The sequence below is a fragment of the Mizuhopecten yessoensis genome, unplaced genomic scaffold (genome assembly GCF_002113885.1).
Source record: "Mizuhopecten yessoensis strain PY_sf001 unplaced genomic scaffold, ASM211388v2 scaffold3279, whole genome shotgun sequence".
NCBI lineage: Eukaryota > Metazoa > Mollusca > Bivalvia > Pectinida > Pectinidae > Mizuhopecten > Mizuhopecten yessoensis.
In genome coordinates this window covers 130,132-342,448 of record NW_018404965.1, presented here as the reverse complement: position 1 = coordinate 342,448, position 212,317 = coordinate 130,132, and the positions used below count along the sequence as shown (strand labels likewise).

At 35.6% G+C, this 212,317-nt stretch overlaps 6 protein-coding genes across 15 annotated transcripts in view; 2 read left to right on the top strand and 4 right to left on the bottom strand.

The window, feature by feature from the left end:
* Window positions 1-7: 7 nt before the first annotated feature.
* LOC110447289 (hemicentin-1-like) lies at window positions 8-18,321 on the bottom strand. Of its 6 annotated transcripts, none has more exons than XM_021492876.1 (11): window positions 18,221-18,321; window positions 13,659-13,775; window positions 11,094-11,229; window positions 10,152-10,307; window positions 8,711-9,025; window positions 8,146-8,427; window positions 7,173-7,496; window positions 6,540-6,560; window positions 4,580-4,672; window positions 3,839-3,940; window positions 8-2,514 (listed from the first exon to the last, which is right to left on the bottom strand). In XM_021492876.1, exons 2-11 carry the CDS (start codon window positions 13,749-13,751, stop codon window positions 2,378-2,380), a joined length of 1,659 nt encoding a protein of 552 aa, XP_021348551.1. In that variant the 5' UTR covers window positions 13,752-13,775; window positions 18,221-18,321; the 3' UTR covers window positions 8-2,377. The 6 variants fall into 6 exon arrangements, with proteins under 6 accessions (XP_021348551.1, XP_021348549.1, XP_021348550.1 ...); XM_021492874.1 differs by lacking the exon at window positions 18,221-18,321 and adding an exon at window positions 17,560-17,706; XM_021492875.1 differs by lacking the exon at window positions 18,221-18,321 and adding an exon at window positions 15,984-16,055.
* A 22,993-nt stretch (window positions 18,322-41,314) lies between these two features.
* Window positions 41,315-144,598, top strand: LOC110447286 (thyrotropin-releasing hormone receptor-like). The gene is made up of 2 exons (XM_021492865.1): window positions 41,315-42,024; window positions 143,150-144,598. Exons 1-2 carry the CDS (start codon window positions 41,968-41,970, stop codon window positions 144,314-144,316), a joined length of 1,224 nt encoding a protein of 407 aa, XP_021348540.1. The 5' UTR covers window positions 41,315-41,967; the 3' UTR covers window positions 144,317-144,598.
* Window positions 144,599-149,071: 4,473 nt separating this feature from the next.
* On the top strand, window positions 149,072-156,093 carry LOC110447291 (low-density lipoprotein receptor-related protein 1B-like). The gene is made up of 3 exons (XM_021492881.1): window positions 149,072-149,147; window positions 151,587-153,337; window positions 155,797-156,093. Exons 1-3 carry the CDS (start codon window positions 149,072-149,074, stop codon window positions 156,091-156,093), a joined length of 2,124 nt encoding a protein of 707 aa, XP_021348556.1.
* Window positions 156,094-162,972: 6,879 nt separating this feature from the next.
* Window positions 162,973-164,418, bottom strand: LOC110447290 (cholecystokinin receptor type A-like). Its single transcript, XM_021492880.1, has one exon. It carries the CDS (start codon window positions 164,416-164,418, stop codon window positions 162,973-162,975), a length of 1,446 nt encoding a protein of 481 aa, XP_021348555.1.
* Window positions 164,419-182,489: 18,071 nt separating this feature from the next.
* LOC110447285 lies at window positions 182,490-190,260 on the bottom strand. The gene is made up of 3 exons (XM_021492864.1): window positions 189,850-190,260; window positions 185,973-186,134; window positions 182,490-183,840 (listed from the first exon to the last, which is right to left on the bottom strand). Exons 1-3 carry the CDS (start codon window positions 189,995-189,997, stop codon window positions 183,623-183,625), a joined length of 528 nt encoding a protein of 175 aa, XP_021348539.1. The 5' UTR covers window positions 189,998-190,260; the 3' UTR covers window positions 182,490-183,622.
* Window positions 190,261-195,272: 5,012 nt separating this feature from the next.
* LOC110447288 (serrate RNA effector molecule homolog) overlaps window positions 195,273-212,317 on the bottom strand; it is a 35,780-nt gene continuing 18,735 nt past the window's right edge. For 4 of the 5 annotated variants that reach the window (XM_021492867.1, XM_021492872.1, XM_021492870.1 and 1 more), the window contains 11 exons: window positions 210,935-211,075; window positions 210,089-210,283; window positions 209,451-209,544; window positions 207,816-207,889; window positions 207,244-207,397; window positions 206,185-206,293; window positions 205,025-205,178; window positions 203,816-204,011; window positions 202,878-202,992; window positions 198,447-198,482; window positions 195,273-197,118 (listed from right to left, as the gene is read on the bottom strand). In XM_021492867.1, the coding sequence (XP_021348542.1) occupies window positions 197,046-197,118; window positions 198,447-198,482; window positions 202,878-202,992; window positions 203,816-204,011; window positions 205,025-205,178; window positions 206,185-206,293; window positions 207,244-207,397; window positions 207,816-207,889; window positions 209,451-209,544; window positions 210,089-210,283; window positions 210,935-211,075 (1,341 nt within the window). In that variant the 3' untranslated portion in view covers window positions 195,273-197,045. The remainder of the gene's footprint in view (window positions 197,119-198,446; window positions 198,483-202,877; window positions 202,993-203,815; window positions 204,012-205,024; window positions 205,179-206,184; window positions 206,294-207,243; window positions 207,398-207,815; window positions 207,890-209,450; window positions 209,545-210,088; window positions 210,284-210,934; window positions 211,076-212,317) is intronic. The other variant, XM_021492871.1, reaches the window with a different exon arrangement.

Sequence of the window (212,317 nt, the reverse complement as noted above, 5' to 3'; positions counted from 1 at the left end):
ATTAATAGCTGATACACTGTGGAATCCTTAGGTAAAAAGCCTGACTGATTCTTAGAAATAATGTTATATCTTGAGAGGTAATTGAACATATACTTAAAAACAATTTTTTCAAATAGCTTGCTAAATATAGGGGTAACAGATATTGGTCTATAGTTGGATGGATCACTTTTATCTCCCTTGCCCTTATAAATTGGGGTAACATGAGCATTTTTCCATCTATTTGGTAGCTTTCCGGTAGAAATAGATTTGTTGAATAAGAGATAGAGTGGTTTCACAAGAGATTGGGAAACCCCTTTTATGAATTTTGGAGGGATACTATCAGGGCCTGAAGGTTTATTAGTATTGAGTAGATCGAGCTGATCAAGAATGTCCTGTTCGGTTATGTCTATTGTTGAGAAGCTATGTCGGGGTCGGGGGCAATCAGGAGGTAAATCGTCAGCATTCTTTTCAGTTACGGAAATCGAAGTGAAATAATCGTTAAAAGATTCCGCCTTATCTATGGGGTGGATTTTCAGTTCGCCGTTGATAATCAATGGAGAGTCATTTTCGTTTTTGTTTTTGAGATTCATAACCGATTTTGCAATACGCCACCATTTTCCGTGGGGTATGGTTTTATCAATTAAAGAAGATTGAAGTTTAGATAAATATTTTTCTTTAGCTTCCCTGACTAAGGATATAACTTCATTCCGAATAGATCTAAAGTTTGCCCAAGAAGATGGAGTATTATGTAGCTTAGCTTTGGAATGCTGGCGATTTCTTTGTCTAATTTTGAGTCTGATACCATTAGTCATCCAAATTTTATCATTAGGTCTTATAGTTACTGTTTTATGGGGCACGAATAGGTCGATAGCAGTTAGGATTTTATCAGTTAAAAGAGAGTTCATATTTTCAATATCACCTTGCAATAAAAGATTCCAGTCAATGGACTTAAGATACTCATTTGCCCCGTCAAAGTCAGTGTTATTGAAGTATAATAAAGTCTTTTTATATGCATGTTTCTTTAAAGTTTTAAATTTCAGATCAGCGCTAACTGGACAGTGGTCACTACAAAAGGGAGGATGTACTATTGTATTTTTAATAAAGTTAACGTTGTTTGTTAGTATAGTGTCAAGTGATGTTGAGGTCTGGGAAGTATTCCTGGTAGGTTCAGTAAGTGTTTTCTAACCCATATTTCAACAAAATTCTATGTAGATGTGAGTTTGGATTTAGATGTAACATGTCTTGATTTATATCACCTACCAGGACTACTTCCCTTTGCAGATCAATAATATTATTTAGGTTAGTATCTAGCCTGTCCCAGTAGCCAACGAGAGAGTTAGGGGGTCTATATATACAGCCAAAAAGAATAGGTTTATTATGGGTAGTTACTTCAGTCCATATTAATTCAAGATCATCTGTCTCAAGGTCAGGTCTACGTTTAATATTAATATTATGTTTAGTATACATCAGAACTCCGCCACCATAATTATCTCTATCCTGTCTGAAAATATTACCAAAGTTTTCCAAAGATACAGCACTATCAGAAATTGAATTATCAAGATGAGTTTCAGAGACGCACATTATATCGTATTCGGAGAATTCAGCATCAAGAATATGAGTTTTGTTCCTTAACGAACAAATATTGATATGACAAATAGAAATAAAATCTAGGTGGATGTGGGAGTTGGGTTGACCGGGGTTCGGGTGAATATCACCGCATTTGGATAATATATATAATAAAATAAAAATGTAGTGCAAATTCAGAGAGAATAGATTCAGAGAGACACTAACGATACATAAACATTTATAAAGTAGTGAGGCATTCCCTGCCGTTACAGCACCAAGATATTTATTTTTTTCCATTGTCAAAAAGGAAACGAATATGTAGAAAATACATCCTGGTAGAATAAGAGCAGAGAATGACACAGACAGGTTTTAAGGAAAATACACGGGATATAACAACATTTAAATTTTGTAAACAAGATTGACATGTATAACTGTTTATATTCTGAAATCACAATTTGCCTTGACGAAGTAAACACATTGACAAATGAGAACAAAAAACAATATAAAAATTAATGATAAACATAAACATTATTTACATTAACCTTTAGGTTCCATATAAAAAATGACTGTGATACAAAAATGAAATGTAAGAAAAAACAGTTATATAAATATCGATTGACCCGCCTCACTGACCCCTTAACTTCTGTTTAAATATAATGTAGTAGCACATTGGATCCAAGACTCTTTAATTGACCAATAGCTCTATTGGTTAGAGCGTTGGTATATCAATCTGAAGTTCCGGGCTAGAATCTTGGACTAGCCCTGCTGATGTTATTTAATCTCAAAACACTGCTGTCAATTTCACCTTGTTTATGCCGTTTATATGTTTTTCTCATAAAAGCCTTGCAAGGAGATGATTTATCAAAGCAGTAATCATGCCAGACAAACAGCTTCCAACCATCCAGATTTCAAACAAAATTGAAAAAACCATTACAATGCAGACGATGATGTTCATCGTCACTATGGAAGCTGAAACAGAAATAAAAGGTTCATTGTAAGTCATTGTGATCTTTTATTACTCAACCACAATGTTTTTCGTATTGTATCACCCATTCACTTACTACATAGTCTGTGATATGTTCTTGATAATTCATTACAATTAGCCAGATTGTACACATAAGTAGTTCTCAAAAACTAATGCAGGCCGGTTTCCAACTGAATAATGATCTGCTGATATATCCTTAAGTGGGATCTCCTTAAATTTATAAATACTGGTAATACACATATCTGATGGAATAATTCTGTGTTTGGTTATCATTTAATACAAAAAAAAAAAAATATTGGTCAGTACAACTTTTCAAACCTGTTTTAAAATTTGAAAACTAAAAAGAAAAAAAAATCGTATTATGCAAATATTCTTATTAAAATGACGTTGTTAATGTTTTTATTTGATCCAATTTGGATGCGTTTAACACTTCAATTATGGGCTTTTGTGATGGAGATGTTAAATAAATCTTAACAAATAAAATTGACCATAGAGCGGTAGCCAATCCAAGGTCAACATTACACCATCATGTTCATATCACATTTCCCATCACATAAAATATCTATTATAAACACTCATTTCATAGCACCTGGTGGAGCTGTGATTTGCTATACATTATCACGAAAGTTTAGATTGTGACATCACAATTTCATCGCCACTTACCTCAGACACAAAAATGCGATGTATCATCAATTAACGATTCAGTTTTAAATTATTGTTTTACAAAAATATTTAAAACAAGTCCTAGTTATATGATACAAAAGCAAGTCACATCTATTTTTATCCTGTGTCCTCTGTTTGGTCATACCGGAATACCCAAAATTGGTCTGCCATTCGTATTTCTTTAAAATCAATCTCGGTAATGAATAACTGTTCACCCTTGGTCAATAAGTATGACCTTACAGGATGTCTTGCTGTATAGTAACATAAACAGCAAGGAGACAACTTAAACGACGGTATCACTAATCAATTCATATGAAATCTAACATGTAAATTCCTTTTATAAAACAGTATCATGATAGGGAATTATTTGTTCGAATAGCAGTACGTAATAGAGAGTTAAAATAATATGAATCAGATAAAACTGTATATTGAAACCAAGAGTAGGTAAACGGATACATCATTATTTGTTATTTATTGTTATATTTTTTGTAATACATCTGTCATGTCTATTAAACGTATATTAACATAGTAGACAACATGTATATAATAATTTAGGGGTGTACGTAAAACGAGCACATATCTGTTCTAAAAACATCAAAGATTTCTATTTACAAAATATTTAAAATAAATCGTTTTACGACTTACATGTACTGCAGTGATTGAGGTTGGTAGCCACACACACCGCAATATCGAAAGCACACAAACCGATCGTAAGGACAATACTTTTATGGTTCTTGGAAGTGTTTTCTGCAACAAAAAATATTTAGATAGCCACTGGCAGTTCGCTTTCTTGTTCGATTTCCTCGTGGAGTTCTCTAGATTTAAAAGACTGAACTTATATAACGGACTATGCTATCTTCAAACTATCATCATTCAGTTAACAAAGGCATTCACACATGCTCGAGCATAAGTATGTGTGCGTGTGTGTGTATATTTGAGTGGGGTGGGGGTGGGGGTTACGTGCGTGCTTTTGTGAGTATGTGAGTGAGTGAGTGTTTCAATTGCAAGGTACACGAAGTGAAGTAGAGGATATAAATACCTCACTTAATAATTTATTTATTTATAAAACTGAAACTGATAAATAATTACATACGTTCAAGCACGTACGGGGATGCTGCGTGTGTGTGTGAGGGAGGGTGTGCGTTTGGTTGTGAGTGGGTGTCAGGGAGTGTGCCTGTTGGTTTGTGTGTTCATGCCTAAACAAGAACTGTTCAGTATGTCGTAATGGACATCGTTGTCGTTGCGAATTATTCTTCGGTTATGAATATTTAACTGTTGGTTTCTTATATTTATTTCAATATCAACAAATCCAATAGTGTCTTCACTGTCTCTTTAAATAACGCCACATTTAAATTAAAAAAAAAGACTGAAATATACCACATGTACCTTTTCTAAGATGAACCAGTGGTAGAGCGGCAATAGCAACAACAAAGGATAAAACAGCTAAAGTTGTTGTCAGGTAAGAGAGCCAGAGCCAATCTGAAACATAAGAAGGGTAAGAGAGCCACACTATCATATAAAAGGAAGGTAAAAACGAATATTGTTACTGTCAGGTCGGAGAGCCACACTATCATATAAAAGGAAGTTAATAACGAATATTGTTACTGTCAGGTCAGAGAGCCACAATATCATATAAAGAAGGAAGGTAATAACGAATATTGTTACTGTCAGGTCAGAGAGCCAGACTATCATATATAAAGGGCGGTAATAACGAACACTGTTACCGTCAGGTCGGAGAGCCACACTATCATATAAAAGGAAGGTAATAACGAATATTGTTTCTGTCAGGTCAGAGAGCCAGACTATCATATGAAAAGGGCGGTAATAACGAACATTGTTACTGTCAGGTCAGAGAGCCACACTATCATATAAAAAGGAAGGTAATAACGAATATTGTTTCTGTCAGGTCAGAGAGCCACACTATCATATAAAAAGGTCGGTAATAACGAACATTGTTACTGTCAGGTCAGAGAGCCACCCTATCATATAAAAAGGACGGTAATAACGAACATTGTTACCGTCAGGTCGGAGAGCCACACTATCATCTAAAATGGGAAGTAATAACGAGTATTGTTACTGTCAGGTCAGAGAGCCACACTTTCATGTAAAAAGGGAGGTAACAACGAATATTGTTACTGTCAGGTCAGAGAGCCACACTATCATCTAAAATGGGAAGTAATAACGAGTATTGTTACTGTCAGGTCAGAGAGTCACATCATCTTATAAAAAGGGAGGTAATAACGAACATTGTTACTGTCCGGTCAGAGAGCCACACTAAAATATAAAAAGGGCGGTAATAAAAGGCATCGTTGATTTAAGGTCAGGGAGTCAGAAGAACATACAAGCTACATGTACGTAAACAATGATGTATTTATTTACGATATATTTATGACAATAACATGTTTCTTTTTCCATATTAGGAACTGTACCACCGCGCAGTTTCAAGACCGTAGCACTGGCGTTTATAGGTAAAGATTATATGGCACAACCAGATTTTATTATTGTCAAAACATAATCACATATACCTTTGTGATATTAAATGCTTGCATTAAGTTCTTGATTATACCAATTAAACATATCTTTTTGTATTATTAATCCTTATGTATTTTGAAAGAAAGAACTTTCACCAAGATGTACCTTGTTCTTATGTTTGGTGTTCAAATAAGATATTCAGGTTAATTCATCACATACATGGGTTTGACTGTCCATTTACATTATATACTCCTCACAATAAACTTCATTGATACCCTACACATGTACAAATCATTTAAACCGTACACATGTCCAAACCATTTAAACCCTACACATGTACAAACCATTGAAACCCTACACATGTACAAACCATTGAAACTCTACACATGTACAAACCATTGAAACCCTACACATGTACAAACCATTGAAACCTTACACATGTACAAACCATTGATACCCTAAACATGTACACATCATTGTTACCCTACACATGTACAAACCATTGATACCCTACACATGTACAAACCATTGAAACCCTACACATGTACAAACCATTGTTACCATACACATGTAAAAACCATTGATACCCTACACATGTACAACTATTAATACACAACACATGTACAAACTATTGATACCCCACACATGTACAAACCATTGATACCCCACAAATGTACAAACCATTGATACCCCACAAATGTACAAACCATTGTTACCCTACATATGTACAAACCATTGATACTCTACCATTTGTACCCTATAAAGCATGCATGAAATTTTAGCAAAATCATATATTTTAATACAAACTTATTTCTTATATTTATAGATAAATATGTTAATTCTTTAAAATAAAATAAAAGGAAATTTTACTTACTACAATCTTTTGTTTCTGTATCTGAAACGACAAAGAAAATGGTTGCAATCCAACCTATATCTCAATAACCATTACTTGATGAGTTAAAACATATTTAATAATGAATATTATTAACGATAGTTTGATCCAATACTCGATCCGAACATATGTCTGTTGGTTGCATGTTATTTAAGAAAAACGATAATGAATGAACTTATATATCACAACATATAACAGATGAATAGTCATTATGAAACAATACAACATAAAATACATAAAAAAATCACAGTAATCATTTTTAAAAGAATTGCCTTATAATCACATATCCCCTCTGTTAGATTGTAACCGAAGGTTAATAATTGTGCAAACTAATTTGAACGCTAGTAGTATCGGTCATAATTTATGTATTTCTATGTTTGGTAATTCGGGATTATGTAAAAAAAATAACACATTTGAGAAAGAGATTGAGGCTCATACTCTCTAAACCTTGAAAGGTGTATCAACACCTTGCCGAGTTTTACCAAAGAGTGATATGATATGAGTGTCTGGTCATAATAACAGACCCCATAACGTAAACATTGTATCTATAGGACAATACGAACAGACTTAAACATTGAATTATGTACTCCTTTGTGTGTGAAAAGAGAAACTTACCTTGGGGTACTGGCGGTTTACTTTGGATGTTCACGACTATCTCCACGGATATGCTGCTAGTCCCTAACCTATTAGAAGCGGTACATATGTAAATTCCTCCATCTTGCGGCTGAATATTTTGAATTGAGAAATTGTATATCCACCCAACGCTGGTGATGTTGTAAGCGGAACTGCGCACCATCTGCGTTGATTGGTTACCTTCATTTGTACAGAGGAGGTTATCCACAATTGGTGTTGAAGTCACCCATACGGACACAGACGTGTTGTCCCCGACGTCATATCTACTTATACGTCCGCCAAACGGAAAGTACATTTCTGGCGGTACTGGAACATATATTAAGGTATCAGTCAAATGTAAAAGTAATTATTCATTTTTTTATTAATATTTATCAATATGTCAAAGTATTTTTTGGAAATTACTTCAACTTATATTTATCTACAACCTTGATTCGGATTTAAATCATTTATGACAAAGATGATGATTGAAAACTGCTTGCCTTTGTTCAATAAGATTCATCAGTTTGGAAATATGTGATATCAAAGATTCACTTTCTTCACAAACAATGTACGTATTAAACGTGTCGCAACGTTTCAAGAGCGACTGGTCCTCTTTGATAAGCTATACCTTTTTTTCATTACTTGTAAATGAAAAATACTGAAACATATTATTTATAATTTCTGCGTTCATGAGTCCAGATAACCAGCAATTACGAATACAAATTTTAAGAAAACATTTTGAGAAAATATTCCCCCATTTAATTAAGATACTAAAAAGTAAAATTGTTAAGATTAGTGCATGGTTGTAATGTATATTTACGCACAAAATAGAGAATATTGACATGATCAAAAGGATACATAAAAACGTCACTACGAGATAATTATCATTTTTTGTGATTGTTTCTAGTATTTGCAGCTCGAGTGTTACACAATACAAATGTATATCAAAATATCCCCTCTCTCTAAACATACTCACTGTCAACAGTCAAATGCAAGGTGCTTTCTCCTATGCCTTCGCTATTTTCTGCTTTACATGTGTAGTATCCGCTATCACTGGCACTTGCATTATATATGGTGTGTGTGATCACACCATCTGATGACACATCTGAAATAACCTTTGTTACTTTTCCTTGCATATCTTTAAAATGAAAACCTGATGCAATGGGCGTCGGATTCCCCTCAACTCTGCATGTCAGATTGTATGGATGTCCAGCATCAACGTTGTCGCTCTCTTTTGCCATGGTAACGATAGGTTTTGCTGCAGTACAAATAGATAACGGCGATGTAATTGGCCACATGTATACATCTAGAATCTAAGATAATTACTCATTGATATTTGGTTAACAAAACTCGTTATATTTTTTTAATCTAAATGGGCTTATCTGCTGTTAAATAGCAACCTTCAGAACAAGTTTTATGGAAAATCTTCGAAAAGTATTTGTGAAAATTAATAAATGCAAAGAATGAACATGAATTAGTACATTAGTACATATTCTGTTCTGAAAAGGACGACAAAGAACGACGCTTGTAATATGACTCACTAGTGACAAACAATGTGACATTCTCGACATTTGACAATCCAATTCGGTTGCTCACATACAGTTGATAGGTCCCTTGGTCTGACAGTTCAAGTTTACTGATGTTCAAATAGGGGTTTGGCATTGTTCCGACAAGGTATTTTCCTGGATTCGTAATTCCTGTTAAAGAACTAGCGATGTCATAGGAGGCAGTTGTATCTATGAACCTCCAGAGAAACTCTTGCAACACAGAGTCACTGTATATTGTCGGCAGTAGAGTTAGATCATCCCCTTCCTTTTTCGTATAAGATGGTGGATATAAGGACACATCCGGTACAGCTAAAAGTAAGACTTTCATATTGAAATGTATCACATTGTTTCAAGAAAATGTCATATTAGAAAACATTTGACATTTAAAGATAATATTTTTGATATCTACAACAGCTTTTCAGTTTTTTTAAATCCTCACTCTTTTCTTTATATAATTCAATTTTAATCCAAGATTTTTAAACCATCTCAGCAATACGATGAAGTTATTTCTTAAAGTTCAAAATAGTCGTTGCTGCATTGAAAGTTATTTACAACGGACCTCTAAAATGTATGAACTTTGCTGCAAATGACTGGTTGAAAAGCGTTTCATAGCTTTACTTTGAAAACTAATGCAGTATTTTGTAAAGGGGAGATTATTATGACGCCACCGTTGTAAGTCTATTGGGACATCATTTTGAGAGACATATTTGAAATAACGACATGATATTTTTGAGATTTTTGTTTTTCATGTAAGGCTGCAGTTTATTGAAGAGCTTAATAGGATAGGTAGGTAAAGTTATGATGAAGAAGAAACAATATTGATTGACAATGTTTACTGAAAAATGAAAGGAAATTTAAATGAATATGCATTCCAGTTATATGTGAGGTGTTGATTAAAATGGTTATTAGAATAATAATAAATTTTGCAAAACAAGATATATAGGGAATAACCTTAATGAATTTCGAAATTTTTGGCGGTATATCGTGATAATACTGTCGCAAATTGAGTTTTACTGGTCACGCAGAGCAGAGTCAGTAAAACGGATATTCCAAATTTCAAATCACAGTAAGGTTATCCCTATCATAAATCATATAAGACAAACATTACCAAAAGAAACTGTGATTTTTTAATATATTTGAGTGTTTTCTTAAAATTCTGGGTCACCCTGCCATGGATTGGTGACGTCAGGAATATTAAAAGTGAGGCGAAATTTAAGGGTGGTTTGTTGTGGTTTTACTGTCGCAAATTATTTTATTTACCGATCAAATGTGTTATAATGTATATCCCAAATGAAACAATAGTTTGAATCGTGCTTGGTACATTCAAAGCCTCGTGTCTTTTAGAGCCCACAACGGTCACCACGTGAAACTTCATTCAGCACCATTCTTGAAATTCTTGTCGACAAATAGCATGGATAGTTTCAAAAATCAGTACCGTTTTTACGTGTGCAGGGTTTCTTGCAAAGATCGACTTCTTCGAAGGAAAACATTGAGGTCACCTGTCTATAGTTGCAAGTTGCGCTTGTTTCATTGCTTTTACACGGCGCACAAACATCAGTGCCTTTGTCTTCTGTACAGAATATTATGGTTCCTTAAAATAAGAGTATTGACATTTGTACGACATACTGTGAAATCAGATATTTTTGCTGGGATCCAATTTGGAGGTTTTCCGAAAAAACTTCTACTTCATGGGTATAAAAGTTCGAGGATTACGAGAACCCGCTGTCGCTGGGAATTGCTTTATGCCAAACTATTAACTACTTCGATTTCGTAGACCTATGGATTCGTTAATGATGATAACATGTACCCACATAATTATCGAAATTAAAATAAAACCAACGAAAAAGAGTGATTTCACAGTATTCAGAAGGAATTTAAAATGTGTGTGATATGGTCAAATTATCCTTTAAAGTATAATTATCACAGTATGAATTTTACTTCGATCTTCATAATTATTCAACTATTCTTTACAGATATTATTTCATTACATTAACAACATTTTTTTCTGATTACAGTTCAAATGGAAACAAATTAAATTTATGCTAAGACTTCACCATAAGAAGTCTTTAAGTTGGAGCAAATAGACCTTAACTGAGCAAACAAATAAGTAAAGCACCATTAATAAAAAAAAATACAGACATAACCTTGTAAATAAAATGAAAAGAAACGAACTATATATTATTAGGTTACCTCCCTTGATAAAGATCACATGTCATTCAATACGTAACATTTTAAACCACTGAAATATGAGAAATTAGAAAAGTATCAATTTGATCGAAAAAATGTTTTTTGGTTGAAGTAGATTGGCAATGAAATGAATGCGCAATATTGTTTTTTTTTGCTACATTATTATTTCTTATAAATATACATTATTTACCTCCCGTACAATTTGTTGGATAGCAGCAAACTAATTGTTCACCCCCAGGAAACTGCACGCCAGTTACGCGATGGGGTACTGTTCTTTTACCGACCTTGCCGTTACAGTCAAACCCAGAAAACTTCGGATGGACATCCTGCAACAAACGTATATCGATAACTTTACACTGATATTCGTTATTGTTGATTATAACATCGCGTAGAAAAAAATGGTTTAAAGGGAAATATTTCTAAACATTTTTTCCAAGCTATACCCGAACATATAATATATTATGTAATGTAAAACCTGTTTACCTGACCACCTCTTTTCATAGACCATTTGTGTTAAGATCCTTTTTTTTCATGTTCCTCGTTGAAGTAATTTCATTGTGAGCTGAACCTGGATGTATGTGGAGACTATCTATGTAAATAAATGTTTAAACTTCTCGAATGTTGTCTCTTAATCTAGAATTTTTGCTGTTGACTTCAATGAACAGTTTTGGTTTGGTTTATGGTGTCGTGAATGTGCATGCAATGTGATACACGTTAATAGTTAATGCATTTACCGGAATGCAGGACAAAATCACCTATTAAGATTTAGCTTACATATTAAAATACCAACGAGAACGATCGAAGAATGAGTCATTCTCCCACCCTTCACAGGTGTGTCTCCCGTTTTAGCCGGGAAAGATCAGCTTGTCACACCCTAGGTGGAGATAGCCTCGTACCGATTAGCACGTGTTCAATTGTGACGTCATTAAAATGCGTCATCGGTAATTGTGACGTCATCAATAGTGAATGACGATGGGCATACCCCACATGTGTTTTTGTTTACAAACATAGCAGACTACTGTCGGTGGAGCTGTGACTGAAATAATAGGATGGGAGAAAAATAATCATCCCCTACCTTGAGGGTATAACAGAGAAATCTCAAACCCTCGGGGTGATTTTTTGGGTTGTCTAACCCTCGACAGAGCATCGAGTTAGACAACCAAAAAGACATCACCCCTCGGGTTGGAGATTTCTCTGTCACACCCTCAAGGTTTTATTTAAGAGTTTTACCCAACTCCCATGTTTAAACTATATTTTCTATCGATGTATATATATGTTTGGTTCATACAACTAAATAGTGGAGTGTACCTAGTTTTGTTTGCACACTGAATATATTCCCATATTTAACAGGTGAAAATCCAATGTCAGTGTCACACTTTCATCATTTAATAACAGGAACACTTAACTTTATCATTTGAAGGTTAGCGACCGTGTCTTTCCTAAGATGCAGGTGAGATTATGGACAAGTTTTACGAAAACCATTTCGATCTCATTGAGAAATAAGCTACATTGTATGTCTTTGTGTGATATAGTATGTTTGTTTGTGTTTTACGTCCTTTTAATAGCTATGGTCATTTAATGACATGCAAGGTTTTAGTGGCGGAGGAAAGCCGGAGTTCCCGGAGAAAAAACATTGACCTAGGGCCAGTACCTGGCGACTGCCGCACGTAGGTCTCGAATCTGCGACCCAGTTGTGGACGGCTAGTGGTAGCAGAATGTCAGACGCCTTAACCACTTGGACACCGCGGCCCCTTGATATAATATGATTGTTGATGTTTTTGATAATTTTCATTAGTGTTCTTTATTGCTTTGTTGTTACTATCCCAGTTTTCATTAAGAGGACGTGACATTGCTCGGACTGGACCTAGATTATTTACATGTCGGGTGCCCACGATGAGTCAGAAGACGCTCACTGTACCAGAACCCCTGGCCTTATTTTTTGGTAAGATTTCATAGATCTCCATGTTATGTTTTCCTTTGTTCATGTTTTGCCTCTTCTATTTTTTTTATATGGTATTGTTGACACTTTTTTTTAAATTATATTTTCAAAATGTTATGACATAAACATATATATACTGTTCAAAATATTCCATCAAGTATCAGTATTCGTCTTACATATATATTAACAAATAAGTATTGTTGACACTTGACTATTTCTTTCCGTCTATTTCCTCTGTCTATCAAGTTGTGTACATATGTATCAGTATATTTATGCACGAGATTACCAATGCAAACAAAAGTATCATTTAATGAGAGGCAATGCATTTCCAAACTCACGTTCAATCTCAATACTCATAAGACTTCTAACTAATATAGAACCTGTGTGTACACCTTGTATATGTTTCTGATAATTACTTTTAAAGATAGCGCCTAGAAGATTCTGTTAATTTGTACCCGTCATAAATTATATACAATTAAAGATAGCACCTGTGATATTTCTGTAACCTATTTCCCTTGTTGAGTTTCTGATGTATAATTAAAAGATACCATCTGGAATATTTCTTTTTAAAATTGTTACCCCCGTATGAAATTCTGAAATAAAATTCTGAAATAGCGCCCGAAATAGTTTTACCTCTTATATATGTTTCTCAAAAACAATTATAAACTAGTGTCTGGAATAGATATTCATTGAAAAATGAATGTTTTGTATAACTTGTGACAAATAATTATACCAGATAATACAAGGTGACTGGAAGGTATTAATTATCACCAAATTAATAGTTTTATAAAACAAATATTGGTTTATTTTACTCACATTACGACTGGTAGCACAGTTCAACATATGCATTAATCCGAGAAAAAGTGACCATGTCATCAACTGTCGGAAAGGCGCCCAAGTAGCAAACATCTTAGCAGTATCCAGCTCTTTTACCTAAGATAGAAATTGAAACATAGACATATTAGTACAGTTAAGTTCTCTAAGTATCAAGCATAATTTAAATATGAAATATATAATCAAGTTGATATATATATGTAAATTATTAATATGAATCTTTTCTTAGGCTCTTGTAAACATTGTCAATAGTTTGACAATAATTTATTTATTTTAACAGATATTTTCCGTGCGATTCTTTAATGCATTCATAACCTTGTCTATAACATATCTATTACAAATACAGTTTATTTGCTTGTTTAATGCCAAACTGCAAGATTTTCATTTCCCTTTCGGGGTGTGTTCTTTATTTTGATTTTTGTTTTGCAAATGTACATGTTGAATAGTGTTTTTGAGGTCAAATGAAATACCTATTTGTGTATTAATAGTTTATTCTACGTCTTAAATTTAGACAGTTAAATCCAGTAAAGACTAGTTTTATACATTACAGCCAAAATTGTAAGCTAACAGTGAATACTGGCAGACATTCTTTATTTCCTCTTACACAAGATATTATAAATATTTTAACAAAAACATTAACAACATTAGGATAAAATTAAGAGAAAATTGAAAGGGGAGAGTGCATATTTTTCAAGAACAGTTTGAACAACGTCTAACAACGTTTATTACGTTTAACTAAGGTCATCCACGGTCTACTACAGTCAACTACGGGTAATCCCCCACTACAGTCAACTACGATCATCCCCCACTACGGTCAACTACGTGCGTGACCGTAAGATGTGACCGCGGCTTATACAATGATGCAAAGGAACGAAGAGACGAAGATGTAAGGAACAAGTACCTTTAGCTCTACACTACCATTAGTAGATTCCCTGTCAGCGTTGAAAATGCCATTTTAAGTAAGGAAATATCGTGCCATGGAACGTTGTGGCGCATTCAGTAATATTTAATTGTATCTCCATGTCATCATTGCCGTGATGGTGAAATACCAGCTCCATTATACGTCCCTGTTCCTACTGAAGTTTTGGCTTTGGGAAGTTCATTCGGTGTCAGATAACACCGAAGGTCCCAGGTGAGATCTTTACTGGTGGGATTGAAATTACCACATCTCATTTGAATTTGTACAATGCTTACAGGAGGCATACAAAGGCAATAACGACTGTGGACACTATAACGTAATTTTGTATCAGACGTTACGGAAATGTCGTGTGTTTACCTGTGGTCACATGTAGGCTTGAGTACGCTGTAACATACCCTATACGATATGTTCGAGAAAAGGACATGACCCCTGCTTTTGCTTCTCTAAGTCTCGGTCTATGCGCTCCGTGGTAGGTCTACCCCAACATGACAAATGTCTATAGTATTGTCAGGCTGTAGACAGGTATAACTATTGATGCGCAATAGAGCGTGACGAGTCACCGATCGTTAGTTGCACTACAGGTGAGTGTATATAAACGATATAGTACAAATATCAAAATAGTATGTCCAATGCAAGGCAATCAGATGACATACTTTACCTTTTTTAGTACAACTGTAATCTCCGATAATATCATCCCTTAAGAACAATGTCTAGTTAATACAGGTAATTAGTAATTCTAATAAATATTACAATATAGTCACACAAGAATCATAATATCTCACCATTCTACCTTAGATCACTCGGTTCATACATATCACTTGGTTACTAGTATCTATGTATCTGGTCTCGCTGCACCGTACCAATCCAGGTGTTTTATGTCTGGTACAATATGTATACACATAGATAAGACATGATGTCACACTTACACCCAGTGTACATTCGTCGAGGGGGTCTGCTAGGCACAGTATTTATGATAAACATGTATTAATGTTTACATTGGCAACAATAAATACACGTATATGGCATTCCCAGGGTGAATTAATTACATTATTACCAACAATAGGACATAGGCATGTCAAATATGTTGATATCACCACACCTTATAAAATGCAGCAACTAACTTAGTGTAATATGTTTCATTCCACATAGACGTCGACATGTGTTTACATGTGTTTCAATGGCAATGATAACATACAATTGTTCATAACAAGGGCTAAACTATAATAATTTGACACTGTTTAAAGTACGCATATGACGTTACCTGCCACACCGGCTTATCATATAATTCACGCAGTTTTCTCTTAATTGCATTAACTTTGTTGGTACATGTATCTGTAACATTTAGAAACATTATTTAAAGGACAGATAAACAGATAACGTATACTCACAGTGTACTGTAATCTTATATTCAAATTTGTATTTCACACAGCTCACGTCTGTACCTCAATCATGTAAGGAACAATACAAAAATAGAGAGGAGTACAGTTTATTTATAGTTTAGTTTATATTTAGTTTTTGGAATTCCGACCTGATAACGGTTGATTTTTTAAAAGATATCGTCCAGATAGGCCTACAAATAATGTCACTGGTTTCACAATTGTGTTTATCGTTGGCTGTCAACTTTCTATGTAGTAATACGAATGAAATCGTGAATGAGTTTTATCAGAATGATAGGTTTGCACTTTACGTTGGCCTTATGGGTATCTTGGTGGTAGGATGGTAAAACTGGGTTTAGATGTATGTGATGCTGGCAACTCACAAACCATGAAGGTAGACTTGTCCAGTCACTTGGTTAAGTTTGCCAAGTAGTGCCATAACATAATCCCCGAGTGAAAGAAACTTCGATCTAACAGACATACTGGATTCGTCTTTATTAGAGGCTGTGAGATTGCACAGAAGATCGACGAGCATTCACTTTCTACAGTCAGTTGTCCACACCGTTGTAGCCCAAACAAAAACACGATATGCTTTGACAAGTGATGGACATTGGACAATTTCAAAAAGACTCACTTGCTACTCAGAAGATATGACACTGACTTGATTTGTCATGGGATAGAAAAAGTCAAATATGTGTAAGCTGATCATGTGGGACTATATATATATTATATTGGTCAATCTTTATTTGTTATTATATAAGTAAATAACCAACATATCATTCAGCTTATAATACTTTGAACGATGATAACGCATTCATTCCTAAAATTTCATAATGAATTATTCCAACCTTTGAATCGGAAGAGTTCCAATGTGTATTCAGGGGATTATAGACGTTACGCATGACTCACCTTGACGTGCTGTGTCGCAACTTAGAACCTATTATTTGATACCCGGGACGATTTACAACCTTACACGTAAAGTAATCTAATATCTGCATATCCTTTACTGGCAGACTGTGCACTGTAGAAACTTCACATATAAAGGAATGTAGGATTGACGAGGCCTGTTTTTTATATAAATATCCGACAATGGCGTGAATACATCTTATGCACACTGCCTGCATGTCAAAAGGCGGCGTTAAGTTAGTGGCTCATTTGAAACATGTTCATACACATACGGAGAAAAATAGATTTGACAATGGTTCATAATAACACATCTTTTCAGTCTTCACTAAGAGTCATCTGTGGGAAGAAAATAATACTTAAATTGCTCCTTATGTATAGCTGGCCATCACACATGTAACGTAAAGCCAGTTACCATGTATACTCGGTCCGTTACAAATTTAATGTTCTTTAATTAACGTAACCAATATATGAGAAATGTTGACGTAAATTCCCTTTGACGATCAGACAATATGATTTTGTTTAAGTGTCGTGTAAACCGTAGGCCTAGATACATGTATGTATATGTGCTTCATAAGTATAGCCGACCACTGCGTAAAGCTATGGAGTCACCATGTATAACCGGTTCGTCGCAAATTACATTTCCATTCATTTCTGTTACTAATCGATAAAAAATTGTACTTACGTCCAGATCAAAGACACTTAAGGAACGTTCCACTTATATTGGAGATAATCCGATTGAAATGCCGTGTAAACAGTAGATACAAATGTCGTGTTACGATTTATTAGTGAAGAGTTATTTCCCTTTAGTTTGCGCGTATTACCGAGGGAAGATTGCAAGGTCAGGACAGTCGAGATTACAATATTTAGGGACGGGAAACGTGTGGAGTTCATCAGACCTGTAACTGAACTTGGGGTGTTATCCAGTGACTAAAATCTGAAAATGGAGTGAATCTCTTTATTTGGGCAGGGGTATTTCCACCCAACCAATCCCATACGTAAAAAATACCTAGGTATACCTCACTGTTATCTCACTGATCAGATGATTCATAATCATAGGTTTATATATCTACCGGGCAATGCGAACATGACACAGTTTGGTGCATATATATTCCATACTAACAGTCAGTGTAAATTGGTAATCTATGAAATATATTAATTTGGCGGTAACACCGGTAAAATCATTTTCTATCAAATATGTGGCAATGGTATAAAGGTATAAATAAAACTAGTATAAAGCATTATGTATTCTGGTTATTGACATCATTTTGTTTCTCTTAAGCCCAATTAATTCTAACATATTTCATATCAATATCAACATATCAATCAATAAGAAAGGTACTTACTATTAGATATATGACTTTTGAGGTCCTGAAGTTTCCTTCGAGTTCAAATAATCCGTACGTTTCTAAAATGACGTATAACAGTAATTACCACCGTGTCTACAAGACACGGAACATCTGGTTGTGACAGCTCAGGTGTTGTACAGGTAAATATATACATGTATTTCTTTGCCTATAAATAGTCAGGGGTATTTCTTTGGAAAAACCTGGACCTACGCGTTGTGTAAGTTAAGGCTTCGTTTGCAAGTTACAGTATTGTTAATTTATGTGGAGTTCTGAACAAGTGATTATTATTAGTGTTTATATTTCATTAATTAAGATGGATGTTATTTGTTTTCTCAATTAAAAGGTAAGTCAGTTCAGAGGGTCAGTTTGGTGTTTTACCATTTATTGATAGCTCAGAGATAAGGGTCCAGTAGCGGAGTAGAAATTGATAAGGTCAAAGGTTATGAGCTTCTCTGGTATGGGTATCTTCAGACATCATAAGGGTAAGATACAAACAAGTTTGTTGTCATTTTGAGAGACTGGTGTATGAGGTATGAGGTCATAACTTGGGTAAATGGGAAGGGCCTGCATATTTAATGAGTTGGTCAGTTGCTGGTATTAATAGATTTCCTAGCTATACGTCTTGATCTATTATTAGACACGACCTCTGTATTTAGTACTAGGTGGTTTCTATAGTTTGTATTTAGAAGTAGCCCTATCTTTAGTTTATCTTGTCTCTAGTTATATATAGTAAATGTCATCAGCTAACTTTAGAATGGCTTTGAGTATATTTAGATGTCAGTGTCTTAAAATAGTTGTAACTATATAAAGGGTTGTTAGGGTGTTTGGAGGGGAGATCAAGAGTGTGTCGGAGGAATTAAGAGGTTGTCGATAGATGAGGAGTTTTTGTTGAGAATGGAGTTTTTGAGGAGATTGAGAGGAGAAAGGGGAGTCTTGAGAGAATTCTATGGAGAGGATTAGTGATGACTCGGAGAGTATTTTGTAGACTTATGAAGAGTCCTGTGAAGTAATTGGTAGTGTATAGAGTATTAGTTAGTTGAATTAGTTGATTTAGTGTAAACTTCAGTTGTTATTTAGTTATATTACTTTTGAGTGACATTTCCGGACTTATAGTTAGTTGGTCTTAACTATATGTATTAGAAGGAATATCAGCCTTCTTGATTTTATCCTAAATTGGATTATTTCTAGGTGCGTCAAATTTACTTGGATCATACATTTTCCTCCTGCAAACACTTCTAGGTAACTTTATTCACTTACATGTAAAACTTACGTTTACTTTGTGAAAACGTGTATGTTGTGTGTTTATCTCTCGCATTTGCAAGACCGACTGGACTTTCATTTAACATAGAGTAATTAACAATTACATTAATAGCGAGTTAGTGTCAGAAATGGAAACGTAATAGTTTGACACAAGGCACAATATACTTTAAACTGACAGTCAATGAATAAAAACAAATGTTTGGATGCAACACCAGTAACATTTCTTTCTACCAAACACATGGAAATCTGATTCTGGTTTTTATCATTATTTTGTTAATTCCAATTAATTAATGATTTAACTGATTTTATTAGGCAAGAACTAATGAAAATGCTATGCCTTCCATCACCTATATTTTCAAACGGTCATTGCAACATGTATCATTCTATCACGAAGGTCATTGTAATTAGGTCACGAAATTATATTTTTTTTACACAAATTGAGCAATTACTTGCTAAAATTGTAAATGTAAATCATTGTTCGAGAGATAATCTTTTTGACAATAAATGTTATCTTATATGCTTGTAAACATTTTCGTCAGGTTGGTAAGTTTGATTTATAGAAAGGTTATGTATCACAGCCAGTAAGTGTTTATGTGTGACGTTTTGATGACTTGTATGCTATGTACACTGTCACCTTCATCAAACAAATGACCAATAAAGCGAGGTGTTAATTACGTACGAGTTGGCAATATAAAATCAAACCATCTATCCCTGTACGCTATGGGCGTATGTTATGTTATGTTGAGCATATTTCACCTTATTTTTATACCTGAGAAATAAATCTTGAGAGTTATTAGTTTGTTATAATAAACCATGACCTTCGTATATTTAATATCATTTGAAAATGTTACCAACATTGTGAACCTACAGATCTATCTGCTGTTGGGATTTCGGTGGGGCTTTGCCGACAATAAACTCTGGAAACTGTCAGCGTCGTAAGGTGAATTCCATCCATCATCAGGCGTTTCGACCCCTATTCCACAACGTCCTCAGGTTGGTGGGTTAGCTATGGCGGATCAGTTACTGCTCGCTGATTACTGGTCTCCAGTTCAGTTCAACCCGTCTGTACCATAGCCAACGCATTACCCTCTCTGCAATCGAAGCTATGGTCTTGATTGAAGATTTGCGTCTTCCTCCTGTCATCCTCACTCTCTGGTGCAACTTCCAAACTGACTGTGCTGGGAACCCCCTGGGACGTATATACCTCCACAGGGAACAGTCAGGTACTCAATCTCCTCTGCCTACACTTCCCCATAAGCTCTTGATATTTGGCAGCCTTCCTTTTATGTGTTTCGTCGCAAGCATCGTCACAGGGTACTGTCAGCTCCACCAGGATGATCTTTTGACGCTGATGTGACCATATCACAATATCTGGTATCAGTTTGATCTGCACAACATCTGGAAAAGTGAGCCGTTCGACAAGATCTGCTCTCATCTCCAAGGATGGCACGTCACTGTGTACATGTAGATGCATGTGGCGTGATGAAGCAGAAAGTTGTCACTTTCCTACATCGCTTAAAAACTGTATTTGAAGTCGGTTCTGGTTTTGCTCTTTTTTTCCAGAAAATCTTCGAGAGAAGCCAGTCCAAAGTCGCGTTAGCGACCGTATGTTGCCTGCTTGTGTACTACCTTACAAGACAAGATTAATTCCAGCGTTCCTCAACTACCAACAGTGTATATGTTGGGTCTTCCACTAGCCCCCCCCCCCCCCCCCCCCCCCCCCATCTGCACAGGTTACTTGGTGAAGGCTAGGTATCATCATACACATACCTCAGCATGAAGGAGATCCTTACTGGTACCTTCGTTCTGAAGGATTTTACCGTGCCCAGGATCTCTACAGCTCTATGGTTGCGCTGTTGTTCTTTTTAATGTTTATACACTGTAAGAACTGACCTGAACCATAAATGTACGATTGTACATTGACTTCTGAATTCAACGAATTTTTTTTTAGACCATCAACTGTAGATGTGTTTGATTTGACAGTTTGCAGAACTAATATTTCAAACATAGTTTCTACAAATTCAAGAAATATAAATAATTGAGAACAGAGAATTTTTTGTCATTTGTTGATAATTTCCTTTTGTTCATTTGAACAAATATTATCTTTGTTTAGAAATGTGAAAGTGTATTGGTGTTTTCACGCCATACCATTTCCTTGGATTTTGTTTCATTTCATTTTTTTTCTTTTTTTATATTTTTATTTAATGAGTAAAATACAAGATGTAAGCAGACAAATCACTAATTGCTTAAATCTATATGAGTTTTGATGAAGAATAGATACCATTTGTTTGTATTGTAAAGTAAACATGATCCATTATAAATATGAAAAGTTCTCCATTTCTGTACCCTCACTTGGCAACTGTTCGTTAACAGTTGTACTTTTATTCGTTTATGAAACAAATAGATAAGAAATGCACTAACCACTAATTATTTGACACTTAAGGTAAATTATCTTTAAGAACGATATATTTATTGTGTAACTCGTACGGCAGAATTGACATCCAGCTTCATTCGATCTTGGCACTCATGAAAAATGTATTGCCATTTTTCCATAATATATGATATATGATATCATGCTATATAATAAAGGTAAATAATTTATGATATTTAAGGATAAAACAATAAAAAAAATCATTATTATTTAGATTCGAAAATCTTACATCGGGATTACCTCAACAAAAATGGAATGTATCCAAAAACAATTAATTGAAAACAACACCAGTTATCAGAAGTATGAAATGGTAACATGTTCACCTTTCTATATTAGCTTTCTATATAAATAGGGTTATACAACTGTAAATATTGTCATGAAAACATATTGTAAAAACATGATCCACAATAAATTGTTGTATATTTTTTAGAAAAAAATTCAATTAAGAATGTTTGAAAAAATAATAGGTTGAAAAACGTCTTTCTACCTAAGGTAATTACAAACGTATGTTTTCGGTTAGGTTTCAATATTGCTGTTGATAGGCTTATAGGACTACCGAGTGGCGGTGTATGACTTTATTGTGTTGATGCGACAGTTGTCTTGTTAACTCATTAACGCCTTTAGACTCATTAGAACTCTTCAAATTCAAAGGATGGAATAGTCCATTATAAAAATGTCAGGGGTGAATGACTTAAACTCTTACGCTGAAGTTGTACTAAAAGGGACGCAACTCTTGTTCGTTTAAACTGTAATTTCGATAAATATTCCTAGTATTGCTTTACACCGTCGTCTTCTGCACCTTTTTGCATGAAATGCGAAGCTCAACATCCATTCAATTTTATTTTATACCACTCAATATACTTGTCTCCACGTGTCAGGTGTCGTGTGTCCATTACGAGATAATCATCAAAACGTATAACCCCGATTCCCGTATCAATATAAGGGATACAACTCTTGTTTTCTTCACTGCATTTGTATCACTCAGTTGCTAAAACTGGACATTGTTTTCCAATTCTCCTTAACAATGTTGCCATATGGTTAGCAAAGCATTTCAACAGCGGTTGATATATATATTTTTGATTAAGGTTATTCATTCATATTTATTTATATATTCATTCGTTTTATATTAATTTCAATGTGTACTGAGAAAAAATAAATAAAATAATTGACATATCTGTTGAGGAAGCGGAAGTGATTTTTTTTAATAAATAGGTTTATCGATATAAATTAAACAGAGTTCTTATTGCGTATTCCTAATACCCAGAAGAAACCGTCAAAAAGCGTGACGTCAGCGTGACAAAGGATGTTTTCAGGTCAATCCTTTAAAGTATTGTACAGTGTTAGATTTTTAATCATGTACAACACATGTTTAGTAAAGCTTCCGACCATATGAAGATATTGAATCAGTGTTCTTGATGTCGGAAGAAAACTTGAAAACTCGGAGTGCGCTACCGACCACCTAATAAGCAATACGGTGGAAGCTTTTGAAAATATATCGAGACAAGATAAAAGATACAACAAGATACAACATACTTTATTTAAAGTTGCATACATGTAAACAAAGAACATTTGCTTTTGAAAGCTATTATTACGACAAACAAATGTAAAATAACAACAACACATTATATAACAAGTAAAGGGAGATAATCATATTTAATACTTAGAAAGCAATTATGATTATCACAGAAAAGAGAACATTTTATTCCAGGTTTCTAAGTGATCGGGACTTTCACTATTTTTTGTGAGCGAACAGACAGTCGCATTTTCCAAGTGAATTTAATACATTAAAATCAACCTACGATCAAACAGTGTCGCTACATAGCCGGTGTGGAAGTATAAGACTCAAAAGGTAAACAAATCGTTGTCAATTGTTTCAGTGTTTATTTAACAGAGAAAGGCAGGATGTGTGTTTTAGGAGTGCATCTGGGGAAGACATGATAGGTCTACATTGTATGTGGCATCTTATATCAATTACGTTTTAGGCAAACTATTTCCCGATACAATTTTTTTTGTTATGTTTTTAGTTACTGACCCCTCTCTTGAGCAATACAAGGCTTGTAGTTAAATAGATAAGAGATTCCTGCCAGGTCATTATCTAATAAATATCTTACTTCCCCTGTGGTTCAATATAGTTATAGTGATTGATTACCTAAATCATTTGTATACTTCCACATCCCAATAGGAACAAACTGTGTCACATATTTTCTTTACCTACTTTAGGTTTTGTTTAATATGACGCTGAACTTATTATAGACCGACAACATAAGCCTTACACAGTCCTTCAATCTCTCTTTCAGGTAAGGTATATCGCTGATGTGCTGTCATCAACAGACCAAATTTATCGTATGTCTTTCAGAACTTGAAATCAACGAAGTCTTCGTCAGCCTTTTACCTCGATCTTTTCATTAAAATATAATACATTACAGACACCTTATCATCAAGTTGTATGATAGGCATCACAATTTCGATTTTCCTGTTCTTGAAAGTTACAAACATGCTTCCCCAACCGACTATGTTTCCTCACTACCTCACTATGGTTACTGCCGCGGTTCTCACTTTGATATCCTATTTTTTGTTTTTGTTTTTGTTTAACAGGCATTTCGCAAACTTGGCCTTGTTTCTTCCCATCCAGCCCTTGGTGACAACAAATCAATGATTTCGGGACATTCTTGTCCCGGCTGCAATGTTATGCTAATTTAATCGTAGAACCGTAGAGGGTAGGCTTGCTTTATGAGGACCAATATGACGCTCCTTTGCTGTAACTGAGCTTCTATAGTTCTCTAATGAGTGCGGTAAATAAATGTAGATGCTTCTATTTCCATTTCTACTTTCTATGTCAAACTCAAGTCAAAATAAGTTTCGATCTGAAAGATGATTTTGGTGTCAATAACGCCTATGAATTATGACGTCATGGTTTTTATTGCTTTAAAAAATAAATAAAAGATGACATTCTCTAATGACGCTTTCTTGAAAAAAAATTCCGAGACGAGGTCGTAATGCCTAGTCGTGAGGTAACTATACGAATGATATTGATTAAGGGAGTTAAGAACATGTACCTGCGCTACCATGCGTACGTGTATATATTCTCTGGGGCAATGCACCGTGATATATACTTTGATCATGTTGCGAAGTTGAAAATGATACAGGGGCACTGTTAAACGCCCAATATGTCACCGGCGTAGTACAAATGTACATTTCGCCGGCAATTTCATTTTCAATTGTCGATATTCATTTATAAGGACGACATACATTTCAGAGTGTTTATTTCCTCTACTTGGATGTCTCAGAGACCGTATGTACTTGTATAATTTAACGCTCTGAAATAGTCTATTTTTGGTAATAAAACCCATATCCTAAGGGAAATGTGCTATTTAGTTCTTCAGCGGTATAATAGTTCAAGACTTATTTCTTCCTGTTGCTTTTCAAAGTGGCATTGTATCTTAAAATAAATGGTGTATAATTGTCTCAGAAACATTAAAAGAACATACAAAGTATGTCTTTGACATTTATAAGATACAATTTTAGCTATGTGTTATAAAACCTATTGAGTTTGAGTCATGATTTAAGCCTGCTATGGGATGCTGAAGAGTGCTTTATTTATCCTTGTTGATCAGACAGAAATATTGATTAGTACCTCTCAGATCGATTATCTCTTGATAGTATATACATGCACACACTTTTTTATTACTAAAATAAACCTGACGCCACAGCACATGTTACCACAGAGATCGGAATCCTTCACTGAGAAATTGGATGACAAATCAGTCTGGTGTTTTAAGGCGATCAATTACAATACCACAGACTAACTCTTCTTGTTGAGCACGATTCGTCCCCATTTCTAGACCACCTTACGTACGTTATCGTAATGTCTTCTAATTTTATTGAATTACAATAACCAACTGAACTTATTTGGTAATTGTTAGCATTTGGACACAAACTACTCAATCAATGCATTGCGGGTAAGACAAACTATTCAAACTGCATGAAATAAATTAAATTACTCACCTTTTATTTTGCCATTTCGATGACATTTTGTGGCTTTCGGACAGAAAGTGATTTATGACTAATTACGACAAAGAAATCAGCTGATTTTATGGCTATAGGTCAAAAGTACTCGTCTGATTTGGTGGCATCGAGACAAACTACTCTAAACATCTTCATTTGGAAAAGGTTGGAGAGACTACTTACCTCGTTCTGTGGAACAATAACACAGTGATACCTCACTCTGTAGCATAACGACAAATTGTTATCTCATTTTCTTGAATAATTTTAAAATCATTTACCGCATTTAAGGGTGGTCGGTTGGTGCAGTGGATAGCGCACTTGCCTTTCACCAAGGCGGCCGGGGTTCGATTCCCCTATCGGACGGAAAAGGTATTGGTTTACCTGCCCGACGACGTGGGTTTTCTCCGGGTACTCCGGTTTCCTCCCACACTAAGACCCTCCCCGCGCTAACATCCGGGCCGACAAGAGTTATGAATATAAGTTGAAATAACATGTTTCATATTTTTTGTAAAATAAATATAGTTTGAAAAAAATCATTTACCGCAAATTTACAACAAACTGTTTTTTACTAAGTTTATTGCATAACGACAAAGAACTGCCGACATTTTTAACATTAGAACACACAATTACCATCTCTCGCAGTATGTCAACAAGCTACTAACGATGTTTGTTTTCAAAACGACACGGTATTCCCTTAGTGTGATGCATAACGACAAACAATAATCACATTCGGCAGCTTCACAAGAAATGTTTACTCAAGTTTGTTGCATAACGATAAATAATTGTCCCATTTTACAGCATTACAACAAATTGCTGCTTAAGTTTGTTGCATAACGACAACGAACCACCTAAATGTCTAGCATTGCGACAAACAATTGCCGTATTTCGCAGCGTTACGACAGCCTAGTCACAGGGTTTATTCCGGTCCGCTTCCTGACTAATACACTAAAAAGTCACACTTTCTCTAGATTCTCACTAAATCTTCCATATAATAGCCTTATCTAATCCATGTACAATTGCCTATGTCAAGGAAACATATCTGAACTATGGAAACTAGGGAGTAGAGATCAATACCAAACCCTTCGCAGTAGCATTATACATCTTATCTTAGGTGATAAACATAGTATTTAATCTCATTTTTAGTGAGTTCTCTTATGGTAACACATTGATTTGAGTGCAGTGCCTAACATCACGTCTATAGGATGGACGTAAGAAACACCCATATGTAATTGCATCTGTACAAGTTGGTAACTGAAACGGCAGGAACGAATGAATTACCGTGCATGTCCTTCTAGGAATCATCCGGTGGAAAAAAATGGAAATATGTCTGCACTACTGTCAAGAGAGAAGGTGAGGGCTTGAAATCCCTTAAGTATCTCAATTAAAAGATAAAATTACCAGAGTAATGTAAGTGGTATCATTGTTGCTTTGGAAGTTTGGTACAGCAGGCTTAAACGATGCGTTACCGTTCCGTTTGCGTTGAGTTTCCGTTGCGTTTCCATTCCGTTTGCGTTGCGTTTGCGTTCCGTTTGCGTTGCTTTTGCGTTAAAACGGACAAGAATAAGGGTCCAGTGTCTGTATATATGCATTATATAGTAATATGGTTAATATTTATTTTTATAATTTAAATGTTTTATTGTTAGATTCAAAATCCATTGGTATCTTTTCGTTAACATTAGGACAATAATATATTTCCTTACGATATTCCATTTCAGTATATGGCTATATATGATACGTAATCGATAGACCAGCACCTAAACAGAAGTCTGTTTACCAATAAGGCAACAGGCAATTATGTACAATACAAATTCTTTACAGAAACACATCGGGGTTGTTCCGGACAGAAATGCAAAGTCATCGATTTTGTAATTATGCAATGCTTCACCATAAACGACAATATTGTCCTTGAAATATTTATTAGTAAAACTCATCAAGCTTCGTGGTGTGTTGCTGTGTTACCCGGTTTATATCCGCTACGTATTATATGAGATACATTGGCAGAGGTGATTCGGTACAAATTCGGTTCATTATATGCACATCAAACGACGGGGTAAATCTATGTTTTCCTACCATTGAACGCTTTAACGGAAACCCTTATTGATAAAATTTGTTTTCTATATTTCTGATAGGCTAGCACAATCTCCAATATTGTTTTTGAAGAACTATGAGGTACACATTACGTGTTCATGAAAGGTAAAGCTAAATGATCCCTGTCCCACTGGGTTGTGTTTTTTTCCTATAAAGAGTTGCCTCCCTTTAACTCCGTTATGATATTTATAACAGTAGCTCAAACGGTTAGAGTAAAACAATTTGAGCTCCATGGTTCGAATCCTGGTCTAGCCACACTGAACTTTTTACACTCAGAACACCGTTGTTAATTACATTTTGCTAAAGTCCCGTGAGGTATAATTTTCTTTCAGAAATTATTTATCAGTTTTTGGCAGTCGTACGGGGATCCTTAGAAGAAAATGCGGACTTTATATAACGTAAGGACGTTTGTAACACCGCATTTATGTATGGCTGCGCAAGCGAGAAAAACATATTATATGGATGATAATGGGCTCAAATACACGAAATTATCTGTCATTATCGGGTGATGGTAGTAATGTACCCAACAAGTGTAATACAATCGTATAACTGTTTACTTAACTGTACAACCGAAACTGTAATTCAACACTTACTTGTCCTCAGGAAAAGCAAAATCACTGAACTAATTATACTTAGCGCGTGTTTACGTGAGTTCACAACCGTTATGGTTTCAAATCGAAGCGGACATCTGCTTATAATATTAGTGATTAGTGTACGTAACAATATAGTTGACCCTGCTTGTGGACTATCGGGACACGGGGTTGGCAGTAACGTTGTAGCTGGAATTCATCTTAACACAGTAAACATGAAATACCTCTACTGGTAATTAATGGGATTTAAGAGGAATTAGTATGATAGATGATGGACGCAGGCAATTACTTGCCTCTATGTCCATATAGTATAATATAACAATTCTAATTTAAAAATCGCTCCCGTTTTTAAATGTGTAGCTAGCTAGGTGAATACATGTTCAACTCAAGATGATTCCAATGATTATCAAATTTCAAAGTCTTTTTATAACAGTAAATTATCTTCTATGTTTTTGATCATGTTCATTAATATGTTTTGCGTTTATAATAATAATAATGATAATATACAACATTTGATATAGCGCCCTATCATACCAGAATAAGCCACTCTAAAGCGCTTTACAGTGCCTAGATATACAAATAATACAATAAGCATATACATAAACAGAGAATATATGCGTTTTTTGTCTCTGACATAAATAAATAAATAAATTTTGAGGAATTCACATGAACTGCCTTACCAGGCGCTTACTACTAGTCCTATGTCACATGGCTATAATATCCCTATGAATGTATGCCTGCGAGTGTGCTGGAGATATCTTATGTTCTGTTTGTTGTTGAACCGTGCTTCCAACGGCATCATTTAAAGTGCCACCTCGAATGCTACAGCACAGGCACCGCTACAAAACCATTTTATGCTCCATCTGGGTTGCTTGGGTTGTGTGGGCAGGTTAAACAACTTTCTCTAAATATTCCATGCGTACAACGACTTCGGGGATCGAACCCTGGCCGCCTGCGTGGAATGCCAGATTGTTAGTTATATAACCACTCGACCAAACCGCCCGTTTCTTTTGGCATCATTCCCAATCTCACTTTGATAACTTGACATTATTTGGCCTTTACCTTGATTGTCGTAGCATGCGCAGGTGTCGTCGAAGAAGCAGACAATGTTTCTACCGTGAATCTTGGTCCTTTTTGAACTTAAAGGCGATCCCCATGTACATTTTCTATTGTTTATATTTTTTCATAGTGTTATTAATTTTAAGTTCATTCACACTTAATTATTATCTTGTTTTCTTCTTAGCTTAAAACCCCTACACAACAAGTTTTTTTTTTATATCAGGCAACATGTAAACGTATGCAATATTTTATAACTTTTAGCGTTTATTACCATGACAACGCTTAATCTTGATTTTTCACCTAAAAACATCCCGTGAATGACAGGCTATCGAGATATGAGCTGCGCAGACAATGTCCTATCAGATCGGGGCTGCTTTTGAATGATTAGCTTACCCCTTGCTGACCTTCTTCCGTCTCCGAGGTCGTTGTTGTCTCGTGCTTTTTCTCGCCCATAGTACAGTATTTACGTCGATAGCTGTCATTCAAGTGACGTTGAAGCGAGTCAAATACAGTTGTACTAGCCAGGAACTGCTCTGATCAGTCAATAGATCGTCAGTTATACAGGCGATCATTATCTTATTAAAAATACTAGCATTCCAATATAATGATAGTATATATAAATAACTTTCTCGCGAATGTTTTCATTCATTCACTTAAACTCTGATCATAATTCATACTTACAACTATCATACTATCTAGAAACTGTCACATTACCCCACATTTTCTATCTTTGACCTCTGTTTACTTCTATGGCCGATTGGGAGTGATTTCGTCCGCCGCTTTTACGTGCAGAGACATGCATATTTTCAAATTTGATTTACATTAATTCACTTGACCTCACGTATTCAAGATTCATTTTGTACTATGATAAGCATTCGCTTACAAGCTTACCGAGGCGGTATGCGATTACTGTTTTTGTGGTTTATTGATTTTATTTTGAAATATTGTTTCGTTCTGGCTGTTTATCTATGTTTTCTGTAGTGGTATGTAAGTGCTCATATTTCTGTCTTGAACATGAGGTACATTGCTCTGAAAATATGACAGATTCCTTTATCTCCACTGAATTTCTTACTGATTTGCAGTAGATTTGCAACATGAGCATCTGTAGACATGTGCATCATTACATCAAATCCAGCAATAGGTTTTGATAGTTATAATTAATTTTCTATTCTTATTTATGTGTANCCCCACCCCCTCCCACCCCACATTTCCTTCCCCAACCTATCTTTTCCCCTTTCCCCAAAAACATATACACTATTTTTACAATATGTATTGAGGAGAGGACTCTATCAAGTTGTAATAACTTGTTGTCCGATCCATTTGTACATTTGTACAATAAAATATGTTTAAACTACTGATTTGCTTATATGACTTTGGATACGTGCATTGACTGTTAAGCATGCCACTATCGCATTGTATCAAAATATACCTCTTAAAGAAGAGGTTTTATTAATTGATAAAAATGATTCATCCTTTTTCTACACATTTATAAATGCCAGAAATTGTAGGAAGTCAGGTTGGAAAATCTAAAATGCTACCGAAGCGACATTAGATACATGGCGCCATGTGACGTTATCGTGATGTTTATTCGACGAGATATACTGTATTAATCTTTCGCTGTATCAAAAACAACGTGAAAGTCTTCGGCTATTAAACTTGTGTGATTCCTTTGACACTATACTGGAGAATGTGTAACTTTTAACAGATGACATGAACGTAGTAAAAACAATAACCACACAAACGTCAGCAACTCCAGAGTACTTAGAAGTACTTATACCTGCACGTGCAAACTCTGATGTCAAAATCCGACAGGAAAGTCTGAACGATCAGCATGTGATAAAAAAAATCTGTACATTGAGAAAAGAACATTTTATTTACAACATGAATATTTGCAAACCGAACAGGCCCAGAGAAAAAAAATAACTGCTTCATCCCACTGTATGATCGTAAGAGGCGACTTTTTTCTTCCTTGTCCTCTATTTAAGGGATATTGGAGAATTCTAGATGATGCCTGCTGTATCCACCTGCATGCGAAGCTTAAACGGCGACTTATACAGGGCCCTCTTCAGAATCAGAGTTGTTCTTCCGTGTCTTCTGCAAAAAGGCCACGGAAGCATTGCTAGAAAAGGAAAAAGCAATAATGCATGTTTAAATTAATTATAGACAAAGCTGTTACTTTTCAGAAAGTTCATACAATATATATAAGACATTAAGAACATACATCTATCAATATGATGGAGGCCGTTCAAAGGAATGCAGTATAACATATATATATTGACTCTGATTGATAAACATATTCTTATTCAATTTTGAAATTTAAAACAATATCAGTCTTTTTTTTGTCATGTGGAGAAGTTCAATATTTGTCTTCTTGTTTTTTTGTTTTTTGTTTGTCTCATTTCTTTTGGTTTTGTTAGCAAACGTTGTGTTGCGTATACCTCACATTGTGTCTGTTTTGCAGTATAGAACAAATTGACCCCAATGTCTGTGAAGGGAACCCTAGGGATATGAAACAAAGCCCTCCTTATATATATTTATATATATATATTCCTTAATACACGTACACAAACATCCTTTAAGAACGTTTTAATTACTAAAGAACTGTTTACGAAAAAAACAAGGTCGACATTTGCCCGCGGTTCATTTTCTATGTTAAACCGCCATTTCTATTACCTGGCGTAATTAAAGTACATGCGGCTAAGTCAATTTTATGTTGCGTTTTTATCGGAATTCTTCTGTTTATTACCTTTTGAACCATTTGTTTTAAATGTCATTCCTTTTATCTGATATTGTCGTTGCTTGTGTTGTTCGTGGGTTGTTGTTTTTGTTGTTATTGTGTTGCAGTACATCTAGAAAATATCTATTTGTGAGACACTGTACACCTTTCTATACGACACCTGTCTAAGACCTATGTGTTGAAAATATTTATTATAGTTAATGTATTCTTTTTTTTGCCATGTCGGTAAATTCACTTCAGTACTATTTTTTCTTGGCTATAAATCAAATGAAGATGTACCACTCGTTGGTTGTACGAGGATCGGACGTTATGAACACTTCTTAATCGCCTTGCTGTCCGTTTGTAAAACAAACACAACGGGTTTTAACTTATGATTGCGATTTGTGTTATTTTGACAATATCAAAAGGTCCTATCGAAAATATCACCACCGCCACCCAAATGAAAGGGCATATATTTTCGCGTGAATGCCTATGGAAGAAAAATGTAACTCTCGCAAATTACCTACCGATCCACCATGGTGATTTACGTAATTTCCAGTTATCGTTCTGAAACATAAATCAAGAATACAGCATTAGTTTGGTACTGCAGTCTTACAGCACAACATTAGCTTGGAGTGGCCTACGGTTCTTCAGCCTCACAATGACATAAACACCCAGAACCAGCTGGAGGGCTACGTACCGGAAAACCCCGTATTACATAAAAACGGCAGTCAGTAAAACTCGTTCATCGTTGTTCCTCAGTAGCAGCCGTCATAATTATCTTTTCCTGTTAATTTTTTTGCCCAGATCTGGTTTATTTCCAACCCCCCTGACATCTTGTAGAACAACCAGGAAGTTATTGTTATTATCTAATTGTTTGATGGGAGTGGTGTGATGTATTCCGGAGTGTTTGTTTTCTTGGGTTCGTTTTAATCACTCATACGATGTACAATAATAAATTCCCCTTTTAAATTTTGTTTGAATTCCCGTGCTAAGTTTTTTGAAAATAGTTTGGGTTATCGCGGAATTGGTAAATTGAACTCTTATGAATAAAAAATATAGATAATCGGTAACCGATTATGACGAAACTTCCTGTACTTAATTGTTGTAATACCCCGTAGCACCAAACATTTTTTTCAATAAATAGCTTTTTACATTAAATGAACCAAATATTTTGTTTATCCACATCCAGAGCAAGAAAAAACTAACACAAATAAAAAAAAAATGTTCTGAAAAGATAACAGCCTACAATTCCAACGTCTAGATTTGATATTATAGTTACAAAGAAAACAACTAATTTCAATCATGTACATTTTATATCATACCTATCTTTAATATTGGTTACATAAAGAACCTGAGGGGAAAACATAATGTTCTCGCAGGTAAAAAATGTTTAGAATTCGATATCTTTAAAGGAATTCATTCCGATGAAAGATTATTGTAATTATTCCGTATTTGTATTAGTATGTACGGGAAATCAGGGAGTTTTATCGACAAATAGTGATACTGGGTGCTGCAAGGATGACAACGACGAAGCTAGACATCAATTTATGGGATAGAAGGGGCTAAAAATAGGGGGAAATGTAGAAAATATATTTCTACTTCAATAGAATGTGCCATGCTTGAGGGTTTTGGATAGGGATAAGGGAGGAGGCGGGGTCAGAGATGGGGATAGGGGAGAAATGCAAGATGTACTTTTGAAAGTCCGGAAACAACATTTGATCTGCCATCTGGTAATAGAGTCAATGACATTTGAAACTTAATATCGAAGTTATCTATAAACTGGAACAAACAAAACTAAAGTGTTAACAACATCAAAACTCTAGCCTCTGGGGTCGATAAAACTAGGACGGAAGGTGAATTAAGCTAATATTTTCACGGAGATACTTGAAAAACGATCAAAGAAAATTAATAAAGGTGTTGTGGAAAAGAAAGTGTATTCTGCTTCAGCGATGAGACCCGTCATATAAACTTGGCTCCTTTACATTTACGATATTTTGCGAAGATACAAAGGCGACCTTCACCAATTCATTTACTCTTCATTGTGAGATAATATTGACAAATGAGTATGGAATATTCCTAAAAGCAACGTAAAAACGAAAGTCTGATGATAAAATGTATAAAAAATTATAACAAAATGTATAAGAACAAATTGTAAAAAGTGACAAGAAAATTACATTTGATTTTAAAATTGATTGCTAACAAAACCTTTATCAATCACGCCAAGTGATACAATAATTTGGAAATTGGATTTTTTTTACCTTAAATGCACTGAAAGGTTTATTGTAGGCTTGCAACGAATTTCATTACCGATTACCTGTAATCAGGTGCGCATGCATGGCCTTTTGGTAGACGCCAGGGAGGTGTCTTAGTCCCTCATATTTTGGGGTACACAGGATACTTTGTTGTGTGAAATGAATACTTTCCACCACTTCTTTTGAACTGAATTGTTGCATACATATTTGAAAGAACACCACTTCTTCATACTATGATAAGTTTTGGTATACAATAATTAAAAGAGGGGGAACATCTTATGTTTTACCTTAAAATGTTCTCAAAATGTTCGATTAAATCATATTAGCGATGCTAATATATAAATTAAGCACAATATGAAAGAAAATGTTCTTCCTCAAGTATTACGATGCAAAAAATACGATTTGTTTTCAGAAAATACTTTTTGCTTTTACTGCAAAACCTAAATATTGTGCTGACGATCTGAAAAGTTCATGTGCTGTCTCCCAATACCTTCTATATAATTATACATGTATCTGTCAAGTGATTATAACTATCTCCATGCTGTGAAGCTCTGTTTGCTTAATGTCTCATCACTTCTCCAACAAAATAACACCAAAACATTTGTGATTGGCGAAAAATTGGCTCACTTTTTAGGAAGTGGCCGCAATTTTATATTCATATTCTGAAAAATTTGGATAAAAACTTCTTTTACTAATTCTTGATCTGAGTAACACATGATTTCGAAAAAAATCCAATTATTTCTTCAAACAAATTAAAATGTCTATAAAATATAAGCAAAGGTGAGCGGAAGAAAAAAACATCCGCCAAAATGACAATATACTTTATTGTCATCCGCCACTTAGAAGAGTGATTCAAAGTTATAACATCAGATGTATAAGGGATTGAAAAAAGCTAAAACAGCAGCATAAACCTCCTAGCTCTTCTGAAAAAAAGTTATGAGGGGGCAGTTTCCCATGTAATTTTAACATAGCTGGAAATAGTCCCTTTAATACACATTAACATTTGTTCTTGCAATTTAAGATAGATTAACATCAAAACGAATTCATCAAATAATGTTCAGTGTAGTAATCAAGCATGATTTGTCCTTTACAAAATCAAAACAAGTACAATTCAAATTTAGATATACTTGCATTTTTCATTTTTCTTGACGTGCATAAACATGTTCATTCTTTATTAACTTTCAAGTTACAGCATGTCAAAACATGTGAATAACACTGCTTTAGAAAGCTGTTTAATCCTTCAATGACTCAACGGTGATGTTATGGGCTAAATAGTTGTCATCCAAATTGTTCTAAGCCACTGTCGAAACAGAAGGGGAGGTGCAGAAGCACTCTTGTTCACTTATTTAGAGGATTAAAAGTTAATTTCAAATCCCATAACGAGTAAGCAGAGTATGTTAAGAAATGTGCTCCTAGCGAAAACAAAAACAAAAGCAAAAACAAAAGACAAACAATAGTGCGACTATCAAGGTTTCGACAAACTTCGGGGGCTACAAAATCCGCCAGCAGAGTCTATCACCTTGTACCAATATTAATGAACAGAATAAGAGGATAAGACTATTAACTCTGTGTGTTAGCAGCTAAGGTAGCATTTTCGCCTAAAATAATTGCAACAAGAGTAATGCGTAGCAACGGTTTTGTTTTGTTTAATTTTGTTTAACGTCTTATGACATAATGTACCATGTTTTCAAGTGAATATACCCATGTCATATTTTTTGCCTTCATGTGTATTCATAAAAAAAATCGATTAATATGACATTTCACCCCTGTGATTGGTTGAAAGTTTCAAATGTTTCTATTGTGACGTCACGCCTTTGACAAGTACATGACGACGTCACAGACCCAAGCACTGTAGTTAAAATCGCGAAGGTTGCATGAACATTTTCATTTTACACCAATACATGCCACAAATCTTGATCGTTTTCATTTCATAAGAAATTTATGAAACTCGTCACGAATTTTTCATTTTAGCTCGCCAGATACTCGCTAAATTGAAAAATTCTTAGACTCGTTTAATAAATCTCACATGAAATGGAAACTCATATAATATCCTATATGTAACAAAATCATATTGTTTTTGTATTTGATTGTTTTGGTTTTACTGTTATCCTTTGCTGCTGACGACTTGTTTTCGTCTCTAAAATAAATGGATGTTTTCACATAGCGCATATATCTTTTAACGTTTGACAATCAACTGTGACTTGATAACCATTTTCAAGTTTCAGACAGAAACTTTTGGGAATATCAATTCTTGTATGCTGCCTTAATTATCAACTGTGCCATGAGCAGAAAATCTCAGAGCATCTCACAGGGGATCTCACGCACTTTAATGTAAACGTGATCTACAAAGGCCAGCGGCATCACACGCTCTGCTCTACCCATATCTCATGTCTGACTTTGTGTCATTCACATATTACACATCAACTGTTTTATCTATTTAGGCAAAGTGTTTTGCAGACGACATTGAAAAGAAATGATAGGTGACATTGATGGAATATTTTGTAATTGGCATGGACAGCCGACTTGCTTATTTCCGACAAGAATTCTCACAGGACAAACTTGCTGCAAGCAGCATGCTGCCTTCCAATTTTTGAGTAATTTCTTATAAGACTTAATTTTGACCTTTGGCGACGAAAGAGAAATTGGTTATCGATCGTTTGCTATTCACAAATAGTCTTTCCAGTGAAGAGTAATATAAATGGCCTTTAAAAAATGCATGTTTTGATTGAAATTGATCACCCCTTATCAATTGATGTTCCCATATCTCACAGCACACATATCAAGGTCGAGCGTATATCTTTTTTATCAATATTTCTTTGGAAGTAAAATATGCTCTAGAATCGTTATATACAGTACTGTAGTAATTCCCCTGAAATACATATGCGTTCCTTTTTCTTGTTTTACTCCGTTTCTTACATGATTCATTATGTTACCTAGGTGTGATTATGATTAGACAAACAACGACGCACGGACGTTCCCTGGATCCACCTATAGATAGTCTTAGGTTTTCATATTAAAAAAAAATGCCATCGATGAAGCAGAAAACGCTTATCCTTAAAGAACACCTGGTTATATTCGTTGCAATTTCTCAGGGGTATCCTTTGTTCATAATTTTTTTTCTAGTTTTATCGATTTTTAGTTTCAATTACGGTTTCGTAAACACTTCCGTATTTTCTTTTCTTTATCTATTTTGTTTTCAGAGCTATGTAATGTATGCTCATCAGATAACCATACATAATTCATGTAATAATGATTTTAGATTAACTCAACATTAAGGTATGTAGCAAAGGAGCGAACTGTATCGTGTTATATGAGACCCGTGTGTAGTACAATGTAGGACCAACTTAGTACAAATCCATTTTGATAATATAAGCAATTAGCTCGATCCGATAGCGATAAGATTCTTTTAACATTTCGGAAGAAAACAAATACGTTCGACCTTGATATGTGAGCTGATAGAAACGGAACACCATTAAAACGAAAACGAAGTTACCATGACATGGTTAAATCCCGATCTATCAATACAGTATCACGCCTACCAACCACAGCATCCATCTGAACTGATTGTATACTGCTGTATGTACGAATGGCGTAGGATCTAGAATGGACTTTTCGTGTAACCTGGTCGGTGGGATATCATAATAGTCACTTATCATAGTCACATAAAGATATTGGTCCGTTGACTATCAAACATACTTATTTATCAGAGGATCCCGATAATGTCGAATTCGGGTTTAAATAATGAGAACCCCCGCAATGTTCTAAAATTACCCGCGTAAACGGTCTGCTCAATAAACGACGAAATGATAACGGTGCTCTGTAATTGATAAAAAAGACCACCATCAATGTGACCTTGACCTCGTCCTCATTCTAAGAGAGAAACAAAATCTTGTACGAGATAAAACGGCCAGGATTCTACAAGTATCAGTCGCTCATTAATACAGATGTAACGATGTACAACTCAGTCCAATTTTATCCTTATCCTAGTGACTTGTAGAGTAGAGATTACATGTCTTTTTATTGATTTTAATGTCATGCTGGTACAGATTAATGCAACAAAGCAGACAGGATTCAGTTACAGTTTCTTTTAATCCTTGTGCCATATTACACATTATAGAGTTGACAGTACACAATGATACAATGCTTTACATTATAATTGTACAAAAAAATACACCATAAACATACAGTACTATACACAATGACAAAACAATACAGCATAGAACAATGACATACAGTATAGCACGATCTAATGGCATACATCACAACAGTGCATTTTAGTACAATACGCGTCAATGTTAAATACACTGCAATGTGCGTTATAGGTTAGGATATCAAATTATAATATCAAAATGAAATACACAGGAGCAGGTAAGAAAAAAAAATCTAAAAACATAGCAAGGTGTAAACTAGTGACAACCAGGTCAACCTGTATGGTCGAAGGTGATATGATGATCTCCAAAATACGTTGGTCGTCCCACATAATATGTTGATTGGTACGGTGGTTAACACACCGGTCTTCCACGCAGGCGCCCGGGGTTTGATCCACAAAGTCGTCGTACGCATGGAAAATAAGAGAAAGTGTTTATCCTCCACACAACTCCAACAACCTAGGTGGAGCCTAAATTGATATGGGATGGATATGGAACAATGATGGTATATCTACATTGGTGTGGATGTTGCGGTATCGAAGCTGTAGCATTCAAACATCACTATCAAAGATGCCGTTGGAAGCACGGTCCCACTACAAACATACCACATTACATCTTAAACACACACGCAGACATACACATAGCCAGTTGACATAGGACTAGTAGTTAGCACCTGATAAGGCAACTCTGGCAAATTCCTCAAACAATTGTATTGATTTAGGTATATATATGCTAATTGCATGAGCTGTATATGTGTGTACTGTAAAGCGCTTTAGAGTGGCTTATGTTAGCTAGATAGGGCGCTATATCAAAAGTTGTATATCATAAATCATCAATGTATCTACCATCAGATGGAGCACTTCTTGAATAAAACAATAATATAAGTTTATGTCCATATGTATATTCTTCTTTAAAAAATATGTCATAACAACAAAGGTTAGGGCGAGTGAGTGTTGGTATCGGCTCTTTTCACCGAAACGCAAAAAGAGGACGTTAAACAATACTAAACCAAACCAAACAAATTACCCTTAAACAAAATAAAGTACATTTATATTTGTTTATGAATATTGAAATTACCGTTTTACAGCTAGCTTTTTTATCATAGCTCAGCTGGGATCGTTTCCCTATGCAGATGGCTCATTTCACCAAAAAGACAAAGACCGCGACTAAATAGGTTAGGGCTATTATTACTGTAAACAGTAGCCGTACTCAGTATAACGCATCGCTCTAGTTGGGCTTCTGTTATAACACAAACTTCTTTATTTCAGTGCATTAGGTTCCTGACCAAAACCTTTAGCGAACACAGGATAAAGCATCGCTCTAGTTGGACGTTCTGTTATATTACAAAAACCTTTATATCAGTACATAAGGTTCCTGACTAAAACCGTTAGCGTTTAACACCTGCTTCATGGATACCCCACCGATTCATTTCTGTAGAGATTGTTAACTTAATTAGCCCACACACCTTTGCCTCGGACTGGCAGTGCTTCTCAGGGGAATGAAACAATGCCCAACTCATTATAGTTAGGTCCATTATTTCAACGTATGGCCAACTTGATAGCAATCACGAGCATTTTTTTTCATATCATATACTGTATATCAAGACAGTTATAACAATGATAAATAACAGATATCGTTTGTAGATCAATTTAAATCGAATGTCAATTGGCCAAATATTCATTTTTATTCAGATATATTTATAAAACATTTTCGTGTTCGTGCTTGTTTATTTCAGTAAACGACACGTTAGGATAACCAGACATCATACAGTCTGTTTACTATTTCTGGATCCTGTTGTCTGGAGCTGTAAATATGAAATATGTGACGCACTATGTTAATTATTAAAACTCAATATTTCAAACCTATAACGGAAATAAAAGTATATTTTAGCATCTGGTCAACAAATACTTACATGTTGATGAGACTATAGACTACTTGTTTGACGGAAGAGTGAGAAACGTCAATCACTTTAAACTCGAATCTTTTATCGTGTTTTTTTTCTTAAATGTTTTGACTTTGAAATTTTCATTTATGCATAAAAGACATAATTGAATTAACGAAAGCATGGACTCAGGAAAATAAAATAAAATCGCTTCTTAATGATTGTTGTGCATATATGTAAGATGAACGAAACATACACAGGTATATATATATAGATATAATCACACCTGTCGGAAATTTCATAGTTGATTTCCTGAGCAATATTAAATATGTTAACATTATTACTTAAAACGAACGAAATTGTACATGTACAAACCGAAAGATCGCTACCGTTTTTTGTTCACTTTAAGATTCTGACAGTATCATAGAGCGGCTTCAGTGTAAATTAACTTTTCGTTTACGAAAGATGTAGAAATATTCATACAAAAATATCTCTCACTAAACGTTTTAATAAATGATAGTTTTAAACAAAGACGAGCTTGCTTTTCCAACCGCGAGCAGCAATCGATCGGGATGAGGCTAGGCCAGGTATATATACACACTATAGTCCAGCCTCCGTATCTGAGAGTCACCTCTCACCAGCCACCAGTAGCATGTCCCGCCCCCTATATCTGGAGCGTTCATCTGTGTCTAGTGTTAACACGCGGTTAAAACATGTCACACACATACCGCGGGGATTAGTTACAGAGTACACAGCATCTGGGATTTTTGTTGTGTGTTCAACATAATACTTCATCCTGATATATATTTTTCTTGAGTGGAACAGTCTTGAACTTATTTATCAACTGGAAATTTTGTTTTGATTGCGTTTCGACCTCGCATTTTTCTCAACAGGAGGTCTGATTATTTTTTGTCAAAGTTGTGTTCGATATTCTAACATTTCTATCAAGAAAATAGATATTGTGGAAACGTTATCTGTGTTCTTACATTGTAAAACGGACTTCTGTCACGAGCCAACATTAATTTAGACCGAGTATCTTCTTATTTTCATCTATGAACTTTATTTTGCTTCGAAAGGAAACGCAACCGTACTTTGCAACTCTGTATCTTATAACTCATATATAAATTTCAAAGTGAATTTGTGGTTGTTTACGTCATAACATTCTGAAATAGCTATCCATTAAGGTTTGAAAATATATACTTTTTTCAAATCTGTAAGTGCTATATAAAGATCGACACATCCACTGGGGAATCAACGTTCAGTTGTTATCTATCTGGATTTCATAGCAAAGCCCAGCTTTTGCAACCAGAATGACAGACGAAGATGAATTCCTCAAAAAGTTTCTCAACTCCATTGAAGCATCTAAGGTAAGCCTTTTGATGATTTTGAATTAAATTCTGTTCATTGACAGCCGTGCTATTACGAGCAATTGCGTTTCCATAGGAAACGCATGCAGCAGCTTGAGTTGCTGAAAAAAAGATGTATTGCTGTGTAATTGCCGATTTTCCCTAGTACAATCGATTCCGTTGCAGTGTGACCTTTAAGATTTGTTTTCATACTTTTGAGAGTTTGGGTGCGTTCAGTAAATTATGGTTACAGAGCGCCAAGATGTAAATACTTTTTGAAATTACGTAAATCAAAGTGGGGCCTGTCAAATTATTTCAGAGCAGCAAACCTATATTGAAAGATCTCCGAAGCATGTTTGAGGCCACGGGCGATGTTTGTACTTCATCGCACAGCTGTTAGACGTCATCGTTTCTTAATTTAAAGCAAACTAAGCATTGCTATTTAACTCACGACTGTGTTCTTTCCTTGTTACTTAATCCCAAACTGTAAATCATCAATGTTTTTTAATCACACAGCCGTAAATCATCATTGTTCCTTAATCACATCGTTGTGCTCCACCCTTGTTACTTAATCCCAAACTGTAAATCATCATTTTTACTTAATGACACAGCTGTAAATCATCATTGATACCTAATCACACACCTTCTTATCATCACTGTTACTTACTCAGCTCCCTATTTTCCATTCTTGTTATTTAACCTAATCGTCGTGTTCGATTCATGTTACATAATTGCACGCCTGTAGAGCATCATTGTTACAGATGGAAAAAACATGAAAAAGAAGTGATTAACAAAATGATGCTGGCCCATGAGCATGCTTTACAAACATCTTTCCCGATACGGCTTTGATAGCTGATCTGGAAGTGTGTTTAATCAAGATTATCGGATACACAGGTACACAGATGCTAAACATACTTTTCTTACATACAGTAAGAATCCATGATCCATGATATTGATTATTCATTATATTGGTCGCTGTGGTCAGAAGAAGGCATTATCTTGATTATGTTGTCACACATTTACTTAGCTTGGTAACAAATAGTGGTATTAGATAACGAATTATTTCCATAATTAGAAAATGCCCTGGTATTCATTATGATCACCCAAGGATAATACACCAAAACAAATCTTATTCCTCTAGTTCCGTTGTCATATATTAAACAATAAGAAAAAAAAATATTAAAGGGCAAAGCCTATTTCCCAAGGGTCAGTGTTACAAAACTGTATACTCCCGCTTAAGATATTTCATTCTGAGTAAAACATAAAATAAAATCGAGGTTTTCTTATCAAGACTACGTCATATTTCCCGCTCCAGATGGTTATAGTTTCGTTTTAAGAATCAAAAATGCATTCTGATTGCTCATTAAGACTGTCGCCGTCCTGATAATCAACAGTCACCAAAATGATTGAAAGGAAGGTACAACAATACCAGGGATGAAATATGATTTTTCAAATTGTTTTCGCCCCGATCCCCCTTAATTCCAATCAATTGTTTTCGGATGTCCACATGTATTGTGATAGTTTATATCTTTTCTAAAAGTGTCTGAAAATGTTTTACATATTGTTTTATTGATCTTATACTTTATTGTTTTTGGGTGTTTTTTTAATACACAATCAATATCATGTAATTGTCTTATTGGTCAGTAAGACCGTTAGTTGGATTCAGTTTTGTTATTAAGATACTATTCCTTTGTTAAAGTTACGTTTTGATAAACTGCTCAACAGTCTTGTTTTAGCCATAATGATTTTAGAACGCATCTGGTATATATTTGTGTTAGCAAAACATTGTAAGTTCCATTTTTTGGTTGTGACTGGTGTCAAAAAACGAATGTTAAAATACAGAAGTTAAACACATGTGAAATATAAACAAACCATATGCAGCATGGTAAGCAAACATGCCGTGACGAGTTGGTCGGGTTATTTTTAAAGCTTTTAATGATTCCAAACCTACCCATACTCCCCAACATACGGTAAAGAGTGTGTTGTTACTTTTGAGTAACGAGAAATTTAAAAAGAGCGTAAAATTAAATACACTTTTTAGTTTAATAATTTGTATAGTGCCTCAATTTGCCAAGTGATCTTTTGGAATTATAAAGCAGTTGGAAATATATGCAAAGAGAACAAGGCGAGAAAAGAAAAAAAGGCGCCCGTAAGATACTTGGAACTAAGCATGTTGCAAATGAATCGAGACGAGGGGTATTCATTTCATCAAGTAAATCTTGGAAACTAAAGTTTGCATTCCTACATTTGCAGTTAGAAATGACAAATAAATCGAGACGAGGGGTATTCATGTCATCAGGTAAATGCTCGAAGTAACAGTTGGTGTTCATAAGAGAACAAAAAAGAATTAAAAGACAAAAATATGCCTCCGCTAAATGTAGGTATTAAGAAGTATATCTCGTAGTTCACACGATGATCACGTACCGTGTTATTGCTACAGACAGGAGTACAGTACAGAAGTAATGTGACTGACAGCCCGTAAGACGTCATGTAAAGAGACGGATGCATGCTTGTATAGGTATTGATTTTCTTAATTGACTTATCGTGTACCTGAGATAAAAGGTACATCACCTAGATGAAGTATTAAAGCAATATATGACACTATATGGTAGGTGTTTGACACGTGATTACACTTGTTACCATGAAACAGACAAAAACGCCGGAATATTTAAAAATGCTATTATTTTAAAGGAAAATGAAGAATGGAAAGATGCAAAAAAGTCGACGTACCAAGAAAGCCTTCCGGTACACACTATGAATGGGGTTTTTTATCGTACGAAAAGAACGCTCTATTTCATTAAGCTTAGAATGAGAGGAGTTCTTGATTAATGGACTGAACTGTTGTAGCGTCTAAAACGCCCATTTCGAATATAAAACTGTCACACATAAATTACAGTAAGACTACCACACAAGGCCATTCCCTTCTTATGTTTGTCAATATAAAGATCATCATTGCATTCGCGGAACATCAATAATATGAATATGATCTTTATGATTGCCCATACTATTAAAAAGAAATGTTTTCCTTATTATGTTTACGTCCTGAACAAACTATAACCTAAAACACTAGACGTCAATAACCACACTGTACATGCCTGCCATGTATCATCTGGTTTTGCTTATTGTATACAACAGTGCATTACCGATGCGTATGCTTTTGAGTGTGGCTGTAGTGAACCATCAAGCTGTGTGATATTGACATGGCTAGAATATTTTTTTCTCCAGCTCAATCAGAGCTCTGCTGATTCGTGGTGTAGGGTTCTACTGCATGTATTGGGCATTTAGAAAAAAATTACCTCGTTTACAGTTATATCCATTCATTGATCACCAACCTGAAACGAACGTCACGCAGCAGTAAGCATCCCTTATAACGTCATCACTGGCTCGTGTTCCCTACAAATATAACCTTTTACGAGCATTAATAAACGAAACTTTCATACATCATACAAGATGCAAGAAACTCAATTCAGTGTCGCAAATATATATGAATACAGGGATATATTGTATTCTGTGTATAGATTTAATATGATATGAAATTAAAAGCTTGGAGCTCCGAAGAGGACAACATAAAACAGGGAAATATTTCTTTTTTAAATGCAAGCTTTTTATAACGTTATATAATCAATTGTCCGTTGATTGATCCAAGCCAGTCGTTTAACTATATCCACTTTAATTTCATATTATAATGATATAAGGAAAGGTATCATGGTGGTATGTATATATATATATGTACTGTTTATATGTTCATATAATACAACCAGTGATATTCTATAGCGTAACGTTTCGATGACTTGTACGATGTTGCATTCATCAAACACATGACCGGTAACGTGAATGCATATTAAGTATTTGGTAATAAAAAAATCACATACTGTATACCGGCGAAATTTCGCCTCAGTTTAACACTCACCCTTTTTACCCTCCCTTATGAAGGCGAATTTAGTATGACAGCGATTATTAGTACGAACAATATAATCTATCGTGATCACATGATAAGGGCGACATTCAGACTGGGCGAAAGTTTCCAGGTATACCGTGTTTGATACGTTTTTGACGTCCTTGACAATTGTAACGTGTTATTTAGAGTCATACAGAACAATTACAGTGAATTCACTGCAATAACATGATGCTGCTTGATATTCTATAACGAAAAGGTATCTTACTGCTTCGTGAACCTAACAATGCTCTAGGCACATGCAGTTCGTGTGGACACCGTGAAGAACATTTGTTAAACATTGTCTTGTATAATCGACACACATCACATGACAACTGTTCTGAATTCACGGCTTTGTAACATGTTAATTGGTAAAATTGCTACCCATCAAACAAGGCTATGTCAGATCCTGATTGCTTGAACGTTCTCATTAGTGAATATTTTAGGAAAAAAAGTTCTGTGAAGAAGCCAAAACTTCGATTATGTTATCTGCTACGGGCGTGTGAAATATGGGTCACGCGCGGATTAATCTCATGCGGTCTCATGTAGAGACTATGTGTATCAAAATCTATATATTTAGGAACAGACATGGTCATTATGATGACACATCTACGAGAGCATCGGGGAGTAACATTTAGCTTCAAGTTTCAGGACGACATTTTTTTCCGATAAGAATATATTATTCATCCAAAAAGAAACCTTTAGATGCAGATGATGTGCATGTGCCGACATGTGTTTGGAAAGTGAGAATGGCAGGAGTTGGTATATTAACAATACCACGAATGCTTATAATTCGTGCACTCGCGCGTAAAGTCGGCAGTTGGAAAACAATTTAGTTATGATAGATGAATGGTTTGTTTGCAACAATGATCATCTACGGTGAGGGTCCTATCTCCAGCCATGCGGAAAAGGATACGTCTGTGATATATCTTTAACGAAAAGAAAATATCGTTACACAACAATGCATCGTAGTCCTTTGTCTGTAATCTACTGTCCAGAAAGAAAACCTGCAATAGCAATAATCTGCATATAATAGGGCTGCCAAAACACTGAGTTTGACGATAGTTCTTATATTGAGTTTTTTATGCTGGCTTTGTTTTCGTATTCAGTTGGGTTTTTTTCGTTAAAGACGCATTTTTTTCTCACTTTGTTTTTGCTTGTTTTTTTTTTCTTTTGGAATAACAACATGCATTGTAAAACCTAAGGCTTGAAAACCGTGTCATTATCAGGCCAGAGCCAGCCCTCTTGTTATCTTTCGAGAGCTGCCAGGCAGGTATACAATGATGTATAACCACCTCCGCCGTAGAATCACAACCCTTCATCGACTACACTTAGCCGCAGCCATTTAAAAACACATTTTCGTCAAGCCTATGACGATACCACGGCACTGATCTACATATGCATTGAAGTTAACTGCAGTTTAAATTGATTTACAAGCGCCAGATCCCTGCTATAATTAATTTCTTTCTGGCTTTAAGCATTATTCTATTTCATTAAATACATGGCCAAACCGCATACAAACCAAAGATCTGCTTAACTGTAAGTACATTTAATATTAACCATGTAATATTCAATCTGTCGTTTTCTTCGAAATATTTTGGAAATTTATCATAAGAACGAGTGTAGATAAACTTACGTGGCTGTGTACACTCTGACAGTTTTTGTAGTTTGGAATGTTATGAGAGAAAATAAAATATTTTAAACGTTATTTCCCATTATTATTGACGGGATTTCATTTCACGTTAACTAAGTACATGCATATCGTCAAACATCTGATCGGCTGTTGCTATGATACATGCTATGCATTGTCAAACTTAAGAATTTCCTTCTGTTGAAGTTATTTGTCTGTATATACGTCATTCACATTTAATGTCGATCAAAATGTAATTTTGCTATTTTAAAATGTCATCCAGGCGACTAGTTATCAATCTTACATACATTTTTGTAATGTTCATATAAGTACACACGTAAAGATTACGTTTGAAATAAAAAGGTTCCGTTCCGTAGCGCCATCAAGACTCCAAGTGTCTAGATTGATGATTTTCACTTTTCAACATCTACTTGTTAATTTGACAATACCTTTAGATCATTATTAAAAACAGAACATAATTATGACCTATGATATACGATTTTAGATTTTTTTTTATGAATATTCCAGTTTTGACAACTTAACAATCCAAAGCTTCAGAAATGATCCCGAAAGCAAGAGAATACCGAAATGTCAACAGAACCGTAAATCAATAAAACTAAAACAAAATATGAACAAAGAAGGATCCACAAGGAAACCCTGTAACCTACACGGACAAGGTGTTCCGGAAGGGTATACGTCTGCTGCTTCATCAATGACACCCGCAATTTAAATCTAGGTCAAATGCAAGTTCCAAGTAAAGTATCGCTCTCCTAACGAGAACTTACGAAAGTTTAATGAATATATGACCGGCGCAGTAAAAAATTAAAAACTTTAAAAAAGTATTTTCATCAATAAATCACATTTTCAATCTGTTTTTGAAGGTGATTTGGTATAATTTAGTAGTTTTCATTTACTATATTTTCAATATCTGATAATTTGATATTTGACGAATCGCTCGTTTTATGTATACACACTATTATTTTGTTAACTGTCAATATATGATTCTAGCAAAAGTTGTCTAGATTTGCTTGCTATATAATTAACTGTTCAATAACTGACCATTTAATGCCCACCCCTCCCCCTTTTACCTTCAATGAAGAATGGACAAAGTTTAAAACGTGGTTTACATGTAAATATTAACGTCTATCTACTTGCTAACATCTAAGACTTCCAAATACTACCGTGCATTCCTAGTCTACAGCATTGATAATACTAACCAAACTTATACACACACGATGCTTCAAATTACGTAAACATTATTCCAATCCACTTTTGATACAGGCTAAATCGGTAACACTATTAACTCTAAATGCATTTTAATCATGCTTAGGCCAATTAAAAAAGAAATTAACAAATCCGGCAATTCTGAATCCAACTACAACACGTTTTGATCATCACGAGTACATAGACGTTCAAAGTTCTGTCAGCTTAATGTCATGTTAGTGTGATATCTATTAATAATACATATATATACGTATTCCTATTTAGATATCAATATGTTCACGTTCTTGGATTCAAGCAAATAATCATTATATTAAAACAGTCATTAATAAATATATATATGTTTACTTAAAGAGACCATGACTTCTTTGAAAAGCTTGACTCTATTATTATAAAGCTTATCTGCATTTCCATACAAAATGGTTGGGATCAAAACAAATGCACCTGCCCACAGAAGAAATGTTAATCGCCACTAGAAAATGATGAGTCCTAATTTGTATAATGTGTGGTCCGCTCAATTATAACGGGTAACAGTAAAGAAACCCATTTAACAGTGATGCATGTCTATTGAAGATTGGATTGTTAACATAAACAGACGACATTTATTTCCACGTTCTTAGCCACCCATCCATAAATTGTTTTTCCGGCACTACGTTTAAACAAACGATTTTTTAAGTATCATGCTAGGCGCAAAAGGGAGTGATGACAAAGAAAGAAATGTTCATATAAACACAGAACTGAAAATTTAGTAGCATACCTTTACCTGCCGTCAATGATTGTGTCGTTTATATGTCCTGATTTGCAGATCCATAAAAGTTTATTTAAAGCATCATGTTTTCTAGACGCGTCCTGTTAATCGATGCATTACGTAGTTATATAACCCACCAGAGAGGCGCCAATTAACATTTAAGAAATTGAACGTTTGCAATTATGATTCTTCACAATGATAAATTATTATCCATAAGAAAATGCTGATTTTCACTAAGTTTTCGAATTTTGGTAACTGACTTTCGTACCTCAGTTTGACTGGGACGAAATTCCAGATGAAATACTTTAGAAATGTGGAATTAGTTTGAATTCACAGGGAATTTACAAGGCAGGAGGTGTACCGTCGATGAAGCAGAATGCGCATACGCTTTTGGAACTCATGGTCTTATCATCCTAGAACTTTTTTTCCAAAAGTTTATATTTTAATATTTTCGTTGTTTTCGTGATACCTTAATTAAATCAATTTAAGTTTGGGTCCGGGGCAAGTAAAAAGATATCAAATCAGCACATCAAATTATAAAACCACTATATTATATTTTATATAACAGATTTATTTTCAGTTACATATAACTATATATTCTATTTGATAAAATTGGTTGCGCAAAAAAAAGTCATACCAATTTTGTGAGCAGTTAATGTTGATACAAGAACATTTAATGAGTTTTGCTAAATACAACACACCAAAGGAAATACGTGATACGGTACGATAGAAGTGGCATCAGTGCTCAAACGCTTCAAGATAAAGAACCATAGCGATATGTCCATCATATACAACGTTTACATTAAAAATTACAACGTCAAAGAATTCACAATCGATGGGTGATGTTCTTTGATGTTCGATCCGCGCCTATCCCGTGGTATCTGAGACTAGGCGTACCCAATCAAGTAGGAATCGGGCAGTATCTCAAAGAGATAAAATGGCCATATTTCAGAAAAATATATATAATAACAGGACTGCTCAAAAGAACGAACAAACTAACTAGATACAAAGACATGTTATTGCCAATTTTTGTTTGAAATGATAATTTAGAATAGTTTTTATCTATACTCTGACAAATTATATTTCAAAATGATTTTGTAGTTTTTTTCTTTCTTTTAAAGCAGACAAAATGCATCTATTAGAAAGAAACCCATGTTACACTGAAATCATGGATTCTCCATGTGTCAAGTTCGAGAAAAATAATTATGTACGATTCTATAATTGACAAACATGTTGAATATTTGCTAACACAAGCATGATTTAATTGTTGTTCGTGCTGTTGTTTTTTTCAACTGGAGCAGAACTATATTAAGAATGTACACACAGACATATCATTCACGTTCTCGGCCACATGCATGTACATTCCGTCTGAAAGAGAACATTAAAACCCACAGCTATCCTTTCCTGCACAAAATAATTATATTTCCCACGACTGTACAGAGAAGAAAAGTGGTAAATTGTTGACGGATTCTTAATTCTGGCAGTCATATACTGGTGATAGCTTATGACAGGTTATCGCTTATGCAAATCTAACTGCAGATATAGACAGTTGATAACTACAGACAGGTTGTCTCTAATACAAATGTAATTGTAAATGTAGACAGATGCTAGTTACAGACAGGTTGTCTCTAATACAAATTTAACTGTAGTTGTAGACAGGTGCTAACTGCTACAGAAAGGTTGTCTCTAATACAAATTTAACTGTAGTTGTACACAGATGCTAGCTACAGAAAGGTTGTCTCTTATACAAATTTAACTGTAGTTGTAGACAGGTGCTAGCTACAGACAGGTTGTCTCAAATACAAATTTAACAGTAAGAATAGACAGGTGCTAGCTACAGACAGGTTGTCTCTAATACAAATTTTACTGTAAATGTAGACAGGTGCTAGCTACACACAGGTTGTATATAATACAAAATTAACTGTAGTTGTAGACAGGTGCTAGCTACAGAAAGGTTGTCTCTAATACAAATTTGACAGTAAGTATAGACAGTTGATAGCTACAGACAGGTTGTCTTTAATACAAATTTGACTGTAGTTGTAGACCGTTGCTAGCTACAGAAAGGTTGTCTCTAATACAAATTTAACTGTAGTTGTAGACAGGTGCTAGCTACAGAAAGGTTGTCTTTAATACAATGTTAACTGTAGTTGTAGACAGGTGCTAGCTACAGAAAGGTTGTCGTCTCTAATACAAATTTAACTGTAGTTGTACACAGATGCTAGCTACAGACAGGTTGTCTCTAATACAAATTTAACTGTAGTTGTAGACAGGTGCTAGCTACAGAAAGGTTGTCTCTAATACAATGTTAACTGTAGTTGTAGACAGGTACTAGCTACAGACAGGTTGTCTCAAATACAAATTTAACTGTAGTTGTAGACTTGTGCTAGTTACAGACAGGTTGTCTTTAATACAAGTTAAACCTTAGATATAGACAGATGATAGCTACAGATGTATATACACATGTTGTCTCTGATGCAAATGTAACTTCATATATAGAAAGGTGATAGCTACATGTATAGATAGGTTGTCTTAAATGCAGATTCAACTGTAAGAATAGACAGGTGAAAGTTATGTACAGGTCGCCTCTATTTAAATTTAACTTAGCTTAAGTCAGGTGATAATTATTTCTAGATTAATTGTAGACGGGTTGTCGTTAATGCTAAATCAGCTTTAGAAATAGACAGGTGATGGCTACAGACAGGTTGTCGCAATACAAATTCAACTGTAGATTTAGATAGCTGATCATAGCTATAAGAAGAATGACTCTTTTGAACATAAACCGTAGTTGAAGAAAGTTGAACGTTATTTACAAGTTATGTATGATGCAAATGAAACTGTAGATATATACAGGTTGTCTCTAATGCAAATTTAACAGTAGTTTTGACAGGTGATAGCTATTAATTGTAGTTTTGACAGGTGATAGCTATTAACTGTAGTTTTGATAGGTGATTGCTATTAAAAGTAGTTTTGACAGGTGATATCTATTAACTATAGTTTTGACAGGTGATAGCTATTAACTGTAGTTTTGACAGGTGATAGCTATTAATTGTAGTTTTGACAGGCGATAGCTATTAATTGTAGTTTTGACAGGCGATTGCTATTAACTGTAGTTTTGACAGGAGATAGCTATTTAGTGTAGTTTTGACAGGTGAGAGCTATTAACTGTAGTTTTGACAGGTGATAGCTATTAATTGTAGTTTTGACAGGTGATAGCTATTAACTGTAGTTTTGACAGGTGATAGCTTCCAACTGTAACTTTGACAGGTGATAGCTACCAACTGTAGTTTTGACAGGTGATAGCTACCAACTGTAGTTTTGATAGATGATAACTACATAAAGGTTGTCACTAAAGTACATTTTATTGTAAAAATTGACAGGTAGTAGTTATGGACAAGACGTCTCTCTTTTATTTACATGGTCACGGACAGGTGGTAATGATATATAGATATAGGTGGTTTCTAATGCAGGTTGGACTCTAATAATATACCTAATAAGGTTAAAAAGTTTATTTTGGTTAATAGATTGTATAAAAGAATTGATTTTAATCAAGAAAGTTGTTTACCATAACTATCATGAATACGAGACTCGTTTTATAAATAAATACACGGACAAAATATCAATTTTAACAGGAAAATAATGTATAGATATATGTAATGTATAGCAGATACTGTATTAAAACCTGAAGAGTGGTTTACATATGTCAGGGGGTTTACAACTTTAAAATGCATCATTGCTTATAAAACGGCATGTGTCTGAAAATTTTGACGCGAGGTATTACACATCTCAAATGTATCAAATACAATTTTAAATCTTTGCTTCATAAGGCAATAGAAGAAACTTAACAATAGTATCTTCACCATGTTTAAAATACAACGTATATCTACATGTAATACTCGGTAATATAGTTTAATGTAGGTCAGGAGATCTACACCAGAAATTGATTACAAAACAAGAATCTGATCCGAAGTATTGAACATGTATAAACACAAAAACATATTACATACAAATGATCCCTGACGTTTGAAACAAGGAAGATATTCTGATATGTTTAAGTTTGACATTTCAAGTATAATTTGTGATATGTCTTCATTTGAATATCGATATGACGAGTTAAATGAATCAGGTCTGAATAAATTTTCATATAAAGCACCAAACAGAAATTCATTTTAACATAACAAATTTGCTTTCCTTTCCAAGTGAAACAGACATTTTGACTAGAAGGTTTTCTTAAATTTTAATATAATCCGGATACATGGACACAGTGCTTTTTAGATGAAAAGTCCGCCCCACTAAGTCTTGCTATTGTGGTAAGTATTGGGACAGACATTCGTCTTCAGTCAATGCAAAAATGACACATAAACTACAAATCAACCCCGAATATGAAACACCATATTGCCAATTGATATAGATATTGCATGAGCTCCTGAATTTATTTAAATCATAATTTCAAAGAATCTATAAAGTTCAAAAGTATGCGTAATATTCAAAGTGGCATTGATCATTCCTGCGTCATATAGCAGTAATTTTAACAAAAGACGCCATCAAAACCTCATTTTCCTTCATTAAAGTAACAATTTAAGAGAAATCGATCTCACGCACAGAGTGTTAATTAAAAGTGCATTTTATCAGCTTTCCGTACATCTTTTGCACACATGCAGATTTAAGTTCAAAGGATCAAACCGATACTCAAAGAGATTTGGTTTAGAACGAGCGATGACAGAATTGATCTCTCTCAAACTCTGTTTCTCTAAAGGAGTGCATTTGCATGTGAAAAGCAATCCTTTGTCCGTATTCACGAAACCGTTCCCATATTTAGACTCAGATTCTGTGCTTAAGCCCATTTTCTTGTTCTGCTGATAAATTGATAACAATTTACATTTTTTGATGATTGATGATTTGAAGAGTTTAGAAAAGACTTCAAGCCAAATATCAATGTCAATGTTTCCACTTCACCTCTTGACTGCCTTGTATGAATCAAGCGAATTAAAAGAAAGTTTGTTTCACCATAAAATTCATGCCCGAGTATTAGAACGGTTTCATGAAGATTGGAAGAGCAGTTCTAAGATCAATTGCAAATAAATACTTGTTCTTCATACATTTAATCAGTAATTATGACATGTTGTAAGGTAATATGCATAATTATACCGGTAATGTAAAAGGGATTAAGTACATATATCCTATCTTAACTATACCAGCAAAATATTTGTATTTCTCCAGATTTAAGTAGTTTTGTGTGCACACTGGACGCACGCAAAAAACACATTGTTCATAGGATAATGCCAACCCTATTACCAACAGATTTAATCGGGGTCTAGTATTAGTGCTATTACGATTGGCAATGAACGAATCAAGTGTTAATTACATGTCATGTAACAAGCAGGTGATATAGGTATTTTGTCGCCTCATTATTTTCGGAAATGATGTGTAAATTTCTCGATCTGCTGACCTGACACGTAGCAATCACAAACGAACATTCATGAAACAAAATAATTGATATAATATATATGGCCTAGTTCAGCATTTCACATAGGAATGTATGATAAGTTACCTGCTGTATCCACTGTATGCTCCTATGAGGCAACTTACCCAAAGCTTCACCAATTCAGGCAATTAAGATATCTTCAGTGTTATACAATGTATGTTCCCTATCTCTACATATTACAGGCTTAAGAGTGTATACTTGTCACACATACCGAATAACAGTTTCCATCTTGTTATCATGTACATTACCTTGATAATATGTAATATTGCAATATAAAAAGCAGTTGTGAAAACCACACCAATACATAACAGATTTGAAATATACTATTATATTCCACAAGCGAAATATACGCTACCCATATATTAAACAGTTCAAAAATACGCAACCAATATATTAAACAGTTGAAATATACGCTACCCGTATATTAAACAGTTCAAATATACGCTACCGATATATTAAACAGCTCAAAAATACGCTACCGATATATTAAACAGTTCAAAAATACGCTACCGCTTTATTAAACAGTTCAAAATTACGCTACCGATATATTAAACAGTTCAAAAATACGCCACCGATATATTAAACAGTTCAAAAATACGCTACCGATATATTAAACAGTTCAAATATACGATACCGATGTTGACAACGGCGATGGTGAGATTTACTGTAACCCCATCTGTGTTTCCACAACATATTCTTGGACAACTAAAGCGCATTACCACATCGACCTTGAAGTGTAATATTCCGACTGCCAACGTAATGACAATCAACACGTAATTAAATTCTCTTTTAATGACGTAATTTAGCAGCTTTGAATGATTAAAAGCATATAACGTGCCACGGTGGTGTTATTTGTCACTTTAGGTTCCCGCGGTCCGGATGTATGTCTCCATTTTGCCGTCATTCGGTAATAACGTGTCTCCCCGTAAATGGGAGAAGTCGTGTTTAAACAGACACGTTGTTTTGTGATCATGTTCACGCAGCAAATAGAACGCTATATATATGTCTAAAACAATAGCACACTTCCTTAATAACCAGTCATTTACATTTGTATGTTGGATATCAACAGTTTATTTATCTGTTCTGATAAGGCATTACACATTAAGGTAAACAGTCGTAATACCTGTGGCGTATCTTATAAGGTAACAGTAAGAAGAATGGCGCTATACAATGTCCTAGATTTCAGCATTCAGCGCTCCGATGCTATAGATACGTTCTCTTTTCATGTACACACACAACTTCAATTAGGGTATAAAACCAGAAACGGGCAAGCGATCGTTTCATCAATTTTTGACACCGAGATAAAACTGAATAATTTTACAATCTTTTACAGGTCAGATAAAAATTGTCTCCGTCGCTAGTAGTCGAAGTCACGCAAACCAGCACATCGGGAATACGTGTACATGTAATGTATTCTGACTGTCCGCCATCAAATCTGTTCGCGTGAAGTTGAAGCTACAATCACGACCGTTAAGCAGCGTTCAACATCTGAGAATGATGGAGGTGGGATTGTTCGAGTCGTGTTCTTCATCCATCATGTTTGGAAGACCAACATTGTTGTTAATTTGTTATACCTTGGAAAAACGTAAATGAAGGCAAAATATTCATCAGTTATGGTTAGGGAATAATTCATTGTTCCGTGCTATATGTAGTCATTCCGTCTTTGCGTATTGCAGAGTTATCTTCTCTTGGGAGCAGGTGTTGATTGTTACGTCATTGGTTTGTGTGAGAAAATTAAGTCGTTTTCCCAAAAATTGATGACGTTACTATCACAAACAAGTGACGTAACAATCAATAACTGCTCACAAGAGAAAATAACTCCGCAATACGCAAAGACGGAATACGGGAGTATATGTAAGTACACTCTATTAACGTGATGTCCAGTTACTCACCCAAATGTGTTTGAGGCGTTTTTTGTCTTGGAAAGACAACGCTTAAATGTTTTATCTCCTCTCTAAGATACTCCTGACCTTTTTTCCATGAACATGAAACATTTTAGATATTTTATGTCATCATCAAGGACAAAAAACTCCTAAACCTTTACGGAAAATGCAGTTCTGCGATCATTGATTGTTCTCAAAGTTAAGATCTTTCCTTGTATTATTCAATATTCTGATCAAAGCTTTAAAAGATATGGATGCAAATAATTTATATATAAATACATGTATGTAAGCATTTTGTTTTGAATAGGCTTCAAAAAGGTTCATGTTAAAGTCTTTGAACTTCATGAGACTTGTTTGTGATCAATTTGACAACACAACATCTATGTATAATGATACCACAGAATCTCTCACGGTAATCGACCTATATGCTCAACCGCTTGTTTATTTGCGCTATCAATGCGCCCGCTGATCGCTTGTTTTATACGTTACCGATATTCTTCAGGGATAAAGTGTTTCGAAAAAAGATTAGAAATCCGTCCAATAATCCCTTTGCACAGCTCTTTTAAATCTCATTTTCAAGATGGTAGTGTTACTTTAGCTGACCATTTAGCGAGACTTAACTCGTTTAAGGTTAGTTTGACCAGTAATATATACTCCGTGACCTCACGTGTTTCGAAGAGTTTAAACACCATTCCCTCCCCAGTGATGGCCCTAATATCGATTCCACAGAGAAACCAGAAAATGCATGGTTAGCCTTAAGGATGTCTATTACTCTAATTTAACACGAATCTTAATCCCCCCCCCCCCCCCAAAAAAAAAAAACCCTCCGCGCTTAGTTACTTTTAAGTGAACATAATTATCAAAATCAAATTTTAAAGGTAAAACAGAAAAATATCATGAACTGATGAGTTCATTTATTCGACGATGTTATTTATTATATGTTGATGAAGCCATCTATTATACATATCACAGTCTCAATATAAAATATCTATGTATCATTCAACTTCAAACGTATCAATAATAGGACGACTTTTTAAATAATTCCTTCGATGTTTTTTTCTCCAAAGATCATTGCCAATTTATGGCTGAAACGTAACAACAGCATCATTGATCCTACGACTTTAAACCTGATACATCTACACATATATCATTAGGTATGTAGATATATTTGGGCCTGACTGTACAATCATGTAAATTATATTTATTTTCTATTTGTGGTAGCCTCACATCCTCCGAAAAATAAATGTGTTCTAATTGGGAATTCCTGCCAAACTCCGCCAAGTAAGGGGAGGTAATTGGTAGTATGACCCACATATCCCGTTTCCTGCCCATCTGATTCTGTCTCAGTTGCTACCAAGGGAACCAGGATAGTCAAACAATTAACCAGGGTAATTTAAGTATTCTGTAACAAGGGCAACAGGAGAGGTTTGTAAAGGGCGGCAACTCGTTATTTGTGTCTAAAAAGACCAACAGACACCCAAAACACGTGTTAAAACAATCAATTTGTGTCCTATTACCGAGGACCAGTGGACACGAGTTAGGCCATGTGATAATCTATTTCAGTTACGTCAATAAAATAAAACGGCCTTTCGTGATAACAGAATGGATAGCGTCGATTCATGATAATATCTGACAATTCCAGCTTTTTACGGATAAAATGATCGCAAGATGCACGGTAATGAAAGCAATAACGTTCACGAAGTAATTAAGATATTTTCGATAAAATAAATTGTGGAATTTCTCCCTTCGAAGATGCAGATATGAACTGACTGTCTACTTTATTTGATGTCGAGTAATGATGATAAGGTCCGTATGCTTAAATATAGAATTATTATGACCCACTACTCGGCATCTTACTAAACCGCATGTGATGAGATATTATATTGTATACGTGTACTTTTAGTGGGAAAACGATATTTGTCATTACAAAATGCATATAATATAACTAGACAACCAAAGCTTTATGTCATTTTCCCGTGATTGCCGCATCACTCAGTTACGTTGTAAGTCATTTTAATTTGTTTAAAAAAGATCTCATCAGAAAAACAAAATCAAGTTCATGTCGGATAATAAAAGTCATACTCTGCTTATCCTTCCCTCTCCCTTTCTGTGTATTAACCTCTCCAAATGTTTCTCGCAACACTCACTTTCATTCTGTCATGTCTCTAACCAATTGCCTTTCCCCACAGTGGAACCAAGTAGAAAGTATTATATTTCTAACTATATTTTACATAAACTGCTACAGCTTCGTAACCAGCAATAACTGTATATAAATCGGTATTGGTTCATTTACATGTATATCAATTGAGAAAAGTAACTTCTCACATTTATTATAACCTGGTTATTTTATTCACCAAAGCCAACGCACACGTTAATCCCCCACCCCTTCATCCAAACCATATCGTAACTTCCCGCAACACCAAAATACGCGCGCAAACACTATATGCATGTCCAAACGTAGTTTCGACCACAGCATCACAAACGCATCGATAAACCTCTTACCAATTTCCCACATAACCTTTACCTCAAACTCACGTGAACACAGACCTTCTATCGAGTCCGCAACTGTTTTTCTCCCCCACACAATCACCCGATATAGGTATCAAAGTTATCTGTAAAAAAAGTTATATCGTTGTTGGAAACGTAGTTTCGACCACAGCATCACAAACGCATCGATAAACCTCTTACCAATTTCCCACATAACCTTTACCTCAAACTCACGTGAACACAGACCTTCTATCGAGTCCGCAACTGTTTTCCTCCCCCACTCAATCACCCGATATAGGTATCAAAGTTATCTGTAAAAAAAGTTATATCGTTATAGCTTGGACATCCAACAACGATTTGGCATTAACATAGACAAAAAAATGTACAAAAGGCTAAAACGTTCATAAACATAGGTTAATTAAAGTCTGCTATCTAATTGTAGATATCCCTATCCGTGTTGCAGGCATCACGATTGCTTTATCTACAGACACGTTTTATATCCCTCCCCGGATGTAAAGACACTAGCATAACAGTCAACTATAATGACTTTCTTTCATGTTTACTCCGGAGAGGATAAAGTCGATATATATTACGGAATGCACTGGGTTTTACAATTTGCGGAGCGTAAAGTAAAGAATTTTAATGAATGATATTTGTTTCCGTACCTGCTCCCTACACATGCTTAAACCATTTACCTAAGAGGGACCATATGGAAAGAGCTGCCAGTTTTTTGGTGATCTAGATGGTTTTAGGGCGCGATTAACCACAATATGTACATAATCATTATTGCTCTCCATGCATGGCTAGCACGCATTGTTTGGTATCAATTTATTTTGAGTAGTAAAAAACGAAAGCTTTAAGTAGTAGTTTATATATCAATATATCAGTCGGGTTCTACAAGTGTAAAGTAAACGTTTCAGGTCAATACGTTCATAAACATAGATGAACAAATATATAGATTCAAACGCGGTCGTGTATTTTGTCAACAATTGCAAAATTAATGCTACGAAATGAAATCATGTCTTCTATGCATTTGTATACCGTCTTCCGCAACACAATTTCTCCTTTAAAAGCTGTGAAGAATCATACCGTAGTCAAATCAAGATGTATGTGGTTATGCGAATCCACAAAAAGTAGCTTGACAGAGTAACATTGTTATAATACTTTGTTTCATGTCGTGTACGGCTAATTTATAACAACACTTTATGCTATGGAAGACACGCTATATTCTGATATATTATTACTCTACGACGAATGACCCTCGTTTTCACTTTTATATACTTCTAAAGTACGTTACCGAGGTATTGATTGGTTGATTAAGATTTTGCATGGTTACAGCATCTTGTCTTGAGGCCGATTGCTTCACCATACGCGTGGTTCGTAAATATAAATCAAGTTAAGGAGGGCCGAGATGAATAATAGCTTAATAAGTGTTTCATCTGGCCCTGACACCAGACTTTTACATTTTGACAGATAGATGTCTGGTGTCCAGCCAGATGGCACTACCTTCTGAAAAAGCTGAATTCTCCTCCGACACCGTTTGGTATCGGAGAGTTTTGAGGTGCTGACAACAAAAATCTACTATGACAAAACACATACCTCACATACATGTATATTGATAAATGGAGTATTTATTGATCCGAATCCGCTCGTATTATCACCAACAGCTGCTGAACTCCGTCAGTAAAGTCTTCGGTTTTCAATCGTTCAAAATGTCCAACCTGAGCGAACGTCATAGGAGTGACTAATCAGCAAACCGTGCTGATCCGGACCGAAAACGGAAAATATTCTTTTTGTTTAGAAGATTACCGGACCGCCACTTTTTGTCATTTCCATTACCTACAAAATAGAGTTTACTTAGCTTTGTATCAAAGGACTTAAAGCCTTTTAACCGCCTTAATTAACGTCGATGTCGTTTAGATAACTAAACTTTAAGCTGAATATATATATATATATATATATATATATTATATCTTTATTTCGATTTTGAATTGAATCACTATAGTAAGATCCCCACAAAAACTTTGAAAATAAACAAATAGAATAAAAAGATTCCATAGGTATGTCATAAATCGTTCGGCTATAATATTCCCCGATAATGAAACAAGTTGTATAAATAAGGGCTGTCAGCGGTAAGTCGGTTAACCGGTAAGGGCTGTCAGCGGTAAGTCGGTTAACCGGTAACTCGGTCGGAAGACCTCGAACCGGTTACAACAATCAATAAGCGAACAGTCGGACAGTTATTTACTCCTTTAGAGAGTCCAGTGTTCCCTAGCTTAGCCCTACAAATTACCATAGATGAGACCAAAATCGCGGTTACTCGATTGTTCGAGTAACCGGTTACCAAAATGTTTACCGGTTTGACAACCCTAGTATCAATGTAGTAAGAATATTTTAAAGAGCTTTGTAATAAATCTGCCTGTATTTACTACATGTGTAATAGCATTCACTAGGTATTAAATGGATTTGACTGTATCTTCATACAATAAGGTTCCCGGTAGTCTAGTGGTAGGACGCCGGTCTCATGACTGAATGGCTGCCGGGTTGTGTGACCGAAGGGTTGCGTGTTCGAGTCACGGCACGGCACTGTGTTGTATATTTGAGGAAGATACTTTACTCCGATTGTTCCAGTCTACTCAGCTGTAAATGAGTACGTGGCTGGGCAGTGCTAGAATTGTTGAATGCTAACTGTTAGTGCCGAAATGCAAGCACCGGCTGTATGCTCCCCAGGGAGTTGATAAAGGTACGAGCTGGTTGCAAAGGCTCTATAACCACGGATAATAATTTGTGCAGGTTGTGATAAAGCGGTATATAAGAACCTCGAATTATTATTATCATTATTATTATTATTATTATTATTATTATTCAACAGATGTTACATTTTCTCTGAGAAGAGTGATATTCTGGATGATCCAACCCGTTTCAACAACAACAATTCTAAACAGATAAAGATTGATCGGGTGGCGCAGTGGATAGCACACTCGACTTTCGTCAAGGCGGCCGGGGTTCGACTCCCTTATTGGATGTGAAAGGGTATGGGGTCACCTGTCCTCATAACGTTGGTTTTCTTCGGGTATTCCGGTTTCCTCCCACATTAACCCACCGTCCCCTCGCTTACATTCGGACCAGTAGGAGTAATTAATATAAGTTGTTATAACTTGTTTCATAAATTAATTGTAATAAAAGAAAAAAAAGTTTATATTTTATAATATATGCATTTGTAATTTCTCCACTGGTCGAGCAGCCACTAACGACCTTATAGATGTGCACGTGATTTCTCTGCTTTGAAGGGATTTTCCCATAATGCTTTGCAGATTTCAAAACAGCACATTGTATCCCTGATTAATATAAACAGCGTTGTACACTTTGACCTTTCCGGGGGTAATGCTGCGTATCCCGACCGACTTTTGTACATGTTTTCACTTTTCAACATGTTTCATATCAGTTAATTAATTCAATATGTTTTAAATTTTATGGCGAGTACAAGAGGCACTTTTTCAATTGGAACTTGAGTGTTTAACCAACTGTATAATGGATTTTAAATAACTCCTTCGGCACATAGAAATCGTGGCACCATTCAGGAGCTGCCAGCGGCTGTATCAAATCAGGTTACATATTTACCAACTCTCTGGAGAATGCGGAGCAGTCACATGGAATAATCGTCCTGATTAATAATATATAAAACGTAGGCGTCCGTTGAAGCGCATGATCAGCGCAAACCATGCAGGTCATTTAGAGGTTAATGTAGTTAATTTACCAATAACAATACGTAACTCTATTTTAAAAATTCAATAGAGATATTGACCGAAACAACAATATATCATTCTTGAACTGAATTACCACGAACATGAAACTTTACTGATGAAAATAATTTAATTTCCAAAAGCATTGCAGGCGAAGCTTTGATATTTTTTATGTCAATTGTCTGTCATATAATTATATCAGAATTAAAATACAAATGCCTTAAGGGAAGCTGCAGTTGTTCTAAAAAAGCAAAAACAATATATCATCATGTTTGAACGTATGAATGGTTTTTTTTTCTTTTCTGAAAAAATAAAAAGTAATAAACAGCGAACATAAGGATTCAGTATAATATACGAAATATTTACAGAATTTTACAAAAGTTAGTATCTTTCCGACGCAGTATTTGACAGGAGAAATAAAACATGAAATAAATCTAGATTAAACACAATCCAAAATTACGTAATGTATTATAATATTACTGGCTGCGGTTCCAGATTTTCGTCACCTAGGAGAGGGATAATGGTGAAACTCAAAGTGGAATTTAGATATACAGTCATGATGAGCTCCGAATAAAATGTAAAACAAGCTGACAATCCATCACTAGGTAATTTACATTACGTTATTGTTAGTTATTTGGTACATGTATGAAAGAAAACCGAACAACATATTTTTTTGTTTCCGCTGTATAACCGATCGCGTCTTATTATTTTCGCTGTATAACTCATCTTGCTTTGCTGTTTTCACTGTATAACTCATCTTGTTTTGCTGTTTTCGCTGTATAACTGATCTTGTTTTGCTGTTTCCGCTGTATAACTGATCTTGTTTTGCTATTTTCGCTGTATAACCGATCTCGTCTTATTATTTTCGCTGTATAACTGATCTTGTTTTGCTGTTTTCACTGTATAACTCATCTTGTTTTGCTGTTTTCACTGTATAAATCATCTTGTTTTGCTGTTTTTTCTGTATAACTGATCTTGTTTTGCTGTTTTTTCTGTATAACTGATCTTGTTTTGCTGTTTTCGCTGTATAACTGATCTTGTTTTGCTGTTTTCGCTGTATAACTGATCTTGTTTTGCTGTTTTCGCTGTATAACTGATCTTGTTTTGCTGTTTTCGCTGTATAACCGATCTCCTTTTAATTATTTTCGATGTATAACTGATCTTGTTTCGCTGTTTTTACTCTATAACTGATCTTGTTTTGCTGTCTTCGCTGTATAACCGATCTCGTTTTATTATTTTCGCTGTATAACTGATCTTGTTTTGCTGTTTTCACTGTATAACTGATCTTGTTTTGCTGTTTTTACTCTATAACTGAACTCGTTTTATTATTTTCGCTGTATAACTGATCTTGTTTCGCTGTTTTCGCTGTATAACTGATCTTGTTTTATTATTTTCGCTGTATAACTGATCTCGTTTTATTATTTTCGCTGTATAACTGATCTTGTTTTGCTGTTTTCGGTGTATAACTGATCTTGTTTTGCTGTTTTCACTGTATAACTCATCTTGTTTTGCTGTTTTCACTGTATAAATCATCTTGTTTTGCTGTTTTCGCTGTATAACCGATCTCGTTTTATTATTTTCGCTGTATAACTGATCTTGTTTTGCTGTTTTCGCTGTATAACTGATGTTGTTTTGCTATTTTCGCTGTATAACCGATCTCGTCTTATTATTTTCGCTGTATAACTGATGTTGTTTTGCTGTTTTCACTGTATAACTCATCTTGTTTTGCTGTTTTCACTGTATAAATCATCTTGTTTTGCTGTTTTCCCTGTATAACTGATCTTGTTTTGCTGTTTTTTTCTGTATAACTGATCTTGTTTTGCTGTTTTCGCTGTATAACTGATCTTGTTTTGCTGTTTCCGCTGTATAACTGATCTTGTTTTGCTGTTTTTGCTGTATAACCGATCTCGTTTTATTATTTTCGCTGTATAACTGATCTTGTTTCGCTGTTTTTACTCTATAACTGATCTTGTTTTGCTGTTTTCGCTGTATAACCGATCTCGTTTTATTATTTTCGCTGTATAACTGATCTTGTTTTGCTGTTTTCGCTGTATAGCTGATCTTGTTTCGCTGTTTTTACTCTATAACTGATCTCGTTTCGATGTTTTCGCTGTATAACTGATCTCGTGTTGCTGTTTGCACTCTATTGCTGATTTTGTTTTGCTGTTTTCGCTGTATAACCGGTTTTTTTAAATGTATGTTTGCGTTTGGTATATCGTGATATCGTTTGTCAACATTATAGATGTGCCCGGAGATACGATCTCATTTTCAACATCATATTTGAATTTTTTTCTCTGATATTTCCATAAAATGCCTATCATCGTCACAACACGCTACTAGTACCAGCCGTAAGGGACCAATCTGGAGTTGACATTTCAGGATTTTATGGCTACACGCTTAACAGCTCTCTCTACAGCAAACAATCATCGGCACTATTGTAGACACTGCTCCGTAGCTTTATTTTGAATGCAATAACAACATGTGTCTGGATGTTGTACCGGAGTTGTTTTCGTCTGCTCTCCTCCGGGATGAGCGTATATACGAGACAAAAGCTGTGTTAGACAGACGAGAATCGGTTAATACATAAATATACTATCTCTTAAATATAAACTTTATTTACTTCACATCAATTATGAAACAAGTTATGTGTCTTGTATTAAACACTCTTGTTGCTCATATTGTTAGCGCATAGTGGGTCTTAATGTGGGAGGAAATATGAGAACTGGAGAAAACCACGTGCTCAAGCAGGTGTCCCGGTACCTTTTCACGTCCGATCGGAGAATCAAACCCCGACCACATTGATAAAGCGAGTGTGCTACCCATTGCGCCACAACACCTACCTCTAAAGGACACTATTTTAATATATATTGTTCTCACAACAAGGCACGATTGTCCTGAAAGTGATAAGGCGAATAACGAGGGACACTTTTGTTTATCGCGATCCGATCGGTTTGACCTGTTAGACCAGAGTTGTTCGCTTATGAAATAAATAGAGACAAATAAACTGCTATGTTTTATACAAAGCATGTGGAACATGTTTAATGTATCTTAAAATGTAATTATTTTGTCCTTATTGCTTGAAGTTTACTACGCTCGCGTCTATAGGGGAATGGAGTATATACAGCACTGCAGCGTGTCTCGATAATTTTCGTTCTAGAAATCTTCAAGTTCAATTATGGCGTTGTAAAACATTGTATTTGATTATATATAAAACATAAACCTTATCTGGACAGTTCCCCTAAGCGAGTTTGTCGTAATAAACATTTGATGTCCAATAAAACCGGAAGTTTACTTACCGAATAGTTCCTCGAGGTATGTGTGACGTAATAAACAATTGGTATCTAATAAAACCAGAAGTTGACAATAAACGTATTGAACACCCACATACGTAGACCATAAGACATTGTATATGTTTAATTTCGGAACGTATGTAATAAATAAACAAACTACAAAGACCAACTAATGTAATTATACGACGATGAACACACGTTTGCGAAATGATTGCATCCGGAAAGCATTTCAGCTGCACAACGAAACATTTAAGATTAATGGGATCAATGGTCACTATGAACATGAACGGAATCTTTATGCGAACAGACATTTCTGTTTACCAATTTTGTTGTTGCTTTTGTGTTTCTCCGTTTTGTCTCTCTAAAACGTGGGTGTAAACGTACACTTGTGTAATCTAAAGGCAGATTTCCATTGTATTATTTAAAACAAAATTGTTTCCTTGCGTGAGCAGGACGGAGTGGTAGTTATTGTGCGCCATTGATTAGCATAGGAATAAATGGTGAGACCGTTATAAACACTAATATTCAGTATACACACTTTACCATGGTGAAATTGATTCGAAAAGAGTCCTATATATATAGATAGTTCATTTTGAATGTGTTTTCAAGACGTTTATAGATGTTTAAAACAAAAATGCTGACTCTGTCTTTATGTCCGTTTAATCTATTGTTCACAGACTCGTTACTACAAACCTATAACTATTTACATAGTCGCCCTACCTTCAAATATTGTTTTCTTACCCTAAAATACCTTGTTGTTGATTAACTGTTAAACACAAACAAACAACCCTATTATACACGTACACATATGTCTTTTAATTTACGTTAGAACAATCCAACCTTAGTTTAGCCTTACGTGAATGCATTCTTTTTATACTTTCAAATTTGTCACGAAATATCATTCATTGCCAGTTAATAAGAGCAGAGCACTTTTGAAAAGAAGATTCGTGTCATAAAAAGCTAAAATGCCCTCGTTCTGATTTTGCCACTGTCTCCATGGTGATATGATAGGGACCTATACACATAACAATGGAGAATAGTCTTTCATAGAAATGTTGACAAGCGGTTCAAATAGGATTGTTTTAAATGGGTACGTCAGTGATGGCAGTGGGTTGTACATGATGAAAACCCACAAACGAAATGCTAGGAACGGGCAGATGCTGCCCGCTTGTACGCCTTGTCCATTGGTTGATATAGTTCGAATCACTCTACATATAAAATATGATCGGAGATATAAATAGAACGGTTATTATTACTTTCACAATTAAAACAAAAAACGAATTTCACAACAATATCTGTTCTCATACATTTTGATTTGGCTCCTGAAACTATAATACATGTATTTACTTGCGTGTCTATTAACGCTGTGATATGTGTAACAAAGGGCGTTAACTCCTGCTAGTCCAATGACACTTACTTAGATAAACAAAATCCCTCGCATATACATTGTCTTTTGTTCTTTCCTTTTGTACTGAAATTTGGCTCTGTTAACATATAAAAAAAATCGTTTATTTGTTATAGAAAATAAGTATGTTGATTCTGATTGTTATTTATTTACAGTGGCTAATACTTTATGTTAAATGCATATTAAGGAATAGAACGATGCTATTTTTAAACTTATAACACTATGAGGCTATCAGATTTATATATCCCCCCTTATAAGGAAAAACACACTAGAGTTAGTGCTGCTATTGTACATGTAAATGTTCCCTTTTTTATGGCACCCTCTACGTACAGGTAAATCTTGTTAATTCATTAATCAGGAGGGAAGTCCTCTGTTTTATTCTAAATGCTTTATGGTAGTACACACAGGTCATGCTATAATTACATAATATGGATCTTGGGGTGGTCTTATTATCCGTATTGTAGTGGACGCCGCTGTTATCTGACCTTAGCTGTGGGAGTGACGTAAATATAGAAACAAGTTGGCTAATATAATAACAATAACAAACTACATCTCTCCCTAGGAAATTGGAACTCCTAAGTAGAACTTCAATTATTGCGCATTACACGTGTAAACAGGGACATTTCATTAGCACATATTCATCCTCGATATTCCAGGGGTTACGCTAATTTACGCTAATTAATGTATTTACGCTTATTTACGCTAATTTCTGGGGTTACGCCCACTTTCGTTAATGCCGTGGGTTACGCTCACTTACATTAATTCCAGGTGTTACGCTCACTTACATTAATTCCAGGGGTTACGCTCACTTACATTAATTCCAGGGATTACGCTCGCTTACATTACTTCCAGGTGTTACGCTCACTTACATTAATTCCAGGGGTTACGCTCACTTACATTATTTCCAGGGGTTACGCTCACTTACATTAAATCCAGGGGTTACGCTCGCTTACATTATTTCCAGGGGTTACGCTCACTTACATTCATTCCAGGGGTTACGCTCACTTACATTAATTCCAGGGATTACGCTCGCTTACATTACTTCCAGGTGTTACGCTCACTTACATTAATTCCAGGGGTTACGCTCACTTACATTAATTCCAGGGGTTACGCTCACTTACATTAATTCCAGGGGTTACGCTCACTTACATTAATTCCAGGGGTTACGCTCACTTACATTAATTCCAGGGGTTACGCTCACTTACATTAATTCCAGGGGTTACGCTCACTTACATTAATTCCAGGGGTTACGCTCACTTACATTAATTCCAGGGGTTACGCTCACTTACATTAATTCCAGGGGTTACGCTCACTTACATTATTTCCAGGGGTTACGCTCACTTACATTAATTCCAGGGGTTACGCTCACTTACATTATTTCCAGGGGTTACGCTCACTTACATTAATTCCAGGGGTTCCGCATACTTACGCATATTTCAGTGGTTACATACATTCACTCTAATTTCAGCGGTTACGCCGACTTCAATTAGTTCCAGGGGTTTCGCTCACTTATGTTATTTCCAGGGGCTACGCACTTTTACATGTACGCTCTCAGAAATCGTAAGTGAGCGTCACCCCTGGACTTTCGAAAGTTGTGTATAATCAGTACGTGTTGCATGTCAATCTACTGTGAAACAGGAATATTCAGTTCTGAAGATATCATCGCCAATTTTGCGTTTTAGTTAATCAGGGCAAAAATGTTTTTTTTTATTATTTTGGTAAGAATATTGAAAACCTTTTTGTACCAAACTGGACGATAGAGCATGTTTAAAGACATGGACATGCTTTTATTTGAGCACAATGCCATAATGTGTTTCCTATGATTTGTACGTGCTAGACGTCGAAACATCTACACAAAAAATCAAGGCATGGTGCTAGACCATAATGTCTACCAGACAATAAATAAAAACATGTTATTAGTTGATCTCTGCCCAGACGTATATTCTATAAATAACAAGAAACATCCAATATGAATTAAACACATACGGGGCGTCTCGAAAACCAATAACAGTACGTCACTATCGTAAACACAGATGGTGCGTCTCAAAACCCAATAAAATCGCGTCTCTATCCTATCATTTATTTAAAGTCAATGAAGTAAGCGGTATAAAGAATATAGAACTGGAGTTGAGCCATCATTTATCAACTGGAAAATGTTACAAAAATGCATTTTTGTTTTTTTCTTCACCCTCCTCTGTCCTGCTCCCCACTCCCGACTTCTCTTCTCATCTTGCCCTCCTGCTAGCTCTTAAACAAATGTGAGCATGATGTATCTTTCTTTTCACCATAGCTGCAAGTTATACCATAGGCTTTCACTCTTGAAGCATTGCGTCCTCTAAATTCCAGTGGCTACGCTTATTTGTAAATGAACGGAACACTGATATTTCGAAGATTGAAGCAATTGAATAGGCGCACAGTTTATAAGTCTAGGCAAGATTCCGATGTCCTCTTTTTCATTATGACGTCAAGAATATTTGCGTTGTGACGACATCTTTCTTGTGACGTCAGGATTCATAGTAATTGTTTGCACGATCGGATAATAATCCTCCATTTCAAAAGCATGGCTTATCTAGCATATTCACTTAGTATGAACCTTATGGAAGAAAATTGTCCAACGAAAATGGAATGGCTGATTATTCTATTAGCCTAGGTGTCGTTAATTATTGTTATGCTTTAAAAAGACAATTTGTAAACCCCGAGTTATTTACTTTGCATTTTTACGTTCTTTACGCAATAAGAATGGTTTATTTATTGCGTTACGCACATTTCATACACATTTCATATTTACCTCTTTAACAATCAGCACACGCCCTTCAAATTCTGGGGTTCCGTTTTCAATATCTTCTCTGCATCCTTGAAAAACGTCTTACGTTGGGCTATTTGATTGACTTCAGACATAACTGTGTATGAAAATATTTACAAATCGATGGACTGTTACCTGCCTTTTGAAGATCACAGAGGAAGCACACACAATGAAAGGCAATAAATACCGTTATGATGTCGCTTTATTCCTTTTACCTTGTATCAAAGAACACACGAGTCTGCAGGGTTTTGTAATAGTTTTTAGATTAGCCAACTCGTACCATCCACAAGGTATCGCGTCAAGAACCCTCAGTTTTGTTATGATGTATCCCTAAAGGAGTAGAGCATATAGCTACATTTGCCATACTGGCCATATCATTACGTAGCGGAGTATTTGAGTAGACTTGGTCAAGTCCGATGATTCTGAGGTAAATTGCAAATCGTTTCGATCATCTGTAGGTGTAACGAGGTGAATTAAACAAGATTAATAATTATACACCTGCCCTTTTATGACAGTTACTGATACAATTTGTAAAACTTAGTACATCTACATGCACTACAAATTAAGCCCAAATGTGTTTTGCCTGCTTTTGAAGGAGAACACTTTTCTATCTCTAGAATGACGAAAAGGAGAACGCGCTTTTAATTGTTCGATAGAATATAAACGGAGATTGACCAATGAAATCCTTCGTTATAAAGCGTGGCAGATTTACATGTGTTTTATGTAATGTGTGTTATAGCTATTCCGTCTTTGCGCATTGCAGAGTTATCTTCTCTTGTGAGCAGGTATTGATTGCTACGTCATTGGTTTGTGTGAGAAAATTACGTCGTTTTCTCAAAAATTGGTGACGTTACTCTCAAAAACAAATGACGTAACAATCAATACCTGCTCACAAGAGAAGATAACTCTACACTACGTAAAGACGGAATAGTAGTAACACTGTGTTATCTGTCCACACCTGTGGCCGTGGCCTAATTTTCTTCCTGCTGTACATATATATGCATTGCCTGTCTAACGTGTCTAAAGCGATTGCCGAGACGCCAGACACATCTATCTTAGTCTTATTCAAGTATCATTTGCAAGATATAGACCAAACACACGAGCGCCAATGTCCCTCGTCAACATTTGTACTGACATAACATGCTCTTGTGTTATAATTTACAATATGGTAAACACACAGGAAACATGTAACGTCATTCCGTCATTCTATATTACTCGTTAGTTGTAAATAACATGAACATTCTGTTTTATCCTCGAACGGGAACATGTTCACTATGTCATGACAAAATCGAAAGCTTTGCATGCGCCAACTTGTGGACGATACAACTTTACCATTTCGATCCTCTGGTATACATCAAAGGAATCGCTCGTCAGTGTAACGGTGAAATTGATTGGTTTTTTTTTTTTTTTTTTTTTTTACATGAAACCTTTCCTTTAGCAATGACATATTGCGGGGGTGCAGAAAACGTAAGTTAGCGTAACCCTTGAACTCAGAGGATGGTCATGTTAATCTCGCGATATTCGCGTGCACATATTTACGTGACATTTCACGTACTTATTAGCGAGGATTTTAAATCCACAAAAACTTGCAATAACAAATAAATAGATGCACGTCTTAATTAATGTGATTGGAAAACCTTCGCAGGATTCCGTCGCTATTTTGTCGACTGTAGACGGATTATACCTCTAGAATATATAAAACACTAACTTTACACGATCTAAAGCTTGAAGATAATACTATGACACGTTTGCGGTTCTGAGATGAAAAGTCAGTGCACGCTGGCCTGCCTTTTTTTCAATTGTTTATTTTCAAGTTATACATGAAACAAAGTTGAAATAAAGTTCGTGACAATTCTGTACCAAATTATTTATCACATTCGAGATACGATTAATATCGTTTGTGGCTTAAGTGAAATTAAAATTTACCACGCCCACTCAACATATTAATGAAGTTAATTTTAAAGCACATGCACTCAAACAAAAACCATGAATAATTACTACTCATGCTATCTCAGCGATAATTCGAGAGACCCTTGATTAAGCCTGGCGATTGCATGCAGTTCTTCCGCTGCAACGAAACAGACGAGGATTTCCGAGTAGACTGCGTTTCGTTTGTTATTTATTGAAGGAGATTTGTGGGGTTATGTACATTCATAAACGTCATATCTGGAAGTTGTCCTAACGAATATTCCCGTCGTTTACAATTAGACTAGCACACAGTGTGACACATCCCGACTACTCGGAGAAGTCGACATACATCTGCCTCCGGGAAATAGCTAATGACCGTGTTGGAATCTACCCCAGCATCTGTATGTAGTGCTGTCTCGGTGGCGGAAACGGACGGTCGCTGTCGGAATGAAATTACCAATTATGACGTCACGCTTGTGGCTAAATACAAACCCATTAGAGTTGTCAAATCGAGCCATCAGTATGATCAGCTATTCAAACCACACGTGTTTACTTAATTTTCCTGTTAATAATCTTACTGAATTGATTATTTTAATTATCAATGTTTTAAAATAGGTTGTGAAGATTTTCCCTTTTTTTCTATTTGTCAAACTGCTAAAAAAGATTTTTTTAAAGTCCTTTCGCCTTAATTTTCTTAAAGCGTACAGTGTCTGAGTTTTAAGAATTACCCATATTAAGTTTAAACATGTTTTATTGCCAAGCAAATGTATTGGGCACAAGTTATTAAACTTATATTAAGCCCTTTCCCAGAAAATTACAAGCATATATTTACAATAGTACAAGATGGCAGACTTAACTAATATACATATATACCCATATACATGTTATAATAAACACAATCAATGCAATAAACACATTACCTTGCATGTACAGTCTGATAAGCTATCGACAAGAAGCTATTGTTTTTACATATAACATATGTCCAAACAATATTGACTTTACAAAATAATATAAGCATTAAGAAAATTAAAGAGACAAAAAAACATTAAAAACGTAAATATGGAATTCTTTCGAAAAGGAAGAGGATGTGAGAATTTCACAGGTCCATTCTAAGATACTGTGGCTGCGGTGCGGATACGTAGTATATGCACCCAGACAACTCTAGTGAGTGCTTGGCATCTATATACATAGTTAATTAGAAAACAAGTATATCTAATTTTAGCGACGTCGGCATAAGTATAGATATATTAACGCCACCACCACACCCAGCAAAATACATGTAAAAAACCCGTTAATCGGCACGTGATATCTTTGTACCGATTCCCCCAAAGTTTTGTTAGCTGAAAATGACGATAGTAAAATATTTCAATTCCTACTCAAGTTTGGATCAATACAACTACCAAATGTAATCCGTTTCATTTGCCGATGAATTTGACCAGATTAACATTGCCTGTGCGTATGATTTTGCAAAGGGAGATAATCATTGACATGTTTAATAAAAGGTAGTACTAGATAGGATTTCACATTTTTATTTTACTTCGCAGTTCATTAAATTTGTATCAAGACCAACTCAACTCAATTTATCACCCCATGAAATCGACCAAAGCAAGATTCAATTCTTAAATGTATCAAGGATTCATGCTAACATATATTAAGGATACATATTATCTTACTGTAACTTGCACCTCCATTATAAGAGAGTTACAAGATAAAAACAAATGTTATTAATCTTTTGTGAACATTTATTGAAGCCTTACTATAATCACTGAGCGACACATTTAATTGATAAACAAGAATACATTTATTCATACACGTACTGTACATGTATTCCGTCTTTGCGTATTGCAGAATTATCTTCTCTTGTGAGCAGGTATTGATTGTTACGTCATTGGTTTGTGTGTGAAATTTACGTCGTTTTCTCAAAAATTTATGACGTTACTCTCACAAACAAATGACGTAACAAGCAATACCTGCTCCAAAGAGCAGATAACTCTGCAATACGAAAAGATGGAATATGATAGTAATGAAAACTGTTAGGGGAGATAACTCAAACACGAATCACAGAAATAATGTGTATAGTAGCCTATACTTGTATATATTGCCAGCAGACAACCTTCAATTGTAGCATTTTTTTCTTGATATAAGTTTTTATTTTGAAGTCTTTGACATCAACGTGCCATATTGAAATGTATATACATGTACGACCGTTATACATAAGTATTGCAGCTAAAATTTTCAACTATTCATGGATAGAGGGGACTTACTTACACAATATGAGCGACAGTATCGTAAATTGTACTTATTCATATCTCAAAAATATAGAGAAATTCCGGCTTTAATCTATCGAGTTCTGCAGTCTATCAAATTAAAATTGAAACATGTTTACTGTAGATATTTACCTTAACAATTAACTGATTTAAAGCGACATTTATGTTGTATGTTATATTTTTTTTACAGCGATAAGGAACGAAACGAAGTTATAATAAAATTGTTTCCCATTTACGACGCTAAAACGACCTCTTATCACGCACATAACTGTTACATCGAGGATAAGGGAGGGGCAAAACCGTGAAACCAATTTGTAAACTGGTAAATTGGACGCTATTTTTTGTTAACACAGCCACCGTATCTGGAATTCTATCCTTTATTGTAGAAACCATGTCTCCATTTAAATAATTCTGGCGCAACATTTGTGTTTCCTTATCAAAGGGAGCGGCGCGAGCGGGTCAAGATTCAATTAAGACAACACCGTTCTGGTAATATAAAACACAGACGGGGAATATAAGACACGTGCAATTATAAATATTCTCTGTAATAAGGTGAATAAGTATGTGGTCCCGACTTCCATGGTAACCTAAGAAATACAAACTGCAGCCGTCATTCACGCCACCAATATAATGAATGCACAAGTCATCAAGGGACATGATTCATGTAGTATCGACATCATCTTTTATCTACTCTCTCCTTCAGTTTATAGTGCACACTTCCAAAGTACATAATACAATATATGCATTGTAAAAAGTCTGTAGAACTGAGGAAGGCGCGCGTGCAAAGTGTTTAATTATCCAATTCTGTTCATACATACATGTAGTTACAGGGGGCACTAATCTACGTCACAGGTGGAGATCACGGACACACTTTTGGTCGCAATTTTTGTCGCTTCAGGGAAAAGATTTCCGTAAAAACTGCATTTAAAGTATTTTACTACAGTATATATACTTTACGGGATGCAAAGATCGTGCTACAGTGGCCTACCTCGTGCTACTGCACACCCTTCAAAACCACCTTCATCAATAGATATAATGCGTTTCGGGAGATAGTCGGTAGACCGTTGTTCTGAGCAGTAATCAGTACTGGTATACCGAAAATTACAGGGATTAGTAGCGGTATGCGGGAGGGTTTTAACTGTAGAAGATATACCTGATAAATAATTTTAAAGAAAAAGAAGCAAGAGTTACCTTTCATTTTACTCACCTTTGAATCAGCCAAAATAAATCAAATTTTGATGATTTACTTGACCGTGTTTGAATAAAAGCAGAAATATACGGAGAAGGTGGATTTTATCTTAAATAAAATATATCAATGCAGGTGTACAGTTTTTCAAACATTAATAATCAGATTACAACATTATTTCTATTATCAATCAATTTGCAGGAATTAATTTAGGTGCATTCTGAACAATTACATATCAATTATGTCTTGTCTAGCTATGCGCTGATGTGTAACCAAAGGTCCCCTAATACCTTATTGGCCATGCTAAGTTTGTGTCGTAAAGCGTATGCGATTTCACGGTCATTTCTGATAGAAGACTGCTGAGCTAGTGAGTGAAAGGGTATGTAGTAGTGAGTGAAAACGGTGGATGAACGAGAGTGGTTGGGTGGATTGGAGAGGTTGTGTATTGGCATCAAAACAATATGCCCCATGTTTAGAATATTATGCATAACGGGGTAGTATTCAACCATCTTGAAATATAATACCCGCCGTTTGTTCTATTCTTCTTACACTTATCGCTTGAGTGCATCTATATGCACTAGCATTCACAAATAGGAAGACATCGCATTCAACATGGTTTGTTTAATCATCTTAACTAGACATAATTTGATTATAATATAAGAAGAACTTTATGTATTTTACAGCATCTATGAAACAAGCTATTTTGTTACACCTCAAGTGAATTTCTAGCTATTTGATTGGTTGGGAGAAAATTAAACAAAAATCTCTGTCACCCTCCGAAAATACATTGGTTTAAGGGGCGTGGGTGATATTGCCATGAGAACAATATTCACTGTCACCTGCTAATGAATGTCATATCTATTTTGTTACACCAAAAGTCTTTGTAGCTCAGAAACGGCAGCAAACCTCGATAATGACATCTTGTGTATTGATAGTCTGCTTTTTACATTCGCTATCGCAGCGGCGTCTGATAAAATTGGCGGTTGCCGTCAAACGTTCTTGTGACCATCACGGTGGGGAAACGAAGCGGTGCACGCACATATTTCGCTCATGTGATATTTTTCACTGTCTCATGGCAATATCACCCGCGCCCCTTAAACCAATGTATTTTCGGAGGGTGACAGAGATTTTTGTTTAATTTTCTCCCAACCAATCAAATAGCTAGAAATTCACTTGAGGTGTAACAATAATCGTTGTTGCATTGTACCTTTAAAATTTGATAAAAGATACAGTATGCCAAAAATGAATCACCCTGTATCTCATTGGTGATTTAGTTGAGCTTATATTTACAAAATGTAATAAAATGCAAAAAGTGTGTGAACATATTTTCTGCATAAAAAATTACAACGCTGAAGTATTTGCCTAATATACATGTAATTGATATTTACCGCATCTAGAATGCTTCAGTCTTCCTTGTACTTAGTATGAAGTTAAGTACAATGCTTTAAGTGCAGTTTTATGGAAATATTTCCCCCGAAGTGGCATTAATGGCGAAAATTGGCGCCAAACGTATGTGCGTGATATTCGCCTGTGACGTAGGTAAGTACTTTGAGTAGCAATATGTTTTTGTTGTTTTTATTTGCTGTTCGATTCATATCAGGTCATCTTCTTTGCGCGCAAAACGCAAGAAATCAAAGTTGAATGGACTTGTTTAAGCGTTAAATGTCGTATCTTGCTGCTATGAATAGTTAACTAAGCAAATCTGTCTTCGTTATAACTATAGTTTAATCTGAGACGGTATACTATCGCTGAAATTGACCAGGTGCATTGACTGGACAATGATTATGATCCTACCGAGTAGGCAAGAATACTACAATATAGATTCCATTTCGAGTGACCTAGTCGTGAAATAATTCTTTGCTCGGGAAACCTATCAAAGGTAGAATGCACACAAAAAATATCTTCCAGGAGAAGACGTATATAGGCACTGCCTGTTGTCTAATCCTTATGTTAACACAACACAATTTGTTGAAACAAAAACCTATCAAAATTAACAGTCTAGACATAAAAAGTTAATAATATATAAGAAAACAATAAGAAAAACGCGCTTTTACGTTTTCCAAGTGTACAGCACATTTAGGTATTTTTAAATGTAATACACGTGTATTTAAAAGGTTTATCACCGATATACGCCTAACGCTGTACCACCAGTAGGGTTGAGCCTGGTTGCATGCCCCAGACATAGTTTCTTGTTTACACGATTCTGCCAAAAGACTAAGAAAACATTAAATTCACAATATACTACCTTATATTTAAACACAAAACAGTAATACGGATGTAAAAAGACACGCAGGAATATCTCCGAAAACAATGAAAACCCCATTTGTCACGTGCAGGTATATTTGTGTTTAACATAAAATAGGATTTATGGAAAACAAATCGGATTTCGAACACGGCCTCTCGTTGACGTTTTATATGACTCGTGTTAGACGCTATATAAGTCAGACTGTACAATTGAAACACTCCCTGTTATAAAAAGACGACAAAATGCAGATTGGCATGTGATTCAGCAATAATACCCGTATGTGTTACATAGATCTAAGTTTGTTTGTTTTAAACATCACTGCATTTCATGTGAAAGCACTGGCAGCGTGGATCAGAATGCATTTGTAACGTGTTAAGATTAGGCAAATTTACGGCTACTGTTCAGCTAACATGAGCTATAGGCTAACGTTCAATTACAGCACTAAAAACCGATCTTTATAAACTCACATCTTCAAAATTCCAGGGGTTATACACTAACATTCTCCTTACCTCTGAAATATGTCGATACGACGAAATCGAACGATCTGTATGAGCCAGCTTTTGTATGATACAAAATGATTAGTTTGATCATTAGATGATCATCAAAATAATCGCACGGCAGTGTAACGATATAATTAGCATGCTCGGGTATCGCTCCTTTTAAATCTTCAAAAGACAGATTATGAAAAGTTCTTTTTACAAAACCAATACAATTTTCTAGGTTTCGATGACTAGTACGATATGTACACTGTCACCTTCATCAGACAAATGACCAGTGAGGCGTATGCACACAAAGGTGTAAAATGTGTACGAGTTGTCCACAACATCGAGGTCGATTCGGCTTTGCTGGAAACGTATGTACAATCGTTGTAATATTTGTACCGAAACGACTCGATTCAGCCACGCTTTAAACTGAATCGAGTCATTTCGGTACAAATATAACAACTATTGTACAGTACATAATTATGTATTATGAGTAAAGTTTTGAAATGTATCTTTTCTTTTCAAAAGTGATTTATCAAAGCTATTGTTAGAACGGTTACTAATGTATAGTAGTAGTTATCGGCAGCGGTACTGGAACCCTTATCAAACACACGAGAAGCTCCGAGCGGTCACGAGGTTTAACACGTGTTTGACAGCGTTTGGACCCTGTTGTGCTGGTAGACGTAGGTCTTACTCACGGCGACGGGAACAATTTCTGTCAGATCTTCCAATTCCCATCCCATTCCACATAAGACAGGGAACCAGACCAATCTTTCTCGGGGGTTAATGGGAAATTCTTCCGTGTCAGTGATTTCACCACATTTTTACTGGTTTTAAAATGACAGTGGTTTCTTAGGCAAGAGACAAGCCTCCCTCGATATCCAGGTGTTACGCTCACTTTCGCTTTCTACACCCATGGAATATGTCATAGCAAAATTGAAGGCACGAAGATAGCTGTTCGATTGGTCTCAGGTAAAAACTACTGACCAATCGCTAGGCTGATACCTGTCCTTTGAAGATTACAAAGGAGAGACGCCCGACTTCAAAGCCTTTTAATTTTTGCCGTTACGTGACCGCGAGATTCTTTAGATGCTTGTTTCATCAACAAAGTGGTGCACAGCGAGTCTTCAATTTTGCTATGACATATTCCAGGGGTGCAGAGAGCGAAAGTGAGCGTTACCCCTGGATATCGAGGATGTAGACAAGCGCATGACTATTCAATTCACCGATATGCCAAATGTACCCGCAAAACTGTTTAAGCCAATAGTCCCGCTTTACAAATACAAAACAAGTGATCCATTGTGTGACCGCGCGGTTTTACCCATGGATGGACGAGTTTTCATCAGCAGATATACAGATGACTGTTTTATGTATTATTTGATTTTAATCGAGCATGGTACATCTTTTATGCGATTTTATTGCTAACTTACAATACATTTACTGTATTTTCTGTGAAATAAAAATGTTAGTAATGATAAATGTATACCTTGGAACTGCAATGTAATAGACGTGAAGGCCGACAAACCTTGGACTTGCTATGTAATCGATGTGAAGGCCGACAAACCTTGGAATTACTATGTAATCGATGTGAAGGCCGACAAACCTTGGAATTACTATGTAATCGATGTAAAGGCCGACAAACCTTGGAATTACTATGTAATCGGTGTGAAGGCCGATTTAAAACCGATTAGTGAAAAATTGAATTTTGAAGTATTTAATTCAATTCTTTAAATTGCTTACTTAAAAACATTTAAAAAAAATCAATAAAGTGATTTGGATGTCGTTCGAAGGCAAGGAAACCCCCAAAAAAACTTTGATAGAGGTTTAGATAAATGGTCTTCTCAGAAATGGAAAATTGGAAAAAAAACATTCCCCTTAAACTATAGACGAAGACCTAAAGGCATTGTTTTATTGTATTATTTTTCAAAATAACATTAAGTTCGGAGACAATTTCTTGCTTGTCCATGGCGTTTAATAGTCCTATAAAGGGCAGGCAGGAAACGCCACCAAGGTTTTGCAATTTTCAATATTTCGGAAATTTCATTTTCTTGAATATTTAACTTGAAGCGATCCGTGAAGCTTATTATGCTCTGTAAAACCGGGCCTATCTCTGTTACTTAACGTAGCGTAAGGAAAAGAGCTAGAAAATAAAAAATAAACTTCAAATGGGGTTTTGACCCCCCCTGGGTTAATCCAGGCGGCATAGCGAACACCAGTAAGTATATACTATTAAACATCACCAATACAGTTTTTATGATGTACTTGAGCCACGACGTCACGAATTCGGCTCGATTCGCTTACAATACACGTGCATTTTTTGCTGTCTCAATAATCTTATCGTCGCAAAATTTCAATTCCAGGAGGCACATATATTACAACGTATGTCGAAATTCTAGTTTCCCTGGTATGCCTTTAAAATGAGATATATGAAATCGAATAACGAACGGTATCTTAAATTAGTTCTTTTCCTGTTTCTGGAACTTGCCCAACATTCTCGTTATTTTGACTTTATAGAATTTCAATATACTAATCTAAAAAGACTGTTCTCAATTTTCTATTTCATTTCATTCCTATATACATGTATTTACATCCGAACATATCCCTCTTCTAGGAATATGGGTAAGTTAGCATTATACTTCATAGACATGAATATCGTGATACTATTACTGTCTTGAATTATTTTTACTATTCCAAAGGCGCCTTGTTGTACGTAGTTATTAAACAATTTTGTTTGTTGATTTATTTTTAAAATTGTTTGATGTATTGAATAAAACAAGAAATCACAACAATATTAAAATGAATGCATTCTGTAGAAACTTACAAATATATCTACTATAGCCTCACAAATGTAACTTTATAAATGTCGCTTTGAAATGTAAACTTACAGACATAACTTTACAAATATAAAGTTACACTATATGTCTTCATAAATACAACTTTATATATTCATAAATACAACTTTATGAATATGAATTTACACTATATGTCTTCATAAATACAACTTTACAAATATAAAGTTACGCTATATGTCTTCATAAATTCAACTTTACAAATATAAAGTTACGCTATATGTCTTCATAAATACAACTTAACAAATATAAAGTTACACTATATGTCTTTATAAATACAGCTTTACAAATATAACCTTACAAATACAACTTTACAAATATAAAGTTACACTATATGTCTTCATAAATACAACTTTACAAATATAAAGTTACACTATATGTCTTCATAAATACAACTTTACAAATATAAAGTTACACTATATGTCTTCATAAATACAACTTTACAAATATAAAGCTACACTCTGTCTTCATAAATACAACTTTACAAATATAAAGTTACACTATATGTCTTCATAAATACAACTTTACAAATATAACGTTACACTATATGTCTTCATAAATACAAATTTACAAATATAAAGTTACACTATATGTCTTCATAAATACAACTTCACAAATATATAGTTACATTATATGTCTTCATAAATAAAACTTTACAAATATAACCTCACAAATACAACTTTACATACATAGGTTTACAAGTACATCTTTAAAAGTATAGCTTTAGAACAATAACCTCCTATTATAACTTTATAATTATAACCTTACAAATATCATCGTACAAGTATAACTTTACAAAGAGAACATTTCAAATTTTGCCTTGCATATATAACTTTACAAATCAAACTTTACAAATCTAACTTTACAAACAACCTTACAAATATACCTTTACAAATCTAGCTTTACAAACAAACCTCTACAAATATAACTACAACAGGGTGGTTGGGTGGCGCAGTTGATAGCGCACTTGCCTTTCACCAAGGCGGCCGGGGTTCGATTACCCGATTGGACGTGAAAAGGTATGGGGCCACCTGTCCGAACACGCGAGTTTTCTCCGGGTGCTCCGGTTTCCTCCCACAGTAAGACCCCAAGCGCGCTAACATCCTGGCCAACAAGAGTGATTGGTATAAGTTGTAAAAAAAACTTGTTTCATAATTGTTATTAAATAAATATAGTTTATTTACATTATAACTGTGAAACCAAACAAATATAACTTCACAAAATGCATCCTTCAAATATACTTTTACAACATAAAGATAGAACCCCTGTAATTTAACGAGAAAACGGTAACATTTGAATTAAAAATGTCATATTAACCATATACATTATTATTCGAAGTACATTTTATGTCAAAGATCATTGAAGAGGACCTTGGTGGCCAAGTAGTTGAGGTGTTTGACGACATTCTGCTACCACTAGCACTCGACCACTGGGTCGCGGGGTCCAGACCTACGTTCGGCAGTCGCAATGTACTGGCCGCAGGTCGGTAGTTTTTCTACGGAAACTCCGGCTTTCCTACAACACCAAAACCTGGCACGTCCTTAAATGACCATAGTTGTTAATAGGACGTAAAAGATAAACAAACAAAGTAAAGTTTCATGGTAAAGTAAATGATTTTCTAAGAGACCAATATAAATATATCTAGACTTGTACAATGTGAATCTTGTATAGGAAATATACATCTACTATCTATCACCGTCCATTGTAGTGTTCGCATTCTTCTGAATGTAACATTATTCTATTGAATGAACTTTAACAATGAAAATAACCTAAAATTACTACATTCCAAGAATATTGTATTTTTTTCTAGCCAGGTCCAATTAGCTAAAAGGTTTTAACACAAAGAAGTAGAAAGACGACCTAACCTGTAGCCATCCAAGATATTAAAAGTAACATTGCTACAGTGTTCCTTTGTCTGCATAGACAACACATGCCAGTAACTCCTAACAAAGTTTGGTCCATCCTTATTGCTCTAGTGGATGACTGTAGGGCGCAAGTAGACATCTTAAAAGAGACAGCACACACCAAATTTCGCCCGATAGACAGACAATTCGTCTTTACGACCGCAACATGTCACTCAGTGAGATGTGTTTTTACGAGGAATATTGCGTTAAGGAACCGGAAGAGAGCATCTGTAGATTTAATGTTGACGTTGACGCTAGAAACCGTGGGTCTGCAATGGTGTCAGTGATTGTGAAGCGTAACTGAACTGGATCAGTCGCCGGCGTCCGTATAGACACTTTCCCTTTCCTGTTGGAGAAGAAGCTGTTGGTCTACAGTGGTGTCAGTGTTTGTAAAGCGTAACTGGACTGGGTCAATCGCCGTCGACCAGGTAGCTCAATTGGTAGAGCATTCGTATCCAGTCTGGACGTTACTTTTTAACTTTCCTGTTGGATAAAAAGCTGTATGCATACACAGGTAGCTGATCGAAAGCTGTGTTTTTCGATAGTCCATTTCTGAAAATAAGTAAATCACTGCTGTAGCAAGCAATAGAGTAAGAACAATGGAACGGTACGTATGATAATAAGAACCCCGATACCGCCATTCTTTCTTCCGTCCTACGTGACACTGTCTACCCCGACTACACCCCCTTCCGTAGCTCATGCACTGCAGTTAATCAATTCACGTTCCGTCAACATCATTCCTTCTCGGTTAAAGTGAACCCCTACTTTGGCAACATCCATTTAGGATTTGCAATAGTACCTGAATAATTATGCAAATGACAACTAAACAAAGTATATCTGAGATCATAATGCTGCATTTCAGACATTAGACATGAAGTGAAATCGACACTTGCGTGACTCCAGACACAGGAATCGTCAACAAAGTAACACCCATGACTTGGCCATTTGTATCGACTAGGCGAAGACACGGCAGTAAACCTAGACTAATCGACGTATTTCATCAGCATTAAAATACATAACGAGCGAAACATCGGTTTACACGATACTTAAACCATCTGTAACTAGGTAATAAAACACGAGTTGCGAGTAAAATCGGTTTATATTGCCGTTCATTGAGTATAGGCTATGCGGTTACTTATGTGCGTCTATCACCTGATTTATTACTTGACATTAAAGACATGTCTCCCGTACAATATCGTCATTTATATCATATACAGAGAATGTTGATGCCATAAACAGTAGAAGCAGGTGACACTTTAGCTGATAGTTCCGCTCTGGGAGATAGAATTCCTGTATAGGATCATGTGAGAGTATATAAGGCATGACCTCCTCCACAATCAGGAGTGTTCTTTTTTCACTGGTGCCAAAGACGGCGTCAGGAACGCGATTTTTTTTTATTCAAAAGGTGACTGTGACAGGATTGAAGGTTTTCCATGTCACTGGTGACATGGATGGTTCCAGTATCAAGGGGTTTCTAATGCAACCGGTAACACGAACGCAAAAACAATCAAGAAATGTATATTGAGTCACTGCATGGTGACACTGTAGATTCTAGGATCAAGGGATAATGTTATGTAAAAATGTAGGGAAAGTTTGGTCTGAATTTTCTTTGCTTGGCGTCCTGGTATAAATTCACACTATTCATCAACAACATTAAGGGAACAGTTAATCACAGAATATTACTAACGTTTTAGTGAATGCTTTGTTGCTAGCAGACATGACCCAAGCCGCTTATGGAAAACACCTGCAATCTAAAGTGATCTATTCAAACACAAGATGTAAAAGGACGCTCTTTCAGAAATAAACAGGAAAGGTTTCCGGAAAAAATTCAATAATTGAGAGCTTATTACATAACGACATATCGATTGACTGGCAGACGTTTTATGTGAGAATGCTAGACGATTATTTTGTGTAGTTTAAAAAAAATGTCCCTGAATAAATTTGCTTGTGTCTTTTAGAGGTACATGCAGGCAGAATAAACCATTAGATACTAATGCGTGACGCATGAGACAACAAAACACAACACAACACAACACAACACAACAGGCCGATGTATAGATTAGTTGTTTTATTGATGTAACTCCAAAGGGAAAGAAACCGTTTAAAAGCGTTTGAATATGTTTCAGGACATAAAACGATATAATTTACCAACATTGACTAATACTGTTTTAAAGTGATTCCAAACTCACATTACGACAACACGTATTACTATACGTCATTTATGTAACATCACTTCTGATTGGATCATCGTGATCACATGATGCGACAATAAAACAATGTGTCGTCATCATGCGCTCCAGCCATACTTCCCTTATTCGGAGCCTCTCTAGAAATATTTGCAATATCCACCATACCCGAGTTCCGAGTGAATGAAGCAAACGACACCAATGGCGTGTCAAGCTGATCATCGTTATTATTGTCGTTCTTTTATTCCAGCATAATACAGTATGTATTACCCTTGATATGTTTCTCCGCGGTTAATCGTGTTGAACATGGATAAAGGGTATTTGATGTATACTCTTCTTGTATGATTTCAGCATGATATTTAAGAGAACATGTCCTATATTTCTATTGTTGGTATTGATATCATTATCATAATTTGAACACCACGTCATATTACGGTATAGTTAATATTGATACGATAATACTTTAGTGTGAGTGGTTTTACATTCACGTCACTACGGAGTAGTACGGCAATCCGGCCGGAATGTGGAGAAATGTGCCACTGGAAGAATGGCTGTGTATATTAGTTGATAAAAAATAAATATGAGACCATTTTTGTTCTTATTTTAGTGCCACAGCAAGCATCTTATTCACAACAGAAATTTGAATTACCACATTCTATACCATTACAAGACCAAACTATGTTACTTAAAATAGTCAAATGAACTGTACAATTGACTTACCACGGACACTCTAAGTTAATTCATGGCTGATTTAAAAGAACAACTTAACTCTCGAGGGTAACAAATTGAGAGAAAATGTACAGATACATATCATTGTACAAACTCATGTTGTATCTTCTCAACATAAATATTATAAGAACAAATGAATCTGAACTTGACATCCAACGGACTGACGTCATCACCCACTGCTGGATATTCCTGTGTTATTACATAACTTGCTATTAGATCATATGCTGGTATTCAATCATACACTAACATCCCTTTATATTTAAACAATAACTGGTTATCTGGATGTAATTATATCAACAATAATTACATGCAGACAACCAAGTATTTTTTATATTTACATATTTTGCTTTTTTAAGACATTACTTGTTGATTTTGGCATTTTATTTGTAATAAAACCATTTGCCCTGCCTCAAAATACATTTCAGGCGGCCATTTTGTTTGTTTACATATTCCTACACCTGAAACAGTTGCCCTCTAACACTGTTGTAATGGGACGGCGCGGGGGCAAATGTAAATATCTATATATATAAATACAACATGCCTAACCACCTGCTGATACAGAGTACAAAGGAAGACCACTTACACTTAAGTACAACGCCACACGGTGTATAGTTAATGATCTTACACAATCACCATCTCGCAAAATTGGCTCCAAGTGGAAGTCCTCTATATTCATATATCTTAAGTACACATTGTATTCCGGCTCTGATATATGAAACATACAGAGGATTTATAAGATACAGAGCTAAGCGTTATACAGAATCCCCAATGATGAAATCGTACACGTTATTCCTGTTTACTTTAGAAATGATACAGTGAAACTGTATTTACTAATACACCTTTAAGAAGTTGATAAAGTCATTTATTTCACATATGCATGCAGAGTAAAAGAGTAAAATCAATTATTTTCCAACTACACTACGTACACGACACCAGTAAAATATTTCTGTGATCTCGACCCTGTCAACTGTTTTTTAGGGGTCATTCTTGTGTTCACAACGCTGACAACAATTATGTTTTTGAGGTGAAGATTCCTTCGATTACGACCCTGTCATCTGATTTTTATTTAGGGTAAAAATGTATGTGTTCACAACACTGCCATCTGGATTTTGGCCTGCGAATATATTTTGTGATAACGGCCCTGTGACTGTGAGCTGGCCATGTCTTGGGATTTTGTCATGCACAGCACGGAGTGCATCGCATAGCTTTTTTTGTGTTTCCATCAAAACAATAATTGGAAAATGTGATTGTAGAACGAATAGCTAATTTATAATTGTAAAGGAAATCAACAAAGCAATCTTTGCTGACATTTTACCAGAACCATTTCCTCGTTTCTCGAGCCCTCTGAGTTGCTTTGTGTTTCTAAGAATTGATTTGTAATTTTAGAACTAAATTCTCTGATATGATTTGCATTGTCTGTGACAAGCAAAGCAATGAGTATTTGAAGTAGTCGGGGATCTGTAAATGGTTGCTTAATCAGTCACCACAGGTATCATTACATTAACCTTTTATCATTTCAGCTGTTCACCAATCAAATTAGGCAGGTAGAGCACTATAAAATAATTCTGAAATGGCGAGGGAAGACGTAATAGTTATAATAACAAAGTGGTATGGCCTGATGATGGCATCGTATCACCACCTGTAGTCATTTGGTGATAACGTCGTGGTAGATCTATGTCATGGTAACGTAGACTCGATAACAGGGGTGACTATTCAACGGTTAGGATGAATAGATAACAATGGTGGCTATTCAACGGTTAGGATGAATAGATAACAATGGTAGCTATTTAACGGTTAGGATGAATAGATAACAATGGTAGCCCGGTTAGGATGAATAGATAACAATGTGGCTATTTAACGGTTAAGATGAATAGATAACAATGGTGGCTATTTAACGGTTAAGATGAAAAGATAACAATGGTGGCTACGTCATGGTTTCAAAGACTCGATAACAATGGTGACTATGTCATGGTTTCGAAGACTCGATAACAATGGTGGCTATGTCATGGTTTCAAAGACCCGATAACAATGGTTACTATGTCATGGTTTCAAAGATTCGATAACAAAGGTGGCTATGTTATGGTTTCAAAGACCCGATAACAATGGTGACTATGTCATGGTTTGAAGACTTGATGGCAGTGGTCACTTTGTCATGGTTTCAAAGACTCGATAATAATGGTGGCCTTTGTCATGGTTTCAAAGACTCGATAACAATTGTGACTATGTCATGGTTTCGAAGACTTGATAACAATGGTGGATATGTAATGGTTTCAAAGACTCGGTAACAATGGTGGCTATGTCATTGTTTCAAAGATTCGAAAACAATGGTGGCTATGTCATGGTTTCGAAGACTTGATGGCAGTGGTGACTATGTCATGGTGTCGATATTTCGTTTAATATTGTTTAACGTCCTATCAACAGCTTTAGTCATTTAAGGACGCCCCCCCCCCCCATGTGTGAAAGATGCATGCGTGTAGTGTGTAGTGTATGCTTGTAGTATGCGTGTAGTATATGCATGTGTGAAGTGTATGCTTGTGTGTTTTGGGAGGTTGCGATATGTTCGTGTTTGTCTCCTTGTGATAGCGCGGAACTGATGCCGACTTTATATTGCTACCTCACTGAAACATACTGCCGAAGACATCCAGCAGGACACCCCACCTGGTCACATACTGACAACCGGCGAACCAGTCGTCCCATTCCTAAATTGCTGAGCGTTAAGCAGGAGCAGAAACTACCACTTTTACAAATTCTGGTGTGTCTCGGCCAGGGGACAGAACCCAAAGCCTTCCTCACAGGAGCGAACGCAGGGACGTCATGGTTTCGAAGACTCGATGACAATGGTGGCATTACCCACTGACATATATCATTGTGACATCTGTTCTGTAACTCGAAAGGCTGTGAGTGGCGATATGATATGTGGTTTAATGAAGTGGGATAATGGGCGACAAACGGCGTACTTTCAAAACTATATAATACTTTTGTATTTATAATGCTATTTTTGCTTTTTCAAATATATTTTGTCGTAGAATTTAATCAATATCAATATTGTTTTTGCAATTCACTTCAACATGTTGTACTACATCAAAATATTCCAGGAACTCATTTCATTTTTAATCTGTTGTTTGCATATCGTCTTTTTGATACTGTTCTGTCTTTAGAAATAGCCTCGTACATGTAACTGACGAGATATGGACGAGAAGTATCAACATGATAACCTCGATTTGACATCTAAGTACTCGAGCATCGGCCTCGAACACCTGATCCCTCCCATTTGCTCAGTTTACAACGCCTAATTAACGCTGGGAAAAATCGAGCTAATTGCAATACTTGAACAAGAGGTGAAAATGTCCTCCAATGTGAGTATTATTTTCCAGTATTGACCTATTATTAACCCCTAAAGCTTTTACGAGCATATGTAATTTGATCCTCCTATTTCTTAAATATCCCTGTTTCCTTAAAACACAATGCCGTGACTTAACCTTTTCACCCTAACGAAAATAGCCTGATTTATAATGATCAATATGTATATAAATAAAAAATGGCTGCATTATTTGTTCATTTCAGCTCGGATTCTTTAAGATTTCTGACTAGGTTTTCCGGACCATATGTGACCGATGTCATCATTGTTCAATTGTTATCCCGATCACAATCGCTTTTGATGTTTACAAAACAAAAATTCAAATATTGGGAAAAGGAATGACAATGTTTACTCTCATTATAAATACCAAAGCCTGCCTCGCCCAACGATCTTAGAAATTTATTTTACCATCTTCTGCTCCATTAGCAATCTTAATATGAAATGTAACGAAATTATAACATTTGCTTACCAATGCATTGCGCTAAAGAGCTCAAGATCACTTTGCATTGATGTTCCACCTGCAGAATACTGAGTCTAAACATGAAAGGTTTCTTCACGGTCACATTAATCGATATATAATGCACCATCTGACAGTTCTGACAGCTATTTTACGATGTTGCGGGTGATGCTATTGACAAATTTCATCTCAGTTGCCAATAAACACCGTGTGAATGTCTACAGATTGTTATAATTCTAAACAGTCCTTTTCTGCTGAATATATCTTAATTATTTATATTTCTGTTCTGTAATGGCTTGGTTGTCTGATTACTAACGTAATTTATTAATTACGTTGATGAAAAACTATATTCATAGTAGATTTTATCAATAGTTTAGGCTTGAATTCATCAGTACTTATTACAGATATTTTTTAATATTGATTCTCTTAGAGACAAGGTGTCATGTGACCAGACAAGGTGTCATGTGACTATGCTTCATAGTGATTTCTATAATGACACATTGCGGTTCTGGTCTCGATGTTCTATATAAACGAGGTCTTTTTTGTCATATGATACTTTGGAATACTTAATTTCCATTTTGATTTTAACATAAGCCAGATATTAACATGTACGCCAACCTTGCATCCTGTACATGTATATCTATATTGGTTTATATTCATGAATAATGAATTTTAAACTAAACTGAGAGTCTCACCGTTATAGTTTAAGTTTTGAAATTATTTGATTTTCTGAATAACGTTTAGTTTCGTATTGTTTATAAAAATTGTTTTACGAGTTGTTCTTTGTGCTTTTAAATGAAAAACAAAAAAAGTAAAAAATGAATTTAGAAAGTGGCAATATAACTTAATTTTTAATGACTGATTTAGAACGTTTATGGCGCGACTGTATTGTGGTCATGATTTTAACGTCATTGTTATGTTAAACACACTCAAAGAATAGGGTAATCATACTTAAGTCTTTATACACGTAAGCATATACATTTAACAAGGTAGATATTCCCATAAATTTCAGTTTCAGGCGTGAAAAGGGTAATACAGTCAGTATATACAAAATCACTTCCCGGATTTAAGACTATTATCTACAGCGGGAGACTGCGCAGATTGAAGCTTCGCTCTCTAACATACAGTATGTTAGAGAGCGAATGGTTGAGTTCGTGTGATTTGTTATGAATAAGGTCAAAAGAGGAACGTTGATTGACAAAGTCACTAATCAACTTTGGCGAATAAAGCTAGAAAAAGTGTACCTAATCGCTCGCATGCAGATATATATGTACGGATGAAAGCAATGAACGATTTTCTTCTTATCATTTTATGCTAATTCCTTTGAATCTCTGTATTTTTGGATAATATTCAAGTTGTATAAAATTGTTCATAAAAAAAAATTAAAAAAAAATCACAAAATGAGACGAAATCAACTTGCGATTATATACGTATTATACCAGAATCCATCGACATTTGCCGAATAGACTCGTTACATCACATTACGAACATATACAAATGTCGGCGGTTCTGCTACTCTAGGTAGATTGTTATTATATATAAGTTTACCAATTACACTCTTCTGAAGATTTCCTCCGTCTGAGAAATATTTCGAGCAGAGTAATATAAATGCATATGCTCCACCAGCTCGACCTCTGTGTAAGGTCCACACAGGCGGCGATGATCTATTGTGTCCGACACATGATATCAATATTGATTTCTCCCACCACAGATGTCACCCACGTGCACGTCAATGTTTCAACAAGTATCAATAAAAACAGACAGGATGAATTCTATCGCGTGAAGAGGATTTTTTCAACTCATCACAACAGATTGTAATCGAATGTACTTTTTTTCTCTCTCTGTTTTGTATCCTATGTTTTTGTTTTTAACTACTTGAATTCAAGAAGCACTGTTCCTGTCAGTTGCGTTAGAGTTAAGGGTGTACGCTACCTTACACATTTTGCCTGAGTTGTTGGGAACAGTAACGTTTAATACTTTCTTATCTATAAAGTCAGTGATAAGTATAAGAGTTAAGGCTATATCATACCAGTGATTTGAGTTCAGGATATATATTCCTTACACAATAAACAAGTGTTTTGTGTCCAGTTTTAAAGTTGACACATTTTAGTAAAATATTGATGTATTGTATAACATGGTATCAAATCCAAAAATGTTTGTTGATTTTTCGTAGAAAGATAAAATTCCCTATCTCTTTCTGTGACAGGTTGATATTTTTAGCACGTGGCTCTAAAAAAGTACACAAAATACTATCATTGTCCCGTAAGAACTTGTACATCTGTAACTATACCCTGAAAAGAGACACACCAATGTTTGGCTAATATAAGGAGATAACCGATAAATAAAGGCAGATCACACACAGGTCGAATGTTTTAGCGTGAAGGAGTTTCCGTTCAAATTCTTTCTTAGAGTTAGCATTAACTCTGAAAATATAATGTTTCGAAAAATGTATTCAAATGTAAAAAGCGTCGCATAGCACGGACATTAAAAAAGTTATGTTTCGCAGTTAGTTCTAAAATTAAACTGTCCATGTTACCATAATCAGCATCCAATAAAGTCGATATACAGGTTAATTGGCATACAAGTATCACTAGATAAAAGCAGTATATGTAAAATACTTTTTGAATAGCATGCCAAATCTTAAACCGCTTTTTCACGAAGTGTCTTATTTTGGGTGCACTACCATATTACTACCTCATGCATCATACCTGTTTTTTGCGCTAAGTGGTTGCTTGCTAACGTATACGACACTTTAATTGTCATATCAAATACATGAGAGCAGGTGTATTAACTCTTTGTTTCCAATCTGAGATGGAATGGTATCGAATCATCGATATTGCAACGCCAGGTTATTACATCTAAGTTTTAACAATACCTATTGTCCCTACTGGTGTCCTTTTGAAACGTTTACTCGTTCAAAACAACCATTTTTGAAATAGGCCAAGCGACATGTTCACTCCTTGGTGTGGAATTATTCTGTAAGGCAATGCTACTTTATGCTGTAATAAATCGTTATATTGTTCAGTGTGGGTGAGCATATTAACCATTTGGGGTCCGAGTACAGATGACAGACATATGCGATATTGGCCTATTGTCTCGTGTTGGCCATGCTAGTTATTAAAACGGAGGACGCATCATAAATCACAATGTTATAGATCCAGATACTTCTAATCTAGCTTGAAAAAAATGTCTTCTTCGACAAAATTAAGAGACCACACTTTTTGTAAAAAGAAATTCTAAATTAATTTATAATTTTCAAATTTTGCACCAAGTACGCTGATTGTAACTTTTAAATCAACACATGTTATCGCTCGAATCAGTGTTCCGTCCATGTTTAGCCGAACAAGTCTCTATACTGAAATATCGATCACTCGAGTTCAACGCAAGACCAATTACTTTCTCAAAGTCAGCCTAGAGGGAAATTCATCTTAAAAGAAAACGATCCCAATTTTGTCTCAAATCCGCCAGCATAGAAAAAAAAATTGTAAACCGGCAGATGCTTTTTATTTCATAGTATTATACTTTGTTTTTCAATGTCCGCACTTAATCAACGTTTTGTACTGCACAGTGTAATTCAGTCGACAGCCGCTCGATTCCCGTTTGAGATCGGTGACACAAATGTATTAGAAACGTTTGGATTTCAGATGTTAACATCTCCTGACAATTTAAGTGTAAACTATCCAGGAAATAGAACACTGCACTATGTGTTGATATCGGAGTTTACATTGTTAACCAAATAAAAAAAAATCACAAAACCCTTGAAGAAATTTGAATAAAATGAGTTTTAATGAAATTCTTTCCGAAGTGGTTTATGTATATGTATTTCGGTCAAGTTTCTCGTTATATTAAATGGCAAGTTATCTAATAAAACAAATAAAAACGAAGTTTGGAAATGTCTGTTTTGGATGTGAATGCTTTCTGTTATCAATTTCCGTTAAGAGGCATTAAGGGGAAGTTGAGATATCTCGTTTAAGCCATAAACTTTAGGAATGAGTTTTTTCAATCTAAACGGAAAGTATTGAAAAATCTAATTTTGGTTTGGATGCCACTGTTTCTCATTTTAAACAACCAACCTAATTCAGTTAATCATACGAGATAGTGATATGTGTGTTTTCGTTCTTACCGTCACTTTGAGTTCTTACGGAGGTAGAACGTATCACGTCTGAATCCCTGAGGCGAAATTAATCAATCGAATTCCGGTTTCAATGTTCTGCTTGTAAATATTTAAATTAACATATTTCTGAGGAATGTGATGTACTCATTTTAGTATTAGAACTGTTCTGCTGCATTTTGATTAAGCATTGACTTATGGGAGTTTAAGAAAGAACATGGATGGTCTATAGAAGGAAAACAAAAACAAAAAATAAACTGCACGGGATAGGGAAGGGGAACGAAAATCAAGGTAAAGCAATTTGATCCCCTTCAGGGACAGTGCAAAATTATGAAAAAAAAATTACCTGAAATACCACTTTGAGGGTGTAAATGTAAAATGTCTGCACAAGAAAAATCACTTTGTGGGTGTAAATGTAGAATATCTGTACCTGAAAAACCACATTGTGGGTGTAAATGTAAAATATCTGTACCTGAAAAATCACTTTGGGGTGTAAATGTAAAATATCTGTACCTGAAAAATCGCTTTGTGGGTGTAAATGTAAAATATTTGTTCCGGAAAACCCCCTTTGAGTGTGTAAATGTAGAATATCTGTGCCTGAAATACCACTTTGAGGGTGTAAATTTAGAATATCTGTACCTGAAAAACACTTTGTGGGTGTAAATGTAGAATATCTGTACCTGAAAAACACGATGTCGGTGTAAATGTAAATTATTTGTTCCGGAAAAACCACTTTGAGGGTGTAAATGTAAATTATCTGTACCGGAAATACTATTTTGATGTTGTAAATGTAAAATGTCTGTACCGGAAATCACTTTGCAATACCACTAGAAGAGTGTTGATGCAAGGTACCGAGTTGCTTTACTCTTGTAAGGGTTGCTAGAATTATACCATTGCATACCCTCTCAGAAATATAGCATGTTCACACGTGCACCAATGCACCGTTTTTCTTTAGATCCTATCGGATTTCGGATAATTTCTGCTTTAGAAAAGAATAATGAAAGTTAAATCGTGGAAACTGATTCAAATGTGCATGCTAGGGTATAACTGCTCAACCTATAATTTACAAATCACATGCTCTGAGGCGTTCGTGTTTCTTATCATCTAGAAATTGTTTGGTTTCCATGTTCAGTGTCTGAAGAAGAAAACAAACATCAAAGAATTGGAAAAAAGAATCATGACAGTAATGCTGAAAAACATGCAATTGTATAACTGTGCATCTTGCGTTTGAGAAAAAAAAATGAAAAGGAGTTGGAGCAGCTTGCTTCTTTGTTGTTCAATTACGAAGTAATGTATGTCCCCGTAACAGTCAAGGTCATGTGACGACGGAGTCAAGGTCGCGTGGCTTACGTGTGTTTCATGTTTTGGTAATAACGCTTAGTTATCAAACATAAATGATCAAAGGAATCAGATAGCGTGAAAAAGGAAAAGCAGACAATTATTTGGCTTATATAGAACACGAGGCACGTCCATTATTTACAGTTGTATTGGTTTTATAGGATTTAACAACCTATTAACAGCTAAGATAAGTAATGGACGTGCCTCCGTGTCGGAATTATTGTATACATGTATGTGCACATGTGTGTTGGAAGCAGGGTATTGTCTCATTGTAAAAGTGCGGACTATATAATGCTACCTTTCTGAAATACCAATCCGAAGACAACCGGCATAGCATGCTGCCCGGTCACATCATACTGACAACGGATGAACCAGTTGTTGACGTTCCCCTCAATGCTGAAAGTTGAATAGGGAAAAACAACAATTGGTATGTCAAGGCATGGGGATAAAACCCATTGTCTTCCTCACTTGGGCAAATGTTTAACATTAAAGTCGAACGGGAGATATATCTAAGCAAGATGATAGGAAAGAAAAGGCGGCAGTAAGAGGTAGGGATGAAAACAAAATCTCATATATTGGGTACAGGAGATTTATTGTGGTCGCTATTGTGTCCCCCAGTATAAGGGACAAACACAAATGCTAAATTATGCAGAGGTTCCACCATTAGTCGCCTCTTACGATCAAACAATTTGTGACCGCAGATGAATCCTTTTTTCATGTACATGTAAATCTATGTATGTGAGCATTTTTTCTCTAGATACTTGACATGTTTAAAATTAGACAAAGAACTAATAGAGGTAAAACTGAGCAGGACATTGCATGCAGACAGCAAACAGGAGGAAACAACATTATCGCTTTCAGATATAAATTTTAAACAACACAAATGTAGACCAGAAAGTTTTTTTTCTGTTGTTTCCTACATTTGGAACAGGTGCACTTTTTAATATATTAACATTGACATTTTGACGGGAGCAATGCTTTGCTAATCGTGCCAAGACCCACATTTTATACAGTGAGACTCTGACTGAATACTAGGATCAACATCACTACCAGTTTTATTGAGAAAGACGAATGCGTTTAAAAGCATACAGTACTTAAACCATCTGTTTTATGGAGCTGAACAAAAACATATAATATACTACGGCACTCAATTACTGATGTATGAGGCGGAGACATGCACTTTAAATTTACGGGTTAACCAGTGCCGCAGAATAAATCACACGTATTGTACTAGCATTGACTTTGCAGATAAGGTATGTAAAAAAACTCCTCAAATATATGCGGGTTATTTACACGGGCACATCAACATCGATGCTATTAGCGACCAAGTCTCGCGCCTCCTGATCACGTGGTCAATGTGGGCACATCAGCATCGGTACAATTAGTAGTCAACAACACCAGAGAGTCCCTCGCCTTCTGGTCACGTGGTCAATGTCAGAGATACCTCCATTGCCGCTGTTACCCAACTCCCATGACATCTATTGTTTTAAATAGTCAACGGAATCTATAAAAGAGGCAATTGGATTCGTTAAGCTATGAGAAAATAAAACGTCACGGCATAGTAGCAGAAATAAAATCCTAAGTCTAATTTTTCAGACAGGATAAACACTTCTGTCACTCGTAAGGTAGTGCAGATGATAACCTATCGTTATTTGTTTCTTGAAACTTTTAAAACAATCAACTTTTCAAAATCAGACAGACACTCAGCAAATCAGCCGAATCTCTCCGAGGACTTTAAAGCCCAGGATAGTTTCGGATGGAATCAAGTCTGAGGATGATGTAGACCTTTAGGTTTTGTATCGGAACAAATACAGACTATCTGTAAATTATTCATCTAAACATATTCCACCGGATGTCGATCAACAGTATGTTGTAAAGATTTGTGGTAATGATAATAATAATAATAATAATTCGAGGTTCTCATATACCGTTTTATCACAACCCAACTCGTAGGTCGTCTCAATGCGGTTCACACATTATTATCCGTGGTTATAGGGCATTTGTAACCAGCCAATATCTTTCTCAACTCCCTGGGGGGCATACAGCCGAACTGCCATTTCGGCGCTAACAGCTAGCATTTAACAATTTTAGCACTGCCTAACCATGTACTCATTTACAGCTGAGTAGGCTGGAACAAGAGGAGTAAAGTATCTTGTTCAAAGATACAACACAGTGCAGTGCCGTGACTCGAACCCGCAACCATTCGGTCACGAGCCCGGCGTCCTACCACTAGACTACCGTGCCTCACGGTAATGATAATCTCCTTATCAAAAAAAACCCCAAGCAAAACCCCCCAGAAAATTAACAACCTCGAGATATATAATCATGAAATACTAGTCATTCGAGGTGACCATTCTACAGGTATGTCATTTGAGTCTAGTGTTAACGCTTCATGGATAAGAAGCACTAGCAGGCGGCAAGTCTGTTCCTGGATTGCAAAGAGCAAATCATTCACTACTTAACGTAGCGATTTAAACGACATTAAAATCCTGCATGACTGTTTTTGACCTTTAGTAGAATTCACACAAACTTTTTCTGCTAAAAGCTCTTTTACGATTCTAAAAGACATTTTAAAGGATTTAAACTCGTTTTATGGATGAAGACTCATTGACACGATGTCTCGTGAGATTACAACTTCATCTAAATAGATACCGAAATGTTTAGGAATTCCCAGTGTTTTTGAGACGTGAACATTTCATAGAAGTTCTAATTCTTTTCAAATGAAGATTTTTGTGATTAATTTATTTGAATAGCGATGCTGGTTTTTTTAAACATGCGATTCCAAGGTACTAGTGATGAAAATGAATACACATAATGTCTGTTGTGAAATAAGATTAGGACATTTCAATTAACATGAAATTCTTTATCCATCAATTCCACCTTTAATTTCTTACTTCGAACTGTTAAGAAAAATAAATCATTTCATTTATCAAGACATTAAGACTCTCACGGGATCAGGATACTTTTTTTCATCTCAATACATTATGAAATGTTCAGTCATTGGAGAAGGCCCTTATCGAGACTGTAAGGATAGTAAGGATAGTTGCATTTTCACTTACCGTATATCTGGGAAAAAAACACGTGTTTTTTATTTATCTTTAAACATCACCAGGGTGTTTTAAACTATGTTCATATTCATATTATATGTGTTGACCTAAAACACGATAAAAGCCACAGAAAAAATCCATATTTAAACATTTTTTGTGGGTTTGATTAAGCTGGTAATGAATTGATTTTCAAAGCAAAAGTGTTCTTTTCATGCGCATGCGCCATCTGTCAAAAACAACGCTACTCCCTATTTCATACTTATTATTGTTGACGATCGGTTCCCGCTGGGTGTTGTGAAATATATCACAAAATAAATTCTTACGTTTTCATAATTTGCATAAATGAAATGAAATTTAAAAGAGAAGTGCACGAATAATTAAAAATTAAAAATATAACAAAAAATATTAGGCCATTTTGAATTTGATAGCTGAACAATGTTCACAGTCGTTTTATTATTTGCTATACCGGTTTGATCAATGACAATGTAATGCATCTTGTTTTCCTGTTCCACTGTGTGGTATACGCAGCTAAATTAGCTAGTTGTATGGCCTGCCAATATATGCAAACACCCATTTTATTTTTATAAAATAAACTCCGTGAAACCAATCACCAAAAATGTAAACAAGTACATTTTTTAATCTGAAATTTCCCCAATTATGTGGCATTTCGAAATCAATACATTGTTAAATTACAATTACAGACGACGGAAAACTACTTTTCTTTCTTGATATTAAAACAATCTTGCTGAGACTTTAACGAACGCTTCACTTACAATAAACCATTTAGTTAAGAATCCCTCACCACTGTTAAAAAAATATAATTCCTACGACTAACCTCTATAATGTATCGTTAAATAAATTGAAACTGTTACAAACTGATTGTAGCACGTCAGCTATTCTTTTAATGATGAATCCCAGCTCATTAAACTCACATAGCGATTTCGTTGTTTCCACATCTAATTTAAAACAAAACATATATAACTACTTAATTTGGATATAAACATCCTGAGAGTAGCACTTGAACTGTAGCTTCAGTGGTGTATCCCAATTAGTTGAACTCAAATAGCGATTCCAATGTTTCCATTTATAGTATTAAGTAACATATCTTCCTAGCTGGTTTAGATTGAAAACGCCTGAGTGTATAATACCAACTGTTACTTCGATGATGTATCCCAATTCATTAAACTCACATAGCGATTCCGATGTTCCCACTTGTAGTTTTAACTAACATATATAACAGTAATAGCTTTGGATCAGTCTGTGATAATGTCCCTGACGACACAGTATATCACCCCACACTTTATTAGTCACAGGTTCACAGCTTACGCGGAGAAACGAATCATTCACATTAGAAAAATCTCGTCGTTATTAAATAAAATAACTTTCAACCTATCCGCAGGCAGACGTAATGTTTATTTATTTCACACACAGGTTGGTAATTGCATATGATTGATTCCAAAATTAAATTGAAATAATTGTAACAGATAGCTAGCACATGGAAATGCATGAATATTTAACACATTTGTTATTTTCCTGTCTGTAAAAAAATCAATCACAAATGTAATCTGCAAAACAAAATACGAAAACAAATTAACGTAATTTGATTTTTACGTCACATACTCGCACACTTGACAGGTGCATCCCCTTTTTTGCCAAGGACAATACATATCATATTGAGTTACTAAGACAGCACGTGCGGCTTTATCCTGAACATGTGACCAAGTAAACAAAGCTATGTCGTCATCGAACGCGCCCTCTTAATGCAGCGTAACATTATCACTAGAGGTTATTCCGTCTTTGAGTATTGCAGAGTTATCTTCCTCTGGGAGCAGGTATTGATTGTTACGTCACTTGTTTGTGAGAGTAACGTCATCAGTTTTTGAGAAAACGACGTAATTTTCTCACACAACCCAATGACGTAACAATCAATACCTGCTCCCAAGAGAAGATAACTCTGCAATACGCAAAGACGGAATAACGTAACACGGATTTTTTTCTCTCTTCACATTCAATGCATCATTGATGACTTACCATTAGGTTCAACGTTACAACTTGAATTAGTTTTTGCTAAACAATGAAATCTCTTCTTCTTATACTTGTTGACGTTAAATTATTCATTAGCAACATTAAATGTTAAACTAGACATTTTTAAAATAAATAGAAAGAAAAACACATCATGCTAAAAGAAAATCAATATTGTGTCTAAAAGCATACCACATGTGAAAATATGCTAGGTTTTAAACTATTCTATGTGGATAAGACATTTTCGCGTAGGATATTATAAATCCCATTTCTCCCAAAATCACTGTAGTGTTTTTCTCTCCCAACTCATTGTATACACCTTCTGGAAGTTGGTAAACAAAATTTGGTTACAGAATAGTGGACGCTATTTTAATGATTTCAATTTCTAATTATGACGTCAATTAAAAATGCTTTACAACGTCATCTTCCACTTTGATGTCATAGTTTATGGCAATGGGATAAATCCGTTGAAAGCCTTCATGATGTAGATAAACATTTTTTAATATTTTTTTTCAAATGAAGCACAGCGTCATGTATCAATGGGCATTGTTTTCTGCGAAGGATATACTTGAATCGTTCAGTCCAAGGGGTGAATGATTATTCACAAGAGAAACATACGTTTTTTTATTAATGATATCAAAACATTGTGGGAGAAAAAAAATCTAAAAACTGGTGATTGTTGATTATAATGTTTATCTTACTCTCGTTTGTTCATTTTCAAATTATAAAAGTCACTTCGTAAACCTGGTGTCTTATACAATTTGAAAATTAACTCGAATAAGATCAACACGATACCCAACTAGCACACGCTTTGGAACCTTCATTTCAATAACAAATACGATGTGTATTATATCGCTACAGTGAAATAAACATTTATTTATTGTGACTACATCAAATATAGCAACATTAAACAACCGATGTACTCCGAATCGATACCTTGGGAGTATAAACTATGTATATCGTTTTTTTTTATGAAATTCATACTTCAAATGATGTATCTTCTCCTGTTCTAGTTAGGAAACAAATGATATATCATGTGTAAGGCACACATACACGTCATGATTATAACTCATAGTGCACCTACTGTATATAATTCATGTATGTAAGCTTATTGCATTCATATGGGTTAATCAATAACAAAAAGACCATATAATATGTACAGCATTTTCCCAATAAGTACAGTACAGTTATCAGTTTGTTTTCATAATGAAAATAACCCCGATCTTATCATAACTAATTTAATCATATACTATAACGTTTTATCCCAAGTTTATCGTCAGTTAGACGATATTGACAGAAGAGAATTTAAACAATTTCAGTCACTTGACTGTCATTTAATGCGGTCGATGAAGAGTCATTGGACATATCAATGATGTCCTCTTTGCGAAATGCAATCGACAAGATTTGCGGCTATATCAATATGATGAAAGCACTCTCCTTTTTTGTTCTAAAAAGACATCAAACATCATACAACAGTATTGCTTAATAAGACGCTTTGAGAGTACAATTGATCATGACAAGTGTTTGTTTGACCAAGAAAATTGTAGACAGACGTAAGCCCATGTTCATTAATACCCTAACGCTAGGTACATGTACAACTCCGAACCTTGCAGAACTTAGTCGTTTTCAAAACTACTCTGCTTCGTTCATTTGTGGAGTAGATCATCGTGCTAGTTTAGATCCTAGTATCCCATAATTGGTATAAGGAGAATATCTGCGGAAATTGAAAAATATAAAGTCAATTGTTTTGCAAAAGTCTGTTTCATTTGATAAATCCTTATTTGTAAAGCAAATCTTCTCTAAAAGAGTATATTCCTTCTTTCACGTTTAAACTTAAAGTGCTAAGAGGTACTCGTGAAAGAGGTTGTTTTCCAGGTATTATTCATTTGCTCCATCAAATGTTTTCCATGATATGGGCTGATGTCACACTAGGTCACATATCTTTGTAGTACAGGTTCCCATCAAAGCGTCCATTGAAGATGAGAGTTAATTATGCCGAAATGTCAACTGAAACCTTGACCTTACAACTCTGATTGAAAAATAGGCATGACTTCGACATATCTAAAAATCGTTCCTCCTACAAGCATGCAAAACGTGCCTCGCATCATTTACTATCTGTGCTGATTATCAGCACGTGTTCTCTGTGCTACCAGTCTTTCATATTCCATCATTGCTGTACTTGCAAGAACACCAGTCAACACCGAACTCATTTCTCTATGTGCGATCCTTTCTAAGTTTATATTAAATGTGTAAAGTTCCATTGATCAACATCATAATGCTGTCTTTGTCTACACCTTATTGATTGCGACGACGGGTAGCTAATTTCAGGACGATATTACTTAGGAACTGTTCCTTATAAGTGCAGCCACCTTCTTCGTGCGCGCTGCGCGAAATCTTAAGAAAAGACTGCTTTAAGCATACAATTAATTTCTCGCGCGGTCGCGAGGACCCAGTCCTGTAGCTGGGCCCCGTATTTTATCCTTTTTATTTCATTTGCTATTCTTTGTACATCAATACAATTTTTGAAGGAAAGAAAGATTCGTGGTGATGAAAGGAGAGAAGCTCTAGATCTGAGCAATGTAACGAGCTGCTACTATTTTTAGTTTATCGCTTGAACAGCAAACATTGGGAAACCGATTATAAAAATTATCGATGTTACAATATCCAGATAGCGATTAGACCGTAAAGTACACGTAGGACTCACAACTGTTTCCGACGGGAGGATTCTCATTTCAGAAATGAATTCCGAGTGTCCTGCAGATCGAGTCGCAATCAATACCAGTAATTGCTTTTAACATCTTTAAAAAGGTTTAAATAGTTCGTCAATATGTTTGTAAAGATTCCGTTAGACATAACGTAATTTCCGAAACCTTTTATAAGATAATAGCTGATTAAAAGTGTTAAGAGACAAATCATTCTCTTCCCTTGGACAAGTGTATCCACACTTTTACCGGTGTGAGATTAATAAAATCCATCCCTGGTGTGAGGTATGGATAAGGTCATTCAAACACAATGGATAACATATTGATCAGGAGACCCGAGGGTCTTCTGCTCAATATTTTATCCCGAGGGTTTGAATTACCTTATCCATGGATATATATGGATTGAACGACGTTTTTAATGAAAATATAAAAAGACACCGTTCAATCCCTATAATTAGATTCAATAGTTGTATTTTACATTGTGACAATCTTCTATGACAAGAAAGATATACGTAACAAACACAACTCATAAACCTCACGACCGTACGGAGCAATTGTCATTTGTCCGTAGTGTGTAAGAGCTGCTAAACAACTTTAGCTAATAATCTTTATCAAGGGAAAGATATGAATACTGATTTTATCAAATTTAAGTGTGATTTTTGTATTTGAACAAAATCACATCGCAATGCTATTACCTGTACTTCGTTTAGAATAATACGCATCAAAGTTAAATTGTCTGGCGCCATTGGGTCAAGTGTGTTTACATCATGTGTCAATATCTTCATTATTTAAATTCAATCGCAATGTTTTTGGTGATCTCGTTTAAGTGGAACCTCTAATATATTCTTCAACCGCTCGAAATTCAGGTAAAAGCAGACAAAGCGGATTGATCGACGAAATGTATTCCGTCTTTGCGTATTGCAGAGTTATCTTCTCTTGTGAGCAGGTATTGATTGTAACGTCATTGGTTTGTGTGAGTAAATTACGTCGTTTTCTCATAATTTGATGACGTTATACATGCTACATCGATTAAACCAAAACTATGTGGTCGAACTTTTTTTCGGGATCGAGTAAGACTCTTGATAAAGTAATCAATGCTTTACATAGCGAGGCACTTAAATGCACTCAGAGGCACGTTTTATTACAGATAATTGAATAACCTAAGAATTATTCCATGAATAAAGCTTCAATTTGTTCAAGAACCTGTGGGACCGTTATCCTTAATCAATGAAGTATCCAAGTCGACAACAACATCTTTTTTCTTCAAGAGCAATAAGCTTGACTGTATCTTGAGACTACGCAAGGAGACAAGTAGTTCGTGCTTGCCTCACTAGCGAATAGATCCCTCGGGAGCCAGAGGTTTGTTTAGCTGTCAGTGACGGGATAATCTCCCCTAGACTGGCTCCACAGGGACGCATATAAGAATGCAAGTCATGTACTGTACAAGATGTGTTCGAATAACGATAGAGCTGATGACTTTTATTTGTAATCAAATCTGCCAGTTTGGTGACCTAAAAGGTAACTGTGTCACACTACTTCGTTTGCTAAAAAAAGGGGTTGAGATGTATCATAATAATCCACTTTGTTTCGCGTTATAGTTCTGTTACTCGGGTTACAATTGGTGACGTTGTTTTGTTATTGAAATTGTCGTGGCGATGTTCGCTTTGACGTCACAATGAAGCAAAGACAAATGTGTTTTTTCCCATACATGATTATTTTCATATAGTGAAAACAATACCTATGTTTTATTACTTGTTTATTTAGATAACAACTAATATACATGCTGAGTGAAAAAAAAACGATCACATAAATTTTGATACAAGCAGGTATGAAACATTGTTCAGAGATTATCATACTATGATGTCACCAGCACGTCAGACTCCATCGGCCTACATCGGTTTTTTTCCGGAAGGATGAAAAATAACCGGAAAATCTTAGAACTGATGGCCGTTGCACTTATCTCTTTGTCGGTGCTTCATGACTTTTTAATTTCAGTTTTTGCCACAGACACAAAATATAGTTTTAAAACATTTATAAAAACTTCAGCATGTGGCATAGTGTTAGAACATTTTCCTATAATTTGTGAATTCGATGTTTGCAGAAAATAATTGTTATTTTGTTTATATTTGGCACGTATTTTCATGCTTGTTATACTAATAAAGATGTCCCTGTCAACTCAAATCAATGAATCATGTTCATTTGAAAATCATATTTCGGGTCCGTTAGACCATTAGCAAGACGAATCAGCTTCCCTGTTCGTTGCATGACATGTGTCAATACGTACAGTCGTGCGCAGACTCAGAAAAGTCCACAAGGCACGCGCTCTGACCTGACACGAACGCTCGTGAGTCCGCATGGCGTCATTAGTGACAGAGATTAAAGGCTGAGATCGATGAGAATGTTTTATACCGATACCATGTACTTTACGAAAATCAAAGAAAGAACGGTTGTTTTCTTTTCCGTTCTCCCCGCCAACAATGTGTCGCAAAGTCAATTATTTTTATAATGATGACTGGTATCTTATACTTTTAACGAACTGAGAATAATCGGAATCGAAAACATTCAAGGTGATTACAAGATGTCAGGCCGTCGACGATTAAATATGGAAAACAAATGTTTCTATAACATCTACAGTTTAATCAAAATTCAAAAGGATACCATTTTAATAACGTGCTCTGTCTTCATTTGACGACCGTTCATGATTTCACAAAGCCGCTGGATAAAACGATATTTGGCAGATTTTCTTTGCAAAAGTGAATTAACAGCAGTAGCTGTTGATTTCACAACAAAGAATTCAGTTGTCACATCGATTACTAAACAATTCACAAAAGTGAATATTGTTTACTTGTCATGGAATTAAAATGTAATGTTAAAATTATGGTCACATCTTTCTTACCATATCTCGAGGTCAATTTTTTTTCTCAGATATAGTCATACTTTACCATTTAATTCTTATTTATAACCGTACTTTGAAATTGTTTTATTTCTAACCATACTTTTAAATGTTGTACTTAGTTTCCTCTCTAATAGTTGTTTGGGCTCGTTTTTATTTCTAACCATACTTTAACACTTTGTATTTAAATTCTTTTTCTAAGCGTACTTTGAGATCCTGTTTTTTAACCATCCAATTACACCTCGCAATTAAATTCCTCTTTCTTACGGTAATTTGAGATTTGGTTTCACTTTACAGTAACACTTCGGTGATGAATTCTTCTTTTCAACTGTACTTTGAGCTTTTTCTGACCATACATTTTCAGTTTTGCACTTTAATTCTATTAACAGCAGAGGTACATTTCGTGGCTACGTGTTCCAGGCCGTACAATGACAAAGTAACTTTTATTCTAACCGCGGGGTTGCAATTCGTTGACCGACGGCAACGTAACTACTTTTGATGATTATTTTAACCATGTATGGCTATTTTAACCGTTCAGTTACAGTTTCATAATACGCCTAAAAATAGAATTGTTATTTATAGAGTGACATACCTCTGTATTTGTTACCTCCGGTTTTGTGTCGTCGCAACATGTTGGTGTCCGATGATGATGGATGTCATTGTAGACATCAAATTGTTGTTGTAACATGAGGACGGTTGTCAAGGGAGAGAATATATTGCGGGTGTGCTATGGAGACGGTTGTTAAGGTAAACAACATATTGTTGATGTGCTACGAGGATGCTTGTCAAGGGAGTCATTGCGGGTGTCTTTTGGGAACAGTCGTTAAGGGAAACAACTAATTGCGAGGAAGGTTTGCAAGGGCAACAAAATATGGTTGGCGACGGAAGGAAACACAGACAATGTTTTAATAGAGATGGTCCTATTCTAGGGAAATTTTGGCTCATGACAAACAACTCAAGATCATGGACGAGTATGCGTACAAACTATGTTAATAGTTGGTACAAATTTGTATAGTAAACCGTATTCTCCGTATGAGGGTGAAGATAACAATGTACAGCAATACTGAGTTATCAATTGTTATAATGAAATGCATTGTATCTTCAGCCAGAAGTTTGACCATATGACATCTAGATCTCCTTTTCCGTTTGTTCTACTATTTGTACTTGCGAAAGAAACATTTTATACAGTCAATCATATTGACAGTTTCTGCATGTAATGCTTCCGTGATTAACTAGGATGACATTTAGTGAATAACCAAGGACAGAAATAGACCTTACTATCCATGTTTGAGATGAGGATCGAGTCCCAATGGTCGTGTATTCGAATATGAAGATAAATGGAAAAGGGAAAGGACATTATGAACCCAATAAGGAATACAATGCATTCTTATGGAAATTAAGTGCATCATAAAGGAGACTCATGCATTCTTATAATGGAGCTTTCTATAATGGGACAAATATAGATAGCGTGTGCCTTAACATTCAATCCTTACTTGGGGATTGGATAAATGCAAACATAATCCCATCGTTAAAATAGTATCTCTCGGCGGCTTGACAACATTGTTTATATACAGTGTACGCCTAATCTTTCAGATTAATTGTTGGATAATAATAACAAAAATAAAAAGAATATGGCACTACTTTGCGCTGCGCTGAACGACAATAGTATAATCGGAGTGCTTTGGTTTAAATCTATTTAGAGTCAGCTGATAACACATCATTGTGTTTGGTTTGTTTTGTTAAATTATGAAGGTTATGTGACTAATGGATTTTTGCATTCGTGTCCATGTCTTATTGAATTTATAAAACGAGTTTAATGGAAACTCATGTAAGATTCTCTATCCTGTATATATTTCCCGACATATGGATTCTGCGGTATAAATAGTCTACAACCCGAAAAATGGAAAGAAGAGCATTATGATATACTGGTGGTAAGTTAGTCGGCTAATATAACAATGGGCATTGTATTAGGTATTTATTGTATCGTATTTTATTGATATATGTGTAATGGATTGTTTAAAATAATGGGATATCACCCTAGTTACTGTTTCTCTGTAACAAATACAAACAATATATCTTGTTTCAGTTGATTATAACATCAACTGATCGAACAACCAAAAAATAAATCGTTTGGATGGATTTACTGGAGGAAGAAAATCTAATTTCAAATCCCGCGTTTAAATGAGATACATAAGTCTGTTATTCAAATAATAGATAAATACATCCTTTTGAAATGATATAACATCTATTGTAATGGAACACAGTATTGATTTTGTAGCTTTAATAAATATCTGGTCCATCAAAATAGGTATTATAAATCAAATAGTGATATTACAATATAATCATTTTTGATGGCTTCAATCAAGGGAAGAAACGTCAAATTGAAAGTATACGACAAGGTCCCTAGTTGTCTAAGAGGAGCTTCGAATAACATTGTAGTTAATTACGTTTTAAGGTTGTCATATTACTGTTACGCATCAGTGTCTACCAAAAAGTATTGTTCACCTTTTCTAAGATTACTAGAATTCTGCTTACAATGGGTCAGACGGGGGTTGAAGCGCAGGGCATCCTTAGTGTACACCAATCTCCGATTCTAAAGTGTCGATGGGTTTTTTTTCGTTGTAAGAGTAAGATAAGACCATACGTTCTGGGAGGGTATGCATCTTTTGCTTTTTCGACAATACCCGTCATGTTAATCTAGATCAAGTTCAAATAATAATATGCCCTCAATGCGAGAACTGGGATATTTACATAAAAAGACCCTGCTTTTACAAAAATATTTTGTTCCACAATGAGGCATAATCGAGGACACTAACTAGCCTAATGGTTTGTTTATATTTAAATAAACGTGGTATTCTGTTCAAGATAAGACTATACTTCAGTGTTTTCTTCATATATTGTATCCTAACTTTCATGGTGGAACATTTCGTTTCACGATATTTACTTAAATCCTGAAATAACACTTTGCATAATAAAATTGTAAATAGCGTTCAGGAGGGAAGAATGTGTTACCCGCTGATATCTCACTTAAGTAACACAATCAATGTAAAACAGCAACTTTAGGAATTCATTTGTTTAATTTGTTATGTAGACTGGATTTAGAGGCTCGATTCATAAAATCAACATTATGTACATTACACAAGGTTAAACCGCGTCACGATATATCAAGATATAATCTAGACTCGCGTAACAGTCGATACAAATCCGACACAGAAAAAAGAAGACGAAACGAAACGCTGAAGGCGAAACAGGAAATTGTATTAGGGGCGTTTCCCTCACCATACGTCTCATCCGTCTATCTATCCAAGATCATTTTCTTATTGTATGCCCGTCTTTTTTACAACCCGCCATCGATCCACATTCATGTTCACAAAAAAACCTGTATTCAATCGTGGGATAGAAAGATAAACAAAGCCAAAATAAACGCAATGGGAATTATCCGAATAGCATTTAATGATGTTCGAGCAAAGGACACAAAAAAAACGATTCTGAAGCTGGGCAAGTTGGTTGCATTGTGATATACAGCAAGCCATTTAATCCATCCAAACCCTCCAGGATGATACGATTATGTAATGGAAATCTTTTTTTATGTCTCCAAACTGGTGAACATCTTTAGTTAATTTGATACAAAATACAAAATGAAATGAAACATTGACGCAATAAACTATGCTCTTGTTTCGGACTTATGTCAATTTTAATTAATATGCGCAGTAGCCGAACAGTCAAACACGAAAAACCTCGGGATGGTGTCAGAGGATTCCAGATTTAATTATCATAAGATGTGTTTATATGATATATTACATCACCGATCAATGATTAACATGCTTCAGGAGTGTTCTCCTGTTGTCAGATGAGCGGAAACTAAAAACAAGATAAATAATGGAGTAATAATATCGGATTTTATCATTAGCAAAGGATTTCGTAATTGAAAACTGTTTACGTCATGGCTAATCTTTGGGAATTTGATCTGATTATTTTTTAAGAATACCATTTCCAGTTTTAAGATCGGAAAGATCAATAATTAGCACACGATTTCGGTACATTGTTAGCGAAATGTGAGATTTTTGGTTTGTAGCCATTCAGTACATCTAGCGCAGTCAAGAGGGTTGAAGTTAATGCTCACAGCCGGTTGGTTATTGAAAGTTCGTTATTTAAATAACTAAACCGCTGCCATTGGCAGCGGATTAATGATGCGTTATTTCAAATTTTTGAGTTTCTAATTATAATCTTTTTCCAAAATATTACTAACTTATTTACCATCAACAGAATTATTATTGTGATTTACTTATTTGAATAATTTACCGCTGATGGCAAGCGGTATAGTTATTATAATAACCAATCCGCTGTTATCAGCGGTTTAGTTAATGTATCCGAAAAAAACTCCCTAAAACTTACCCGCTGCTCAGAAATGATAGTCAGTTATATACATGTGCAAAGTCCATTTATATTATACCGACATCACTTCCGTCAGATTCGCCTTTCGGACAGCGACATCAACCGATGACGCTAAAGGGGGGTAATATCTCATTTTGGTTTCTGAATGCGTATTTAGTTCGTTTTGTTAAACATATTTTGACAGGTTGTAGTACTGTAAATCTTTTTAGTGACAAGTTTATTTGTTCGATTGTTCAATATCTCATTTCCTTACATATTTTTTAATGAACACTTTTCGGGAGAAATAAAGTAGAAACAGAATGTCAGAAAGCATACCCTGGAATCCGCCGAGGAAAATAAACCAGGGGTAAACTCCAATACTACAACAAAATACAAGATAAATGATTATATATGTTTTTACTTGATATGTATTTGAAAACATTACTCGCCATTTAATTGTACAAACATATACTTACATTTCCGCTGCAACCCACTATATGAACATTAACAGCAGAATTGCATTTCATTCGAGTATGAAAACATAAACTCTCGTGACGTAACACGTGACTTACTAATGACGTCATAACCTTGTTCAATGAGGGTCTTGTCGCTTCGCTTCGGATAACATGGAAAATGCACCGACGTAAAATGCTCAAATGACTACGCATATTTTATTTAAAAAGGGCTGTTCCGCAAATGTCGTTGAAAGGACGACGCATATACTTAAACGCAGTTAATTAATTAATTATTTAAGGATAAATAAATAAAATCAAACAATTTTTCTATAGTAAAATTGTAAATATCTGGATTAAACGTAGAGGGCTTCATGCAATATGGATGTAATCGATTTGCGTTCATACCGGCATGAAAATTAAAACAAACGCCGATCAGTCCCTATATGGTTGTACAACAAGGCTTAAATACGGTTTTACAAACAGCAAACTCAACGTTTATGTGATTTCAGAATGTTAGACGTCATATCTGTATCGGTTTTATCAACTATTAAACGTAGACCGAAGTTAAGATAAATTCGCCCCAAACCGTTGCACTTGATGAGCGATTGGGTGAGAAATTGTAATTACGATAATACCAATTGTAGTCAGGGACGAAAGGAATAAATCACTGGTTTAAAATGACAGTATTATAATTGAAAGTGCGTTCTAACATTATTGATAGATGCGATCACTAAAACCGCTAAGAAACTGATTCACATAAAAACTAACAATTACGTAAATTATGTATATTTGTCGATTTGATGGCATATTTATGTTTTAAAGTTTTGCACATTGTAATAGAATTGATAAGTTATCCTACAAAAAATATGACAAAGATAAAAAATACTTTTTAATGTTTTATTTGTACATTTTTAACCGATTGCGCTTCTGTTTGCTTCTCTGACAGGAACACTCTCATACTTAATGCATCTTTCCAAACACGATCTTAAATGCTCTATTGCAAAGTGTACTTATTTTCAAATCGATATTTTAAAATAAACACTACTGATACTTTTCTGCATAGACAACAACTAATTAGCTGCTCTATGCTTTCTTTTTTGATAATTTTATTCTTTTTTTTTGGAACATTCATGAGGTCATAACAACATTTTGTTCCTAGACAAAAGTAGATGCGTCCACAAAACCGGATGTTGTAATGACATCATACATGTCGAAAAAGTGAATTACATTCCTGACGTATACATTTAAAAGGCTTTTCTAATTAGATATCTGTACAATTATGAATAAAAATAATGAAACTAATTATCTTCGTCTTATAATGAGAGAAACGCAGTTAAGACAACACACGTGTTTACGCGGAAATATGTGAAAATTCGTTGGGGTTCATAGCAACAGCATGAAAGCAAATAAAGCAAAAAGTAGTTCCATTTTTCACGCTTTATTTTGGAGAGTATAATGCGTAATATTCTAACATCATTTATTTTCATGTAACTTATTTTATTTTCAACATGAATGACATAATATAAAGTTCGTTTAACATTCGCATAATATAAATGTCCATTGTTCATAGGGCGACTCCACGACGGACGATTACTAAACTACGTATGTATTGCGTAATGTGGCCTAACATTGTATAAATACACAAGGTGATGAGGTCACGGGTGTTATACAAAAATAATTTTTATTTCATCAATGGATCTAAGATAAATATTTATATATGTCATTTTAAAGTTAAATAACAGATAAAGTCATATGACGTCGGAATTCTATGACGGTGGAGCAACTCAAGGAGTATTGTATAGCGCAATCATACTGTAACAGCATGACTTGGACACAGTAGCATGATATCCAAAATGGTCAAATTATTTTGTCAAAAAAAAGGAAAAACACTTAAATGAGAAAAGTGAAAGCCAAATAGATTCGTTTCTTAAGATGACATTTTTGGCAGACATTGTGTCTTACTTCATCAACACAAACAAATGATTAAAAGATTGTATTCGCCTTAGCCCCGTTAGTGTTTATGTACTTGTATAGATGAACGAGTGTTTGCTGGAAGTTGTGTAGGTGTTCATATATGTTTTGATCGTTATGAGATTGTCTTTCAAATGCCTCATTTATAGTGACGTATACCACTTGAATACTACAGTGCATAAAATGCTATTCACAACCCGAACCATATTATGCTAAACTCTAAACAGATACAGTGCACAATGATTGGTTACCTTATTTCCGTGCTATAAATACTTTAAATATAAAAGGACAAAACTATGTCAATATGGTGTTTAGTACTGATAGGTCATACTAATGCATAAATAGGTCACGTGGACAAGTGCTTAATTTATTAGATGTGGCAACTAGACTATGTACTATATTGTATACCTAATGTACCAATCATGTGCAATTATTGTAAGAGGTTTCCTGCTATACTCTCTGATATAACGTGGCAGACATATGACACCAGCGTAGTAATATCAGCAAGCACATAATAACAACACTCCGCCAGATGTGAATGATCCTAATTGATTATACGCTGTTGTCATTGGTTGAAAAATGAAGATAAATATTGACATTTTCTCATTTACTGCTTAATGACTGCATTAGCTTGTTAACAAATTAATAATGAACAGTTTCAGTCGTGCGATGTGAAGTTTATAATAAATCATCCTGTTATCATCGCTAGCCAGCGATCGTATTAAGAGAGTTTGCAACAAATGAAGGTATTTTATATCATTGGCTGTTCGTCCCTGGTAATTAATATTACGGCACTTTTTAAAGTCGTTCTTTAAATATGACAGGTGACTTGATATATCGGGGCGTTGTCATGTACCGATAGGATTAATGTGTTCCTGTCAGGAACATTATTTTGCCAACCTTGCACATTGCAGGAACGTTATAATGATATCGACGAAACATAACCCGAACCTCAATCAACTAAAAACTCAAAGGACCGGATCTATCACTGCGGTGTTGAAGCATATCAAATACTGACGAGAGAAAATCACTAGCATTGAAAGAACGTATTCAGTTGCCGATAATTTAAAAGAGACCCGATTTTGTAAACCAAATGGACTATTAACATAATACGTTTTGCAATCATTCAACATGCTGATCACAGGCATCAAAACACTTTCTATCTAGGTGAAATATTTGTGTTGAATATGTTACAAACCCCACTGATAGTGTAGAGTCATCATTCTGATCTAATTCCATAGCTAGTTGTTGTCACAGTAATATAATTCTAGTCTACACACATATGGTTGTTATAGTCTTCTTGTATTCAAAATAAGACATTGCAATGTCTGTCATGACTTACACAAATGTTAACTCTGGGGCGATTATTTTTTTCCTCGATATCACTGGAGACATCACAAGTAGGAAATGCCGCGCCAAGCTTTCTGGATCACCCGGTGTCGTCTGCTGTATATTGTGAACGTTTAAAATATCTTTGATGTTGATAAGTGTTACTATTTCCTGATGTCTTTTTTATATCAGCTTAAAACTCTGATTTTGTATTCTTTGTCGACACTTTCATGTTTCTTCAGACATCTGGTTCAAAGACAATAACAAGAATATTCTTACGTGTCACCTAAGCCATTGAAACAATAACTACATGCAAAACTCCAATCAATGGTAGAACCTGTTTTCTATAGCAATGCCATGTAAAACGCTGCGGGCAAATCAAATTAGATAAAGATAAGGTTATCTCGTCAGGCCACACGAAGGTGAAGCTTTTAGGATCGCGGGTTATATGAGGCAGGAAAGAGCTTTTCAGTTTATCCTTATTCATTCCAATTCTATGTACTGTTCTATTTATGGGTCAAACCATTTCCCCGACATGCCGGAGAGTTTTATTGGAAGGCTTTCCCCAGATGGAGCGATATGCACTAATGCCACCTAGGCATTAACCGACAAGAAGAGGTATTTATATTAAATCTGCACTTATCTGGGAGTTATGTAGATGTTCGGAAAGCCGACTCCCTGTGACGTTCGGCAAATGTCACGACATTACAATCACGGATTCTGTAAATACAGTTGTAACAGGGAGTTGTCGTTGGTCGCTTGTAGGTTTATTGTTATCAAAATGATTTCGAACATATAAAACGGTCTATTTCTCTTTATTTTTCCTTTGATCTACTTGCACTTTTCATCTTTTTAACAGACTTTTTACAAACAAACTGGCTATAATTGTAACTCTAATACATCCAAAAAAGAACTGATAATGATCAATTATGTCGCCCTTTTGGAAAATTTTCTCAATTTTAACGAGATTTTACAAATTTAAATGGATTCTTGGCTGGTGCTCTAAATAAGGTATATACCAGCCATGTGTTACCAACCTATCCCCCAGGACACGTCACATTTCACATAAGGTGCACGACCACTCGGACAATCGTGGCTTAAACTGATGACAATTTAAAGGTAAAAGCTGAAGGCGGTCGCCTGGCCTGCATGACCTATTCGGTATTACTTTGGCTTGTCTATTACAATGCACACTAAGATTTTTAAGAAATTGATACATATGCTTCCTGAGAGTTGTTAAGAGGTATGTGCGTGTGTGTTTTACAAATCAAATCAGAAGTCTTTGTTGGAAAGTAGGATTGACCTTCTACGATAAACTAAACAGATATCTGCTATCTGCAATGATTTAATTAAACAACATCTTGATGTAGTCAATTACCGAAGGGGAAAATCACTACGTTTTTTTATTAGGCAGCATGATGTGTAGTGAAGCACACAGAACAAAGAAAAAGAAAAATGAATTTAAGCAATTTCAAATATATATTACATTTCCAAGGTAAAATTCACAGTCGATGTGGTTTATTTTTTCGCTTGTTAGTGAGCCTTGCGGTAAATCTTGTTGTCTCTGTCTGAGTTCTCGAGCAGAGTACGTGACATAACTTAATTGGATTTAAATTTAAATTCGAATAGCGGGTTTCGTCTATGAAGCAGAAGACGATTACCATTCCAAAATGCAGTCTTAATCTCCTAACACTTTGGTAATGGTATATGTATAAATATTTACTTTTTTTTTTTTTAGTTTTATTAGTTTTATCGATTTTGACTCCAAATATGAATTTGTTTTTAACTTGACATCCCATGTATATTCAAAAATATATAATATTTCGGTAAAGCAAAATAACTTGACATTAGCTAAAAAGATTTGTCATTGCCTACATTAAAACCTGCAAGGAAATACCAAAGGGTTACATCTGGAGCACAATATGAATCATGCGGTTCCCGTAAGTAGGATACGTCTTAAAAATGATTCCCCTTGGCCTTATACCTCGCTTATAGGAGGATGGATGACAGGCAATAATTTTGTCGGGATCGAATGTCGGAATATGATAGAAAGATCCTATTTCTCAAGTGAAGGCCGAAGAGTCGTCAAATGATAATTACTGTGTGGAGTGAAGTGTTATTGTCTCCCGATATAAGACATTACTGTACCTACTAGAGGATATATCGCGTGTCCAGCCAATGGTGGAGGATTGATCGATCTGACCATAACCATCACTGGAATCATTTCATCATTATAACATAGTAGCATAGACAATCGAGTAGATGTCCGTTTAAAGACTGAGGTGGCGCATTCATTTCAAAGCTATCGCTTCGACGCAAGTTTGCAAGGGGAGACAATCGCGAATCGAATTTTGTATTTGAATATTAATGAAAATATTTGAACCTTTGCTCTGTTCGGGATCTTAAATTCTTGTGAAGATGTCGTCAGGGAATGATCACGCAAGCAAGAACTCTAAAGCACGTTTGATGAATAGGAACAGTTGTTTATGAGACGCGATCATAACAAAGGTGAAAAAAGAAAAAAGACACTGGCAGGAGACATGATCTAAGGCGGGAAAATACATCAAAGGCTGAAGTTTAAAATATCAGAAATGATAAAAGCAAAAGTAAAAGAAAATCATCAGTAGGAGATAATATTAGGTATAAATACATTTTTTATGGGAAATAATCAAATGAGAGGATGAAAATAAATCAGACACCAGCGAATGAAAGCGTTTTTCAAAGATACTGATTTTATTTGTTTCAAAATGGGCAATAAATGTATCATTGCTTTAGGAAGTAAATGACGCCCGAAGCTTGCTATACTTGAAATACTATTAATTGTTAGGTCCCGTGTTGTCACGACACCGTTAATCATTGCCTTATTAGGAATGTTGTATGTACGTGTTTTTACGCGTCCCTCAAAGTACAAGGCTTGTCCACTGATGTATCTTGTCTGTCCAGTACACGTATTTTATCTGACCCTTGAGACCTACCACGTTCCTTGGCCTATTATTGCTGTCTAGTGTCCGTTGTGTGGACGTCACGCATATGGCGCCTGCAGGATCACTGAATGCTACATTGTCGTCTTTCAGTGTTGCCTCTAGCACCGCGGAATGTCATAGAAAACTGACCAACGTGCTTGTATTTTTCTACAAATTACTGTTCTGTCACGTGATTTGTTATTGTTCATTCTGATAGCGCGGCATATCCCTCATCCATTGCTACCGACCTTGTAATATATTTAACAGAATAGCGTACATGTTGTTACCCGGATGTCTTTTGTGAAATAAGTATAAAAATAGTGAATTGTGTAATTACATTTCTTCGTGCATATATGAAGTTTCAAATAGTATTTTTAATTTTACAAGAAACATAGCGAAAATATTTGCGACATATGTTTCATCAACAAATCTAATCTAGGTACTAGACTTCTACTAGATCCCACAATCGTCACAGAACGAAGATCTGACCACCAAGTATCCGTATGCCACAAACCGGTTACTGAGACTGACCTGGATACAACTAAAGGGAAACGTCGAAAATAGTCATACAATTGAAATATAAATATTATATTGAGTTACGATAGCATAGTGGTTCAATATATATATACAGATTCCCGATGTGGAAAATATAACAATATGGTTATTTTGGTAGGATTTGATAGGACACTTAATAAACATAGGCCTTAATTGCGGTTATGTTTATTAATATCGTTCGGAAATCATAACCGAAGGTGGAGTGAAGGTGGTGTTGACATGGAGATCAAGTGATAGCCGAAACCAAAACAGAGTCTTTAACTGCCGTTGCCAGTTTAAATGTATGACATTGCCAAGAATTTGTCCATTGATGGGAATGATATGTATCATATAAAACACAACCGGGTCACCATCCTTTGTCCCCATCTGTGGTGTACACATCAGAAACGTTCTCTCCACCAAAACCAACATAGATAGTGTCGTACAAGTCCTCTGCTGTGTTGACCATAGGATAACATTATCCGCCGTATGTTAGTTCCTGCTATCGGTCAATTAAGTCCCTGCCCAATCGCGGAGTGATACTGTCTGAGTAGGGATTAATGAAGACTCATCACTCAGTTCCGTTTACACAATGACACATTAAGTCGATTTGTTTAATTGGGTCGTTTCCTTCCTGCTAATACAAACGTCCCTTGGTCCGATCAAAGGGATTTGCTATGACAGCACGATTGTTTATTCTGTCTCGTTGTATGGTGATTAGCTTGAATGTCAACGCAACACATAGCTATCGCATAAAGTCAGAATTCAAGAAAACTCCTCAATAGTGATCACGAATACGAAGAACAAGAGCTTTTCCGAATGGTAACTTAGTGCTAACATTAGGAACGACAATCGTGTGTTCCGAAACATGTTTAATGTTCCGTAAACTAATTATGTTCCGATCTTTGAAATGGTATTCGGAACAATAAACTTTGCGTTTCAATACAGGTTTTTGTAAACGTATACTGTAATTTAGTACTGCAATTGAGGCACCGTAGTCTAGTGGTAGGACGCCGGGCTCGTGACCGAAGGGTTGCGGGTTCGAATCACGTCACGGCACTGTGTTGTATCCTTGAGCAAGATACTTTACTCCGCTTGTTCCAGTCTATTCAGCTGTAAATGAGTACGTGGTTGGGCAGTGCTAGAATTGTTGAATGCTTGCTGTGAGCGCCGAAATTGCCTGGTCGCAAAGGCCCTATAACCACGGAACGGAATTTGTGAGCCACTTTGAGACGACCTACGAACTAGGTTGGGATAAAGAGGTATATAAGAACCTCGAATTATCATTATTATTATTATTATTATTATTTCATCAATCACCTGTTATAACAAACGTTTTTTGACAATCCGAGGATTAAGTCGATTCCGATTTATGAGTAGCAATACGTATACACGCCTGTGCCCTAGTGAAATGTCAAAATTGAAAAAGAAGCCTTGAACTAAAACCAGTTTTTAGATCGATGCTTCTCTCCATTTTATACAAAATACAGCATTATAATGTACCAAAGCACGAACTCCGTTTTTAAACTTTTGAAAAGTTATTTTGACAATATGATTCAGCGAAATTCAGCCTACAGGTGGCATTTTATTGTAGAGTTTCTGCATGAATGATTAAGATAACTAGAAGCTCCACCATCTATTGGTTTAATTTTACAAATGGTGACCAAGACATTTTCGTTAGCTTTTAAATAAATTCTGCCTACATTAAGATGATATGTTTAATCATCATAACATTGTTGGCCAGTCCAATGATGATTTGTTTATTGCAGTTTCGTTGACTTTTGCAGTAGATGTTTCCAATATTTGACAATAGGAAACTTTTGAATGATAAGACACAAGAAATGGCATTTTCTAATGAGTATGCGGTACATGAGACTAATAAATAATCAATACCTTATTTTGTGAATATCCCAACATTTTATATGTATATACTTATTGTTTTGAAACATGGGAATGAACATTGTTATTTTCACAGACGTAGGAGTCTCGCACGGACCAACACGGCGTCGATTCCCCGAGGGCTAGTCTGACGTAGAGAGATATATTTCCGATGATAGAAGCGGTTCATGTTTCAAGTCTGAGACAACAACAACATCTGAAAATAGACTAATTTGACCACGTGACTGATTTGCTGTCAGTTCACGTCCTAGTTTATGTGATGTAACAGCCAATACTGGGTTGTCAGGAAACGCTGTCACATCATTAATATCACGTTTATGTGTTTGATCTATATATTTTTTAGCAATCATACATTGTAACCAATGAAAGACGTGTATATGTTACAACAGAATAATCAGCTTACTACGAATACATATAGTCTTCGATATTTTAAATGATATATAAATAAGTGAAATTCTAAAACGCGTGGGCCGATACGGTGTGAACCAAATCTGCTTCTTAAAGAAACAGAAATAACTTTGAAACTGCATTGTTTACTCAAATTGTTTACATAATTCTTCCTCGTTTCATCCGCACGCTTCTTTCTCGGTTTATTAATGTCAAAATAAATTGGTTTTATTCCAACCACATAACGTGATCGCGAACCCTTATCCTGTATGTTGAGTACCCCTGTCTACAATCATCATTGTCTAATATTTTGGATTAACCGTAAATGTTTTCCCCTAAGCTTGGTTAGCTTTAGGATCGATTCATTAACTCACACCCCACTGAAGATACATTTGAACTCTTCCAAAACAAAGGTTGGAATAGTTCATTATGAAATGTTAGTGGTGAATGAGTTAACCATATCCATGTTTTAGAACATGTACAAGGTAACAGGTAGCATGCTTATTTTTGTTGTAACTGTAAATCATGTATGTTTTGTAGTCAACAGAAGATGGCTCCGGTTTAGAACTATTCCTCTGAAAGGAGATAGTTCTGTGATATGTAACATGATTACACCTCCTCTGTTGGATGACTCCCTGCGTTTTGTCTCTGTGAGAGTATACTCTAACAGCTGGTCCTGTGAGAAACGTTTTCTGTCACGGGTGAGTTTGTGAGAACAAATTACTTCTCTGACAGTTTCTTTAGTGGAATTAATGGACTCACGGACAGCTGATTTAGTGAGAACAGAGAAAGAGTGACAGTTGGTTTTGTGAGAACTTCCTCTCTCAGACGGCTGGTTCTTTGCGAATAATAAACGTTCTCTGACGGCTGTTTATGTGAGAACGACGAACTTTCTGACAACTGAAACTGTGCAAACAACTTACTCTGACGGCTTGTTCTGTAAAATCAACATTCTGCTCTCTGACAGCTGGTTCTGTGAGAACACGCTCTCGCTGACAGCTCTCTCTTTAAGAACAATGACTGGTTCTTGGAAAACAATGCACTTCTGACAGCTTGAACTGTAAGAAGAGTGAAGTCTCTGACAGTTAGAACTGTAAGAACAATGAATGCACACTCTGAAAGCTGGAACTGTGCGAACAACTTACTCTAACGGCTTGTTCTGTGAGATCAACATTCTTGTCTCTGACAGCTGGTTCTGTGTGAACACGCTCTCTCTGACAGCTCGCTCTTTAAGAACAACGGCTGGTTTTGTGAAAACAATGCACTTCTGACAGCTGGTTATGTGAGAACAACGCACTTCTGACAGCTTGAACTGTAAGAAGAGTTAACTCTCTGACAGTTGGATCTGTAAGAACAATGCACACTCTTAAAACTGGAACTGTGAGAATAACGTACTCTGACGGCTTGTTCTGTAAGATCAACATTCTGCTCTCTGACAGCTGGTTCTGTGAGAACAAAGCTCTTTGGCAGCTGGCTCTGTGAGCTCAGTTGGAACTGTAAGAACATTGCACACTCTGAAAGCTGGAACTGTGAGAACAGTGAACTCTCAAACAACTGGTACTGTGTGAACTTTACAATCTCAGACAGCTTCAACTGTGAGAAGATTTAGAACAATGAACTCCCCTGACAGTTTGCTATTTGATTACAATGTCCTCTCTGACAACTGGTATTGTGACATCAGGGACCACTCTGACAGTTGAATGGCTGGTAACAGAGTCCTCCCTGACAGCCAAAGACCCTTTCTGACAGGTTACGAAAGAATATTTAATTTTCCGACTGCTGTTTTTAGACATACATGTATATCCGTATTTTTTCTAATAATTAAGTTTGTATAAATGGGCAATACATAGGCAAAACATGTTTACTTATCAAAAATGTTAAAGTCTTTAAACGCTGACGTTGACATTGTTAACTGAGGTGATGGTTTTATAATTCCTTCTTCTATTGACAATATCTATGTTGAGTTTGTAAGGTAGACTTTCCATCAGACTGTAGGTATTTCCATGGTAAAACACTGTGCCCACCCCCTTTCAGCCGAAAGGTTTCTTCATATGAAGCTGGTGGACTTATCAGGGTTAACATTTCACAAACTCATTTATCAACGATATACTGTCTTTAAATAAAAACATATGTTGACCACATAAATGGTATATACTACATAGACCATGAAATCAAAGACACTACAAACTTTTCTATTTCATCATCGTTCTTCGATCTTTACTTTCAACATGACCAGCTTACCGTTAAGCTCTACGATAAACTGTATAATAAGCAACACTATTTCTATTTTCCGGAGTGCATCTTCATTCACTTTCTATTTGTTGACTGTAGCACCATTCTCTTGATGCGGTTTGTACATGTAACAGCTGATTCAGTATTCAAGAGCTAGCTCGAAATATCATGACTTTCCAAATATGTAGAATGATGAATTGTTATGGTCGCAATCGTCTTTGGGCGATATGAAGATCGCTGTTTTTTAATATGCTCAATAGTGTGTCTTGTGGTTTATTGTCTCTAACAGAGTTCTCGATGTGAGGATGTAACATAACTTGGATTTTACCTAGATTTACGTGGTGGTAGTCGTCGATGACGCTAACCTTTCCGGAACACCTTGTTGGGTTGTTTTTTTGCTCTATTCTATTGATGTTAGGTTCGCATTATGGTTTTGCTGACAAGGAAGTTTCTCCTGGTTTTATATGTTTGTTTTTTCTATTGATAATGTTCTAATCTTATTATGGTTCAAAGAAATCCCCTTTTAATCTATCAACGTTAAAAAAAGCTGATGGGAAACCACTGTAACGTAAATAAAGAAGGGAATGAGTAAGGCGAAGTGTTACTGTGACAGGATTAAGTAGACGTACAGGAAAACGTCGGATAAGACATAATTTATTCCATCTATCAGAATATTTCAGGCAAGAAGCTAAGAAACGTTATTTAATTTCCGAGAATGTCGTTCAAGTACTCTCCGTATCTCTTGTGCCATACAGCTGCGCCGTATTTGACCCGGTCATGTTACTGGGCTATAAGGAATTTATCAAGTCATATCTCGTTCTATGACGATCATGGTCGCATTGATGTAAGCATGTAAGCACCGGAAATAAAGCAAAAAACAAATATGTATGTAACTCGACCGACCCTAGTTTTTTTCCTCAAACATTAATATTTTGTATTTCACTTGAATACACTTAAACGTTCCATTCGAACGCGCAGACAAATACACGCGTCTTTATGCAACATCACTATTCCATGGGCAGGTATCAAAGCCAAATTTAAATACCGCACTGCATTTAAAATACCTAAACAAATAAATAAAATAAAATTTGTTTGAATGACTACAGTGTATGTTTGGTGGGTTTTGTTATTTCTTTTATGAGCCCCATTACCTCCAACCACTCCCCATCCCCACCATTACCTCCTCCACCCCTTCACAAAGAAAAAACTATACCTATCGAATCATTTAAATGCAGGCTTTATTTCTTTCATTCATTCGGTAGATTTTGTTTCAAAATTAATAAAAGTAATTTGATTTTGCTTCTATGTATTTTTAAAAATGTGATTTTTGATTCCTAGACGTCACAATAATAGATACATGTAAGACAATATTTTGAATACATCGAAACCTTAATATCACAAATAATATACCAATAAATACTTCCGCCTCCACGTTGCGGTCGAAAGTAGCACGTGTTATTTACGATCGAAATGCCTACTCTAGCCTGCTCTCACAGAAAACGTTCTACAAAGATTTATAATCTTCACTTAAAACGCTTTAGGCTGATTCTATTGCAATCTCTAACGACAATCACGTGTAATACTACCCAAAATCATTAGTGAATTTGACAAGACCACTTACATACCGACTAATGGGAGGTGATATATAAGCGCTTTCAATAATTTCTGCGGTGGTAAGAGACGAAAAGGATTTTTTTTTCTTTTGTACAAGGGTAATGAAAATATATTGAATTTTTTTTCAGGAATAAACCTGTAATACAGTTCTTCAGTTGTGCATGTATATACGCAATAGATTTATAAGGAAATGTCATAAAATACTAATCAAACTTTCATGATAAAGTTTCTTTATTTCAAAAAGTTATAAATTTGATGTTGCGGATTGAAAGATGAGCTAAACACACGTCCTGGCGGATGAAAAAAAATAAAAATATCAAAAATCTATCGCAATGCATCTTGAAGGAAGATGCAAACATTTTAAACTTTAAAATTGATCTTTTCCCTGGTCCTTTTTCGTTAAGGAGACCCAACTTAAACGCGAATGACATATTTCATACCTGTTTCTTTTGTAAAATTTTCGTAAATGCTAAAAGGTGATTTGATTTATAGCTTCTCTTAACTTAACCTGGTCAGCAGTTAAAAGAGAAATCCGGAAATATTTCTCGTGAAACGGCTTTGGTTGGATGTCTGTTGGCACTGGCTATTCACGCGCACTGAATAACTTCCAGTGACTTTGACTACATAAGCGAAAGAATATATCATTGTACCTCAGTAAATGTATGTTTGTGTGATACCTATATGTGCACTATAACATTTGTTTTGTAAATTGTGTTCGCCTTACAGGACCATCACAAGAACAAAACTCATCTTGTTTAGGCATTACATGTACGGTATGCTATTCTTTACTTTCCTTATTCTACAACTACGTAGGCCTAACAGACGCCTATAGTCATCATCGTCCACAATGTACGTCTAAACAACCTTATTGTATCAATGTGCAACAGACAGTATCGAGGAAGGTGTACACAACACATCATGCTGGCAGTACAAATTAATTTTGATCACTTTCCTTCACGTAATCAATAATGATGTTTGGAAATAACAAAATAAAATCTATTATTTGTCGTTCCCTTGCTGATTCAAATGACACTGTCTATTTTATCAATTCTGGTATGGGTTGTTCATGCACGACTTCGTTGTGTGAGAGAGACGTCCCGTGAATGAATATACAACTCCCTCACTTAGTGAAGCAATTTATCATATAACTTATCAACTACTTGAAAATATTATCAGACCAATATTTAGCGAAGTGTTGCTATCAGTTATTTTTTTAACAAAACCAACTTTCAATCGGCTCATCAATTCATATTAACTGATATGATCTTTACCATAACTTTCCAATTACTGGGACATATTGTCACAACAATATGTAATCATGTGTTGCTTCAACATATCGGGATAAATCATCATCACAATTTCATTTGCGCATTAAATTTGATGATCTGTTATCAGTTTCATCAGGTTTTTGTTAAAACAATGATATTACCGTTATACCTGTACACGTGCAGAATTTATCAGTGTGGAAATTTCAGCAATGTTGAAGCAGCAATGTTTCCATAGGGCTGCGGGTTCGAGTCACGCACGGCGTTGTGATGTATCTTTGAGCAAGATACTTTACTCCGCTTGTTCCAGTCTACTCAGCTATAAATGAGTACGTGGTTGGGCATTTCTAGAGCTGTTGAATGCTAGCTGTGAGCACCGAAGTGGCAGCACCGGCTGTATGCTCCACATGAAAAAAGATATTGGCTGGTTGCAAAGGCCATTCTTCTACGGATACTAATTTGTGAACCGCTTTGAGACGATCTTCGAACTAGACTGTGATAAAGCGGTATATAAGAACCTCAAAATTTAATTTCATCAATCACCTGTTATGCGTTAGCGTCACAACACGAACATTTCTACACGCGAAAAATTCTGATTGCACAGCAACTAAATATTAAAGTTCTGAGCTTACGTTACGTGAAATTATAAATTTCGCTGTGGTTATTAATGTCCTCAATAGCACTGCTTTACTTGATACAATTGCTGGAATGTGTTGCTTTCGTAAACGTTGAACTCCGCGTATACCTTGTTTATACGACAAAAAACGTCCAACGTATATCAACTCTGCATCGTCTCATTAAATTTTGTTGATGTATTGACGAACAACGCAACAGATTAATATTCAGGAATAACGAGAGTCAACAAGTTAACGAGCTTGTTTATCTAGAGATCTCTGTGGGTATCAATGAACAGCGCACTGCTTTCATAATGACAAACTATCTTTTTACATTCTGTGAAGTAAATTAATCATTATTACAAGATAAGCATGTGCATCTAGCCAAGTAAACATATCAGTAATCATATTTGTATGAGCAATACCACACAAATATCTTTATCTGACATTGCGGAATCTCTGAGAATACGTATTGCCTTACAAAAACGTTGCCGTCTAAGATGTAAAAAAAAACGAGATTGGCATTGCTCATTTACCTTAACAGTTGCAGTTAATTGCTTTTAAATATAACAGGTTTAGAAAAGGCGGAGATTTGTTGGAACTAAGATGCAAAAAACACACACAGTACATGTGTAATAAAAAAAACTATGTTATTATCTTACTTTTATGATGGATGGTAGATTAAATTTGAACTCGTGCGACATACAACAAACCATCTATCTCGGTTTTATAACTTGTGTTAAAAGTGAATAGTCCAACTACATGTAGCTCATAACTTGTATAAGAGAAAATGAAAGATGTAATTAAATGGTTAACTTAAAGACATACGATGAATGGTCGAACTTAATTATATAACCTATAAAACATATAATGATATGAAATTGTTAAACAGCGTAAGAAACAAACATTAAGTTATGCATTTAAAACTTATAAAAATAGGTATATATTTGTGATCTTTTGGTAAACATATATGAATTATTACAATCGTAAACGATGTTTCTTGGGCTGGTGTTGTTGTACGTGTTTTACTCATTGAACGGCAGTATGTATCACGTCATAATTGCCAGACTCCGTTACGTGCGAGATGAGCAACACCTCTTAAAGCGACACTATCAAATAAATCGACTTTTAGATAATGTCTTTAGAAAAAGGATAATAGCTGAGTTTTCTGGTATATCACTGGCGTCCCTTCATGTCTATTTCATGAAATATTTCACTCAAACCTGCAATCAACCAACTAACAAATAGCAACATTCATGTTATTACCAACCCACTACAAATTTGACTAGTCCCAAGAGGGTTTAATTAGCAGGAGAACTCAACAGTGTTCATCCTTTGCAGTAGCGGCAATACAATTACAGCCGTTACATGTATAACACGGGTAGAGGTTTTTGCCCCATGTGGTTAAAAGCTGAGTCATTTATGTGACTGAACTGTTTTAAATGATTTGATAAAAAAACAAAAATTCGATTTAAAATCTGTGATTGTGGCGTGGCTCCTGTTACAAACATATAGTTTTGACTCAAACTAATGTAGTATTAGGTGTGATTTTATCACTTTCACACAATAAAAATTATTCGTGATGAAAAGGCGTATACATAGAGAAGCTAATCAGACTTTACGCGTGAATACAATGAGGAATTTACATGTCTATTTACAGAACTCTCCTGTAGAGTTTCTAACTTGTTGAGACATCAAGGAGGCGAAAACCACGATACACAGAGGGCGCTGGGGGATAACGTGACATTAGACGTGATTTGTTTGGATAACATGCAATGAGGCAGGTCTTAATCACTGCCCTCGTGGGACCTGTTACATAGCCTTTTTACCTATTGAGAATATTTTTGCTTCACTTCTGACTCCGAAATTCCATTATTGACGACACACTGGAAACCATCGCCTTGATAATCGGTCGCCATGATGGATCAGTATCACACCTACGTTTGGGATGTAAGGGCATTGCGATAACACAGAACACCCTCTGCTTTCGTTACAAAGATATGAATTGAGATATCTGCGTCTAAATTGGGAATAAGTAAATTACAGAGCAAAGCGCATCGAGTTTTATTTCTCTATGTCTGTAGGAGTCTGAGAGAATTTTAGTAGTCGAGCGTGGTCCGGGAAACGCATCAAATATTGGTTAAAAAACTGTGGCATGCGTCCATGCACGATCAGCATTTTTTACGCTTGTTTTTATTTCCTTTCTTTACAATTTGTGAAAGGTTGTGGGTGTAAGGATAATGGAATTCATTAAATGACGTATCAACGTTTAAGATAGCAATACGCACGGGGACCGGAGATGATAAGAGATTACATAGATATATGCAGTACATGCTGTTTAGCAGTATAAACATACCGTATCATGCAATGCACATCTAAAAATAGAAACCGAGTTTATTTTGCTTGTCTAATTCACCATGCTCAAGATGAACGATATGATGTCAAGTAGAAAAACTTTTTTTTTTTAGATTATTCATTTAAATTCCGGTTCGTTGTTAGAACAAATATAAAGGTAATTCTGTTACGTGTACTTTAAACAATATGTGCATTATATATAGACTGTATCACGTGTTTTGAACAGTTTAGAATGAGACAGATATATTGGGACTACCTCTTTCCTTTGTAGTTTTCCCAATGGGTTTTGAACAGGTATAAACTGTCTCCTGGTAGGCAATATCAATTTTCATAGAATTTCCATAGCTATTTAAACAAGGTAAATCTTAGTGTATTGCATTTTCCATATAGTCCAAATTCACGATTAAAAGAATGAAATAGAAATATGCATTTAAAAAGAGTGTTTTCGCTTTAGTGTTTTACGTCCTATGAACAGCTATGGAATTTGAGGACGTGCCAGAGCTTAGTTGTGGAAAAGCGACCGTCACACGAAGGCCTCGAAAGGGCCACCCATTGGTGGAAGGCTAGTGATCTAGTGGTCCCTTGGCCACTGCGGCCCCTAATTATATAAGAAGATTATGCCTACGACGTTGGTATCCTGTAGTGTATAATTAGGGATACCAAAAGTAAACATTGTACTTAGGGAGTATATATAAACGATGCTTTAGGATGAACGTGCCAATACTATAAAAACACTATTGAAGCATTAAACTGCTTTCAGTTGGCATCCATAGGGAATAAGAAATGCCAACTGGACGAAGGCAATTTCAATGAAGCGAACTTGCGCTTCAGGTTGGACTTGCGTTTGTTCAGGTGGAATTCATATTGCCTATGAATGCCAACTGAAAGTAGTTCAATATTCATATTTACCATTTTTGAAATATTTTGTCTGATTTTTCAGCATTTAATTCCAATAATGTAGGTCTCGTGTATGCTTGTTCAATGATTAGAACAGCCATCGCCCGAGGAGGGTCAGTAGTATCCAACGTAATAATTGTGACGTCATAATAATGATAATAAGGTTATATGAATGGCAACTGAGTTTTGCAGGGTTTTATAGCGGCAACGCCAAAGATGGTCAATATATATGCAAGACCATTTATGTGATAAAATAAAAACGTGGTATACAGCGATTTCCTAACAAACGATGAACAGCAAAAGTCCAACTTGTGTAACTAAGATAAGTTAAACATTTTTTTCCAAAAACTGTTTCATAGATCTAAACGGTATCAAATATGTTTAGGAAACCATTTCATTCCTCCTGGTAGACACATGTTTTCAGCCTGTGAAATCGAGTAAATCTTATGATAAAATTATACCGTTTAAAAAACCCTTTGATGCTATACATGGTATCATGATGCAGTATACTATGGTCTGGAATGAGGGCTTTTAGTAGTTACTGAACAATAACCTTTTATCAACAGAAAAGATAATGACTATTCTTTCGGTCATCTCTACATTCTGATGAACTGTCATGAGTTGTCCTGTGTCTGAGGCTTTCGACGACCTTGTCATATTTGAGCCATCGGAGTTTCAAAATGATTGTTTTGTTTGTCTTGTGATAGCCAGCAGACTATTTATGACCTTATGATGTCCCGATAGAAGTGGCCAAGTGAATTTGATGTTGCATCTCATTATAGCTTTGTGATTACATTGTCAGAAATGTGTTATACTTGTCATGAAGGAGGACCATGAACAAACAGGCTAGTACAGCTACCTACGGTATGCCATTAAGACATTTCTATTGTGTCCGGTCAGGATGTCTTGGTACTTCGTTCAAGTGATTTCAACATTTCATATATCAGCTAGATTCCAACTTTTTGAAATTGGCACCTGTTGAGAGATCCCTTTCGCTATAAATGACGTCTGCATATGACCTTAGCCATCCTGAATTCTCAAAACTCTCAGCCAGATAAAGGGGTGCTGCGATTGGAGTTAGGAAAATCACCTTTGATATTGTGTGTCATGTCTTTATATTTACATTTCCACTGCAATTCCTTTACAAGCATTACTAGGAGAAATTGCGTTCGTAGAGCGATGAACGCAAGTTGATCAGCGTCATATGAAAGCTTTTACTCCTGCCTCGATTAACAAGAAACCCGTTAGAATCAAGCAGGCTTCATGGAGTATGTATTTGCATTCATACCGGCAATACATTGAAAACATGTCAACGGTTGAAACATCTCTGTGTAATAATGCATAAAAAAGAAACTAGAATTCAAAGAAATAGTTAGATACTGGTAAATTAGAACTTTATAATTAAATAAAAAAATCAAACTCTAAATCAATATGTTGCAATGCTGTCATCCGATCTGCACCAGGTGATGTAACAGAAATTCGACGCCGAGCCGTACATTCTGGAGAGAAACACGCATGAGCCACAAATGTCTTTACCCAAAACATGCAAATAACCAAACATGACACGATCCGATTACGTCCTTTTATGTACTAGACTTTATAATAGGTCCATTATTTGATATAACTGTAAGATCGGATCAGAAGACCTATTCTTTTATTTCTTCAGCAGGGAACACTTACGCTCAATATACAATTCATCAGAGACGTTATGTCAAGATACGATTTGAGGAAAGGGGAGATAATCCGTTTATATGATACCATTGGTTTGTGTGATGGAAAAGCTTGTCCAACTGTGTCTGCACTAAAAACGAAATAGGACAAAGTATCAAAGTTTTGTTAGCTTAACGATATATTAAAATAACATAAGTTCACGGTTGATTTTTTGTTTGTCCTTTTACCCGTAAGCTTGAAAATCGGCATTTGATTGATAAGCTTAATCTCATTGGGAGGGGAATCGGAAGAACGTATCGTTTTTATGCTTTGGGATATGAAGTGCATTAACATGTTTAGAATGATTGATATATTAAGAGAATTTATCTATGGCATGTTTTGCCATGGTCTAGACGAATCCATCACTTTGACATGCATTTTTACCATTGACAAGGTCTTTACTCCGTCGTTATGGACAAATACGTAATAGAGGGATGAGCGTTTTACGTAACACAGACAGGCAGTGTTAGCTTATTATGGGACAAACATGTATGTAATCTACGCCAATATCTGATACCCATTTCCCTTGTTTACGTTGTCAATGATCGATCACAATTATTATTTTCTACCACGTGACTCAATAGTAGTTGACTCTTTCAAATGATCATAATATAGGCCCCGATTATCGCTACAGATGCGTTACATGTATCCATGCGTGTTCAGTGATCGTAATATGGCAAATTCATTTATTTGCGTACTTCATGAAACGAAGTAAAAAGTTTGTTAATATGAAATACACATAGAAAACAATAGTAAATTTCATTTTTCGCTGTCCTTACCTTTACTGTGTGTATTATAAGCGGTTCCGTACTGAGTTATATAGGGAATAACTCAAGCCTTGTTGAACCAGAATTTTTGACTATATTCCGTTTAAACTCAATCCTAATATTAATACAATTTTCTGATTATGTTATTTCAAAAAATACGTGGATTCCAGTAATGCATGCCGTTTAAACTGACAATCATAAGTTATTGCTTACAATTCTTATTCGTGTCTTAATTAAGTGTATTGTTACAGACAAGGGAATTTATAAATCATATCAATTCAAAGTGGCTAATCTAACGAAAATGTGAGATGAACACATTATTGTTTTAAAATAAAATACTAACACGCATGCTAAACGGGAGGATTTTGACTTTCCGATCATTACCTTTCCCTTTTTTGATGGTTACACCCCCATTTTTTATCTACGGTGTTCCGATGTCGCAGCTGATTCTGACGATTACCGTGATTGATGTCGACTGTGCATCTTTCGAACAAACGTAAAAACGTAAAACGCAGGGTTTTCAAAGATGCTATTTGATTAAGACTATAATCTTATAGAGAAATATGCTACAGTATATTGTTTCAACTATGACGAATTAATTAGGACATCATTGCAAAACAGACTACCAATTATACAGTGACGTCACACAAGAAAATAGTGAAGATTTCAAGTTAGTCAAAAAAAAATGTTTTTGCGAATATTTGTAATAGATCTGTGTTTTTTTATATGCAGACTCTGACAGACGTTTCCGTATCACATGAGATATGTGAGAAGCCAGGGGCTCGTTAAAATATAAAAATCGTAGACTTTCATAATTCAAATATTGCATATGCAATGACAATTCATGTTAGATCCTCTATGTACTTTTTAATCAATATTCGGTTCTAAAAGGAATACGCCTAATTTGTCCTATATTTATGGATATTTAATTGAGTATCGCTCCTAGAAATGAACTGTGTTATTGCAAGAACTTTCTAGTGTGAATTTAGTTGGTGAGATGTCGTAGAAGTTTTACACCCCCTCTTCCTCCTCCTTCCACATGGTTGAGTAGGAGTTCAATTCACTCCTTGCTTAATATGTCAAATTAGAGTAGATCTTCAGAATGTGACGTGATACCTCATACTACTGACGCCAATACACGTATATGCATGTATATTTGCTTGCGATTGCGCTCTTCTGTTATAATTTTGTATATTTATATGCATGCTATTTAGCTGGCTTTGCCTCCAGTAATGACCTGTTATTGTCACTTCTGTGTGATGTAATATGCTGAACGGGCAATTTTTATGTACGTTAGTTAAGGAGATAATTTTAGAGCCTTCCTCTCCATTGGCTTATCCTAACTCAATCATGTGCGAGCTTAAAATCAAAACCTTACTTCAGAACAAATAGACAACAACAAGAACATGGGAATCACTAGCACAAGCAGATCTGNGGGGGGGGGGATTATGTGGGGTACCTGCAAAACCGGGGATTTCTACATTGTCTTCTGAGTATGATTGCACTTTTGCCAACAAAGATCGCGGGTTGCTTCATCTTGGACGTTAGAGTATGATAGTTCACAGAACTGTCAACAGAGTCAAAAACAAATAGCAAACGTATATTCGAGATACACAATGGGACACTGGACAAAGTAAAGGGAGTAGCACATCAATTCATAAATCATGTTTAGGTTATTGTTTTTTTGGTGTGTTTTTTAAAGCGAGTTTATTTTAGGATTGAAAAGCAGTTTTCACAGTTACGTCAAATAGTATTTTGCAAGATTCGCTACCGCGTGTCAAGCAGTATGAGAATCTTTAAAACGACTTATTTGAACTCAAATACACAAATATTTACCCTATTCAGCTCTAGAACGAAATACGTGTTATCTGTGGTTACACGTTCCGTCAGGCAACACACTTCAACGGAAGAGAGCTCCCACAATGATTTGAAACATAGTCCATAATGCTAAGTGGCGCATCTTTGATGGTATGGAACAAATAAACTTCTTTGCATAACATCAATATTTGTTTAAATGCATGTCAACCCCTCTATGAACATGCTCAACCATTCTACTTTATTTTCTGAGTAATTTCTTTCGGTTGATAATAATTCTAAGCAAAACGCTTTAAAAAATGATTAATTTCCGTCATAACTTGGAGTTGACACCCACAGTACGACAGAAACACCCACGCTGGTTCCGACCAGTAAAATGCCCTGTTTTTATCACCATTTTGGGTTTATAGACGTATCTAGGCGCTGTACACAGAACATGTAAACATCAACTTATAAATGTTTTGGATATTTACTTAAACTATATACATCCACACATAAAATGTTCAACATTTAACATCCACTGTGACGTCGCAATGAACAGTGCAATTATATCCCTTAAGGTATCTTCGTGATATCAAAAACAAACATTGAGATTTGTTTCAATTGTTTCAAAAGCTCTGCTAGCGCTTTATATTTTACCTGATCATCAGTCATTAATCACACAATGACAGAGAGTCAATACACTTTAACCTTCATTATCGTTTGTGTACTTATCGGTTACCCATGCATAAATGTCCATCCATTTGAATAACAAGATATATATATTCACGCACCATCTACGTACACGGGATAAGCTGTTCGCTAAACCATGTTCACCTTGTTTACCTGCGATAATTAAGGAATCGCCTGACGACATTCAGCTCCTGTAAAGTCCAATTTCGTTTTTCCAAGAAAATATCTGCATCACAAAAAGTGAGCTTTGACCCGTATAAAAACCGTTGATAGTGCCAATAAACAGTCACGTGATGCTTATGTCACTATCATTTGACTGATGGTTTCTTTAATTAACTGGTTGTTTCACCTTTCATGTAAAAAGGAATTGAAGTAGTTTTCGAAACTTATCACAGCCCATCAAAGAACGATATCCTTTTTGATATTGGTTTTAAGTTTGTCCTTTGAGGTCTGATGGATCTTTTAGGTTTGATGGAAATAATACTGCCAAGTGTATCTTTTTGCTGTTGGGTGGAACTTTAAAGTAACACTTGATTGGTCACATACATTTTCGGTCATGTCGATAATGTTTGCTTTGCTTAGAAAATGAGATAATTTTTAATAAAATCTCTATAATCTATAAAATCATGCGAATGAATTGAATATGTTTAATTTTGAACAAAGTACTTTTTTGAAGTAAGATGATGCAATAAAACCACCCTTGATATATACGATGAGATCGACGGCAGCCTGCATGCATACCTGTAGATTGACGAGGAAGTACATTTTAAGGAACTATATTTTGATTATATGTAAAATTTAATTTTTCGTTTCACAAAGTCCCTTCAAAGTAATATGAAAATAATTCTACTCAACTTATGTAAAGGAATAAGGTGTGGTTAAGATTTATTTGCTTATCTAGTTATTGTTCAGAAAGATTATCCCTATAGCTATGTGACCTTAAATTAAGATCAATTTTGGGGCAAAGTCAATACGGCTCATGATAAATAGAAAACTGTTCAAAGATAATACATGCATGTCACGTCAATACAACAATAGAATAGAGCCCAATTAAAAAAAGACACAAAAAAAATCTACATTTAACTTGTAGTTTTAGACCGGAATGTGACAGCGTTATTGCCTGTCTGTCAATGTTTTACGCCAATGTGTTCTTTTTTAACCAGACGAAGAGTGCATTCGTGCTGACTTAAATGGATATTGACATGAAAACGTTCGATGAAGACGTTCCATGTGTTTGTAAAGCGGGTTCGTGTCTTGGCCATTGGTCTTTGACATGACGCAGAACTACGTTGATGCTTCATGTGTCTGAAAAGTCATTGATTTAATTATAAATTGTCATTTAAATCGACATTCCCAGTTTTGGTGGTTTTCGCTTTTTCACAACCATTATGTAATGTGTTTCAGGCAGCGATGGCATTTTTTATAGAACTTGAGTGACGGCACGGACAACGTTGTTCTGTCAGTGTATGCGAATATAATTATGGCCACGAATAACCACAGCCTTTCGGTCAATTCGAGGGAATTTGAGTGACAGTACCATGGTATTGACGTATCTCGCGTTGGGCGCGTGGCGTGGCCGAGATGTCCTAGCGTTATTAGCGCAGTGTCGAGGAAATAATTGACCAAATGCACGTCGAGAGCATTGGGGATGTTGATTCACGACGTGTATATATGAATGTGCTACGTTTTGTATCAATGTATCCCGCTGCATTGCTGTACCAAGTGACTTAAGAGTGTTCCTTCAATAACGTGGAACATTAAAGACCACGAGACATCAACGCATGCCGTTACATTTATATATTAAAGTAGTTTTCTCCAAAGTCAATGAAATTTGTTAACATGAAAATTGAATTCAACAACTATAGAAGTCGTACACGTGATACCAAGCTGCATTGCATATATTGATTAATTTCGGAGTTATACAAGTCATTGTAGCACATGTCGACGATGTTTAAGATGAACATCCTGGAGTGGATAATAATAGAGTAGGGAAACACTTATAACAGATCCAAAAGGAGGCGGGTGAAGAAGACAGCTTTGTCGAAGTAATTCTGCATCTTATAAAGTCTGCATCAAGATGATGGATACCCTGAATTACGTTGTAAATGGACAGTTTACACTGCATTATAAAACAATCCATGTTAGAATTTTTTATCCCACATATTTTGTTGATTTGAAAGAGTGAATTATATTCGACCGCTTCTAAAATAATGACAAAAACAACGCAAAGCAGATCTGACATTCTATGACGGTTAGCCATTATGATTTTAAATAGGCTATTTGTGTAACAAAAGTTGAATTGTGGCATGCTAATATACACCTCGAGGCACGGAATGTACATGTATTGGCTATTCATCAACAGACATGAAGGGCATGCACTCCACGAATGACGGGTTTGGCTCCAATTCTGTATATATATGTGAATGCTTGCACGTAAATTGCACATACATCCCTATTGAGGATGTCAGACAGAATCCAGCCTTTGAGAGACAGAAGTATGTGTTATGCTCTATCTGAAGGTCATTCCCATCTCAAATCAGGCATATTTGTTTTATATTATGACAAGAAATTGATGCTTAGAAAATGTTTATGACACGCATTAAACTTTTGAAATTGTTGTTTTTGATGTCTGTAGACACACTGGTAACAATGATCGTATTGAATAACTTGAAGCATACTCTAGTCTTTCCGACTTTGAATCTTGTCTTATTTTTCCATGTTTTTGTTTTGTTTTGTGTTTTTGCATTTGTTTGTTTTCTTTGGCGAGCGTTTACTGTGGATCTTTGTGGATACAATGTAGTTAAAAATTCGTGGATACGTGTACTTGTTTAAGAAACACATGTAACATTCACAGCTTAGATCATATACATTGTATATGCTTTTCTATCGTCTGCATCCTTTCTATTCATCCGAGTTCTCAATGTAAGGACGTTGCATTACTTAGATTTGACCTTAAGTTGCATGCAATGTGTCGTCGATGAAGCAGAAGACGCTTTTCCTTCCGGAACGCTTGGTCTTATTATTCTCGTCCTTTTTTCTTTGGCCCCATGTAAATGGGTTTTTTGTTCTTATTTTGCTCTAGTTTTATCAATTGTGAATTCAAATTATGACTTATTGGCACTTCGGGTTACTACTGTCCCACTGAATCTACGTATGGGTCGGTTTATCCCGGTCTTCTACAGAAGTTAATGTGTCCTACAGTATCCTATTCTAAGCGCCATATTATTTCCAAAATAAAACAAAACATTTGTTCGAGTTCATCTCACATAAAAAATCAATTGAAGAGCTCTCTGTACACAGACACAACTGTCAAAGCCAACAACGAAACAACTTAAAGAATAAACAGTTTAGGATGAGTTTGATAAATTGATGGTTGTTCCGGAAACAATACGTTTATGAAAAAGATGATGATAAGCCTGTCCCATGTTTGTGTACTTTCCGGAGAATATCTTCTGACACAATGCTTTTAGAAGGGTACAAACTAGGGAGATTGCATACTTTCACCTGTCAAAACTGACTTCCTGTAGCATTCCCTTGGAGGCGATATGACGTCAATACTATTGAGAGGCGACTACGATATAGTAAAGATATGAAGAAAAACACAACAAAAGCATGAGCACTCCATTATTATAAGTAAGGCTAGGCAAGGAAATGTACCTCAGGGGAAAAGCAAAGCAAAATAATCTTTACATTCGAATAAGTAATGCCGTGTACCTTTTCGGGAACACAACTCTACAAATAAATAATCTTTTCGCTTAAAGGTTGCTGGTATGCCGATATATCATAGTATGTGTATGTCCCTACGTGTATGGTCGTATAACTTACATTTGGTCAGGTAATACAACGTCTGGGCGGAAAAATCGTGAGGTCAGTCAATCAAGTGAATGATGAGATCTTGTTCTGTTGAGTTGCCCGAGGTATATAAATGTATCGAGAAGTTTAATACCATTTCTACAACAATATATCAAGATTCGAGGTTTCTACATTTGTACATGTCTGCCTCGTCTGTATAAATGTGACCTGCGAGACAACGTCTTTATATAATCTTACAAATTCATACACTGCGCTTTTTTGTTTAGCATGTCTAACACGATTGTATGGAGCAAATCGTGAGAAAACTACGACGAAGATCAGGATACAATATTGTGAATTAGATATCACGAGAATGATTGACAATATCTGTGTTTAGTTCGGTAGCAAGGTTTTCAATCAGGCTGTTGGCATGCCTATTGGCACAAAGTGTGCCCTTGTCACTTTGCCGATTTGCTTTGTTTTCATATGGGGTTATATTTATTGCAGAGCTGATCAGGATAGGTAACGAAGACCTTGCCAAGTCCACTTCTAATTATATCGACGATGTGTTTTCTTTAAGTAACAAGATATGTATCGACAACGTCGATCGTATATATCCCTTCCTGAGCTTAACCCCCCAAAGACACCACAGACTCCTCAATGCAACCTCTGCCGCTTACCTAGACATTTATTACAACATGACCAAAATGAGCAGCTTATCACAAAGCTGTTCAGATTTTGATATTTTGTAAGTGAACTTTCCCTTTCTTGACAGTAAATTCCTAATCTAAAGTGTATTCATGTCACAGTTGATTCGATATGCATTGGCATGCTTCAAATATCATGATTTTCGTGCTACATTTGTACAATTTGTAATATAGAATGATGTTTGAAAAACTAATAACACACAAAAGACAAGGTTACCAGAGTTAGCCATTTTAATAGATATATAACCGATACATGTATTTCCGTTTTCTTATGCCATTTATTATAGGATAGAATTTTACGTGTCTCTTCAAGTTTGTTTAAAGGATTCTCTATATATTATTATCAAATTGGCGGCCTTTCGGTTGGTTACACATCAATTTTGATAACCTTTTATAGGGGATAGATTATCAAATATCCAGATAGGCATCCTTCGATATTTGGTTGACTTGATATGGGCAATATTAAATCATTGCTATGAAGAAGACGGATTTAATTATCATAAGTATGATATATTATCAGCGACACAAAGCACCAAACTCAGCGTTAGGCCATTATTATTATTATCATAACTATGGCATTTCCCTATGTTTATAGGCACATTAAGACGGCTGATACTGAAAATAAACATTGTATACTGCGTATCACCGGGGAAATTGAAAATGAAAAAGGTGTTCACAGAAATAGGCGGTTATTTGTGTACCTTTCAAAGATAATGAAAAATCAATGAATTCTTGACCTCTTAGCACTTGTTTCTCTGTATCTATCCGACCAAATGTTTCAGTTTCCTTTGATGTCCGTATGGTCAGGTATCGTGTATTCAATTTGTCTACAATAATTAGCCAGTGAACTTGTTAGAAGCTATGGACATCGGATAGATCAATCAAACACGAAAAAGAATATCAAAGGACATTGGTTTTCTATGAGTAAGTCATGGGATAAAACGCGAGGAAAACATCAATTACATCCATTACTCTCTCTTACCTGCATCAAAGGTAAACACGCGACAAAGACATCAATCACAGCTGTATGTCTAGGTTACCTGTCACACAGGTAAATAAATAGGTACTCGATAGTTTATAGATTTGTTTTAAGTAATGCAACACGTGTAAAATGATGTTGTCTCCAATAGGTAAAACAGGCTCTTCATGTCACGTGGTCACGAAACAATCTGTTGAAACAGGTTGAAGATACAGGACGTCTACCTTAATAAATCCTATATTCTCTTCTTTAAGAATTCCTTACTTAATTTTATTAAATGTCTTTATGGACACAAATATAACTTGCTATTCAATACGTTGTAATTACATTTTTTAATTCAAACACTGTTTACGTTTACATTAACATTCAACGTCTTTTTAATCTAAGCTTAATACGTGTATGTAGAACCTTTTGCGTGTCTGCATTGATCAGGATCAGGTGCTAAAAGCTATTTTTGATTACGACGGAACTAACTCGAAATTAAATTACCGTATTTTCCACGACTTGATCTATTCGGTATATCGATAGGTCTTGTACCTTTACCATCTTATTGATTAACTAACGCGAGAGTTCTTCTGATATATCAGTTACCTCCCTTCGTAATCGCTCTCTCAATGACAGCCGACGGCATCCGAGAACGCGAAGAGTACATACATGCGAGGATAACACAAACAACGTAGGTCTTTTATGTGTAGTTTGCAAAAATCGAAGTGAGATTACTATGTTGACATCATAATCTTTATAGGAGACACGGGCTGATTAAAACTCCAAAAGCAGGAGAAAGAAATTGGTGTACTTTGATTTTGTTTATGTACAAATAGATCATTTAATTCCGATGCCTCACACTTTTGATTATAATGGAACTTATCGATCATGTTAAAGAAAAGCTACTGTATCTATTTTAGACAGCAAAACGCTTCACAGTTGTGACTAGAGTCCTTGTGTTGTCGATTGCGTGCAGTTTTGAAATGAGTTGGCCGTGAGACAAGGATTACATGCAAAACTGTTCATGATGAGTTTGTCTCAAGACCATCTCAATTACTCTCCCCGTGAGATCGCCCAAGGCCATGTTCAAATCTTATATCTTCGCCTATCGAATCTTTTTAATACTACCTTTCTTTAAACCTTTGAAATGAAACCGCATACAATTTAATTATGTCATAAATAGTGTCAAATACAAGTTAACAATCCAATTGAAAGCAAACAAAACAGACCCATTCTGCTTTTTAACAACATTCTTCGTTAGATTTAATCATGTCAATTCACTTTGATATATCACATGGCGAACGTAAAGCTCATTGAAAAAGCTGACTTGGGGAGTTGAATCCAGAACATGTCATTCATTATGTCAACAAAGAAACCCGTCGTTAAATCTTCGGGCATCTTCGGGCATTTCCGCGGTCTTGGGTCTGTGCTTCTTACTCAAGGGAGGCAATCCCTTGTTACTCGTAATATTGGTGATAAGCTTAAGTCTACTTTATTGACTGTAATATGTAATTGAAAGTTCAAGGCGAATCGTATCTGATATCCAGGAAGAATAAAATGTTCCCTGCGGAATCTTGTCATTTATCCGGGAAGGATTAAAGGTTCCCAAAGGAAATGATATTAAGAATGTCCAATGAATCAGTCCATAAGTGAGAAGGTTACAGTTTACGTGAAATAGTTTGGTTTTAGTTTTATTTTGTTGAACGTCCTATTAACAACTAAGGTCATTTAAGGACGTGCCTCCGTGTATGTTGTTCAAGCGTGCATGTATATGTGACAGAGACGGGGTACGTTTGTGTACTGTTGGCTTCCATTTACATCAGCAGTTTACTCTAAATATAACCTGGTGGGAACAATCCATTCTACTACAGTACTTGATATTTTAACTCGGTGAACAACACTAGTAGATATTTGCATTCAGTGTGCCACAGAAATCGAGATTTTGACTCGAGTGTAATCTTTAAGTCACTAGATTTAAACTCATTACGAGGTTTGAATCTCTGTAATCCGGATATCACACACGAAATGTGTCACTCGACGTTTTGCCCGACAGCTGCCCGACCGCTTGGGTTTTCTTCGGGTACTCCCGTTTCCTCCCACATAAAGACCCTCCGCGTGCAAACATCCGAACCAACAACAGTGATTAGTATAAGTTGTAATCATCTGTTTCATAAATCTTGTAAACTAACAGTTTATTTCTTAGAACTCTATAGCCTGAATAGGTATTGATAGGTGTTTTTTTAATGATGTACAGTATAACAGACGTCTGACTAAAAGGGAAACAAATTATTGATTACACATCCGTTGGTTGTCTCAGGGACAGTATATTATACGTCCCTGGTTGTCTACAATCTTTGAAAGACCTATTTTACACTGACACAGAAAAATGTCAATAGTCTATTTACTTAACGCCTTATCATTTCCAATCTCAGAGATATGTATCGATGGCTGATAGCGTTACATGAACACTGTCTAAAATAGGCAAAGTCTGTTTTACAATTAGGGATCCCTGTCCCGATACAGGAAAAAACACTAGAGCGAGTTCCACTGTATTTTTCCGTACATAGAGTAACCTCCCTTTTATACTATTTTGGGTATACCTATAGCCCGATTATAGGCCGAGAACTACCCCGTTGACTTGGTTGTTCAGCTGGTTAGTGACAGCACGGAATTAGATTAGTCATCTAAATCCGTGGTGACAGTTTAATGATCCATGGCAGCGGTTCGAATCCTGATCGAGCCCCGTTGCTTGTTTTTTCGCTCAAAATAATGTTGTTGATTATATTTCATTTATCTCATCTTTTTTCTTTTCGTAAAAGTCCTGCAAGTACAGCAGCCGGAACATGTCACCAAGAGAAGAAAATGGTTTTTTTTTGTAAATACGACTTACTTTATATCTCATAATAATGACCAGCTTATTGCGTAATGACAAGATCGATATGTTATTATTAAGAGATAGCTAAGTCTTTATTACGACTTAGTAGGTCGTTATAACGACATTAATGTGTCGTTAATATGACATAGTTATCTCTAAATAACGACATACGTGTAGCTATCTCCAAGTTAATAGCATGATAATGTGTCCAGGACATTTCAGTGTGTCGGCACTTACTGTATCTGGTCTGTGAGTTGACCTTTTTGCCGATGGACACCGTCGTCATTCCGCCATATTTTATTGCAACAGTGTTTAACCAAATTAACCATCCAACTAACCACCTAATCAATACATCCATGTATCAACTATACATTTATCAATCAATGGTGATTCATGTGGTCATCCTTACCGGTTAAAAAGAGTCATTTCAGGCGTAATGTTTGAGTTCTGTCTTCGACTCAAAAATGGTCAGGCGTAACGGGAGATAACTCAAATTAGGAGATCATACTTAAATTCATATTGCATTTGATTCGGCTATCAATACTGACTGATTGTTTTTAAAAATGATTGTAAATTAATTACAATTGAATGCCATACGCATTTATATATTTTAAACAATTTTATTTTTCTTATGTATATTTCCAGGATGACAATAAGACGGAGACGGATCCATGTGTCGCTTGGAAATATGGCAGTGACAGTTATAACGGGTCAGGATTCAACGCATCGGCAGATAACAACTGCAGCAAAACTTTTGATTTATCAACCATAATCTTAAATAACCAGAGCCTTACATGGATCAACGGCAGAGGTTCACTAGGCCATGACTTTTTCACCTATTTTACTCCTGTAATTTTCACTATTGGGCTCGTAGGGAACATTCTGTCACTCAGGGTGTTCCTGACAAAGAACATGCGCAAACTCTCCGCAAGTGTTTATCTCGCCGCTCTTTCAGTGGCTGATCTAATGGCGCTTTGTTTCTATGTCTTGACGGAGTGGATTAGGCGGGGGATTCCCGTTGAAAGTGGTCAAGTGACAGCGCCGTTTCTTGAACAAAATGGCGTGTGTCAGATCCTGGTTTACCTGCAATACATTTCGCGTTTTCTCTGCGCGTGGCTCGTAGCGTGTTTCACACTTGAGCGTTATATCGGTGTATGCCATCCACTCAAGCGAAAAGATATCTGTGACGTCAGATCATCCAGGAAAATCGTGTTCACGCTGATCATCACGGCGTTCATCGTCTGCTCCTTTAAACCCTTCTTGAGCGAGTCTGTCGTGGCGGGAAACTACAACGCGCCAACCTGTACGCGCAGTCAGGCCCACGCGGATCTGTCGTTCGTGTTCGATTGCGTGTTCGGAGTATCGATCACGTTTCTGCCTTTCGTCATAATCACTGTACTCAACGCCTTCATCATCCGGAAGTTGTTGATTCGGAACAAACGACACCGGGAGTGCAAGGTAATAACGGAGGAAAGCATCATCCGTCTGGAGTTCACATTTATCCTCATAGCTATATCCTTCTGTTTTATAGCTTTTAACGTTCCGTACTCCGTCGTGTGGTACAAGCTCTTCGTTCTGTCCCGTGACAGATTCGAAAAATTCAACTTCCTAGACACACAAGATCTGCTCAACTTTACTCGGACGATTTTTTACATTAACTATTGTATCAACTTTTTCCTGTATAGCATCACCGGAGCCTATTTCCGGAAAGAGCTCAAAATGTTGTTCACCTATAAAAGTAAAGCGTATCAGAATTATCATCGCTGTTCTGTGCATAATTCAAACTCCAACACACCCCAGTCATGGCTGTGAACAGATCGGAACCGGAAATACAAATTATAAGGTCCGGATGTACATACTATACATAGGAGAAAAATAAACCGACTGACGGACCGGATATTGAAAGGCGTGTATATACGGATGTTATCATCAATTCTAGCATATTTTGTTGATGTTATTCAGGACTAAATGTCCTTGCCTTTTATCTTACTTGTTTTTAATGGAGATTGGAATCTATTACCATGTTCAGACGTTGTAATGTTTGTATCTATATTATATTAAATTATTGTAAGCTACTTCCTTTTCATTTATCTTTTATTTTTTTGTCCGATTATCTTTATAGAATGGTTGACAGAAATACACCTGACAAAAGGAACAACGACTGCTTTGATCATATAATTTGATCTCCACAATCTCACTACCGTACACGTTATTATATCAAATTTTACTTTTGTTTATGTCAGACACACAACACCATATTTAAACATTAAATAATGTGATATCAATTTTGTTCGTTTTTATTGGAAAATAACGGTGGCATATTCCTACTATCGACTTTCGACTAACGAGTAACCTACGTCGGCATATTTTTTTAAAAGATGACGACATTGTCTATGAATATGTCGCAATAACGTTAACATAATGTCGACATATTTCCACATTTAACGAGATGATTATCACTTAAGTAGGTAACTCGGTTTTTTATCATGTAAATGTACAGTTGTGACATTGACTTGCCACTTTGTTAACCAATATTATCACGTGACCGATATTGATGATATATAAAACCTTAATTAAGCCTAAATCTACTTATTAGGAGCTTTTATTACATCACGACGTGACACCATTTTGTTTATATATAAATATAAATTGTGCTTATCAATCTAAATATTCTACCTTTAATAGTTGATTCTAATTGATGTGGAAATACAGTGATCATAACATTCGAACAGAAATGTTGTGTATTCTATGAAAACACACACTGTTATTAAAATTAATAGATGATATTCATTTTTGATGATAAGGATATTTTTAAATCCATATCATGAATTATTTTAATCTGCATAACGTTATATACTACTGCATGATTTGGTTATTTTTGTGATGTCACTAACCATATATTTTAAATATACATATATCTACACGTCTTTACATGTTATTCACACTGACTGTGTCTGGTAAAGTGTTCTTTTCGTCCTGTCTTCCATATGCACGCCTTTCTTTATCCGTCTACTGTCTTGTCTCTTGCTAAAGCTGTACTGTATATAACTATCTACACTGTGTATATATGTGTGTGTATGTATGTCCAATCAATCAGATTTTACCTTGCAGAGAAAAGGGGAACCAAAACAAAAATTATTCTCCGTGTCGAACCAGGCATATTTAACATCCAAACAGAGAATGGGATATGACCCTCAGAACGTCAGCACTCCTTGTAAAGCAAGAGCTAGTATTGGACACCAGCAAAACAAGTTAAATAAAAGCAAGCACCAAACGCCAGCAAAACCAGGAAATGTAAGCTAGCACTTAACACTAGCAGACCCTGTAAATATAAGCTAGCACTAAGCGCAAACAAACTCTGTAAGTATAAGTTAGAACAAATCTCAAGCAAACTCTGTAAATATAAGTTAGAACAAATCTCAAACAAACCCTGTAAATACAGGCTAGCACTGAACGCAAGCAAAACCTGTAAATATAAGCTAGCACTGAACGCAAGCAACTCCTATTAATATAACCTAGCACTGAACGCAAGCAAAACCTGTAAATATAAGCTAACACTGAACACTAGCAGACCCTGTACATATGCGCTAGCACTGAACACTAGTAGACTCTGTAAATATAAGCTAGCACTGAACGCTAGTAAACTCTGTTAATATAAGCTAACACTGAACACTAGCAGACCCTGTACATATAAGCTAGCACTGAACGCAAGCAAAACCTGTAAATATAAGCTAGCACTGAACGCAAGCAAATCCTGTAAATATAAGCTAGCAATTAACGTAAGCAAATCCTGTAAATATAAGCTAGAACTCAACGCCAGCAAATCCTGTAAATATATGCTAGCACTGAACGCAAGCAAAACCTGTAAATATAAGCTAGCATTGAACGCAAGCAAATCCTGTAAATATAAGCTAGCACTGAACGCAAGCAAATCCTATAAATATAAGCTAGCACTGAACGCAAGCAAAACCTGTAAATATAAGCTAGCACTGAACGCAACTCCTATTAATAGAAGCTAGCACTGAACGCAAGCAAAACCTATAAATATAAGCTAACACTGAACACTAGCAGACCCTGTACATATGCGCTAGCACTGAACACTAGTAAACTCTGTAAATATAAGCTAGCACTGAACGCTAGTAAACTCTGTCAATATAAGCTAACACTGAACACTAGCAGACCCTGTACATATAAGCTAGCACTGAACGCAAGCAAAACCTGTAAGTATATGCTAGCACTGAACGCAAGCAAAACCTGTAAATATAAGCTAGCAATGAACGCAAGCAAATCCTGTAAATATAAGCTAGCACTGAACGCAAGCAAATCCTGTAAATATAAGCTAGCAATTAACGCAAGCGAATCCTGTAAATATAAGCTAGGACTGAACGCAAGCAAATCCTGTAAATATAAGCTAGCACTGAACGCAAGCAAATCCTGTAAATATAAGCTAGGACTCAACGCCAGCAAATCCTGTAAATATATGCTAGCACGGAACGCAAGCAAATCCTGTAAATATAAGCTAGCAATGAACGCAAGCAAATCCTGTAAATATAAGCTAGCACTGAATGCAAGCAAATCTTGAAAATATAAGCTAGCACTGAACGCAAGAAAATCCTGTAGATATAAGCTAACACTGAACACTAGCAGACCCTGTAAATATAATCTAGCACTGAACACTAGCAGACCCTGTACATATAAGCTAGCACAAAACGCCAACAAACTCTGCAAATATAAGCCAACACTGAACACTAGGAAACTCTGTAAATATAAGCTAACACTGAACACTAGCAGACCCTGTGAATATAAGCTCGCACTGAAAACTAACAGACCCTGTAAATATAAGCTAACACTGAACGCCAGTAAGCTAGAACAAATCTCAACCAGAACCTGTAAACATAATCAAACACTGATCGCCAGCAACCCCTCTACATATAAGCTAGCACAGAACGCAGCAACTCCTCTACGTATAAGCTAGCACTGAACGCTAGTAAACTCTGTAAATATAAGCTAGCACTGAACACTAGCAGAACTTGTAAAACAGGAGCTAGAACAAATCTCAAGCAAATCATGTAAATATAAGCTAGAACAAATCTCATGCAAATCCTGTAAATATAAGCTAGAACAAATCTCAACCAAAACCTGTAAACATAATCAAGCACTGACCGCCAGCAACCCCTCTACATATAAGCTAGCACTGAACACAACAACTCCTCTACATATAAGCTAGCACTGAACGCAACAACTCCTCTACAAATAAGCTAGCACTGAACGCAACAACTCCTCTACATATAAGCTAGCACTGGACGCAACAACTCCTCTACATATAAGCTAGCACTGAACTCAACAACTCCTCTACATATAAGCTAGCACTGAACGCAACAACTCCTCTACAAATAAGCTAGCACTGAACGCAACAACTCCTCTACATATAAGCTAGCACTGAACGCAACAACTTCTCTACATATAGGCTAGCACTGAACGCTAGAAGACCCTGTACTTATCAGCTAGCACTGAACGCTAGCAATCTCTGTAAATTTAAGCTAGAACACATATCAAACAAATCCTGTAAATATAAGCTAGAATAAATCTCAAGCAAAACCTTTAAACATAATCAAGCACTGACCGCTAGCAACCACTCTACATATAAGCTAGCACTGAACGCGACAACTCCTTTACATATAAGCTGCTAGCAGGCACTGTACATATAAGCTAGCACTGAACGCTAGTAAACTCTGTACATTTAAGCTAGCACTGAACGCTAGTAAACACTGTAAATACAAGCTAGCACTGAACGTCAGTAAACTCTGTAAAACAGGAGCTGGTACAGAACTCCAGGAAACCATTTAAACAGGAGCTAACACAGAACGCAAATAAACCATGTAAAACAAGAGCTAACACAGAAAGCCAGTAAACCATATAAAACAGGAGCTAACACAGAACGTCAGTAAACCATGTAAAACAGGAGCCTACACAGAGCACCAATAAATCATGTAAAACAGGAGCTATAACAGAACGCCAGTAAACCATGTAAAACAAGAGTTAGTACAGAACGCCAGTAAACCGTGTAAAACAGGAGTTAGTACAGAACGCCAGTAAACCATGTAAAACAGGAGCTTACACAGAACGCCAGTAAACCATGTAAAACAGGAGCTAACACAGAACGCAAGTAAACCATGTTAAACAGGAGCTAGCACAGAACGCCAGTAAACTATGTAAAACAGGAGCTAACACAGAACTTCAGTGAACCATATAAAACAGGAGCTAGTACAGAACGCCAGTTAACCATGTAAAACAAGAGCTAACACAGAACGTAAGTAAACCATGTTAAACAATGGCTAACACAAAACGCCAGTGAACCATGTAAAATAGGAGCTAACACAGAACGCCAGTAAACCATGTAAAACAGGAGCTAACACAGAACGCCAGTAAACCATGTAAAACAGGAGCTAGTACAAAACGCCAGTAAACCATGTAAAATAGGAGCTGGTACAGAACGCCAGGAAACGAAGTAAAACAGAAGCTAACACAAAACGCCAGTAAACCATGTAAAACAGGAGCTGGTACAGAATGCCAGTAAACCATATAAAACAGGAGCTAGTACAGAACGCCAGTAAACCATGTAAAATAGAATCTAACACAGAACGTCAGTAAACCATGCAAAACGAGAGCTAACACAGAACTTCAGTAAACCATGTAAAACAAAAGCTAACACAGAACGCCAGTAAACCGTGTAAAACAGGAGCTGGTACAGAACGCCAATAAACCATGTAAAACAGGAGCTAACACAGAACGCCAGTAAACCATGTAAAACAAGAGCTTACACAGAACGCCAGTAAACCATGTAAAACAAGAGCTAACGCAGAACGCCAGTAAACCATATAAAACAAGAGCTTACACAGAACGCCAGTAAACCATGTAAAACAAGAGCTTACACAGAACGCCAGTAAACCATGTAAAACAAGAGGTGGTACAGAACGCAAGAAACTATTTCAAGCAGACAGCTAGACAACCATGTAAAACATAACTAGAACAGGGCCGAAAATTACTTACGATCTTTACAATATTCTTCCTTATGCAGATAGTTTTTAGAACATTTGTGTCTTTTTAATACCAAGTAATCACATATATCAAATGGTGTACAGTATGTAGAACCTGATCGATGCAACTGAATATCCACGGGGTTAAGGTTAGCGTGTGAAGGATTTAGAGGTTAGTATATGATTATTTTTTATCACACCCTTCATGAGCCTGATATCAGCCCGATGACCGAAGGCCTGAGCGTTGACATCAGATCAAAGACTGATAAGGGGTATGATATCAAACTAGTCATATCATAACCTTATCTGAAAAACAATTAAAAAAAAAACAATTCAACAACGCCGGAAACCGAAGCGTCTAAACGTAAAACTAAAATCCTAAATGAAGAACCCGGATCGGCAACGCAAACAAAACGTGTATCACATGGGCAAAATGTATCTCATTAGAGTTAAGAGTGTTATAACATTCATTTTTGCTATATAGCTATATGCAGGCTTAAAACAGGTTTTTCTTAGTGCTGCCTTGAAATAATACCCCTAAATATTACATTATTATTACGGTCCAGTACCCCGTACTCCTGGATTCCAGCTATAATACACGTTACATGTAACCATTCACTGCAGCAACGGTTGATCCTTTGGGAACCGCCATATTAAACACCAGTGTCATAATTTGAATGCAGAGGGAAACACGAATGAATGACAACACGATATGCGATCGAAGTTTGTCTTTTACACTAACAGTGAATGAATCCTTATTTTGCGAGCTTTCTAAAACGTCCGGTTCCTTTGTCAAACAAAGAGTGCAAATGGCCGGCGATGCCAAGGAGACTATATTCACTAAACAGACGAGTTGAAAATGAAATACTGTCCTAGCATTGGTCGTTGACCTCAGAACATTTCTCGAACTCATACAAAACTAATGGTTAATTCTGACACGATGATTATCATATTTTTGTCTCACTTCAAAGACAATTCTTTACCTTTCTCCGTCGCACAGAGCTTAACATTGCTTCTGAACAATACTATTTGTTCTGCTAAGTCCGCTGTTTTATTTTTCTTAGTGCTGCCTTGAAATAATAACCCGAAAAATTACATTATTATCATGGTCCAGTAACCCGTATACCTGGATCCCCACTATATTACACAGAAACGAAAAATCTCTGTTCACGAGGTTTATTTTGTTCATTTTAAAATACAGAAATAATATCATTTCTATTCATACAAAGTGGTCCAATGGTTTGATACACATTCTATAAAAAAAACAAATCCCTACATGATACACGTTAAATGGATTGTATAAGTTATAGAAGGTTTAGGCAGGAAGATTCCTGTTACTGTAAACCTGTCTTAAGGTTATAGCTAATTTATCATGTCGCAACCCTTCCTATATATTAAACCTCTGAAGAGAGATCGGCTGTGATAACCTTAACTGTTGTTCTAGTATAGAAAGAGAGCTCGGCTGTGATAACCTTAACCGTTGTTATAGTATAGAAAGAGAGCTCGGCTGTGATAACCTTAACTGTTGTTCTAGTAAAGAAAGAGAGATCGGCTGTGATAACCTTAACTGTTGTTCTAGTATAGAAAGAGAGCTCGGCTGTGTTAACCTTAACAGTTGTTCTAGTATAGAAAGAGAGCTCGGCTGTTATAACCTTAACCGTTGTTCTAGTATAGAAAGAGAGCTCGGCTGTGTTAACATTAACAGTTGTTCTAGTATAGAAAGAGAGCTCGGCTGTGTTAACATTAACAGTTGTTCTAGTATAGAAAGAGAGCTCGGCTGTAATGACCTTTACTGTTGTTCTAGTATAAAAAGAGAGCTCGGCTGTGATAACCTTAACAGTTGTTCTAGTATAGAAAGAGAGCTTGGCTGTGATAACCTTAACTGTTGTTCTTGTATAGAAAGAGAGCTCGGCTGTGATAACCTTAACCGTTGTTCTAGTATAGCAAGAGAGCTCGGCTGGGATAACCTTAACCGTTGGTCTAGTATAGAAAGATAGCTCGGCTGTGATAAGGCTGTAATGACCTTAACTGTTGTTATTGTATAGAAAGAGAGCTCGTCTGTGATAACCTTAACAGTTGTTCTAGTATAGAAAAAGAGCTCGGCTGTGATAACCTTAATTGTTGTTCTAGTATAGAAAGAGAGCTCGGCTGTGATAACCTTAACTGTTGTTCTAGTATAGAAAGAGAGCTCGGCTGTGATAACCTTAACTGTTGTTCTAGTATAGAAAGAGAGCTCGGCTGTGATAACCTTAACTGTTGTTCTAGTATAGAAAGAGAGCTCGGCTGTGATAACCTTAACTGTTGTTCTAGTATAGAAAGAGAGCTCGGCTGTGATAACCTTAACTGTTGTTCTAGTATAGAAAGAGAGCTCGGCTGTGATAACCTTAACTGTTGTTCTAGTATAGAAAGAGAGCTCGGCTGTGATAACCTTAACTGTTGTTCTAGTATAGAAAGAGAGCTCGGCTGTGATAACCTTAACTGTTGTTCTAGTATAGAAAGAGAGCTCGGCTGTGATAACCTTAACTGTTGTTCTAGTATAGAAAGAGAGCTCGGCTGTGATAACCTTAACTGTTGTTCTAGTATAGAAAGAGAGCTCGGCTGTGATAACCTTAACTGTTGTTCTAGTATAGAAAGAGAGCTCGGCTGTGATAACCTTAACTGTTGTTCTAGTATAGAAAGAGAGCTCGGCTGTGATAACCTTAACTGTTGTTCTAGTATAGAAAGAGAGCTCGGCTGTGATAACCTTAACTGTTGTTCTAGTATAGAAAGAGAGCTCGGCTGTGATAACCTTAACTGTTGTTCTAGTATAGAAAGAGAGCTCGGCTGTGATAACCTTAACTGTTGTTCTAGTATAGAAAGAGAGCTCGGCTGTGATAACCTTAACTGTTGTTCTAGTATAGAAAGAGAGCTCGGCTGTGATAACCTTAACTGTTGTTCTAGTATAGAAAGAGAGCTCGGCTGTGATAACCTTAACTGTTGTTCTAGTATAGAAAGAGAGCTCGGCTGTGATAACCTTAACTGTTGTTCTAGTATAGAAAGAGAGCTCGGCTGTGATAACCTTAACTGTTGTTCTCGTATAGAAAGAGAGCTCGGCTGTGATAACCTTAACTGTTGTTCTAGTATAGAAAGAGAGCTCGGCTGTGATAACCTTAACTGTTGTTCTAGTATAGAAAGAGAGCTCGGCTGTGATAACCTTAACTGTTGTTCTAGTATAGAAAGAGAGCTCGGCTGTGATAACCTTAACTGTTGTTCTAGTATAGAAAGAGAGCTCGGCTGTGATAACCTTAACTGTTGTTCTAGTATAGAAAGAGAGCTCGGCTGTGATAACCTTAACTGTTGTTCTAGTATAGAAAGAGAGCTCGGCTGTGATAACCTTAACTGTTGTTCTAGTATAGAAAGAGAGCTCGGCTGTGATAACCTTAACTGTTGTTCTAGTATAGAAAGAGAGCTCGGCTGTGATAACCTTAACTGTTGTTCTAGTATAGAAAGAGAGCTCGGCTGTGATAACCTTAACTGTTGTTCTAGTATAGAAAGAGAGCTCGGCTGTGATAACCTTAACTGTTGTTCTAGTATAGAAAGAGAGCTCGGCTGTGATAACCTTAACTGTTGTTCTCGTATAGAAAGAGAGCTCGGCTGTGATAACCTTAACTGTTGTTCTAGTATAGAAAGAGAGCTCGGCTGTGATAACCTTAACTGTTGTTCTAGTAAAGAAAGAGAGATCGGCTGTGATAACCTTAACTGTTGTTCTAGTATAGAAAAAAAGAGATCGGCTGTGATAACCTTAACCGTTGTTCTAGTATAGAAAGGGAGCTCGGCTGTGATAACCTTAACTGTTGTTCTAGTATAGAAAGAGAGCTCGGCTGTGTTAACCTTAACAGTTGTTCTAGTATAGAAAGAGAGCTCGGCTGTGATAACCTTAACTGTTGTTCTAGTATAGAAAGAGAGCTCGGCTGTGATGACCTTAACTGTTGTTCTAGTAAAGAAAGAGAGATCGGCTGTGATAACCTTAACTGTTGTTCTAGTAAAGAAAGAGAGCTCGGCTGTGATAACATTAACTGTTGTTCTAGTATAGAAAAAGAGAGGTCGGCTGTGATAACCTTAACCGTTGTTCTAGTATAGAAAGGGGCTCGGCTGTGTTAACCTTTATTGTTGTTCTAGTATAGAAAGAGAGCTCGGCTGTGATAACCTTAACTGTTGTTCTAGTATAGAAAGAGAGCTCGGCTGTGATGACCTTAACTGTTGTTCTAGTAAAGAAAGAGAGCTCGGCTGTGATAACCTTAACTGTTGTTCTAGTAAAGAAAAAGAGAGGTCGGCTGTGATAACCTTAACCGTTATTCTAGTATAGAAAGGGGCTCGGCTGTGTTAACCTTTACTGTTGTTGTAGTATAGAAAGAGTGCTCGGCTGTGATAACCTTAACTGTTGTTCTAGTATAGAAAGAGAGGTCGGCTGTGATAACCTTAACCGTTATTCTAGTATAGAAAGGGGCTCGGCTGTGTTAACCTTTACTGTTGTTGTAGTATAGAAAGAGAGCTCGGCTGTGATACCCTTAACTGTTGTTCTAGTATAGAAAGAGAGATCGTCTGTGATAACCTTAACTGTTTTTCTAGTATAGAAAGGGAGCTCGGCTGTGATAACCTTAACTGTTGTTCTAGTATAAAAAGAGAGCTCGTCTGTGATAACCTTAACTGTTTTTTCTAGTATACTATGAATGTAGGTGCGCACGTACTAAAGACAAGGACAAGCTTCATGAAAATTTTCCCTAGATACGCAAGAACATCACTACGGAAAAAAATGCATTCTCCATAAGAACAACAGCAGTATGAAACAATTTGCCTGATCACATAGTAACCGCAAACTCACTTAATAGCTTCAAAAACAGACTTGATGACTACTGGAACGGACAGGAAGTAAAGTACTACAAAGGGTCAATACGTGTAACAACCGAAAGTGAAATATTAAAAATTATTCCTAAAATATAATTTAATTTATCATATGAAGACATACGCCATATTCAGTAGTTTAAAAATGTTGTGTACAATATTCCTGATATTTGCGTCTTTGTTTCTGAGCATGAGAGTTATTTCCCTTTATTCGGAATTTAGAGTTATCGTTCTTTACCATTTCCTTTGAGCAGCCATCACGAGTATTCAGAAACCTTTAAGCCTTTTTAATCCCACCCTCCCTTCCCATTATTTTACGATTTCCTTCTGCTGTGTGTCTGCCTGTTATATATTCGCAGAAAGTTCCTTCCACTTGTCAAGACTTCGACCACTATGTTGGAGGTGCAGGACGATTTTTTCCTGGACAAAAGACTGCTGCCATGTGTTCATTACAGTTGTGCAAATTCGAGACTTTGGACAATTTTTATGCAAAAGTGTCAGCTTTTGAGTTTGGGGGAATATCCTGGTCCCAGTTTCCTCCATCTTTTTGGCTGTCGCAGCTGATTTTATCTTCGACAACAGATTGCTGTTGATTTTTTACAGACTTGTAAGTTAAGTCTTATTGAAATTTATAGTCAAATAGTTTCAGCTATTGAGTTTGGGGGAATATCCTGGTCCCAGTTTCCTCCATCTTTCTAGCTGTCGTAAGGTCGAAGTACTTGGCCATTATTCGCCACAACTTACTCAGTATATATAATTAATTAAAACCAAACAGTGAAATTAATTTTCGGTCTTTGTTATTATTTGATATGCTTCTATTTGATAAATAATTATAATAATAACACGTATGGGTCCGACAAAGAGATGACTACTGGAACGGACAGGAAGTAAAGTACTACAAAGGGTCAATACGTGTAACAACCGAAAGTGAAATATATAATTATAATAATAACACGTATGGGTCCGACAAAGAGGATACTTACAATGGACCCAATGCTGGAAAATACCATTAAGTATCATTAAGTACGTAAAGAAATTAATATTTGTATATAGCTTGGACAGACACCATCAGAGTTACCCCTCTAATTAGCTCGTGCGTTTGTATATACTTGCCTTGCCCGCACTCATGTGCTTCGCCCAGAGTACCAATATAGAGTCTATAGGAATCAGCCGGTTTATCTATACAATATGACAAACACACGATAAATCAAAAACTTTCCTTAAAGACGTTTTTAAGTTCCGTAAAAATAAACATAAGGGGAAAAAAAGAAAGACTGAGGTGATACGTAGGCAAAATTTCACTTTTTATTTAAAATTCGACCCACTTAAGAATGGATTACGTACTTGATCTGAAATGGGTAATTCTTTATCAAGAGACGACACAGTTCACGGGAGGATAAACAACGACACAGTTCACGGCAGGATAAACAACGACACAGTTCACGGCAGGATAAACAACGACACATTTCACGGGAGGATAAACGACACAACAACGGGAAGACAGACGACACAGTTCACGGTAGGATAAACGACACAGTTCACGAGAGGATAAACGACTCACGGGAAGATAAACGACACAGTTCACGGGAGGATAAACGACACAATTCACGGGAAGATAAACGACACAATACACGGGAGGATAAACAAAACAGTTCACGGGAGGATAAATGACACAGTTCACGGGAGGATAAACGACACAGTTCACGAGAGGATAGCCGACAATTATTACAACACTTACCGTGTAGGCAATATATCCTTAACCACCACGTTACTTTTTCTTACATTTTTTTTTACACACATAGGTTAGCAAGAAAAAAATATTCTTGGAATGAACTCAACAGAAAAACAACTGGACAGCGAACGGAGATTCAATTCACTGGACTAATGTACATGAAAAAAAAGATAAAAATAACTAAATGAAGAAAGTTTTCGAAAAGTTTATTACATTTAATCAACGAGGTATGTATATTATCATACTTAACAATAAATCCTCCGTAATACATATATTTACAATGTATCAGAAGATACTCGTTGTATGAACTGTATCAATCACTGTATTAACAGTATCAGTCATTGTATTAACTGTATCAGTCACTGTATTCACTGTATCAGTCACTGTATTAACTGTATCTGTCACTGTATCAACTGTATCAGCGATTGTATCAACTGTATCAGTGATTGTATCAACTGTGTCAGTCATTGTATTAACTGTATCAGTCATTGTATTAACTGTATCAGTCACTGTATTAACTGTATCAATCATTGTATTAACTGTATCAATCATTGTATTAACTGTATCTGTCATTGTATTAACTGTATCTGTCACTGTATTAACTGTATCTGTCACTGTATTAACTGTATCAGTCATTGTATTAACTGTATCAGTCATTGTATCAACTGTATCAATTATTGTATTAACTGTATCAGTCATTGTATTAACTGTATAAGTCATTGTGTTAACTGTATCAGTCATTGTATTAACTGTATCAGTCATTGTATTAACTGTATCAGTCATTGTATCAACTGTATATGTCACTGTATTAACTGTATCAGTCGATGTGTTAACCGTATCAGTCATTGTATAAACTGCATCAGGCATTGTATCAACTGTATCTGTCACTGTATCAACTGTATCGGTCATTGTATCAACTGTATCAGTCATGGTATTAACTGTATCAGTCACTGTATCAACTGTATCAGTCATTGTATCAACTGTATCAATCATTGTATTAACTGTATCAATCACTGTATCAACTGTATCTGTCACTGTATTAACTGTATCAGTCGATGTGTTAACCGTATCAGTCATTGTATAAACTGTATCAGTCATTGTATCAACTGTATCTGTCACTGTATTAACTGTATCAGTCATTGTATAAACTGTATCTGTCACTGTATCAACTGTATCAGTCATTGTATCAACTGTATCAGTCATTGTATTAACTGTATCAGTCATTGTATCAACTGTATATGTCACTGTATTAACTGTATCAGTCGTTGTGTTAACTGTATCAGTAATTGTATTAACTGTATCAGTCATTGTATTAACTGTATCAGTCACTGTATCAACTGTATCAGTCATTGCATCAACTGTATCAATCATTGTATTAACTGTATCAATCACTGTATCAACTGTATCTGTCACTGTATTAACTGTATCAGTCGATGTGTTAACTGTATCAGTCATTGTATCAACTGTATCAATCATTGTATTAACTCTATCAATCTCTGTATCAAATGTATCTGTCACTGTATTAACTGTATCAGTCGATGTGTTAACTGTATCAGTCATTGTATTAACTGTATCAGTCGTTGTGTAACCTGTATCTGTCACTGTATCAACTGTATCAGTCATTGCATCAACTGTATCAAGCATTGTATTAACTGTATCAATCACTGTATCATCTGTATCTGTCACTGTATTAACTGTATCAGTCGATGTGTTAACCGTATCAGTCATTGTATCAACTGTACCTGTCATTGTATCAACTGTATCAGTCATTGTATTAACTGTATCAGTCGTTGTGTCAACTGTATCTGTCACTGTATCAACTGTATCAGTAATTGTATTAACTGTATCTGTCACTGTATCAACTGTATCAATCATTGTATTAACTGTATCAGTCATTGTATCAACTGTATCAGTCATTGTATTAACTGTATCAGTCATTGTATTAACTGTATCAGTCATTGTATTAACTGTATCAGTCATTGTGTTAACTGTATCAGTCATTGTATTAACTGTGTCTGTCACTGTATCAACTGTATCAGTCATTGTGTTAACTGTATGAGTCATTGAATTAACTGTATCAATCATTGTATTAACTGTATCAGTCATTGTATTAACTGTATCAGTCACTGTATTAACTGTATCAGTCATTGTGTTAACTGTATCAGTCATTGTGTTAACTGTATCAGTTATTGTATTTCTAAAATGTTGCCGATTATCACACTTTCCTAAAAACAAAATGAGCTAGAGAAACATCTCACCTCTTCACCGCGATATATTGTATAGGGTACGTTTTAAATAAGTATACACATACATCATATATCGATTACAATCGATCATTTTGTGAAACAAACACAAAATGATGTATCAAGGGAGGTAACTCGCTTGGTAATGCTCCAAGGAATATAACTCTTCTTTACCCGTTTAAGAAATAAACAAAATCACGACATAAAAATAATTTATAATATGTAACTAAATGTTCGATTAAAGCCGTGTAGCAAGCATTACAGACTTGAGAAAATGTTATATTATAAAATATGTTAAACCGATGAAGGTAAGCTAAATCCCGTCCTCGATATCCAGGGGTTACGCTCACTTTCGCTCTCTTCACCCCTGGAATATGTCCTAATAAAATTGAAGGCACGAAGATAGCTGTTTAATTGGTTTCGGGTAAAAAAAACTGACCAATCGCTAGTCCTGTCGAATTTTACCGTTACGTGACCACGAGATTCTTTTGATGTACATCAAAGGATCAAACTGGTCTTCTCGTCTCATCTTCCATGTGCTGCACACTGAGCTTTCAATTTTGCTATGACATATTCCAGGGGTGCAGGGAGCGAAAGTAAACGTAACCCCTCGATATCGAGGATGGCTAAATCTGGAAAACTTTTTTAATCATAATAGCTATGAATACGTGCATTTCTTTACAAATAATTCCATTAAAGTTGAATATAATTTCCAATACAGGATCCGATGGAGCTCCTCTACACTTAACTCAAAATTAAACATTTCTACAAATTAAATGTGAAATTCATAATTATTTACATTTGCTATATACATATATAGTAATAATAAAGTTCTTCATTCTGCCAAAGATTATCTATCTTAAACTCACTTTTGATAAATAGACACATTGGTTCTTATCGTTTTAGCTTTATATATTATTTAAATAACAGATAATGTTCTGACTTACGTTATAAAACTGACGTCATACAGAAAGTACCTATTAATCTAGCAATATACAAATATATCTATAGCTGTAGTATTTTGTTATCGAATAAATAGGCAAAATAAACCGAAAAAGTGAACCGGGAATTTCTGCAAGACTTATTGAAGAATACAAATATACAAGAGTTATAGGAGCCTGTTTGATTCGCTTAAAACAGACAAATGATATGTCGGAGTTACTTGAGAACTTTTACTAATTCAAGAAGGAATAAGTATACTGAAGTTCGGAAAACAAATATACCTATATAAAATCTAAAAAAACAAGATAGCATCGGTGTTGCCCCAATAAAAGACGGCACAAGGCTACAAACTGACAGCAGATGTAAAGCTGATTTGCTCAATAAGCAGTTTCAATCTGTGTTTACCAAGGATAAGAACAAGGAATTGCCCCCCTTATCAGGCTCGCGAACACCCACCATGGACAACATAACTATTGATGCCAAGGAAGTGGAAAAACTTCTCGGCAACCTGTCACCAACCAAAACCAGTGGCCCAGACGGAATACCTAACCGAGTTTTGAAAGAGTGTTGTTGTGAACTAGCACCAAGCGTATCCGTCCTATTCGACAATCACTTCGCACTGGCTGCCTACCATCAGACTGGAGAAAGGCTAACATCACGCCAATCTACAACAGGGGTAACCGCCACCTTGCCAGTAATTACCGTCCTGTCTCACGTATCTGAGTCTGTTCAAAACTAATCGAACACGTCAGCGTTAAACACCTCTTCACGCACTTAGAAAATAACAACATTCTGACGGAAGTACAAAATGGATTTTGAACAAAACATTCTTGTGAAACCCAACTCCTTGTCACAACCCAGGACCTTCTTTCCCGATTCGACCAAAAGAAACAAACTGACATGGCTATTTTAGACTTTAATAAAGCCTTTGACACTGTCCCGCACCGACACCTTTTGTTCAAACTTGACCACTATGGCGTTCATCCCGACATCATTCCTGCAGGACAGAACCCAACGTGTACTAGTTGAGGGTCATCATTCAGCATCAGTGCCAGTTGAGTCTGGAGACCCCCAAGGGATAGTACTCGGACCACTCCTCTTCCTCTGCCACATCAATGACCTTCCACTAGCAGTGAAAACCACTGTTAGGTTATTCGCAGACGACTGTCTCCTTTATAGGACGATTAGAACTGTCCAGGATCACTAAGACTTTCAAGAGGATTTAAAATCATTGGAACGATGGACATCAGCGTGGGACATGTCCTTTAACAGCAGCAAATGTTACATCATGAGGATCCATCGCTCAAAATCGCCATCAGCCTTTCGCTACACTCTCGGTGATACCATACTAGAAGAGGTAACAGACAACCCATACCTCGGTATCATCTTCAGCAACACCATGAAATGGTCATCACAAATCACCAAGCTTTCCAACCGTGCCAACTCTACACTGGGATTCCTTCGGAGAAATCTGAAGAAAAGTCCGACGGATCTGAAATTGTGTGCGTTCACGTCCCTAATTCGATCTCTATTGGTGTATAGTTCCACCATCTGGGACCCTTACACGAACAGGATATATATACCATAGAGAAAATACACAGTCGTGCAGCAATATTCATTCTGTCAGATTACCAACGAGAAAGCAGTGTAACATCCATGCTAAACAGACTAGAACTCGAACCACTCAAAAACAAACGCCGTGAACACAGACTAGTACTGTTGTTTATAATCATCACTGGGCTAGTAGCCATACCCGCTGACGTCTACATCACAGTCAACCGTACCAACACACGACGAAACAACAGTCAGAAACTACAACAGATATCGTGCAACACTGAAAACTACAGACAATCCTTCTTCTACGTACACTAACCGATTGGAACGCTCTAAAAGAATCTTCCATTAGCGCAACTACGGTCGACCAGTTCCGTAGTAGCCTCAAACACTAACTTTTACTCCTCCCCGGATTTGATATTCAATTTATGAATGTTATCCGGAACCATATACAGATACAGATACAGATACATGAACCAGATACACATCTTTCTTGACTTGCACAAGGACACGACAAAATCATACATCGGGGTTATTTTGACACGTTCAAGAGCAAAATAATGACAGTGTTATCTTGGTTTATCTTGTAACATTTAAATACTGCAGATATCTTGATATTTTCAAGAACAAAACACTAAAGACGACAGTGAGACACCTTAACCTATCACCTATATACCACATTATACACCTTTATACCGGTAGCATGATTAAACATTCATTATCATGGGTTGTCAGTTTGGAAATACTCGAGAATAATTTGAGAATGTATTTTCTTCTTTTGAAACGTATTTTCTCAAAAAAGAAGTTTGCTCGCTCTATGTGATGTCCTGATTCGAAAATAGTATCAAAACAAAAGTGATCCGCATAAGAAAATAGTCCGTCATAAACAAATCAATATAAAATTAAAAGTATATATATATTTGGAGGATAACGAAGGTTAAGCGAAAAAAGAATGACGATAATATAGTTTTAAAAATGTGCCTCTACATTGCTTTGAAAATGTATTGTTAGTTAACCAATAGTTTATCACACACTATTTTCAGGGTTTGTCGCTCGAACAATATTCTCAGTGCTTGCACGTGGATAACGCATGTCGTGGCCTCTCGATTTTATCCACGTGCATGCGATGAGAAAATTGTTCTCACGACGAGCTCTGAAAACACAGTGTGATAATCTATAATTATCTAGTTCTGTTACATCCATATACCAAATCCATCTTGGCTTTCTCTAAAACAATGTATTGTACTAGAGAAATCTTTACTTTCTCAATAATAACAAAAAAATTGGCTAAATTTCTTGAGATTCTTAAGAACAACTCTAAACCACAGTTACCTTTCAACGTCAGCAAGTACATGTAATATAACAGAAACAACTAGCAGTGTTCATCACTGCAATTGCAATAAATGTTTACATCTTATGATATCTACATACATCGTCGAATATGTCACATAACTAAGTTAGTGTTCTCAATATATAAATTCAACAAACAAGAAAAACATATGTATAAAAGACTGTTTGAGCTGAAATCACAAGCATCTACTTCGTCTGATAAAGTGTCACAGCAGAATATATAAGTGTTGTTCTTTCGTATTCTGCAGTGACTCAGAACACTTTAAATAGCGTTTGATGGATAAACGGCCCTTGAAATAATCAAAACCTCTTAGATATGGTCGCACAGGGTCTTGTTTCTTAACAAAAGACACAGAGAAAATGTCATATAAAATCCTAACATCAAGACGGAAGAGCAGCCTGCTCGGAATCATTTTTTACCCAAACCAATCTCTCTTTTTTTTTTAAACTCACAATTTGGGTGGAATGGAATTGATTACAGATTTGACTTTGTGGAGTGTCAGTTTTAAACTCACGTTTATAATATGCGGGTTTTTTTTTTTGTGCTGTGTAGAATTCGCTATTCTGACGTCGTGAATTATTATGCAGTTCCTCTTAAGCTGAGTATTTCGCAATCGTATCAAGTTCGCTGATTTGAAAATCACTCAGAAAGCATAGTCGATTCCCTTGTTCGATTGACCCAAGTGAATGGATGTAAATAGTCGGCCAGGTACCACAACAAAAGTGTACTTACCGACCGAATATCGAGTCCCATTTACACTTACCTATCTTTTTAAAGAGGAGACAGACCTCCGACCGGAATCGGATGTCGAGGAAGCCATAGATGATGGGGTTAGCCATATTGTTTATGAAGTAGGTCCTGAGAAAGAGGTTGTAAACAATGTTTTGGGTGTCCGAGATATTCCACCAGAAACTGTCGTCCACGGCGTCGAAAATCAAAAGCACGAGATGTGGCAAGAACGAAATCACGAAAACCAACGTGATCAGAAAGAGCATGCACGTGATTTTCAGGGAGCGACGTTGCTTTCGAGACAAACTCACGCTCCGCCGATAGGACGACATTCGCGATCTTAGACTTCCCGTCCGCCTCGTACTGGAATGACACGGTGCATCTTCGTCGTCACTGGTTGACATATTGTGAAGACGCACCGCCTGGAAGGCAATTCTCTTGCTTTCTCTCTGATTTTTTCTTTGTTGATGCATTGCAGATTGGTTGCTTACGAACGAGGTTTCTGTCGTTTTTGTTCTGAATACGGCATCCTCGTCATCAGATATATCCATCTCGAATTGTTCTCCTTGCGTGTTGGCTGCGTCATTATTTTCTGGTATGCCATCTACGTCACTGGTTTTATGATATCTGACGGCCTTGACCCTGAGGCTGGGGTTTTCAGATTCCGACAATGCGATCTGTGTTGTTTGAGGAGAAGTGCTGCCACAGAACTTCCATTGGCTGTTCCGTCTATTTGAGTCTTCCCTCTGAAATGATCCCTGACGCCATATTTTTAGACCGACAAGCACATATAAGACGCTTAAAATCAAGGTACAGCCAACAAAAATAATAAACAAGAATACATTATATATCATAGGCCAGACGGTTTCTGTATATATGTCGGCGATAAAGCACTCCACGCCGCGGACATGCGTTCCCGGAAGTTCTATGGTTGCGTGTCCATAAAGGAAGATATTTGGCGTTGAACATATTGCCGCCAAAACAACAGCCAGTGCGCTTGCAGTTTTGGTTCCAATGTCCGATATTTGCTTTTTAAAAGGCTTACATATTTTACGGTACCGATCTATCGCTATCAATACCAGCACGTAAATCGAACAAAGTAGGGACAACGCCATGATGTAACTAAGTGTTTTGCACGCGACAACATTATAAAATGTGTACGCATGCGTCATATCTATAATGTGATAGGGCATCCCGAAAAGACAAGTGAGTGTATCGAGAATAGCCAGGCACAGAATGAAGGTACGCGAACTGGACCTCCGGAAGCGGAAGGTGTACACGTAAAGCACGACAAGGTTTCCAACAAGTCCGGACACCATCAGAATAACGATATACACAATGATTGGTGTAAGAATGGTCTGTTCATGCCTATTTGCGTCATCCAGTAGCGCCTCGAGGCGAGCTTTAAGTAGGTTGTTCAGTCTTTGTTGTGTGATGTTAGCCATATTGTACGGTACGTACCAAATAAGAAGCAATCTCTTCAATGTTTTGTGATGCTGGTAATGAGAGACAAAAGGTTGCTCTTCATTCAATGCTTGACGTACGCGATATTTGTTAAATGCGACATTGTGACTACACAACTTTTGATCACTCTCGCTATTGTACTGTCATGTTGTGATCTATCTCGGTGTTGTTCGGTAAAGGCAGGTTACTGTTTCCGTAAAGATGAGTTTGCCAATAACTCCCGGTAATCAAAGATCGAATCAACAAAGAATTGATCTGATAAGGTGTGTTATGTCTGACTTTAGTAAATGATACACGCTGTGTTCCTGAATGAACTTACGTGTCATGTCAACGTTTCTAGTACTGGCAGAATCCTCCCTCCTGTCTCAGCTGTTACACTACTCAGCAATTCCTATTGAGTTTCCTGTCAACATTATATTTCACTAAAATCGACGTTGGTTCGGTTGACTTTCGTTCCTTTCACACAAATTTCATCACATCAACATCGAACACCGAACATGTTTTAGCCAGAAACACACTCACTCTGGGTTACCAGCACGCGGAGTGTTTCCATGGACACATATACTTTGTTAAGAAGCGGCATTATCACATTTGCATGCTATTTGAACCAATCAACATTCCTGTATGTGCCGGTACACCACGTCCCTACTTCCCAGAAGGATGTCCGTCAATTGAATGGACGTCCGTTCTTGGCCCGTGATACACAACTGATACCTGTGATTGTATACACCACACTGTCAACAATTCAGATAAATCAACAGCATTCAATGACTTCCTGTGTATATATACATAATCAGAAAAACATTTCAAACTCCTTGTGATGGTTAGATAAATAACAACAAGTCCGGACACCATCAGAATAACGATATACACAATGATTGTAGTAAGAATAAATATATGATGCACGGTACAGTCAAGAGGAGAAAGCGCTAGGGAATTCGAAGAAACTCTTGCCTTTTTTTATATATATATGTATATATCGAGAGCGGAACCTTATTCCTGATAAACACACAAAAGTAATGCAAAAATGAAACGAAGGAAAAAAATGATGTACGAAATAATTATTTATTATAATTCCCACGGAACATTTGACTGCACGGTACAGTAACCTTCGCGTTCCTTTATTCGTCCCTAAAAGACAAAATAGCAATTTGAAGACGAATATCAAACGTCTTCTTGGCATTCTCCTTATTTTCTAAAATAAGATGAACAATTGTATACGTCATCCTTCAAGGATATGTATTTGTCCAATAAGGATTATCACCTTGTGAAAAACACATGAATGATATTTTAGAAATAAATCATGAGGAAACTCGAACAACGCTTGCGGAAGCTTACAATGTGCTGCTCTTGTAAAGATTAACAGATAACATTTATCAATTACATATTTAATAAAACAATAACTTTAACATATACACGTTCATGTAAAACTGTACAACGTTATTGCAGCAGTGGTGGACTTCAGAGAACATCAACAAACACTGAGAGAGTTCTTCCCGATTTATTGTGCATAGTTCCGATTACATTGACATAAATGATTTTACCCTGCAATTATATAATAATTACATTTCAGATATATATATAGGATCTACAGCTCATTTATAACACATATATACATGCAGCACACTTTGAATATACAAGAAGTTGTCAAAGATGTTACATGTACGGCTATAGTTCTATAAACCACAAAAGTTATATTACATATAGATTCACATTATATTTACTTATATTTATACATATGTGATATTGAACATATGATGTAAATCTTATCGTATCTTAACTCAGTATTTTTCGATACGGAGATGACTTAATAAATGGACAAAGAGTACAATAAAGTACATTCATCAATACATTACTATAAGTTTAAAATAGAAAACTGTAACTATTTGTGGAACAGGGCCATTTGAAGTCATACGGAATTATCCGAGGTTTTTACGTGTACTCTTAATTTCTGTATGACAAAGAAAAACGTACATACAAGTAAAATGACGCAGTATATATATACGGTACATATAATAACGAATCAAGAATTAACTAGTATGATCGTATCTATCAATTTGACATAATAAATGGAAGCAGATGATTTAGAATTTGAACTATTAATTTGTGAAAAATAGTAAATTTCTTACCAGTGTCCTGTCTTGTCTGCTTTGTCAAGACGTCATGTAGTCTCTGATAAACATCGTGCCAAAACCACCGGTCACACAAAGAAAACAAAGGAAAACCTGGACCATTGGCTAACCCAACTCAGCATTCTCCTCATCCAGTATATCCGATGATAGGTTGGTAGTTTTCTGAGTAAGAGATGATCTTGGTGCCAGTACAGTTTTCAGTTGAGCGGAAGTGTCGTTATCAGTCCCAATAATTCCAATAAGAAGAAGCAAATTCCTGTGTAAAGTACGGTGGTGTCCTTCTCTGGATTCTTTTCTCACCACATAAACTGGAACATCCTTGTTTGGTCTAGAAATGACGATATATGGATTTCCTCCCATCTATTTGCCAGTTTATGCTTGCCCTCGAATGAAACATAGTTGGTCTTCTGACTCGCTGTTGCCCTCATGGAATGCTCTCTAGCAAGTCTATAGGCTGTTTTTAGACGCTTAAGGTTTCCCGCATAAACTGTAAAAGTCTCTTCGTTTCCATCTTTGATGAAACCAAACTCTATATCCCAGGTAAATTAGGCTCTCTCCCCACAAAAATGGACTCTGTCCCGTTGTTTCATGTCGTGTACAGTTATAAGCACGTGCAATGCTTGCTGTGTCAGCTTTCCAGTCTTTCTAATGTACATCCTCCAACGTTCCAAGCATTCCCAACTAAGTCCTATTGAATCGCTCACAAGCGCCGTTTCCCATTGGGTGGTATGGTGTTCTTTGGGTCTTGTTCATGCCAGTGGTGTTGCATAGCTCCTTGACGATGTTACTTTCGAAGTTCCTCCCTTGGTCAGTATGGATCCGTTTTGGAATTCCGAAATGTGTGATAAAATGCTGTTAAAACGCATCTGCAGTAGTCTTAGCTGTCTGATTCCTTGTTGGTACTGCTACTGCATAATGGGTAAAATGGTCTGTTATCACCAGGATGTTCTCATATCCTCCTTTAGATTTCGCGCGACTCAGATCATCCATACATACTAACTCAAGAGGCTCATGAGAGATAATAGGTACAAGTGGTGCTCTGATATCGGTAGCATTCCTCCTGATGCAACGGTCACATTTCTTGACATATTCCCCAACATCCTTAACTATTTCTGGCCAATAAAACCTGTCTCGAGTCAAAGAACTATTTCGTCATGTAGCATCTTGAGAACCGTCGAACTACAGCTGCTTGGTAAAACCACTTGATCATTGACACCCTCAACAGTGTTGGTAATTCTATGTAGAACTGCGTTCTTCACCTCTAGACGGTCAACATTGCGCAGTTAAGCCAGACTAGTCTTGGTTTGAAGAATAGCCTTCTTCTGTGGCTTCTGGTTGATTTCTACTGCCTGTTTATATTATTGTATAAGATATAAAACAATGTATAGTAATGCACATGCATATTCTGTTTGATATTCCCAGTAATTTTGGGACGAAAGATGAAACAATAAAGACAAAACAACGAGAGTGTATCGTGTTTTGCGAGCGAAAAGACAAAACAACGAAAAGACGAGATGTCTTCCCCGAAAAGACGAGCATTTAAGGTAGTTAAGTAATATACATGTTTTCTTCTTTCACGTGAGGTTTTTCATCTTTTCGGGGAGAAATAGACGAACGAACGAGATTTTAGCAAACTTTTAATATCGTCCTTTAGGAACAATATAAACTCCCTGCTCAATATACATATATAGAATGTAAGAGTTCTCAAGACTTTTATGATATAAAATGTTGTTTACGCCTGTTTTTTTAATTGTTTACTTAATATGCCTTCCGTAAACAATTTAACTCTAAGGACGTCTGATTAAAACAGGATGTACATGTACTGGGTAACATATACATTACATACTGTGTTTTACCCGTGTATCAGGTACATGTAACATACACATAATACCGTTATTTATAAATATTTCAATTCCTCCTCAGGTTCGACTCAATGCAACTACCAAATGTAACCGTTTCATTTACCGATAAATTTGACCAGATTAACATTACCTGTGCGTATGTTTTTGCGAAGGGAGATAACTGTTGACATGATTGTACAGAACTTGTTCAAACAACCAAAAATGATAAATCAGCAAAATATTATCAGCTCACGGTTGCTAGCAGTAGTGACAAGTCATGTACTGCATTAGAAATTCTCCCTCAAGCTACCCATTATATCAACCCCTGGTACAAATCGAAAACAACGTAAGCTTAGATCCACAGGGGTTCGTTACAAATGTCTGAAATACACATATCATGCTATAACTGATAAGGGTCACAGCGCATATACATGTATGTTTGTGTGTGCTGTGACCCATATCATTAAAGACATTGTGTATTAATGTGTGTTTATGTGTGCTGTGACCCATATCAGTAAAGGCATGTGTGTATTTCAGAACATTTTAACGAACCCCTGTGGTAGAACATGTGGTCCCGTCTTATATGAAATACAGTCGAACAGCCAAATGTCATATCAAATGTTTCGTCCTTCAAGCCACGTCTGGTTTCCTGTCTAATTCGACATTCAATTACCACAGCTTCACATTCCAAAAGATTTGAATCTCGAAATTTAACGGCTCTCCACTTCTCGCTAGTAAAAAGATGGCTGCCGTAGACTCGCAGCTGAGCCTGTGCACCGCGTCTAGACATTATTCTTCCGCGATGACGCATCAGAAAATTTGACATCTTTTGAATTCATCAACAAAAACTAAATATGACATTTAATATATGGTTGTGTGATGGTCCTTCAATGACGGACTATATTTTTGACATAACGTCAATATATAGACTTGCACAAGCTCCAGAACCTGGGACAAAACGATCAGAATGGACTTCACAAGTTCCAATCATTGAAAAAAAACACGCTGATTGAAATATAAGGATTGAATCTTTCTTTGGTCGATTTCATGGTGTGATGAATTGAGTTGGTCTTGAAACAAATTAAACATGAACTGCTTACTACAGATAACAATTATAAATGGGCAGCACTGGGACGTCTTTCTCTCCACCATCTGTTGGTGTTTTCACCTTTACTATTCCGTTTAACAAATAAACATAATGTTTGGAGCAATGGGAGACATTTGTTGGCAGAAAGAAGCAGGGGGGGGGGGTAACTTTGGTAACTGTAAAAAGACAATGTATTATTTTCTCTTAAATATGTCAGTATGTAAAATATTCAAGAAAGAGAAAGCATTGAAGTACGACATATTTTTTTATTTGACAATTATGTCATAACAAAGTAGGTTATATCCTCTGCCTGAGTTGATATTGGCTTCTTAAAGATACAACGCCAGCAAGAAATTTTAACCTGTGAATCCCATCTAATCAAATAGATACTGTAAAAAAATACTGATATTTCACCGGTCTCATGAAGATATTTGCATACATGTACCTTGAAAGGTTAAGGAGAAATAGAAGTGATGATGTTTTCCTATTCCTGGATAGGTTTGAAAAAGCATTGCCATGAGTTGTCCGACATATTTGACAACAAATTGACTTGGTTATGTGGGGTTGGCTATCTTCAAATCACGGGCGCTGTCTATATCGCTCCTCCTAAACTTACTCTTGATCAACCCAAACATGCCATCTACCATGCAGCGAGCATGATACGGCTTTATAAAATGCAGGTAGATTTCCTTGTGAAACCAATTTGAAACCCTCCATGCCACATAACTGGTTACCACCTGGGAAAAGGAAATTGAATATTTAATTAAGTATCAGTACTGAGGATATGGAGGTGATATGTTATTATACATCTACTTGTCAATAAGAAGAGCCATCACTAATAAAATCAGATCAGCTTGTACACCAGGTAAGTTGATTGCTAGATTATTTTGTTATGCATACTTGGTTCTTGTTTTGGCCCCCACAGTTGTCAGCATCCAGGTACATCACTTCTCCCCTTCTGAGTGAAATGTCAAGCAGTGGTGAAGCATAGATATACCACAGCATTAGCAGAATGGCTTTGTCCACCATCCACACCCATTGCCTGGTCCTCCCCAAATACATAATAGGTCTGTCATAGTTTTCCAACATTACATATACCAAACAGTTTGGCCTTGTATGGTGATCTGAAAAGATAAATATTGATAGCAATATTTTAAAATTTACCTTTACCTAAAAGTATTTGTAAGTTTAAAATCTTTCTGATGACAGAAACTTTATTTACATGTGTAATAGATATATTTTTATTTCACATATGTACAGTGTATACATACACAACCATGCACGAGAAGATTAACGGAGTAGGCAAATAAAATTGCAACAAGGGGGATAACCTGTATACGTATATTCAGGAAAATCTGTCTAAAACCGAACACCAATGGAACTGTTAAATCTGTATGACCACAAGTAAACCTCAGTCTACCAAGTTTTCTGGATTAGACAGGGATAAGTTTAGACAGGTTATACTGTAATTGTAATTACAGGTTCCTGCACGAGGACGATGAAATGTGCATTTGTTTTTTTAAGTTTAGACCAAAACATCCATGATAAAACACACATAGGCCCTGACAATAAAAGCCTGTGTATATTAGTCCCTGGAATCATTTTATTACATGTAGCAGTGAAACAAGAATAAAAAATCTGTAAATTTTAGTTATATCTTATAGTCACCTAAAATATGAAGAACCTTCCTGTCTGCAGTCATCCGGTAACAAAATATTCTGTGCAAAATCAAACGAATAGTGGACATCAGGAATGTCTGCTGAGGCAGGTGCCACTAGACCTCTGGGTTTGGGTCGGGCTTCCAAAGACTTGAGAGCTTCCTGGCATCGAGATCGGTAATAATCTCCCTCCTTCTGAGCAGTGTGAATATGGTCATTGCTGGCCAACAATTTGTCTTCCTCTGTGACAGCCTAATGTAACAAAATAGGTGTGTTATGTAACACTAAATAATTTGTCAAATTAAACATGTAATTAAGTGCAAATTATACCAAATGTTGTTCCACCATCATAAACTATATTAACGTTGTTACAAGAAAATATAGCTCACACAATGTATCATAGCTCCTTAAATGTATAACTTTGCCACATATCTGTCCTAGGCATGTGATGTGCAGCCGCAGATGATCTGACAAAATTACAGAAGGAACCACAATTTACCATTATACTGTTACAATACAAAAGCCTAACAGAAAAATTATTTCGTTCCATCTGTAATTGCTTATACATGTACCCATACATGTTTATGAGATCATTGCACCTAAAAATATAATATTTTTTAGATTGTTAATAACCTCATGTTTTCTATACGTACCTTCACAATCTGCTCCCTGTAACTTTCACATTTGTGACATACATCTGTCCTGTGATTCATGATAACTATGTGTGGTAGACATTTTCTCCATATGCGTCCAAGGGTCACTACAGAAAGGCATCAAATGTTCATCACTGAAAATTGAAATCACTGACATTGTTTTTATCGTTCTTCATGAAGTTGACAGGGAAAATAATGGAATTTGAGAGCAGTGGGCCATTTTCAGCAATCAATCTTTAGTCAATACACTTAAAATGGGCCATTCTATGTAAAATTAAAAGAATTTCAGTTTTGAGGGGTCAATGACCCTATGGCCCCATCCAGGATTATCTCTACAACTATAAAGAGGAAATGATGTGAACAATTTGCTGCACACCTAGTATTTATATGAAGTTCATGGAGCGGATTGTACAAGTAACTACAAAGTCAGGATTTCTTTTTTATTGAAAAATCATATATATTGGTGTTTTATATAATCTGTATGCATACATGTATACACATAGCGCATGCATCAACAATTTCCAAAATTTACAAAGTGATTGCTAAAGGTAAACACTTACCGACATACTTCCTGGTACTTTTCATGTACATATTTGCAGGTTTCTCTTCCAGGAAGGTTGACAGGAGGGATGCTGTCTTTCCCACTGGATGCTGAGGGAAAGACACATAACATAAATGATCTTTCTCTTTTAGCTTACTTATGTGATAAAAAAAAAATAGCTAAGAATATAATTCTGGCGAAGTCATGCTTCATGTAAATCTACTTTGTAAAAGGAAGTGTTCTGGCGGAGTCATGCTTCATGTATATCTACTTTGTAAAAGGAAGTGTTCTGACGGAGTCATGCTTCATGTATATCTACTTTGTCAAAGGAAGTGTTCTGGCGGAGTCATGCTTCATGTATATCTACATTGTAAAAGGAAGTGTTCTGACGGAGTCATGCCACATGTATATCTACTTTGTAAAAGGAAGTGTTCTGACGGAGTCATGCTACATGTATATCTACTTTGTCAAAGGAAGTGTTCTGGCGGAGTCATGCTTCATGTATATCTACTTTGTAAAAGGAAGTGTTCTGACGGAGTCATGCTTCATGTATATCTACTTTGTCAAAGGAAGTGTTCTGGCGAAGTCATGCTTCATGTATATCTACTATGTCAAAGGAAGTGTTCTGGCGGAGTCATGCTACATTTATATCTACTATGTCAAAGGTAGTGTTCTAACGGAGTCATGTTCATGTATATCTACTTTGTCAAAGGAAGTGTTCTGGAGGAGTCATGCTACATGTAAATGTATTTTGTCAATGGTAGTGTTATGGCGGAGTCATGCTACATGTAAATATATTTTGTCAAAGGAAGTGTTCTGGCGGAGTCATGCTACATTTATATCTACTATGTCAAAGGAAGTGTTCTGACGGAGTCGTGCTACATGTATATCTACTTTGTCAAATGAAGTCTTCTGACGGAGTCATGCTACATGTATATCTACTTTGTCAAAGGTAGTGTTCTGGCGGAGTCATGCTTCATGTATATCTACTTTGTCAAAGGAAGTGTTCTGGCAGAGTCATGCTACATGTATATCTACTTTGTCAAATGAAGTGTTCTGGCGGAGTAATGCTACATGTATATCTACTTTGTCAAATGAAGTGTTCTGGCAGAGTCATGCTACATGTATATCTCATTTGTCAAAGGAAGTGTTCTGGCGGAGTCATGTTACATGTAAATATATTTTGTCAAAGGAAGTGTTCTGGCGGAGTCATGCTACATGTAAATATATTCTGTCAAAGGAAGTGTTCTGGCGGAGTCATGCTCCATGTAAATATATTTTGTCAAAGGAAGTGTTCTGGCGGAGTCATGCTTCATGTAAATATATTTTGTAAAAGAAGGTGTTCTGGCGAAGTCATGCTACATGTGTATCTATTTAGTCAAAGGAATTGTTCTGGCGAAGACATGCATCTATAACTAAACGCAATTAAGGGGAGGTTACTGTCTGTACCTAAACCCTTTAGTCTATTTCACTGATGCTTTTGCCTTGATTATAATTATGTTTTGCCTTAAAAAGAATTATATTAAGAAAAGAAAAAACATTTACCTTTAACTTTGAAATAAACTTGAGGACATATTAAAAATTCAGAATAGTCCATGGAATAACACCTGTGCGACATTTAAGAAAATCTGAAGTGATAGTTGGTCTTGGTATAGCTGTATCGTTTAAATTCAATGTTTAAAAAGGGTTATGATAGTTAAAGTTTCATTTTCATATGCATATGTTGCACCTTGAAATTGTTGAGGATTTTCAAGATTTACTTTATCCCAAAGAACATGACCTTTTTAAACAATATACATATCTATCGTTTTCAATAGATCAAGGTTACACGAAAATGTTGCTAAATAATTAACATAAGTAGACAAACGATTCAGGTCTTTTCAAATATTTGTGCCGAGATTTCCTTTCTCAAAATGAATATGGACATTGTTACTTTGTTGACATTAGATAAGCACAGCTGTATGATCGTTTTTGTTTTTCATTTCTAGTACTTATATAATTGCACGGTAGTGTCATATTTATTCATCAAACAAACAAAATAAAGACAGTCAGACGGGCAGATCAATGATTTATTTCCTGCCAAGCCACACACCCATACCGGACGTGGTTCATAGGAAATACTATAAGACATGATCTTATACACATGAAACTAATCCACTATCACAGCGCAAAGACATTTTTGCATAGCACAAAGTACGTTGATCCTTAATCAGGGTAGGGCTTGACTCTATCTTGTATATTTGACGTTATTCTTACGTTCACATATCCCGTCACGAATGGGACGTAATTCACACGTAATTATCCTCCCATAAATTTGACGTCATTCTGACGTTGTAACTATCCCCTCGCGAACGTGACGTTGTCTGACGTTATAGGTATCTGCTCGCGAAAGTGACGTTATTCTTACGTTGTAACTATTCCCTAACGACGATGACGTTATTATGAAATTGTAACTATCCCCTCATGCAGGTGACGTTATTCGGACATTGTAGCAATCACCTCACAAAAGTGACGCCGTTATGACGTTATTACTATCACCTCACGAAAGTGACGAAGTAACATTTGTGTCATGACAATTACTTTTATTCCTTTTCAATTTCATGTAATCTTAGAAATTTCAATGTTTTGTCAAAAATTATGAATAAAAAGAGGGTTTAAACTAACTATCTCCTTATTAAAAATTAAAGTTGAAAGAAGTTCGTAAGACACACCCAATCGGTGATTTGAGCTAGATTCATGTATGATCATGAAATGTTTTAAAATATAACAAGGGAGAAAGAGGGTTGCGTTAATGTTACATTGATGTAAACAAGCTTGTATGAAATGGTAGTACATTTGCAAAAACAGTATTGTATCACTCTAACGGCATAATAAACAAGCATGTGACTTTTATATAAATCCTAATGTAGCTTATGAAGTATCATCTTTAGATGTATTGTTTCCGTTGATTTTGTTTTGTTTATGGAAGATAACGTAAACGTTCCTGAGATCGATAGAGAGTACCTAACATGAGTGTACATGTCATATTGAACTTATAAAACCAGTTCAATAATTTCATATGACACGAGTCTAAAGGCGAGTGCCATATCAAATTATTAAACGAGTTTAATACATGCAATATAACATGGACACTTATGTGAAATCAGTTGCAAAAAGAAAAACTTCAAACACAATTATGTATTCTAAGTTGACTCTATATAGGTAAAAACCAAAGTTCTCTTTTGATGGTATTGTCGTTTTGCGAAGTGCAAAGTACTTCCGTACATTTTTAAATGAGAAATTCAAATGCAATGAAAATATAAATTATGAAATAGACATTTCAAATTCATTTTAGATAACAGTTAATATATCATATGGTATACGAAGTTATTCCTGTAGTGACGTAGTAATATATTACTGCAGTTCCTTAAGGTTTCTTTTCGCATGCGTAATGCTATATTAATTACATGGATGTATGACATAGTAAATGGTAGGTTATGTGATAAATTATCATTAGTGAACCGTCAGTTGTTATAAATAGTTATGCGTTGATTGTTTTATCATAATAAAAGTGAAAATCAAGGTTTCATGTTAGGAATAAACTCACTAGAAATGCGAAGAAAGAAAACAACTTTTATAGTTTTTGTTCTTAAATGAAGAAATCAAAATAAAATCAACGCGTTACTGCACTATGTGACCGTGTCGCCTCTTTTCGATTCATCAGCGTTACTAAATTTCACAGGAAAGATAAATACATGCCTTAATAGGTTCAAAACATATGTAAAATACAGAGAAGAGTGCATACATAATTAAATACGGAGAAGCTGTTCTTGATAATTATGCATTTTAAATCGTGTGATAAAAACTAAACATATTCGTATGCTTGATAATTAAGGATTAACTTGAATACATTTTTCATTTTATGGAGATATAACACAAAAAAAACGGAGTGTACTCTAAATAAACCGCGGCGGTTTATGATGAGAGTACACTCCGGCGTTTTTTTGTGTTATATCTCCATAACATGAAAAACATATTCAAGTCAATTCTTATAATTGTATCTACTATACACAATTCCTGTGGAAATCCACTTTTATTGATGGACTCTTTTCTCTTCGAATTTATTACGCCGCTGTATCAGCCAATCAAACGCGACGTTACAAACGACGACGTCATTTTTTTACGTTATGGGCTGATAACATATATTTTTAAGCCGATGACAATGCTTGTTATAAGCATGATTAAATTATTATTAAATAATCCTAATAACAAGTTTCTTTCCTCATAGATAAACACAAAAGATGTACATCTTGCGGAGTAAAGTTTTTTTTATCTTTTTTATATATATTTTTCATCTCGACAAAGGAGATACGAAATCACAGCTACTTATTATATGAGCTCCAGATTTTTTTTATCTAATGTTTAAGTTTATATTCCTGTCACTTTTCCAGAACCAGTGTCTGTTATTTTTTAAATTTAAAAAAACAAAAATCAAAGGCAGATGAGTAAAATATCTTAATTACAACACATTTTTTATCCAAACGATTTAACATAAAAGCGTTCGTTCCGAAGACCGTGTTATAGCTTGAACACACGAGGGATGTTGATTTACATAATACCAAGGACAGTAAATCAGAACTGGATACATAATAACCAACGAAAATATATTTAATAATTCTGTTTTATTGGTACATGGACACAGTTCAAAAACGATATTTAAGACATGCAAATCAATTTTATCTTTTAAATGCTAATATGCAACTAATAAGATAAGTAGTCTAACTTTTCAATGTTAGAGAATAATCTTAAACAGATGAAGTTAAATTTTTAAATTTCATATCAATAAATCATATATATCTGTACGTACATGAGCAATACAGTTCGTATATTTATGTACAAAGGCATATATATACATGAGTATTTGTTTATTTACATATATTTTAACCCGCCGTACTCTCGTCAACTGTACAAAGGGTACTACATATATACGTACTATTGTTTATATATACTATAGTGTGTTTATGTATATCAATTCTTACAATTTGAACTTTTTATAAATGTGCTTGAAGAACTGAACATAAGTCGGATCTGTGTTTTGTAATCCGAACATATTTTGTAACGTCAAAATCAGTTTGATGAAGTAAGATATTGTTTCACCAACATTGGATACGATAGCAATATCTCTTAATCAAAATAATGTATAAATGATTAATTCAGGATTTTTGTCGCTGTGATATAAAACAAAATACACAAAACCCGTCGATGATTTATCTGTTTGAAGGGGTATCCTGCAACATCACAATTACGCCCGTCACCTCAAATAGACTTTGTTATAGTATATCAATCCGTTACCGAGATAAACCGATTTCGTCCGCATGATATCAACTGTTTTCTGTCACACACTATAAATAATGCCATGGTCTGTGATATCTTCGATACTCCGGGGTTACGCTCACCTGCGCTATCTGCACTCGTGTAATATGTCATGACAATATCGAAGGCTCAGTGTGTGCCACCTTGTGGATGAGAGAATGATAATAGTTTGATCCTTTGATGTACATCAAAAGAATCTCGCGGTCGCTTAACGGAAAAATAGTTCAACGACCCGTTGGGGAGTGTCTGGTGGAAATATATCTCTGAACTGAATCATGGACAGCATTGTGACAACATTTTGTGTTGTTGATAAATGATTTACATGTTTTCCTTTTAAGCAATGATGATGGTATAGTGTCGTCCAACCAAGTACTATTTTGTGGACAAACATGGATAGTATGACAATTCTTATTATGACGTTGAAGGTTATGCGTGATGTTTAAATATTCATAAATGGAATAAAGTTCTTTTCGCCTCTTCTGCTGTGCGTATAACGTCGACACCTTAATGGGTAATTGCGATATGGTAAAGAGATCTCCAAAAACATTTGACAGAGCAGATGAAGGCTGTAGAGTGGTGGCGGAAATGTTCTGGAAGGTAACGCCATTGTCTTGACAGCAAAACATCAGTATCCTATGTAAGTCGCTTACAAACACAGAGATGATTTTGTTCTAATAATGTTTATATAACAAATAAATAGTTTTACAACACTCGTGAATCCAGTTCCTACTTATATTTTTTCTATTATAGATATAACCATTATCTAAAAAAAGAAAAAATGGAAAACAAACAATAATGTATGTCTTCATAAGGTAGAACCTGAATGTAGGTAATTGAATTGTTGTACCTGTTGTAAGATCGTCTCATACCAGGTTCGACTTTTCCTTCTTGAGCGCGATCAGAACCATCGGCCTTTTTACCCTTCTCTAGATTTTTAACGTCGACTCCTGCGTCCTTTAGGAAGCGTTTGGTTTGCTGGATCAGAAGCCACATCAGAACAACAAGTCTGGATATTGGCGCCATACAGAAAGCATATCCGACCTAGCCCGGATCTTTTATTCCGTATATCATAGTTACCGAGAATACCACTCCACCTGTAATGACCCTTATTAAATTCTCCTGTTGCATTTCTTTAAACTGCTATAAAGTATGGAATAAATTAATATTGTCTCTAGTAGCAAACACGTATAATGAATTCCATCTGACCACATTTAGACGACTGTGCTACACTGATGTATATAAAAGAAGTAATGACAATCCAGATAGTATTTCACGTTCGGTATTTTATTAGCTGTTTAATATGGATTGTTTTTATGAAAATGCAGACTACAACAAAACCGCTTATGTCTTGAATAGTGATTTAGATGTATGATTATAAATCAGTTTTTTTTAGTAAGAATGATGCTGATTATAGATTGTTTTTGTTTTCGACAGATGATAAAAATAGCAACAAAATAACTAATATCATGAAAAGTGATTCAGAAATTTGAATAGAAATGAATGACAGTAACTAAGAATGTAGCTGATTATAGAATTAAGATGAAAACACTCACATGATAAAAAATTAGTGATGACTTTCATGTGATAGCACACACAATGACAGGAATCATTTGTCCGCACCGTAGTACACACAAGCAGGGTGTCAAACACTGCCATCGTAAACTGTCCTACCGTGGTTAAAACAAACATTGAATAGGCCGCCTTCAATGCATACACTGAAAAAGACAATATGTGTCATAATGTATGAGTGTTTCAACAGCACGTCTAAAAAGCGTTTCCCAGAGAGCCGTCTCTTCAGTATAGAAACAGGTAGAAGTCACAGGAACTCAGACCTGGTGAATAAGGTGGGTGGTCAATCTGTTCTACCTTCTCTTTCTTCAAAAACGCCTGTATAATATTGCTTTTGTTGGGTGAACACATTGTCCTGAATTAGCTTGATGATATTTAACCCTTTGCTTTTTTATCTAAATTCTTTTGTAAAACTTCAGTATTTTGTCTCTGTAAAACTTTGTAGCGATACGTCTCCCTTCCCTGCTCGGTATCCGAACCACATGCCAACTAGACGTGATGTTGGATGCCCAAATGCTTAAAATTGTAAAAGATAAACTAACATACACAAAAACACACAGGTGATTGCGCCTTTAAAAGTCTGGTTAAAGATACAGTATATCATTAGTGATGCTAGCGGATAAACTAGTTTCCATTGACAAACAATGAGAAGCAGTGAGATACTATCAAGAAAGGGTAATTTCAAGGCAGTAAAATTGAAGCTGTCACGGTGTTCGTACAGCTAAGTGGTAAGCCGTCAATGTTGGTCACGTTACTAGAAAGGACCGAGGTAATTGTTTCAGGTTTAGGTGTCGGCAGTGTCCTTGATTTTAATTTCAATATAGTTTATATGACCGACGGAGTCAAAACTAACATGTCTTTGTTTAACACAATATGATACATGTTTGATATAAATGAAAATATATTGTAAATATTAAATCATACCCTACACTTGTTGAAGTAAGAAAATAAATGCAATAGTATCTCCCTACCCTCATTATTTTGATCCCCTACCCTCATTATTTTGATCCCCTACCCTCATTATTTTGATCTCCTACCCTCATTATTTTGATCCCCTACCCTCAATATTTTGATATCTATTCTGATAGTTCTGTATACATTCTGAATCAAGAACTTTCATAAGTCGAAATTGATCCATTGTATACTAATCGAAGGAAATGTGTTTTTTAATATAAATACAAGTATGAATCACGCTATATATATATCGAATATATCGATGACATTAAGGGGAAAATATGCGTTTAATAAAAACTTATTTATTTATTTACTTATTTTTATGTAATATGCATTGCCATTTGGTGTTTACGGGAAGCCATTGTTGGCGTCACGTCAACAATACAACGAGGTCACGTCATCAATCCATCAACATCATGTCAATCTTTAATTAAGCCTGTAACGTTAACATTACCTTATGCAAATGATACACAATGGGTAAACAGGGCAAGAGAAAAAGAATCAGTCACCCCCTTGAGGGTGAGATAGGGAATTTCAACCCTTGGGGAAAGATTCTTAGGTTAAGCAACTTAGAAATCTTCCCCCTCGGGTTCAGATTCCCCTATCTCGCTACCAAGGAATTAAGAGATTATTTTACTCCATGGCGGATGCTACGTCAGGTAAAGGAAACTATCGCTCTTCCGGAAAATCTTATTGCGTTTACATTTCCCATGTTTGGTGAATTCATAGTGTCTTTTTGCTTGTTTTGTGGTCTCTGTCCCTGGTTTCTGTTATATATCTGCGGCTCCTGCTGTCATCTACTCGGCTCCAGTTGCTGTCTTTTCGGTTGATGCTGCTGCCTCTTCAGTTCCTTCTGAATTCCCGTCGGTTTCTGCTGTTATCCTCTTAATGGTTATGCTATCCTGTTATTGTTTTGTTACAATAACTACCTCTACTTCTCTAAAATATAATGTACATATTACTAATAAAAAAAGGTAAATCTAAAACGTTTTTTAATTTTAATGCTTGGGGGTTTTCTGTGAAAAAAATAATCTATTAGTATATTATGTTATACTATATACAATGATTGTGAATCAGTTCGATTTAACACGCATCCATTTTCTTATACAATGTTTTTCATCTTTGATCAGATATACGATTGTAAGTGTCTTTACATTTGAGTTAAGATATTGGTTCCCCATTGAATACCTTATATCTTTCACGAGTAGGGCAGATTATCGATATTTCGCGAAGCATGAATGAAAGTTTATTGGTATTAACCGGGAAAACCATTTCTTAAATTATTTAAAGAAAACGACACGCTGCATGCAAAAAAACATGTTGTCAATTACGTAAGCATGTGAATAACGTAGTGTATGTACTTATAATGTACAAAAAATACACTTGTAACCTCCTATTCTACCATCGTTCCATCTTCTGTGTAACAGAAAATCTGAGGCAGTAAATAGTAAATGTGGTATAAGTGGTTCTGATAGGTCGATCATCATATGGGCAGATATTTATAGATTATCACGCTGTATTTTCAGGGTTTGTCGCGAGAACAATTTTCCCATCGCGTGCACGTGGATAAAATCGAGAGACCACCGCAGGTGGACTCGAGATTTTATCTACGTGCGAGCGATGGGAACGACAAACACTGGAAATACTGTATGATAAACTATTTATCATCTATATACTACTACCTTATATATTTGTCCATTTAAAAACATGTTTTCCAAATGACTTCTAAGCTCAATGATCAACTATATCGCCTGTGACAAACGTAAACAAATAGAAGTTTTGCGCGGAGGAATACAATGAACATTAAAACTACGTAAAAAAATATATTTTTAAAACATTCCTATCGTCATTGGCTTTTTCATATGCGCATTTAAACCTTAAATGGTGTTGATATTCTCACAATATTTTCCCGCAACTCTGTATTGATATGTAGATGACGGACTATTTTCTTACGCGGATCACTTTTGTGTGGACACTATTCCCTGTTTCGGACGTCATCTGGCGCAAGCAGACGTTCTTTTTTGAGAAAATACGTCCCCAAGTGATGGGGAATGGGGAAATCCGTTCTCAAGTTTTCTCAAGTTGTTCTCAAGTCGGTCTCAACTTCTTCTCATACCGACAACCAATGATAATGAATATATCATGCTACCGGTAGGTGGTATTAAGTAATAAAAAGATGATAAAACCATTTACCATATCCTCATAAGTTTTTTTATCACTCTTATAATTTCTGATATTTTTAGTGGTAAAAACGTAATAAATATATAATATGATCCAACTAAGAACAATGTATATATGATTTACTGTCATAATCAAAACTTTTCGGCACCGCTACGATCATCAAGTAGTTATACATCCATAAATAAAAAGACTAGGTAATATATACAAGTATATAAATATATTTGTTTTAATCATATTACATAAATTTTGAAAAAAAACACCTTTATATATGTTATAAAAGTAATATCAGGTGACCGTACAATAGGCATCATTTGATAATTGCCAATGGATTAATACAATGTTAAAAATATAAGTATGAATACACGATTCCTCATATACTATGTACATGTCTTCCGAGGATGTTTATTGATGTATACACAATATGACAAGGCACCCCTTCAACAAATGTTCGTGTCCGATTGAAAACTATATATAAATATCCGATTTTAGTACTTTAGAATTATGTCAAAGTGCAATATTTTTTCTCGATTCTTTTTTGTCGTCACTTTAACTTGATGTGTTCTAATATGAATCATTGTGTTTATCGGCGCCGTACCAGTAACGTCATGCTACCACAATTGGTACAATTTTGGGATTTTTCATTGATATTTAAAACTCCAGATCTCTAACTGGAAAGTTTCTTGATTCTTGGTAAAGGCTGCCCATGGCGGTTCATTTTCAGAAAAAGAAAGGAATTTGTTTTTAAAGATCGAATCCTTAATTTTGAGTGACTTTTCGTCCGTTTTGAGGTTTCGTCGACGTTCGTCATTATTTCTGGTTTTCTGAGATGATTAAATTGAAGTCACAGTGTACTCTTAAAATGTCGCTGCCCGGGTACCAATTAGGGTAGCGTGATGTTAGTCTGTGTTTGGCACCACGAATAACCACCTCAAATGGTTCATATGTAAGGGTTATCTCCCTTATGAATTTTAATTGGAGTATAATTGAATAATGTATAAAAAACTTGAGTTTTATCAGGACATGCATTCCTATATATCTATCAATTTATTAAACCAAGTCCTAAATACAATCCTTCAGACATGTATCCAGTTTTTCGTCGAGCTACTTCGAAAATGACGAAGATTGCCATAGTTAGTAACATAGCATATGACTGTAAGTGACCAAATGTTTATAATTGTTGTATTTATCGTCACAAAATGCGGTCGTCTGTTTCTTCATTATTCAAAATTAGAACCGTCGGCCTTTTTACCCGCCTCTAGATTTTTTACGTTGACCCCTGCGTCCTTGAGGAAGCGTTTGGTTTGCTGCGTCAGAAGCCACATCAGGGCGTTAATAAGAGCAAAGAAGCCGGATATGAGAGCCATCCAGAAGGAATATCCGACCTTGTCCGGATCCTTTATCCCGTATATCATAGTTCCCAGGAATACCAGTCCACCTGTAGATGATATGACATTTTGTTATTTTGTAGTAACCTTTTTTTAAAGTGTTCCTCTATCAAAATATAAAAGGTTGTTACTTCTTTTAATTGCTATGAAATATTGATGAAAAAGAACAGGAAAACCATATACATTCGTATGATATGCTGACATTTGATCTGTCTGGTACCTTTACCGCGATTTTGGCGTCAAAAGTATTTCATACGGCGATCAATTCATCAGCACACAAAACAAATTAATAACCAGAACTTTCAATATTGTATTTGTTGTTGAATATGTTGTGTTCATGATATTTATAACTTCATCTATGTACAACGCCAAACATGTTGTTTTTAAAGCACGGGCTACATTACAGGCTGATACATTCAAATGTATCCTTACTGGTGCCAGAGGCTACAGAAAATGAAACGACAGTTTAGTCATCTATAGCATTTCCCCCTAACAATTAAATATATCAAATGGTTTTATCACATATAACATGTACTGTGTTATCCAGTGAAAATATACGCATGTCATATATTTTTGCGTATTAACCCATGTAATATGACCTATCAGCCCTCTGATTGATTGAATGTTTCAATTGCTTCAATTGGGAGGTCACGCCTAGGACAAGTACATGACGTCATAGACTTACGCACCGGAGTCAAAATGGCGGCTTTTTACATTTCAAGGTTGCATGAAAATTGTCGTTTTACACGAATAAATGCCACAAATCATGAGTATGTGTCTTACACTCGTTTTCATTTCATATGAAAGTTATGAAACTCATCACGAATTTTTCATTTAAGCTCGCCAGAGGCTCGCTAAATTGAAAAAGTCTTAAGACTCGTTTCATAAATCTCATATGAAATGGAAACTCATGTAAGATTCTATATATATAACTCAAGAAAAATTATGAGATGCAGAAATTTATTACAAATGGCTAAGATGAAAAGTATACCATAGTACATTATAACGAATATAAACATTCATTATAGATTTACAATATATATATATACATAGCACTAAGTGTAGATTTGTTATGGAGCTTATGGAAAGAAGAAATAAATCATAACAAGTAGGTTATACTCTAGACTGCTAAATACATTGTAGTATGCATTTTCCAGACACCATTAACTGGAAGAATAAAGCACTTTCAAGGTGGAGAAAGTGTGATGACTAACACACAAGGTAGCTGGAACCGTTGGTACGATCAGATAAACGTTATCATACATACACTGTACCCCTGATTCATAGTTGTTTATTTCTATTAACTTTATTTATTTTACAACAATTATAAAACAAGCGTTTTACAACTATTAGTATTCACTCTTGTTGGGCCGCATGTTAGCGAGCGGGGGTTTTAATGTGGGAGGAAACCGGAGTACCCGAAGAAAACCCATGTGGTCGTACAGGTAACAAAATACCTTTCCACGTCCTATCGGGGAACAGAACCCACTGCCGCCTTGGTGAAAGGCAAGCGCGTTATGCACTATGCCATCCGACCACCCATACATAGCCTCTATACCAGGGGGCTGAGGTTTCCGGCGGGTTACTTATTGGGAGTTCGTTATTCCAATAACTAAACCGCTACCGGCAGAGTTAAATTTATTTAAATGAGTCACTTGTTATAATTAACATGTTGATAGTAAGAGGTTGTTTTCCGGGAGGTTATATTAATTGGTTATTAAAAATCTTGAAGAAGGATTCCGCTGATGTCAGCTGTTTATTTAACCAAATAACTAAACCGCTGCCAATTTCAGCTCTTTCAAATAGTGTAGTCATTCAAGGTTACCGAGGGCTGTGTGAAACGTTTTTTAATTTCACGTAATAATGCCATCATTAAATCAACAAGATCCAAATACTACTCATTAACAGTACTTTATAAGCTGTTTAATATGGATTGATTTTATGAAAATGCAGACTACAACAAAACAGCTATGTCCTGATTAGTGCTTTAGAATCGTGAATACTACAAAGATAAAAACAAAATAGAAAGAATGATGATGACTCTAGGACTTTCTGTTTTAGACAGAAGATAAAAATAGCAACAAAACAGCTAATATCATGAAAAGTGATTTTGAAATGAAAAGTCTTCAATGACAGTAACTTAGAATATTGCTGATTATAGAATTAAGATGAAAACACTTACAGGATGTAAAATGAACGATGACTTTCATGTGATAGCACACACAATTACAGGAAACGTTTGTCCGCACCGTAGTACACACGAGTAAGGTGTCAAACACTGCCATCGTAAACTGTCCTATCGTGGTTAAAACAAACATTGAATAGGCCGCCTTCAACGCACACGCTGAAATTAAAGAAAAAAACATGTGCTATAATATTTGTCATTTTACTTTAATATGCCTCAGTGAAGTAAAATTCGTAATGCACTGTTTGACAATATTTACATTTATGTGGAGCATAGTTTGTAAAAGTTCGTCTGTAAAGAAAGAAACAAAAGATTTCTTCAATCTAAAACCTGATGGAAAATTATTCTACTAGTAGCCAAGTTATTTGGCTGAATTCCAAAAATCTCGAATCACCAATGAAAAAAATGAGGATTTCTTTATTAACCAAATGTTGTATTAATCATCAGACATTTGTCACATGTATATCATTTCTTCAAAGCACAATTCATTTGAAATTTGAAATCAATAAAAAAATGTCCTTAAGAGAAAATAATATAATCATATCAAATTTTTAGTAACTCTTATGTTGACATCTGAAATTCAGCAGGTTTTCAATGACAATAGTCATAATATCTCGACATATACCTACCATATTACAGTGATCGGTACGTCACGTACAACTTATTTGTTAAAGTGACGACTTTTATTTCTATATCGTCATATTTTCGTTCCATAAGCTGAAACGTTACTTCCGTGTTAGCTTTTCACAGATGATTAGCTATTCAGGGCTTGGTCTCTACGCATGAACTTTTTTTTGCTGAGTAGGTATGTCTTGTTGGCTCATTAACGATATTTAGACAAGGTTATTTTACATGTGCGGCTTCACTAAACACTGGCGATATGTTATTGCTAAGATGAATACCCGAGTTTCGCCCATTAGATTTCTGTTTTCGCATATATGATATGAATCATTGTTAACACAACTACTTTCTTGTTTAAGGAAGGAGATAACATGCAAAGACCTATGTTGCATGGTACACTAGTTACGTTTATCGTACTGGATCATTTTATCGAATTATTGAAATCTCTAGTTATTTCCGTGTCTCTTCAATTCGTCTTTTATCCTAAATACGCAATTCTAGATTTGTATATTCCTTCCGACCAAATTTACCAAAGCAACTTTTTTTATCAACTTACAAAGACTTATCAATACAGTATACCTTAATGATATGTCATAAACACACCAACTGGCCTTATGATGTCATATGATTTTTCGATTCACAAACTTATTTCTTATTATTAATGGGTCTTTCTTTACTTCTTGTTTTGAGTAATTATGAAAATAAGCAAATTTGAATACTAAAACAAGTCTATCATACCAGAAGGAATAAATGCATTGAAAATCCATTTTGCAGTAAAGCGGTAAAGTGTTTATGCATTGTTGTTAATCAGTGTTAAATCAGTTGTCCCGACATCCGGCTTTGTTGGCAAAGCAACGACTAGCACACGAACGAATTTCGCAGCGATGTACATGCTTTTGTTTACTCAAAGTGTATACAGTACTTGAGAATATTAGAGTTAAGATATATCCAAACTATATCTTTATGAACAGTTACACAGAAATTACTTTACGCCCACCATCGTAACAACGTTATAGCTTCTACATAAGATTCATCTTTTCACTACCTTTTTCTCTTATTCGTTGGATTGAGTCATCTGAAAAGCGTATTGCACCCTGTGGTGTCTGCTGATCAAATTATGTACTGCTGTGTCACACTGTTCTCGCAAAGAGTGGTTGTCGTTTGACATATTTATTACATTTATGTAGCACATGTACTTTTTACGAACTGGTGATTACAAACTGAAAGTGTCAAAATAAAAAATGGCTGCCTGGCGACCATTTTGTTTCTTATCAGCTTCAAAACGAAACCTTGGGACCTACGAAGTCAACATAAGAAAAATTACCAAGATTTGTCTAGCACTTCTTGAGAAGTTGTGACAACAATAAAGGACACTTTAAATTCAAGATGGCCGTCCGGCTGCCGAAAAATTGGATATACATTACTAAAGGGATCATGGGAAACCTGCATGTAAAATTTGGGAAAGACCTCCCCTGTACTTTCTTCTAACAAGAACGCTAACAAAAAGGGTTCAAGGACGGACGGAAAGACCACGGACCACGGACAATGGACGAATGGTGATTTGAACAGCCTGGTGATGGTTGGCCTAAAAATAGATGGAAATAACTACTTAAAACAAATCGTTTGCTTTAACGAAAATAAAATCGGGATGTTCTCGTTATTCTCTAACGGCATAAGAGTGAGTGGCTTCATTATATTGTGATCAAATATTATACAATCTTGTGCAAACATAAGTTTTGTATCAACTATAAATAGCCTACATGGACTATCCAGTAAAGTGCATGAATTTAAGTCAAGCGTGATATTAGATATACAATGGAGTTGTAAAGAAACGTTGAAAATAGTTGTGTATGCATGCAAATTTCTCATTTATCTGCAACTCAGATAACTTGTATTAAAATAAAAAATTGCGTTGCTACACTAGTATTCAAAGTCTGAACTTTAGCATGCATAGTCAATATGAATATAAAACAGAGTAAGAAAAAAATCATAAAGTGTGCTAGCTCAATGTTCAAAGTGCAATGTCTCTATAAAACATAACTAATACTAGTAATAATTGCTAATGTCATTTGTGCCGGTATTCATGAAACTGTTTTCATGCTCAAGCATGGATTTTGTACTCAAGCTTAATTTCTTGTTCCGGTTACAAATTGTTGAAGAGAAGAGACTTAAAGCCGAATTCTGTTTCCAGTGTTAACAATTGCCTTTTTGATTGTTTGACATGATTTAAGTGAGTTACAAGAAAACTCGTTAGAGATTAGAATATATGCTTGAGCATGAGAAAGGTTTCATGAATACGAGCCGAGAACTCGGTAGGGCCATATAAGGCAATGCAGTAGAGTGGTATAAGATATTAATAGTGGTATGTATACATATATAAGTCTGTTCATCGTACTTTCCTATGTATATCCTGCGGGTAATAGGTTTCTTAACATATGGAATGGGTTTTTTTCTTTTCATAAATGTGTAAAATAATTCTAAGTATATGTTTAATAAGTATTTCCCTGTTTGCACATGTGTTCCAAATAAATAAATAAAAAATAATATTTACATTGATCAATCAGAAATCCATTTAAAAAATGGTACTTCAAGCACAATACGTATTTCGAGCACGATAAGGCGGTACACAGGAAATAACGTTGTTAAAGTGTGTAAATATATATATGTATGTATAAATAATAATAAAAAAGGATTAAAAGTCCATGTGAAGTAAATGAATAAAGATAAAATTAGATCTAACGACCGACTACAAAGCAGCTATTTCATCCTTCACATGGCTCTTCAGGTTTCTCCCAAACCTAAGCCTGTCCCCATCATACAGTAAAACATACTCGTTTTGACAGAGTTATCAGACATCTTGTTATATTACAAAATCGAAATATGTAACCATGTATGAATGCTATACATGTTTGCTTGCTATTTAATGTAAATAAAAACCTGTTTTATGAAATATATATAAAAAAAAGGTTTGTTATTATTAATAGATACAAAATGATAACTGGAATTTACACGGTATAGAATTGCAATAAATTACCTCTAGAAGTCCTATGAACTTAATTTTAACTCTTGAATTGTCATTAAATAGAAAATAAAACCTTGTAATCGTTCATTCAAAACGTTATGGTTTGTGAAATTACAATACATTAAGAATAAAATGAAATATTAGCATGCTGATGTAAAATCCTTTTATTCTTTTTGTCGTAATATGGTTCCGCGTGTCAATACAATTGAAAACGTGATAAGTATACGTTACATGTATCGTTGTCTGCAAGGATGTCCGGGTAGGCCACCGCTATGGCAATATCAGCTATGGTGATGAATATCAAAGTCAATGTGGTGAGAGCTAAGCCTGTCCCCATTCTACAGTAGAACATACTCCTATTGGCAGTGTTTTCAGACATCTTGGTAGATTACAAAATTTAAATCTACAAACGCAAAATGAAAATTTAAAAAAGAAAAAGAGTCAAACAGGCACAAGAGTTATCCACAAGCGTGTTCGAAGAATATCACAGATTTGAGATCCTTGTTTTAAGCCGTTCAGAATATGCTGAATAGAGCAATTGTTTGCTGTTCGGTTAGACTGAAACAATCCAATGATATTCCCAGTTGGAAAACAGCCAGGTATGCTAGGTACACGTCTTAAATGGATTCAATAGCTCCACAATTTCACTAAAGAATTATGTCGATCAAAAGTTGTTTAGAAACCTGAAATTTGTTTTGCTTTTGGTAAAATACGCTACACGCACGATACAAATAAACGATATGTACTGTAAGTCAAGTGATTGGAATAGCGTCATGTCAATTCAGGAAATGCAAACTTTCTACAGGAAATAATATAGGACTTCCACCTTGTGACTTTTAGTTTATTCTCTCATACACATGTACTTAGTAATCCATATTCAGAATAGAAGAAACAAATATTCGGGTTTTTTAATATTACAAGACAGGGCACAATGTGGATCATATGTTAAAGGTTAATTGTACATGTATTACATAATGTATTTTCATAATATATACATGAGCATGTGCACAAGTCAGTTAAGTTTAAATTGAATAGTCAATTTTTAGTTTCCCTGTCTAGTTATCTAGTAATTAGGACTGACAAAACAGACATACTAGGCGAGAACGTGAGCCAACACCGCTTTAGCAATAGTTTAATTACTGAAGTTAAAGAAGGATTGTAATGGTCAATTAACATAGTCTGTCTCACTTAACTCTGTTGAAATGAGTATTATATTCTTCAGCGGTTGCTTCCGTGCACAGGAAGAGAAGTTCTATCTAAACCGGAATACTGATATCTACATCAGCAATGAAGTCGCATCCGTCTACAAGAAATGGCAAAACATGACACATACCCAACACAACCCCGCCACCACTTAAGGTGTGTGCTCCTTATACCTTTATATATATGTAAACATTGTGCTTCAAGTCTCTGATACCTGGGATGTTGTGATGGTGGTACGTTACGTGTACACATGGAAATGTATTCATCTATGTTTTCAGCCTCGACCCAACCACTATTGGACTACATGTATAAGATAGCCGTCCCACAAAGGCGTTCGCGTGTAAGTATATCTTATTCTGCTTCATCAACGGCACCTGCAATGTAGATTAAGGTTAAAACCTGGAAATTACACGCCCTCAAATTGTGAACCTGGATATCAACAACGAAACCACGAGTTCCTTTTCTCAATTCCGTACTCTTTAGTATATCTGAATATTTTGTTTATGTCAACAGTCAACGTCGATCTAAGTTTCCAGGCTTAGCCCTACATCAGGGATTGTTCCCTGTAGGACAAAGACATTCAGTTTGTTTTGTCTTATTAGTAACATAATAACTCTGTGTGATTAGTAGCATCACAACTCTAGTTGTTGTTTCATATATACACTGTACATGTAATTAATAGTATTTGCGTATCTCTGCTCCTTTTCAACAGTAGATTAGAGCGATTTGGATTTATACCTTAATCATTTGCCCCGAGCATCATCTGTCAGTCCTAGATGAAAGGGAACAGCTGTATAATGCAGTGTAATTCAATTTTGCGAACTGCATCTATTACCAAATTTTGTATATGTGCAGTCACGGTGTTTGTACGTCTTACATTCCTCGTAATCCCAGAGGTATGCTCTAACCTTGATGGTCATAGTTATCTACTGTTGAGTAGTGGCGCGATTCATAATATACCCACAGCATTAATTATTTAACTTGAAACTTACCAGTACTCCTCTATTGTTTGAAACGTGTTTAAGTCATTACGCACTCCACCTCCTATTTCCATATTAGTTAAAACCCATTTAGATGTCCACCTATTTGGTCCCTATCGTATCCGATGAGCCCTAGAAGGACAAAATAGCTTTATAATACAGTGCAATTCATTTTTTGGCGCACAGAATCTATTTCTAAATTTTACAAGTGCAATATCTTGAGTTATTATGTCATCTTTTTATATAATGATGGCATTGCTGTAAATGGCTGCCCAATTATCGAAATATAATGCGTTTTAAGCTAAAAGCAACCTTAACGCGTGTTACGTCACAATCACGGAAAGTCACGTGATATGTTAAGGTATTTTATATATCTTCCTTCTGGCTTAATATATAATCCTGTTATTTCACTTGTATTTATGTAATAAGAACATGTAATACATACGAAGAAATCAGAACATCAGATCTCCTCCGCTTTATACTCGTCTTTTCGTATGAACAGTATGCTATCATTACACACTAGGACGTGTGATTACCAAACATCCACAGTTATTGAACAACGAAAAGATCCGTTAGACACGTATAAACTAATTGGGTATATTCTATATTTAAGATTGATATACAAATATATAATTGCGGTCCTGTATACCTATGAATGGAAACTTGCACTCCTATGCTCAAATCCTTATATGATCAGTGTATATATATTGTCCGTTAAGCTAAATAATACCATGATGATAATTCACTCTCATAACAGACGGAATTAAGCTTTAACTGTGACGAACATTTCCCGGTTTACATATAGCTCATACCATTAAATAACTTGCCTTTTAACTTAAATTCTTTTTTTTTTATAATACCCTCTTAATAGATACTTAGTATACGAAAAGAAACAAAATGCTTGTAATGAATAATGCCATACGTATTTAGATTAGAGGATATAACTTTTTTCTTATTTTATTTTCAGTAATTATCAATGGAAAACGAATGTCCCATCCCAAGTGATGACGGTGATGACAAGTATGAGTTTGATTGCTTTCCAGTACTTACAGTTGCGACTGCAATTAACGACTCACAAACATGGTGTGGAAGAGAAGAAATTTTCGCGGGGTTTTTATGCAAATATGATATTGACCTGGAAGACAATGACGTCATGGATGACGAAGAACAATGTGACCTTTCCCCTACTTTATGTACCAGGAATCACTGGATTCCATACAATGGTGGCAGACGTACGTTTTGGGTAACTGATCACGTGGCTGGAGACGGGAACTGCTTCTTCCGGTCATTAAGTAAAGCAGTAACAGGTGTTGATCGATTCCATCCCACGTTACGTTACGTCGTTGTAGATCACATGCGTGGTCACAGACATCTCTACCAATGCTTGATAGACGGCGATATTGACGCACATATCGAACATATGGGAGATACAAAAGGGGGCGTGTTTTCCTGGGCAACAGAAGCGGAAGTCAAAGCTTCAGCGGATCTTCTAGGGTGTGACATTTATATTCAACAGCAAGTTGGGCGTAAAATATGTTGGTGCCTGTATAAATCGGATGAACAGTTTAAGCTATTTGAACATTATTTTCTCACTATCATTTATGAAAGGCACCATTTTGACCTCGGCAGAATGGTAAACCATGGGTGTAACTGTCTGTTGACTAGAGAAGATGTACAGAACTGGGAAGCTGACGTTTGTGAAACACCGGAGTTTAGCTGCAATCATAATCAACTTGTATGTTGGAATAAACACAACAGGAATCTCAAATGTGCATGGAATGAAATATTGGAAAACGACGACGCCATTACGTTGTACTTGACAATTACATTACACTTACCAACGTCTATGATGTCACTTCCTGTGTCCGATATTTATCTACTTCACTACAAAGGTCAGGTATATATACAAGATATGGTGCATGCGCAGACATGGGGCACAATATTATTGGCAGGAAATGCGATTTCGAATGAATCGGAAAACAATGCCTCACTGAGCCAGGAAAATTTGGATGTATGTAAGAGATATCACCGATCAGTAACAATAAAGCTTCCATCAAGTGTTAAATGTATGTACAGAGTATTTCAGCATTTGTGGCATGCTGTATCGACAAAATGTCAAATAGAACTGTTTCATGTAATGCAAGAAAGCGCAAATATGTATAGAGGGTATATATTAGCGATACATTTGGAGGATCTTTTCAGTATTTGAACGTGGGTTCATGGAGCGACATTGACATGCAATATAGCGTGTTGTTCGGCTGCATATGGTTAAGAGATGACCTCGACTCTAGTTGTATTGACATCCTTACGGAAAACGAAAGAGACTTCCTAGAATGGGAGAAAACATTCGCCCGACAGCTGCTATATATTGGTGCAGTACCCATTTTTTGTTCATTACATATCATTTCGACGAAAAACTAGTTAAAATGTGCACAGAACTCTCTTCTGCTTCATCAACGGCACCCGCAATGTAGATTAAGGTTAAAACCTAGAAATTACACGCCCTCAAATTGTGAACCTGGATATCAACAACGAAACCACGAGTTTCTTTTCTCACTTCCGTACTCTTTAGAAGTCGGGTTGTGTTTGCCAACAGGACGTCAAAAAAAGGGGAATTCATTTGGACAACTTGGTACCCTCTAATCTAGCAGGCTCGACAATATATCACGACTTCACTTCGAATCGGTCCAATTGAGAAAATATTGGAGGACATAAACTGATCATTGATTAAATTATGTTTTGCTGACCTTAAAGACATGTGCTGTACGTGTTTAAAATATATATATATAAAGTTTGACATTTGACACTGCATCAAAATCTTTCTTGTTTTTTAATTTGAACTACAAAGCCACAGTAAGCGTTTGAACAAGTATTTGTGTTATAATCAGTTGGTAAAATATTCTTCATTAAAGTCTTGCATCATATATTTGTCTCGCACTTAGCCCTGCAAGACCCGATACGTTAAAGAAATGGGAAACTCTTGTGTATTGGCAGCTGACTCAAACCTTTAACCTTGTAGACAAAAGTACAATGTATGTCACTTTTGTTTATAGTGCATGTTGCTATTCTGAATATATACAATAGGACGAGGAACAGAGATTAAGATAGTGCCGTCGCTGGGGCTCGAATCCGCGACCATTGGCTCTCCAGGCCGATGCTCTACCGTTGAGCTAAAAGGAAATTCCCTACAGCCGACGCTGAGGCAACCTAATTAATCCACATCTTTTACATATGTTAAATATTGCCTGGAGAAAGGATGAAGGAATATCAGAATGAACATGCCTTAACCCGATTTGTAGTTATTATTATCCTCCTCTATACGTTATGATATTCAATATATTACCACGATTTATGTTCTTCAAGAACTTGTTACGTAAATAGTGATTAATATACATAACAGCTGCGAAAAACAACATACATTGTACAAGTGCACAGTCGAGAAAGCAACGATTAACATAACAAAGAGTAAGGTGTATGTACTTCATCATATTTATTGTCATTAAACATCTGTTTTGTTCCTTACAAACAAGAGGAAGGGTCAGATATTAAAACCTACACTGAATATGATCCATTATGAATAAACAACAAACCGCCTTTCATACTGGATTTACAGTGGACGCAAATTACAAGCAGTACATGAAATATGTTTAAAACATTCGTACACTATTTCTGGAAATATGCTGTTGTATGTTAATTGGTTGTATTCTACGTAATATTTATACTTTTTAGCTTTCAATTTAAATTTGACGTCTTTTCCTTCAAGAATAGCGTTATACAGACGGAAACACTCACTGGATCATTTTGGAAAGATTTCAGAAAAGAAAATATCTTACTGGTCTTCGTATTATTATGAATCTTGCATTTTATTCGTAGATCATCTTACAACTATTCATATAGGGAACACACAACATTTCATACAACAATAAATAATAATAAAGGGAAATTAAAAATATTTAATTGAATGTTTCTTTAAAAATCAATGCAAAACAAACGCACTTTTAAAATCGAGGCAATTCGTGGACAATAATTGAAATGTTGAGTTAAAATCAATTTAATTACAAGTTTTGTTCAATCAACGTCATACGTTACCCTGCATGTTTCATGCAACACGAGAATTATTACCCAATGGACTCCATGATTAGTATTCAATGCAACTACTAAATATCGAGATTTAAATGAAGTCTTCTTTTCGCTAGAATTGTAATCAATGTCAATCATTTTATACCATTTATTTTTATTTTGTTCAGTCACGAGTTCTACTAATGACTTTACATTTGGTTTTAGTCCAAATATGGTGCTTTGCTATAAAATGAAAGAAAATCTTTAAAGAAATTAATTCAACCTAGTATTCATGAAAATTCTCATGCAGATGCATGATTTAATGATCCAACCAACTTTCATGTAACTTACTTGAATCATGTAATACGATCTAGAATTCAGTTGTAATTATTGAAAACAGTTTTTGGCTTTAGGTCTCCAGAAAGCCCCATATCATTAACTACTGTGTGGGATTGTTTGTTGATTTCGCACGAGAACAAGAAATTAGGCTTGAGCACAGAATCCGAGTTTTGGCATGAGAATATTTTCATGAATATAGGTCCTTAATTTGATTGTTATATTGGTGAGGTAAACAAGTAATACATGTGTCAAATTACGAATTGGCCATAACATTACTCTGTACTACATCAGTATAGCACATTGAAAGTATTCCAATTAATTGCCTGAAAACAACCTGCATGAAGATGATGACTGATGAAAACGGTGACATTCCTAAAACGACAGTTCATGATGTCAATTAACTCAGTGATTTGAAAATAAACAAAATGTTATCTTAAATCCATGACGGTCGAGTCCATATTGGTGAAACAGCCTTTCAATGATTGAAAGTGTATATGATGATTCCATGGCAATGGTCAGAGACGAATGGAGATAAAGATATTAACAAGTTCACATGCAATGAGTTTCCAGAAAATTATCATCTCCATCATGTATCGGCTATTGCCACCAACCGCTCTTGGATTTGTTGTTTCAATGTAGATTATATCCTTAAATTGTTCACGATTCTTTGGATTGCTTTATTGAACATGTTGATAGACGCCTTTAATTAGTTAATCTACACTTCTTCTCTTTATACCGTCACTGGCAGAATAATAAAATAGTCATCAATTTTCAGCATACGAGTATCGTCCAAGAATACAAAATCTGTATAACGTGTCGGCATCCTCACACATCTCAATATCAAGCTTAAAAGATATCAGCATCATCGGGGGCGTCCAAGTCTCTGTATTCTATGATTCCTCTTGGGTCAGATCTGCGACTGGAAAAATTACCAAAACATTTAACGTTTTAAAAGCTATGTACGTAACGGACCGCAGTGTAGATTATGGAAGTGTTCAGGTTTGTCCTCTTATACTGTTATCAAAATAAAATAAAAAGTAAGGTTGCGTTTGACAAAACAAGGAAGTTCTATCAAGTAATTGGGATGTTGAAAATGTACTGCTAACTTGAATGCTATGCAACAGGTAGATCTACACAGGAACCAGAGTTACTGAAAACGCAGTCGGGTCTCATTGTTAAAATTATGCAATGTGCATATATTTGCAAAAATCGACTAATGACTCCTAACAATGACTGTTTACAACAGGAGAAACGTAACAGAAGACAACTGGCTGGTAGCGCTAAACTATCGAAATTTAACATCCAAAGGAAACAGTTTTCGAGAACGTCACGTCCCATTTCAAGCCAAAACGCAAGCATTTCAGCGTTTTACAATAAGTAATAATCACGTGTGTATTATCTTGCCTGTTGTTCAAAATCTTTCAAAAATCGTGAAAATGAAGATGATAGCCATTCATTAACCATTAAATACCTACTTGTCGATATCGTCCATTCAAACTTGAAACATTAATGGGAAAATCGTGTTTTTAAATAACAAAACTGTCCTATGTTTAAAAGCTTTTTGCAAGAGCTCGAAACCAGACTTTTTGTCCTTCATTTAATTGATTTTGGGAAGACTCAGTTGCTACGATAGTATGTGAATGTGGCAACTTGGAATTCGAGGTGCATAATAAAGTAATCAACATATTGAAGTTTTCGGAAAATGTTGGTAGCGAGTTTAAAGTTTTACATCTTTCAAATTGGCCTTTTGACAAAACACGCTTGGAATTTAAAGAAGTAGTACACAACGCATTTCCAAAGACTAAGGGCGCTTATTAGAGACCTTCGTTATACAAACAGAACATGTAACCTAACAAACTCAACACAAGGCTTATAAATAGCACCTTATAAACATTCATTCATCTTTCAAACGCTTTTAAATGGGGAAAAAAATCGCTTAATTTGAAAAGCATTTGCTTGGATGGATTTTGTAAAAGTTTGCTGGTATAATCTTATATTAAAGACTTGCTATCTTGTATTGATTGGACAATTATCCAATTACCTAAGTCGTCTTCCCTAATTTACATTCAAATGGAAATTGGTTGGATCTGCTAATGTAATTCCACAAGCACAGTACATTTTCTCAAATGATAAGGGATGCAATTTTCGCTCAAATTTTGATTGAATAGGCTCAGCGTTTTTTCCCTCAAAAATGACTGGACAAAATACATTAAATGAACGGGCTGGGTTTTGTTTGGTTTACTCAACTGTTCATTGTTCCACTTCCCTCTATTTGAACTTGATCTGGAATAAAAGTTACAATCAGAACACATCTATCTATACAAGTATTTCTGCTCTCTTAAAATTGTATATATTTGAAATAAATTTATTTTTCTTCCAACTTCAACTATAAGAGCTTTCGTCTTACAAAGTCCATGAATTTGCACAAATTTATCTATGAATATTTTATTTTCAAAATCACTCTTTTATCTTAGATATCATGAACTAAATCATCAGCTTATAATTATTCTGGCAGTTGAGGAAACGGTAAATCAGGATTGCTACAAGAAATGATGAACACTAAAAGCACAAAATGAAAGTGATATCAAGCGACTGATATTTTTTCAGTTACTCCTTTATACCTCCAAAACGTTTTGCCTCAACGATATAAAAGCGAATTTTTAATTCATTACGAGTGTGCAATAATGATGTTTGAATAATCTCTTGTCAAATGGTTTGTTGATTAGTTGAACGGCAAATATTAGAAACAACTTAATAAACTCTGAAAAAATACCTGTGTAAGTGTCATTTATTAACAGAAACGTCATAAAAATGTGCTCTGGTGCAAAATTTTACATCTTAAAAATGTAGAGACGAAATAGATTTTTCATTTATTCATATCAGTGCGTATAATCTCGCTCTTGCAATTTTCTTGCCGTCAACAAAATTGTTAACTACAGCACACCTTCATCTTACAGTTAAACTCCGAAATAAATGCCCTTTGTTTACCACAAGCATAATTCAAGGTCCCATTTTCTTGACAATTGCTCTCCCTCAAAATGTTGCCAAACCTTTAATGTTGCCAAAGTTTGGCTGGACAAGCGGTGATTGTTTAACAAGGATTTTAATCGCCAAATGGTGGCAGTATCACAATGTTTACTATCTTCAAATTTGACGTATCTTACTTGATTGTGAATCTGTTAGCATTTCACCAAAACAAACGTTCTTGTTATATATTTACTGTTTGGTTTCTTGTTAACAAAATATAATCATTCTATTAATTTCACAATTCTTCCATAAAAAGAGTCATCCCATAAAAATTGTAAAGAAATTATATTTTAAAATATATCCTCTTTACTGCATGCAGTATGGTTAGTGAAAATAAACGTGATGAAATTGAATTATATTGTGTAAGTTGTCGTACAATGAAACGTTCTTATATTCAATCTGAAATCAAATTGATGTTGATGCCTGTTCACAAATAGTCATACGATAACAATATTATTGACAACATTGTCTACTGTGACATGTCGTAAACAGGACCTATTGTCGGCCAAAGGTATCAGAATAAAACAATGTTAAATTGTGAAAACTATTAAACATTGTACAAGGAATATTTATATCGCTGCATTTCTCAGTGTCTCGGCAGCATTACATGTCCTGAATGATGATATAGTTGACCGACTGTTAACACGTACACAGGAACAACAGAGTCACGACATATACAACAGTATAGCATACAGGATTAGGACACTTCATTCTTGCTATATGGGAAGCAGAAATGGCAGCAGTGTAAAGAATATATCAAAGCAAGTTATGGAAAAATTCTATCTCGACTTTCCGTATGGTGATGAAATAATTTTCTGCAAAAATATCTTGAAGTCGTGTCAAAGTAAATGTCTGTGGCGTATTTTTTGAAAAGTAAAATTCAAATGAATTTACAATAATGGTATATGATTAGTGTTTCTACAAAAATGTCGTCACATGTTTTGTTATTCTTCTATTCAATTGATATTCATATTCATCAGTATGTTACGATTAAATTTGCTTACAGCATTCCAGAAACTCAAGCTAATAACATGTATACACACGTGACAAGATTGCTATGTTGTCATACAGGTAGTCGTAACAGTTTTCTCCTCCAACCCTCGTCATTTTCAGTAATACGTACATTGTAACACTGATGTGTATATTTGATCAAAGAAACCCATAAAGTGTAAATACTCGTTTATTACATCAAAATATAGAAAACAATATAAAGAAAAAGATGTAGGATTACAGGTACTTGTTTTAGAACGCTATGATATGACTATTCTGATCCTTTCTTCTGTTATCCCTCTACCTCATATCAGCCAAGGGACTGAATCTGTGTTCATTAACATGGTAATCCTCGTCGTGATGTAAGATACAGGGAGGTTCTGTTTGAACGCATTGTAAGCAAGATGCGAGATAAGGAAATTCCTGTAAGGGTGAATACAGGAGAGTTCTGTTCTAAAGCATGGTGACCATCACTGCGATATCATATACGTGAAAGTTCCAATGAACCGTATGGTGGAACTATCACTGTTATACAGAATACTGGAGAGACATGTGGTAGTGTGTGGTATCCAACACTGGATGGTACCAGAAGTTTTCATTTATCTTGTACTAAGTGTTTGTAAGCTTTAGAATGAATGGAATAACAGAAATAAATTCTCTTACATCAGAATAAATCAGCTGCTTATTTTTCAAACTTGTGGGCTGAAGTTTTGATCTTAATTCTGTTTTGATAGTCTGTACCAGCTAATGTGATACACTCGACAGCTTGATTCCTTCAATATCATTTGCCATGTTATCTTAAATCTTTCATTTTCTTCATTTTGATAATAAGATGCTTGAATTCCGCTAATCAAAATGTTCCATTATGAAGTTTATATAATGAGTAAAGTGTGCCTACATGATTATTATATAGGTATTATATTTCTTGAATTAATTCCTGAGAAGGTCAGTATATATAGATACATGTATGTGATCAGTCTAAGACCTCTAACACACCTCCAAACTCAAAGAGGCATTATAACTCATTCACTCCTGAAGACACATTTGACCTATTCCAATTCATTGGTTGGATTAGTTTATTATGAAATTTCAGGGGTGACAGAGTTAAAGCTAGATTTTGATGAACAGAAGATGGCTTGGCTGATCATGAGAAATGTGATGAAATCTTAGACATGATTGTGATATTTCATGTACCTGCAGGCGTTGAAATTTCTTTCCTACTTTTCGTCAGCTAAAACTCTTAAATCAGGATTTTCAGATATTGTTTACCTTAACTGAAGTACAAAAAGAAATTTGTCATTTCTGAGCATAAATTATGCATTCAAGAATAACAAGTCTGCCGCCTTCCTACTGCTCTCAGACAGCAATGCTTTCGGTGCTCATGCATACACTTTGGGCGTACAGTGCTATAGTATAATGACTGTCAAAAGGATATACAGTTGAAATGTGTTAAGAGTAATCTGCAAACCATTGACATCATAAGATATCAGAGAGGGACCCTGATAATTTGGCTTTATACAATATGTAGTGTTTAATTTGGTTAATTTTGACCAACAAAGGTAATTAATTCCAAAACAGATATTTCAGATTTTAAAGTTAGCCAATACATATCAGAGCTGCAGGTACAAAGAGGAGTAGAAGTGAAAGCCGACTTCGGTTGTTTCCTGTTGGCCAATGTTCTGTTTTGAATTGATAAGTGGTTCCCAAACTGTTATTAATAAAGCTGACATTCAATTTGAAGGTTAACAAATTCAACAATGATTCATGGTAAAAGCAATTTAACAAATTTCAACTGTATTATCGTAAAGTGAAGTTAGTGCTAGCTAGTAGCAAGGATGACACATCAAAAACACAAACTCAGACCACCTTCTCAATTAATAAGAACATGAAATTTTGCAGCAAGATTGCTATATCTTTACAATTACAGTTGTTTTCATTGATAAACCTTCCAAATTGTTTTCCAAATTTTTCATCAATTATCAAGAGTGAAAATTTTTGCTACTTGTCATATAATTTCAAGATGAATTTCATTTTTTGAAGGTGTTCTTCCAAAGCACAAAATGTACTATTTATCTTTATTATACCAAATACCAGTGAAATCTGAATGTTTGTATTTTTAAAGCCCATTTTTTTCTGTGTGCATATGCATCAAATCCTCATTTCCAAAATTTAAAGCAGCTTAATTTTTCTTCAGCTTATGTATACTTTAACTTATAATCGGGGACATTCTCCAAAATATTTTTCTTGATTTTTTTTTGTGAAATTTTCCGTTCAGAATACTTAAATAAGAAAGATAACAGATGATGTCTTCATAAAGGGAAAGATCAAAATAAACTTATTGGTTGTTTTCAGCTATAAAACAAGATTTGTATTGAAATTTTTGCTTCAATGCTGATAGAAAATATGGGAGAAAGAGACAAATTTTCTTTTTAGTTTAACATGCGTGGATATTTCTGCTTTAAATTTCTTGATGAGAAAAAAATACAGAGAAAAACAACAAAACATTGCTTTCATTCAGACAAGACGAACAGTTTCAACAGTCCAGCAAGATTCTCGTATGAGGTATAATAAAAGTAAATAATACGTGACTACAGAAATATTAGTGGAGACAGGCGTTTAATAGGTTAAACGAGGTACACAAGGTCCGATTTGTTTACTGACCGATTAAAATTGTTTTGGTACGGCGATCTCCTGTAGGGGTCGCCTCTGTGCGGTTCACTGCCTCCTCGAGCTCCGTAACTCTGGTTACCATAGGTCTGTTGTGTCTGATTGTTACCTTCAACAGAGAGGATAACATTGAAATTCCTTTACATAATAGCTGCTATCTATATATTCCAGAAGTAATATTATTTCATTAACCGTACATTATAAAACAATTCTCATGAACTCTACAGTAAAATTAATTTTAAGTGTTATTCGATTAACTTATTTAATGCATGATTAGTCATTTTACCTCGAACTTAGATTAATTGAATATGATTTTCTATAATCAATAAAAGGTTTGACTGTAATATGAAAACTTTCAAGAATTATGGAGATTTGGAGATGACTAGAAAATTGATTAATCGTTTTGACTTGTAAGTTTATATTACCAAACCTGAATTCAGACAACATTTCTGCTTACATCTAGGTATTTCAAAAGTATCAACCTCGTTTTACCAATTCTGGTGAATTTCCTTCCCGTCCATGATTGATGACTGATCAATTCATTTATATAAGTGTATTAACACTTGTTTCTGTCTCCAATTCATTTATGTTTAATCATGTTTGTATTATGTATTACATGTGTTATGTGAATAAAACAAAGTTAAAACTAATCATCGATTGTTTGAGAAATAGCGATGATTGATCATGAATTTTGAAAGAGATTCCCAACACTATTACATGTAGCTTGATACATTATCCTCTATATTAATGCACTTTAAGTAGAGATTAAATTTAATTTCATACTTTTTGTAGAAAGATGGATCCTCAAATCCCAAAAGACGTCGTGACATATTTTATCAAGTAAATCTTCCGACTGGTTTTAAAGCAGCTAGCTCAAAACTGCCCATTTTTTTAAAAAAAAAATTGTGTGTTGATAATTAAGTTTTTCCTACCAAACATCATTTGATGACGTGGTTGACCGTATCCCATCATGCCTTGTTGGGGCGGTGCCACGAAGCTAGCTGGTCCGTGACTGCCAAACTGGCTCTGACCACTCGAGCCTGGCACTGACCCCTGGGGTTTGTTACCAGGGTGTTCCGGTAACGAAGGTCGTTTTGGATCCAAGAGATAGTTGTTGAAAAACGTTACCTAAAACGATACATGTTTACAATAGATACAGATGTCCTACATGGGGAAAGCTACAAGATATCTTGCATGCACACATTCAATGAACTATAGCACAACCTTTAAAAACAATACCTTTTTTCAGTACCTTGCCTGCTGCTGTTCTAAAATGTGAGGTCATCTTTATAGGATATTGATATGTCATTCAATAAGCATTTCATCAGCAAAAAATATTTATCACTAAAACAGTCAGCGACTGAAATTGCTTCATGACAATAAAGGATCATTAAACAAGATTGAAACTTTGTAGACTGCATTAGTTTTTATATTTCTGATGTACAGTCTATTTTTTAGCTTTCCAAATACATCCTTGGTTAACTGATACATTATCTAGAAAATCTACAGTAATTTTGACACATTCACAACATCAATCTCAATATTAATCAAATTTACAGTTAAAAAGAGAAAACAAATTGATCAGAATGTTGGAAAAGGGGATCAATAGAATCTCTTACCCCTTGGGAGTGAGATAGGGGAATCTCAACCCGAGGGGGAAGACTCTTATGTTGCCAAACACAAGGCTTTGTTTGCTGAGTGTTAGGCATCTTCAGAATCTTTCCCCCGAGGGTTGAGATTCCCCTATCTCACCCACAAGGGGGTGAATGATTCTTTTTCTCTTACCCTGTTTTCCCAATGTGGGTCATATACACAATGATAACGTTACATGCTAAATTTAGGGTTGACTGGACGTTGATGGATTGTTGACGCGACGTCATTGTATTGTTGAAGTGATGACACACCATTGTTATGAATAGGGGAATCCCCCCACCTCAACCCTAGGAAGAGACAAGGAAATCTCACACCGGTAAAAGTGCGGATACACCTGTCCAGGGCAAGAGAAATGAAAGTCATACACCATGTGTAGAATTCCTATGTCCCTATACATACATATAAATATAAGACTTCTGAACTTTAACATAAAATAAATGGCACTTTGAACTATAAACCCGATAAACTAGACTGCACCAGCTACACACCTCTTTCTTTACTTCCTCAACCTTTTCGGCATGCTTATTGAAAAGATGTTTGCGGACAAATTCTGGACCCTTGAATTTCTTTCCACTCATGGGGCACAGCCACTTGTCCTTGGCTAGCTCCTGGGTGTTTGCTGTGACAAACTTCTCCACTTCAGTGCATACAGTCAAGGATAAAAATAAACTTCAGCAGTTACCAATCAATTTAAGGAACGTTCTGAAAATCTGCACCAACTGGCACGTCTTTGGAATATATGTCAACCTGACATCATATTGGAGAAAAGGTACTAACATCCTTTGAATTTTGAAATGGACAGTTGTGACTTCCAAAAATAACTCACAAATTGATATGGACTCTTTGGCCAGACTAGTAATAAATTGATTCACAATTAACCAACAAATTCAAAGTCCTTGTACTTTGGAAAATAGGTCTTAAATGCGAGTCAAATGTATTAGTCTTGGATATTACTGGAATTATCACAGAATTTTAAATTGTTAACCAAATCTACATTTATTTAAAAATTAAAGGACATCTGTGTTTAGGAAGGTTAAATATTTTGAATGGCCGATGAAGGCTACGTGAAAATGGAATTTTTTTCCAGCATTTTGAAACTTCATTATGAGGCTAGGATATTTTTTATTGATGACAACTTTGTGCCTTGTCCTCCTTATCAGTCACAAAATGATAAAAGAACAATTGTGTGTATTTCCCTCTCGTACAGGCAGAAATCGAGCAGACGGCAATTGTGATTCTCAATTACGTTACCAATATGATGTAACTACAGAAACTAATGAGACGTCTCACTATTTTTTCTATCTGGAGATGTTAGCATAAAACTCCTCCACAAGTTTCAGACAAAACATGGTCTTGAACATTTCTCTGGAAAATAGAACATCAAAGGTGACAAGCATTCGAGAAGAAAAGGTAGTTTTTTTTTTTTTAAAAAGACAGTCACACTAGAATTACAATCAGCATTTCATTTTCTTAATAACACTGCAGTTTCTAATATCCTGTTTACCCCTGGCAGACATTTAGTTAGATTTCTACTGTCAGGCTTGCAAATAGATGTTACAATAACAATATCCGACATGGCATGCAGAACTGATTTTATTTTCTGCTGCAGTCTACAAACCAGTGACTAGTTTGAATAGAACAAGGATATGCTTCTGGGTCTTTCTTCCCGAGCTTAGCTGCCTCTGCCTCGGCTAACAAGTCCTGTGGTTCTGCAAACACTTTGAGTTTCTCTTCAAAACTCTTGGTCCATTCTGCAGCTGATATAGAAAGAATGGTAAATAAATTTGATGAAAACAAGGCAAACGAATCATTCCCAAGATACAAGTTACCAGTAAACTTCCGATGTAAAAGTAAATCAGTAGCAAACTGACTTCTTCGAAGTAAAACATTGGTAAATTTGGACGAAACGACTGAAATTTCTTATTCCTCAAGAAAGGGATATAACCGCATACCACTATTTCTACATATCAATTTGTGCAACTCACAGATTTTTCAGTGCATGTACTTCATTTTTGTCTTTCAATTTTCTACAGTGATAGTTATCTGTTAACATTGGGAACTTTTATGGGAAATACCAGAGGTTCACACGATTTAAATATAATTTGTGCATCTATCATCCTCGATATCCAGGGGTTACTCTCACTTTCGCTTTCTACACCCCTGGAATATGTCATAACAAAATTGAAGGCTCGATGTGTGCCACCTTGTTGATGAGACAAGAAGACTAGTTCGATCCTTTGATGTACATCAAAATAATCTTGTGGTCACGTAACGGTACTAATTGACTGGCTTTTAAGTTGGGCGTCCCTCCTTTGTAATCTTCAAAGGACAGATATCAGCCTAGCGATTGGTTAGTTTGTTTTACCGGAGACCAATCAAACAGCTATCTTCGTGCCTTCAATTTTGCTATGACATATTCCAGGGGTGTAGAGAGTGAAAGTGAGCGTAACCCCAGGATATCGAGGATGTGCATCTATATGATACTCCTAAGACTCGTTTCATAAAATCTCGTATGAAATGAAAACTCATTTAAGATCCTATATATAGTGAATGTATAAAAGTTTCATATAGCACAACCACTGAAGGGTTTATGTGCGACATTTTGATGACTAGTATAGTATATACATACTCCACTCATCTACATTAGACTTGATGAAGGTGACAGAAGTATGCAGTGTTTCTTTGAAATTGAACAACCTGTACTTACTTTCAGCTGCCGATAGTTTATTTAGAGGTGCCGGTCCCCGGGCGTGCATGATCCCACATCGGTGAGGCATCTCATCTTCATTAGGGTATTCGTTAGCACTGTAGTAGTCGATGGAATGCACGACGCGCAGATAAAGGATCATTCTGTCTAAAGCCTGCGTATGTAAAACAGAAAGATATTTACACATTCAGCAGATGTACAAGATCTCTATGTAGATGTAGACTAGATCTAAGATATTCTGTAGATGTTGAATTAGGCTGCCATGACAAGCAAAACTCATTATAATGAATTGGATTTAGTATGTCCATCATTCATGACAAAGAAGAAGTCACAATACCAGATAAATCATTTCATGTATCACATATATGTTTCAGAATAGTTTTTTTCAAAAAATGATTCAGGAAAATACCAGTTATTTTCCCTGATGCAAGTTCTGACAGAGTAACGAAAGCGTTAGAGATTTCCTTTTCTGCATGATATGACATTTTCCATGTATAATGTCAACAACACACAAACAACTTCTGTCTTTTTTTTTACAGTACAAATACTTCAACCAGAATGTTTCCTCCTACCTTGATGACGTTCTCCTCCCTCTCAATGCCAGTCTCTCCTGGTGTTTCCTTCTCGCACTCATCTAATGATTGTCCTACAAAACAGGTCCAAATTATAGCTCTGGTGAAAATCCTGTAGTCTAATTGGTTGAGACAAATTGTTGATTTCACACTGTCACATTTTCTTTTACATTGAGCCAATGGAAGGGTGACAGTGTGTGTGACAGTGCAAAATAGTGGCCACGCAAAGAAGCTATGCGTACGGTTGGTTTCAGCTGCCATGTTGACTTTCGGTGTAATAAAATAAATACTTCATTCAATAGAGTGTGACAGTGCCTAGGGTCACCCCTCGGATATCACGGTCACCAGAGGCGACTCAGGGTGACCTTAGGCACTGTCACCCTCTAATGAATGTAGTATTTATATTTATTACACCTCCAGTGAAAATCCTGTAATCTGATTGGTCGAGACAAATTGTTCATTTCACACAATCACCTTCGCTTTATCATTGAGTTAATGAAAGGGTGCTTCCCAATGCCTTAGCAACGGTTGACAAGATTTGGAGATGTCAAGCTGGTTTATTTGGAAAAACTTTTGAAGGATAAGGACTCTTAAAGCACACAGCGTATCGTCCAACGAACATGTACATAGCAGTTGTGATTGATATGAAAACATGAATGCCCCCGCTTACATTGAATCAAGACGGGATGGGACGCGACAGGACGGGATGGACAGGGCAACACTATATGCCCCCTCGTCACCATTTTATGGCGGGGGCATAAATATGCCCCCTTGTCACCATTTTATGGCGGGGGCATAAAAATGAGGTTTTGGGGGAGTGAAACACAGACACCATCACTGCTACCCTCCACTACCAGATAGTCACAATACATCTCCAGCACACACGCAGGCATACACACAAAGGGAGATATTAGCCAGGTGGCATAGGACTAGTAGTTAGCGCCTAATAAGGCAGCTCCTGCAAATTCCTCAAAAATTGTAAATGCTAACTGTATTAATTGTAAACCTATGTACTGTAAAGCGCTTTAGAGTGGCTTATGTTAGCTAGATAGGGCGCTATGTCAAATGTTGTATATTATGAAGAAGCTGTTCCATGATCCGATCAATTTCATCAATGAAATTGTTATCTAACCACTATGACATTTCGCAGTATTTATAACACCAAATTTATTGTGAAAGCTTGAATAGTTCACTGTTATGTTTGTTGATGAAAATACGATATTTGTTACAAATTTGAAAACTTTTTAAAATTATCGACTTTTGGTATAATAAAATAAATACTACATTCATTAGACTGTGACGGTGCCTAGGCCTAGGGTCACCCCTCTGATATCACGGTCACTTCCCTTGACTCGGGGTGAGTGTAGGCACTGTCACACTTTAATAAATGTAGTATTTATATATTATACAGTTAATTTGCTAGGAACAGTCTTTTTAGATATCTTACAAAATATCATTTAATTGGCAAAGAGATAGGTAGATAAACCATTGATATCAATTTACACCAATACTGCAGTCATTTTTTCTCCACTCAAAGGAGACGGAAATTCCAAAAATATCCATAAATTGCCTTCCAATGGCCTACCACACATATCAGGTAAAGCCTGCCACAGAAAAGATGTACTGGTAACTCACCTAAAAGTTCCTCCTCCTCAAAGCTACCCTCCTCTACCAGATAGTCAGTGATGTTTTTGAGGACAGGGTTCCGCGATATCAGACTGTAGGACTGCTGTAAACAAAATCAAAACAGTATATATTTTACAGTTACCATGTTTATACATGTGCTTTTCACGTTAACTTTTCCAATTTACCAATGTTTCTAGATCTGTGCAAAAACTGTCAAACGTTTTTTTTAAAGTTCCACACTGAATATACATATTTGCTCTATGCCCATTGAGTATTTCATGACGGAGTCAATGGATCTGTAAGCACCATATTGCGAATAATACATGTTGACTAGTTTGGGCGCTGTTTTGGAAACCTGCAAACCCGTGAGGTTTTTGATACAAAGGGAAAAGGAATCATTCTGTAGCATAATGGTAAAAGTGATTTGATTGGGGGGTAGCTCCCCAGTATAAATCAAAGAACCAGTATCAGCCTAGCAAATGGCCACTTATTTGTCACTCCAATTGATATGAGTGATTTTTTTCGAAAGATGTTCAGTACCAAAGTACTAAAAATAACACATTTAAGTCACTTTTGTAAACCAAACAACACAATGTAATCTCCCTTGGACCACTACATTTTTCTGCGGGAAGATTTGTCTCCCTTACCTCTTTTGATTTATCTCCTTTCTCCCCCTCAGGGTCATCCCAGATGCACCACTTCTTGTCGAGGTTGTGGATGACCTTGGCTGCGATTTTGATATCTCCCTTGACGATCTGTTTGTGGGCTGTCAGTCCATTGATAGGTCGTACACGCTGTTTCAGTTCACGATTTAATGTCGCTCCCAGCTCACAGTCCCTCAGCTGAAAACAAAAATCATAAAAATATAGGATTCTGTAGATCTTCACAAAATTATATCCTCATCAACAACATTTTCTCAAACATTTTTTTTTTTATCCACTGAATATTTTTAAAAAGGTCTGAGGTTTTTTTGGGAACAGTCAAAAGACGTTCAATGGCAGGACTCAATACACTTAGTCAAAGATATAATGTGTCAGTCGGACGATGAGGTTTTCAGTTACCATGCTGCCACACATTCAGTGTTCATTTCTTATCAATTATACATTATTAACTTTTACATATATAATACAGGAGAGTTTAGGCATGTAAATTCAACCTAATGAAATAACCAGTTTTGAGCACACACAACTGACTTATTTGCAGGCATTTATCAACATGGACAATCATTTTTATTCCAACGGTTAAAAATATTATAGTACTAAATTACGAGATAAAACTATCTATAAATAATATTTGATGAAAAATTAGTGTCTTTATATAATTTCCCTAAATGTTGAATATTTTGAAATTATTGTAATTATTTTGGTATAATTGACATAGTGCCAACATGGTGTTGAAATAAAGTAACAATTGATATTCAGCAGACAACACAAATGCATTCGTTATGGAAATGGCTCGTTATGCAATCAATACAATGAAAGCAGTGTTCTTACTCTGATGTTATTGAGATTCCAGCAAATTTCTTTGATATTCACATCCCGTTCAAATGTGACCCAGCCCCGCCGGAAGAAGTTCCTTTCTGGTTGAGGGTCTTGGAGGGCAACTCGTATAAACCCTGGATAGCGCTTACACATCTGTAACAAAGAGAATGGTGAAAATAGTAGTATTGTTAGCATCATCCCAGCAAATAGGCTTAACCCTTTCACCACTGTAGACCATAATGGACTCATCCATATCAATGCATGGCCGAGTCTTCTAAAGTTACATAGGGGTGAAAGGGCTAGTAGTAAAACAGCTGCTTAGACAAGTTTGTGTATACAAAGACAGAACTGTTCGTTAAAACGCTGGCTAGCCAGCATGACAATTAGGCTAGTGGTGTGCACAGGAATGGTGCTGAATTACACAATTACACAATTTCTGGGCAGTATATCTGAAATAGCAAAATTGATTACCAACTATCAATTAGTCGGTAATAAATATTAACTAGAATTATGTCAGTCTGACATTTAAGCCGCTCACCACTTTAAATTGAATTGCTTCAGTAAGACGTTGAGCATCAATATCTTCTATAATACCTCAGATATGTGTTCTGTATTCTGCTAATTGAAAATCAGGTCATGTGATGATGATGCCTTTGGGATTTCCAAAATCAATCACCTCTTAAATGATGCCTTAAAAACATTTCTCCCTCTCCTCTTTTTTCACCCTCTTTCGGTGTGACGCATTGTTGTAATTTTCATTAACTAGCATCCTCCAATGATGTGACATGAGCATTTATGTGCAGAATGCCAATCGGTGAATGGATAATAAAGAATAGGTGCATTTTGTGATTGTGAAATGAAGAATTAACAGAATGGGGGAAAAATACATGGAGAAAAGAGACATTGTACTCCTTTTATTTTTATTTATTATTTATTCATATGAATAATAATTATTAATATATGTAGTGACTTTATTTACTGTCATTGAATATACAAAATCTCAAAAATGTTCTTGGAATATATTTGAATTATATTTCTCAATGCGACTTTATATTAATTACTAACGTAAGAGTTATTTCCCTTACACCGGATTGGATAATATTTTGACACAGCGCGAATTCTTGTCAAACAGCAGCGGCAGTTGTGTCATGTTCTTAAATTGTTACACTTTCATAAATAAATACACCAGAAATAGCATGCTGTGTTACAGAAATGTTTGATAAGCATACACAGTTTACATATCGTCTCGTCTCAGAGCCATTAAGCATTACCGTTAACAACCTAAGCACGATATGTCATATTACGTTCCCGTTTGAAACATCAAAATAGAGGTTATACTTCATCACTAATACGGTTTATAAATACATATATTTACTTCTTCCTTCTACAGACAGC

Excerpts from the sequence above, each read along its gene's own strand:
- LOC110447289 (XM_021492873.1), bottom strand. Across the intron at positions 9,026-10,151 it reads ACCCTGCACACGTAAAAACG|CTGTACCGGATGTGTCCTTA; the intron begins GTACTGATTTTT and ends TCTTACTTTTAG. Across the intron at positions 8,428-8,710 it reads TGTCACATTGTTTGTCACTA|CAAAACCTATCGTTACCATG; the intron begins GTGAGTCATATT and ends TTTGTACTGCAG.
- LOC110447286 (XM_021492865.1), top strand. The coding sequence starts at position 41,968 with ATGACAGACGAAGATGAATTCCTCAAAAAGTTTCTCAACTCCATTGAA. Across the intron at positions 42,025-143,149 it reads ACTCCATTGAAGCATCTAAG|GATGACAATAAGACGGAGAC; the intron begins GTAAGCCTTTTG and ends GTATATTTCCAG.
- LOC110447291 (XM_021492881.1), top strand. The coding sequence starts at position 149,072 with ATGCCAGTAAACCATATAAAACAGGAGCTAGTACAGAACGCCAGTAAA. Across the intron at positions 149,148-151,586 it reads AATAGAATCTAACACAGAAC|AAAGAGAGCTCGTCTGTGAT; the intron begins GTCAGTAAACCA and ends GTTATTGTATAG. Across the intron at positions 153,338-155,796 it reads TAACCTTAACCGTTGTTCTA|AGACGACACAGTTCACGGGA; the intron begins GTATAGAAAGGG and ends TTCTTTATCAAG.
- LOC110447290 (XM_021492880.1), bottom strand. The coding sequence starts at position 164,418 with ATGGCTAACATCACACAACAAAGACTGAACAACCTACTTAAAGCTCGC.
- LOC110447285 (XM_021492864.1), bottom strand. The coding sequence starts at position 189,997 with ATGTCTGAAAACACTGCCAATAGGAGTATGTTCTACTGTAGAATGGGG. Across the intron at positions 186,135-189,849 it reads CCTTGCAGACAACGATACAT|CGTGTGCGTTGAAGGCGGCC; the intron begins GTAACGTATACT and ends CTTTAATTTCAG. Across the intron at positions 183,841-185,972 it reads CATCGTTCATTTTACATCCT|GTGGACTGGTATTCCTGGGA; the intron begins GTAAGTGTTTTC and ends TATCATCTACAG.